The sequence below is a fragment of the Loxodonta africana genome, chromosome Y, assembly GCF_030014295.1.
Source record: "Loxodonta africana isolate mLoxAfr1 chromosome Y, mLoxAfr1.hap2, whole genome shotgun sequence".
Taxonomy (NCBI): domain Eukaryota; kingdom Metazoa; phylum Chordata; class Mammalia; order Proboscidea; family Elephantidae; genus Loxodonta; species Loxodonta africana.
The window spans coordinates 6547373-6835730 of record NC_087370.1 but is presented as its reverse complement, the minus strand read 5'-3'; the positions used below and the strand labels follow the sequence as shown (position 1 = coordinate 6835730).

The following is a 288358-nucleotide window of genomic DNA, read 5'->3' as shown; positions in this document are numbered from 1 at the left end:
TAAATTTTATGTAGGGACTAGAGGAAAGGAAGAGAGAGGGGTAGGAGCTGGTAGAGCTGGTTCTCTTATGATGTCATTTAATATAAGAAAGACAACCACGCGCATGGCCATATACAAATGGTTGTAAGGCAGTGACACGACCCATCCACATTAAGGACCCTGGACTACACATGGACAAGGGCATAGGGAGGCAGGAACCAGAGGGCTTACCTAAGGGAATGGGGCACCTGACCGTTGAGTCCTGGGGAAATTCCTTTCTAAACCAGAGACAGCCATGCTTTCTCCATTTTGTTCTCCTTAGAAAACAAAGTTCTCTCTAACAAAAACCAGGCAGTCATCCCCTACAAGCAGGATACCTCCACTGTCTCTGGATGCTGAATAATGCAATCTCCATTTGTTGTTGTTAGGTTATTATATGCTCATGAGTCCATTCCCACTTGGAGGGTCCCTGGAGAACAGAGGAGGACTGCTCCGTAGTGTTTCCAAGGAGTGCCTGGTACATTCAAACTGCCGACTTTTTGGTTAGCAGCCCAGTGTTTAACCACTCCCACACCAGGGCTCCGAGCAGCTCATTATGCCCCAGATATTCTCCACCACACCCACTTTTCACTTAAACATAGTTTTTTTTTCTTCTTCAATTTTTCCCAAAGTTCAACATCATACAGTGTGCCATATTCTCGTTTGGTAGTGGGACTGTCCTTCAAATACTTCTGCAAACTCCCAGAGCCACTGTACCACCTCAGAAGTGGAAGGTAATAGGTTTTGACAGATGCATTCACCGATTCTGGTCATGATACACCTTGTTGTCAGATCGTGCCCAAGATTACTCAGGATTTTTGGTGAACACCCACCATCCCCATGCATTACTTTTGTATCTGGGAAAAGAACAAACAGCTTCTTGCATCACCCACTGAGGCTCGATCCTGCTAAATTCCATATAAGCTCTAAGTGTCCTGCTACTCACTAGCCAGACTGTGACTGAAGAGTTGGGAGTGCCACCAAGGACTTCAGGAGTATGCCACAATACAGCCAATGGTATAAAAGGCTACTTTGACTCCCTTCTGAACTTTTTGTCATACAGCAGCACCGAGGCTCAAACAGGACTGAGAGAGAGAGTTGGCCGTGCACACAATAGGACTTTCCTAGCAGCTCCCACTCCCAGGCCAACAAGTATATGAGGAGGGGTCCACAATGGAGTCTATTACGGGCCTGCTTTAACCTTCCCTGGCATTACATAGGGCAACAGAGGAAAAAAGGCCAACACAGTCAGGCAAGAAGGTACTGGCAGAGATACACAGAGGGACACACAGTAGGAACAAGGATGCAAAATGACCAGCCTACTGTGGGACCCGAATTCCCTACCAATGATTTGGTCAGAGGACACCAAAGCTCCTCCCAGGGCTACGTTTGCTGAGGAGCGGTAGCATGGCCTGGTGACTGAATCCTCCAAATTGCTGCAGTTAGGTTGTCGGATCAGGTGAGTCACTGGGACCAAGGTCCTGTCAGGTTTGACATTTCATTGATTCCTTCCTCCTCTCCTTTTTCTTGGTTTCTTTCTTTGCCACTCCCACCCCAAGACCCACACCTCCTCTGTGTCTTACTGTCTCATTCTTTTTCTTTGTCCCATGCATTCTTTCTTCCTTGTCTGCTCAGTGCCTTCCCGTCCTTTTCATCTCGATGTCTCCCTTCCTTCTTTCCTTGCTAACATTTCTATTTTAAGATTCGGTCTGTTGGAGCCAGGGCCTTCAGGGTGGCCTTAGGTGGGCCCACAGAGAAGTGTGTGGGAAAAGTAGGGAGAGAAGGAGGGTTCCAGCAGCAAGCACTTGTCCTGTGCCACAGTCAGCAGTGTGCTATACTCTTAACATAAAAAATCCCTGTATGCCTCCCCCCTAACCTCTGATTACTCTTAACACAGATCTTGGATCCAGCCACTCTGACCAGTTTCCAGAACCTTCTATGTGCTTTGGGTTTTCCCACCAGCCTATTTAATCCCCACGTTCCTGATATCCCACTCTTCATCTTTTACATGGAATCATCTCAGTATTGATCTCTCTCTATCTCTCACTGAGTTCCAGTTCACATGCGACACTTCCACAACCCACATCTTATGGCCTGAATTATGTCCCCCCCATGATGTGTGTCAACTTGGCTGAGCCATGATTCCCGGTATTGTATCATTGTCCACCATTTTGTCATCTGATGTGATTTTCCAGTGTGTTGTAAATCCTACCTCTGTGTTGTTAATGAGGTGAAATAGGCAGCAGTTACATTAATGAGGCAGGACTCAATCTACAAGTTTGGATTGTGTCTTGAGCAAATCTCTTTTGCGATATAAAAGAGAGAAGCAAGCAGAGATACATGGGAACCTCATATCACCAAGCAGGCAATGCCCAGGGGAAGAGCATGTCCTTCGGACCTGGGGCTCATGCATGGAGAAGCTCCTAGTCCGGGGAAGAATAATGAAAAGGACCTTCCTCAAGAGACGAGAAGAGAAAGTCTTGCCCTCAAATTGGGGATGTGAATTTGGACTTCTAGCCTACTACAGTGTTAGAAAATAAATTCTTTTTGTGAAACCCATCCACTTAGAGTGTTTCTGTTACAGCAGCTCTAAATGACTAAGACACCATCCAGCTGACAGCCCGTCTCTTCTGCTTGGTGTGTGTGTATGTGTGTGTGCAGTGTACATGTCCACTATATACATGTGTGCACACATAGACGCACATATATTTTCCTGTCTACCTTGAAGGCATGTAGTATAGTGTAAGGCACGTGGATTCTGGAGTTAGGCAAACCTAACCTGAATCATGACTCTGTTACCATGTGTTAACTGTGGCCTTCAGTACTTTTGCTGTCTCATCTCTGTAACAGTGGGTCTCTATAACAGACCTTAAGGGGGCAGTGGTGGGTCAGCGGTAGACTCCTCACCTTCCATGCCAAAGACTGGGGGTCCATTCCCAGCCAATGCACGTCATGTGCAGCCACCACCCCTCTGTCAGCGGAAGCTTGTATACTGCTGTAATGCTGAACACGTTTCAGGGGAGCTTCCAGACTAAGACTAACTAATAAGAAAGGCCTGGCAAACTATTCTGAAAATCAGCCATCGGGAACCCTGGAGATCACAACAGGCTGATCTCCACCTGTCTTAGTCATCTAGTGCTGGTATAATAGAAATACCAAAAGGGAGTGGCTTTAACAAAGAGAAATTTATTTCTTCACAGTAATATAGGCTTAAAGTCCAAATTGACGGTGTCAGCTCTAGGGGAAGGTTTTCTCTCTCTCTCACCCTTTTCATCAACCTTTCCCCCACCCCAGACTATGAGGTTCTTGGTGCAGGGACTCTGTGTCCAAAGTATCTCTTCTACTTCTAGCATTGCTTTGTTGGTGGTATGTGGTCCCCCTGTCTGTCTTCTCCCTTCTCTCTCTCGTATCTCAAGAGATTGTCTCAAGACAAAACTACCACTCATCCTCCCTCATTAACATCATAGAGGCAGGATTTACAACACAGGAAAATCACACAATACTGGGAATCATGGCCCAGCCCAGTTGATACACAAATTTGTGGAGGGACAATTCAATCAATGACACCAGCCAATCCTTGGGATGGCACAGGATCAGGTAGTGTTTCGTTCTATTGTGCCCGGGGTCACCACGAGTCTAGGCTAACTCCATAGCAGCTAACAGCAGTTCTTATGACTCACAGAAACTCTAGGGTGGGATAGAACTGCCTCATAAGGTTTCCTAGGCTGTACTCATTACAGGGAAATCCTGGTGGCGTAGTGGTTAAGCGCTATAGCTGCTAACCAAGAGGTTCGCAGTTCGAATCCGCTAGGGCTCCTTGGAAACTCCATCGGGCAGTTCTGCTCTGTCCTGCAGGGTCAGTATGAGTTGGAATCGACTGGATGGCAGTGGATTTGGTTTGGTTTGTTTTTTTCAGTCATTACGGAAGCAGACTGCCATATCTTTCTCTTGCAGAGCAGCGGGTGGCTCCGAACCGCCGACCTTTTGGTTTAGCAGCCAAGCACTTAACCATTGTGCCAACAGAGCTTCTTAACAACATTACCTTCCTAATATGGTTGCTGCCTAATAAATACCACGTGTAAGGGAAGTCTCAGTGCACAGAGCACGGGCCATCCCAGTTCTTCCTCTTTAAGGAGATAAAGTGCACCCTCCCCGTGTTTTGCACAATGTTGTATAGCTAGAAGGAGCTCAACTATATGTTGTTGTTGCACTCATTGATTTTAAAATTATGCCTCATCAACTTTCAAATTGCACGAAATGAAATATCAGCCTCATCTCCTTTGTCGATTGTGAGACCCAGGTTTATAGGAGAACACATTAGACTGTTTATGCCATCTTGTCTAAATAGTTTATTTTACTTTTGCTGTTGTTGAGAATATACACAGCAGAACTTCAACCAATTCAACAGTTTCTGCACATACCATTTACTGACATTGATGACATTCTTTGAGTGGTGAGCCATTCTCACCCTCCTTTTCTGGCTTGTTGTTCTTGCCCCACTAACATAAACTTACTTGAAGAAAAATCAGATAAAATTATATAAAAAAATGAAGAAACCTTAAGAATCATGTGTGACTCTCTCAAGAGAAATAACCTATAAGTGATTGGAGTACCAGAACGGGAAGAGATTACAGAAAATACAGAATATGTTGTTGAAGATTTGTTGGCAGAAAACTTCCCTGGTATCAAGAAAGATGAGAAGATATCTATCTAACATGCTTATTGACCTCCACATAAGGTACACTTTAAAAGACAGTCACCAAGACATATTATACTGAAACTTGCCAAAGCCAAAGATAAAGAGAACTTTAAAAGCAGGGAGGGATAAATGAAAAGTCACCTACAAAGGAGAGTCAATAAGAAGAAGCTCGGACTACTCAGCAGAGACCATGCAGGGAAGGAGGCAGTGGGATGACTTACATAAAAATTGAAGGAAAAAAATTGCCAGCCAAGAATCTTAAATCCAGCAAAACTGTCTCTCAGATATGAAGGTGCAATTAGGACATTTACAGATAAACAGAAGTTGAGGGAATTTGTAAAAACCAAACCAAAACTACAAGAAATACCAGAGGGAGATCTTTGTTAAAAAATCAATAATATCAGGTATTAAATTAAGACTAGAACACTGGGCAGAGCAATCAGGAGTCAACCCAGAGAGGGAAATCACAAAAATAAATCAAGATAAAAAAACGCTGAGAACAAGGAAACAGCAGTGTTACTATGTAAAAGAAGACAGCATTAAAACAATAGAGAGGGACTAAGATATGTAGTCATAGCTCTTCCGTATGGAAAGGAAGACAAGGCAATACAAAGAAATAAAAGTTAGGTTTCAATTTAGAAAAATAGGGGTAAGTAATAAGGTAACCACAAGGGAGACAAACTATCCCACACATAAAAATAAAATACAAGAAAAAAACAGCGAATCAGCAGAAACAAAATCAACAACAATGAGTATGAGGAAAGGACAAGGTATATAATCGGCACACAAAATTAAGTGCAAAAAAGAAACTGTCAACAGGACACAACAAAACACGTCACAATGACAACACTAAATTCATACCTATCCATAATTACGCTGAATGTAAATGGACTAAATGCACCAATGAAGACAGAGTGGCAGAATGGATTAAAAAACAACGACCCGTCTACATGCTGCATATAACAGACGTACCTTAGACTTAGAAACACGAACAAACTAAAACCCAAAGGATGGAAAAAAAATTCAAGCAAACAACCAAAAAAGAACAGGAGCATCAAAATCAATTTCTGACAAAACAGACTTTAAAGTTAAATCATAAAGAATAAGGAAAGACACTATACAATGACTAAAGGGACAATACAGCAAGAAGATATAACCGTATTAAATATGACCCAATGACAGTGCTGCAAGAAACATAAAATAAACTCTATCAGCATTGAAAAGTGAGCTAGACAGCTCCACAATAATAGTAGGAGACTTCAACACACCACTTTGGTGGAGGACAGGTCATCCAGAAAGAAGCTCAATAAAGACACCGAAGATCTAAATGCCGCAATCAACCAACTTGACCTCGTAGACATATGCAGAACACTCCACCCAACAGCAACCAAGTATACTTTCTTTTCTAGCGCACATGGAACATTCTCTAGAATAGACCACATACTAGGTCACAAAGCAAGCCTTAGCAGAATCCAAAACACTGAAATATTACAAAGCATCTTCTCTGACCATAAGGCCATAAAAGTGGAAATCACTAACAGGAAAAGTAGGGAAAAGAAATCAAACACTTGGAAACTGAGCAATACCCTGATCAAAAAAGACTGGATTATAGAAGACTTCAGGATGGAATAAATAAATTCATAGTCTCTAATGAGAATAAAACCACTTCCTATCAGAAATTTTGGGACACAGACAAAGCAGTGCTGAGAGATCTATTTATATCAACAAATGCACATATACCAAAAGAAAAAAAGGGCCAAAATCAAAGAACTATCCCTACAACTTGAACAAATAGAAACAGGGGAACAAAAGAAACCCTCAGGCACCAGAATAAAACAAACAATAAAAATTAGAGCAGAACTAAATGAAAAAGAAAACAGAAAAACAATTGAAAGAATTCACGAGACTGAAAGCTGGTTCTTTGGAAAAAAATGAACAAAATGTATAAACCACTGGGCAAACTGATAGAAGAAAAACAGGAGAGGAAGGAAATAATCCAAATAAGAAATGAGATGGGTGATATTACAACAGACCCAGCTGAAATTAAAAGAATCATATAAGACTACTATGAAAAGTTGTACTCTGACAAATTTGAAAACCTACAAGAAGTAGATGAAACACGCTACCTACCTTAACTAACACAAACAGAGGTAGAACAACTAAATGTACCCATATTAAGAGAAGAGATTGAAAAGGTAGTCAAAAAAACTTCCAATAACAACAAAAAAAACCTGGCCCAGATGGCTTTGCTGCAGGGATCTACCAGACATTCAAAGGAGAGTTAACACCACTACTACTAAAGCCATTTCAGAGCATAAAAAAGGATGGAATACTCCTAAACTCATTCTATAAAGCTGGCATATCCCTATATATCAAAACCAGGTAAATACACCAAAAAAAGAAAGAAAATTACACACCTGTATCCCCCATGAACTTAGATGCAAAAATCCTCAACAAAATTCTAGCCAACAGAATTCAACAACATAGCAAAAAAATAATTCACCATGACCAAGTGGGATTCATACCAGATATGCAGGGATGGTTCAACATTAGATAAACAATTAATGTAATTCCCCACATAAATACAACAAAAGACAAGAATCACATGATTTTATCAATTGATGCAGAAAAGGCATTTGACAAAGTTCAACACCTGTTCATGATAAAAAACTCTCTGCAAAATAGGAATAGAAGGAAAATTCCTCAGCATAATAATAAGGGAATTTATACAAAGCCTATAGCCAACATCATCCTAAATAGAGAGCATTCACCTTGAAATCGGGAACCAGACAAGAATGCCCTTTATCTCCACTCTTATTTAACATTGTGTTGGAGGTCCTAGCGAGAGCAATTAGGCTAGACGAAGAAATAAACAGCATCCAGACTGGCAAGGAAGAGGTAAAAGTATCTCTGTTTGCAGATGACATGATCTTAGAAAACACTAAGGAATCCTCAGAAAACTACAGAAACTAATAGAAGAGTTCTGCAGAGTATCAGGGTACAAGATAAACACACAAAAATCTGTTTGATTCCTCTACACCAACAAGAAGAACACCAAAGAAGAAATCACCAAATCAATACAATTTACAGTAGCCCCCAAGAAGATGAAATACTTAGGAATACCTTTTACCGGAGATGTAAAGGACTTACACAAACAAAATTACAAAATACTTCTGCAAGAAATAAAATGTGGCCTACGTAAGTGGAAAAGCATACCTTGTTCATGGAGAGGAAGACTTAACGTTATAAAAATATCTATTCTACCAAAAACATTGTCTTAATCTGGATATCATTTCTGACGTCAGATGGATCCTGGCTGAAAGCAGAGAATACCATAAGGATGTTTACCTGTGTTTTATTGACTATGCAGAGGCATTCGACTGTGTGGATTATACCAAACTATGGATAACACTGCGAAGAATGGGAATTCAGAACACTTAACTGTGCTCGTGAGGAACCTTTACTTAGATCAAGAGGCAGTTGTTCGGACAGAACAAGGGGATACTGCATGGTTTAAAGTCAGGAAAGTTGTGCGACAGGGTTGTATTCTTTCACCATACCTATTTAATCTGTATGATGAACAAATAATCTGAGAAGCTGGACTATACGAAGAAGAACAGGGCATCAGGGTTGGAGGAAGACTCATTAACAACCTGTGTTATGCAGATGACACAACCTTGCTTGCTGAAAGTGAAGAGGACTTGAAGCACTTACTCATGAAGATCAAAGACTACAGCCTTCAGTATGTATTACACCTCAACAGAAAGAAAACAAAATTCCTCACAGCTGGACCAATGAGCAACATCATGATAAACGGAGAAAAGACTGAAGTTGTCAAGGATTTCATTTTACTTGGATCCACAATCAAGCAGCAGTCAAGAAATCAACACAATTGCATTGGGCAAATCTGCTGCAAAGGACCTCTTCAAAGTGTTGAAGAGTAAAGATGTCACCCTGAAGACTAAGGTGTGCCTGACCAAAGCCGTGGCATTTTCAATCACATCATATGCATGTGAAAGCTGGACAATGAATAAGGAAGACCGAAGAAGGGTTGACGCCTTTGAATTGTGGTGTTGGTGAAGAATATTGAACATAACATGGATTGCCAAAAGAACAAACAAATCTGTCTTGGAAGAAATGCGGCCAGAATGCCCCTCAGAGGCAAGGATGGCAAGACTGTGTTTCGCATCCTTTGGACATGTTGTCAGGAGGGATCAGTCCCTGGAGAAGGACATCATGCTTGGCAGAGTACAGGGTCAGCAGAAAAAAGGAAGACCCTCAATGAGGTGGATTGACACAGTGGCTGCTACAAGGAGCTCAAGCATAACAATTATGAGGATGGCGCAGGACTGGGCAGTGTTTCGTTCTGCTGTGCATAGGGTCGCTATGAGTCGGAACTGACTCAATGGCACCTAACAACAACAGCAAACCGTCACTATGAGTCAGAATCAATTCACAATGGGGTTTTTTATGGCTGAAAACGTGATGTTGAGGGAAGTGAGATGAGTCTCAGAGGACAAGCTCCTTACAGCAAGACAAGGGGTAGTGGATGGGGAACACCAACAGATGAGTCTAAGGGTGTAAACTTTGACTCCTGGAAAAGCAGCTGGAAATACAGCTGTCCAGAGGTAGTCACTGCATCCCCTCTAGGCAAGGGAAGTGGGGGTGTCTTAGCACAAGGAGCCCCAGTCCAAGGAATTCATTACTCTCCTGGTCCCGCTTCCTTGGTGGTAATGAAGTTCCTTCCCCTTTTTTTATATCTCAAAAGAGATTGACTCAAGATACAGCCTAATCCTGTAGATTGTGTCCTGCCTCATTGCCATAATTGCCTCTAATACTGCATAATTAACATGGTAGAGGTTGAGATTTACAACAAAAAGGATAATGATATCCGTGACAAAATGGAGGACAATGACACAATACTGGGAACCATGACCTAGCCAAGTTGACATGCATATTTGGGGGACACAATTCTATACATAACAGTCATAGATACATAGGTGAGTCTTGGGGTTAGAGTCAGAGGTGAAAAGAAAACAAAAGCGGCAAACATAATTGTAGAGTAAGCAGGCTATAGCAAAGTTTGAAAGAGTCCTGGTGATGCAATGGTTAAGCGCTCAGAGCCTAACCAAAAGACTAGCAATTTGAACCTATGAGCTGCTCTGCAGGAGAAAAGGCCTGGAGATCTGTTCCCATACAGATTACAGCCTAGGAATCGCTATGGTCAGCTCTACTCCATCACATGGGGTCATCGTGAGTTAGAATCAACTCAAAGGCACGCATCAATAGCAACAGACAAGTTAGACCAGAGAAGAAATGTCCTTTGTCATCAAAGCTTCCTTAGGTGTACTGAGCTGTCCAAACGGCCCCGATGTATACACTTCCCTGCTTGCAGCTGTTTTTTTAAGAAAAACAAAATTGCTTATGAGGTAATAATACAAAATTTACTCAAGTATATAACAAAGTCCGAAATAAATGATGAAATGTAATATTTATTTACTACCCGAGAGTTAGTTTTCTCCAAATCCATCTATTATGTTTGACTCAAAGCTAATCAAAGGTACAGCAGAGATTTTCCTGTTTTTTACCTCACAAAACGATTCTCCGGATCATCTGGAAGAGTCAATGTTCAGGAGAAGGTACATTCATCTGAAAAAGAACCAAAAGAGGGAGGGAGGGGGCACCTGAATTATTCCAGTGTAACTCTGCGATTATTAAGCTAGTGCGGTGTTAGAACAACCGTGTGGAGGCTGGTTACTAAAATGAAACAGACAAATGAGCAAACAAACAAAGCAGCACCAGCATATCAGACAATGGAATGTTAGGTAAGGAGAGTTTTGGTTAACTCTCGAGGGAAAAATAAAATTCATTTCCTCCCTGATTAAACCCAGGAATCAAAGATATTTAATAGGACTCTCACTTCCAGTTTGCGCAGAATATCACTCTCATCTTAACAAATACAACGACTAAAGTATGCTAATTTTGTTTTTTTAAAAAAATTATTGTGTTTAAAAAAAGTCCTTAGTAAGCTGAGGACATAGGGAACATAATGGAATTTAGTTCCAAGAAGTGACAAGCCCTTTGCAGGAAGGAACACACCCAGGCTGCTTTCATCCCTGGTAGGGTATGAGGGCAGTAGAATTCTGCCGTAGATGAAAGTGTTATGGATTGAATTGTGTCTCCCGAAAATGTATGTCAACTAGGCTAGGCCATGATTCCCAGTATTATGTGGTTGTCCACCATTTTGTGAGCTGATTATCCTACGTGTTATAAATCCTAATCTATGATATTAATCAGGCAGGGTTAGAGGACACTTAACGAGGCAGGACTCAATCTACAGGAGTAGGTTGTTGTATCTTAAGTCCGTCTCTTTTGAGATATAAAAGGGATCTAGCAGAGAGGAAAAGAACCTCATGCCACCAAAAAGAAAGAGCCAGGAGCAGTGGGCATCCTTTATACCTGGGGTGCCTGTGCTGAAAATCTCCTAAATGAAGGGAGATTGATAACAAAGACCTTCCTCCGGAGTCAACAGAGAGAGAAAGCCTTCCTCGGAGCTGGCACACTGAATTTGGACTTCTACCTTCCTAGGCTGTGAAAGAATAAATTTCTCTTTGTTAAAGCCATCCACTTGCGGTATTTCTGTTACAGCAGCACTAGATGACTAAGTCAGTGCTTCAAGGAAAACCCAACAGGAAGTCATTCTAGCCCTAAGGACACTATGAGTCGGGTTTAAGAATTATTTTGTATTACTACCAGTTCCTAAAGAGCTGTGGTGGCACAGTGGTTAACCGCTCATCTGTAACTGAAAGGTGGGTGGTTGGAACCCACCCACTGCTCCATGGGAGAAAGACCTGGCAACCTGCTTCTGTAAAGATTACAGCCTAGGAAACCCTGTGGGGCAGTTCTTCTCTGTCACACGGGGTCGCTGTGAGTTGGAATCCACTTGATGACACCTAACAACAACATGTCAGTTACCTAGAGTTTACAGGGTAGTTCGAATGCAGTGAAAGGCCAGAATCATGTAACTCAGTGGGGTGTGCTGTATATACATATATACATCTGTATATACCTATATCTGTATGTGTCTATCTGTGTAGGAATTGCATACATTTGTGTTCTACAACTTTATCTGAATCCAGTCTCTGGGAAGTGCATTGTTTAATTTTTATTGTTGCAGTTGTTAGCAGCCACTGAGTCAGCCCCAACCCATAGCAGCCCTAACCACAGGGGACCCAATCCCTGTGACCCACAGAGTTTTCACAGGCTGATTTTCAGAAGCAGTTCACCAGGCCTTTCTTCCTAGTCTGTGTTAGTCTGGAAGCTCTACTGAAACCTTTTCAACATCATAGCAACACACAAGCCTCCACTAACAGGTGGGTGGTGGCTATGTATGAGGTACATTGGCTGGGAATCGAATGCAGGTCTCTGGGATGGAAGGCAAGAATTCTACCACTGACCCACCACTTTGTTTTGCACTTGATTGGTGCCAAATGTGCAATATTTTCATTTAGAATAATGTGTGACTTTAAACAAACTTCCTTTTAGAAAATGACACAGAACATAAACACAGAGACATGTATTCTCTCCATCAAAAAACATCATCATTCAATGCTCTTTGGGGCATTGTAAATGGTGATAACATGTTTTGAAGCCTTTGCTTGGGATTATCATTAAAACCGGCCACACATTACTTTGAATAACCTCATTAGTGGCAAATGTGTATGTGTGAGTGTTTGAAGTTCTACTTTATTTTCTCGAGCAGCTAAAAGCCATTTAGGGGTAAGTTTAGAGGATAAGGGGGAGCCCCAGCTGAGTATCTCTGCTGTGGATTTAAAAGCAAGCACAGTCTAGGACACTTTGTGACTGATTGTCTTCTGTGGTCTATAAATTCCTGGCCCAAAAGAGGGATTTCCAGAAATGAGCGAACGGCAATATAATTGGATTGACAATAATGACTGAAATACCCTATGGCAGTGGTTTCCATGATGGTGTTGGTAGGGATGGTGATTTTGCCCCCTGAGGGACATCTGTGAATGTGTGAAGCCCTCTGTGGTTGTTTCAATTGGGGAAAGAGGTGCTACTGGTGTCTAGTGGCTGGTTTGTCTCTCTCATACTTAGGGCTTTTAAAAACCAGTACTACAACATTGCCTAATGTCAGGAAGAGGTATTGGCCACTGTAGTAGCCGCCTCATCCATAAGGATGTCCAAGCCCCTGACTTCTGGGACCTGGGAATATATTAGTTTACATGGCGAAAGGGACTGTGCAGATGTGGTTTGAAATGAAGGAACTAGGATGGATTATGATGTAAGATGATCATCCTGGGTTATCCAGGTGATCCAAGGTGTTAGGAGCACAGGAGGAAGTCAGGGAGATTTTTCCAAGGGCAGGTTAGGGAGATGGAGACCGTAAGAGGGAATGTGGGCAGCTCGTAGGGGCTGTCTTGGTCTTCTAGTGCTGTGTAACAGAAATCTCACAAGTCGGTAGCTTTAAAGAACTGGGATTTATTTTCCCAGAGTTATGGAGGCCAAAAGGTCAAATCAAGGTCTCCACCATGTCATTCCTTCCTTCTTGGTTGGAACATTGTAAAAATCTCTATTCTACCCAAAGTGATCTACAGGTACGAAGCAATTCTCATCCAAATTCCAATGACATTTTTTAATGAGATGGAGAAACAAATCACCAACTTCATATGGAAAGCAAAGAAGCCCTGGATAGGTAAACATTACTAAAAAAGAAGAACAAAGTCGGAGGCCTCTCGCTACCTGATGTTGGAACCTATTATACTTCCAATGTAGTCAAAACATCACGGTACTGGTACAACAACGGACACACAGGCCAATGGAACAGAATTGAGAATTCAGACCTAAATCATCCACCTATGAGCAGCTGATATTTGAAAAGGCCCAAATTCTGTTAATTGGGGCAAAGACAGTCTCTTTAACAAATGGTGCTAGATATAACTGGATATCATCTGCAAAAAAAATCAAACAAGACTCATACCTCACATTGTGCACAAAAACTAACCCAAAACAGATCAAACACCTAGATATAAAATCTAAAACCATAAACATCATGGAAGAAAAAATGGGGACAATGCTAGGAGCCCTAATATATGATGTAAACAGAATATAAAATATCACTAGAAACACACAAATACGAGAAGAGACACTAGATAACTGGGAGCGCCTAAAAATCAAACACAACGCTAATCTAATGACTTTACCAAAGAGTAAAAAACAGCCCACACTCAGATGAAATTTTTCACTCTTGACAAATCCAGTCAGTGTCTAGTCTCTAAAATCTCCAAGACACTGCAAAGCCTCAACAACAAAAAGGCAAATAACCCAGTTAAAAAATGGGCAAAGGATATAAAATAGGCGCTTCACCAAAGAAGACATTCAGGTGACTAATAGATACATGAGGAAATGCTGATGATTATTAGCCATTAGACAAATGCAAATGAAAACTTCAATGAGATACCATCTCACCCAAGAAGGGTGGCATTAATCCCAAAAATACACAAAGTAATAAATGTCAGAGGGGTTTCGGAGAGACAGGAACACTTACATATTGCTGGTGGGAATGTGAAACAGTAAACCACTTTGGAAATTGATTTGGGGCTTCCTTTAAAGCCGGAAATAGAACTGCCATAGTATCCAGCAATCCCACTCCTAGTACTATATCCTAGAGAAATAAGAGCCTTCTCACTAATAGATATATGCATACCCTTGTTCACTGTAGCATTGTCCACAGTAGCAAAAAGATGGAAACAACCAAGGCAACCATCAATGGATGAATGAACAAATTATGATATATTCGCACAATGGAAAACTATTTGCAATAAAAAAGGAATGAATCTGTGAAACATCTCATAACATGGATGAACATGGAAGGCATTATGCCTAATGAAATTAATCAGTAACAAAAGGTCAAATATTGCATGAGACCACTACTATAGGAACTCAAGAAAAGGTTTAACAGAGAAGAAATCATTCTTTGATGGTGATGAGGTTGGGGAGGCAGGGAGAGGGGTATTCACTAACTAGATAATAGATAAGAATTATTTTAGCTGAAGGCAAGGACAACACTCAATACAGGGAAACCAGCACAACTGGACTAAACCAAAAGCTAGTAAGTTCCCTGAATACAACCAAGCACTTTAAGGGATAGAACAGCAGGGGCTGGGGTCTGGGAACTATGGTTTCAGGGGACATCTAGGTCAATTGGCATACAAAACTTTATCAAGAAAATGTTCTGAATCCCACTCTGGGAAGTGGCATCTGGGGTCTTAAAAGCTAGCAAGTGGACATCTAAGATGTATTAATCGGCCCCAACCCACCTGAAGCTAAGCTGGATGAAGAACAACAAACACATGAGGAAAATATGAGCCCAAGAGACAGAAAGGGCCATGTAAACCAGATGCTCAATCAGCCTGAGACCTGAAGAACTAGAAGGTGCTGGGCTACCACCTATGACCTTCTGACAGGGAACACAACAGACAGTCCCTGACGGATCATAACTCAAATTCTAGTAAAAATTCCAGACTTGACTGGAAGGACCCCAGGAGTCCTGTTCCCCGGCTCTCTGGTGGTCCAGAATTAAAACCATTCCCAAAGCCAACTTTTCAAGACAGAGATTAGACTAGACGATGAGACATAAAATGATACTGGTGAAGAGTGTGCTTCTTGGCACAAGTAGATACACGAGACATAATGGGCAGCTCCTGTCAGGAGGGGGATAAGAAGGCAGAAGGGGACAGGAGGTGGTTGAACGGACATGGTGAATTGAGGGTGGAGAAGGGGGCTGTGCTGTCATATTATAGGGAGAACCACTAGGGTCACATAACAATGTGTGTATGAGTTTTTGTATGAAAGACTGACTTGAAGTGTCAACTTTCACTTAAAGCACAATAAAAAATTACAAAGTTTGAGAGACTTCAAAAAGCAGTAAGACACAAGTGAATCATCTTACAAATGATCTTAATAAAATTAAAATCCACTTTCTCATCAAAAGCCAAAGAGGCTAGAAGAGAGTTAGATAGCATATTTAAAATAAAATGTAAGTTAATGGGCACGCAATGTATAAAATTGTAATTCGTGATAACGGTAAAAATAAAAAAAGAGGGACGGGATAGTTCTGTGTAGGAACAAAGTTTTGTATGCTTTTGAAGTTAAGTGAGTAACAATACTAACTAAACTGTTTTAAGTTTTGATGTTAAATGTAATTCTAAGGTTGCCACAAAAAAAAAAAATCTAAAGATATACATGAAAGGAAAGAAGAAGGGAATCAAAATAGCTTTAAAGAAATCAACTTAGCACAAAAGAAGGTATTATTGGAGGAAATAAATGAGAACAAACATAGGGCAAACTAAAAGAACCACATGATCATCTCAATTGATACAGAAAAGGCACTTGACAGAATTTAATACTCTTCCATAGTAAAAAACAGTGAATACTATAGTATTAGAAGAAAAGTTTCTCAATATAATAAAGGCTTTAAAAAAAAAAAATACTGCTCAGTGGGGAAAGACTGGTATTTTTCCTTTTAAGATAAGTAGGAAGGCAAGTGTTTTAGATATCTAGTGCTGCTATTACAACTGACACAAGGGGGTGGGTTTAATTAACAGAAATGTATTTTCTCAAAATAAGTAGGGGTTGGGGTGAGAATTCAGGGTGCCAGGTAGCGGGAGGCTTTCTGTCTCTGGGTTTTCTAGAGGAGTGTCCTTGTCTCTTTTCTACCCCTTAGTGATCTACATGTGGCATGGTATTTAACTTCTCCCATCTCTACTTCCTTTGAAACAAAAAACCCAAACCCATTGCCACCCAGTGGATTCTGACTCATAGCAACCCTATAACACAGAGTAGAGCTGCCCCAGAGAGAATCCAAGCTGCCGAACTTTCCTGTAGCAGCTGTAGCTCTTAACCAATATGTCTCCAGTGTTTCCTCTACTTCCTCGCTCTATTGTGTATCAGCAGAGATTGAATATAGGCACACCTGACACACTTCCTCTTTAACATAACAAAGAAAACCCATTCCCAAATGGGATTGTGGAGGTTACGACGATTTATAAAAACCCAAACCCTTTGCCATTAAGTGGGTTCTGGCTCATAGCTATCCTGTAGGACAGAGTAGGACTGCCTCTTAAGGTTTCCAGGAGAAGTACCTGGTAGATTCAAACCACCAGCCTTTTGGTTAGCAGCCGTAGCTCTTAACCACTGTACCACCAGGGTTTCCTTAGAATTTCTACAGGTTAGAATTTACGACACATATTTTTTTGGGGGGGAGGGGCACAATTCTGTCATAACTACAGGTAGATCCACTATCACCACTGATCATTTGAAATTATTCTGGAAATACAAACCACTTTTAGGCTAGGGAAAAAAAAAAAGTATTTAAATGGGGAAGGAAAGAAAACAGATGATAGGATTCTGTATATAAAAACGCCAACAGATATTAGATCTAGTAAATTAATTTACCAAAGTGTCAGGGTTCATTGTCAACATACACAGAGAACTCAGGTTTCTATACATCAGTATAAGCAAGGGGAAAAATAAAGCAACTAGCATGTATGATAGCATCTAACGGACTAAAGTATCTAGGAATATATTTAACCAGAAAAGTGAAAGATTATACACATAAAATTATAAATTATGATTAAGGAAATCAGAAGAGAACTAAGTAGACATTCTCTGTTCAGGGTAAGGAAGCATTATAATAGTCAAGATATAATAATATACATACTATATACATATATGTATCAATGAAATGCCCATCCAAATTCCAACAGCATCCTTTGAAGAAATGGAGAATTTTATCTTCAAATTTATGTAAAATGCAATAAGCCCTGAATTTTGAGAAAATTAAGGTGGGATAACTCACATTTCCTGATTTTAAAACATACTACAAATAATACAATAATTTAAACAGCCAGGTACTGGTATAAAACAGACAAAGGGGTCAATGCAATAGAACTGGGAATCCAGAAATAAATCTATGCAATCTATGATCAACTGATATTCAACAAGGTTACTAAGAGCATTCAACGAAGAAAGAAATATCTCTGAAACAAATACTGCTAACAAAATTGGATTATGACAGGCGGACGAATGAATCAGGACCTATGGCTCACTTTATCCACAAAAAAAGCAATTACAAATAGATTAAGGACTTAAATGTAAAGATTAGAATACCAAGATTCTTAGAAGAAAATGTGTCCCTGAGACCTAGATTTAATGGTGGATTATCTGATAAGACAACAAAAGCACAGGCATCAAAACACAGATCAATGGGACCTCATAAAAACTAAACACTTTTTTTCTTATTCATTCAAGGATCTATCACCAAGCTGAAAAGACAGCATATATCTTGGAATTAAATATTTCAGGAAGCATTTTTCCAATATGGACCACATTTACAAAATATATTTAAATCATTTTTCTACAACACCAAATAATCAAACGGTGCAGTCAACAAAGTCTTGAACAGATATTTCACCAAGAGGATATTTCTGTGGCCAACAAGGATTTGGAAAGATGCTCTAAATACTTAGCCATTGCTGTCAAGTAGATTCCAACTCTTCAACAAGTCTGTCAGTTTCTCCTATTGTGGGGGCTTGCATGTTGCTGTGATGCTGGAAGCTATCCTGCAGTTATTCAAATATCGGTACTCAGCCAAGGTGGACAGGGTTCAGCTGAGCTTCTGGACTAAAGCAGACAAGGAAGAAGGACCTGGTGGTCTACTTCTGAAAAAAAATTAGCCAGTGAAAAACTTATGAAGAGCAGAGGAACACTGTCTGATATGATGCCTGAAAACAAGTCAGGGGGTTGGGAGGACCTCAAAACACAACTGGAAAACAGCCGCATGCTCAAGTACAGTCAACCGAAATGACATGTTGGGATAAAGCTTTTGGGACCTTCATCTACTGAGGTGGCAAGACTCAAAACGAGAAGAAAAAACTGCAAACATCTGTTAAGAATCAGAACGTGCAATGTATGAATTATGAAACCAGGAAATTTGGAAATTCTCAAAAATGAAATGGAATGCATAAATATCAATATCCTAGGTCTGGTATTGGCCATTTTGAGTTGAATAATCATGTCATCTAGTATGCTGAAAATGACAAATTCAAGAGGAATGGCATTGCACTCATTGTCGAAAAGAATTTTCTAGGTGTATACTGTCATACCCCCACGTGTTTGTCCAGTTGTCGTACCATGGGGGCTTGTGTGTTGCTGTGATGCTGGAAGCTATACCACTGGCATTCAGATACCAGAAGGGCCACCCATGGAGGACAGGTTCTAGCTGAGCTTCCAGACTAAGACAGACTAGGAAAAAGGACCCAGCAGTCTACTTCTGAAAAGCATTAGCCACTGAAAACGTTATGAATAGCAGCGAAACGTTGTCTGATATAGTGCTGGAAGAGGAGCCCCCCAGGTTGGAAGGCACTCAAAAGGTGACTGGGGAAGAGCTGCCTCCTCAAAGTAGAGTCAAACTTAATGACGTGGATGGAGTAAAGCTCTCGGGACCTTCATTTGCTAATGTGGCACAACTCATAATGAGAAGAAACAGCTACAAACATCCATTAATAATCGGAACCTGGAATGTATGAAGTATGAATCCAGGAAAATTGGAAAATGTCAAAAATGAAATGGAATGCATCAACATCAATATCCTAGGCATTAGTGAGCTGAAATGGATTGGTGTTGGCCATTTTGAACTGGACAATCCTATAGTCTACCGTGCTGGGAATGTCAGCTCGAAGAGGAATGGTGTTGCATTCATCATCAAAAACATTTCAAGATCTATTCTGAAGTACAACGCTGTCAGTGTTATGATAATATCCATAGGCCTACAAGAAAGACCAGTTAATACGACTATTATTCCAATTAACGCACCAACCACCAGGGCCAAAGATGAAGAAATAGATTTTTATCAGCTGCTGCAGTCTGAAATTGATTGAACATGCAATCAAGATGCATTGATAATACTGGTGATTGGAATGAGAATGTTGGAAATGAAGAAGGATCAGTACTTGGAAAATATGGCCTTTGTGACAGAAACAATGACAGAGATCGAATGATAGAATTTTGTAAGACTAACACCTTCTTCATTACAAATACATTATTTTACCAACATAAGCGACAACTATAAACATGGACCTCACCAGATGGAACACACAGAAATCAAACTGACTACATCTGTGGAAAGAGACAATGGGAAAGCTCAATATCATCAATTAGAACAAGGCCAGGATCTGAGGGTAGAACAGACCATCAGTTGCTCATTAGCAAGTTCAGTGTGAAAATATGAAAATCAGAGCAAGTCCACGAGAGCCAAAATATGACCTTGAGTATATCCCACCTGAATTTAGAGCCCATCTGAAGAATAGATTTGACTCACTGAACACTAGTGACTGAAGACCAGGCGAGTTGTGGAATGATATAAAGGACATCATCCGTGAAGAATGCAGAAGGTCTCTGAAAAGACAGGAAAGAAAGAAAAGACCAAGATGGGTGTCAGAGTAGACTCTGAAACTTGCTCTTGAGGGTCAAGCAGCTAAAGAAAAAGGAAGAATTGATGAAGTAAAAGAACTGAACAGAAGATTTCAAAGGGCCTCTCGTGAAGACAAAGTAAAGTGTTACAGTGACATGTGCAAAGAGCTGGAGGTGGTAAACTAAAAGGGAAGAACATGCTCAGTGTTTCTCAAACTGAAAGAACTGAAGAAAAAATTCAAGCCTCGAGTTGCAGTAGTGAAGGATTCCATGGGGAAAATATTAAATGATGTAGGAAGCATCAAAAGAAGATGGAAGGAATACACAGAATCATTATATCAAAAAGAATTAGTCGATATTCAACCATTTCAAGAGGTGGCATATGATCAGGAACCAATGGTACTGAAGGAAGAAGTCCAAGCTGCTCTGAAGGCATTGGTGAAAAACAAGGCTCCAGGAATTGTTGGAATATCAACTGAGATGTTTCAACAAACAGATGCAGCGCAGGAGGTGCTCACTCGTCTATGACAAGAAATAATGGACGACAGCTTCCTGGCCAACTGACTTGCAGAGATCCATATTTATGCCTATTCCCAAGAAAGGTGATCCAACCCAATGTGGAAATTATAGAACAATATCATTAATATCATATGCAAGCAAAATTTTGCTGGAGGTCATTCAAAAACGGCTGCAGCAGTATATCGACAGGGAACTTCCAGAAATTCAGGCTGGTTTCAGAAGAGGATGTGGAACCAGGGATATCATTGCTGATGTCACATGGATCCTGGCTGAAAGCAGGGAAGACCAGAAGGGTGTTTACCTGTTTTATTGACTATGCAAAGGCATTCAACTGTGTGGGTCATAACAAACTATGGATAACACTGTGAAGAATGGGAATTCTAGAACATTTAACTGTGTTCATGAGGAAGCTTTACATAGATCAAGAGACAGTTGTTCGGACAATACAAGGGGATACTGATTGGCTTAAAGTCAGGAAAGGTGTGCGTTAGGGTTGTATTCTTTCACCATACCTATTTAATGTGTATGCTGAACAAATAATCCGAGAAGGTGGACTATATGAAGAAGAACGGGGCATCAGCATTGGAGAAAGACTCGTTAACCACCTGGGTTATGCAGATGTCACAACCTTGCTTGCTGAAAGTGAAGACGACTTGAAGCACTTACTAATGAAGATCCGAGACCACTGCCTTCATTACGGATTGCACCTCAACATAAAGAAAACAAAAATCCTCACAACTGGACCAATGAGCAACGTCGTGATAAATGGAGAAAAGATTAAAGTTGTCAATGATTTCACTTTACTTGGATCCACAATCAACAGCTATGGAAGCAGCAGTCAAGAAATCAAAACATGAATTGGATTGGGACTATCTCCTGCAAAGGAGCTCTTCAATGTGTTGAAAAGCAAATATCTCACCCTGAAGACTAAGGTGCACCTGACCCAAGCCATGGTATTTTCAATCACATCATATGCATGTGAAAGCTGGTCAGTGAATAAGGAAGACAGAAGAAGAGTGGACGCTTTTGAGTTATGGTTGTGGTTTGTTGCCAAAAGAACGAACAAATCTGTCTTGGAAGAAGTACGGCCAGAATGCCCCTTAGAGGCAAGGATAGCAAGACTGCGTCTTACATACTTTGAACATTTTTTCAGGAGGGCTCAGTCCCTGGAGAAGGACGTCATGCTTGGCAGAGTGCAGGGTCAGCGGAAAAAAGAAAGACCCTCAACGAGGTGGATTGACGCAGTGGCTGCAACAATGAGCTCAAGCATAACAACGATTGTAAGGGTGGTACAGGACCGGGCACTGTTTTGTTCTGTTGTATATAGGGTTGCTATGAGTCAGAACTGACTCAACGGCACCTAACAACAACAACGGCATACTGAAGTACTGGATTATACCATACGCCTACAAGGAAGACCGGTTATTATGTTTATTATTCAAATTTATGCACAACCACTATGACCAAAGATGAAAAAATTAAAGATTTTTACCAACTTCCTCAGTCTGAAGTAGATGGAACATGCAAGCAACATGCATGACTAGAATGTTAACGTTGGAAACCAAGAAGGGTTGATAGTTGGAAAATAATGGCCTTGGTGATAGAAACAATGTCAGTAATCACATGAAAGAATTTTGCAAGACCAATGACTTCTTCACTGCAAATACCTTTTTTCAACAACATTAACAGCATCTTTTTATGTGGGACTTCTCAGAAGGAATACATGAGAATCAGATTGACTATTCTGTGGATAGAGATGTTGGAAAAGCTCAGTATCATCAGTCAGAGCAAGGCCAGGGGCCAACCAGAGGATGGACCATCAGTTGCTCACATGCAACTTCAAACTGAAGCTGAAGAAACTTAGAATGAGTCCATGAGAGCCAAAGTATGACCTAGAGCATATTCCACATGAAGTTAGAACAATCTCAAGAATATAGTTGACACATAGATCACTAATGGCTGAAGATCAGATGAGTTGTGGAATGACATCGAAGACATCATACATGAAGAAAGCAAGAGTTAATTAAAAAGACAGGAAAGAAAGACCAAAATGGATGTCAGAAGAGATTCTGAAACTTTCTCTTGAACACAGAGTAACCAAAGCAAAAAGAAGAAATGATGGAGTAAAAGAGTGAACAGAAGATTTCAAAGGGCAGCTCAAGAAGACAAAGTAAGTATCATGATGACATGTGGAAAGGCCTGGAGTTAGAAAACCAGAAGGAAAGAATGGGCTCAGCATTTCTCAAACTGAAAAAACTGAAGGAAAAATTCAAGCCTCAAGTTGAAATACTGAAGGATTCTATGGCGCCTTTTAAAACAAAAACAAAACAACAGCCAGCATTACACTGAATGGAGAAGACTGAGAGTCTCCCACTTGAGAACAGGATGGCCGCTATGACTACTCTATCAATGAGGTGCGGTCTTACCACTCTGCTCTTGTTCATCTTAGTGGAAAATATTTGAGTGTTCCTTCTCTAACCGTTTCTGACTTTTTCAGGTTTTCCTGTGTAATGAAACGTGCAAACCTGTTGCCATTGAATAAATTCCGACTCATTTAGGACAGATGAGAATTGCTCCGTATGGTTTCCATGGAGTGGCTGGTGGATTCGAAATGCCAACCTTTGGGTTAGCAGCAGTCTTCACCGCTGTTCCACCAGGGCTCCAAAACATTCAAAGTCCTAGAGTAGAAAAAAAAAGCAACACATTTCACATTTCTTAAAAAGAAAATGCAGAGAAGACTCAAGTTGCAGTATTGAACTATTCCATGGGAAAAAACTGAATGGTACAAGAAGCAACAAAAAGGATGTCAGGAATACACAGTCACTGTACCAAGAGGTGTAGTCAACATTCAGCCAAACAGGGGGTTGCGTATGAGGAAAAACTGCTGGTACTGAAGGAAGAAATTGATACAACAAGCATCCAGGAATTGATGGGTTACCATTTAACATATTTCAGCAAGCAGATAAAATGCTGGAAGCCTTTATTTGTCTATGTCAAGCTAATTGAAAGATAGCTATCTGGCCAGCCAGATAAAAGAGATCCGTATTTATCTCCATTCCAAAAGAAGGTGACCGGTTAGAAAATTATTGAACAATATCATTATTATTACATCCTAGCCACATTTTCCTGAGGATAATTCAAAACAGCTTCAGCTGTACTTTGACCAGGAACTGTCAGATGTTCCACACGGATTCAGTACAGGACATGGAACAAGGAATGTAATTTCTGATGTCTGAGGGATCTTAAGAAAAGCAGATAATACTAGAAAGATATTCCTGTGTTCCAACTACTATGCAAGGGCATTTTGCTATGGGGGTCATAAAAAAAAAATATGGATAACATTGTGGAGAATGGGAATTCCAGAACTCTTAATTGTGCTCATGTGGAACCTGTACATGGAACAAGAGGCCACTGTTCAAACAGAACATGGGGATACTGCATGGTTTAAATATAGAGAATGTGTGTGATAAGATTGCATCCTTTCACTTAATTATTCAACCTGCATGCTCAGCAAACAAATAATAAAAGTACCTGGACTACATGAAGACGAATGTGGCATGAGGATTGGAAGAAGACTCATCAACATATTACAGACATTCAGATGACTCAGTTTGCTTGTCAAAAATGAAGATGAGCGAAGCACTTACTGGCAGAGGTAAAAGACCTCAGTCTTCAGTGCGGAATACACCTAAACATGAAGAAAAACAAAATTGTCACACCTGGGCCACTAACCAACATCCTGATAAGCAGAGAAGGAATTGAACTTGCCAAAGATTTCCTTCTACTTGGGTTAACAATTACTGCCAAGGTAAGCAGCAGTCGAGATCAAAGTATCACACTGAGAATGCATTTGGCAAAAAAAAAAAAAAAAAAACTCTTTAAATCTTAAATAATATAGATGCTACTTTAATGTCACATTGATGCCTAATGACCCAAGCCATGTTATTTTCAGTTGCCTCATATACATACAAACTGTGAACAATGAAAAAGGAAGACCCAAAAGGAACCGGTGCATTCAAATTGTAGGTTTGTCAAAGAATGTTGAATATACTATGGGCTTCTAGAAAAATTAGTATCAGAGGCGGTGCGGCCAGAATTGTCCTAAGAAGTGAGCATGCCAGAACTTCATATCAGTAATTTGGGACACATGATAAGGAAGGTCCAGTTGCTGTAAATCTAGGAAGCTCCAATATTAGGAGGTAAAACGCAGGGATCTACAAATAAATATATCATATTAAAAATGCTAAAAGCTAAATGCAAGCTGAAAATTTCTAAAGTAACAAGAAAAAATCCATCACCGAAAACAGAAATACAGTAAGATTAAAAGGTGATCTGTCTGGAGGGGGGATGGGAGGGTAGACAGGGTTGGAAGCTGGCAAAATTGTCATGAAAGGAGAGACTGGAAGGGCTGACTCATTAGGGGAAGAGCACGTGGGAGTATGGAGTAAGGTGTATATAAACTTATATGTGACAGTCTGACTTGATTTGTAAGTGTTCACTTGAAGCTCAATAAAAATTAAAAAAAAAGGTGATTTCTAAGCAGAAAGATACAATGCTAGAAGGCAAAGGGATAATATCTGCCAAGTTATCAAAGGAAACAAAAATATCAGCCAAGGACCTTTTATGCGGTAAAGGTATAATTAAAAAAATTATTGCCAACTTAAAATTTTCCAGGTAAAGAAAGATGGAGTGCATTTGTCTGCAGTTGATCTCTCATGAGAAGGACTAAAAGAGTAACTCAATACAAAGATCACTTTAAAAATGCATGTTTGAAAAATGCACGTGTGACCTTCTTTATCCTCTTCTTTTAAAACAAATCATAGGAAATGATATGCATTGTTGAACCTATGCTATATACAAAATTAACACATGTGATATAGGGACGAAGGCAGCACAAAGGAAGTCAGTGGGGAAAAGATTACAACTGCTAAAAATGAAGATAAATAGTGAAGTATAATTATATGAGTATATTTATAACTAAGGATACACGTATGTACACACGTAATACACATATGTATGCATAAATTATACATAAGTAGAAATAAGATATAAAACCATTTTGTACTTCCTTTGAAATGACTCTTTTGATTCCTATATTATTTAAGGGAAAACTGTACAGAACAATTATTATGCATGTGGTATTAGACTTGCATTATATTCAGATGTAATGTGTGACAATAACAACATACCCAAAAGATGGACGACTGTATAGTACTAAATCTAAATTACTATTACTTACAATGAATCTTTTCTAAACTTTAAATTATGTTAAGGTGTTAACATACTTTGAAGGGAAACCATAAAGAAGGAAAATGAAAAATGCAGAAAAAAGTTAGAACAAAATTAAAAATTTGCACAGTGGTAAAGTCAGTAAAACACCAAGAGATGAGGCAAAGTAAAGGTCTTCCAAAAGCACCACCTTAGAGAACACTTTCTATCTCATTCTATGAGTCTAACACTGATATCAAAGCTAGAAAAATACGCCAGTAGGGAAACAACAAAACAACTACAGAGAAATACGTTTCACGGGCATGCACGCAAAAATCCTGAGGAGAATGCTAGCAAAATCCAGCAGATAATTACAAGGATCATAGTCCACGTTCAAACAGAAGGTATTCCCATCATACAAGCTGGCTGAATATATAAAAATTCATACACATAATACAGCACATTGAGAGAATGAAGAGCAAATTTACATCATCTCAGTGCAGAAGCAAACTGGACACAACCCAACAGCCTTTCATGAGGAAAACCCTCGAACTAGAAATAGAAGGATGCTTAACCTCAAGAGGAAATTTATTAAAAACCCCAAACTAGCATCGCATTCAATAGAGAAATACTAGAAGCACCCCACTACTGCCAAGAACAAAAGTAGGATGCCTCCTTTTGCCGTTTGTATTCAACAGCACGCCCAGAGCTCTAGCCAGAGAAATTTAGCAAGATACAGATGGCATCAAATCAGAAGTGAAAAAGCAAAACTGTCTCCTTCCACATATAACATAAACTTATGATAAAAAAAAAAAATTCTACAAAATCCACAAAAAAGAAAAAAAGCATCAGAGACAGTGAATAAGTTAAAATTGTAGGACAGAATATCAAAATTAACCAAGTCCAGTGTACTTCTCTGCACCAATAATATACATTCTGAAAGGAAATCATTAAAACATTTGCACTTAAAACTCATTCAAAGTTTAGTACAAAATAACTTTATATTTACATAAGCATAAAACAAACTGGTCACTAATTTACTAGCAATGTCTTTCTATGCTCTTTTTTCAGAGGAATGTTGGCCTCATGGAATGAGGTGACAAGTGATGCCTCTTCTTCAGTTTTCTGAAACATTTTAGAAGGATTGGAGCTAATTCCTTAAATGTTTGGTAGAATCCATATGGTCATGGGCTCTTCTTTGTGGATCAGTTTTTGATTAGTGACTCAATCTCCACTTTTCATGTTGTTATCAATAGATGGCTTCGTGTCCTTTCCACCTCAGAGCAACTCCATGCACAACACAATGAAATTCTTACCTGTTCATCACTTGTTCTCTCCAGTACCTCTCCTGCTTCCTTCCTCCCTCAGGTGGTACTTTAGGGAATTAATGCATAGGTCCTCACTGATGATCTGATAGTAGAAACAGGACAGATTATGCCAGGTTCAGCCCTCATTTCCAAAGCAGCTAGGAACATACCAAAGCCATTTCTGATCCCACCTACAGAGGCCCATCTCAGCAATCCTGATATACCCTGAGAAGTTCAGACCAGAAAACCAGTAGAAGAAGTGAAGGCTGCTGTCATGATGCTTGCATCTCTGAGCCTCATGCTGACAGTCCTGGAACTACTGGGTTAGAGTGGAATGAGATGGTGTATACCTGGGAGGAAAAGGAGACTATAGGGAAGGGCCTGGGTCATGGTGACACTCTCCCCTACCCACCAAGGAAGCCACTTCTTACCAGCGATGTTAAGGCCACACTCTTTGATGATGACTTCATTCTGAAAATAGGGGTTGCTTTGCATTGGTTATTAGGATGGATCAGCTTTTCCACCCAGGAGAAAGGAGTGGATGCGGACAGCAAAAACATCTTTTTAGGAGACCTGCTTTTCAGGGAGCCCTGCCCTTGTCGGTTTTCATGGATGAATCCTTTCCCACTACCCTCCCCCCCTGACCCCGGCCTGACCTCCAAATTGATGATGTAGTTGAGCATGTCTTCCTCTTCCTCACTGATCAGGGCTGACATCTAGGGGTGGTTCATAATCTGCATGGGGTCAAGGAGCTTTCAGAGGCCAGGGAGAGGGCTAGCAGCAGTCAAAGCCCACCTGGGCAGCAACCAGTGGCTGGAATAGACAGTCTCCCACACCTCCTATCATTGCCACACCAACCCCAATTCCCCACAACCATGGTTCTTCCACTCCTGTCCCTTGGGGCATTGAAGTTGGCCTTTGTGCTCATCTGAAGCTTTCCAAAGGCTTACAAGCAGTCTCTCTCTTGAGGCTCATGAGCTCTGTCTCCTCCGTGCTGTAGGCTGACTGAAAACTCCGTTTATGTGCATCTGGCCTGTCGGGTAACTCCTGCTGCTGCCAGTGTCCGGGTCTTTGAGCAATTCTTCTGCTTTCTGTGGACTGTGCACCTACTTCCCCTGGAACTTTTTCCCTGCTCAGTACAGAACCTGAAGATTCACTAGCAGTCCCTGGCCAGTGTCCCTTGGCCACTTGTCTTGGCTCTTTGCCCTGACCTGTGCCCTTCCAAGTCCCTTCTCACCAGCCCCACCCCCTTCTTACCTCTTAGCCCTCTCTCCCACTCTGCACCCCTTGGAGGCCGTTGGGACTCAGCCACAGAATGTATACTGCTTGGACCCAGAAGCCGGGGATGCACTGGGTGATGAGTCTTCTCCGGTCCAGGTATGGCTTGCAAGTCTGCAACAGCTTACACCGCAGGCGGAAGTAGGCCCTGCTGGCTCTGGCGTTCAGCTCTATTGAACAACCTCCTGGGAGCGCCCGAGGCTGCAGGGTGCAGGCCAAGGCTGGGCCGGCTTGGGCTCGGGTTCTTCGCGGTGCTCCTGCCACTTAGCCTGTTCCTGCTCCTGCGCGTCCCCCATGGCCACGACCTCCACCTCCGGCGTTCCACCCCCCGCCACCACCACCTCCTCCTGCGCCTCCATCTCCCCCTCCCAGCCCCGCTCTCCTCTAGCAGCACCCCACAGAAGACGGCGGCCTCTTCAGGCGTCTCGTCCTTCCCTGCGCACCTGCTGCGACCTGCTCCCGCCTGGCGCTACAGCTCCCCCGGGGGCTGCTCCCCGGGACACCCTGCACACTGTCCCTCTAAAGGCCCACTTCGCAGGCCGCTGTCCTCCCAAGGTCCCGGGGCAGCCCGGCTTCCCCAGGCCGCACCTCACTCACCATGGGGTCTGGTGGCCGCTGGGGCAGGTGTCACTGGGACGGTAGACCGACCTGGCCCTGGTCGGCCGCTCTTCTCAGAAGCGCCCCCTGGTGGATACAGAGCGCGGGCGCCTAGTCCCGGCTATAAACAGTCTGCACACTTCCGGCGGGAACCGGCTTTGCCCTGCCCCAGGCGGTTATCCTGAAGGGAACCAACCCCGCCTCCCACTCAGAGCTGCCTCTGCACTACCGGGCCCCAGCCTGCAGGGGGCGCCCCGCCAAGGACAGAGGCCGTCACCCTGGCTCTCCAGATGCAAGGTGGCTGGACCCTTATCATTAGCACTGCAGCAAGTCCAGGCTGCTCCTACAGGCACGTGGTGGCGCCTCTCTACTGTGCCTGCCACCACTTGTCGCTCAGTCCTCGGTTGTAGACAGGCCATCACATGGCTGAAATCGGTGCCCCGCACAGGCAGCCGACACCTTGCCGGTCCTCATCCCACCCAGCCAGTAACTTTCCTGTGCTGACTGTGGCACAGGACAAGTGCTTCCTGCTGGAAGCCTCCTTCTCTCCCTACTTTTCCCACGCACTTCTCCGTTGGCCCACCTGAGGCCACCCTGAGGACCCTGACTCCAACAGACCGAATCTTAAACAGAAATGGTAGCAAGGAAAGAAGGAAAAGAGACAGGCAGATGAAAAGGACCGGGAGGCATTGGGGAGTCAAGGAAGAAAAAATGCATAGGATAAAGAAAAAGTGAGACAGAAAGAGACAGGCCAGGTGTGGGTCTTGGGGTGGTGGTGGCAAGGAAAGAAACCAAGAAACAGGAGAGAAGGAAGGAAGCAATCAATGAAATGTCAGACCTGACAGGACCTTGGCCCCAGTGACTCACCTGATCTGACAACCTAACTGCAGCAATTCAGAGGATTCAGTCGCCAGGCCATGCTACCGCTCCTCAGCAAAAGTACCCAGGGAGGAGCTTTGGTGTCCTCAGACCAAATCATTGGCAGGGAATTCGGGTCCCACAGTAGGCTGGACATTTTGCATCCTTGTTCTGACCGTGTGTCCCTCTGTATATCTCTCAGTACTTTCTTTCCTGACTCTGTTGCCCTATGTAATGCCTTTCTTCTCTGTTGCCCTATGTAATGCCAGGGAAGCTTAAAGCAGGCCCATAATGGACTCCATTGTGGACCCCTCCTCATATACTTGTTGGCCTGGGAGTGGGAGCTGCTTGGAAAGTCCCATTGTGTGCACAGCCAACTCTCTCTCTCAGTTTTGTTTGAGCCTCTGTGCTGTTGTATGTTAAAAAGTTCAGAAGGGAGTCAAAGTAGCTATTTATAGCATTGCCTGCATTGTGGCATATTGCTGAAGTCCTCGGTGGCACTCCCTATTCTTTGGTCACCGTCTGGCTACTGAGTTTCAGGACACTTAGAGCTTACCTGGAATTGGGTAGGATCGAGTCTCAGTGGATGATCCAAGAAGCTGTTTGTTCTTTTCCCAGATACAAAAGTACTGCATGGGGCTGGTGGGTGTTGACCAAAAGTCCTGAGTAATCTTGGGCAGGATCTGACAACAAGGTGTCAACAGCCTGCAGAAGGTGCCCTACACAGGACAGAGGGAATCATCTTGGCCTTCCAGATGGAACGTGGCTGGTCCATGGCCATTAGCGCTGCAGGAGGTCCAGGCTGCACCTACAGGCACATGGTGGCACCTCTCTATTGTGCCTACTTTGAGAGGTACTCATTTGTCTCTCCGTCCTCAGTTGGATACCCTGGTGCTGTAGTGTGTAAAGGCTGCTGCAAACCAAAGGGAAGGCAATCTCGCGTTGATGGTTGTGCCTGGGAGCATCGTCTTTCCAAGCTCTCCCCATCATGATCCTTTTGGAGCCTCTAGACCACTTCCGCGACCGTGAGGCCCCTCGCCAATCAAGCTGGGTTGTGTCCTCCCACTATTGTAGGTCGTTAATAGGACGTCCAGCACCACAATCAATTTCAGCACAGTTTCATCACCCCCAAAAGAAACCCCATACCCTTTTGCCCTTTAGTTATCACCCCACGACTCCCAGCTTCCAACACTGAGCAAACACTAATCTATTTTCTGGGAGTCCTGCTTAAGCACTTAGCTGCTAAACAAAAAGTTGGGGGTTCCAACCCACACAGCAGCTCCGAGGAAGAAAGACCTGGTGACCTGCTCCCATAAAGATTACAGCCAGGGAACCCACCTGGGGGCACTTCTGCTGTGTAACACTTGGGGTCAGAATTGACTCCACAGCACCCAGCAGTAACAAACTACTTTCTGTCTCTATAAATTTGCCTGTTCTGGACATTTCATATACGTGGAAACAGACCATATGTGGTATTCTGGGACTGCCTTCCTTCAGGTAATACTATGTTTTCAAGGTTCTTCTATGGTGTGTATCTTTCAGTACTGTGGTCTTTTTATGGCCAGGTAATACTCTGTTGTATGGGTAGACCACCTTTTGTTTATCTGTTTATCTGCTGATGGACGTCTGTGTGGTTTCCCCTTCAATGATGTATTTTATTTAGTAGAAATTACTCTTTGTTGACTTTGAAGCCCTGGTGGTACAGTGGTTAAGTGCTCAACTGCTAACCAAAAGTTCTGCAGTTCAAAACCATCAGCGGCTCCATGAGAGAAAGATGCGACAGCCTGCTTCCTTAAAGATTTACAGCCTTGGAAACCCCATGGGATCAGCACAGGTCAGAATTGACTCCATGGCAGTGGGCTGGTTGGTTGGTTTGTTTTTTGGGCTGACTTAAATCCAGGAGTCCCTGAATGGTTCCAAGCTTGCGGCTGCTATCCAAAAGGTTGGAGGTTCGAGTCCACCTACGGGCACCTTGGAAGAAAGGCCTGGTGATCTATTTCCAAAAAATCAGCCTTTGAAAACCCTACGGAGCACCGTTCTACTCAGACACACATGGGGGGTGCCATGAGTTGGAATGGGCTCTGGGTGAACCAAGATGTTATGGAAGGGAAAGTTAACAAAATATACTGTTAGACCTGCATGGATATTGACAAGAGTGATGGTAGGGGCGTGGTTTTGAAAATCAGAATGTTATCCACAACGTAGAGAGATTAGGCTGGTGGATTCACGGCTCAGCGCTTGGTTGCTAAGCAAACATTTGAGGGTCTGAACCCAACAGCTGCTCCGTGGAAGAAAGATCTGGCAGTCTGCTTCTGTAAAGATGACAGCCTTGGAAACCCTATGGAGGAGTTGTACTCTGTCCTGTAGAGTCACTATGAGTCAGAATTTACTCCCTGGCCATGGGTCTGGTTTCATCTTTCATATCTCAAGAAAATAAAAGTTAATCCATTAAGTTCCTGAGCCTCACGGATAGAGGTATTAATGGTGGTTATAGCAAAATAACTCTTGGAAAAGCAACTCACTAATGAAGATGACGGTTGTATTAATGCAAGTAGATAAGTGTTTGGCTGTTCACCAAAAGGTTGATAGTGTGAACGCACCCAGTGCCGTCAAGAGGGAAAAGATCTGGTGATCTCCTCTTGTAACGATTACAGGTTATAAAACACTATGGGGCAGTTCTCCTCTGTCATATTTATAGTTCCCATAAGTCTGGATCAACTTGATGGCACCTAACAACCGCAAAAGTAATTTTTTTCTTTCAAAGTTCTTGATTGTTCAGCCAGCCAGTTCTCACCAATAGTTTCCATGAACGAATTTCTATTTTAAATCCCACCACCTGCCTGAATCTGTCTGCTAGAAATTACAGGTTTCATTTTACACCTGACGAATCAGAATTTGTCCTTATTTATTTTATCTCATTCCTTTTCGTGACCTTGTCCCACTTTTTTACAGCTTTTAGAATATCACTTGACGCTTTTATCACTATGTGCCTAACTGCATATGAACATACAAATGTAATCCTATATAAATGCCTGTTACCTGTTTCATTGGTTAATATAGCGCTTTAAAATTGATGGATCCAACCTACGAATCCAAGTGTTATTCCACAATGTTAATGTCATCATTCAAACTATTTCTTAAACTCCTTTGGTAGAAATTGTTTTGAAAGGATAGTATATAATGTACAAAAAAGAATCAGTCTTATAGCTTTAAAATGTCTAGATTTTAACAAAGACAGTATTTCCCACTTTGCTAATATATGTTACGCCTATCAACTGTATGGAGTCCCCAGGTAGTACAAACAATTAACAAGCTCAGCTGCAACCCGGGAGTTTGGAGTCTACCCAGAGGTGCCTTGGAAGAACGGCCTGGCAACCTACTTCCGAAAAATCAGCCACTGAAAAACCCTCGGGAACACAGTTCTACTCTGACACACGTGGGGGCGCCATGATTGTGGCTCTGTGAGGTAGACCTGAACTGACCGGCTCTGTCTGATAGTCCAACTCATTTTCTATTCTGTCTTACTCTGTGATGCTACCATTTGGATTGCCCACCTAATTCATGGGAGTTAGCTCTGCATAAATTTAGTTATTTCCTGGGCTGAAAGCCACTGTCAGAGATTTAAAAACTATATCACATCATTGAGACAGGAAAAAAAAAGTTGTTTTCTCTCAAAGCAATTTCAATGCTATTAAAATACAGAGACCAAATGGCATAAGCAAAACACAGGGGATAGTTGATGGCTGGACAGGGAAAGGTTGTTATAGGAAGTATTTACTAACTTTTACTTGTGTTTTCCTCATTTAGCATCAGGCCTGTTTCAGTTCTCCCTCAAATGCCCATTAAAAACATTCAAACCTAGAGAAAAATAGAATAATTCCATGAACACCTGTATACCCTTCATGGAGATTTGTAATTATTAATATTTTACCACTTGTGTCTCCTTTATTAGTTTGTTGAACCATAGTGCCTTGTATGCTGCTGTGAAGCTGGAATCAATCCCGTGGGCCTTTCAAATACCAGCAGGGTCACCCATGGTGGACAGGTTTCAGTGCAGCTGCTGGACTAAGACTAGGGAGAAAGACCCGGCGATTTACTTCTGAAAGGCAGCCAATGAAAACCCTGTGGATCCCAACAGCACACTGTCCTGTACAGTACTGGATGACGAGCCCCTTGGGCTGGAAGCCAACCAGAATACACGGTGGTCACAGCAATGGACTCAAGCCGACCAACAATCATGAAGATGGTGCAGGGCCGGGCAGTGTGCATAGGGTTGTCATGAGTCAGAGCTGACTAGTCACCAACTAACAATGCAGAGGTTTGCTTGTGTTCTTTCTCTCTCCCCATGCATAAATACACACACACACACACACATTGTTGTCGTGAGTGCTGTCCAGGTCCTCTGACTCATAGCAATCCCATGTGACTTAGGAGAACTGCCGCATAGGGTTTCCTAGGCTGTAGTCTTTACAGCAGCAGATTGCCAGGTCTTTCTTCCGCAGAGCCTCTTGTGTGGGTTCTGACTGCTAACCTTTCACTTAGCAGCCAAGGGCTTAACTACTGCACTACCAGAACGCATATATCATATATATATATTTCATTGTTGTGGTTCTTAGGTACCGTCGAGTCAGTTCTGACTCATAGCACCCCTATGTACAACAGAATGAAACACTGCCTGGTCCTGCGCCATGATCAGAACCGTTGTTATGCTTCAGCCCGTTGTTGCAGCCACTGTGTCAATCCATCTTGTGGAGGGGCTTCCTCTTTTTCGCTGCCTCTCTTCTTTACCAAGCAGGATGTCCTTCTCCAGGGACTGGTCCTTCCTGACAGCATGTCCAAAGTAGTTGGGATGAAGTCTCACCATCCTCTCTTCTAAGGAGCATTGTGTATATATGTGTGTGTGCATATATATATGTATACACACACATATATATATATACATACATACATACACATATACACAGTGGTTTAGGAAACCCTGGTAGTGTAGAGGTTAACAGCTATGGCTGCTAACTAAAAGATTGGCAGTCAAATCCACCAGGCACTCCTTGGAAATTCCAGGGGACAGTTCTGCCCTTTCCTATAGGGTCACTAGGAGTCGCAATAGACTCAACAGCAGTGGGTTTTATACATACTTCTGAATCGTTTAAAAGTAATGCACCCAGACATGTTAAATACTAAATCCTTCAGGGTGCATGTCTTCGATACAAAGGCATTCTCCTACATAACCATAGTAAAATTATCACTGTCATGTCTAAGATATTTCAAAATTGACACAATAATGTCCTCTAATGTACCCTCTCATATTAAAAGTTTTCCATTGTGTCAAAATGGCCCTTTATGCTTGTTTTTTTCTAAAACCCCGGCTCTGTTAACGATGTGCCTGTCATTTGGGTGTCATGTCTTTTTATTCTCTTTTAACCTGGAGCTGTCCCTCTGCCTTTGGGTTTGTTTGTTTCACAGATTTGACAAGTGTAAAGAGTGCATGCTGGTTATTGCATAGAATACCATTTGCCTTGAATTTGTTTCATGGCTTTCTTATGATTAGATTCCATTTAAGCTTTTTGGAAAGGACATTACGTAGGTGATTTTGAGCACATCATTTCAGAATTCAGATAATGTTAATTTCTGCCTTTGCTAAACGATTCTCTTTAATCTACCCAAACCAAACCCGTTGCCGTGGAATGGATTCTGTCTCAACAGGTATGTTTATCGTCAAAGAGCTCTGGTGGCACAGTGGCTAAGCACTGCACTGCTAACTGACAGGTTGGCGGTTCAAACCCATCCTGTGGCTCTGCTGGACAAAGATCTGGGGATCTGCTCCTGTAAAGATTACAGCCTAGAAAACCCTACAGAGCAGTGCTTCTCTGTCACATGGGATCACCCTGAGTCAACATGGACTAGACTGTGCCTAACAATAACAACACATATATATTCACCATACAAAAAGGGATACTGGAAAAAGTGGGCTCCGATAAAACCACTTGTTCCTTTTTCCTTTTCTTATTGTACTTTAGATGAGTTTATAGAACAACATACCTTCTCATTAAACACTTAGTACACGTATTGTTTTGTGACATTGTTTACCGACCCCATGACATGTCAACACTCTCCCATTTTCGACCTTGGGTTCCCTATTGCCATCTTTCCTGTCCCCTCCTGCCTTCTAGTCCTTGCCCCAGGGCTGGTGCGCCCCTTTAGTCTCATTTTGTTTTATGGGCCTGTCCGTTCTTTGGCTGAAGGGTGAACCTCAGGAATGATTTCATTACTGACCTGAAAGGGTGTCTGCGGGCCATACTCTCAAGGTATCTCCAGTCTCTGTCAGGCCAGTAAATCTGGTCTTTTTTTTTTTTTTTTTGAGCTAGAATTTTGTTTTAGCACTGATGGTGCAGTGGTTAAGCATTTGGCTGCCAACCAAAAAGTTGATAGTTCAAATACACCAGGTGCTCCTTGTAACCACTATGGGGCAGTTCTACTCTAACCTATAGCATTACTCTGAGTCGGGATCAACTCAAGGGAATGTTTTTTTTTTTTTTGGTATAGTGTACCCGTTTGCTTTTTCTGTGTTATTTGGTTTTTCCAGTGGAATTCTGGTAGTGCGATTTTTCATTCTTTGCTGGAGATCACCTTCATTTTAAAATTAAATAATCAAAGAAGTTCTTAGTTCTTTCGTTTCAATGAAGAACACCATTCGTTAAGTCACAAGATCAGAATTAGCTTTTGATATTTAACCCATGGGCCTTCATCTATATCATCTATAAAATAAAAAGTTGTCATGGCGTCAACTCTAACCTATGTGTGTCAGAGTAGAACTGTGCTCCATAGGGTTTTCAATGGCTGATTTTTTCAGAAGTAGAACTCCAGGCCTTTCCTCTGAGGCATCCGTGGGTGGACTCAAACTTCCAACCTTTGGGCCAGCAACCAAGCATGTTAACTGTTTGGACCACCCAGGGACTCCCATATATACTCAAAAAACCAAACCTGTGGCCATCGAGTTAAATTCTGCCTCATATACCAGGTTATTAACGGCTGTACTTGTTCAGCTTTGAATCTTTCCTGGGACCAAAACCCATCTTTGGTTGTGGGGGAAATGCATTCTTTTAGTGGCTATAAGTCTTTTGCTTCCACAATTAGTTTGTCTCCACTTGTACTTGATTTCGATGTATTTCAATTGGAATTTTTTATCATTTTAGTCCTCATGTTTGTGTACATAAGAATTTTTCACCAAGTAAGATAAAAATTCCTCCATTATCTGAAAGGAAACTTTTTCAATTGCTGATTCAAAGATTTCGATGTTTCAGAATAGACCTCTTTATTCCTATACCATTAGTAGTGCATGGTTTTACACAAAAGTGAAATTTTCTATTAACTGAAATATATCCTTTAAAACCAAAACCCACTGCCATCCAGTAGATTCTGACTCATAGCGACCATATAGGACAGACTAAAACTGACCGATAGGGATTCCAGGGAGTGGCTGTTGGATTGGAACTGCTGACCTTTTGGTTAGTAGCCGTAGATCTTAACCACTATGCCACCAGGGCTTCCTTTAGAGACTTTTTTTTTTTTTTTGCCATGGAGTCAACTCCAAGTAGAACTGTGTTGCACAGAGTTTTTAAATGGCTGAGTTTTTGGAAGTATCTTGCCAGGCATTTCTTCCAAGGTACCTCTGGGCAGACTCCAACCTCTAAACTTTTGATTAGCAGCCAAGTGTGTTAACCATTTTCACCACCCTGGGACTCCTTAAGGGTCTTAAGGAAACACCCAGCTGTGTTTTTGATAATTACTACCAATATTATCTTTATCTAAAACCCAATTTGCTATACTCTTAACATTCAAATCCCTGTATGCATCCAGCCTTGCCTGTCATTACACTCAACACAGATCTTGCATCCAGCCACTCTGACCAGTTTCCAGAACCTGACCAGTTTCCAGAACCATGCCCCATAACTTAATAGGATGTTGATTTAGTCTCTTGGATCTATGGATCATGAACTTCTCTATTAGCAGATTCTGGCTGTAACACTCACGTCATATTTCTTATGAAAAAACGTGTGCATGTATCAAGGTCTATGAACCCTGACCTCTTGTCTACTTGAATAGGATGCTAGCTTTCTAACTGTACCGCCTTTGACTATCTCATTACCACAATATGGGTCAAGCTCCTGGCTCTGTGAAACCTGATCTTTTTTGTTATTCTTTTTTTCCTCTTGGATATGCTTGCTAACTTCCTTTTTGTAACACTCATGCCATAATCCTTAGTATGATGTCAATATCTCAGTAAAGTCATAGATATTATTTTAAGGTTATGGATGGTCTCTTTCTAGCTTTGTTAAAAATGACCTTTTCCTCACCAGTACATACATTAAGGTTCTTCTCTATGAATCCTGCCTTCATGTTTCTCTGGGTATAGACATTAATTTCCAGCCCTCACAAGGCATGTGTCTTTTTTTAAGTAGGGTATTAATGCAAATTTCCTCTCATGTGGACTCTGACCGTCTTTAATCATGAATATGAATACTACTTATCTGGCTGTACCTACTCTGGCCCACTTTTCCCTTGGCTATGGATGCATTTTTCTGGCTCAGGGAACCCTGACCTTCAGCTCCCAAGATGTGAGTTTCTTGACTCTAACAACCATGGCTTCTTTAACACTCAGATCCGGTTTCAGGTTTTTACTCAGATGTGGATTCTTTAAACTCTGTCTTTACGTTTCATAGGGTATGGATTTTAGGTCCCTGGCCATGAGAACCATGAGCTATTTTCAATAGAATATAAATGTAGGCTGTTAGATTTATGAACCCTAATCTATTTTTGTTCATGAACGTGCTTGCTACTTAGCTGCTTATAGCAACCTTAACACATTTTTTAGCACAATCTGAGTCAGACCAGGGCTTTATGAAACCTGATCTTCTCTTAAATAGTATGTGAATGTAGCTTCCTGGCTTTAAGAAGCATGATGTATCTTTTACTGAAATATGATTTCAGGCTTATGATTCTTTGAACCCTAACCTCTTTTCTCCTTGTTTGTAGAGTTTGTAAAATTGTGCCCCACTTTATATTAGGATATGGATGAGTTCCAGGTTTTATGAATTTATTTCAGTGGCTATGAGTGCTAACTTTATGGCTGTAACAACTTTGACATTAATATTATTACTATTTTCTAGGTAAATATTTAGTCTTAGAGCTTGTTTAACCCTATCATGTTTTTCTTTGGGCATGCATGCTAACCTCTTGACTGTAATAAATATGCCATATTTCCTACTGCCCATGACTCACTGCCATCGGGTGGATTCTGATGCACAGCAACTCTGTAGGAAGGAGTAGAACTGCCACATGGTTTTCAAACGAGTGTCTGGTGGATTTGAACTCCCGACCTTCTGGTTAGCAGCTGTAACTCTTAAACACTGTGCCACCAGGGTTCCTATTGGGATGTGGATTTAGTTTCCAAGTATGCATATCTTGAGTTCCTCTTCAGCTGGATGTAGATGCTAATTTCCTGGCTGCAATAACCATGACCTGTTTCTTGCTATGATATTAATGCAGGCTCCTGCTGGTATGAACTTTGGCCTCTTATTTTCCCTTGGATAAGTTTTCCTGCTGTCTGACTGTAATACTCATTGAAGATTACATAGCGGGATATGTATCCACACCATCATCTTTGGTGTTGTCGCTGTTCGGTGCCATTTAGTCCACTCTGACTCATAGTGACTCTATGTACAGCAGAATAAAACACTGCCTGTCCCTGCATCATCCTCACAATGGCTGCTATGTTTGAAGCCATTGTTTGCAGACACTGTGCTAATTCATCTGGTGGAGGGCCTTCTTCTTTCTTGCTGACCCTCTACCAAACATGATGTTCTTCCCCTCAGATAACATGTACAAAGCGTGTGAGATGAAGTCTTTCCATCCTTGCTTCCAAGGAACATTCTGGCTGCACTTCTCCCAAGACAGATTTGTTCGTTCTTCTGGCAGATCATAGTATATTCAATAATATTCCCCAACACCATAACTCAAAGGCCTCAGCTGTTCTTCAGACTTCCTTATTCACTGTCCAGCTTTTGAATGCTTATGAGGCAATTGAAAACATCATGGCTTGGGTCAGGTGCACCTTAGTCCTCACGGTAACATCTTTGCTATTCAACACTTAAAAGTTGTCTTTTTGCAGAAGATTTGCCCAGTGCAATACATCATTTGATTTCCTGACTGCTGGCACCGATGGTGTGTCCAAGTAAAATGAAATCCTTGACAACTTCCACCTTTTCTCTGTTTATCATGATGTTGCTTGTTGGCCCAGTTTTAAGGATTTTTCTTTTCTCTATGTTGGGGTGTATTCCATGCTGAAGGCTATAGTCTTTGATCTTTATCAGTAAGTGCTTCAAGCCCACTTTGCCTTCAGTAAGCAAGGCTGTATCATCTGCCTCTCTCAGATTATTAATGAGTCTTCCTGCAGTCCTGATGGCAGATTTTTCTTCAGACACTCCAGCTTCTCACATTAATTGATCAGCATATAAGTTGAGTATGTATGGTGAAAGGATACAACCGTGGTGCATACCACACAGTATTCCCTTGTTCTGCCTGAGCAATGATGTGTGGTATACGTACAGGTTCCATATCGGCAAAATTAAGTGTTCTAAAATCCCCATACTTCACAATGTTATCCATAATTCATTTTGATCCTCAAAGTTGAATTCCTTTGCATAGCCAATAAAACACATGTAGATATCTTTTCTGTATTCTCTGCTTTCAGCCATGACCCATCTGACATCAGCAATGATAACACTTTCCCTGTGTCCTCTTCTGAATCCAACTTGAATTTATGGAAGTTCCCTATTGATATACTGCTGAAACCATTTTTAATTTACCTTCAGCAAAATTTTGCCTGCATGTGATATCAATGGTATTGTTTGATAATTTCTGCACTCTGTTGGATCACCTTTCTTTAGAATGGTATCAAATATGAATCTCTTCCAGTAGATTGGCCAGGTTGCTGTTAGCGCTTCCAGTACCACATTCATTTGTTGAAGCATCTCCATGGGCATTCTGTCAGTTCCTATGTTTTTGAACAGCACCTGCAGTGTAGCTTCAGTTTCTTCCTTCAATCCCATAGGTTCTTGGTCATAGGTACCTACAAGCCTTTTAACTTTTATCTCCTCTCTAAACAACTATGCATGCTGAATTCCTCCCACACCTGAGAATTATTAGTTTAATTTAATTGAGGAGGAGTTCACGTAAGTGCTTCACATTCCTTCCCTGAACAAAAATTCCAAGAAACAAACAAACTGGTAGAAGCAATTTGTCAGAAATCTGAAAGAAAATAAAAATTCATGGCAATGAAGTAGAGTTTGAATAAAGAAAGGATGACATAAGAAGGGTCAGAAAGAGGACTTCCAGTGAGCAGGCAGCATTAATATAGTACACTCACGCCCCCCTAAGACAATGAGAGGAAAAAAACAAGATTGATGAATTCGGCAATCTCAGAACTCTCTCCAAGGAAGGACTGGAGATCTAGCCTGATTCACAAATTAGGTGAAAGTGGTAGCAGGGACAGTGGGGAGGAACTTCCATGCTCTACTCACCAGCCCAGCAAGTATGGCCATTTTAAGAAGGCTGTTGGTGGCATCTCCAAATGAAACAATACCCAGGGCAGGAGCAAAATGGAAGACTCAGACTGAGACCTAGATACTGAATAAACAGACATGGAAAGGTTTAACAAGATGGGAAAGGCATACACTGCAGTTGGCCAGACCTGACAGAGAGTAATGCTTGAATGCAGCATAGAATTGAGTTCCAGAAACTCAGGGAAAATACAGGCAGAGTAAAGTGGTGCAGAATGGCCTGGGTAAAATACATGAGCAGATGGTAGGAATGTCAGAGAATATACCCCTAAGGAGGGATGCAGGATAGGAGGAACAATGTGGGTGTGTGCTCCAAAATGTGAGGTGAGGGTATTGGTAGGAGAGTCCAGGATTAGTACTTGGGATCACTTACCAGCAGTAGGAGAGCAACTCTTCAGGCAAACCCTAGTACCCACTTACCCACTGCCACAGAAGTGAATCAGGGTCCTTGGCCCCAGAGTTGCAAGTTTTACCCATCATCCTCCAGCATTGCCTCCTCTTAGCCGTGCCTCTATCACATGCAGTGCACTCCAATGAGCCAGGGACCTACCACTGGCAGCACTGCACTGCTAGCCAGTAGTACTTACTCACATGATAGGGCCCCACAACAAGCTACTGTCTGAAGGGCACTGCCCCCATCACCACATAGCCTATGGTGAGAAGGGTCCCTAGCTCTATGCCTCAGCCCTTCTGTGGGAGCCTGAACCAATTCACCTTATGCATCTGTGACAGAGTGCCACACCAAGCCAACTGGCACTTCCAGTCCCTTAAGCAAATCTCTTCGGTATAATGTCAGAAGAAACTCCACCTTTGCCCCTTCCAGCACAACAGAAAATCCCACAGCTCCACACAGGTCTGATACATTTTCTAGGGTGTAGCATATTCCAGAGTATGTTGACAATTTGCTACGACATAGAGATGACTGGTGACATGGCCACGTATCTCCCTGGAACCGATGCAGGAAATGTGCCATTCCAGCTGTGATATAGAAAAACAAAAACTATCCCCCTGGCTAGAACATGGGGAGATCCACTACCACTGGCCTTCTGTCACAACAGAGAAAAGACTAGGAAACACCTACCAGTCACCTGACAGCTTACCAAGAACAAAATGCAAGACAGAAGAGTAGAACTGTCAGCCTAAAAAACAAAGAGGTAAGGTTGACATAAGTTTGACCAAGACATCTAAGGAAGCTGTCTAGGGACAGTATGGCTGAGTGGCCACAGCTAGGATGGAAGGTTCTTTGAACCTCCAGAAGAAACAATGAGAAAGAAGAGAAACCTAAAGAGAAGGGGACGAAGTCACTCTCCTGGTTTATTAATCAAACAAATTAAATAAGTCAGTACATCTCAACGTCTAAAAGACAACAGTGAGTAATGAAGCATACGTTGACACAGGAAAGCATAGCTCATACAATGACCAAAATAAGAGGAAATAAATTGTCCCTGAGAAAGGTCATATAATGGAAATACTCAACAAAGATTGTATGGTTATTATTATACATGTTCAAAGAGATAATGAAACATAAAGAAAGAGATCTAAAAGGAATCAGAAAAACAATACAAAAAAGAAAAAAACAAGAACTTTAATAAGATAGAAAACTGAAATATATATATATACAATATTACAGGTCAAGAGATGATCTGCAAAATGGAAGGACACAAAAGAATAGAAATGACAAAGACATCCAGTGGACATAGAGACAGAACACTGAGAAAGCTTAGTCTGAGGACCAGCAGGAAAAAAAAAAAAAAAAAAGGAATGAAGGAAAACAAACAAAGCCTAAGAGAGATGTGGGAGACCATGAAGTAAAATAACTTATGCATTACGAGCACACTAGGCAGAGACGAGAATGAGAGGGCCAGAAAGGCTTTTTGAAGAAATAATGGCAGAATACTTCTCAAACATCACAAAAGAAAGGAAATACAATCTCCAAGAAGCTCAGTGAACTACATTTAAGATAAAAACTAAAAGAAATGCACCAAGGCATTTCATAACCAAACTCCTAAGAACCAAGAACAAAAAGAAAATTTGGAGAGAGTGAGAAAAGAGAACTGTTATATACAAGTTGTCCCAAGTAAGTGCTCTGACTTACCTTCATAAAGGACCCTGATGGCACAGTGCTTTGCTGTCCAAAAGTTGGCAGTTGAGATGTACCATTTGCTCCTTAGGATCCCTATGGGACAGTTCTACTCTGTCCTGTAGGGTCACTATGAGTCTAAATTGACTCAGTGGCAATCGGTTTTGGTTATATCTTCAGAAACCACAGAGACAAGAAAGTGATGGATGACATACTTCAAGTGCAGAAAGAGAAAAAAAAAAGGCAAGAATAATATACACGGCAAAAATATCATTCAGAAACAAGGAAGAAATTAAGACATTTTCAGATAAGCAAAAATTAAGAGAATTTGTTAGCACCAGGTCAGCCCTACAAGAAGTACTAAAAGGACTCTTCCACAAAGAAAGATAATGGCACTAAAGAGAACCTGAAGAGGTACATGCACAAAAGCACTGTCAGTATAAACATGACACCTAAGATACTTTTGGGTGGCGAATACTTAACTAAGGCAAAGTTATATTCAGAAAATAGGAGCTAAATACATACAACAATAAAATAATTTACATTCATAGTACAGGAAAGCAAAGAGACTAAGATGTAATTGATAATAGCACCTAAAGAACAGGGAAGATGAGTGTCAACACGGAATTATTTGTGTTAGGGAAGTTCAGGTGTTATCAAGATACATCAGTTTGTTATAAATGTGAGGTGTTAAATACATATCTCAAGGAAAGCACAAAAAAGTAAATAAAAAGAAATCAGTCCTGAAAATAAACAATAAAGCAAACACAATGTCTCAGGACTCACAGGAAAATAATAAATAAGATGAAGAAAAGCTCATGTTCGTAAAGAATTCAGCACTGAAGGTAAAGAACAAAGAAACCATAAATTTCACAAAAATTAAAAGAAGAAAAATGTATAACAAAATTGCAGAAGTAAATCCACCCAAACTGATAATCACCATGACTGGAAATAGATTAAATACTCCTATCAAGAGGTGGAGAGTGGCAGAATGAATTTAAAAAATAGAAAATACACACACACAAAGGAAAAAAAAAAGTATTATACATCTACATGCTCTCTACACCTTAGGAAGAAGGACATATATAGTTTAAAAGCTGAAACATGAAAAAAAAAAGTCAATGGAAATAGCAACCGAAACAAAACACGTGAGAATGTCTGAAAAATTATAAAAGATAAAAGAATAACTATGTCAATTCAAGAAGGCATAACAATTACAAATACGCATGTAACATCAGAGCCTCAAAATATATAAAGCAATCTCTGACAGAATTGACCAGAGAATGGAAAGGTGTGCAATAATAGTTGTTGTTTTGTGCAGTTGAATCAATCCCGGCTCCTAACTATGCTACAGGACAGAGTAGAACTGCCCCATAGAGTTTCCTAGGCTAAATTTTTACGAGAATAGGTAATCTTTTCTCTTGCAGAGCTGTTGGTTATGTTTGACCTGCCAAGGTTTTGGTTAGCAGCCAAGCTCTTAATGATTGTGCTACCAATGTATGAAAAGTTACAATAGTAGGAAACTTTAATACACCATTTTCTGTTATGGAAGGAGCTACAAAGCAGATCAATAAAGAAACAAGAGACTTAAATATCACTATTAAACAAGTGGACCTAACAGGCTTTTATGGAACACTCTACCCCACAGCAGCTCTAGCATACATTCTTCTCCAATGAACTAAGATTATTCTCCAATGTAGACAATATTTTAGTGCTCAAAGCAAACTTTAATAAACATAAAGAGACTGAAACAATACAAAGTATCTTTTGAGACTATAACAGAATCAAGTTAGAAACGAAAACCATGAAGTAAAGGGGCTGGATAATACAAGGAAATTAATAGCACACTGCTAAAGATACAAAGGATTATAGAAGAAAAGAGGAGAGATATTAAAAAAAAAAATAGAGAGAGGCAGAACCAAGATGGCAGAATAGACAGACGCTTCCATCGAGCCCTCTTTACAACAATCACCCCCAAAAAACAAGTGAAACAAGTATATTTGTGACAAGCTGGGAGCCCTGAGCATCAAAGGCAAGTTTAGACAACAAACTGAGGGGTAGAGGAAGGAACAGACTGTTCAGAAATGGAGAGGAGTTACCGCACCTGAATCACAAGGAGCCCTCAGGCACCATTCCTGGAACAGTGGCGGAGACTGCAGGCTGCTACTAGCTTTCGGCTGCAGTTTCCTCAGGGAGAAGCAGCCAGCCACAGAGCCTACTCGCACCTCTGGAACATGAGGAGAACAGCGCTCTCAGCAAAAGCTAAGTATTTGACCGTTCCCACCCCCACCCGCAAGCCAGCTTCAGCAGCTGAATCCCTGGGCCTGAGACAGACCCTGGTGAGCACCTCGAGCCATCCTCCTGGCCTTTGGGAAGGAAAAAATTTGCAGTGGAGGGAAAAAGATAATTTGCTAGCTCCATTAACTGGGGGAGCTCAGGACAAAAGCAGCTCCTGTCCAGGCATAAACTGTCCGTACACCTTGAGCAACTTTCCCTTCTCCATGGACCTGTGTGGGCCTATTTTGGGAGAGTAGGCCCTTGTTGGCAAACTCCAACTGTTTCAGCTGTGCAGTGGAGAGGTGGGTGTTTGATATTTGACATTGCTTTGCCTATTAAACAAGGTCCTCACCTATCCACATCAGGGATCTAAAGACTGGAAGCTCCACTCAGGTCACACAGCCACCCACGACAGGGCTTCAAAGATAACTGGTACCTCCTAGTCCTCACAACCAAAAACTTTGGGTGCCCATGGACCCTCTGCAGAAGCCACCCACCAGCATCCTCTAGGGAACAGAGATACGTTTTCCTCAGAGACAATTGGGGGTCGGTGTTCATCCCCCTGCCTTGTTCAGAGCGTGACCTCCTGCTGCAATCAGATAACAGTACATACACGAATCACCCCTGCCACTCTAAGACTGTAGGACAGAGCCTGTACCACACATTTGATATCAGCTGCCTGGAAACCTGATCTGAATTCATACTAGAAAAGTGAATGGACTCCTAGACTGATATACCTGATAACAGCTCTAGCCAACTGGGGACAGGACACCAGAGCTCCAAGGGCAAAAATAATCCAGCTAGCTCACTCAAGCAACCTATAGTGGTATACCAAAACAAAACAAAGCAAGCAGCTACAACACAGTAAGCAAGCATAAACTAATACAATAACTTATAGATGGCTCGGAGACAAAAGTCAATATCAAATCACATAAAGAAACAGACCATGATCACCTCAACAGGCTCTGAAACAAAGAATCCAGGGATCTTTTGGATGAAAGTACATTCCTGGAATTACCAGATGCAGAATACAAAAGCTTTATATACAGAAACCTTCAAGACATCCAGAAGGAAATGGGGCACTATGCAGAACAAGCCAAGGAACACACAGATAAAGCAACTGAAGAAATTAGAAAGATTATTCTGGAACACAATAAAAAGTTTAATAAGCTGGAAAAATCTACAGACAGACAGCAATCAGAAATTCAGAAGATTAACAATAAAATTACAGAATTAGACAACTCAATAGAAAGGCAGAGGAGCAGAATTGAGCAAGTAGAAGCTAGAATTTCTGAGCTCAAAGATAAATCACTTGGCACTAATATATTTGAAGAAAAATCAGATAAAAGAATTTAAAAAAATGAAGAAATCTTAAGAATCATGTGGGACAGTATCAAGAGAAATAATCTACAAGTGATTGGAGTACAAGAACAGGGAGGGATTACAGAAAATACAGAGCAAATTGTTGAGGATTTGTTGGCAGAAAACTTCCCTGATATTGTGAAAGATGAGGAGATATCTAACCAATATGCTCATCGAACTCCACTTAAGACAGATGTTAAAACGAAGTCATCAAGACATATTATAATCAAACTTGCCAAAACCAGAGATAAAGAGAGAATTATAAGAGCAGGGAGGGATAAACGAAAAGTCACCTACAAAGGAGAGCCAATAAGAATAAGCTCAGACTACTCAGCAGAAACCATGCAGGCAAGAAGGCATTGGGATGACATATTTAAAAAATTGAAGGAAAAAATTGCCTGCTATGAATTATATACCATCAAAACTGTCTCTTAAATATGAAGGCGAAATTAAGACATTTCCAGATAAACACAAGATGAGGGAATTTGTAAAAACCAAACCAAACTACAAGAAATACTAAAGGGAGTTCTTTGGTTAGAAAATCAATAATATCAGGTATCGACCCAAGACTAGAATACTGGGCAGAGCAACCAGACAGGGAAATCCAAAAAAAAAAAAAAAAAAAATCAAGATTATAATAATAAAAAAAAGCCCAAAACAGGGTAACAGCGATGTTATTATGCCAAAGAAGACAACGTTAAAATAATAATGAGGGACTAAAAAATGTAATCATACACCTTCCATATGGAGAGAAAGATATGGCGATAGAAAGAAATAAATGTTAGTTTTAAATTTAGAAAAATAGGGGTAAATAATAAGGTAATTGCAAAGGAGACATCAAAATAAAATACAAGGGAAAAATACAGACTCAGCAGAAACAAAATCAACAACAATAAATATGAGGAAAGGACTATATATATATATATAGAGAGAGAGAGAGAGAGAAAATCTACTCAGCACATAAAATCAAGTGGGAAAAAGAAGCTGTCAACAACACAAAAAAAGACATCAAAATGATCACACTAAATTCATACCTATCCAGAATTACCCTGAATGTAAATGGACTAAACGCACCAATAAAGAGACAGAGAGTGGCAGAAAGGATTAAAAAACAAGATCCATCTATATGCTGCCTACAGGAGACACACCTTTGAGGCAGAAACAAACTAAAACTCAAAGGACGGAAAAAAAATTTTCAAGCAAACAACATTTAAAAAAGAGCAGGAGTGGCAATATTACTTTCTGACAAAATGGACTTTAAAGTTAAATCCATCAAAAAGGATAAGGAAGGACACTATGTAATGTTTAAAGGGACAATACACCAAGAAGATATAACCATATTAAATATTTATGCACCCAATGACAGGCCTGCAAGATTCATGAAACAATCTCTATCAGCATTGAAAAGTGAAATAGATGGCTCCACAATAATACTAGGAGACTTCAACACACCACTTTTGGTGTAGGACAGGACATCCAGACAGAAGCTCAATAAAGACACGGAAGACCTAAATGCCACAATCAACCAACTTGACCTCGTAGACATATACAGAACACTACACCCAACAGCAACCAACACATGGAACACATGCATATGGAACATTTTCTAGTATAGACCATATATTAGTCAAAAAGCAAGCCTTACCAGAATCCAAAACATTGAAATATTACAAAGCATCTTCTCTGACCGTAAGGACGTAAAAATGGAAATCAATAAAAGGAAAAGCAGAAAGAAATCAAACACTTAGAAACTGAACAATACCCTGCTCCAAAAAGAATGGATTATAGAAGATACTAAGGGTGGAATAAAGAAATTCATAGAATCCAGTGAGAATGAAATCACTTCCTATCAGAACCTTAGGGACACAGCAAAAGCGGTGCTCAGAGGCCAATTTACATCGATAAATGCATACATCCAAAAAGAAGAAAGGGCCAAAATCAAAGAATTATCCCTACAACTTGAACAAATAGAGAGCAACAAAAGAAACCCATGGGCACCAGAAGAAAACAAATCATAAAAATTAGAGCTGAACTAAATGAAACAGAAAACAGAAAAACAATTGAAAGAATTAACAAGACCAAAAGTTGTTTTTCTGAAAAACTCAACAAAATTGATAAACCACTGGCCAAACTGACAAAAGAAAAACAGGAGAGGAAGCAAATAACCTGAATAAGAAATGAGATGGGCGATATTACGACAGACCCAAATGAAATTAAAAGAATCATATCAGATTACTATGAAAAACTGTACTCCAACAAATTTGAAAACCTAGCGGAAATGGATGAATTCCTAGAAACACACTACCTACCTAAACTAACAAAAATGGAGGTAGAAGAACTAAATAGACCCACAACAAAAGAAGAGATTGAAAAGGTGATCAAAAAACTTCCCCCCACAAAAAAAAAAAAAAAAAAGCCCTGGTCCAGACAGCTTCACTGCAGAGCTCTACCAAACTTTCAGAGAAGAGTTAATACCGCTACTACTAAACATATTTCAGAGCATAGAAAAGGACGGAATACTTCCAAACTCATTCTATGAAGCCTCCATATCCCTGATACCAAAACCAGGTAAAGACACCACAAGAAAAGAAAATTATAGACCTATATCCCTCATGAATGTAGATGCAAAAATCCTCAACAAAATTCTAGCCAATAGAATTCAACAACATATTAAAAAAATAATTCACCATGACCAAGTGGGATTCATACCAGGTATGCAGGGATGGTTCAACATTAGAAAAACAATTAATGTAATCCACCACATAAATAAAAGACAAGAATCACATGATTTTATTAATTGATGCAGAAAAGGCATTTGACAAAGTTCAACATTCATTCATGATAAAAACTCACAGCAAAATAGGAATAGAAGAAAAATTCCTCAACATAATAAAGGGCATTTATACAAACCCAAGAGCCAACATCACCCTAAATGGAGAGAGTCTGAAATCATTTCCCTTGAGAACTTTACTTGTGTGTGATAGTAATGGTATTATTTGGTAATTTCTGCATTCTGTTGAATCACCTTTCTCTAAAATGGGCACAAACATCAATTTCTTCCTGTTGGTTGGTCTGGTTACTATCTTCCAAATTCTTGGAGTAAATGAATGAGTATGTCCAGCTCTAGGTCCATTTTTTGAAACATCTCACTTGGTATTCTGTATGTTCCTGAAGCCTTGCTTTTTTTTTTTTTTTAACCAATGCCTTCAGTGAAGCTTGGATTTCTTCCTTCAACGCCGTCCGTTCTTGATCATATGTTACTTCCTGAAATGGTTGAGTGTCAACAAATTCTTTTTGGTACAATGACTCTGTGTACTCCTTCCATCGTCTTTGGATGCTTCTTGTGTTGTTTAATATTTTCTCCACAGAAGCTTTCAAAATTGTAACTTGTTAGGCACGTCACATCAATACTGACTCATAGATACCTTATGCATGATAGAACAGTACACTTCTCAATTCTGTGCCATCCTCACAGTTATTACTATGTTTATGCCCATTCTTGCAGCCACTGAGTTAATCCATTTCATTGAGGGTATTCCTCTTTTTCGTTGCCCCTCCACTTTACCAAGCATGATGGCCTTCTCCAGGGACTGATCCCTCCTGATAATATTTCCAAAGTATGTGAGACGCAGTCTTGCCGTCCTTGTTTCTAAGGAGTATTCTGGTTGTACTTCTTCTAAGACAGATTTGTTCATTCTCTTGGCAGTCATGGTATAGGCAATATTCTTCTACAACACTGCAATTCAAAGGCATCGATTCTTCTTCCGTCTTCCTTATTCATCGTCCAGCTTTCACATGCTTTTGAGGTGACTGGAAACACCATGGCTTGGGTCACATGCACCTTAGTCTTCAAGGTAAAAATTTTTATTTTCACCACTTTAAAGAGGTTTTTTGCAGCAGATTTGTCCAATGCAATGTATCTTTTGATTTCTTGACTGCTACTTCCTTGGCTGTAGATTGTGGATCCAAGTAAAATGAAATCCTTGACAACTTCAAACTTTTCTCCATTCATCGTGGTGTTGCTTATTCGTCCAGTTGCGAGGATATCTTTCATTTTGTTGAGGCGTAATTTATACTGAAGTATGTGGTCTTTGATCTTAACAAGTGTTTCAAGTCTTCTTCACTTTCAACAAATAAGGTTCTGCCATCTACATAACGCACGTTGTTAATATTTTTTCCTCCAATGCTGATGTCCCCTCCTTCTTCATATAATCCAGCTTCTCAAATTATTTGCTCAGTATACATATTGCAACTTATAAGACTTGAATTTCCTCTTCAGTTGTTTCACCTTGAGAAATGCTGAGTGTGTTCTTTTCTTTTGGTTTTTGTACTCTAGGTCTTTGCACCCCCAAGAGTCTGTCGGTTTGTTGTGCTGTGGGTCTTGCGTATTGCTGTGATGCTGAAAGCTATGCCACCGGTATTCAGATACCAGCAGGGTCACCCATGGAGGACAGGTTTCAGCTGAGCTTCCAGACTAAGACAGACTGGGAAGAAGGACCCAGAAGTTCACTTCTGAAAAGCATTAGCCAGTGAGAACCTTACGAATAGCAGAGGAACATTGTCTGATATAGTGTTGGAAGATGAGCCCCGCACACTGGAAGGCACTCAGAAGATGACTGGGAAGAGCTGCCTCCTCAAAGTAGAGTCGACCTTAATGATATGGATGGAGTAAAGCTTTTGGGACCTTCATTTGCTGATGTGGCATGACTCAGAATGAGAAGAAACAGTTGCACATATCCATTAATAATCAGAACTTGTAACGTACCAAGTACGAACCTAGGAAAATTGGAAATCGTCAAGAATGAAATGGAACACATAAACATCAATATCCAAGGCAATAGTAAGCTGAAATGAACTGGTATTGGCCATTTTGAATCGAACAATCATAAAGCCTATTATGCTGGGAATGACAACTCGAAGAGGAATGGTGTTGTATTCATTGTCAAAAAGAATGTTTCAAGATCTATCCTGAAGTACAGGGCAGTCAGTGATAGGATAATATCCATATGCCTACAAGGAAGACCAGGTAATAAGACTATTATTCAAATTTATGCACCAACCACTAGGGCCAAAGTTGAAGAAACAGAAGATTTTTATCAGCTTTTGCACTCCGAAATTGATCGAACATGCAATCAAGATGCATTGATAATTACTTATGATTGAAATGCAAAAGTTGGAAACAAAGAAGAAGGCTCAGTAGTTGGAAAATATGGCCTTGGTGATAAAAACAATGCCAGAGATCGAATGATAGAATTTTGCAAGATCAATGACTTCTTCATTGCAAATACCTTCTTTCAACAACATAAACGATGACTATACGCATGGACCTCCCCAGATGGAAGGCACAGGAATCAAATTGACTACATCTGTGGAAAGATATGATGGAAAAGCTCAATATCATCCATCAGAACAAGGCCAGGGGCCGACTGTGAAACAGATATCAATTGCTCATATGCAAGTTCAAGCTGAAGCGGAAATATGTTCTTGAGTGTGTTCCACCTGAATTTGGAGACCATATGAAGAATAGATTTGACACATTGAACACTAGTGACCAAAGACCAGACGAGTTGTGGAATGACATCAAGGACATCATCCACGAAGAAAGCAAGAGGTCACTGAAAAGACAGGAAAGAAAGAAAAGGCAGACTTGGATGTCAGAGGAGACTCTGAAACTTGCTCTTGAGCGTTGAGCAGCTAAAGCAAAAGGAAGAATTGATGAAGTAAAAGAACTGAACGGAAGATTTCAAAGGGCACCTCAAGTAGACAAAGTAAAGCATTATAAAGACATGTACAAAGAGCTGGAGATGGAAAACCAAAAGGAAAGAACATGCTCAGCGTTTCTCAAGCTGAAAGAGCAGAAGAAAAAAATCAAGCCTAGACTTACAATGGTGAAGGATTCCATGGGGAAAATGTTAAATGACGCAGGAAGCATCAAAAGAAGATGGAAGGAATACACAGGGTCATTATACCAAAAAGAATTAGTTGATATACAATCATTTCAAGAGGTGGCATATGATCAGGAACTGACGGTACTGCTCTGAAGACATTGGTGAAAAACAAGGCTCCAGGAATTGATGGAATATCAGTTGAGGTGTTTCAACAAACAGATGAATCGCTGGAGGTGCTTACTCCTCTATGCCAGGAAACATGGAAGACAGCTTCCTGGCCAACTGATTTGAAGAGATCCAGATTTATACCTATTCCCAAGAAAGGTGATCCAACTGAATGTGGAAATTTTAGAACAATATCACTAATATCACACGCAAGCAAAATTTTGCTGAAGATCATTCAAAAGCGGCTGCAGCAGTATATCAACAGGGACCTGCCAGAAATTCAGGGTGGTTTCAGAAGAGGACGTGGAACCAGGGATATCATTGCTGATGTCAGATGGATCCTGGCTGAAAGCAGAGAATACCAGAAGGATGATTACCTGTGTTTTATTGACTATGCAAAGGCATTGGACTGTGTGGATCATAACAAACTATGGACAACACTGTGAAGAATGGGAATTACAGAACACTTAATTGTGCTCATGAGGAACCTTTACATAGATGGAGAGGCGGTTGTTCAGATAGAACAAGGGGATACTGACTGGTTTAATATCAGGAAAGTTGTTCCTCAGGGTTGTATTCTTTCACCATACCTATTTAATCTGTATGCTGAGCAAATAATACGAGACGCTGAACAATATGAAGAAGACTGGGGCATCAGGATTGGAGGAAGACTCATTAACAACCTGCGTTATGCAGATGACACAACCTTGCTTGCTGAAAGTGAAGAGGACTTGAAGCACTTAGTAACGAAGATCAAAGACCACAGCCTTCAGTATGGATTACACCTCAACATAAAGAAAACAGAAATCCTCACGACAGGACCAATGAGCAACACCAGGACAAATGGAGAAAAGATTGAAGTTGTCAAGGATTTCATTTTACTTGGATCCACAATCAACAGCCATGGAAGCAGCAGTCAAGAAATCAAAAGCCACGTTGCATTGTGTAAATCTGTTGCAAAGGACCTCTTTAAAGTATTGAAGAACAAAGATGTCGTCCTGAAGTCTAATGTGTGCCTGACCCATGCCATTTTATTTTCAATTGCATCATATGCGTGTGAAAGCTGGACAATGAATAAGGAAGACCAAAACAGAATTGACACCTTTGAATTGTTGTGTTAGTGAAGAATATTGAATGTACCATGGACTGCCAAAAGAACGAACAAATCTGTCTTAGAAGAGGTATAGCCAGAATGCTCCTTAGAGGCAAAGATGGGGAAACTGCGTCTTACATACTTTGGACATGTTGCCAGGAGGGATGAGTCCCTGGAGAAGGACATCATGGAGGTGGATTGACACAGTGACTGCAACAATGAGCTCAAGCATAACAATTGTAAAGATGGCTCATAACCGGGCAGTGTTTCGTTCCGTTGTGCATAGGGTCACACTGATTCAGAACTGACTCGATGGCACCTAACAACAACAACAGGTCTTTGCACATTTCATTATAATACTTTACTTTGTCTTTTCTAGCTGCCTTTTGAATCCTCTGTTCAGCGCTTTTACTTTATATTTTCTTCCTTTTACCTTAGTTACTCTACGTTCAAGAACAAGTTTCAGACCCTTTTCTGACATCCAGTTTGGTCTTTTTTTTTCATTACTTTTTAATGACTAAGATCTTACATTCTTCTGCCCTTGATGTCACCCCACAGCCTGTCTGGTCTTTGATCATTAGTGTTTAATGAGTCAAATATATTTTCAGATGACCTCTAAATTCAGGTGGGATATACCCAAGCTCATACTTTGGCCGTTGTTGACTTGTTCTGATTCTCTTCAGCTTCAGCTTGAGCTTGCTTATGAGCAATTGTTGGTGTTTCCCAGAGTCATCCCCATGTTTCTTATGACTCAATTGAGCTTTTCCATAGTCTCTTTCCAGAGACTTAGTCATTTTGATTCCTGTGTATTTCATCTGGTGAGGTTTACATGTATACATGCTGTTTATGTTGTTGAAAGGAGGTATTTGTAATGAAGAAGTCATTGGTCATGAAAAACTCTGTCATGCCATATGGTCCCTGGCATTGTTTATATCACCAAGGCCATATTTTCCAGCTACTGTGTCTACTTCTTTGTTTCCAACCTCTGCATTCCAATCACCAGTAATTATTAATGCATTTTGATTGCATGTTTGATCAATTTCAGACTGCAGAAGGTGGTACGAATTGTCAATTTCTTTATCTTTTGTCTTAGTGGTTGGTGTTTCAATTTGAAAAATAGTTATATTAACTTGTCTTCCTTGTAGGTGTATGGATATTTTCCTATTATTGACAGCGTTGTGCCTCAGGTTAGAGCTTGAAATGTTCTTTTTGATAATGAGCGCATTGCCATTCCTCTTTAATTTGTCGTTCTCTGCAGAGTGGATCATACAATACTTATTTCAAAATGGCCTTTACCAGTCCATTTCAGCTCTGTAATGCCTAGGATATTGATGTTAATGTGCTCCATTTCATTTTTGATAACTTCCAATTTTCCTAGAGTCATTCGTTGTACACTGATTATTAATGTACATTCTTATTATGAATATGTACATTCTTATTATGAATATTTGCAGGGGGTTCTTCTCATTTTGAGTTGTGTCACATGAGTAAATGAAGGCCCCCAAAACTTGTCTTCATCCATGTCAGTATGGTTGACTCTAGTTTGAGGAGGAAGCTCTTCCCCAGTCCTATTTTGAGTGCCTTCTAACCTGAGGGGCTTGTTTTCTGGCACTATAACAGACAATGTTCCTTTGGCCTTAATATAGTTTTCACTGGCTAATATTTTGAGAAGTAGAGGACCAGGTCCTTTATCCTAGTTTGTCTTAGTCAGGAAGCTCAGGTGAAACCTGTGCACCATGGATGACCCTGCTGGTATTTGAAATACTGGTGGCATAGCTTCTACCATTACAGCAACATGGATGACAATATAGTATGAGAAAATAACACACGTGTGGGAATCATTTACAATGTTGTTATTAGGTGCCCTCAAGTAACTTCTGACTCAGAGGGACCCTATGCGCAATAGCACTAAATACTACCCAGTCTTACACCATCCTTACTATCATTGCTATACTTCAGCCCATTCCTGCAGCCACTGATTCAGTCCATCCTGTTGAGGGTCTTCTTGTTTTTCACTGGCCCTCACTTTACCAAGCATGATGCCCTTGTCAAGGGACTGATCCCTCCTGATAAAATACCCAAAGTATGTGAGACGTAGTCTCACCATCCTCGCTTCTAAGGAGCATTCTGGTTGTTCTTCTTCTAACACAGGTTTCTTTGTTCTTTTGGCAGTCCATGGTAATTTCAATATTATTCATCAGCACCACAATTCAAAATTGTCAGTTCTTCTTTGGTCTTCCTTATTCATCATCCAGTCTTCTAATCCATATGAGGTGAATGAAAATACCCTGGCTTGTGTCAAACTGGTCTTCGTGGTAACATCTTTGCTTTTCAACACTTTAAATTTGTATTTTGCAGTAAATTTGCTCACTGCATGCACCATTTGATGTTTGACTGCTGCTTCCATGGGTGTTGATTATGGATCCAAGTAAAATGAAATCCTTGATAACTTCAATCTTTTCTCCACTTATCATGATGTTTATTGGTCCAGTTGGAAGGATTTTTTCTTTATGTTGAAGTATAACCATACTGAAGGCCATGGTCTTTTACCCTCACTAATAAGTGTTTCGGGTCCTCTTCACTTTCAGCAAAATGGCATCGTCTGCATATTACAGGTTATTAATGAATCTTTCTCCAGTCCTGGTGCACTGTTGTTTTTCATGTAGTCCAGCTCTCAGGCTCTTTGTTTAGCACACACATTGAAAGAATATGGTGAAAAAAATGCAAATCTGACACACACTTATCCTGATTTTATACCACACAGAATCCCCTTGTTCTTTTGAATGACTGTGTCTTGATCTATGTACAAGTTCCTCATGAGCACAATAACGTGTTCTGAAGTTCACAATGTTATCCATATTTTTTTATGATCTCCATAGTTGAATCTCTTTGCCTAGTTAATAAAACACAGGTAAATATCTTTCTGGTATTCTCTGCTTTCAGTCAGAATCCATCTAACATCAGCAATGATATCCTGGTTCCACATCCACTTTTGATCCTGGCTTGAATTTCTGGCAGTTCCCTGTCGAAACCTTGCCACAGCCTCTTTTGGATGATCTTTAGCAAAATTTTACTTGCATATGATGTTAATGATGTTGTTCGATAATTTCAGAATTCAGTTGGATCATAATTGTTGGGAATAGGCATGAATATGGATTACTTCCAGCCAGTGGACCAGGGAGCTGTCTTCTAAATTTCTTGGCACTGAGGGGTGAAGACTTCCAGTGCTGCATCTGTTTGTTGAAACATATCAATTGGTATTCTGTCAATTCCTGGGAGCTTCTCTTTTGTCAATGCCTTCAGTGCAGCTTGGACACCTTTCTTCAGTACCTCCAGATCCTAGTCGTATGATGCCTCCAGAAATGTTTGAATGCCAACCAATTCTATTTGGTATAGTGACTCTGTCTATTCCTACCATCTTCTTTTAATGCTTCCCTCACAGTTCAATACTGTCTCCATAGCATGCTTCCCTATTGCAACTCGAGCCCTAAATTTTTCTCCAGTTCATTCAGGTGGAGAAATGTCAGGTGCATTTTTCTCTTTTGGTGTTCTACCTCCAGGCCTTTGAACATGTCATTATATACTTTACTTTTCTTCTCAAGCTGCCCTTTGAAATCTTCAGTTATTTTACTTCATCATTTCTCCCTGTTGATTTAGCTACTCCATGTTCAACAGCAAGTTTCAGAGTCTATTCTGACATCCATTTTGGTCTTTTATTTCTTTCTTGTCATTTTAATGACCTCTTGTTTCTTCATGTACAATATCATTGATGTTATTCCACAGTTTCTCTGTCTTCAGTCATTATCATTCATTGTGTCAAATCTATTCTTGAGATTGTCTCTAAATTTAGGTGGAATATGCTGAAGTCCATACTTTATCTCAGGTGGGCTTGTTCTAATTTTCTTCAATGTTTACTTGAATTTGTGTATGAATGAACACTTGAGTGTCTGTTCCACAGTTGGCCTGTGGACTTGTTCTGACTGATGATACTGAGCTTTTCCACTGCCTCTTTCCACGGATGCAGTCAATTTGATTGCTGTGTATTCCACCTGGTGAGGTTGCCATATATGTTGTTGACAAAAGGTATTTGCGATGAAGAACTCATTGTTCTTACCAAATTTTGTCACGTGATCTTTGGTATTTTTTCTATCACCAATGCCATATTTTGCAACTACCTATCCTTTTTTTGTCTCCATCTTTCACATTCCAATCACCAGTAATTATCAAGTTACCATAATTGCATGTCTGATCAATTTCAAACTGCAGAAGCTGGTAGAATTCTTCAGTTTCTTCATCTTTGGCCTTACTGGTTTGTGCATAAATTGGAATAACGGCCATATGAACTGACTTGCCTTGTAGTTGTATGCGTATTGCCCTATAACTGACACCATTGTCCTTCAGGATAGATCTTGAAATGTCGTTTTTGATGATGAATGCAACCCCATTCCTCTTCAATTTGTTGTTCCCAGCATAGTTGGTCATACGATTTTCCAATTCAAAATCACTGATACCAGCCCATTTCAGCACACGAATGCTAGGATAGCAATGCTTATGCTTCCCATTTCATTTTTGACAATTTTCAATTTTCCTAGAATCATACTTCATGCATTCCACATTCCAATCATTACTGGATTTTTGGAGCTGTTTCTTCTCATTTTCAGTCGTGGCACATCAGCAAATGAAGGCCTTGAAAGCTTGACTCCATCCACATCAATAAGGTTGACTCATATTTGAGGAGGCAAGTCTCTCCAGTTGTGTTTTGAGTGCCTTCCAACCTGAGAATCTCACCTTCCAGCAGTATATCAGACAATACTAATCTGCTATTCATAAGTTTTGTGTGTGTGTGTGCATTAAAAGGAAGTTTACAAATCAAGTCAATCTCTCATATAAAAATTTATGTACACCTTGCTATGTACTCCTAGTTGCTCTCCCCCTAATGAAACAGCACACTCCTCCAGCCTGTATTCCCCGTGTCCATTCAGCCAGCTTCTGTCCCCCATTGCCTTCTCATATGCCCTCCCAACAAGAACTGCCTACATAGTCTTATGTGTCTACTTGAGCCAAAAACCTCACTCTGCACTGGTATTATTTTTCTGTCTTATAGTCTGAAGAATTGGCTTTGGGAATGGTTCCTGTCTTGGGCTAACAGAAGGTCTGCGGACCATGAACTCCGGGGTCCCTCTAGTTTCGGTCACACCATTAAGTCTGGTCTTTTTACAAGAATTTGAGGTCTGCATCCCGCTGTTTTACTGTTCCATCAGGGATTCTCTGTTGTGCTCCCTGTCAGAGCCATCATTGGTGGTAGTGGGGCACCATCTAGTTCTTCCGGTCTCAGGCTGATGGAGTCTCTGATCTACGTGGCTCTTCCTGTCTCTTGGGCTCATAATTATCCTGTGTCTTTGGTTTTCTTTGTTCTCCTTTGCTCCAGGTTGACTGATACCAATTGGTGATGTAACTTAGGTGGTGGCTTGCTATTGTTTAAGACTCCAGGCCACATTTACCAAAGTGGGATGCAGGATGTTTTCTTAATACATTTTGGTATGCCAGTTGACCTAGATGTCCCCTGAAACCGTGGTCTCCAGACCCCTGCCACTGCTACTCTGGCCTTTGAAGTATTTGGTTATATTCAGGGAACTTGTTTGCTTTTGGCTAAGTCCAGTTGTGCTGACCTCTCCTGTATTGTGTGTTGTCTTTCCCTTCACCTAAAATACTGCTTGTCTACTATCTAATTAGTGAATGCCACCTCTCCAGGCTGTAACCATCAAAGGATATTTTCCTCTCTGTTTAAATTACATCCTGAGTTTTTACAATAGTGGTATCATGCAATGTTTGTCCTTTTGCAACTGACTAATTTCACTCGGCATAATGTCTTCCAGACTTCTATATGTTATGAAATGTTTCATGGATTCATCATTGTTTTTAGCATTGTATAACATTCCTGGGTGTGAATATACCATAATTTAATTATCCATTCATCTGTTGATAGGTGCCTTGGATGCTTCCATCTTTTTGCTATTGTAAACAATGCTGCAATGAACATGGATGTGCAAATATCTGTTTGTGTCAAGGCTCTTATTTCTTTAGGATATATTCTGAGAAATGGAATTATTGGATCATATGGTAGACCTATTTCTAGCTTTTTAAGGAAGTGCCAAATCAATTTCCAAAGTGTCTGTACTATTCTGCATTCCCACCAGCAGTGTATAAGTGTTCCAGTCTCTCCATAACCTCTCCGACATTTATTATCTTGTTTTTTCTTTTTGGAATAATGCCAGCATTTTTGGAGTGAGACAGTGTCTCATAGTAGTTTTGATTTGTATTTCTCTAATGGCTAATGATCGTGAGCATTTCCTCGTGTATCTGTTAGCTGCCTGATTGTCTTCTTTGGTGAAGGGTCTGTTCATGCCCATTTTTTAACTGGATTATTTGTCTTTTTGTTGTTTAGTTTTTGCAGTATCACATAGGATTTAGAGGTCAGACTCTGATCAGGATTGTCATAGCTGAAATTGTTTTCCAGCCTGTAACTAACCTTTTTACTCCTTTGGTGAAGTGTCTGGATGATCATAAGTATTTGATTTTTGGGAGCTCGCGGTTACCTAGCTTCTCTTCTGGTGTTTGTGTGCTGTTAGTAATGTTTTGTATACTGTTTATGCCATGTATTACCGTTCCTAGTGTTGTCTCTATTTTTTCTTCCATGATCTTTATCATTTCAAGTTTTATATTCAGGCCTTGGATCCATTTTGAGCTAGTTTTATGCATGTTGAGAGGTATGGGTATTGTTTCTTTTTTTTTTCTTTTTGCAGCTGGATATCCAGATATGTCAGCACCATTTGTTAAAAAGACTGTCTTTTCCCCATTTAAGAGACTTTGGGACTTTGTCTTCTAGCAGCTGCTCATAAGTGGATGAATTTATGTCCAGGTATTCAGTTCTGTTCCATTGGTCTATGTATCTGTTGTACAGTTCCAAGCTGTTTGACTACTGTGGTGATACAATAGGCTCTAAAATCAGGTAGTGTGAGGCCCGCCACTTTGTTCTTCCTTTTCAGCAATGCTTTATTTATCCGGGGTCTCTTTCTCTTTCATGTGAAGTTGATGATTTAGAAATTGGGTCAGAATTGTATTGTATCTATAGATTGCTTTTGGTAGAATGGGCATTTTTACAATGTCAAGTCTTCCTGTCCATTAGCAAGGTATGTTTTTCCACTTATGTAGGTATCTATTGTTTTCTTGCCGTAGTGTCTTGTAGTTTTCTTTGCATAGGACTTTTATGTCTCTGGTGAGACTTATTCCTAAGTTTTTTATTTTCATGGGGGCTATACTTAGTTGTGCTCATGAGGAATCTTTACATTGATCAAGAGGCAGGAGTTCAAACAGAAAAAGAGCATACTGCATGGTTTGAAGTAAGAAAATGTGTACTTCAGGGTTGTATTTTTTCACCATACCTTTTCAATCTTTATGCTGAACAAATAATCTGAGAAGCTGGACTGTAAGAAGAAGAATGGGTTATCAGGATTGGAGGAAGACTCTTTAACAACCTATGTGAGATGGATGATATATTCTTCCTTGTTGAAAGTGAGGAGGACTTGAAGCACATCCTAATGAAGATCAAAGACCACAGCCTTCAGTATGGATTACCTGTCAACATAAAGAAAACAAAAATCCTCACAACTGGATGAATAAATGAAGAAAAGATTGAAGTTGTAAAGGAATTCATTTTACTTGGATCCAGAATCAACATTCAGGGAAGCAACAGTCAAGAAACCAAAAGATGCATTGTTTTGGGCAAATCATCTGCAAGATATCTTTTTGAAGTGTTAGAAAAAAATTTCACCTTGAGGACTAAGGTGTGCTGACCCAAGTGGTGGGGTTTTCAATAAGTTCATATGCATGTGAAAGCAGGACAATGAATAAGGAAGGCCAAGAAGAATTGAGGCCTTTGAATTGTGGTGTTCTCAAAGAATATCGAATATACCATGGACTCCCCCCTCCCCAAAAAAAGAACAAATCTGTCTTGGAAGAAGTACAACCAGGATGATGAGACTGTGTCATGTTGTCAGGTGGGATCAGTCCCTGAAGAAGAACATCAGGCTTGGTAGAGTAGAGGGCCAGCAAAAAAGAGGAAGACTCTCAAAGAGATGGATTGACACAGTGGCTTCAACAATGGGGTCAACCATAGCAAAGATTTTGAGGACAGTTCATGACCAGGCAGTGTTCAGTTCTGTTGTACATGGGGTCACTTTGGATAGGAGCTGATTCGAGGGTACCTAACAATGATGACAACATGTGCGACCAAATTGACAACAGTAACTTGAAAGATTAGATAGGAAAATTAGGAAACAGTGAGTTTCTGTTAATGGAGGAGGAAAAGCCAGAAAAGGAGGGTGAATTTTTGCACAACTTGAATGTAATCAATGTCACTCAATTGTATATAAGAACCAATTGTATATAAGAACCAAGGTGGTTTAGCACTCAGCTGGTAACGGTAAGGTTGGTAGTCCAAGCCTACTAGCATCTCTACAGGAGAAAGATGTGGCAGTATGCTTCCATAAACGTGACAGCTTTGGAAACCCTATAGGGCAGACCTTCTTTGTCCTATAGGGTCATAATGAGTTGGAATCCGCTTGGCACCAATTCTTTTGAATCGTACATATAGAAATTATGGAATTGCTCTATGTTATGCTATGCATATTCTCAACAGCAACATAATGACATAAAAAGAAAAAAAGCTTGGAGAAGTTACAGAATAAAGAATAAAGCAACTCTCAACACCAAGTAGGGCCAATGATTAGGAGTGCAAAGACTCTGTTTCCCAGAGCTAACACTAAATGTGCTCAAACTCAACAATATCAAAGAATGTGTAAGAACAACAACAGGAAAGAATGCTAATTCACCGTGGCAAAATTGGTAGAATATCTGAGTAAGTACAGATATTGAACTTACTAGAAAAATAAAGGAACTCTTAAATATTCTCAAAGAACGAAAGACAAATATGGACAAAGAACTAAAGAAACAGAGAAAAAAATCTATGTATATACACAAAGAGAATACTAGTAATGTGATAGAAAATAAAAACGGGAGCTTTTGGGAGCTAAAAAGTAAAATTACAAAAGTGAAAACTTTAATAGGCAGTCTCAGCAGAAGACTTGAGCAGGCAGAAAAAGCAATCAATACACTTTTAATGACAGAAAAATGAAATTTTCCAGCCATAGAAAAAAAGTCAAAGTAAGTAGGAAGAATGCAATGCAGTGGCTATGGGTTTGGCCAAAGTGTGGATGGTGTGTAGTTTGAACCCACCGTCCCCTCTGCAAGAGTAGGATTTCAGTCTGCTTCCATAAAGATTTTCATCTTTGGAAATCCTGTGGGGCTGTTATACTCTGTCCTGCATGTTCAAAATGAGTAGGAATTAACTTCATGGCAACAGTTTTTTTTTTTTTTATTAACTTTTATTAAGCTTCAAGTGAACGTTTACAAATCCAATCAGTCTGTCACATATAAGTTTACATACATCTTACTCCATACTCCCACTTGCTCTCCCCCTATTGAGTCAGCCCTTTCAGTCTCTCGTTTCGTGACAATTTTGCCAGCTTCCCTCTCTCTCTGTCCTCCCATCCCCCATCCAGACAAGAGTTGCCAACACAGTCTCAAGTGTCCACCTGATTTAATTAGCTCACTCTTCATCAGCATCTCTCTCCCACCCGCTGACCAGTCCCTTTCATGTCTGATGAGTTGTCTTCGGGGATGGTTCCTGTCCTGTGCCAACAGAAGGTCTGGGGACCATGGCCGCCGCCAGGATTCCTCTAGTCTCAGGGAGACCGTTAAGTATGGTCTTTTTATAAGAACTTGGGGTCTGCATCCCACTGATGTCCTGCTCCCTCAGGGGTTCTCTGTTGTGCTCCCTGTCAGGGCAGTCATCGATTGTGGCCGGGCACCAACTAGTTCTTCTGGTCTCAGGATGATGTAAGTCTCTGCTTCCTTTGGCCCTTTCTGTCTCTTGGGCTCTTAGTTGTCGTGTGACCTTGGTGTTCTTCATTCTCCTTTGCTCCAGGTGGGTTGAGACCAATTGATGCATCTTAGATGGCCCCAGACGCCACTTTTCAAAGTGGGATGCAGAATGTTTTCATAATAGAATTATTTTGCCAATTGACTTAGAAGTCCCCTCAAACCATGTTCCCCCGACCCCCACCCTTGCTCTGCTGACCTTTGAAGCATTCATTTTATCCCGGAAACTTCTTTGCTTTTGGTCCAGTCCAATTGAGCTGACCTTCCATGTATTGAGTGTTGTCTTTCCCTTCACCTAAAGCAGTTCTTATCTACTGATTAATCAATAAAAAACCCTCTCTCTCCCTCCCTCCCCCTTCGTAACCACAAAAGTATGTGTTCTTCTCAGTTCTATTTCTCAAGATCTTATAATAGTGGTCTTATACAATATTTGTCCTTTTGCCTCTGACTAATTTCGCTCAGCATAATGCCTTCCAGGTTCCTCCATATTATGAAATGTTTCACAGATTCGTGACTGTTCTTTATCGATGCGTAATATTGCATTGTGTGAATATACCACAATTTATTTACCCATTCATCCGTTGATGGACACCTTGGCTGTTTCCAGCTTTTTGCTATTGTAAACACAGCTGCAATAAACATGGGTGTGCATTTATCTGTTTGTGTGAAGGCTCTTGTATCTCTAGGGTATATTCTGAGGAGTGGGATTTCTGGGTTGTATGGTAGTTCTATTTCTAACTGTTTAAGATAACGCCAGCTAGATTTCCAAAGTGGTTGTACCATTTTACATTCCCACCAGCAGTGTATAAGAGTTCCAATCTCTCCGCAGCCTCTCCAACATTTATTATTTTGTGTTTTTTGGATTAATGCCAGCCTTGTTGGAGTCAGATGGAATCTCATCGTAGTTTTAATTTGCATTTCTCTAATGGCTAATGATCGAGAGTGTTTTCTCATGTATCTGTTGGCTGCCTGAATATCTTCTTTAGTGAAATGTGTGTTCATATCCTTTGCCCACTTCTTGATTGGGTTGTTTGTCTTTTTGTGCTTGAGTTTTGACAGAATCATGTAGATTTAGAGATCAGGCACTGGTCTGAGATGTCATAGCTGAAAATTCTTTCCCAATCTGTAGGTGGTCTTTTTACTCTTTTGGTGAAGTCTTTAGATGAGCATAGGTGTTTGATTTTTAGGAGCTCCCAGTTATTGGGTTTCTCTTCATCATTTTTGGTAATGTTTTGTACTCTGTTTATGCCTTGTATTAGGGCTCCTAGGGTTGTCCCTATTTTTTCTTCCATGATCTTTATCGTTTTAGTCTTTATGTTTAGGTCTTTGATCCACTTGGAGTTAGTTTTTGTGCATGGTGTGAGGTATGGGTTCTGTTTCATTTTTTTGCAATTGGATATCCAGTTATGCCAGCACCATTTGTTAAAAGGACTATCATTTCCCCAATTAACTGACACTGGGCCTTTGTCAAATATCAGCTGCTCATATGTGGATGGATTTCTATCTGGGTTCTCAATTCTGTTCCATTGGTCTATGTGCCTGTTGTTGTACCAGTAGCAGGCTGTTTTGACTACTGTGGCTGTATAATAGCTTCTGAAATCAGGTAGAGTGAGGCCTCCCACTTTCTTCTTCTTTTTCAGTAATGCTTTGCTTATCTGGGGCTTCTTTCCCTTCCATATGAAATTGGTGATTTGTTTCTCTATCCCCTTAAAATATGACATTGGAATTTGGATCGGAAGTGCGTTATATGTATAGATGGCTTTTGGTAGAATAGACATTTTTACTATGTTAAGTCTTCCTATCCATGAGCAAGGTATGTTTTTCCACTTAAGTATGTCCTTTTGAATTTCTTGTAGTAGAGCTTTGTAGTTTTCTTTGTATAGGTCTTTTACATCCTTGGTAAGATTTATTCCTAAGTATTTTATCATCTTGGGGGCTACTGTGAATGGTATTGATTTAGTGATTTCCTCTTCGATGTTCTTTTTGTTGATGTAGAGGAATCCAAGTGATTTTTGTATGTTTATTTCATAACCTGAGACTCTGCCAAACCCTTCTATTAGTTTCAGTAGTTTTCTGGAGGATTCCTTAGGGTTTTCTGTGTATAAGATCATATCATCTGCAAATAGTGATAACTTTACTTCCTCCTTGCCAATCTGTTTACCTTTTATTTCTTTGTCTAGCCTAATTGCCCTGGCTAGGACTTCAAGCACGATGTTGAATAAGAACGGTGATAAAGGGCATCCTTGTCTGGTTCCCGTTCTCAAGGGAAATGCTTTCAGGTTCTCTCCATTTAGAGTGATATTGGCTGTTGGCTTTGTATAGATGCCCTTTATTATGTTGAGGAATTTTCCTCCAATTCCTATTTTGGTAAGAGTTTTTATCATAAATAGGTGTTGGACTTTGTCAAATGCCTTTTCTGCATCAATTGATAAGATCATGTGGTTTTTGTCTTTTGTTTTATTTATGTGATGGATTACATTAATGGTTTTTCTGATATTGAACCAGCCTTGCATACCTGGTACAAATCCCACTTGATCATGGTGAATTATTTTTTTGATGTGTTGTTGGATTCTATTGGCTAGAATTTTGTTGAGGATTTTTGCATCTATGTTCATGAGGGATATAGGTCTATAATTTTCTTTTTTTGTAATGTCTTTACCTGGTTTTGGTATCAGGGAGATGGTGGCTTCATAGAATGAGTTGGGTAGTATTCCGTCATTTTCTATGCTTTGAAATACCTTCAGTAGTAGTGGTGTTAACTCTTCTCTGAAAGTTTGGTAGAACTCTGCAGTGAAGCCGTCTGGGCCAGGGCTTTTTTTTGTTGGAAGTTTTTTGATTACCGTTTCAATCTCTTTTTTTGTTATGGGTCTATTTAGTTGTTCTACTTCTGAATGTGTTAGTTTAGGTAGGTAGTGTTTTTACAGGAATTCATCCATTTCTTCTAGGTTTTCAAATTTGTTAGAGTCCAATTTTTCGTAGTAATCTGAAATGATTCTTTTAATTTCATTTGGTTCTGTTGTGATGTGGTCCTTCTCGTTTCTTATTCGGGTTATTTGTTTCCTTTTCTGTATTTCTTTAGTCAGTCTAGCCAATGGTTTATTAATTTTGTTAATTTTTTCAAAGAACCAGCTTTTGGCTTTGTTAATTCTTTCAATTGTTTTTCTGTTCTCTAATTCATTTAGTTCAGCTCTAATTTTTATTATTTGTTTTCTTCTGGTGCCTGATGGATTCTTTTGTTGCTCACTTTCTATTTGTTCAAGTTGTAGGGACAGTTCTCTGCTTTTGGCTCTTTCTTCTTTTTGTATGTGTGCATTTATCGATATAAATTGGCCTCTGAGCACTGCTTTTGCTGTGTCCCAGAGGTTTTGATAGGGAGTATTTTCATTCTCCTTGCTTGCTATGAATTTCCTTATTCCCGCCTTGAAGTCTTCTATAACCCAGTCTTTTTTCAGGAGGGTATTGCTCATTTTCCAAGTATTTGATTTCTTTTCCCTAGTTTTTCTGTTATTGATATCTAGTTTTATTGCCTTGTGGTCTGAGAAGATGCTTTGTAATATTTCGATGTTTTGGACTCTGCAAAGGTTTGTTTTATGACATAATATGTGGTCTATTCTAGAGAATGTTCCATGTGTGCTAGAAAAAAAAAGTATACTTTACAGCAGTTGGGTGGAGAGTTCTGTATAAGTCAATGAGGTCAAGTTGGTTGATTGTTGTAAGTAGGTCTTCCGTGTCTCTATTGAGCTTCTTACTGGATGTCCTGTCCTTCTCCGAAAGTGGTGTGTTGAAGTCTCCTACTATAATTGTGGAGGTGTCTATCTCACTTTTCACTTCTATTAAAATTTGATTTATGTATCTTGCAGCCCTGTCATTGGGTGCCTAAATATTTAATATGGTTATGTCTTCCTGATCAATTGTCCCTTTTATCATTATATAATAGTGTCCTTCTTTATCCTTTGTGGTGGATTTAAGTCTAAAGTCTATTTTGTCAGAAATTAATATTGCTAAACCTCTTCTTTTTTGCTTATTGTTTGCTTGATATATTTTTTTCCATCCTTTGAGTTTTAGTTTGTTTGTGTCTCTAAGTATAAGGTGTGTCTCTTGTAGGCAGCATATGGATGGATCGTGTTTCTTTATCCAGTCCATGACTCTCTGTCTCTTTATTGGTGCATTTAGTCCATTTACATTCAGCGTAATTATAGAAAAATAAGTTTTTAGTGGTGTCATTTTGATGTCTTTTCATGTGTGTTGTTGGCAATTTCATTTTCCACATACTTTTTTGTGCTGAGACGTTTTTCTTAGTAAATTGTGAGATCCTCATTTTCATAGCATTTGACTTTATGTTAGTTGAGTCGTTATGTTTTTCTTGGCTTTTGTCTTGAGTTATGGAGTTGTTATACATTTTGTGGTTACCTTATTATTTACCCCTATTTTTCTAAGTAAAAACCTAACTTGTATCGTTCTATATCGCCTTGTATCACTCTCCATCTGGCAGTTCAGTGCCTCCTGTATTTAGTCCCTCTTTTTGATTATTGTGATCTTTTACCTATTGACTTCCATGATTCCCTGTTACGTGTATTTTTTTTTTTTTAGTTAATCTTAATTTGTTTGTTTTTGTGATTTCCCTATTTGAGTTGATATCAGGACGTTCTGTTTTGTGACCTCGTGTTGTGCTGGTATCTGATATTATTGGTTTTCTGACCAAACAATATCCTTTAGTATTTCTTGTAGCTTTGGTTTGGTTTTTGCAAATTCTCTAAACTTGCATTTATCTGTAAATATCTTAATTTTGCCTACATATTTCAGGGAGAGTTTTGCTGGATATATGATCCTTGGCTGGCAGTTTTTCTCATTCAGTGCTCTGTATATGTCGTCCCATTCCCTTCTTGCCTGCATGGTTTCTGCTGAGTAGTCTGAACTTACTCTTATTGATTCTCCCTTGAAGGAAACCTTTCTTTTCTCCCTGGCTGCTTTTAAAATTTTCTGTTTATCTTTGGTTTTGGCGAGTTTGATGATAATATGTCTTGGTGTTTTTCTTTTTGGATAAATCTTAAATGGGGTTCGATGAGCATCTTGGATAGATATCCTTTTGTCTTTCATGATGTCAGCAAGTTTTGTGTCAGGAGTTCTTCAACTATTTTCTCTGTGTTTTCTGTCCCCCCTCCCTGTTCTGGGACTCCAGTCACCCGCAAGTTATCCTTCTTGATAGAGTCCCACATGATTCTTAGGGTTTCTTCATTTTTTTAAATTCTTTTATCTGATTTTTTTTCAGCTATGTTGGTGTTGATTCCCTGGTCCTCCAGATGTCCCAGTCTGCATTCTAATTGCTCGAGTCTGCTCCTCTGACTTCCTATTGCGTTGTCTAATTCTGTAATTTTGTTGTTAATCTTTTGGATTTCTACATGCTGTCTCTCTATGGATTCTTGCAACTTATTAATTTTTCCACTATGTTCTTGAATAATCTTTTTGAGTTCTTCAACAGTTTTATCAGTGTGTTCCTTGGCTTTTTCTGCAGTTTGCCTTATTTCGTTTGTGATGTCTTGAAGCATTCTGTAAATTAGTTTTTTATGTTCTGTATCTGATAATTCCAGGATTGTATCTTCATTTGGGAAAGATTTTGCTTCTTTTGTTTGGGGGGTTGGAGAAGCTGTCATGGTCTGCTTCTTTATGTGGTTTGATATGGACTGCTGTCTCCGAGCCATCACTGGGAAACTAGTTTTTCCAGAAAATCCGCTAAAAAAAATGCAGTCAGATCCCTATCAGAGTTCTCCCTCTGGCTCAGGGTATTCGGGTGTTAATTAAGCCACCTGGGGAGGGTGGGGGAGGGATCAGAGAGATAGGAGAGTAGCACCTCAGAATATAGCCAGAGTTGCTTGTCTTGCTTGGAATGACTATTATATCTGAGATTCCCACGTGGCGCGTCGCCTATGTGTGCTGGCTGTGTGGAGATTGCCCCCGGGGTCTGGCCCGCTGGAGTCATGGTCAGATCCTACGCTGCCAGTCCCATGCCCAACGTTAAGGGACGGTGCACTCTCCACTCCAGAATCAGTCGCTGCCTCCTGGGGACTTCTTGTCCCACCAGCCGTGTCGCCGTGCCGCCTCCGCGAACCGGCTGGGCCCCCTCTCGGGGTTAGTTCAGGGGGGTGGAGCAGCTCTCCGTGCTTATGCCGTGCCTGCGCCCAGCCAAAATCCTGGCGGGATGGTTCCCCAGCTGGGACGCTGCTCTCCCCACTCCAAGATCAGTCACTGCCTCCCGGGGACTTCTCCCACTGGCTGGGACCCCTCCCGGAGTGAGTTTGGGGGCTAGGGCTGGGCCCCTTGTTTGTGCCATCTGTTCCCCTGGGCTCTGCCCCAAATCGGGCGCCGAAGGTTACCTGACTGGTACGCTGGCTCCAGGCTGTGAAAACAATCACTGCTTCCCCGTATTTGTTCGCTCTCCGTCTCTAAATCTGTGTTTGTTGTTCAGGGTTCGTAGATTGTTATGTATATGATCAATTCACTTGTTTTTCTGAGTCTTTGTTGCAAGAGGGATCCGAGGTAGCGTCTACCTAGTCCGCCATCTTAACCCCACCCCCGGCAACTGTTTTTTGATTGTTTGTTTAAATGTCCTATGGATCAACATCAAGTATACCAAAATATGAATTATGGGAGATAGGCCATTAAAGGAACAAAAGAAAATTTGAAGAAATAACAACAAAAACATCACATTTAAAGGAAGAAATGAATACACACATTTAAGAAACGCAACACACTTTAAGTAACCTCAAAAGGGAACCTTACTGAACCGTACTGAAACTCAATATGTTCAAATTGTGAAAACTCAGAATTTTGAGTGCAGCATGGGAGAAGCAACTTGTCATGCAGAAGAGAGTCTCAAGAAGTTTAACAGCTGTATTTATATCAGAGCCCATCTTCCAACATGTTGGAAACAGGAACTCCCATATACACTGCAAACTTCAACACTTCAGTCTTCTCACCCCTCTAAGCTTAGCACTTTCAGAGTATTCATCTAGATCTTTTTCAAGGTTTTCTGGCTTTAGCCCAAGACCCCTGAGAAGCCTGGCAAATTCTACACAGCAAATACCCCAGTGGAGACCGAACTGTCTGTAAGGGGCACCTTTCAGTCTTCAAACACCCAATCCGTGACGGAGACATCCAGGGCCTCTGCCATGATGATGCACCTCATATTGCTGGTGTACACTGCCAGCTTCATCGTCTCCTCCTCTGAAGAGTGGTACAGCAAAACAGACTCAGTTTCCATCTGATTGTGGAAATGACACAGTGCGAGCCAAGAATTTCCAATGCTCCTGGTCCTTGCCACTTCCAAGTTATAGTATCCAGCTTATCTGGGTATTGCAAAACCATGCTGGACAGGAACTGCAGGGATAAAAGCACCAGGATTGAAAGTAATGAAGCATGTCCTGTTGGTTCAAATACCTTCTGGAAAAATCATCTCTTTATCTCTTCCACTGTTTTCCTGCTTGAATCCTGGTCTGATCAGGACAGAAACACTGGCTGGATGTACTTGATCAGAGTTCCCTACACGGGGATGTCCTGCTCTCTTCTGTCATCATGACAGATGACACGGTCATGGACACGGCAATGGCATGAAAGAATGAGGAGTGTGGCACTGTGCATCAGCTGGCATCCCTGGGCCAATCCTCTTTGTGCACGAACTTCACTTCAGCACCCTACAGAAGGCCCAGATCGCCATAATGACACTGACCCTCTTCCCCATCAAACTCTGGTTTGCCACCTTAATGGTGCTGCTCACCTTGCCCTTCAAGTTTGTAGCTTCACTAGGATCTGCTGATAAAGAACCAAAACAGCTGGTGGCTTTGTGGCAGAAAGCGTGGACTTCCTGCACAGGGTCATCATGAAGACCATGTATTTTGCCCACAGCTTCCAACCCGTGGTAGTGAAGGAGCAGTAGGGAATCCTGACCCAGAGGCCACCCTTGTACTTTGACGCCACCCCCATGTAAATGTATAGGAGCAAATTTTTCGTATACTACCTTACACTTTGTCTTGTGGTGAGCTGTGTGTTGCTGTGATGCTGAAAGCTATCCACAAGGTACTGTCCATGATGGTGTCCCCAAGGAGCCCACCCTTCACCCTTCCATCTGCACACCCAGTGCTCCTGAGCTGAGGCCTGGCCACCACACAGCTCCTCCGCATTTACCTGGCATTGCCCTTTGGAGAATCTGATGCAAAGGAACCGTATGGTATGTAATGTAGGTGTATGGTTTACCGGTCCTGGGCACCTTCTTCTGGGCAGTCATTCTGCTTCTCTGTTGATCCCCCCTGGGTGTCCAGTGTAGAACTCCTTTTTGCACTAAGAAACGGCCTCTGCAGTGGTTCAAACAGCGTAAGCTGCAAACATCCATTAGTAATAGGAACATATAATATATGAAGTATGAATCTAGAAAAATTAGAAGTTGTTAAAATGAAGTGAAACATGTAAAGATCTACATCTTAGGAATTAATGAGCTGAAACGGACTGGTATCACCCATTTTCAATTGGGAGATCATGTGGCCTACTATGTGGGAATTACAAATTGAAGAGGAATGGTGTGACACTCATCATAAAACAACATTTCAGTGTCCATCCTGAGAAACAACACTGTCATGAAAGGATACTATATATACACCTACATTGCAAAGATGTTACTACAACTGTTTTCAAATTTGGGCACCAAGTACTAATGCTAAAGATGAATACATTGGAGACTTGTACTAACTTCTGCAGTCTGAAATTGATCAAACAAGCAACCAAGATGCATTGATATTAATGGTGATTAGTATGTAAAATTTGGCAACAAAGAAGAAGGATCAGTAGTTGGAAAATACGGCTTTGGCAGTAGAAATGATGCTGAAGATCACATGACATGATTTGGCTATACTGATGACTTAGTCATTACAGATACCTTTTTCAACAGCATAAATGATGACTACACACATGAACCCAACAAAATGGAATAAACAGGAACCAAATGGTCTAAATCTGAATATAAAAAAACAAACCAAAACCAAACCTGTTGCCTTCAAGACGTATCTAACTCATAGTGACCCTAGAGAACAGAGTAGAACTACCCCCTAGGGTTTCTACAAAGCAGCTGATGGGTTGGAACTCCCAAGCTTTTGGTTAGCAGCTAAATGCTTCAATCACTGTGCCACCAGGACCCCACAACTGTGTATACAGACTGAAAGAAAACTCATTATCATCAGAACAAGGCCAAGAGCTGACTGTGGAAAAGACCATCAATTACCCATACTCAAGTTCAAGATGAAGAATATTAAAACAAGGCTTCAAAGGTAAAATATGACCTAGAGTATATTCCACCTGAACTTAGAGACCACCTCAAGAATACATTTGATACACTGAATATTAATGGCAGAAGACTAGATGACTGTGGGATGAAATTAAGGACAGTATAATGAAGGAAATAAAAGGTAATTAAAAAGACAGGAAGTAAAGGACAGATCAAAAGAGGTCCGAAGAGACTCTGAAGCTTGCATTTCACCATAGAGTAGCTAAAGCGAAAAGAAGTATTGATGAAGTAAAATAGCTGAACAAAATATTTCATAAGACGGCTTGAGAAGGCAAATTAAAGTATTATTATGAAATGTGCAAAGACCAGGAGTTGGAAAATCAAAAGAGAAGAACACATGCACAATTTTTCAAGCCGATAGAACTGAAGAAAATCTTGAAACCTTAAATAACAATTATGAATTATTCTATGGGAAAACTATTAAAAGGAAGAGGAAGCATCAAAAGACGATCGAAGGAATATGCCGTACATAAAATAACCGGTTAGCGTTCAACCGTTTTAGTAAGTAGCATATAGTTATGAACTGTCTTATGGAAGAAGTCCAAGCTACGCTGAAGGTATTGGTGGAAAACAAAGCTCCAGGAATTGACAGAACACCAGTGGAGGTGATTCCACAAACAAATGAAATGCTAGAAGTGCTCACTTGTTTATGCCAAGAAATTTGGAAGAAAGCTACTGGGCCAACTACCTAGAAGAGATCCTTATTTGTGCCCATTCCAAGGAAAGTTATCCAAAAGAATGTGAAAATTATCAAATTATATCATTACTATAACACACAAGGGAAATTTGGTTAAAAGAATTCAAAACCAGTTGTAGTGGAACAGTGATAGGGAAATGCAGAAAAAATCAAGCCATATGGAGAAGAGGGTGTGGAATGAGGCATATCATTGTTGATGTCAGAATGATCTTGGCTAAGCAGAGAATACCACAAAAATATGTACCTGTTTTTTTATTGACTGTGCAAAGGCATTCCACTCTGTGGAATGGGAATTCCAGGACACTAATTGTGCTCATGCAGAACTGGTATATAGAGAGAAGATCAGTTATTAGAACAGAACAAGTGGGTATTGAGTGGGTTAAAATCAGGAAACTTGTGGGCCATACAAATTTGTTAAATTGGTATGCTGAACTAATAATTCTGGAAGCTGGACTTAGGAAGAATGTAGCAACAGTACTGAAGGAAGATTTATTAACAACTTGAATATGCATGACACAACATTGCTTGACGAAAGCATAGGAGTCTTTAAGCACTTACTAAAAAAGACCAAAGACTGCAGCATTCAGTAGGGATTACACTTCACCATAAAGAAAACAAAAGTCCTCACAACTGGACGGATAAGCAACATCAGAAGAAATGGAGAAAATATTGATGTTTTCAAGGATTTCATTTTACTCGAACCCACAATCAATGCCATGGAATCAGCCATCAAGAAGTCAATTGCATTGGGCAAATCTGAAGCAAAAGACCTCTTCAAAGTGTTAACAAGCAAAGATGTTGCATAGAGAACTAAATTGTGCCTGACTGAAGCCATGGCATTTTCAATCATCTCTTTGCATGGGAAAGCTGGAAATAATTAAGGAAGACAAGAAGAACTGATGTCTTTACACTAAGGTGTTGGTGAAGAATATTGAACATACTATGTACTTCCAGAAGAATGAGAAAACCTGTCTTAGAGGAAGCACAGTGAGATAACCGCATTGGGTGGGGCAAAGCCCGAATCGGCCATAGTGTCCAGATTGTTTCTGCACTGTCCCAGGTCAGCACCTGCCCTCTCTCTCCACCAGCTGACACTTTTGGGGAGAGCTACTGACCAGGGCCAGGTGGGTCCACCGTCCCCGGGAGGTCTTCACCCTCACGTCTGCCCCCGTAACACTTGCTCCAGCCACCAACTAGACCACATGGCAAGCGGCGGGGCCGGGGGAAGGCAACATCATCAGAAATGGAGAAAAACAATGCCTGGGTGAAGGCCAGTCCTAAGAACCGTTGCTATGTTTGAGCCCATATTTGGAACTACGGTGTCAATACATCAGACTAAGGGTCTTCTATTTTCTACTGTTTCTCTATCTTAATAATCGTGATGTCATTTTCCAGGGACTAGTCCCACCTGAAATCATGTCGAAAGTAGAGACAAACTCTCTCTAAAGTTGCTTTCAAGGATTTCATTTTACTTGAATCCACAATCATTGCCCATGGAAGCAGCAGTCAGAAATCAATTGCATTGGGCAAATTTGAAGCAAAAGACCTCTTCAAAGTGTTAACAAGCAAAGATGTTGCATAGAGAACTAAAGTGTGCCTGACCCAAGCCATGGCATTTTCATTCACCTCTTTGCATGGGAAAGCTGGAAATGATTAAGGAAACAGAAGGGGAATTGATGTCTTTACACTATGGTGTTGGAGAATAGTATTGAACATGCCACATACTTCCAGAAGAATGAGCAAACATGTCTTAGAGGAAGTACAGTTAGAAAGCTGGATTTAATAGGTAAAATTTTAGAAGTGTGTGCACTAGCAAGAGACTGAAAGGAAAAAGAAAAACAGAGATTAGGTGATGATATGTGCATGTTACATACTTGATAAGTGATTAATATCCAGAATGTACAAAGAACTAGTACAAACAAAACAATGACAGCAACAACAAAAACTAAAAAACAAAGATCTCACTTAAAAATTGGCAGTGGGCTTAGGTAGACTTTCTAAAAGGAGATATGCAAATGACCATTAACCACAAAAAGAGATGCTCAACACCATAAGTCCTTAGACAAATTCAAATTAAATGCATGAGATACTACTTTATCTCTATTAGTCTATTATAAAAACAATCAAACACCCACTCCTTAAAAACAAAAACAAAACAATGTGTATTGAAGTAGAGAAACAGAGCATGTCTGCTTTGCTGCTGAGAATATCAAATAATGCAACTTCTATGGAAAACAGTATGGTAATTCTTCAGAAAGTTAAGCATAGAATTACTTGTTGTTCTTAGATGCCATCAAGTTGGTTCTGATTCTCAGTGACCTTATGAACAACAGAAAAAAAAATGCCTGGGTGAGGCCAAGCCTAAGAACTGTTGCTATGTTTGAGCTCATGTTTGCAACTACAGTGTCAATCCATCAGACTAAGGGTCTTCTATTTTTTACTGGTTCTCTCTCTTAATAATCATGATGTCATTTTCCAGGGACTGGTCCCACCCCTAATTATGTCCAAAGCACATGAGACAAACTCTCTCTATCCTTGCTGTCAAGGAACATTCAGTCTGTATTTCTTCCAAGACAGATTTGTTCAATCTTCTAGCCCTCCACAGAATATTCTATATTCTTTGGCAACACCATACTGCAAAGCTCTTGATTCTTCTTCCACCTTCTTTATTCATTGTACAGCATTCTCATGCATATGACGCAAGTGAAAACCTTATGGCTTGGTTCAGGTGTACCTCAGTCCTCAAAAATGACATCTTTGCTTTTCAAAATTTTAAGAGGACTCTTGCAGCAGATGTGCCCAAGGCAATAAGCCGCTTGATTTCTTCACTGCTGCTTCCATGGGTGTTGATTGTGGTTTAAAATCAGAAACGCATGCATCAAGGCTGTACCCTTTCATGATATGTATTTAACCTGTATGTTGACTAAGCTGAACATGAAGAAAACAAAAATCCTCACAACTGGATTAATAAGTAACAACATAATTAATGGAGAAAACAGAATTACCATAGCAAGCAGCATTAACACACCTAAGTAAGTATAAACTCCAAAGAAACGAACTGAAGGACTAAAGAAGGTATTTGTACACCAATGTTTATAGAACCATGATTCACGATAGCCAAAGGGTGGGAATATTTAAGTGTCCAACAAAAGATAAACTGATATACAAAATATGATACATACAATGGAATATTAGTCAGCCATCAAAAAGAATTGACCTGTGGAGGCGGAGCCAAGGTGGCGGAATAGACAGAGGTTTCCGTCGAGCCCTCTTTACAACAAAGAACGGAGTTGTAATGCATGTTATGACATGGATGAACTACGAAAACAGTATGTAAGTAAAAGAAGCTGATCAAAATATGGTAACTATTTTACACTTCCATTTATACGAGGTATCTAGAAGAGGCCAATGAGTTATTCTTTCATGGGTACAGAGTGACTGTTTGAGATAAGGAAAACATCCTGGAAATATTTGTAATTCTTATCACAGTATTATGAGTGTACTTAATATCTGTTAAACTAAAAAAAAGAAAAAGTTGAAGAGTTAACAACTATGTTATGTACATTTTACGACGATAAAATTAAACGAAAACAAAAACACACAGAAAAGATTGCTGAGCACTCTAGCCAACAACTCCAGCCTCTGATTAATTTAGTTTTCAATAAGGTCTTTACATAATGCATCCATAAAGAGTTTGTTCTCAGCACCCACTCTGCTTTGCTCTATGTATTTTTTTAATACTTTTTCTTGTGCTTTAAGTGAAAGTTTACAAATCAAGTCAGTCTGTCACATATAAGCTTATATAAACCTTACTGCATACTCCCACTTACTCTCCCCCTAATAAGTCAGCCCGCTCCCTCCTTCCAGTCTCTCCTTTTGTAACAATTTTGCCAGTTTCTAACCCTCTCTACCCTCCTATCTCCCCTCCAGAGTGAAGATGCCAACACAGCCTCAAGTGTCCACCTGATACAAGTAGCTCACTCTTCATCAGCGTCTCTCTCCAACCCATTGTCCAGTCCCTTCCATTTCTGATGAGTTGTCTTTGGGAATGGTTCCTGTCCTTGGCCAATAGAAGGTTTGGGGACCATGACTGCCAGGATTCCTCTAGTCTCAGTCAGACCATTAAGTCTGCTCTTTTTATGACAATTTGGGGTCTGCATCCCACTGATATCCTGCTCCCTCAGGGGTTCTCTGTTATGCTCCCTGTCAGGGCAGTCATCGATTCTGGCCGGGCACCAACTAGTTCTTCTGGTCTCAGGATGATGTAAGTCTCTGGTTCATGTGGCCCTTTGTGTCTCTTGGGCTCTTAGTTATCGTGTGACCTTGGTGTTCTTCATTCTCCTTTGATCCAGGTGGGCTGAGACCAATTGACGCATCTTAGATGGCCACTTGTTAGCATTTAAGACTCCAGACACCACATTTCAAAGTGGGATGCAGAATGTTTTCATAATAGAATTATTTTGCCAATTGACTTAGAAGTCCCCTTAAGCCATAGTCCACAAACCCCCGCCCTTGTTCTGCTGACCTTTAAAACATTCAGTTTATCCCGGAAACTTTTTTGCTTTTGGTCCAGTCCAGTTGCGCTGAGCTTCCGTGTATTGAGTATTGTCCTTCTCTTTACCTAAAGCAGTTCTTATCTACTAACTAATCAGTAAAAACCCCTCTTCCACCCTCCCTCCCTCCCTGCCTCATAACCACAAAAGTATGTGTTCTTCTTAGTTGATACTATTTCTCAAGATCTTATAATAGTGGTCTTATACAATATTTGTCCTTTTTCCTCTAATTTCGCTCAGCATAATGCCTTCCAGGTTCCTCCATGTTTTGAAATGTTTCACAGATTGATCACTCTTCTTTATCGATGCGTAGTATTCCATTGTGTGAATATAGCACAATTTATCTAACCATTCATCCGCTGATGGACACCTTGGTTGCTTCCAGCTTTTTGCTATTGTATACAGTTCTGAAATAAACATGGGTGTGCATATATCTGTTTGTGTGAAGGCTCTCATTTCTCTAGGGTATATTCCGAGGAGCGGGATTACTGGGTTGTATGGTAGTTCTATTTCTAACTTTTTAAGACAACACCAGATAGATTTCCAAAGTGGTTGTACCATTTGACATTCCCACCAGCAGTGTATAAGAGTTCCAATCTGTGCGCAGCCTCTCCAACATTTATTACTTTGTGTTTTTTGGATTAATGCCAGCCTTGTTGGAGTGAGATGGAATCTCATCATAGTTTTAATTTGCATTTCTCTAATGGCTACTGATTGAGAGCATTTTCTCATGTATCTGTTAGCTGCCTGAATATCTTTTTTAGTGAAGTGTATGTTCGTATCCTTTGCCCAATTTTTGATTGGGTTGTTTGTCTTTTTGTGGTTGAGTTTAAACAGAATCATATAGATTTTAGAGATCAGGTGCTGGTCGGAGATGTCATAGCCGACAATTCTTTCCCAGTCTGTAGGTGGTCTTTTTATTCTCTTGATGAAGTCTTCAGATGAGCATAGGTGTTTGATTTTTAGGAGTTCCCAGTTATCTGGTTTCTCATCATCATTTTTAGTAATGTTTTGTATTCTGTTTATGCCTTGTATTAGGGCTCCTAACATTGTCCCTATTTTTTCTTCCATGATCTTTATCGTTTTAGTCTTTATGTTTAGGTCTTTGATCCCCTTGGAGTTAGTTTTTGTGCATGGTGTGAGGTATGGGTCCTGTTTCAGTTTTTTGCAAATGGATATCCAGTTATGCCAGCACCATTTGTTAAAAAGACTATCCTTTCCCTGATTAACTGACACTGGGCCTTTGTCAAGTATCAGCTGCTCATATGTGGATGGATTTCTATCCGGGTTCTCAATTCTGTTCCATTGGTTTATGTGCCTGTTGTTGTACCCGTACCAGGCTGTTTTGACTACTGTGGCTGTATAATATGTTCTAAAATAGGTAGATTGAGGCCTCCCACTTTCTTCTTTTTCAGTAATGCTTTGCTTATCCGGGGCTTCTTTCCCTTCCATATGAAGTTGGTGATTTGTTTCTCCATCACATTAAAAAATGTCATTGGAATTTAGATCGGAAATGCATTGTATGTATAGATAGATTTTGGTAGAATAGACATTTTTACTATGTGAAGTCTTCCTATCCATGAGCAAGGTATGTTTTTCCACTCATGTAGGTCCTTTTTAGTTTCTTGCACTAGTACTTTGTAGTTTTCCTTGTATAGGTCTTTTACATCCTTGGTAAGATTTATTCCTAAATATTTTATCTTCTTGGGGCTACTGTGAATGGTATTGATTTGGTGATTTCCTCTTCGATGTTCTTTTTGTTGATGTAGAGGAATCCTAGTGATTTTTGTATGTTTATCTTATAACCTGAGACTCTGCCAAACCCTTCTATTAGTTTCAGTAGTTTTCTGGAGGATTCCTTAGGGTTTTCTGTGTATAAGATCATGTCATCTGCACATAGAGATAATTTTACTTCCTCCTTGCCAATCCAGATGCCCTTTATTTCTTTGTCTAGCCTAATTGCTCTGGCTAGGACCTCTAGCACAATGTTGAATAAGAGCGGTGATAAAGGGCATCCTTGTCTGGTTCCTGTTCTCAAGGGAAATGCTTTCAGGCTCTCTCCATTTAGAGTGGTATTGGCTGTTGGCTTTGTATAGATGCCCTTTATTATGTTGAGGAATTTTCCTTCAATTCCTATTTTGCTGAGATTTTTTATCATAAATGGGTGTTGGACTTTATCAAATGCCTTTTCTGCATCAATTGATAAGATCATGTGGTTTTTATCTTTTGTTTTATTTATATGGTGAATTACATTAATGGCTTTTCTAATATTAAACCAGCCTTGCATACCTGGTATAAATCCCACTTGGTCATGGTGGATTATTTTTTTAATATGTTGTTGAATTCTTTTGGCTAGAATTTTGTTGAGGATTGTTACATCTATGTTCATGAGGGATATAAGTCTGTAATTTTCTTTTTTTCTGCTGTCTTTACCTGGTTTTGGTATCAGGGATATGGTGGCTTCATAGAATGAGTTAGGTAGTATTCCGTCATTTTCTGTGCTTTGAAATACCTTTAGTAGTAGTGGTGTTAACTCTTCTCTGAAAGTTTTGTAGAACTCTGCACTAAAGCTGTCCAGGCCTGGGCTGTTTTTTGTTGGGAGTTTTTTTGATTACTGTTTCAATCTCTTTTTTTGTTATGAGTCTATTTAGTTGTTCTACTTCTGATTGTGTTAGTTTAGGTAGGTAGTGTTTTTCTAGGAATTCATCCATTTCTTCTAGGTTTGCAAATTTTTTAGAGTACAATTTTTCGTAATAATCTGATATGATTCTTTTAATTTCAGTTGGGTCTGTTGTGATGTGGCCCATCTCGTGTCTTATTCAAGTTATATGTTTCCCTTGCTGTATTTCTTTAGTCAGTCTGGCCAATGGTTTATCAATTTTGTTAATTTTCCAGCTTTTGGCTTTGTTAATTTTTCGATTGTTTTTCTGTTCTCTAATTCATTTAGTTCAGCTCTAATTTTTATTATTTGTTTTCTTCTGGTGCCTGATGGATTCTTTTGTTGCTCACTTTCTATTTGTTCAAGTTGTAGGGACAGTTCTTTGCTTTTGGCTCTTTCTTCTTTTTGTATGTGTGCATTTATTGATATAAATTGGCCTCTGAGCACTGCTTTTGCTGTGTCCCAGAGGTTTTGATAGGAAGTGTTTTCATTCTCGTTGCATTCTATGAATTTCCTTATTCCCTCCTTGAAGTCTTCTATAATCGAGTCTGTTTTGAGCAGGGTATTGTTCAGTTTCCAAGTATTTGATTTCTTTTCCCTAATTTTTCTGTTATTGATTTCCACTTTTATGGCCTTGAGGTCTGAGAAGATGCTTTGTAATATTTCGATGTTTTGGATTCTGCAAAGGTTTATTTTATTACCTAATATATGGTCTATTCTAGAGAATGCTCCATGTGTGCTAGAAAAAAAAGTATACTTTCCAGCTGTTGGGTGGAGTGTTCTGTGTAAGTCTATGAGTCAAGTTGGTTGATTGCAGGAATTAGGTCTTCCGTGTCTCTCTTGAGCTTCTTACTGGAAGTCCTATCCTTCTCCAAAAGTGGAGCGTTGAAGTCCCCTACTATAATTGTGGAGGTGTCTATCTCACTTTTCAGTTCTGTTAAAGTTTGTTTTATGTATCTTGCAGCCCTGTCATTGGGTGCATAAATATTTAATATGGTTGTATCTTCCTAGTCAATTGTCCCTTTAATCAATATGTAGTGTCCTTCTTTATCCTTTGTGGTGGATTTAACTTTAAAGTCTACTTTGTCAGAAATTAATATTTGTACTTCTGGTCTTTTTTGCTTGTTGTTTGCTTGATATATTTTTTTCCATCCTTTGAGTTTTAGTTTGTGTCTCTATGTCTAAGGTGTATCTCTTGTAGGCAGCATATAGATGGATCGTGTTTCTTTATCCAGTCTGAGACTCTCTGTCTCTTTATTGGTGCATTTAGTCCATTTACATTCAGCATAAATAGAGATAAGTATGTGTTTAGTGTTGTCATTTTGATGCCTTTTTATGTGTGTTGTTAAGAATTTCATTTTTCCAATTACTTTTTTGTGCTGAGACTTTTTCTTTGTAAATTGTGTGTTCCTCATTTTCATAGTATTTGACTTTATGTTTGCTGAGTCTTTATGTTTTTCTTGGTTTTTATTTTGAATTATGGAGTTGTTATACCTTTTTGTGGTTACCTTAATATTTACCCCTATATTTCTAAGTAAAAACCTAACTTGTATTGTCCTATATCGCCTTGTTTCCCTCGCCGTATGACAGTTCTATGCCACCTGTATTTAGTCCCTCTTTTGGATTATTGTGATCTTTTACATATTAACTTCAATGATTCCCTGTTTTGAGTGTTTTTTTTCTTTTTAAAATAAATCTTAATTTGTTTTTGTGATTTCCCTATTTGAGTTGATATCAGGATGTTCTGTTCTGTGACCTTGTGTTGTGCTGGTGTCTGATATTATTGGTTTTCTGACCAAACAATTTCCTTTAGTATTTCTTGTAGCTTTGGTTTGGTTTTTGCAAATTCTCTAAGCTTGTGTTTATCTGTAAATGTTTTAATTTCGCCTTCCTATTTGAGATAGTGTTTCCCTGGATATATGATCCTTGGCTGGCAGTTTGTCTCCTTCAGTTCTCTATATATGTCATCCCATTGCCTTCTTGACTGCATGGTTTCTGCTGAGTAGTCTGGACTTGTTCTTATTGATTCTCTTTGGAGGAGACCTTTCTTTTACCCGTGGCTGCTTTTAAAATTTTCTCTTTATCTTTGGTTTTGGCAAGTTTGATGATAATATGTCTTGGTGATTTTCTTTTTGGATCAGTCTTAAATGGGGTTCAATGAGCATCTTGGATAGATATCCTTTCATCTTTCATGATGTCAGGGATGTTTTCTGCCAACAGATCTTCAACTATTCTCTCTGTATTTTCTGTGATCCCTCCCTGTTCTGGGACTCCAATCGCACGGTAGTTATTCTTCTTGATAGAGTCCCGCATGGTTCTTAGGGTTTCTTCATTTTTTTTGAATTCTTTTATCTGTTTTTTTTTTTCAGCTATATTGGTGTTAATGCCCTTGTGCTCCAGATCCCCCACACTGCATTCCAATTGCTCAAGTCTGCTCTTCTGACTTCCTATTGCGTTGTCTAATTCCGTAATTTTACTGTTAATCTTTTGGATTTCTGAATGCTGTCTCTCTATGGATTCTTGCAGCTTATTAATTTTTCCTCTATGTTCTTAAATAAGCTTTTTGAGTTCTTCAACTACTTTATCAGTGTGTTCCTTGGCTTTTTCTGTAGATTGGCTTATTTCATTTCTGAGGTCATCCCTGATGTCTTGAAGCATTCTGTAAATTAGTTTTTTATATTATGCATCTGACAATTCCAGGATTGTGTCTTCATTTGGGAAAGATTTCGATTCTTTAGTTTGGGGAGTTGTAGAAGCAATCATGGTCTGCTTCTTTATGTAGTTTGATATTGACCGCTGTCTCCGAGCCATCTATAAGATATTGTAGTGATTTATTCTATATTTGTTCACTGAGTCTTATCTTGTTTTGTTTTCTTTCAATATACGTACATGGGCTACTAGATTGCTCTGTCTTGATTGTTGTAGCCCTTGAATCACTTATGTCCAATTACCAGCTGTTTTGGGCTGTTACAAGATATATGAACCTAAGAGTCTATACACTATTCTTGAGTAGAATCTGATTTTGAGTCATCAAGTGTGAGGTGCAGACTGTCTCCTATCCACCTAGAGAAGTAGTGGTGATAGTTGTGTGCACCAGATTCTAGTAGCAGCAGGATTTCACACTCGGGGCGGGGGTAGGCAGGATGCTGACAGGCACCCCCCAAGTGCCAGTGATGTACGTGTGTCTCTATTCCTAAAGCACTTTGGTGGGTGGGCTCTTCAGCTGTACCTTAGGCCTCTACCTATTGGTAGGTGTCACCCTCCTTAGACCCCTAAGACAGGAGGCTAGATGGTCTGGGGGGAGCTTCAGCCCTCAGTTCCCTGTTGTGGGTCAGTGAGGGCTCTGTTAAATATGCAGAGGTATCAGACCTGGGAAACTTGTCTTTCCAGTAATCCGCTATAACAATTACAGTCAGATCCCTATCAGAATGGCCTTTGCATTATAATAGCCACCTTGTTCCCTGCAGGGATGAAAGCCCAAGACTGTGGATCACATATGTTTGGCTGGAGCTGGTTCTGTGTTTTTAGTCCAATTAGGGAAGGATTTTTGGTCACTGGGTTTTTTGTAGCTGCTTCTCTCAGGCCAGGAGAATGGGTTAGGAAAAGACCAAAAAAAAAAAAAAAACAACTGCAGTGCACTTCACTCTCTGGCTCAGGAAATTCCAATGTTAATGAAGCTGCCTGGGAAGGGGAGGGAAGGGTTCAGATAAATAGGAGAGAGTAGCACCCCGGAATGTAGACAAAGTTACTTATCTTGCTTCGGATGACTGTTTTATCTGAGATTCCTGGGAGGCGTGTCAACTGTGTGCACTGGCTGGGTAGAGATTGCCCCCAAGGGTCAGGCCCGCATCCCCTGCTTGCGCTGTCTCAGAAGCCGTGGTTAGTTCCTCCGCTCCCAGTCCAAAGCCCAGCGCCAAGGTTCCCCGGCTGGGACGCCGCACTCCAGGCTGCAAAACCAGTTGCTACCTCCCGTTGACTTCTCCTCCTGTCAGCTGCGTTGCTGCGCTGCCTGCATGCACAGGCTGGGCATCCCCCGAGGTCACTTCTGGGGGCTAGGGATGCGACCCATGTTTGCTCTGTCTCAGGATGCTGTTCTCAACTCCCCTGCACCCAGTCCAAAGCCCTGCGCCAAGGTTTCCTGACTGGGATGCTGGCTCCAGGCTCTGAGAACAGTCGCTGCCTCCCCATGGTTCTTCGTTCTCAGTCTCTGTCACTCAGGTCAACTCTTTAGATCTGTGTTTGATGGTCAGCTTTCGTAGATTGTCAGTTATGTGATCGATTCACTTGTTTTTCCAAGTCTTTGTTGCAAGAGGGTTCCGAGGTAGCTTCTATCTAGTCAGTCATCTCGACCCCCCAGCTGCTCTATGTATTTTTACAAAAACTTTTTATCTCTACACTTGCCATACTAGAGGGTCCAGGGTTGTGCAGATGACCTTCATGCTTGGCTATTAACAAAAAGTTTGGGGGATCACTTAGAAGCACCTTGGAAGAAAGGTCTGGCACTCTACTTCCAAAAAAAGCTGCCATTCAAAACTCTATGGAGCAGGTCTACTCTGACACACATGAGGTCACCACGAGTCAAAAGTGACTGGGAGGTAATTTTTTTTCCTTTAAGTGGGTGGGCAAATGGCTTGAGAATGTCCAAGAGAACAACCTGAGTATGACACAAGGGATCAAAGTGTTATGTGCAGTAACTTTGCCTTCCCCTTGGCTGTTTCTCTGTTCAGTGAAAGTCAGAGAGAATGGCAGAGGTTTGGAAGGAATCTGTGCAACTAACTATGCCTACACCCAGCTTTTGAAAATATAGGGATTAACCAGGAACCTGAGGAACATTACTTTGTAGTCTTCCTATTACTCGGCAATTAAAAAATGGGAAGACAAAAAGAAAGATAAATGAACTCAGACAGGAAAATAAAATGAAAAGGGCAGACAGAGAAAATGAACAAGCATTTTAAATGCTAATGTGGAAACTCAAGTCCTTCTAACGGTTCTGACTGAAAGGTAATAAAGTGGTCCCTCAGGCTAGATTTCCTGAGGATAATTAGCGGGGTGTGTTGATCCAGACTTCAAAATACTGGGCTTGCTGTGTCAGATCTAAGAAAGAAATATGACTGAGCTTCTCTAAGGTTTAAGGATGATGAACAGGTGAGAATGTCATTCCATTGTGCACGGAGTTGCCCTGAGAACAGAACAAGTGGATATTGAGTGGGTTAAAATCAGGAAACTTGTGGGCCAGCAGTGTATTCTTTCACCATATTTGCTAAATTTGTATGCTGAACTAATAATTCCATAAGTGGACTTAGGAAGAATGTAGCAACAGGACTGAAGGAAGATTTATTAACAACCTGAATACGCATAACACAACATTGCTTGACGAAAGCATAGCAGTCTTTAAGCACTTACTAAAAAAGACCAAAGACTGCAGCATTCAGTAGGGATTACACTTCACCATAAAGAAAACAAAAGTCCTCACAACTGGACCGATAAGCAACATCAGGAGCCATGGAGAAAATATTGATGTTGTCAAGGATTTCGTTTTACTTGAATGTACAGTCAATGACCATGGAAGCAATTAATCAAGAAATTAACTGCATTGGGCAAATCTGATGCAAAAGACCTTTTCAAAGTGTTAGCAAGCAAAGATGCTGCTTAGAGAACTAAAGTGTGCCTGACCCAACCCACGGCATTTTCAATCATCTCTTTGCGTGGCAAAGCTGGAAATGATTAAGGAAGACAGAAGATGAATTCATGTCTTCACGGTGTCAGTACATAAGACTAAGAGTCTTCTATTTTTTTTTACTGTTTCTCCATCTTAATAATCATGATGTCATTTTCCAGGGACTGGTCCCAACTGAAATCATGTCCAAAGTAGATGAGACAAACTCTCTATCCTTGGTGTCAGGAACATTTGGTCTGTATTTCTTCCAAGTCAGATTTATTCGATCTTCTAGCCATCCACGGGATATTCTATATTCTTTGCCAACCATACTGCAAAGCTATTGATTCTTCTTCCATCTTCTTTATTCATTGTACAGCATTCTCATGCACATAAGGCAAGTGAAAACATCATAGATTGGTTCAGGTGCACCTCAATCCTCAAAAACGACCTTTGATTTTCAAAATTTTAAGAGGACTCTTGCAGCAGATGTGCCCAAGGCAATAAGCTGCTTGATTTCTTGCCTGCTGCTTCCATGGGTGTCAATTGTGGTTTAAAATCAGAAACGCATCCATCAAGGTTGTATCCTTACATGATATGTATTTAATCTGTATGTTGACTAAGCTGAGAGGACGGACTATGTGAACAAGAATGTGTCATCAGGATTGAAGAAAACCCATTAACAGCCTGCAATAGTGGGAGAACACAACCCAGCTTGATGAAAGCAAAGATGACTAGAAGCACTTACTGATGAAAATCAAAACTACAGCTTTCACTATGAGCTACACCCGAACATAAAGAAAACAAAAATCCTCACAGCTGGATTACTAAGTAACAACATAATTAATGGAGAAAACAGAATTACCATAGCAAGCAGTAATAACACACCTAAGTATAAACTCCAAAGAAATGAACTGAAGGACTAAAGCAGGTATTTGTACACCAATGTTTATAGAACCATGATTCACGATAGCCAAAGGGTGGAAATATTTAAGTGTCCATCAACAGATGAACTGATATACAAAATGTGATACTTATATGCAATGGAATATTAGTCAGCCATCAAAAAGAGTGGAGTCGTAATGCATGTTATGACATGCATGAAGTACGAAAACGTTATGTAAGTAAAAGAAGCCACACAAAATCCAACAACTATTTTACAGTTCCATTTGTACTAGGTATCTAGAATAGGCCAATGAGTTATTGTTTATCGGGTACAGAGTGACTATTTGAGATGAGGAAAATATCCTGGAAATACATATTTGTGATTGTTGTCACAGTATTATGAGTGAACTTAACATCGGTTAATTGTAAACTAAAACAAAGAAAAAAGTTGAAGTGGCAACAACTATGTTATGTGTATTTTACCACAGTAAAATTAAAACAAAACAAAAACACAGAGAAAGTTTTGCTGAGTACTCTAGCCAACAACTCCAGCCTCTGATTAATTTAGTTTTGAATAAGGCCTCTACATAATGCATCCATAAAGACTTGGTTCTCATTACCCACTCTGCTTTGCTGTATGTATTTATAAATTTTTACATAAACTTTTTATCTCTACAATTGCCATACTAGAGGGTCCAGGATTGTGCAGATGCCTGTCATGTTTCGCTATTAACAAAAGGTTTGGGGGATCACTTAGAAGCACCTTGGAAGAAAGGCCTGACACTCTACTTCCAAAAAAAATCTTCCATTCAAAACTCTATGGAGCAGGTCTACTCTGACACACATGAGGTCACCACGAGTCAAAAGTGACTGGGAGGTAATTTTTTTCCTTTAAGTGGGTGGGAAAATGGCTTGAGAATGTCCAAAAGGACATCATGAGTATGACACGAGGGATCAAAGTGTTATGCGCAGTTACTTTGCCTTCCTCTTGGCTGTTTCTCTGTTCAGTGAAAGTCAGAGAGAATGGCAGAGGTTTGGAAGGAATCTGTGCCACTAACTTCCCCTACACCTTGCTTTCGAAAATATAGAGATTAAGCAGGAACCTGTGGAACATTACTTTATAGTCTTCCTATTACTCAGCAATAAAAAAAAAAAAAGGGAGGACAAAAAGAAAGATAAATGAACTCAAACAAGAAAAGAAAATGAAAAGGGCAGACAGAGAAAACAAACAAGTATTTTAAATGCTAATGTGGAAACCCAAGTCCTTCTAACGGTTCTGACTGAAAGGTAGTAAAGTGGTCCCTCAGGCTAGATTTCTTGAAGATAATTAGCGGAGTGTGTTGATCCAGACTTCAAAATACTGGGCTTGCTGTGTCAGATCTAAGAAAGAAATATGACTGAGCTTCTCTAAGGTTTAAGGATTGCATCTACTGGAGTGCAAGGGGTTTGGTTTGAGTTCTCAGCCACCCTTACTGCCACCATTTCTGCTTAACAAGCAGGCATGGCTGGATATCCATTTGCAAAAAAATGGAACAGAACCCATGCCTCACACCATGAACAAAAACTAACTCCAAGTGGTTCAAAGACCTAAACATAAAGACTAAAACAATAAAGATCATGGAAGAAGAAATGGGGACAACTTTAGAAGCCCTAATTCAAGGCATAAACAGAATACAAAATATTACCAAAACTGACGAAGAGAAACCAGATAACTGCGAGCTCCTAAAAACCAAACACCTATGCTCATCTAAAGACTTCACCAAAAGATTAAAAAGACCACCTACAGATTGGGAAAGAATTTTCAGCTCTGACATCTCCGACCAGTGCCTGATCTCTAAAATCTATATGATTCTGTCAAAACTCAACCACAAAAAGACAAACAACCCAGTCAAGAAGTGGGCAAAGGATATGAACACGCACTTCACTAAAGAAGATATTCAGGCAGCTAACAGATAAGTGAGAAAATGCTCTCGATCATTAGCCATTAGAGAAATGCAAACTAAAACTAAGATGAGATTCCATCTCACTCCAACATTAATCCAAAAGACACAAAATAATAAATGTTGGAGAGGCTGTGGAGAGTTTGGAACTCTTATACACTGCTGTTGGGAATGTCAAATGGTACAACCACTTTGGAAATCTATCTGGCGTTGTCTTAAAAGTTAGAAACAGAACTACCGTACAACCCAGAAATCCCACGCCTCGGAATATACCCTAGAGAAATAAGAGCCTTCACACAAACAGATATATGCACAACCACGTTTATTGCAGCACTGTTTGCAATAGCAAAACACTGGAAGCAACCAAGGTGTCCATCAACAGATGAATGGTTACGTAAATTGTGGTATATTCACACAATGGAATACTACCCATCGATAAAGAACAGTGACGAATCTGTGAAACATTTCATAACATGGAGGAACCTGGAAGGCATTATGCTGAACGAAATTAGTCAGAGGCAAAAGGACAAGTATTGTATAAGACCACTATTATAAGATCTTGAGAAATAGTATAAACTAAGAAGAACACATACTTTTGTGGTTATGAGGGGTGCAGGGAGGGAGGGTGGGAGAGGGTTTTTTACTGATTAGTTAGAAGATAAGAACTACTTTAGGTGAAGGGAAGGACAATACTCAATACACGGAAGGTCAGCTTAACTGGACTGGACCAAAAGCAAAGCAGTTTCCGGGATAAAATGAATGCTTCAAAGGTCAGCGGAGCAAGGGCGGGGGTTTGGGGACCATTGTTTAAGGGGACTTCTAAGTCAATTGGCAAAATAATTCTATTATGAATACATTCTGCATCCCACTTGGAAGTGTGGCATCTGGGGTCTTAAATGCTAAGAAGCGGCCATCTAAGATGCATCAATTGGTCTCAACCCACCTGGATCAAAGGAGAATGAAGAACACCAGGGTCACATGATTACTATGAGCCCAAGAGACAGAAAGGTCCAAAGGAAGCAGAGACTTACATCATCCTGAGACCAGAAGAACTAGTTGGTGCCCGGCCACAATCGATGACTGCCCTGACAGGGAGCACAACAGAGAACCCCTGAGGGAGCAGGAGATCAGTGGGATGCAGACCCCAAATTCTCACAAAAAGACCATACTTAATGGTCTGACTGAGACTAGAGGAATCCCGGCGGTCATGGTTCCCAAACCTTCTTTTGGCCCAGGACAGGAACCATTCCAGAAGACAACTCATCAGACATGGAAGGGACTGGACAGTGGGTAGGAGAGAGATGCTCATGAAGAGTGAGCTATTTGTATCAGGTGGACACTTGAGACTGTGTTGGCATCTCCTGTCTGGAGTGGGGATGGGAGGGTAGAGAGGGTTGGAAGCTCACAAAATCGTCACGAAAGGAGAGATCCAGACTTCGAAATACTTGGCTTGCTGCTTTAGATCTAAGAAAGAAACGTGACTGAGCTTCTCTAAGGTTTAAGGATTGCATCGACTGGAGTGCAAGGGGTTTGGTTTGAGTTCTCAGCCACCCTTACGGCCACCATTTCTGTTTAACATGCGGGCCGATGCAGGAGGAGCTTCACGGTCACGGTAGGTAGTCTTGAGGCTCCAAAGGGAACATGATGGGGAGATCTTGGAAAGACGATGCTTCCCGCCACAACCATCAACGCGAGATTGCCTGTGAGCAGTTCTTCTGGAGATCAGATGTGACAGGAGGGTTTCCGGCTGCATGGAGGGAGGAAGCGTATGGTGCAGGCTCTCCGCATGGGGCACCGATTTCAGCTACGTCATGAGTTGTCCCTAACTGAGGTGCCACGCACAAAAGCTGTTGCCCTCCAGTTGATTTTCACTCATAGCGACCCTAGAAAACAGAGTAGAAATACCCCATAGAGTTTCCGAGGAGCACCTGATGGGTTTGAACTGCTGGGCCTTTGGTTAGCAGCAGCAGCGCTTAGACACTATGCCACCAGGATATCCAACTGAGGATGGAGAGACAAATGAGTACCTCTGGAGGTAGACACAGTAGAGAGGTGCCACCATGTACCTGTAGCCTTCACCTGGACCCTCCAGCACCCAGCGCTTCCTGGAGGCCTTGGAGGCCCTGGAGGCCCTTCAGATGGAGATATGGCCTATGAACGCCAAGGACAACAGGCCCTATTTTCGCCTGAGGCACAAGCAGGTGCAGAGTCGCAAGCCTTACCTGGACCACAGAAGCGCCATCATCCAGGCCATCCCAGGATTCTGGGTCAAAGCAATATCCTTTCTGTCTGTCTCCCTGAGGCCTCCGAATGGTGGGATGTGGGTGAGGGAAGAGGGTTAAAAGAGCAGAAAGTTGGGTGGGGAGTGTGCATGGCCTCCAGAGAGGACACAGGTAGGGGAATAGAGCCAGGCCAGCATCTGTACTAAGAGACCCCTGAGGTGGGGACTACAGGTGAATCTTTTGGCCCTGTCCTGAGCAGGGGAAACCTTCCCGGGGACTAGGGAGCAGAGGCCGCAGGCAGCATGAGAATAGCTCCAAGGACCTGAATGCCAGTGCCAGTCAGTTACTAAAAATAAAAAAAAATAAGGACTCCAAACAAACCAACCCAGTACTGTTGAGTCGATTCCGACTCATAGTGACCCTAGAGGACAGAGTAGAACTGTGCCATAGAGTTTCCAAGGAGCTCCTGGTGGATTGGAACTGCCAACCCTTTGGTTAGCAGCCCTAGCACATAACCGCCCCCTCCCCAACACACCAGGGTTTGCAGTCAGCCACTACCAGTTCCTCATCTCCAAAAGGTAGGGTTCTCCTTCCTGAAGTTTTCTTTGCTGAGCACCCATTGTTTACACGACGTCAGCACCACACACCAGCCGGCTCCAGCCTCTGCATCCACAGCGCCCTCTCCACGGCCCCCACATATGTGCCCTCTCATTGCCTCATAGGAATCCGACAGAGCTTCAAACAGAGCCAAGCACCCATGTGAAGTGCCTGGGGCTCATCTAGGCCACATGGCATCAAGGGTTTTTCCCCAGCATCCTGACTGAGACCAGAGGCAGCCACAGGAGAGCCAGGATACCCCACGTGCAGACAATAGCAGTGTCAGGCTAGATCACAACACAACAGAGGGACAGGTATCAGGAGTCTCAAGAGACAGACTATGTGTGAGCCTATGGATAGCTTCACATGAGCACAAAGGCCAAGACAATACTAGGCCCCAGGATGCATATGATGGTGGATCATGGTTGAGGAGGAGTGTGGGTGGGTGTGACAATGACAGGAGATCTGGGAGACTGCCTGCTCCAGTCACTGGTTGCTGGCCAGGTGTGCTCATCTGTTGTGATCTCTTCCGTTCCTGGCCTCGGAAAGCTCCTTGACCCCATGCAGATTGTGAACCACCCCCAGATGTCAGCCTTGATCAGTGAGAAAGATGAAGACATGCTCAGCTACCTGATCAATTGTGAGGCTAGACCCAGAGCTCAGGTGGGGAAGGGGAACTAGAAAGGATTCATTCATAAAAACAGACATGGGCTAGTCTCCCCAGAAGGGGAACTCTCCTAAAAAAGACATCTCACCTTCCTCATCTGCTCATTTCTCCCAGGTGAAGAATTACATCCATCCCAATAACAGAAGCAAAATCACATTTTCCTTTCAGAGGAACCCGTATTTTTGGAATGAAGTGATCATTAAGGAATATGACATTACCATCACTGGTAAGAAGTGGCTTCCTTGATGGATGGAGAGAGTGTCAGGGGTGTTATGTAGGCCAACATGATCTAGGCCTTTCCCTCCATTCCTGTATTTCCCAGGATATATGGCATTTTATTCTACTCTGATCCAGTGGTTCCAGAATTATGAATATGAGGCTCACAGCCGCAGGCATCATGACACCAGCGTTAACTTCTTCAACTGGTTCTCTCTTCCTGACTTCTCAGGGTATAACAGGATTACTGAGGTAGGCCTCTGTAGATAAGGAGAGAAATGGCCTCCATGTGTTCCTAGCTACTTTGGAAATCAGTGCTGACCCTGGCATGATCTTTCTGTTTGCACTACCAGATCATCAGTGAGGACCTATGGATTAATCCCCTGAAGTACTACCTGAGTGAGGACAGAACCAGGATAGGAATGGGGAGAGATCAGGTGAGGACCATCGTACGGGGCATTGACCTGAGTGTTGTCTGGGGACCTAGGAGCACCTTCTAGAGTCAGCCTGAGACAGGAACATTAGAGAAATGTAATGCAAAATAGGCTATAACTAGGGAAACTTAACCTCAGGGAGGAGTATGTCTGCTCATAGTCACTCAGACAGGAATTAGGATGCATTATTAACATGTCTCTGGACTATCGTTTCATGCCTATAAAAGCAACCTCACCCCTCCTACCACTCCTGAAAGTCTGGCTCATGCTCAGGTCCTCCTAGCATCCTCCCACAAATATCCATAAAGCTTTATCAATGAGTCATCCTTAGAATTTACACTTCTATTGTGCACTTGGGCAGGATTGTGGAGGATAATTTTGAATTTATGTGGGAGGAAATGTAATAAATCACAAATACGGCATGGAAGGTCCATGAGGAGTTAACACAGTATTTAATATATTTCAGTGAAAATATGTTGTGTGTATGTGTGTGTCATCAAGGCCACTCCCAGCACTTTGCATGAACATAATGCAGCATCAGCCTTGACCTAAAGTACTAAAATAATAAAGAAAAATCTAAGAAGCCACTTTAGATTTGGAAGTGAAAAATCCCGTGAACAACAGAGAAAAGAAGAAACAATTGGATTTTAGAAGATAAAAAAGGACTGAGATACTGATAAACCTTGAAGGATATTGAAAAATAAACAATTCCAAGTGCCTGTCTGTGTCTAAGTGTGAGTTCATGTGTTAGGTAGATGGTGACTTCAAGGAATAAAACAACTACTGACGTTGCACTTTTGAAATCACTGCTCAGGAAGTCTTATTGTGTAGAGGGAGCCAGGACTATAAAGCTAGAGGGAAGGGATTCAACAGCATGTAGGATACCAGATGAGGACATGGTTCTTCCCACAGGACAGTCAATGGCAGCAGGAGGAGAGAGACATGCAACTTTATTGAGGATTTTTAAGTTTTTTTTTTTATAGAAAGAGTGAAGGATTGTCAAGGAAAGGGCTTAATGAGCAGGGACTAACAGTCTGGTAACATTTCAGTGCTCTTTTCTTGGTCAATGTTTTACCCAACATGTTACGTCTTGGATATATTCACTCACATTTATGTGACAAAAGACAGAGGAAATTTTAAACTTGAGCTCACTGTTGAACAAAACAGTTTCCAAATTAAATGCAGAATCCTCTGGAGGGACTAATGACCACTGTACCACTGCCTGTGTTCCAAGAAACAGATGGAAATTTTAGGGATAAGTTTTAAGTAGGGACTAGAGGAAGGAAGAGAGAGGGGTAGAAGGAGGTGGTAAAGCTGGGTCTTTTATGATATCATTTAATAGGAGAGAAGGACAGCCATGCCCATTGCCATATTCAAACGGTCATAAGGCAATCACACAACCTGTCCACATCAAGGACCCTGGACTACACACGGACAAGGGCATAGGAGGGCAGGAACCAGAGGGCTCACGTAAGGAAGCGGGGCAGCTGACCTTTGTGTCCTGGGAAATTCTTTTCTAAACAAGAAACACTCATGCTTTCTCCATTTTCTCTTCCTTAGAAAACAAAGTTCTCTCTAACAAAAAGCCAGGCAGTCATCCCCTACATGCAGGATGCCTCCACTGTCTCTGGATGGTGAATAATGCAATCTCCATTTGTTGTTGGTAGGTTATTATGTGCCCATGAGTCCATTCCCACTTGGAGGGTCCCTGGAGGACACAAGAGGACTGCTCCACAGTGTTTCCAAGGAGTGCCTGGTACATTCAAACTGCTGACCTTTTGGTTAGCAGTCCAGTGTTTAACCACTCTCACACCAGGGCTCCAAACAGTTCATTATGCCCCAGATAGTCTCCACCACACCCACTTTTCACTTAAACATAGGTTTTTTTTTTTGTTTTCTATGTTTCCCAAAGTTCAACTTCATACAGTGTTCAATATTCTTGTCTGGTAGTGGGACTGTCCTTCAAATACTTCTGCAAACCCCCAGAGCCACCGTACCACCTCAGAAATGGAAGGTAGTAGGTTTTGACAGATGCATTCACCCATTCTGGTCACAATACACCTTGTTGTCAGATCCTGCCCAAGATTACTCAGGACTTTTGGTCAACACCCACCAGCCCCATGCAGTACTTTTGTATCTGGGAAAAGAACAAACAGCTTCTCGGATCATCCACTGAGACTCGATTCTGCCCAATTCCAGGTAAGCTCTAAGTGTCCTGAAACTCAGTAGCCAGACGGTGACCAAAGAATAGGGAGTGCCACCAAGGATTTAAGAAATATGCCACAATGCAGGCAATGCTATAAATAGCTACTTTGACTCCCTTCTGAACTTTTTAACACACAACAGCACAGAGGCTCAAACAAAACTGAGAGAGAGAGTTGGCTGTGCACACAATGGGACTTTCCAAGCAGCTCCCACTCCCAGGCCAACAAGTATATGAGGAGGGGTCCACAATGGAGTCCATTATGGGCCTGCTTTAAGCTTCCCTGGCATTACATAGGGCAACAGAGAAGAAAGGCATTACATAGGGCAACAGAGTCAGGAAAGAAAGTACTGAGAGATATACAGAGGGACACACGATCGGAACAAGGATGCAAAATGTCCAGCCTACTGTGGGACCCGAATTCCCTGCCAATGATTTGGTCTGAGGACACCAAAGCTCCTCCCTGGGTACTTTTGCTGAGGAGCGGTAGCATGGCCTGGCGACTGAATCCTCTGAATTGCTGCAGTTAGGTTGTCAGATCAGGTGAGTCACTGGGGCCAAGGTCCTGTCAGGTCTGACATTTCATTGATTGCTTCCTTCCTTCTCTCCTGTTTCTTGGTTTCTTTCCTTGCCACCACCACCCCAAGACCCACACCTGGCCTGTCTCTTTCTGTCTCACTTTTTCTTTATGCCACGCATTCTTTCTTCCTTGACTCCCCAGTGGCTCCCAGTCCTTTTCATCTCACAGCCTCCCTTGTTTCTTTGCTGCCATTTCTGTTTAAGATGTGGTCTGTTGGAGCCAGGACCTTCAGGGTGGCCTTAGGAGGACCCACGGAGAAGTGCGTGGGAAAAGTAGGGAGAGAAGGAGGCTTCCAGCAGGAAGCACTTGTCCTGTGCCACAGTCACAACAGGAAATTTTCTGGCTGGGTGGGGTGAGAACGGGCAAGGTGTCGGCTGCCTGTGTGGGGCACCGATTTCAGCCAGGTGATGGCCTGTCTGCAACCGAGGACTGAGCGACAAGTGGTGGCAGGCACAGTAGAGAGGCGCCACCACGTGCCTGTAGGAGCAGCCTGGACTTGCTGCAGCGCTAATCACGAGGGTCAGCCACCTTGCATCTGGAGGGCCAGGGTGACGGCCTCTGTCCTTGGCGGGGCACCCTGTGCAGGCTGGGGCCCGGTAGTTCAGAGGCAGCTCTGAGTGGGAGGTGGAATTGGTTCCCTTCAGGATAACCGCCTGGGGCAGGGCAAAGCCGGTTCCCGCCGGAAGTGTGCAGACTGTGCATAGCCAGGGTTAGGCGCCCGCGCTCTGTATCCACCAGGGGGCGCTTCTGAGAAGAGCGGCCGACCAGGGCCAGGTCGGTCTATCGTCCCAGTGACACCTGCCCCAGCGGCCACCAGACCCCATGGTGAGTGAGGCGCGGCCTGGGGAAGCCGGGCTGCCCCGGGACCTTGGGAGGACAGCGGCCTGCGAAGTGGGCCTTTAGAGGGACAGTGTGCAGGGTGTCCCGGGGAGCAGCCCCCGGGGAGCTGTAGCGCCAAAGGGGAGCAGGTCGCAGCAGGTGCGCAGGGAAGGACGAGACGCCTGAAGAGGCCGCCGTCTTCTGTGGGGTGCTGGTAGAGGAGAGCGGGGCTGGGAGGGGGAGAGTGGAGAACGCAGGAGGAGGTGGTGGTGGCGGGGGATGGAACGCCGGAGGTGGAGGTTGTGGCCATGGGGGACGCGCAGGAGCAGGAACAGGCTAAGTGGCAGGAGCACCGCGAAGAACCCGAGCCCAAGCCGGCCCAGCCTTGGCCTGCACCCTGCAGCCTCGGGCGCTCCCGGGAGGTTGTTCAATAGAGCTGAACGCGTGGAACGCCAGAGCCAGCAGGGCCTACTTCCGCCTGCGGTGTAAGCTGTTGCAGACTTGCAAGCCATACCTGGACCAGAGAAGACGCATCATCCAGTGCGTCCCCGGCTTCTGGGTCCAAGCAGTATCCATTTTGTGGCTGAGTCACGACGGCCTCCAAGGGGTGCAGAGTGGGAGAGAGGGCTAAGAGGTAGGAAGGGGGTGGGGCTGGTGCGAAGAGACTTGGAAGGGCACAGGTCAGGGCAAAGAGCCAAGACAAGTGGCCAAGAGACACTGGCCAAGGGACTGCTAGTGAATCTTTAGGTTCTGTACTTAGCAGGGAAAAAGTTCCCGGGGAAGTAGGTGCAGAGTCCACAGAAAGCAGAAGAATTGCTCAAAGACCCGGACACTGGCAGCAGCAGGAGTTCCCCCACAGGCCAAATGCACACAGTAGGAGTTTTCAGCCAAACTATAGCACAGAGGAGACAGAGCTCAGGATTCTCAGGAGACAGACTGCTTGTAAGCCTTCGGAGAGCTTCAGATGAGCACAAAGGCCAACTTCAATGCCCCAAGGGACGTGTGAGGAAGAACCATGGTTGTGGGGTGGTAGGGTTGGTGTGGCAATGATAGGAGGCATGGGAGACTGTCTATCCCAGCCACTGCTTGCTGGCCAGGTGGGCTTTGACTGCTGCTAGCCCTTCTCTCCCTGGCCTCTGAAAGCTCCTTGACCCCATGCAGATTATGAACCACCCCTAGATGTCAGGCCTGATCAGTGAGGAAAAGGAAGACATGCTCAGCTACATGATCAATTTGGAGGTCAGGAGAGAGGTCAGGTGGGGGAGGGTAGTGGGAAAGGATTCGGCCATGAAAACAGACAAGGGCAGGGCTCCCTGAAAGGCAGGTCTCCTAAAAAGATGTTTTTGCTGTCTGCATCTACTCCTTTCTCCTGGGTGGAAAAGCTCATCCATCCTAATAACCAATGCAAAAATAACATTTCTCTTTCAGAGCAACCCCTATTTCGGAATGAAGTCATCATCAGAGAGTATGACCTTAACATTACTGGTAAGAAGTGGCTTCCTTGATGGGTAGGGGAGAGTGTCAGTATGACCCAGCCACTTTGCCACCGTCTCCTTTTCCTCCCAGGTGTACACCATCGCATTCCATTCTAACCCAGTAGTTCCAGGACTGTCAGCATGAGGCTCAGAGATGCAGGCATCATGACAGCAGCCTTAACTTTTTCTACAGGTTTTCTAGTCTGAACTTCTCAGGGTGTAACAGGATTGCTGAGGTGGGCCTCTGTAGGTAGGGTCAGAAATGGCTTTGGTATGTTTGTAGCTGCTTTGGAAATGAGGGCTGAACCTGGCATAATCTGTCCTGTTTCTACTATCAGATCATCAGTGAGGACCTATACATTAATTCTCTGAAGTACCACCTGAAGGAGGAAGGAAGCAGGAGAGGTACTGGAGAGAACAGGAGATGAACAGGTGAGAATTTCATTCCTTTGTGCGTGGAGTTTCCCTGAGGTGAAAGGAACGCAAAGCCATCTGTCGATAACAACTTGAAAAGTGGAGATTGACTCACTAATCAAAAACCGATCCACCAACAAGAGCCCATGACCATATGGCTTCATGGATGGATTCTACCAAACATTTAAAGAATTAGCACCAATCCTTCTAAAATGTTTCAGAAAACTGAAGAAGGATCACTTGTCACCTCATTCCATGAGGCCAACATTCCTCTGAAAAAAGAGCATAGAAAGACATTGCTAGTAAATTAGTGACCAGTTTGTTTTATGCTTATGTAAATATAAAGTTATTTTGTTCTAAACTTTGAATTAGTTTTAAGTGCAAATGTTTTAATGATTTCCTTTCAGAATGTATATTACTGGTACAGAGAAATACACTGGACTTAGCTCATTTTGATATTGTGTCCTACAATTTTAACTTATTTACTATCTCGGATGCTTTTTGTTGTTTTTCTTTTTTGTGGATTTTGTAGAATTTTTTTTATCATAAGTTTATGTTATATGTGCAAGGAGATAGTTTTACTTTTTCACTTTCGATTTGATGCCATCTGTATCTTGCTAAATTTCTCTGAATAGAGCTCTGGGCGTACTGTTGAATACAAATGGCAAAAGCAGGCATCCTAGTTTTGTTCTTGGTACTAGTGGGGTGCTTCTAGTATTTCCCTGTTGAATGTGATGCTAGTTTGGGGTTTTTAATAAATTTCCTTTTGAGCTTAAGCATCCTTCTAATTCTAGTCCGAGGGTTTTCATCATGAAAGGCTGTTGGGTTGTGTCCAGTTTGCTTCTGCACTGAGAGGATGTATATTTGCTCTTCATTCTCTCAGTGTGCTGTATTATGTGTATGAATTTTTATATATTCAGTCAGCTTGTGTGATGGGAATACCTTTTGTTTTAATATGGAATATAATCCTGTAGTTATCTGCTGGATTTTGCTAGCATTCTCTTCAGGAGTTTTGCAGGCATATCCATAAAACGTATTTCTCTGTAGTTGTTTTGTTGTTTCCCTCCTGGCGTATTTTTCTAGCTTTGATATCAATGTAATGTTAGACTCGTAGAATGAGATAGAAAGTGTTCTCTAAGGTAGTGCTTTTGGAAGACCTTTGCTTTGCCTCATCTCGTCGTGTTTTACTGACTTTATTGCAGTGCAATGTTTTAATTTTCTTCTAACATTTTTCTCCTTTTTTTTCATTTTCCTTCTTTATGGTTCCCCTTCAAATTATGTTAACACCTTAAGTTTAGAAAACATTCATTGTACCTTAATACTAATTTAGTTTTAGTACTATACAGTAGTCCATCTTTTGGGAATGTTGTTATTGTCACACATTACATCTGAACACAATGCAAGTCTAATACCATATGCATAATAATTGTTTTGTACAGTTTTCCTTAAATAATAAATGAGTCAAAAGAGTCATTTCAAAGGAACTACAACAAAATGGTTTTATATCTTAATTCTACTTATTATGTATAATTTTTGCATATATATGTGTATTACATGTGTGTACATACATGTATTATAATTGCATTGTTATTGTTATAGTCATGTAATTATACTTCAATATCTATCCTCTTTTTTTAGCAGTTACAATCTTTTCCCCACTCACTTCCTTTGTGCTGCCTTCGTCCACATATTGCACATGTATTAACTTTGTATATAGCATAGGTTCAACAATGCATATCATTTCATATGATTTGTTTTAAAAGAAGAGGGTAAAGAAGGTAGCACATGCATTTTTAAGATATGCATTTTTAAAATGATCTTTGTCCATATTGAGTTACTTTCTCTTGAGAGATGAGCTGGAGACAAACTTTCTCTGTCTTTCTTTAACTGGAAATTTTTTAATTGGCAATAATTTTTTTTAATTATAGCTTTACCGCATAAAAACTCCTTGAGTGACATTTTTGTTTCCTTTGATAACTTGGCAGATACTGTCCTTCTGCCCTCTAGGATGTAATAATAATGATATTGTTCAATAATTTTCTAATTGATTACCTTCCTTTCAAATGGAGACGAATATGGAACTCTTTCACCTGGCTGGCCAGATAGCTATCTTTCAAATAGCTTGACATACACAAATAAAGCCTTCCAGCATTTTATCTCCTTGCTGAAATATATTAAATGGTAATCCATCAATTTTGGCAGGCTTGTTTTTGTCAATTTCTTCCTTCAGTACCAGCAGTTTTTCCTCTTATGCAACCTCCTGTTTGGTTGAACATTGACTACACCTCTTGGTACAGTCGCTGTGTATTTCTGACATCCTTTTTGTTGCTTCTTGCACCATTCAGTTTTTTTTCCCATGGAATACTTCAATATTGCAACTTGAGTCTTTTCTGTTTTTTTCTTTTTAAGAAATGTGAAATGTGTTGTTCGGTGGTTTGTTTTTTTTTTTTTCACTCCAGTACTTAGCATGTTTTGGAGCCCTGGTGGCTCAGCAGTTAAGACTCTGCCATTAACCTAAAGGTTAGCATTTCGAATCCACCAGCCACTCCATGGAAACCAAATGGAGCAGTTCTCGTCTGTCCTATAAGAGCCAGAATTTACTCGATGGCAACAGGTTCGCACATTTCATTACACAGGAAAACCTCCAAAAGCCAGAACCTGGGAAAGACAGAAACTGTCAGAGAAGGAACACTCAAATATTTTCCACTAAAATGAGCAAAAGAAAAGTGGTAAGACTGCAACTCGTTGATAGAGTAGTCAAAGTGGCCATCCTGTCTCATTCCTGTTCTCAAGTGGGAGATTCTCAGTCTTCTCCATTCAGTGTAATGCTCAAGAATTACCCTTTTACGCATATACTGTTGATAATTTTTATTAGGAAAGAGTGTTGAATCTTATCAATCGCCTCTTCTCCATCTATTGAGATGATCATGTAGCTCTGTTACTTTGCTCTGTCATTGTGGTGTATTGCATCGATAAATTATACAAGGTTGAATCATCACTGTGTACCTGCAATAAATCCAAATTGTTCATGTTGTATAATTATTTTAATATGCTCCTGTTTTATGCTCACTGGTATTTTATTCAGAATTTGTGTGTATTCATGAGGGATACTGGTCAATTTTTTTGTTGTCTCCTCTCTGGCTTTGAAACCTGGGTAATGTTTCCTTTATAGAATGACTTATGGAGCATTGCTGTCTGATCTATAGTTTAGAAGAGTTTGAGGAAGAAGGTTTTGCTTTTTCTCTGAATATTTGCTCAAGTCCCCCAGGTAATTAATTTGTTCCCAGGATTTCTTGTAGCTGGAAGGTTTTAACTTCAATCTCTTCTCTCAAGAGTTTGTTGAGATTTTCTACCTCTTTTTTGTTAGCTTTTAGGTAGGTTATGTGTTTCTAGGGATCAACCTATTTTATTTATGTTTTCAAATTTGTTGGGATACAACTTTTATGGTAGTCCATTGTCCTTTTTTATTTCTGTTGTGTCTGTTGTAATGTCTTCGGTTTCATTTCTTTTTTGTTGTTGTTGTTATTTGCATCCTCTGACTTTTGTCAGTTTAGCTGAAGATTTGCAAATTACTGATCTTTTCAAAGAACCAATTTTTGGCTTTGTTGATTTTCTCCATTGTCATCAGTTCTCCATTCATTTATTTCTGATTTGATCTCTATTTACCTCAGTTGAAATGCTTTTTCATCTCTGTCAAAAATTATTAGTCTTGGTGGGGGCAAGATGACAGAATAGAGAGATGCTTCCTGTGGTCCCACTTATAACAAAGACCTGAAAAAATAATTGAATTGAATATCTGTCACAGTGTAGGAGCCCTGATCATCATAGACAAAGTTGAGGAGTCAGACTGAGCAACAGAGAGAAGAAGTGTCAGTCGTGATGTAAGTCGTCAGGCACGTTCAGGACAAATCAAACAGCAGCACTCGGGACTTGTTTCTCCATGTCAGGCAGCAGAGAGTCTGCAGAAGCCTCCAGAGCTGAGGGGAAGCAGCACTGGACCTTTGAGAGTTAAGTGCAAGTGTATAACCTACTATGTGGCACCAAAATAGCCCCAAACCCTTCAGAACTTTGACAGCAGAGAGGTGCTAATTTCCACTCACCCACCCACTCCCAGCTTTGCTCCTACACCAGATCTGGCAGTATTCAACAAATGCCACACCCCCTAAGCCAGAACTGAGGGCTGCCGTCATCAAAACCAGTCTTGCAGCTTCAGAAAAAATATTGGCAAGTTTCCTAAACCTGGAACTCAGGACAGTCTTTGCCAAAACCAGTCTTGTGCTTCAAAAATAGATATACCCTGCCAAGCCAGGAACCCAGGGCACTGGCATAAGGTGAGTCCGTGAACTTACAATACCCTTCAATGCTGCCTAGACCTGTGTATGGTGAGTCAACACTGCAAGACCTCGTTACTGCCAAGCACCCTAAGCTGGGAACTCCGAACCATCCACCCCTAAATAAGCCTAAATCTTTAAAAAAATGCCATGCTTCCTAAGCCAGATACTCAGGCCAGGCACTGTCCCTATGTCTAGGCACTGGCATAAGGCATCCATAGACTTGTACCACCCTTCATCCCATCCTAGACCTGCGTGGGCTGATTCAACAGTGTAGGCACTCATTAACATAGAACAACAGGGCATGTACCTGAAGCCTATTTTTACTGCAGAAGCCAAGGGAGAGTTGCAGATTTATGACATTTGACATCACCCTGCCCATTAAACAGGGTTTACGATAGCCCCCTAAAAGATAAAGGGCTTAGGAATAAACCGACCCACAGATGTAAACAAAGAAAACTACAAGACACTACTGCAAGAAACCAAAAGAGACCTATATCAATGGAAAAACATACCATGCTCATGGAGAGGAAGACTCAACATTATGAAAATGTCCATTCTACCCAAAGCAATCTACAGATATGATGCAATCAGGATCAACATTCTAATGGCATTTTTTAACAAGATGGAGAAACAAATCACTAACAGCATGTGGAAAGAGAAGAGGATCCAGATAAGTAAAGCATTACTGAAAAAGAGGTACAAAGTGGGAAGTCTCCCACTACCTGACTTTGGAACCTATTATGCTTCCGTGGGAATCAAAACAGCCTGGTACTGGTACAAGTACAGATACACAGACCAATGGAACAGAATTGAGAACCCACACATAAATTCAATCACCTATTAGCAGCTGATATTTGACAAAGGCCCAAAATTGGTTAAATGGGGAAACGTCTCTTTAACAAATGGTGCTGGCATAACTGAATACCCATCTGCAAAAAAAAAAAAAAAATGAAAAAAGAGACATACCTTACACCATGTAAAAAATTAACTTAAAATGGATCAAAGACCTGAACATAAAATCTAAAATGATAAAGATCATTGAGGAAAAATTAGAGAGAATACTAGGAGCCCTAATACATGGCATAAATAGTATACAAAACATAACTAACACTGCACAAACACCATACACGCACACACACACACAATACTATACTAAAGAAAAATAAAATCATTATTCCACACAAAAACTTGTACATGGGTATTTATAGTCGTGTTGTTCATAATAGACAAGGTAGAAACAATCCAAATATCTATATATGGCTGATTGAATTAAAAAAATGTGGCAGTATGATATAGTGATTCATGGCACAGCATGGATGAAATTTGAAAATATCGTGCTAAATTAAAGAACCCAGTCACAAAAGAGTGTCTGTTACTCCTTTATCATACACATGTTTGAATGCCTTTTGCATAGTTGATAAAACACAGGTAAACATCTCTTTGGTATTCTCTGTTTTCAGCAATGATCCACCTGACGTAAGCAATGATATTCCTTATTCCACATTCTCTTCTGAATCCAGCTTGAATTTCTGTCAATTCTCCGTCGATGTACTGCTGCAGCCGCTCTTGAATGATCTTCAGTAAAATTTTATTTGCATGTGATATTAATGATATTGTTCTGTAATTTCTGCGTTTTATTGGATCACCTTTCTTTGAAATAGGCATAAATATGTATCTCTTCCTGTCAGTCGCCCAGGTAACTGTCTTGTTAATTTCCTGGCATAGATGAATGAGAGCTTCCAGCACTGCATCCAGTTGTTGAAACATCTCAGTTGGTATTCCATCAATTCCTGGAGCCTTGTTTTTCAGCTTGAACTCCTTCTTTCAGTACCATCAGTTTCTGATCATATGCTACCTCCTGAAAATGACTGGATGTGGACCAATTATTTTTGGTATAGTCAGTCTCTATAAATCTTCCCTCTTCTTTTCACACTTTCTGACTCATTCAGTGTTTTGCCCATAGAATCCTTCAGTACTTCAACTTGAGGCTTGAATTTTTACTTCAGTTTTTTCAGTTTGAGAAACGCTGTGCCTGTTCTTTCCTTTTAGTTTCCTAACTCCAGGCTTTTGCACATGTCATCATAATACTTTACTTTCTCTTTGTGAACCACCTTTGAAATCCTCTGTTCACTCTTTTACTTCGTCATTTCTTCTTTTTGCTTTGGTTACTCTGTGTGCAAGAGAAAGCTTCAGAATCTCTTCTGCCATCCATTTTGGTCTTTCTTTCCTGTCTTTTTAATTACCTCTTGCTTTCTTCGTGTATGATGTCCTTGATGTCATTCCACAACTTGGCTGGTCTTCAGCCATTTGTGATCTATGTGTCAAATATATTCTTGAGATTGTTCTAACTTCATGTGGGATGTGCTCAAGGTCATACTTTGGCTCTCATGGACTCGTTCTAAGTTTCTTCAGCTTCAGTTTGAACTTGCATATGAGCAATTGATGGTCTGTTCTGCAGTTGGCCCTGGCCTTGCTCTGACTGATGATATTGAGCTTTTCCAACATCTCTATCCACAGAAGTCAATTTGATTCTTGTGTATTCCTTCTGTTGAGGCCCGCATAAAAAGATGCTGTTTATGTTGTTGAAAAAAGGTATTTGCAGTGAAGAAGTCATTGGTCTTGCAAAATTCTTTCATGTGATTACTGACATTGTTTCTATCACCAAGGCCATATTTTCCAACTACCAGCCGTTCTTGATTTCCAACATCAACATTCCAGTCATACATGTTGCTTGCATGTTCTATTTTAGACTGAAGAAGTTGGTAAAAATCTAATTTCTTCATCTTTGGTCATAGTGCTTGAAGCATAAATTGGAATAATAATGATAATAACTAGTCTTCCTTATAGGCATATGATATAATCCTATCACCGGTTACACTGTATACTTCAGAATAGATCTTGAAAAGTTCTTTTTGACAATGAATGCAATGCCATTCCTCTTCAATTTGCCATTCTCAGTATAGTAGGCAATATGATTATTCAAATCAAAATGGCCAATACCAGACCACTTCAGTTCACTGATGCCTAGGACATTGATGTTTATGCATTCCATTTCATTTTTGAGAATTTCCAAATTTCCTGGATTCATACTTCATTCATTCCACGTTCTGATTATTAACAGATGTTTGCAGTTCTTTCTTCTCATTTTGAGTCTTGCCACCTCACCACATGAAGGTCTCAAAAGCTTCATTCCAACATGTTATTTCAGTTGACTATACTTGAGCATGTGGCTGTTTTCCAGTTGTCTTTTCAGGGCCTTCCAACCCCCTGACTTGTTTTTGGGCATTATATCAGACAGTGTTCCTCTGCTCTTCGTAAGTTTTTCACTGGCTAAATTTTTTTCAAAAGTAGACCGGCAGATCCTTCTTCCTAGTCTGTTTTAGTCCAGAAGCTCAGCTGAACCCTGTCCACCTGGCTGACAGTACCGATATTTGAATAACTGCAGGATAGCTTCCAGCATCACAGCAACGTGCAAGCCCCCACAATAGGAGAAACTGACAGACTTGTTGAAGAGTTGGAATCTACTTGACAGCAATGGCTAAGTATTTAGAGCATCTTTCCATCTGCTTGTTGGCCACACAAATAAATATCCGCTTGGTGAAATATCTGTTCAAGACTTGGCTGACTGTGCTGTTTGATTTTCTGGTGTCGTAGAAAAATGATTTAAATATGTTTTGTAAATGAGGTGCATATTGGAAAAATGCTTACTGAAATATTTAATTCCAATATATATGTTGTCTTTTCAGCTCGTTGATAAATCTTTGAATGAAAAAGAAAAAAGTATTTAGTTCTTATGAGGTCCCATTCATCTGTATTTTGATGCCTGTGCTTTTGTTGTTTTATCAGATAATCCACCATTAAATCTAGGTCACAGGGACACATGTTCTTCTAAGAATCTTAGTATTTTTATCTTTACATATAAGTCCTTAATCTATTTGTAATTGCTTTTTTTGTGGATAATGTGAGGCATAGATCCTCATTCATTCTTTTGCCTGTCATAATCCAATTTTGTTAGCAGCATTTGTTTAAGAGATATTTCTTTCTTCGTTGAATGGCCTTATAACCTGGTTGAATACCAGTTGATCATAGATGCACAGATTTATTTCTGGATTCCCAGTTCTATTCCATTGACCCGCATGTCTAATTTATACCAGTACCTGGCTGTTTAAATTATTGTATATTTGTAGTATGTTTTAAAATCAGGAAATGTGAGTTATCCCACCTCGGTTTTCTCAAAATTCAGGGCTTATTGCATTTTACATAAGTTTCAGGATAAGCTTCTCCATTTCTTTAAAGGAGGCTGTTGGAATTTGGATAGGTATTGCATTGATATATATATGTATATATAACATCACATTATATCTTGAGTATAATAATGCTTCCTAACCCTGAACAGAGAATGTCTACTTAGCCCTTTTCTGATTTCTCTTAATCATAATTTGTAATTTCATGTGTATAATCTTTCACTTTTCTGGTTAAACATATTCTTAGATACTTTAGTCTGTTAGATGCTATCATAAATGCTAGTTGCTTTATTTTTCCCCTTGCTGATACTGATGTATAGAAACCTGAGTGCTCTGTGTATGTTGACAATGAACACTGACACTTTGGTAAATTAATTTACTAGATCTAATATCTGTTGGCATTTTTATATACAGAATCCTATCATCTGTTTTCTTTCCTTCCGCATTTAAGTACTTTTTTTTTTCTAGTCTAAAAGTGGTTTGTATTTCCGGAATAATTTCAACTTATCAGTGGTGATAGTGGATCTACCTATAGTTATGACACAATTGTGCCCCCCCCCAAAAAAAATGTATTGCAAATCTTAACCTCTATAAATTCCAAGGAAACACTGGTGGCACAGTGGTTAAGAGCTACGGCTGCTAACCAAAAGGCTGGCAGTTTGAATCTATGAGGTGCTTCGTGGGAACCCTACGAGGCAGTCCTACTCTGTCCTACAGGATAGCTATGAGTCGGAATCCACTTGATGGCAAAGGGTTTGGGTTTTTATAAATCCTAACCTCCATAATCCAATTTGCGAATGGGTTTTCTCTGCTTTGTTAATGAGGAAGTGTGTCAGGTGTGCCTTAATTCAATCTCTCCTGATATTCAATAGAGCCAGGAAGCAGAGAAAACACTGGAGGCATACTGGTTAAGAACTGCAGCTGCTACAGGAAAGTTTAGCACCTTGCATGTACCAGTCGCTCCTTGGAAACTCTCTGGGGCGGTTCTACTCAGTGTTATAGGGTTGCTATGAGTCAGAATCGACTGGATGGCAATGGGTTTAGGTTTTTTGTTTCGAAGGAAGTAGAGATGGGAGAAGTTAAATGCCATGCCACATGTAGATCACTGATGAGTAGAAAAGAGAAAAGGACATTTTCCAGAAAACCCAGAGACAGAAAGCCTTCCACTACCTGGCACCCTGAATTTCTCACCCCCACCCCACTTATTTTGAGAAAATATGTTTCTGTTAATTAAACCCACCCCCTTGTGGCATTTCTGTTATAGCAGCACTAGATATCTGAAACACTTGCCTTGCTCCTTATCTTAAAAAGAAAAATATCAGTCTTTCTCCACTGAGCAGTATTTTTTAAAATTAAGCCTTTATTATATTCAGAAACTTTTCTTCTAATCCTATATTATTCAGTGTTTTTTAATATGGGAGAGTATTAAATTCTGTCAAGTGCCTTCTCTGTATCAATTGAGATGGTCATGTGGTTCTTTTATTTTGCTTATTAATGTTTGTTTTTTGTAATTTATTTCCTCTGATAAAACCTTCTTTTGTGCTAAGTTGATTTTTTAAAGCTATTTTGATTCCCTTCTTTCCTTTTGTGTATATCTTTAGTTATTTTCTTTTTGTGGCAACCTTGAGAATTACATTTAACATCCAAACTTGAAACAATTTAGTTAGAATTGTTACTCACTTAACTTCAAAAGCATACAAAACTTTGTTCCTATACAGAACTATCCGTCCCTCTTTTTTTTTTATTTTTACTGTTATCACAAATTACAGTTTTATACATTGTATGCCCATTAACTTACATTTTTATTTTTCTTCCAGGCATTTTAAATATGCTATTTAACTCTCTTCTAGCCTCTTTGGCTTTTGATGAGAAAGTGGATTTTAATTTTATTAAGATCCTTTGTAAGATGATTCACTTTTGTCTTACTGCTTTTAGAAGTCTCTTTTACACTTTGTATTTTTTTTTTATTGTGCTTTAAGTGAAAGTTTACGCTTCAAGTCAGTCTTTCATACAAAAACTCATACACACAATGTTATGTGACCCTAGTGGTTCTCCCTATAATGTGACAGCACGGTCCTCCTCTCTACCCCCTATTCACCATGTCTGTTCAACCAGCTCCTGTCCCCTTCTGCCTTCTCATCCCCCTTCCTGACAGGAGCTGCCCATTAAGTCTCATGTATCTACTTGTCCAAGAAGCACACTCTTCACCAGTATCATTTTATGTCTCATAGTCTAGTCTAATCTCTGCCTTGAAAAGTTGGCTTTGGGAATGGTTTTAATTCTGGACCACCAGAGAGTCCGGGAACAGGTCTCCTGGGGTCTTTCCAGTCAAGTCTGGAATTTTTACTAGAATTTGAGTTATGCTCCATCAGGGACTCTCTGCTGTGTTCCCTGTCAGAAGGTCATAGGTGGTAGCCCAGCACCTTCTAGTTCTTGAGGTCTCAGGCTGATTGAGGGTCTGGTTTATGTGGCCCTTTCTGCCTCTTGCGCTCATATTTTCCTCATGTGTTTGTTGTTCTTCATCCAGCTTAGCTTCAGGTGGGTTGGAGCTGATTAATACATCTTAGATGGCCACTTGCTAGCTTTTAAGACCCCAGACGCCAATTTTTGGAAGAAGACCACCATATCTTTCTTCGTAGCCTGTCGTAGTCTGGAAGCTCCACTGAAACGTGTCCACCATGGGTGACTTTGCTGGTATGTGAAATACCAGTGGCATAGCTTCCGGCATCACAGCAACATGCACTGAGCAGACCCCCAGTCAGTATGCTTGATTTATTGATAGCACGTACTCAGAAAATAATGAATGAATGGATGTGTGAATGACTGAATGTATAGTGGTGAGTGAATGGATGCATGAATGACAGAACGAATAAAGAGTGGTGATTCTGCGACTTAACCACACATCTGCTTGGATCCACACAGGGAACTGAGACTCTTATCCTTTTAGAAGCAGATGACCAGGCCTCTCTTCTGAGGTGTCCCTGAGTGGGTTTGAACCACCAATATTTTGGCTAGTAGTTGAGTGCTTAACTGTTTGTACCACCAAAGGACTGCAGATTAGTTTACAAACATAAATTATTTCTAATTCCTTCAGAAACCACCCCCCCCCAAAAAAAACCCACACCCATTACCACTGAGTTCATTCTGACTCATAGGGACTCTATAGAACAGAGTAGAACTGCCCTGTAGAGTTAGCATGGAGCGCCTGGTGGATTCGAACTACCAACCTCTTGGTTGGCAGCTGTAGCACTTAACTAGTATTGACCTTCATAAGGCAAATTTATTTTGTCAACAAATTCACACCTATTTGGAATTAGAAGAATGTCTCGGTTAGGCAGTTTACAAACATTGTACCTCAAAAAATAATATTTTTCAGCCTTATTTCTCTAAATAATTACACCAGTTTCCAGCATGATTATTGACACCAAATAAATGCTCAGATATTCCTTGAATTAAATGCGTTCATTGTTATACTGGATTTTTTTATTATTATTGTAGTGAAGATGTATACAGCAAAATAAACACGAACTCAACAACTTCTATGCATACGATTCAGTGAGATTGGTTACATTATTCAGGTCATGCAACCATTCTTTCCATCGTTTCCCAAATCATTGCATCAACGTTAACATAACGTCAGTGCCCCCTAAGCAAAAACTCCCCTCTCCCCCTCCATCCCATCTCTGGTGACCATTAAGAATCTTTGGTTTCTGTATAGTTCTTTATTTCCTATGAGTGACTGTCTTATTTCACTCAGTGTAATGTCTTCGAGCTTCGTCCATGCCGTGGCGTGTGTCAGGACTTTCTTTCTCCTTCTGGCTGAGTAATATTTCATTGTATGAAGGCCCACATTTTGTTTATCCGTCATCTATGCATGAGCATTTTGGTTGTTTCCACCTTTTGGCCAGTTTGAATCCTGCTGCTCTGAACATCGGTGAACAGGTTACTAATGTTCGTTGTCCTTGAACCACACTTTGAGAACCGCTGACCTAGGCTAACTCTTTAGGCTCTTCAAAGAGAGGATCTTCCCAGGTATGTTTACCATCTGTCCGCTGTGAAGGTAACAGAGCATGAATGGAGGGGGGCAGAAACCTCCTGTAGAATGCGTAAGAATTAGGTATCTCACAGGAAGGGACAGGACTGGGCAAATGGACACAGGGAACCCAGGGCAGGAAGGGAGTACATGCTGTCACATTGTAGGAATTGCAACCAATGTCGCAAAACAATGTGTGTATAAATTTTTGAATGAGAAATTCACTTGAGCTGTAAACTTTAACCTAAAGCACAATCAAATTTTAAAAAATGCCAAAACAAACAAAAATAATTAGGTATCTCAACTCTCCTACGGTTCTTTAGCTTATTAAAAAAAAAAAGCAGACAAAAAAATCAGTTGCAATCAAGTCCAACGCCTGGCAACCCCATGACTGCAGACTAAAACTGCTCCATAAGCTTTTCAAGGCTGTGACTTTTAGGAAGCAAATCACCAGGCCCTTCTTCCACAACACTTTTGGCTGAGTTCGAACCCCTAGCTTTTCCAATAGGAGTCGAGTGCTTAACCATTTGCATCCCCCAAACTCTTTTGCTCATAGCTCCTTGATTATTGTTATTGATGTTTTTCACCATTGAGTTAATTCCAACTCATAGTGACCCCATGTAACAGAGTAGAAATCTCCTATAAGGTTTCCTAGGCTGTAATCCTTATGGCAGTACATTACCAGGTCTTCTCCCATGGAGCCACTGGTGGGAACAATTATTACCACTTTAAATAATCCAGCAAGCTTACTCATTGTTTTTACAATGTGGACATTTTCTCTTGCAGAAGGAATATTCTATTGTGCTTTTATAACAGCCCTGATGTTTCAATAAACTTTGGCATATTCAGACTTGCAAGGTTATCCCCACTGTTGTACAACACCCAATCCTCAGAGCAACAGGGTGGCAGGAACCCTTTTCTCAATAGATACCTTCCTTCCCAATGCCTTCTGCATGCTTGTAGCAAAACACCCCTATCCTTTCCACTTAGAAACGGGACCCATAATCCATTTTCATCTTTACTAAGTTCACAGTTATAAGCCTGCCTTCCTTCCTGTGACCTTCACCTGTCTCATTTTCTCAGTGAGTTGTATTTTCAGATATTCTTACAGAAATTCTCCTTTTATTTTTTTTCATCTCCACAACATGTCTTCCTTCAAAGCAGTAAAGTATTCTGAATGGCACTGAATCATCTGTCAAGACGTTAAGTGTGTTGGTTTTCCTCTTTTTCTACCAAACCTTTGGCTTTGTTTTGAACACTGTCCTTTGGAAGCCACAAACGAAAGAGGCCATACCTTTTCAAGCTTTATTTTATATATCTTCCCATCTTTTTTTATTTTTACTTTTTAAAGTTTATTTTATTTATCTTGTTGCTGGTGAGAATATACACAGCAGAACGTACACTAATTCCACAGTTTCTACATGTAAAATTCAGTGACATTGATGACAGTCTTCTAGTTGTTCAGCCCTTCTCACCCTCCTCACTGCCCCCTAAGCTTTCTGTCTAATCTTTAGTTGCTGTTGTCAATTCAGTCCCAGGGAGATAGTTTTTTCCGACTTCTTGAAAATGCTGTTCAAATGGTTTCTGAGACGGTCTCTCTTGATTTATCTTCTTTATCCATATATGCACGGTCTTTCTTTACTGTTAGGCTCCCTAGCGGGTGTAAATAATTGCGCTTGACTGCTAACAGAAGGTTGACAGTTCAAACCCATGCAGCAGTTCTGCAGAATAAAATCTTGGTGATCTGCTTCCATAAAGATTACAGCCAAGAAAACTCTATGGCCCTCAGTTCTACTCTGTCACACATGGGGTGGCCATGAGTCGCAATCGACTCGATGCCAATGGTTTTGATTTTTCGGTTTTTTTACTGGTCCTTTCTCAAGCTGTCTTCTCAGACTTTCTCCTGTCACTCTGAGGTAGTTAGTGAAGTTAACAGCTCAAAGTCAGCACTTTAGTCTTCCCTTCAAGAGACCACTAAAACACAAGGATTCCTCCAAAAAGTCTCAGCAAGCATTGATATAATACTATTCATCCTTTCATTAACACAACACTTTAGATGTTTTAAGTACTATTAACTACTCTTATCTTAGGACAATACCAAGAAATCTAGACTTGATGCACAATTGACCTTTCTTTTAAATAAGTAGCTGATTAAAGGGAATTCTTTTCATCTCCTCCGTCTCCACGACGCTGTGCTTTATTTTTCCAAGAGAGTTTAAGGTCAAATAATTCTGAGGTGAACCTAATGGCTCTTTAACTAGGTCTTTGTAAACATAATTCTTTGGAAACCAAAAATAAAACATTATGTTATTATTTTTTCTTGGGATTTTTGAAGTGTTTTGTATCCTTGATTTTTTTTCATTTTTTGCACCTCAGTGAGTTTGACTCCATTTCGTTCAAACTGTAGGTTCAATAAAGTCACTCAGTTTTGCATATCAGAAAGCTGTACACGCTTGAGAACTGAATATATGGTTGCAGGATTCCAAATACTCACAATGACTTTTACAAGACTTTCCTGCTGTACCCAGTGGGGAGAAAACGAGGACAGAGAGGACTTTGCTCCTCGAAGATTTAGAAGAAGTCCTGAAATCTGATTATAGCCTTGGCAGTAAAACTTGGAACAAATCAAACAAACAGAAAACTCAAATCCATTGCCCTCAGTTCAGTTCCACCTCAGGGTGATCTCAGATGTTACAGAGGGGAACTGCCCCATGGGGTTTTCTTGACTGTAGTGTTTATGGAAGCAGATACACCCATTGCTGTCCAGTCAGTTCCAACTCGTAGAGACCATATATCACAGAATAGAACCACTCTGAAGGGTTTCTAAAGAACAGCTGGTGGATTCAAACCACCGACCTTTTTGTTGAGCACACAAATTCTTAACCCCTGCACCAACAGCTCCCCACTGAAGCAGATAGCCATACCTACTTTTGTACTACCCCTGGGTGTATTTGAACCACCAATATTTAGGATAGCAGCAGAGCCGCCACTGAGGCACCTTGCTGGAAAGACTCACCAGTCCTGATTTCTAATTTGTTCCTCTACAAAATGGCCTTCATCAGAACGTTGTATCTGTCTGTCTAACATTTTTTTGAAGGAAAGAATTGCAATTATGACTTTAAAAGAACTGAGTAAACACTAGAATGGCATTTTTATTTATTAAAAGTTGGTCTTTGCGTTTTCCCTGAGGCAGACTCCTGCAGATCACAGCTAACAACACCCTCACTCTCCTCAGGTCTGAGGAAGGAAAGAACAATCAGGAAATCCATTTGTGTATCCGTTTGATATATTAGATTTACACTCTCCACGTTCAGCCTTGGGTATACAGGGCAAAGTGTCTACTTTCTCCTCTTGCCTCCATAATTTTGAAGTGCTGCCTTGTTTTGCATTGTGCTGCAAATGCCACTGGTGATGCAGCAGTTAAGTGCTCAGCTCCTAACCAAACGGTTGATGGTTCAATCCCACCCAGCAGCTCCACAGGAGAAAAGACCTGGCGATCTGCTCCTGTAAAGGTAACAGCCTTGAAAACCGTATGGGGCAGTTCTACCATGCCCTATAGTGTAGCTATGAGTTGGAATCAACTTGACAGCACACACAACAACAACAACAACAACTTCAATATCCACGAGTTGGAAAAAAACAAAATGAAACAAACATTCCAGTGAACATTGAAATGTGTTGATTTATTCATTGGGTCAGTGCTGCTCAAGGACAATCCTACATCCTAAAACTACAACTCTTTGGAAAAAGTTAATGAAACACATGCACACAGTGCAAAGAGAGTCACATTATCTTTCTAGATTCATTGTTTAGACCCTGTATACATACCACAAGGTGTATTCAGTGGAGATAATGGGAGTTTAGACCCCAAAGAACTCGAAATATGATCAGTGGCTAACTTTGTATTAAAAGGGACATTACCTTTACCATCAAGTTGACTCCAACTCATAGCATCTCTACAGGACAGAGTAGAAGTGCCATATAGGGTTTCCAAGGCTGTAAGTTGTTACAGAAGCAGACCACCACATCCTTGTCCTGTGGCTGGAACCACTGACCTTTCAGTTAGCAGCTGAGCGCTTAACCACAACACCACCAGGGCTCCTAGAAATGGGTATTAGGAATGTAAAGTCCCTATCATGCTTACACGTGGTAGGCTTTCTGAAGCGCTCAGATGTATAGACCCAACTATGGTGAAACATTATTAATTACAGATTTATAAGGAAAAAAGAGAAGAACTGTAACTCAGACCTCTCTCTGCTGGCTACATGATGTATGGGCACATTCATCCACTTGGCCCTATTAAGAGCTTTTGTCTGGAATCATTAAGTTTTTCTCCTGCAATTGAGCAGTTCCACAATTTTGTATTCTCCCAGAGTCAAATGCCTCATTCTTCTTAACTGGCTCATTAAGTCCCTCTAACGTTCCTTGTAAAATATGTTATTGCCTTACAGTTTTCTATCATAATTACCCATTGGGGTGGCTTGGGAGCTCTAAGTATTCAAATTCATCACTGCACCTGTGAATTGTATTTTGGAAAAAGAGAAAGTATGTGGAGAATATATATGTATACACAAATATGTGTGTGTGTCTGTGTGTCTGTGTCTCTCTCTCTCTATCTATATGTATATGTATATATAAATATACCTGCCCCCCATGTGTCTGTGAGTTTGTCGTACTGTGGGGGCTTGTGTGTTGCTGTGATGCTGGAACCAATGCTACAGGTATTCAGATACCAGCAGGGTCACCCGCAGAGGACAGGTTTCAGCTGAGCTTCCAGACTAAGACAGACTAGGAGAAAGGACCCAATGTTCTGCTTCTGAAAACCATTAGCCAGTGAAAACATTATGAATAGCAGCAGAACATTGTGTGATATACTGCTGGAAGATGAGCCCCCCAGGTTGGAAGGCACTCAAAAGATAACTGGGGAAGAGCTGCCTCCTCAAAGTAGAGTTGACCTTTATGATGTGGATGGAGTAAACCTTTCGGGACCTTTATTTGCTGATGTGGCACAACTCAAAATGAGGAGAAACAGCTGCAAACATCCATTAATAATAATAATCAGAACCTGGAATGTACAAAGTATGAATCTAGGAAAATTGTAAATCATTGAAAATGAAATGGAACGCATAAACATCGATATCGTAGGCATTGATGAGCTGAAATGCACTGGTATTGGCCATTTTGAATCGGACAATCATATAGTCTGCTACACTGGGAATGACAACTTGAACAGGAATGGTGTCGCATTCATCGTCAAAAAGAACATTTCAAGATCTAGCCTGAAGTACAATACTGTCACAGATAGGATAATATACATATGCCTACAAGGAAGACCAGTTAATATTATTATTCAAATTTACATACCAACCACTAAGGCCAAAGATGAAGAAATAGAAGATTTTATCAGCTGCTGCAGACTGAAATTGATAAAACATGCAATCAAGATGCATTGATAATTACTGGCCACTGGAATGGGAAAGTTGGAAAAAAAAAAAAAAGAAGGATTAGTAGTTGGAAAATATGGCCTTGGTGATAGAAACAATACTGGAGATTGAGTGACAGAATTTTGCAAGACCAATGACTTCTTCCTTGCAAATGCTGTCTTTCACCAACATGAACAGTGAGTATATATGGACCTTACCAGGTGAAACACAAAGAAATCAAATTGCCTCAAGAAACTTTCATAATGCCTGACAATATCATTTCGGGATGGATCCTGACTTATTTCAGTACTTTCACATGGATGTAAAGAGCATCTTAATTTTTAACTTAAGACAATCTGCAGTATTTCAAACGTTCTACTAGACCTTCACAATCAGACCTGGTAAACACTGAATACAGAGCGAACAAGCTTTCTACATACTGTAGTTGTATTGCTGTCCGAGTCACCCTAAAGTTGGTTTGCACCATTATTGTCTAGGGTTTGATTATCGTTAGTGCATTTGGAATGAAGAAGAGAAAAGGAAGATTTATCTGCTAATGAAAGAAAATCGCCGCTTTTTTTTTTTCAAACTTAGGTCATTAAAGTCACTAAGGAGTTACCTGATATTGATGAATGCTGTTATCTAGATTTCTTCTTTTTTTGCATGAATTCATGAAATGAGGCCATATTGCCAAAGAGGATTTGACCCTCCAGGGATTTGCCATTCATTAGAAAACCTCTTTTAGCCTCTTCCATGAAATATTAGACAAAACAAATCCCAGTGCTAACAGCCAAATGAATACGTATAGGACAAAACCCACTTACTGGATAAATTATGGACTGTGCATAATGAATTGTTCAATAAATGATTTAAAAGAAAAAAAAAACCTGACATCATTGTGATGGAATGTAAAGGAAAGAAGACAGACTGTGATATCAGAGGACAGGCCATTTGTTGGATGTGAGAATTCGGACCAGTCTCTCAAGTTCGCCCAACATCAACGCCATTACTGTAACATGGCTGTAACTCTGTAAGGGTGAAGATGAGATTACATAAGGCAATGAGGTGTGAGCGGGCAGTGTGCACTGTGACACATTCTGAAAACCTGCATTGTTGCACAATTTGAACCTTTCTCTTGCTCTTGTGGTATTGTCTATATTCTTACATTTTATACTTACATAGATTGAATTAATGAGGCAATGGTGTTTCCCTGGTAGAATTCTCTCCTTCCATGTGGGACACCTGAGTTCTATTCCCGGCTAGTGCTCCTCATGCCCGGCTACCATCTGTCTGTCAGTGGAGGCTTGTGTATGGCTACAATGCTGAACGGGTTTCAGTGGAGCTTGCAGAATAAGACAGACAAGGAAGAAATGCCTGGCAATCAATCTACTTCTGAAAATCAACCAGTGAAAAACCTCTGGAGGACAAAGGTCTGATCCACAACAGATCACGGGGTTGCCGTTAGTCAGGGTCAACTCTCCAGCAGCTAACAACAACAACACATTGAGTAATTGTAGTGCATTGTCCTGCTAGTACTAGATACTTGGCGAAGATGCTTATCTCATGTCTGTATGCCTCGAGTTTGATGATTTTCTTTACCCTCAAGGAATAGACTGGTGAAATCTAAGTAGTCTATTCCAGGGTCAGTCATCAGGGTGTGCTTCTTGCTATAAGGGTCTACAGGAAACCCAGGTAGCAGGTTAGGGCAGCTAGGATGCAGAGGACTTATAGTGAACATGGTGTTGTTAGTTGCTGTTGCAACGGCTCCAACTCATGGCCGTCCTTGTACAACAGAACGAAACATTGCCTGGTTCTGTGCCGTCTTCGAAATGATCCTTGGTGGCTCAGTAGTTAAGCACTTGGCTGCTAACTGACAGGTCAGCAGTTCAAACCCACAGAGCGGTTCCTTGGGAGGAAAGACCTGGCAATCTGCTTCTGTAGAGATTACAGCCTAGGAAAGCCTGTGGGGCAGTTCTGCTCTGTCTCACATGGGGTCGCCATGAACGGAAATTGACTGGAGGGCAATAGGTTTGTTCTAGTGCTGTCTTCATGATGGGTGATAGGTTTCAGTTCACTGTTGTGGCTATTCTGACTTTCCATCTCATGGATGGTTTCTCTCATTTTTACTGACCCTCTACTTTATCAAATATGATGTTCATTTCTAGTGATTGACCTTTCCTGGTGGTGTCTCCAAAGTAAGCAAGACAAAGTCTTGCCACTCTTGTCTGCCTTAAAAAAATAAATAAACATTCTGTAGTGAAGTACTACCGATACGTATATCTGTTTGATATTAGAAAGTTCCATTAAATGTTTTTACTTCTCGAAGTTTAAAAGAAAATTAAAAACAAAAAGTCTGAAATGAAGATGTTCTTTGCTAAAGGATAAAACCCTGGAAATATGGTAATTCTATTACTGATGCCTTAAAATTATAAAGCTTACGATTGTCCCATTATGCTTTATTCCATGTTTAGAATTTTCTTAACATTTTCTTGCATTATGTTCAAACAGGGTGATGGTTGGGGCTGATTAGTATTCGCTGGTCCTTCTTGAAGAATGAACTCAGTGGTTTACATTTAATATTTTGGGATCGATTCCACCTGAAACATTACAGGAAGACATGGTCAGGTATTCGAAGAGCAGCAGGAATGGCAAAATAAAACCCCTACTCTCATCCCTCTGATGATTCAATTCCATTGTGTTTAGATTAGTAAAAAGTTAAGCTTTTGTCCCCTAACACACATGAATTAAATCTCCAAAGTTCTCAAATAAATTTGTTCAAGATGTGTTGGGAAAATACAAGCCCATTTATAGCATGTGAAGTGTAGTTGATTTTATTTGTTTAAAAGCCACAATGAGAAACAGACAACATCTTGGAGCCAATAGGCGTAAGGACAAGCCTAAATGAGTTTATTCATGAGCAAAGCAAGGTGAACACTGATCTCTAGGCCCCATGAGGCCAGGGAGAGTTTCTGTTGTGCACAAAGCGTTGGCCTTATAGATGAAGAAATGCTGAAATCAGTGAATAAACTCATCCAACACAGTGGAGACCATCCAAGCAATTCAGTTCAGGAGCTCCAGACCCTAATAGCAGAGTCCTCGCCAGCATTTCAATACGCATTGCCAAGGAATAAATGCCTTCGATATTATTGGATTTCAAAATTATTAAAAGTTTCAAATCTGAACAATACTAGAACAGCTTAGTATCTATTAAGGCCATTCACTGTGATAATAAATTACAGACCATAAAAACCACATGGTCTATAATGTGTCAAAGTAAACTTGATAAAATTCAATGTCTCTTCTGACCCAAAAATGTGTGCCACAATAGGATGATACTTTGACTATGGAAAAAATAAGTATTTTCAGTCAAGAACCAGCACCTTAATTAATATGGAAATCTTAGAAAAATTCCTGTTAATGTCAGGTATAAGATAAGAACGCCTTCGGCCATTGCTGTGGCTCCACATTTTTCTGAAATTGCTGGTCAATTCAGCCAGACAAAAGAAAGAAAGAGGAAGGACAATTATTGAGGATATGAATGTATACGTGAAAAAAGAATCAAGAGTGTTATGTGAATCCTGTTAGAAACAAGAAGACAATGTACTAATTCTATACATATAACGAACTCTGTTGTTAGCTGCCTGTGCCCATGGCAACCTGAAGTACGACAGGACAAAAGCTGCCTGGTCCTGCTCCATCTTCATGATCGTTGGTGTGTCTGAGTCTGTCGTTGAGGCCTTTGTGTCAGCTCCTCTCATTGAGGGTTTTCTCTCATTTTCGCTGACCCTCGTCTTCACCAAACGTAACGTCTTTTTCTAGCAATTGGTCTTTCCTGACGACATGTCCAAATTTATCAAGGCAAAGTCCTGCCATCCGCACTTCTAAGGAGCATTCTGTCTGTACACTTTCTGATATATACATATCTGCAAAGCAGTCTTAGAGCATGTATATAGATATAGATATGAGCTCTGGTGATGCAGTAGTTAAGCGCTCACTTGCTAACTGAAAGGTCAGCAGTTTGAACCCACCAAGCTGCTCCGAGGGAGAAAGATGTGACTCTCTGCTTCTGTGAAGATTTACAGCCTTAGAAACCTATGGGGCAATTCTACTCTATCCTATAGAGAGGTAGCCTCACTAAGGGGGTGCAGGGGTGTGGATCACGCAAGGTGACACTGTCAGAGGCGACACCAAAATGACTCTCTATAAAAATGTCCTGTAGTTGGCTATCATGACAAAACATTTTTCAGCAGCCAAGCTTACAGGTGTCAATGTACCTACAAGGCTGCAACTCTATGCTGACTTACTTTTTGAACCTTCTAATGCACTCTGTTCAGAGCTGTCATTATTACCCAATTATACTTTGAACTGGAAACCCTGGTGGTTCCGTGGTTAAGAGCTATGGCTGCTAACCCAAAGGTCGGCAGTTGGAATCTACCAGGCGCTCCTTGGAAACCCTATGGTGCGTCTCTACTCTGTCCTATAGAGTCGCTATGAGTTAGAATCGACTTGAAGGCAGTGGGTTTTTTTATGGGGTTTACCCACGGTTTCATCTGTACGTGCTCTTGTATTCTTTACTGCCAGTGTTTTTACAGTCACTGATTTTGTCAAATTTCCCAGTGTTTTAGCTACAATTTTGCGGTAATTCATATTTGTGAACCTATGTCGATAACTTTTTTGAGAATCAAGTAGTAATTAAAGGAAAAGAAGGAGTGATATAGTACAAAAGCATGACTAAGGATTCTGCATGGCCAGGTACACGAGGAGGTCCATGGAGCAGGGGAGGTGACACCATGTGTTACAGCACTGGGTGACCCCAACCCTAGTGACGCCACTGGTAAAGGGTGGCGATGAGTTGGAATAGACTCGACAGCAATGGATTTGGTGTTCTTTGTTTGATGTATGTATATACACACATATATCTATATGGAGCCCTGGTGGCACAACGGTTAAGTGCTCAGCTGTGAACAAAAGGTAAGTATTTCGGACCAACACATCCACTCTGAGGGAGAAAAGACCTGCCAGTCTGTACTCGTAAATATTACAGCAGAGAAAACCCTGTGGGGCAGTTGTATACGGTCACTATGAGTTGGAATCAACTAGATGGACCACAACAACTATATATATGTGTACACGCATACACATTTATAATATTATGCTATACAGGTTCATAGGTATTAAGTTTATCTGGAAAAACAAATATGATAATTACTTTTAAAATTTCTAAAAAAGATAAGTAAGGGGGCAAGGCTAGGCCATTTGATATTGAAACATGGTATTCAGTAATGTTTATAAAAGTTGAGTATGGGTTCATGACAAAACCAGAAAACAAAACTGTTGCCGTCAAGTGGATCCCAAGTCACTCTGACCATATAGCAGCTCTATATACAAAGTAGAACTGAGCTGAGTATGGTTTTGTTGGATGTAATCTTTACAGAAGCAGTTGCCAGGCCTTTCTTCTGTGAAGCCACTGGGTGGGCTCAAGCTGATAACCTTTAAGTTAGCAGCTGGTCACAAATTGCTTGCACCACCGAGGCTCACGTGGGGGGAGTATAATGGTCTGTTAAAACCAAAACGAAACCAGTTGTCAAGTCGATTCTAACTCACAGTGACCCTAGAGGACACAGAAGAACTGCCCCAATGAGTCTCCAAGGAGCGGCTGGTGGATTTGCACTGCCAACTTTTGGTTCGCAGCCCAGCTCTTAACCAGTGTGCCACCAGGGCTCCCCATGAAAAGACAGATCAATTTTCCTTATTGTTAGGTATCATCAAAGTGGCTCTGACTCATGACAACTCGATGCATAACAGAAGGAAACATTACCAAGCCCTCTGCCCTCCTCACAATCTTTGATACATTTGAGCTTATACTACATGAATAGACAGATGAATAGGAGAATATAAAATCATGGAATTGCCCCAGTACATATGAAAAGTTTGTTTTAATAAAAACAGCATTTCGAATCGATGTCAAACACACAAATCTCCCCACGTATGGCACTGGGTCAACTAACTGAAGGTTTGAGGGGAAAAGCAAAGATGAATATCTATCTCAGTCCTTCTAACTAAATAGATTGTACATGTTGCAAAGATTAAAGTTCAAAAGGGTAAAAAGGGCACAGACTAGTAGAGGTCTGAAAATATTTCTTAAACAATCTCAGTGTATCAAAGGCATTTCTAAGCCTATCAGAAAGCAGGAAACCATAAAGGTTTAAAATTTGATGATATAAAAAAATTCCTGCAAAAAATAGCAGTAGAAGGCAAGAGAATAAAATAAGGCAAAATATCATATGCAAAGCCTTAATATCCCTGATGTTTAAATAGTTTTTACAAGTTAGTAAGGGGATAAGAATCCAACAGGGGCAAAGAATGAACGAAGAACGTGAAGAGACATTTTTACAAAAAATATATATGCGTACAGTTTGTATATAGATGGATGAAAAGTTGCTCAGCCATGTTCATAATATTAAAAGGAAAATTAAAATAGTGAAAAAAACATACTTTTAACCTGTTTTTCTTTGACAAAGCTCAAAAGATCTGAAAATATATAGTGTTTCTAAAATTGTGGGAAAAAGAGGTTCACTTGTAGAGGATATTGGTGGGGATGTAAACTGGTGCAACCTCTTTGGAAATAAACTGTTCTAGCAATTCCAAATCTAAATATGTATGCTACCCGTCCATTCAATTACAGGCATGATGTCCAACAGACAAAAGGATTATTTCCAGCGTTGTTCATAAAGGAAAAGACTAGGAACAAACATCACGGCCGTAACTGGGGACTAGTTACATCAACTATACTACACAGCATAAATAGGATTGTTTTGATGCTATCATCTACGTGTGTGCAACACTGAACTGAAAGAAAAAAAGCTACAAAAGAATGTATATAAATGTGCATAAATATCTTCCATTCGTGAAAAAAAAAAGATACTGCATATATGTGTATAAATCCATTGCCATTTAGTCTAATCTGATTCATAGCGAACCCAAAGGACAGAATAGAAGCACCCCATAGAGTTTTTAAGGAGTGGCTGGTGGATTCCAACTGTCGACTTTTTGGTTACCAGCCAAACGCTTAACCACTGTGTCACCAGGACCTCATATATATGTATAGGTATAGGTGTAAGGAAAAGAGGAAGACCCTTAACGAGGTAGATTGACACAGTGGCTACAACAATGAGCTCAAGCATAGCGATGATTGTAAGGATGGCTCAGGATTGGGCAGTGTTTCGTTCTGTTGTGCATAGGGTCGCTATGAGTCCGAACCGAATCGACAGCACCTAACAACAACAGCACAGGCATAAGTGTGGGTATAGGCACAGGTATAGGTATAGGACTAAGGTATGCCCCTCCCAAGTCACGGTGTTTTCAATCACTTCATATGCATGTGGAAGCTGGACAATGAGTAAGGAAGACTTAAGAAGAATTGATGCCTTTGAATTATGATGTTGGGGAGGAGTATTGAATAGACCATGGACTGCCAGAAGAACGAACAAATCCATCTTGGAAGAAGTACAGCCACGATGCTCCTTAGAAGCAAGAATGGCAAGACTTCATGCCACATAGTTTGGACATGTTATCAGGAGGGATCAGTCCGTGGAGAAGAAGATCATGCTTGGTAAAATGCAGGGTCAGATAAAAAGAGGAAGCCCAGGGGACCAAGATGGCTGACTAGGTAGACGCAACCTCAGATCCCTCTTGCAACAAAGACTCGGAAAAACAAGTGAATCGATCACATACATGACAATCTGCGAACACTGATCATCAAACACAGACCTAAAGAGTTGACCTGAGTGACAGAGACTCAGCCAGTGCAAGCAGGCTGCATACTGACACAGCTAACGAGAGAATGAGCAACCATGGGGAAGCAGAGACTGGTTTCAGAGCCTGGAGCCAGCGTCCCAGGCAGAAAACCTTGGCACTGGGCTTTGGACTGGGTGCAGGGAAGGTGACCACGGCATCCTAAGACAGCGCAAACATGGAACGCAGCCCTAGCCCCCAGAAGTGACCTCAGGGGAAGCCCAGCCAGTACACATAGGCAGCGCAGCGACATGGCTGACAGGAGGAGAAGTCACCGGAGGAAGCAACTGGTTTTGGAGCTTGGAGTGCGGCATCCCAGCCAGGGAACCTTGGTGCTGGGCTTTGGACTGGGAGCAGAGGAGCTGACCACGGCTTCTGAGACAGCACAAGCACAGGACATGGGCCTGACCCTCAGGGGCAATCTCCACCCAGCCAAAGCACACAGGCTACACACCCTATGGGAATCTCAGATAAAACAGTCATCACCAAGCAAGATAAGTAACTTTGTCTATGTTTCTGGGTGCTACTCTCTCCTATCTATCTGATCTCTACCCTCCCCTTCTCAGGCAGCTTCATTAACATTGGAATTTCCTGGGCCAGAGAGTGAAGTGCTCTGTGTTTTTTTGTTTTGTTTTGTTTTTTGGCTTTTCGTAACCCATTCTCCTGGCCTGAGAGAAGCAGCTACAAAAAACCCAGGGAACAAAAATCCTCCCCTGACTTCCCGAAATTGGACTAAAAATACAGAACAAGCTCCAGCCAAGCATATGAGATCCACAGTCTTGGGCTTTCACCCCTACAGGGAACAAGGTGGCTATTACAATGCAAAGGCAATTCTGATAGGGATCTGACTGTAATTCTTTTAGCGGATTACTGGAAAGACAAGTTTCCCAGGTCTGATATCTCTGCATATTCAACAGAGCCCTCAGGGACCCACAACTGGGAACTGAGGGATGAAGCTCCACCCAAACCACCTAGCCTCCTGCCATAGGGGTCTGAGGATAGTGACACCTAACAATCTGTACAGGTACATGCATTGGGTGCCTAAGGTACAGCTGCAGAGCCCACCCACCAAAGTGCATGAGGAATAGAGACACACCTACCTCACTGACACTTGGGGGAAGCTTATCAGCATCCTGCGCCCCCTGGAGTGTGACCCCATGATGCTACTAGAATCTGGTGCACAATACTATCACCACTATTCCTCTAAGTGAATAGGTGACAGTCTACACCACACACTTGGTGACCCAAAATCAGATTCTACTCAAGAATAGTGAATGGACTCTTAGGCTCATATATATGATAACAGCCCAAACCAGCTGGTAATAGGACATAAGTGATTCAAAGGCTACAACAATCAAGACAGCACAATCTAGTAGCCCATCTATGTATATTGAAAGAAAAAAAACAAGATAAGACTCAGTGAGCAAATATAAATTAAATCATTAGAATATCTTATAGATGGCTCAGAGACAGCAGTCGATAACAAACCACATAAAGAAGCAGACCATGATTGCTTCTACAACTCCCCAAACTAAAGAATCAAAATCTTTCCCAAATGAAGATACAATGCTGGAATTGCCAGATGCAGAATATAAAAAACTAATTTACAAAATGGTTCAAGATCAGGGACGAATTCAGAAATTACATAAGGCAATCTACAGAAAATGCCAATGAACACACTGATAAAGCAGTGGAAGAAATCAAAAAGATTATTCAAGAACATACTGAAAAAAATTAATAAGTTGCAAGAATCCATAGACAGCATTCAGAAATCCAAAAGATTAACAGTAAAATTACAGAATTAGACAACTCAATAGGAAGTCAGAGGAGCAGAATCGAGCAATTGGAATGCAGAGTGGGGGAGATGGAGGATAAGGCAATTGACACCAAAAGAGTTGAAGAAAAATCAGATAAAAGAATTAAAAAAATGAAGAAACCCTAAGAATCATGTGGGACTCTATCAAGAATAACTTGCATGTGATTGGAGTTCCAGAACAGGGACAGATAACAAAAAATACAGAGAGAACAGTTGAAGATCTGTTGGCAGAAAACTTCCCTGACATCATGAAAGACAAAAAGATATCTATCAAAGATGCTCATCGAACCCCATTTAAGATTGATCCAAAAAGAAAATCACCAAGACATATTATCATCAAACTTGCCAAAACCAAAGATAAAGAGAAAAATTTAAAAGCAGCCAGGGATAAAAGAAAGGTCTCCTACAAAGGAGAATCAATAAGAATAAGTTCAGACTACTCAGCAGAAACCATGCAGGCAAGAAGGCAAAGAGATGACATATACAGAGCACTGAAGGAGAAAAACTGCCAGCCAAGGATCACTTATCCAGCAAAACTCTTTCTCAAATATGAAGGTGAAATTAAAACATTTACAGATAAACATAAGCTTAGAGAATTTGCAAAAACCAAACCAAAGCTACAAGAAATACTAAAGGAAATTGTTTGGTCAGAAAATAAATAATATCAGATACCAGCACAACACAAGGTCACAGAACAGAACATCCTGATATCAACTCAAATAGGGAAATCACAAAAACAAATTAAGATTAATTTGAAAAAGACAAAAATGCTGAAAACAGGGAATCATTGAAATCATTCTGTAAAAGATCATAATAATCAAAAAGAAGGACTAAATACAGGAGGCATAGAATTGCATATGGAGAGGAAAACAAGGTGATATAGGATGATAAAATTTAGGTTTTTACTTAGAAAAATAGGGATAAATATTAAGGTAACCACAAAGAGGTCTAGCAATTCCATAACTCAAAATAAAAACCAAGAAAAACATAACAACTCAGCAAACATAAATTCGACCACTATGAAAATGAGGAACACACAATTTACAAAGAAAAATGTCTCAGCACAAAAAAGCAAGTGGAAAAATGAAATTGTCAACAACACACACAAAAAGGCATCAAAATGACAGCACTAAACAAATACTTATGTATAATTACGCTGAATGTAAATGGACTAAACGTACCAATAAAGAGACAGAAGGTCTCAGACTGGATAAAGAAACACGATCCATCTATATGCTGCCTACAAGAGACACACATTAGACTTAGACACACAAATTAAAACTCAAAGGATGGAAAAAAAAATATATCAAGCAAACAACCAGCAAAAAAGAGCAGGAGTGGGAATATTAATTTCTGACAAAATAGACTTTAAAGTTAAATTCACCACAAAGGATAGAGAAGGACACTACATAATGATTAAAGGGACAAATGACCAGGAAGATATAACCATATTAAATATTTATGCACCCAATGACAGGGCTGCAAGATACATAAAACAAACGTTAACAGAACTGAAAAGTGAGACAGACACCGCCACAATTATAGTAGCAGACTTCAACACACCACTTTCGGAGAAGGACAGGACTTTCAGTAAGAAGCTCAATAGAGACACGGAAGACCTAACTGCTACAATCAACCAACTTGACCTCATAGACCTATACAGAGCACTCCACCCAACAGCTGCAAAGTATAATTTTTTTCTAGTGCACACATGGAACATTCTCTAGATCACATATTAGGTCATAAAACAAACCTTTGCAGAATCCAAAACATCGAAATATTACAAAGCATCTTCTCAGACCACAAGGCCGTAAAAGTGGAAATCTATAATTGAAAAATCAGGGAAAAGTAATCAAATACTTGGAAAGTGAACAATACCATGCTCAAAAAAGAATGGATTATACAAGACATTAAGGAGGGAATAAAGAAATTCATAGAATGCAATGAGAATGAAAACACTTCCTATCAAAACCTCTGGGACACAGCAAAAGCAGTGCTCAGAGGCCAATTTTTACCAATAAATGCACACATACATAAAGAAAAAAGAGCCAAAATCAGAGAACTGTCCCTACAACTTGAACAAATAGAAAGCGAGCAACAAAAGAATCCATCAGGCACCAGAAGAAAACAAATAATAAAAATTAGAGCTGAACTAAATGAATTAGAGAACAGAAAAAAACAACTGAAAGCATTAACAAGGCCAAAAGCTGGTTCTTTGAAAAAATTAACAAAATCGATAAACCATTGGCCAGACTGGCTAAAGAAAAAATACAAGAAAGGAAAGAAATAACCTGAATAAGAAAAAAGATGGGCCGTATCACAACAGACCCAACTGAAATTAAAAGAATCATATCAGATTATTATAAAAATTGCACTCTAAAAAATTCACAAACCTAGAAGAAATGGATGACTTCCTAGAAAAACACTACCTACCTAAACTAACACAATCAGAAGTACGACAACTAAATACACCCATAACAAAAAAAGAGATTGAAAAGGTAATCAAAAAACTCCCAACAAAAAAAAAAAGCCCTGGCCTGGACGGCTTCACTGCAGAGTTCTACAAAACTTTCAGAGCAGATTTAACACCACTACTACTAAAGGTATTTCAAAGCATAGAAAATGATGGAATACTACCTAACTCATTCTATGAAGCCACCATATCCCTGATACCAAAACCAGGTAAAGACACCACGAAAAAAGAAAATTACAGACCTATATCCCTCATGAACATAGACACAAAAATCCTCAACAAAATTCTAGCCAATAGAATTCAACAACATATTAAAAAAAAATAATCCACCACGACCAAGTGGGATTTATACAACGTATGCAAGGCTGGTTTAATTTTAGAAAAACCTCAGTGTAATCCACCATATAAATAAAACAAGACAAAAACCACATGATCTTATCAATTGATGCAGAAAAGGCATTTGATAAAGTCCAACACCCATTCATGATAAAAACTCTCAGCAAAACGAGAATTGAAGGAAAATTCCTCAACATAATAAAGGGCATCTATACAAAGCCAACAGCCAACATCACTCTAAATGGAGAGAGCCTGAAAGCATTTCCCTTGAGAACGGGAACCAGACAAGGATGCCCTTTATCACCATTCTTATTCAACATCGTGCTTGAAGTCCTAGCCAGGGCAATTAGGCTAGACAAAGAAATAAAAGGTAAACAGATTGGCAAGGAGGAAGTAAAGTTATCACTATTTGCAGATGATATGATCTTATACACAGAAAACCCTAAGGAATCCTCCAGAAAACTACTGAAACTAATAGAAGGGTTTGGCAGAGTCTCAGGTTATAAGATAAACATACAAAAATCACTAGGATTCCTCTACATCAACAAAAAGAACATCGAAGAGGAAATCACCAAATCAATACCATTCACAGTACCCCAAGAAGATAAAATACTTAGGAATAAATCTTACCAAGGATGTAAAAGACCTATACAAGGAAAACTACAAACTACTAGTGCAAGAAACTAAAAAGGACCTATGTGAGTGGAAAAACATACCTTGCTCATGGATAGGAAGACTTCACATAGTAAAAATGTCTATTCTACCAAAATCTATCTATACATACAATGCATTTCTGATCTAAATTCCAATGACATTTTTTAATGTGATGGAGAAACAAATTACCAACTTCATATGGAAGGGAAAGAAGCCCCGGATAAGCAAAGCATTACTGAAAAAGAAGAAAGTGGGAGGCCTCAATCTACCTATTTTAGAACCTATTATACAGCCACCGTAGTCAAAACAGCCTGGTAGGGGTACAACAACAGGCACATAGACCAATGGAACAGAATTGAGAACCCAGATAGAAATCCATCCACATATGAGCGGCTGATATTTGACAAAGGCCCAGTGTCAGTTAATCAGGGAAAGGATAGTCTTTTTAACAAATGGTGCTGGCATAACTGGATATCCATTTGCAAAAAACTGAAACAGGACCCATACCTCACACCTTGCACAAAAACTAACTCCAAGGGGATCAAAGACCTAAACATAAAGACTAAAATGATAAAGATCATGGAAGAAAAAATAGGGACAATCTTAGGAGCCCTAATACAAGGCATAAACAGAATACAAAACATTACTAAAAATGATGATGAGAAACCAGATAACTGGGAACTCCTAAAAATCAAACACCTATGCTCATCTGAAGACTTCATCAAGAGAATAAAAAGACCACCTACAGACTGGGAAAGAATTGTCAGCTATGACATCTCCGACCAGCACCTGATCTCTAAAATCTATATGATTCTGTTAAAACTCAACCATAAAAAGATAAGCAACCCAGTCAAAAAGTGGGCAAAGGATATGAACACGCACTTCACTAAAGAAGATATCCAGGCAGCTAACAGACACATGAGAAAATGCTCTTGATCATTAGCCATTAGAGAAATGCAAATTAAAATTACGATGAGATTCCATCTCACTCCAACAAGGCTGGCATTAATCCAAAAAACACAAAATCATAAATGTTGGAGAGGCTGCGGAGAGTTTGGAACTCTTATACACTGCTGGTGGGAATGTAAAATGGTACAACGACTTTGGAAATCTATCTGGCGTTTTCTTAAAAACTTAGAAATAGAACTACGGTACAATCCAGAAATCCCATTCCTCAGAATATACCCTGGAGAAATAAGAGCCTTTACACGAACAGATATATGCATACCCATGTTTACTGCAGCAGTGTTTACAATAGCAAAAAGCTGGAAGCAACCAAGGTGTCCATCAACAGATAAATGGTTAAATAAATTATGATATATTCACACAGCGGAATACTATGCATCAATAAAGAACAGTGACGAATCTGTGAAACATTTCATAACATGGAGGAACCTGGAAGGCATTATGCTGTATGAAGTTAGTCAGATACAAAAGGACAAATATTGTATAAGACCAATATTATAAGATCTTGAGGAATAGTATAAACTGAGAAGAACACATTCTTTTGTGGTTACGAGAAGGGGGAGGGAGGGAAGGTAGGAGAGCGTTATTTACTGATTAGTTAGTAGATAAGAACTACTTTAGGTGAAGGGAAGGACAATACTCAATACACGGAAGGTCAGCTCAACTGGACTGGACCAGAAGCAAAGAAGCTTCCGTGATAAACTGAATGCTTCAAAGGTCAGCGGAGCAGGGCTGGGGTTTTGGGACTATAGCTTAAGGGGACTTCTAAGTCAATTGGCAAAATAAATTCTATTATGAAAACATTCTGTGTCCCACTTTGAAGTGTGGCGTCTGGGGTCTTAAATGGTAACCAGTGGCCATCTAAGATGCATCAATTGGTCTCAACCCACTTGGATCAAAGGAGAATGAAGAACACCAAGGTCACATGATAACTATGAGCCCAAGAAACAGAAAGGGCCACATGAACTAGAGACTTACATTATCCTGAGACCAGAAGAACTAGATGGTGCCTGGGCACAACCAATGACTGCCCTGACAGGGAGCACAACAGAGAATCCCTGAGGGAGTAGGAGAAGAGTGGGATACAGACCCCAAATTCTCATAAAAAGAGCAGACTTAATGGTCTGACTGAGATTAGAAGAATCCCGGTGGTCATGGACCCCAAACCTTCTGTTGGCCCAGGACAGGAACCATTCCCAAAGACAACTCATCAGACATGGAAGGGACTGGACAATGGGTTGGAGAGAGATGCTGATGAAGAGTGAGCTACTTTTATCAGGTGGACACTTGAGACTGTGTTGGCATCCCCTGTCTGGAGAGGAGATGGGAGGGTAGAGAGGATTAGAAGCTGGCAAAATGGTCACGAAAGAGAGACTGGAAAGAGGGAGAGGGCTGACTCATTAGGGGGAGAGTAAGTGGGAGTATGGAGTAAGGTGTATATAAGACTTACTTGATTTGTAAACTTTCAGTTAAAGCACAATAAAAATTATTTTAAAAAATTCAATGGAAAAAAATTATTAAGAAAAAAAGGCAGAAGACCCTCAATGAGATGGATTGACACAGTGGCTGTCTTAACAATGGGCTCAAACAAGCATAGGAACAATCTTGAGGATGGCGCTGGACTGGGCAGTGTTTTGTTCTGTTGCACATAGGGTCATAGGGTTGCTATGAGTCAGAACTGACTCAATGGCACCTAACAACAGCAACAACATGTATATATATGTATGTGTGTGTGTTGTAAATGGCAACTCCATGTACAAATGAATGAAACAATGCCCAGTCCTGCGCCATCTTGGTGATCATCGGTATGCTTGAGTTCATTGTTACAGCCACTGTGTATTTTTGTATCGGACAGCATTCTGTTGTGATCCATAAGATTTTCCTTGGCTGTTTTTCAGAAGCAGACCGTCAGGCCTTTCTTCCTAGTCTGTCTGAGTCTGGAAGCTCCACCCAAACCTGTCCACCATGAGTGACCCTGCTGGTATTTGAAATGCTGGTGGCATAGCTTCCATCATCACAGCAACATGCCACCCACCACAGTAAGACAAACAGACAGACGAGTGGTGTATATGTATACATACACATCCACAAAAATATACACCTACAAACACGTGTACACACAATAAGAATGGATGAAGAATATGAAAATAGTTCTTGGTATAAGACAGAGTTTTATTCTTCATTGCATATCTCTTCTACCTTTTGAGTTCCCTCCCTATATATGTGTATTGCTTTTGTTCTTCTAACTAAAAAGCAAGTTAAACAAAAAATAAAGCCTAACGTATAAATAAAAGACATTCAAGTCACCTTACTTCTATTATTAGTCTTTTACATTTTTTTACTCAAAGTCACTCTTTTGAGAGCCAAACAAAAGCTGACAACCTCTGAGTTTTTTTTTTATTATTATTATTTCACAAATAAATACAGATTAGGTGCTGGGTATAAACTAAAATTACTCCCAGTTTTGTCCTGAGTGCATTCATAATTTAAGATTTCTGCGACAAATTGGAAGATGTACTGGGAATTTGCCAAGCCTTAGGCTCAGGTGCAGGCCTCTCAGTTACTGTTGTGCATTGGATGTGCTGACGTCTAGATCAAAAATAAGAGTGCCTTTTGAGAGAATGCTAGTTAAGCTACCCTTTCCTGACGTTCTTGTTTATCTCTTTCTGTTCCCATTGATGATCTATTTTTGCTTTATCTTTCCCATCCCATGATCATCTCCATGAGTGTAGCCCATAGCCAGCCTGTTGTCCTTGTTGTCATCAGTCACCGTCAAGTGGCCACAGGTGTGTGTGTGTATGTGCGTGTGTGGGGGGGGGCTAGTTGCTGTGAAGTCATTTCCAACTCATTGTGACCCCATGTGCTTCAGAGTAGAACCGCATTCCATATGGCTTTCAATAGCTGATCTTTCAGAAGTAGATCGACAAGCCTTTCTTCCTAGGTGCCTTTGTGTGGATTTGAACAACCAATCTTCTGGTTAACAGCTATCTCAGTTATCTAGTCCTGCTACAACAAAAATACCACAAGTGAATGTCTCTAATGAAAAGAAATTTATGCTGTCATAGTCCACGAGGCTAGAAGTTCGAATTCAGTTCTAGGAGAGGGCTTTCTCTCTCTGTTGCCATATCATAAAATAACCGTTGCAAGGCCACCTAACTCTATATAACCCAGTCCCTAACTGCAGATGAAAAAAACAGGGTTATTAAAATTATTCTTTATAAACATATTAGGCTATGGAGGGCCAATAACATCTTGGAGAAGTTCCTAGGCTGCCTTTCGTATATGACACCTGAGCTCCAACCAGGAGGATATCTGTGGTGATCAAATGACAAATCTGGTGTTGCTCCAGAAATATAAAGACAGTTGACCTCCACCTTGCACAGAAATGAATCCTGATACTCAGCTCAACTTCTGGTAAAGAATTAACCTTGGAAGTCATCCAGGATGTAAACTCAGGTTTTATTTTGACTACAGGGTGACTGCTTCCTAGTCATCACCACCACCATCATCATCATTACCACCATCATCATCCCCACTACCATCATCATCTTCACAATCGTCACCATCATCACTTTCATCACCATCACCATTATCACCACCATCACTATCATCACCATCACCATCTTCATCACTATCACCATTATCTCCACCATCACCCACTATTATCATTGTTACCATCACTGCCATCATCATGACCTTCATCACCATCGCCATTGTCACAACCATCACCATCATCACTATCTCCACCATCATCATCACCATCAATATCGTCATCATCAACATCATTGTCATCAACACCTCCACCATCATTCATCTGAACTTTACTGTTGAGAAAGCATTTTCATGTGATTTCTTGTTAGATGTGAATGCCATGGCTGATTTCCATTTTTTTGCTTTTGTGAACTGTGCAGCAATAAACATCGGTGTGCATATATCTGTTTGTGTAAAGGCTCTTATTTCCCTAGGATATATTCCAAGAAGTGGGATTGCTGGATCGTATGGTAGTTCTATTTCTACCTTTTTTTAAAAAAAATAATTTTTATTGTGCTACTGTAAATGGCATTGATTTGGTGATTTCCACTTCAGTGTTCTTTTGTTGGTGTAGAGGAATCCAACTGATTTTTGTATGTTTATCTTGTACCCTGATACTCTGCTGAACTCTTCTGTTAGTTCCTGTGGTTTTCTTGAGGATTCCTTAGTGTTTTCTGTGTATAAGATCATGTCATCTGAAAATGGGGATACTTTTACTTCTTCCTTGTGAGTCTGGATACCCTTTCTTTGTCTAGCCTAATCGCTCTGGCTAGGACCTCCAGCACAATGTTGAATAAGAGTAGAGATAAAGGTCATCCTTGTCTCGTTCCCGATTTCAAGGGGAATGCTTTCAGGTTCTCTCCATTTAGGATGATGTTGGCTATTATTGGCTTTGTAAAAATGCCTCCATTATGCTGAGGAATTTTCCTTGTATTCCCATATTGCTGAGAGCTTTTTTTTTTTTCATCATGAATGGATGAACTTTGTCAAATGCCTTTTCTGCATCAATTGATAAAATCATGTTATTCTTGTCTTTTGTTTTACTTACGTGGTGGATTACATTAATAGTTTTTCTAATTTTGAACCATCCCTGCGTACCTGGTATGAATCCTACTTGGTCAATGGAGAATTGTTTTTTTGACATGTTGTTGAATTCTACTGGCTAGAATTTTGTTGAGGATTTTTGCATCTAAGCTCCTGAGGGATATAAGTGTGTGATTTTCTTTTTTTATGGTGTCTTTACCTGGTTTTGATATCAGGGATATGCTAGTTCATAGAATGAGATTGGGAGTATTCCGTCCTTTTCTATGCTCTGAAATAGTTTTAGTAGTAGTGGTGTTACCTCTTCTCTCAAAGTTTGGTAGAACACTGCAGTGAAGCCATCCAGGCCAGAGCTTTTTTGTTTGTTGGAAGTTTTTTGACTACCTTTTCAATCTCTTCTTTTAATATGGGTCAATTTAGTTGTTCTCTCTCTGTGTTAGTTTAGTTAGGTAGTGTGTTTCTAAGAATTCATCTACTTCTTTAGGTTTTCAAATTTGTTAGAGTACAACTTTTCATAGTAGTCTGATATTCTTTTAATTTCAGCTGGGTCTGTTGAAATATCACCCATCTCATTTCTTATTTGGATTATTTCTTTCCTCTCCTGTTTTTCTTTTGTCAGTTTGGCCAATGGTTTATCCATTTTGTTGAGTTTTTTCCCAGAGAACCAGCTTTTGGTCTTGTTAATTCTTTCAATTGTTTTTCCATTTTCTATTTTGTTTAGTTCTGCTCTAATTTTTATTATTTATTTTCTTCTGGTGCCTGAGGGTTTCTTTTGTTGCTGTCTTCCTATTTGTTCAAGTAGTAGGGATAATTCTTTGATTTTGGCCCCTTCTTCTTTTTGGATGTGTGCATTTATTCATATAAATTGGCCTTTAAGCACCGCTTTTCCTGTGTCCCAAAGGTTCTGATAGGAAGTGTTTTCATTCTCATTGGATTCTATGAATTTCTTTATTCCATCCTTAATGTCTTCTATAATCCAGCCTTTTTTGAGCAGGGTATTGTTCAATTTCCAAGTGTTTGATTTCTTTTCCCTGGTTTTCCTGTTATTGATTTCCCCTTTTATGGCCTTATGGTCAGAGAAGATGCTTTGTAATATTTCAATGTTTTGGAGTCTACTAAGGCTTGCTTTATGACCTAATATGTGGTCTATTCTAGAGAATGTTCCATGTGCACTAGTAAAGAAAGTATACTTGGCTGCTTTTGGGTGGAGTGTTCTGTATATGTCTACAAGGTAGAGCTGGTTGATTGTGCCATTTAGGTCTTCAGTGTCTTTATCGATCTTCTTTTTGGATGTCCTGTCCTTCACCAAAAGTGGTGTGTTGAACTCTCCTAGGATTATTGTGGAGCTGTCTATCTCACTTTTCATTGCGGATAGAGTTTATGTATCTTGCAGCCCTGTCACTGGGTGCATAAATATTTAATATTGTTATATCTTCTTGGCGTATTGTCCCTTTAATCATTATATAGTGTCCTTCCTTATCCTTTATGAGATGGATTTAACTTTAAAGTCCATTTTGTCGGAAATTAATATTGCCACTCCTGCTCTTTTTTCAATGTTGTTTCCTTGATGTATTTTTTTCCATCCTTTGAGTTTTCGTTTGTTTGTGTCTCTAAGTCTAATGTGTTTCTCTTGTAGGCAGCATATAGATGGATCTTGTTTTTTAATCCAGTCTGCCACTCTCTGTCTCTTTATTGGTGCATTTAGTCCAGTCGCTTGAAGCATAATTATGGATAGGTATGAATTTAGTGCTGTCATTTTGTTGTCTTTTGTTATGTGGTGTTGACTGTTTCTTTTTCCCACTTAATTTTGTGTGCTGAGTAGATTATATATTGTTCTTTCCTCATATTCATTGTTGTTGATTTTATTTCTGCTGAGTCTCTATTTTTTTCTTGTATTTTATTTTGATGTGTAGGATAGTTTGTCTCCTTTGCAGTTACCTCATTATTTACCCCTGTATTTCTGAATTGAAAACCAACTTTTATTTCTTTGTATCATCTTGTCTTCCTCTCCATATGGAACATCTAGTACTACATCTTAGTCCCTTTTTATTGTTTTAATGTTGTCTTCTTTCATATAATAACAAATTCACATCTCACAACATTGGAGTTAGAGCTTTTGGAGTGGATTTTTTTTAGACTATTAATCTTTTTTTTTTTTTTAGGCTCTCCTTTCTTAGAGTTCAGAAAAGAAATATGCCTTTAAATAATAAGTGATTTTTGAAAGAAGAAAGATTTAGAGTGAGGACTGCAGTTACGTGAGTGATGGGTGGCCCGATATGTGTATGAAAAGGCAACTTACCCAAAATGTCAGACTGAGATTAAAGTAGTGGCTCTTAACTTTGGCTGTGTATTAAAATCACCTGGAGAATTTTTGTTGTTCAGGCCACATCCCAAAGATATTCCATCAGATGTTTCCCAAGAGACCCCAACGTACAGCTAAGACTGAGAACTACTGGTCTAGAGAACTATTTCTCAGAGTTTAATATACATTGGAATCTCCCAGTTATCTTGTCAAAATGGAAGGTCTAATCCAGTTGGTCTGGGGTGGGGGCTGAGATCCTGCATTTCTAACAAGCTCCAGTAATTCCTGTTGTTATGGGTTGAGTTGTGTCCACCGAAAAAGATATGTTGTGGTCCTAACCCCTGGTACCTGTGACCTGGTTTGGAAATGTGACCTTTGAAGATGTTATCAGTTAGGTTAACATGAGGTCATACTGGGTTAAGGTGGGTCCCAATCCTATATGATGGGTGTCCTTATAAAAGAGAAGATACACAGAGACAAGGGAGACAGTGGAAGGACACCATGTGATGCTGCAGCTGCAAGCCGAGGAATGCCTGGGACCAGCAGACATTAGGAGAAACAAGGGAGAGTTCCTGACCCAGAGCTCTCAGAAGGAATCTACACAGCTGATACCCTGATTCAGACTTCCACTTCAGAACTGAGAGACAATAAATTTCGTTCTTATAAGCTACCCAGTTTACAGTATTTTGTTACTGCGGCCCTGGGAGGTTAGCATACCCAAGCTGCTAGTCCATGAACCACACTGGAGTAGCAAGGGCCAGTGCTTGGAAAATTGACCGCATGAGTCTCTGATTGAAAATGGCCAATACCAGTCCATTTCAGGGTGTTTGAATCCAGCAGCCTCTCCTTGGAAACCCTACAGTGCAGTTCTAGTCTGTCCTGTAGGGCTGCTATGAGTTGGAATCAACTCGATGGTCGTGGGTTTGTTTTTTTTGGAAGATGCTGACTATTGAAGCAATTTTCACAAGAATAATCTTAAAGGTCTCCAATCCTATAAAGCAAGTCATCTGGAATGTTCTGTTGTTCTCATGGTAAAAATATGCCTTATGGTTGGACACCATCTTTTTAAATATTCATGCAACCTCAGTTTAAACTCAGCTAAAGAAGAGTTTCCTTGCCAGTAAATAAAGCATAAAGTCCCAAGGAAGGAGTCTGAATACAGACTGAACCAGTAGAATCTTACCTCTTGCCCACGAGTGGTTTTGGACGTGGGTCTTTTCTCCATATCCTAGTTCTCGCTCTGTGTAATTCAGGCTCAGCTATTCCAGAGTCCTGTGAATGGAAGTCTTTTACCTTGGCATACGGTATTGAAAATTTAAAAAATTGGCCCTGTGCTCTAACTGACAGGCCTGCATCAACCATCTATAAAGTAGCTTAGTGGCGTTTATTTTTCCGTATAAATATCAGGGCTATTAAAACACACCACGGCACAATTTACTCCAGCTTAATGACAACTGGTTAACTACTTGGGTCCAATTTAGAATAACTCATTTCTACTAGAGATAGCCCATAAATCTTAAATTGAAGAGGAGGCAAATCCCCAGTGCCTTCTAGAGAATGGAATTTACATTTCCCAGCAACGACTCTGAAAAATATTCGCTATTTGGAAGGGGATAGTTGGTCCAAACTAAATAAAAGATTAAAAAAAAAAAAAAGGTTTTTGCATGGCAACTGAACAAAGCTGAAATTTGTTGAATGACTAACTTAAATCTCTGAGTTTCTTACCAAGAAAACAAGGAGATACTGAGGAATTTAACATTCCCACTGATCTCAAGGAATATACTGAAAATCCATGTCAGAAAGTTAATTTTTTTTTTCTCCCCAATAAATTATTTGAAAAGGCCCTGTCTGTGACTTTGAGAAAATCACTAAATGCGTTTGACTTTTTCAAAGACCCATTTGGCATAGAGTGGGAGATGTGGCATGGCCTTTCTAAAAGAGATGTGTGTTCTTAACGAGAAGTTATCTAGTCTATTTCCTGAGTTCATTCATCTTTATTTGATTAAGAATATAATTGTTTTCCCTGCTCACTCAGAGTGAACCGTTTGCAGGCCTACTGAAGGAATAAATGTGAGTGTGTGTCTTGTAGGAGCTGGAGGCACTTTACGGCTGGGAGAAAATCACGGGAAAAATGGGGCAAGGGGAGACTGAGGACTCAGCAGGAAGACAGGGTAGTGGGAGGAAGGTGAAAAGACCAGCCACATGATACCCAAAACCCATTGTCGTCGAGTCCATTCTGACTCCTAGCAACCCTACAGGACAGAGTAGATGTGCCCTTAGAGTTTCCAAGGAGCGGCTGGTGGATTCGAACTGCCAACTCTTGGTTAGCAGCCACAGCACTTACCCACCACACCACCAGGTTTTCTACCCCCGTGATATTTGGAGCCGTATCACAGTCACATCCATTTATTTGTGAAGGACCCCCACAGGGGGCCGCCGTGTTATTAAACACTCATTCCCCTCCCCGCTCCCACCGATTGTCCTTGTCATCGAAAACGAGGAGTTAACAAAAATCAAATTCTGACTTTTGCTTTGCCTGTCCAAGGGAAGGCTCAGACAACACCTGACTCTCAGTGGAGGCTTGAGTGTTGCTATGATGCTGAATAGTTTTCTGAGGAGCTTCCAGACCAGATGGAGTAAGAAGAAATGCCTGGCAATCTGCATGCAAATATCAGTCAGTGAAAACCCTGTGGATTGCAATAGCTCCATTTGCAACCCATCATGGGGATGGTACAGGACCAGCCAGCATTTTGTTTTGCTGTGTTTGGGGTCACCATGAATCAGGGGCCAACTCGACAGCAGCTAGCAACAACAGGAGCATTCAAGGAAGGGAGATAAAAGATATGTAGTTGTCGTTGTGGACTGCTGTCAAGTCATCCCCCAACTCATGGAGACCCTGTTTGTTACAGAGTAGAACTATTCCACAGCCTTCTCTTGGCTGTAATATTTACCAAAGTAGATCACAGGCCTTTCTTGCACAGAACCTGTGGGTGAGTTCAAATAGCCACTCTTTAAGTGAGCCCCCCCCAAAAAAAAAGTCAAACCTGTTGCCACTGAGTCGATTCTGACTCATAGTGACCCTATAGGACAGAGTAGAACTGCCCCATAGAGTTTCCAAGGAGTGCCTGGTGGATTCAAACTACTAATCTTTCCGTTAAAAGCTACAGCACTTAACCACTGGGCCACCAAGTTTCCTTTAAGTTAGCAGCTGATGGCAAATCATTTGTACCAATCAGTCTCCTCTGATAAAAGATAAACCTTGTGTAGTCATAGATAACAACTACATCCCCTTTGGGAAAGCAAGCACATAATTAAAATCTCAACTGTTACCTAGTGTTATAATGGAACAAGTGGACTACTAAAGGGCCAAAACTTTTTTCTTTTTGTAATGGGACGTATTTGGTTCCTTGTTGTTTCTTGCTTCACCCTCCCATCGGCTGCCCCCACTACCTACCCATATTCTTTCCCAAAAAAGTTGTCAGAAACAACAACAACAAAAAACAAACAAACCCACTGCCATTCAGTCCTTCCGACTTGAAGCTACCCTGTAGGCCAGAGTAGAGCTGCCACATAGGGTTTTCCAGGCTGCAATGTTTTTTTTTTTTTTAATAGTACTTTAGATGAAGGTTTACAGAGCAAGGTAGCTTCTCATTAAACACTTAGTACACATATTTTATATGACTTTGATTAACACCTTCACAACTTGTCAACACTCTCCCTTCTCAACCTTGGGTTCCCTATTAACAGCTCTCCTGTCCCCTCCTGACTTCAGTCTCTGCCCCAGGGCTGGTGCTCCCCTTTAGTCTCATTTTGTTTTATGGCCCTGTCTAATCTTTGGCTGAAGGGTGAACCTTAGGAGTGACTTCATTCCTGAGCCGAAAACGTGTCTCAGGGCCATACTCTCAGGGTTTCTCCAGTCTCTGTCAGGCCAGCAAGTCTGGTGTTTTTTTTTTTGAGTTAGAATTTTGTTCTACATTTTTTGCATTTCTGCCTGGACCCCTGTACTGTGATCCGTGTCAGAGCAGTCAGTGGTGGTAGCTGGGCACCATCTAGTTTTACTGGACTCAGCGTGGTGGAGGTTGTGGTAGATGCTCCTCCGGACTTTCTTTTTTTTTTTAATATAATTTCTATTGTGCTTTAAGTGAAAGTTTCCAAATCAAGTCAGTCTCTCACACAAAAACCTATATACACCTTGCTACACTCTTGCAATTACTCTCCCCTAATGAGACAGCCTGCTCTGTCCCTCCTCTGTCTCTTTTTTTGTCAATTTCACTAGCTTCTAACCCCCTCCACCCTCTCATCTCCCTTCCAGGTAGGAGATGCCAACACAGTCTCAAGTATCCACGTGATCCAAGAAGCTCACTCCTCACCAGCATCCCTCTCCAACCCATTGTCCAGTCCAATCCATGTCTGAAGAGTTGGCTTTGGGAATGGTTCCTGTCCTGGGCCAACAGAAGGTCTGGGGGCCATGACCACCAGGGTCCATCTAGTCTCAGCCAGACTATTAAGTCTGGTCTTGTGAGAATTTGGTGTCTGCATCCCACTGCTCTCCTGCTCCCTCAGGGGTTCTCTGTTGTGTTCCCTGTCAGGGCAGTCATCGGTTGTAGCTGGGCACCATCCAGTTCTTCTGGTCTCAGGATGGTGTAGCCTCTGGTTTATGTGGCCCTTTCTGTCTCTTGGGCTCCTAATTACTTTGTGTCCTTGGTGTTCTTCATTCTGCTTTGATCCAGGTGGGTTGAGACCAACTGAGGCATCTTAGATGGCTGCTTGCTAGCGTTTAAGGCCCCAGACGCCACTCTTCAAAGTGGGATGCAAAATGTTTTCTTAATAGGTTTTATTATGCCAATTGACTTAGAAGTGCCCTGAAACCATGGTCCCCAGACTCCTGCCCCTGCTACACTGGCCTTCGAAGCATTCAGTTTATTCAGAAGACTTCTTTGCTTTTGGTTCAGTCCAGTCATGCTGCCCTAGCCTGTATTGTGTGCTGTCTTTCCCTTCACCTAAAGTAGTTCCTTTCCACTATCTACTTAGTGAATGCCGTCTCCCACCCTCCTTCCCTCCCCGCTCTTGTAACAACAAAAGAATGTTTTCTTCTCAGTTTAAACAATTTCTCAAGTTTTTACAATAGTGGTCTTATACAGTATTTGCCCTTTTGCAACTGACTAATTTCACTCAGCATAATGCCTTCCAGTTTCCTGCATGTGATGAAATGTTTCACAGATTCCTCACTGTTCTTTATCAAAGTATAGTATTCCATTGTGTGAATATACGATAATTTATTTATCCATTCATCCATTGATGGGCACCTTGGTTGCTTTCTGCTATTGTAAGGAGTGCTGCAGTAATCCTGGGTTTGCATGTATCTGTTTGTTTAAAGGCTCTTATTTCTCTAGGATATATTCCAAGGAGTGGGATTGCTGGATCGTATGGTAATTCTATATCCACCTTTTTTTATTTAATAATTTTTATTGTGCTTTAAGTGAAAGTTTACAAATCAAGTCAGTTTCTCATACAAAAACCCACATACTGTTTTTCTTTTAAGAAACTGATATCGTTATGACTTTGCAAAACAAACTTGCCAATTGAGAAATGCTGCTATTGCTATACCCATTATGGGTGTTGAAGAATTTTGCAAAGAGATAAAATACACATTTTATAAATTTTGCATACGACAGTAATTATAATTTGCTTTTCATTTTGGATCAGTCAGGTATAAATAGCCTCACATTCACCTCGACTCATGACGTGGCCTGTCCCATCCTGTACAAAGCAAGCCAAAACATGTCTTAAGGTTGAGCATACCATTGAATTTGTGTCACGCTGTTTGTGATTGCTCTCACTGCTGATGGATATTGGCAATAGTCCAATTAACTTTGAAGACATGGCATCAAAGAACAGAAAGACAGTGCACAAGTTTTTAAGTATTTCAAGATGAAAAACACCCACAGCGTTCTACAAAGGGCCTGCCGACAAACATCATAGGATAAACTAATGAAATTATTTCTCACTCCCTTGTAAGCGCTATTCCTTTTGACTATCTCACTCCTGAAGAACAAATTACATGGTCCAAATCAAATTTCTTTTTTTACTTACAATTTACAAACATAAATTTTTGTGTTAACTTCCAAATTCGAATGTAAATTTTATTTTATAAATTTTACTGGTTTCATAAATTTTCTTTATTTTCAATTATTTAAATGTATTGGCTATGGACATGTTGTCAGGAGGGATCAGTCCCTGGAGAAGCATATCTTGCTTGGTAAAGTGGAGGGTCAGCAGAAAAGTGGAAGACCCTCAACGACATGGATTGACACAGTGGCGATAACAACGGCCTCAAGTGTGCAATGATTATGAGGAGGGCACAGGATTGGGCAGTGTTTCGTTCTGTTGTACTTAGGGTCCCTATGCATCAGAACCTACTCCAAAACACTTAACAACAATAGTGGTAGAACCAATTTTTTTTAAAGTGCCATAATATGGATATACCATGTGAAATGAAATGGCAACATCTAGCTAGAGTGCTAACAGTGAAAACCTGCAGAAGATAAAAACAAAAGGATTTGTGAATCCCTAAGGACCATTCCAGAATTAACTTCCTTTTTAAAACATAATGAATGAGAAGAGACTTCTTCCCTTAACACTCGAGTTTAGTGGGTGCTGTCACTGTACTAGCACCAATAGTTCTGAAATTACGAATAGCAATACGAATATAACAGAATTTGTTCCAAATTCTGCATGCATTCCTTGAGGTAGTAAAAAATTAATAATGGTGTAGAAAGTGAAACGATCTTAGCATCTGAAATTGTTGCATCTGCAGACCTCTTAAATAACAGAAACGCAGATCCTACTTTGGGGAATAACTTTTCTTCTAATGATGTAAATTATCAGACTGAAAGAAGGCCAAGTGATTGTCAGCATCACAGTGGAGCATTTGAAAATTCATTTCAAAATTTTCTGGACGGTAAACAAACAAAATTCTGTAGCCAGAAGATATTTCTAGGGTGCAAAGCTAGTGGTGGAAATTATGAGAGGGAGTAGCTACCATCTTCTCCATCAGTGGGCTCTGCATATTGTTTGGATTGACAGCTATTCAGTCCTAAATCATTTAATTCTTGATTTGCTAAGGGTGGATTTAGAAACCGGCACAACTCAAATGTGATCGATAAACACGAAAACAATCAATTCACAGAGATTGTATGTTCCCTTATTTAAACTGAAGACGTGGTTTTGGCTTAACTCATGAGCTAGAAACACAAATTAATGAAGATTGTCAATATTGGGGAAACTCATTTTGCAATGCATTATTGTTGTCATTCTAACAATCACTGAATGCGGACTATCATTTTGAGGAAGAAATGACGTATTTAGGTTCTGACAAAATGGAAATTTGGAGGATTTACTTGAACTTGTTGCTCAGTTTGATCCACTTTTAGCAGGTCCCATCTCAAAATATAATAACCCAGCAAAGCAACCCATCGTATGTCTACAAAAACGTGTGAGAAATGAATAAACGTAAAAAGAGATAAAGTTTGATCAACTATTTTCAGCAAAATAACTATAGCTCAACCCTTCAGTTTATCTGTAGATTCCACTCATGATCTTTCTCATACAGAGCAGCTAAGTATTGTTTTAAGATACAGATCTACAACAGATGGAAAACCCTGTTGAGTGATTTGCCACAATTACTAACTTAAAAATTCATACCAGTGAAGGAGTTACAAACCACGTACTTCAGTATGTATGCGAAGTTTACCATATCGATTTTTCTAAGTGCAGAGGCCAGTCCTATGACAATGCTCCAATAAGTCAGGGTGTTATGAAGACATGCAACAGAAAGTTTTAGAACATAATGAACGTGCCATTTTCTTGACACAAGCTATTCATTCACTTAATCTTGTAGGACATAGCTCAGTAGATTGTTGTCCAGAATCAGCTGAGTTTTTTCTACTGTTTAGTTACTCTACACATTTTTTGCCACCTCTACTCACCAATGGGCAGTTTTTAGAACATATTTAGTCAATGAGTGAGGATTGAAATGTCTTTCTAATACTTGTTGGAATGCACATATTATAGCAACAAGTGCAATTCTGAAATCCTACACTAAGATTCTAGATGCCTTAGAAAGTATTATTGAAGACCAGACACAAAAGGATTCCAAAAGAGAAGGAGAAAACATTGTCAACAAAATGCAAACACTGGAGTATGTATTTATGACGGTTATGTAGGATAATATATTGAAATACCATGGCTTGGCTCAGGTGCACCTTAGTCCTCAAAGTGACGTCTTTGGTTTTTAACACTTTAAAGAGATCTTTTGTAGATTTGCCCAATGCAATGCGTCATTTGATTGTTTGATGTCTGGATTGCTGCTTACGTGGGTGTCGATTGCGGTGCTCCCCCAAAATATGCGTCAACTTGGCTAGGCCATGGTTCCCACTATTATGTGATTGTCCACCATTTTGTCATCTGATGTGATTCTCCCATGTGTTGTAAATCCTATCTCTATGATGTTAATGAGGCAGGATTAGAGGCAGTTATGATAATGAGGCTGGACTCAATCTACAAGATGAGGTTGTGTCTTGAGTCAATCTCCTTTGAGATATAAAAGAGAGAAGTGAGCAGAGAGTCACAGGGACTTCATACCACCAAGAAAGCAGAGCCGGGAGCAGTGTGCGTCCTCTGGACCTGGGGTTCCTGTGATAAGAAGCTCCATGACCAGGAGAACATTGATGAGAAGGACCTTCCACCAGAGCCTACAGAGAGAGAAAACCTTCTCCTGGAGCTGATGCCTTGAATTTGAACTTATACTCTACTAGACTGTGAGAGAATAAACTTCTCGTTGTGAAAGCCACCTTCTTGTATTTCTGTTATAGCAGCACTAGATAACTAAGGTAATGTCTAAAAACAAAAGCCAAACCAGTTGCCCTGGAGTCAAGCCTGACTCATGGTGACCCCGTGTGTGTCATTGTAGAACTGGGCTCTGTAGGGTTTTCAGTGGCTGATGTTTCAGAAGTAGATTACCAGTCCTTTTTTTCTAGGTTCCTCTGGGTGGACTCAAATCTCCAACCTTTGGTTTAAAATCTGACTTCCTTAGCATCCATGGACTCCACAGCCATCAGGAATAAAAAAAAAAAAAAGATCAAAACTTGTTGCTTGCCAGTGGATTCTGACTCATGGCTCCCCCATGTGTGTCAGAGTAGAACTGTGCTCCATAGAGTTTTCAGTGGCTGGTTTTTCAGAAGTAGATCTCCAAGCTGTTATTTCAGGGCACCTCTGAATAGGCTTGAATTTCCCACCTTTGTGTCACCAGCTGAATGCTTAACCGTTTGCTCCACTCAAGGACTCCACTTTGAGCCACGAAGTGGGTGGTCATTTGTTATGACAGCAATAGAGAATGATAACAGCCAGCATGCACAGTTTATGAAGCCCTTCTTGTTGTTAGTTCCCATCAGATCAATCCAAATCATGGCGAAGAACTGGGCTCCAGAGGGATTTCAATGGCTGTGACCTTTTAGAGCAGATTGCCAGGTCTTCCATCCAAGGCACCTCTGGCTTCGTTTGAACCACCAACCTTTTGGCCACTACTCAAGAATTTAACCATTTGCAGCACCCAGGGACTCCTATGAAGCCCCTGAAGTAGCAAATTAGTCGGTAAACTATTGACGAGCTGAGATTCTCTTTTTTCAATGCTGGAAGTGTCAACATTTCCTCCTGGAACTTTAAGCAGGTAGGAAGGTTATGAAAGGCCAATTTAGAGAACCGACCTGGAGTTATTTCAAATGGTTTTTATTGCCCTTGTAAGCAACTCTTCTGGATAAAATACCGCTGTTGTCAAAGACCCAAGTCAATACCAGCGAGGGTAACATCCGAGGACAATTTCCAGACCTAATTTACCTACAGAGCCTTCATCTTAGAGCATGTTGTAAATCTCCCCATCCTCAAAGGTCCAAGACTCTAGTGGAAGTTCTTTGTGCTTACTGTTGCTATTGTAACTCACAGTATCACTTACAGAAAATTAGCTCTACCTCTACAGACTGGAGGGTTGGTTTTTACTCCCCCCCAGGGTTGCCTTGCCCTTCTCTCAGCCACTTCTTTTCTGCCTGATTCGGCTCAGCCAGTTAACACCCCGTCAATACTTACATTTCATTACATTTTTCTGCTTTCGATGTCCACAGAATCCTTCAACCCCAGAAAAACGTGCTCAACTTTTGGTTCACTGCTACGCTGTTGTTATTGGGTGCTTTGGAGTCGATTCCAACTCACGGCAACCCCATGTGACAGAATACAACTGCCCCATAGTGTTTCCTTGCTTGTTATCTTTCCTTTGGACATGTTATCGGCAGGGGCCAGTGCCTGGAGAAGGACATAATGTTTGGTAAGGCAGAGGGTCAGTGAAAGAGAGGAAGGCCCTCAGTGAGATGGATTGACACAGTGGCTACAACAATGGGCTCAAGCATAACAACGATTGTGAGGATGGCGCAGGACCGGGCAGTGTTTCTTTCTGTTGCACAGAGGGTCGCTATGAGTTGGAAGTTCCTCGATGGCACCAAATAACAACCGTCTTCACAGGAGCAGATAGCAGGCCTTTCTCCATTAGAGCCACTGGGTGAGTTTGAACCGCCATCCTTTTTGTTAGCAGCCGAGTGCTTAACTGTTATGCCTCCAGAAGTCCTCCACTGCTAACCAAAAAGAAACCAAACCCATCATGGTCGAGTCAGTTCCACTCACAGAGACCCTAAGGATTCAAACTGCCGGCCTTTTCGTTAGCAGCTGCAGCCCTTAACCACCATGAAACCAAGGTTTCCAAGCATAATAATTATGTAAGCTTTTCACTACTGACATTCAACGGCATGATTTATCATCAGTCTGCTATTTAATTTGTATTAATAATTCTTCGTTCTACAAACGTTGACTCAGCGCCCACCAAATTCTGGGATGTACTAGAAGACTGTATAGAAATAAAGAGGAAGGGGCAAAAGTCTAGTAGGGGAGCTAGGCTTTCCACAGCTACAGTGCATGCTACCTGGAATATAGGCGTGCCATCTACAATGCTGCTGAATCTTCTGGGGATGGTCAGAGTGATGTCCTGGAAGCGGGACCATGTAATGGGTCTAGATGAGAGAGCAGGAGGTTCCCAAGAACATGCCAAGGGGAAGAACAAGACCACTCAGAGAGAATAACAAAGGAAATGCTGGGAGGTTTGCTGATAGGCAGTACAGTTTGAGGAAGGATATGGGTAGAGAACAGTCCATCTGTCAGTCTGTCCTACTGCAGTGGCTTAGGTGTTACTGAGATGCTGGAAGCTATGCCACTAGTATTTCAAATACCACCAGGGCCACCTATGGTGGATAGATTTCGGCAGAGTGTCCAGACTAAGACAGACTAGGAAGAAAGGCCTGGCCATCTACTTCCAAAAACTACTTCTGAAAACTAGCCAGTGTATACTGAATAGATTAACACAGAACATTGTTTAATTTGCTTGCCATGGACATGTCTTCAGGAGGGGTCAATTGTTGGAGAAGGACATCATGTTTGGTGATGTAGAGGGCCAGCAAGGGCAGGAGAGACCACATTTTGTTTATCCATTCATCTGTTGATGAATACTTGGGCAGTTTCTGTCTTTTGGCTATTATGAAAAGTGCTGTAGTGAACACTGGTTTACAGGGTTCTGTTTGCATTCCTGTTTTCACTTCTTCTGGGTGCATACCTAGGACTGGGTTTGCTGCATCTCAGGATCATCGTGTGTTTAGCTTTTTGAGGCACGGCCAAAACTGTTCTGCACAGCAGCTGTAGCGTTTTATACTCCCGTCAGCAATGGAGGAAGGCGTGTTTGCTTTAGAATCTGCTAGAGCCATCTACATAGGGAAAGCAAGATTCAAAGACTTTGAAAATGTCTGACCAATAAGGAAACTTATATGTAAATCTGGAGTGTGTGTGTGTGTGTGTGTGTGTGTGTGTGTACGTATAGAGAGGGAGAAAGAAAGCCAGAGGAAAGAGACAGAGGCTCTGGTTTATTCATGGTAGAAAAATTAAACATGATCGGCAGAGTGATTTTAATTCTAAGCGACCAAATTCAATTTCCTGTAGAAAAATTCTACAGCCAAAATGAAGAAAAGCATATCACCTGCTGCAGACGTGTTTTGCAAGATTTTCCATTATCACGGGCTTCACAGTTACAGGCCGTGTTTCCGAGAGGTGAAATAAAAATGTTGCCCTCAGGAATGCCATATCTAGGAGACTTTTTGAGAAAAGAGGAAAGTAAATGTCTGTAAAGAAAGAGACAGTTCTCATACAGACTTAAATATAATTGTGGCCCCCATCTCCCCGGCCACCCGAGAGGGCTGGTTGTTCACTGTATTCCTGTGGTTGTAGACAGAACATTCTCTCACCTTCTCTTCCCACCTTACTCAAAAGAACAATGATCAGAATAGACCCTATGTACTCAAGATGCTTTTATCAATGAAATTCTTTCTAAAGAAATTCTTCATCAAGTAACAATAGAATTATGTTAATTTTTTTATACAAGTTTGGATTAAAGTTTCAAAGTTTCCTGCTGGCACAACCTAAAGGTTTGCGGTTCAAGCCCACCCAGCAGTGCTGTGGAATAAAGGCCAGGCACTCTGCTTCCAAGAAGATTACAGCCAAGAAAACACTGTGGGGCAGTTCTACTCTGCAACACGTGGGGTTGTCAAGAGTCAAAGTCAACCGGAAACTGTTTTTGTTTTTTTAGGTGACATAGGTGGAATTCCTGGGTGATACAACAGGGTATACATTTGTATGTATGTATATTATATGTACATGTATATATATATATAAATATGTATAAGGACCCCTGGTGGCACAGTGGTTAAAGCACTCAACTGCTAACTGAAAGGTCGGCAGTTTGAAAGCACCAGCAGCTCCTTGGGCCTGGCAGTCTGCTTCCGTAAAGATTTACATCCTTGGAAACCCTCTGAAGTCACTATGAGTTAGAATGAACTCAGCAGCAGTGGGAGTTTTTTCTTTTTTTTATATGTCTGTATGTATATATAAAAATCTGTTTATGCACATGCATGTGTGTCATTGTTGTCAGGTGCCATGGAGTCAGCTCGAAGGCATAGCGGCCCTATAGGACAGAGTAGAAGTGCCCCATAGGGCTTCCAAGGAGTAGCTGGTGGATGTGAACCGCCCACCTTTTGGTTAGCAGCTGAATGCTTAACCAGGGCCCCACCCAGGGCTCCATGTATATGCATATGCACATGCTTGGCTCCTAACCAAAAGGTCTGCACTTCAAATCCACTGGCCACTCCTTGGAAGCCCTATGGGGCACTTCTGCTCTGTCTTATGACTGAGAATTGACTCAACAGCAATGGGTTTGGCTTTTTTTGTTTGTTTGTTTATATGTATACACACACAGGGAGAAGTTTATATGTGTATACATAGATTTATTTCTACACAATATTTCCGTATATAAATAAATATATATCTGTGTGTGTGTGTATATATATATATATACACATTTCCAAAAAAACAAAAACACAACGTGCTGCTGTAAAGTTGATTGCAATTTATAATGTCCCTACAGGAGAGAGTTGAACTTCCCTATAGGGTTTCCAAGGCTGTAATCTTTCTTCAGCTGAGCTGCTGGTGGTTTCGTACTGACTTTTCAGTTAGCAGTCGAGTGCTTTAACCACTGCGTCAGCAGAGCTCCTCATATCCATCCATCCATCCATACATTAATACGTACACTCAGATTTAGGACTGGAGTTTCAAACACCGGGTCAACACACCAGAAACAGACTCATTTTAAAGACAGCGAGCCTGAAAGCCAGTTATTCAGGGTTAAGTGATGATTAGGTCAGTTAGAACAGGTTTCTTCCCACGTATTTCCTGGAAAGCCTTGCTTTAGGAAGATATTTCAAATATCCCGAAAGCCTTTGATTCAGATATGTGGATACTGAGGTTAAAAGAAGTTTGTACCTGCCTCCCGTGTATTCCAACTTCCAATTCTCACATTTATTAAAGCAGCCATATTACTTTTCATGGATTGATCTTAAAAGAACCAAAAACCCCAAACCAGTGGCTGCCGTGTCAATGCCAACCCACGAGGACCCCATGTGTGCAGAGCACAGCTCCCTACGGTTTCCAATGTCTGTGACATTGTGGAAGTAGATTCCCAGGCCTTGTCACCTCTGGGTGGGCTCGAACCACCAACCTTTTTGTTAGTAATTGAACACTTTAACTGTTTGCTTCCCTAAGAGGCTCTATGACATTATAAGAAACAGCTACAAATTTAAATTTAAAAAGAAATCACATACTGCATTTACTATTTCATATATTGAGTTTGGGAGCCCTGGTAGAACAATGTTTAAGTGCTCAGCTGCTAATTAAAAGGTTGTTGGTTTGAACCCAGCCAGCAGCTCCGAGGAATAAAGACCTGGCAATATGCTCCCATGAAGATTACAGCCAGGGAACCCCCCTGGGGCACTTCTGCTATGTAACACGTGGGGTCAGAATTGACTCCACAGCACCCAGCAATAACAAACTACTTTCTGTCTCTATAAATTTGCATATTCTGGACATTTCATATACATGGAAACAGACCATATATGGTGTTCTGTGACTGCCTTCCTTCAGTTAATACTATGTTTTCAGGGTTCTTCTATGTTGTGTATGTTTCAGTACTGTGGTCTTTTTATGGCCAGGTAATACTCTGTTGCATGGCTAGACCACATTTTGTTTATCCGTTTATCCACTGATAGACGTCTGTGTGGTTTCCCCTTCAGCGATGTATTCTATTTAGTAGAAATTACTCTTTGTTGACTTTGAAGGCCTGATGGCACAGTGGTTCAGCGCTCAGCTGCTAACCAAAAGGTCTGCAGTTCAAAACCATCAGCAGCTCCATGACAGAAAGATGTGACAGCCTGCTTCCTTAAAGATTACAGCCTTGGAAACCCCATGGGTTCAGCATAGGTCAGAATTGACTCCATGGCTGTGGGTTTGTTTGTTTGTTTGTTTGGGCTGACTTGAATCGAGGAGTCCCTGAATGGTTCAACATCTTGGGGCTGGTATCCAAAAGGTTGGAGGTTTGAGTACATCCTGGGGTACCTCAGAAGAAAGGCCTGGTGATCTACTTCCAAACAGTCACCCACTGAAAACCTAACAGAGCACCATTCTACTCAGACACATATGGGGGTGCCGGTGAGGTGGAATGGGATCGACAGTAACTTTTTTGGATTCTTATCTGCTTTTAGTGCCATTGCCTTCAGCAGTCCCCAGGGCAAGCAACCCAGCGGGGCTTGGTAGGTGGAAAGCTTTCATGCAACAGAGTGAATTAAGGCCAAGTTCCCATCCATTGGGCCATCACACTGCTTAGAATCCTCTCACTAAAAGAAGTCACCATCAGAGCCGTGGGAGCCAGTGAGTTCTCTGGATGTGGGGACCGGTTAACACCAAACCAGACCCCAGGGGGACAGAACTTTGGGAATGTCACACCCAGGAGCCAGCATCTGGGTAAAGCACAATGTTACAGAAGGGGAAAGCTAACAAAATATGCTGTTATACCTTCACGGATGTTGACAAGTGTGAAGGTAGGGGGGTGGTTTTGAAAATTACAATGTGATTGACAACGTAGAGAGATTACGGTTGGTGGGTCGGTGGCTCAGTGCTTGCTTGCTAAGCAAACATTTGGCAGTCTGAACCCACCAGCTGCTCCATGGAAGAAAGATGCAGCAGTCTGCTTCTGTAAAGATGACAGCCTTGGAAACCCTATGGAGCAGTTCTACTCTGTCCTGTAGAGTCACTGTGAGTCAGAATTTACTCCCTGGTGATGTATCTGGTTTGGTCTTTCATATCTCAAGGAAATAAAAGTTAATCCATTAAGTTCCTGAGCCTCACGGATAGAGGTATTAATGTTGGTTCTAGCAAAATAACTCTCGGAAAAGCAACTTATTAACAAAGATGACGGCTGTATCAGTGCAAACAGTTAAGCGTTTGGCTGTTCACCAAAAGGTTCATAGTTTGAACCCACCCAGTGCCGCCAAGGGGGAAAAGATCTGGTGATCTCCTCCTGTAAAGATGACAGCCTATGAAACCCTATGGGGCAGTTCTCCTCCATCATATTAACAGTTCCTGTAAGTTGAGACCAACTTGATGGCACCTAACAACAGCAAAAGTGATTTTTTGTCTTTCAATGTTCTTGATTGTTGAGCCTGCTAGTTCTTACCAATAGTTTCCATGTACCAATTTCTATTTTAAATCCCATCATCTGCCTGAATCTGTCCGCTTGATTTGTAAACATTCACTTAAAGCTCAATAAAAATTATTTAAAGAAAAAGAGCATAGAAAGACATTGCTAGTAAATTAGTGACCAGTTTGTTTTATGCTTATGTAAATATAAAGTTATTTTTTACTAAACTTTGAATCAGTTTTAAGTGCAAATGTTTTAATGATTTCCTTCAGAATGTATATTTCTGGTGCAGAGAAATATACTGGACTTAGTTCATTTTGATATTGTGTCCTACAATTTTAACTTATTTACTATCCCGGATGCTTTTGTTGTTTTTCTTTTTTGTGGATTTTATAGAATTTTTTTATTATAAATTTATGTTATATGTGGAAGGAGATGGTTTTACTTTTTCACTTTTGATTTGATGCCATCTATATCTTGCTAAATTTCTCTGGTTAGAGCTTTGGGTGTACTGTTCAATACAAATGGCAAAAGGAGGCATCCTAGTTTTGTTCTTGGTACTAGTGGGGTGCTTCTCGTATTTCTCTATTGAATGCGATGCTAGTTTGGGCTTTTTAATAAATTTCCTCTTGAGTTTAAGCATCCTTCTAATTCTAGTTCGAGGGTTTTCATCATGAAAGGCTGTTGGGTTGTGTCCAGTTTGCTTCTGCAATGAGATAATGTAAATTTGCTCTTCATTCTCTCAATGTGCTGTATTACGCGTATGAATTTTTATATATTCAGCCAGCTTGTATGATGGGAATACCTTCTGTTTGAATGTGGACTATGATCCTTGTAATTATCTGCTGGATTTTGCTAGCATTCTCTTCAGGATTTTTGCAGGCATATCCATAAAACGTATTTCTCTGTAGTTGTTTTGTTGTTTCCCTCCTGGCGTATTTTTCTAGCTTTGATATCAGTGTTAGACTCGTAGAATGAGATGGAAAGTGTTCTCTAAGGTGGTGCTTTTGGAAGACCTTTACTTTGCTTCCTCTCTTGGAGTTTTATTGACTTTGTCACAGTGCAACTTTTTAATTTTGTTCTAACTTTTTTCTGCATTTTTAAAATTTTCCTTCTTTATGGTTTCCCTTTAAATTATGTTAATACCTTAAGTTTAGAAAACATTTGTTGTATCTTAATACTAATTTAGTTTTAGTACTATACAGTTGTCCGTCTTTTGGGTATGTTGTTATTGTCACACATTACATCTGAACATAATGCAAGTCTAATACCATATGCATAATAATATTTTGGTACAGTTTACCTTAAATATTGTAGGAATCAAAAGACTCATTTCAAAGAACTACTCCAAAAGGGTTTTATATCTTAATTCTACAAATGTGTAATTTATGCATACATGTGTATTACATGTATGTACATATGTGTATTGTTATTGTTATATACTCATATAATTATACTTCAGTATCTATCCTCATTATGATGTGTCCAAAGTTACTGAGATGAAGTTTTGCCATGCTCGCTCCTTAGGAGAATTCTGGCTGCACCTCCTCTGATACTAATTTGTTCATTTTTCTGGAAGTCGATGGTAAATTCAACATTCTTTGACAAAACTACAATTTGAATGCACCGGTTCCTTTTGGGTCTCCCTTTTTCATTGTTCACATTTTGTATGTATATGAAACAACTGAAAATAACATGGCTTGGGTTATTAGGCATCAGTTGACATTAAAGTGGCACCTATATTATTTAAGATTTAAAGAGTTTTTTTTTTTGGCCAAATATTTTCTCAGTGAGATACTTTGATCTCGAGTGCTGCTTACATTGGCGGTTATTGTTAATCCAAGTGGAAGGAAATCCTTGGCAAGTTCAATTCCTTCTCTGCTTATCAGGATGTTGGTTATTGGCTCAGTTGTGAGGATTTTGTTTTTCTTCATGTCCAGGTGTAATCCACACTGAAAACTGAAGTCTTTTAACTCTGCCAGTAAATACTTCACTCATCTTCATTTTTGACAAGCAAATTGAGTCATCTGAATGTTTTTAATATGTTGATGAGTCCTCTTCCAATCCTCATACCCCATCCTTCTTCATGCAGTCCAGTTACTTTTATTATTTGCTGAGCATGAAGGTTGAAAAATTAAGTGAAAGGATTCAATTTTATCACACACCTTCTCTAGTTTTAAACCATGCAGTATCCCCATGTTCTGTTTGAACAGTGGCCTCTTGTTCCATGTACACATTCCAGATGAGAACAATTAAGAGTTCTCGAATTCCCATTCTCCACAATGTTATCCATATATATATACGCTTATGATCCACACAGCAAAATGCCCTGGCATAGAGGATGGAACACAGAAATATCTTTCTAGTATTATCTGCATTTCTTAAGATCCATAAGACATCAGAAATCATATTCCTTGTTTCACGTCCTCTTTTGAATCTGTGTTGAATTTCTGGTAGTTTCTGGTCAAAGTACAGCTAAAGCTATTTTCAATTATCCTCAGCAAAATTTTGCTAGGATGTAATAATAATGATATTGTTCAATAATTTTCTAACTGATCATCTTCCTTTGGAATGTACACGAATATGGATCTTTTTCACCTGGCTGGCCAGATAGCTATCTTTCAAATAGCTTGACATAGACAAATAAATGCTTGCAGTATTTTATCTGCTTGCTGAAATATATCAAATAGCAATCCATCAATTCCTGAAGGCTTGTTTGTGTCAATTTCTTCCTTCAGTACCAGCAGTTTTTCCTCATATGCTATCTCCTGTTTGGTTGAACGCTGACCACTCCTCTTGGTACGGTGACTGTGTATTCCTGACATTCTTTTTGTTGCTTCTTGTGCCATTCAGTTTTTCCCCATGGAATACTTCAGTATTGCAGCTTGAGTCTTCTTTTCTGTTTTTTCTTTTTAAGAAATGTGAAATGTTGTTCATTTTTTTTTCACTCTAGCACTTTGCATATTTTGAAGCCCTGGTGGCTCCACGGTTAAGACTCTGCTGTTAACCCAAAGGTTGGCATTTCGAATCCACCAGCCACTCCATGGAAACCATATGAAGCAGTTCTCATCTATCCTATATGAGTTAGAATTTACTCGATGGCAACAGGTTCGTATCTTTCATTATAAAGGAATACCTGCAAAAGCCAGAACCTGGAAAACAGAGAAACTGTCAGGGAGGGAACACTAAAATATCTTCCACTAAGATGAACAAGAGAAAAGTGGCAAGACTGCACCTCATTGATAGAGCGGTCATCCTATTCTCATTCCTGTTCTCAAGTGGGAGACTCTCAGTCTTCTCCATTTAGTGTAATGCTGGCTGTTGGTTTTTTATAAAAGCACCTTATTCATGCTCAAGAATTTCCCTTCAATGCATATACTGTTGACAGTTTTTATTAGGAAAGGGTGTTAAATCCTATAAAATGCCTTTTCTCCATCTACTGAGACAATCACGTAGCTCTGTTCCTTTGCTCTGTCATTGTGGTGTATTACATTGACAAATTATACAATGTTGAATCATCATTTTGTACCTGCAATAAATCCAAATTGTTCATGGTATATAATTCTTTTAATATGTTCCTGTTTTCTGCTCACCAGTATTTTATTCAGAATTTTTTTGCATATATTCATGAGGGATACTGTCTGTTTTTGGTTTTGTTTTGTTGTTTCCTTGTCTGGCTTAGAAATCTGGGTATTGTTTCCTTTATAGAATGACTTATGGAGTATTGCTATCTCTTCTATAGTTCAGAAGAGTTTGAGGAAGAAGGTGTTGCTTTTTCTCTGAATATTTGGTATAGTCCTCCAGTTAATTAATTTGGTCCCATGATTTCTTGTTGATGGAAGGTTTTAGCTTCAATCACTTCTCTCATGAGCTTGTTGAGATTTTCTACTTCTTTTGTGTTAGCTTAGGTAGGTTATGTGTTTCTAGGAATCAACCCATTTTATTTACATTTTAAATTTGTTGGGATACAACTTTTTATGGTGCTCTGTTGTCCTTTTTTATTTCTCTCATATCTGTTGTAATGTCTTCAGTTTCATTTTTTGTTTTTGTTATTTGCATCCTCTCACTTTTGTCAGTTTCACTGAAGACATGCAACTTTACTGATCTTTTCAAAGAGCCAACTCTTGGCTTTGTTGATTTTCTCTGTTGTTCTTCTGTTCTTCATTCATTTATTTCTTATTTGATCTCTATTTACCTCAATTGCAATGCTTTTTCATCTCTGTCAAAAATTATTAATCTTGGGCGGAGCCAAGATGGCGGAAGAGACGGACGCTTCTTGGAGCCCCCTTTACACCAAAGACCTGAAAAAACAACTAAACGAGTACACTTTTGACAAGCTGGGATCCCTGAGCTTCAAAGGCAAGCCTAGAACAGGAACTGATGGGCAAGTGGAGCAAGAGATCATTCAGAAGCGGAGAGGAGTTACCAGACCTGAATCGCAGGGAGCCCTCAGGTACCATTCCTGAGAGGCACTGACAGCACGCTAGTACTAGCGGCTGGCTGCAGTTTTCTCAGAGAGAAGCAGCCACCCATACAGCCTACTCACACCTCTGGACCTGAGGAGTACAGCACTCTAGTAAAAGCTAAGTACTTGCATATATTTTAACACGCCCCGACCCCCCCAACTGTAAACTGGCTTCAGCAGCTGAATTCCCTGAGCCTGAAATAGGCACTGTTGAGCACCTAGTACCATCCTCCTGGCCTTGGGGAAGGAAAAGATTTGCATTTGGAGGAAAGGATAATTTGCTATCTCCACTAACCAGGGAGCTCAGGACAGAAGCGGCTCCTATCCGGGCATAAACCATCTGTGGATTTTGAGCACCTTTCCCTTCTGCATGGACCTGTGCGGGCCTATTTTGAGAGAATAGGCCCTTGTTGGCAGACTCCAACCATTTCAGCTGTGCAGTGGAGGGGTGGGTGTTTGATGTTTGACACTGCTTTGCCTATTAAACAAGGTCCTCACCTACCCACAACACGGGCCTCAGGACTGGTAGCTCCACTCAGGTCACCCAGCCACCCATGACAGAGATCCAAGGTAACTGGTACCTTCCAGTCCTTAAAAACAAAAACTTTGGGTACCCATGATCCATCTGCAGAATCCACCCACCTGCACACACTAGGGAATAGGGACCTGCTTTTCTCAGAGACCCTTGAGGTAGGTTCTCAGCACCCCCTGCCTTGTTCAGAGCGTGACCCCCTGCTGCGACCAGATACCAGTATATACGCCAATCACCCCTGCAACTCTTAAGATTGTAGGACAGGGTCTGCACCACACACTTGATGCTCAGCTACCTAGAAACCTGAGCTGAACTCATACGAGAAAACTGAGTGGACCCTTAGACTGTTTTACCTGATAACAGCTCTAGCCATCTGGGGACAGGGTGTCAGAGCTCTAAAGGTGAAAATAATCGAGCTAGCTCACACAAGCAACCCATAGGGGTATACAAAACAAAGCAAGCAGCTATGACACAGTAAGCAAGCATAAACTAATAAAATAACATATAGATGGCTCAGAGACAACAGTCAATACCAAGTCACATAAACAGACCATGATCACCTCAAAAGGCTCTCAAAACAAAGAATCCAGGGGATCTTCTAGATGAAAGTGCATACCTGGAATTACCAGATGTAGAACACAAAAATTTAATATACAGAACCCTTCAAGACATCAGGAAGGAAATGAGGCAATACGCAGAACAAGCCAAGGAACACAGAGATAAAGCAACTGAAGAAATTAGAAAGATTATTCAGGAACATAATGAAAAAATCAATAAACTGGAAAAATCCTTAGACAGTCAGCAATCGGAAATTGAGAAGTTTAACAATAAAATTATAGAATTAGACAACTCAAAAGAAAGTCAGAGGAGCAGAATTGAGCAAGTAGAAGCTAGAATTTCTGAACTAGAAGATAAATCACTTGGCACTAATATATTTGAAGAAAAATCAGGTAAAAGAATTCTAAAAAATGAAGAAACCTTAAGAATCATGTGGGACTTAATCAAGAGAATTAACCTACGAGTGACTGGAGTACCAGAACAGGGAGGGATAACAGAAAATACAGAGAGAATTGTTGAAGATTTGTTGGCAGAAAACTTCCCTGATATCGTGAAAGGTGAGAAGATGATCATTGAACTCCACATAAGGTAGATGTAAAAAGAAAGTCAGGAAGACATATTATAATCAAACTTGCCAAAACCAAAGATAAAGAGAGAATTATAAGAGCAGTGAGGGATAAATGAAAAGTCACCTACAAAGGAGAACGAATAAGAATAAGCTCAGACTACTCGACAGAAACCATGCAGGCAAGAAGGCAATGGGATTACATATTTAAAAAACTGAAGGAAAAAAATGGCCTGCCAAGAATCATATAACCAGCAAAACTGTCTCTCATATATGATAGTGAAATTAGGATATTTCCAGTTAAACAGAAATTGAGGGAATTTGTAAAAACCAAACCAAAACTACAAGAAATACTAAAGGGAGTTCTTTGGTTAGAAAATCAATAATATATCAACCCAAGACCAGAACACTGGGCAGAGCAACCAGAAGTCAACTCAGACAGGGTAATCCAAAACACACAAAGCAAGATTATTAAAAAAAAAAAAAAAGCTCAAAAGAGCGTAACAACGATGTGATTATATAAAAGAAGACAACATTAAAACAACAAAAAGGGATTAAGATATGTAATCATACACCTTCCATATGGAGAGGAAGATACAGCGATACAAAGAAATAAAAGTGAGTTTTAAATTTAGAAAAATAGGGGTAAATAATAAGGTAATCACGAAGGAGACAAACTATCCTACTCATTAAATAAAATTCAATAAAAAAATAGAGACTTAGCACAAAGTTAACAAAAAATATGAGGAAAAGACAACATATAAAGATAATCTACTCAGCACATAAAATTAGGTGGGAAAAAGAAACTCAACAACATACAAGAAAAGACATCAAAATGACAGCACTAAATTCATACCTATCCAGAATTATCCTGAATGTAAATGGACTAAAAGCACCAATAAAGAGACACAGAGTGGCAGAATGGATTAAAAAACAAGATCTGTCTATATTCTGCCTACAAGAGACACACCTTAGACTTAGAGACACAAACAAACTTAAACTCAAAGGATGGAGAAAAATATATCAAGCAAATAAAGAAGAGCAGGAGTGGCAATATTAATTTCTGACAAAATGGACTTTAAATTTAAATCCATCGGAAAGGATAAGGAAGGACACTATAGAATGATGAAAGGGACAATACACCAAGAACATACAACCATATTAAATATTTATGCACCAAATGACAGGGCTGCAAGATACATAAAACAAACTCTATCAGCATTGGAAAGTGAGATAGACAGTTCCACAATAATAGTAGGAGAGTTAATCACACCACTTTTGGTGTAGGACAGGACATCCAGAAAGAAGCTCAATAAAAACACCAAAGATCTAAACACCACAATCAACAAACTTGACCTCATAGACATATACAGAACACTCCACCCAACAGCAACCAACTATACTTTCTTTTCTAGTGCACACGGAACATTCTCTAGAATAGACCACATATTAGGTAATAAAGAAAGCCTTAGCAGAATCCAAACCATTGAAATATTACAAAGAATCTTCTTGACCATAAGGCCATAAAAGTGGAAATCAATATCAGGAAAAGAAATCAAACACTTGGAAACTGAACAATACCCTGCTCAAAAAAGACTGGATTATAGAAGACATTAAGGGTGGAATAAAGAAATTCATAGAATCCAATGAGAATGAAAATACTTTCTATCATTGCTGTGCTTTGGGACATAGCAAAAGCAGTCCTCAGAGGTAACTTCATGTCAATAAATGCAAACACCCAAAAAGAAGAAAGGGCCAAAATCAAAGAATTATCCCTACAACTTGAACAAATAGAAAGACAGCAAAAAAAGAAACCCACAGGCACCAGAAGAAAACAAATAATAAAAATTAGAGCTGAACTAAATGAAATAGAAGAGATAAAAACAATTGAAAGAATTAACAAAACTAAAAGCTGGCTTTTTGAAAAAATCAACAAAATTGATAATCCACTGGCCAAAATGACAAAAGAAAACCAGGAGAGGAAGCAAATAACCCAAATAAGAAGTGAGATGGGTGATATTACAACACACCCAACTAAAATTAAAAGAATCGTATTAGGTTACTATGAAACGCTGTACTCTTACAAATTTGGAAACCTAGAAGTAATGGATGAATTCCTAGAAACACACTACCTACCGAAACTAACACAGAGGTGGAACAAATAAATAGACTCATAACAAAGAAGAGATTGAAAAAGTAATCAAAAAACTCCCAATAAAAAAAAGCCCTGGCCCGGAAGGCTTCACTGCAGAGTTCTGCCAAACTTTCAGTGAAAAGTACTGCTACTAAAGGTATTTCAGAGCATAGAAAAGGACAGAATACTACAAAACGCATTCTATGAAGCCACCATATCGCTGACACCAAAACAAGGTAAAGACACCACAACAAAAGAAAATTATAGACCTATATCCCTCATGAACGTAGATGCAAAAATCCTCAACAAAATTCTAACCAACAGATTCAACAACATATCAAAAAAATAATTCACCATGACCAAGTGGGATTCATACCAGGTATGCACGGCTGGTTCAACATTAGGAAAATAATTAATGTAATCCACCACATAAATGAAACAAAAGACAAGAATCACATGATTTTATCAATTGATGCAGAAGAGGCATTTGAAAAAGATCAACACCCGTTCATGATAAAAACTCTCAACAAAATAGGAACAGAAGGAAAATTCCTCAACATAATAATGGGCATTTATACAAAGCCAACAGCCAACGTCACCATAAATAGAGAGAGTCTGAAAGCATTCACATTGAGATCGGGAACCAGACAAGGATGCCCTTTATCACTGCTCTTATTCAACATTATGTTGGAGGTCCTAAACAAAAGAATTAGGCTAGATAAAGAAAAAAAGCTCATCCAGATTGGCAAGGAAGAAGTAAAAGTATCTCTATTTGCAGATGACATGATCTTATACCCAGAAAACCCTAAGGACTCCTCAAGAAAACCACTGAAACTAATAGAAGAGTTCAGCAAAGTATAGGGATAGGGGATAAACATAAAGAAATCAGTTGGATTCCTCTACACCAACAAAAGAACATCGAAGAGGAAATCACGAAATCAATGCCATTTACAGTAGCCCCCAAGAAAATAAAATACTTAGGAATAAATCTTACCAAACATGTAAAAGACTTATACAAATTAAACTACAGTACAATTCTGTAAGAAACTGAAAGACACTTACATAAGTGGAAAAACATACCTTGCTCATGGATAGGAAAACTTAACATTATAAAAATATCTTTTCTACCAGAAGCAATCTATACATTTAATGCAATTCCGATCCAAATCCCAATGACATTCTTTAATAAGATGGAGAAACAAATCACCAACTTCATATGGAAGGGAAAGAGGCCCTGGATAGATAAAGGCATTAAAGAAAAAGATGAACAAAGTGGGAGGCCTTACTTTACCTGATTTTAGAACCTATTATACCGCCACAGTAGTCAAAACAGCCTGGTACTGGTACAACAACAGATACATGGACCAATGGAACAATATTAAGAATCCAGACATAAATTCATCCACATATGAGCAGTTGATATTTGACAAAGGCCCCAAAACAGTTAAATGGAGAAAAGACAGTCTTTTTAACAAATGGTGTTGGCATAATTGGATATCCATCTGCTAAAAAATGAAACAAGACCCATAGCTCACTCCATACACAAAAATGATTTCAAAATGGATCAAAGACCTAAATATAAAATCTGAAACGGTAAGGATCATGGAAGAAAAAATAGGGACCATGTTAGGAGCCCTAAAACATGTCATAAATAGTATACAAAACATTATTAAGAATGCAGAAGAAAAACTAGATAACTGGGAGCTCCTAAAAATCAAACACCTATGCTCATCCAAAGACTTAACCAAAAGAGTGAAAAAAATGCCTACAGACCGGGAAAATGTTTTTAGCTATGACATTTCTGATCAGCGCCTGATCTCTAAAATCTAAGTGATACCACAAAATCTCAACTACGAAAAGACAAACAGCCTATTAAAAAATGGGCCAATTTTATGAATAGACACTGCACAAAAGAAGACATTCAGTAGCTAAGAGATACATGAGGAAATGTTCACAATCATTAGCCACTAGAGAAATGCAGATCAAAACTACAATGAGATTTCATCGCACTCCAACAAGGCTGGCATTAATCCAAAAAACCCAAAATAATAAATGCTGGAGAGGCTGTGGATAGATTGGAACACTTCTACACTGCTGATGGGCATGTTAATTAAATGGTACTACCATTTCAGAAGTTGATCTGGCGCTTCCTTAAAAAGCTAGAAATAGAACTACCATACGATACAGCAAATCCACTCCTCGGAATATATCCTAGAGAAAGAAGAGCCTTTACATGAACAGATATATGCACACCCATGTTTATTGCAGCACTGTTTACAATAGCAAAAAGATGGATACAACCAAGGTACCCTTCAATGGATGAATGGATAAATAAATTATGGTATATTCACACAACAGAATAGTATGTATTGATAAAGAACTGTGAGGAATCTGTGAAACGTTTCATAGCATGGAGAAACCTGAAAGGCATTATGCTGAATGAAATTCGTTGCAAAAGGACAAATATTGTATAAGACCACTGTTGTAAGAACTTCAGAAATAGTTTAGACTGAGAAGAAAACATTCTTTTGTGATTACGAGAGGGAGGGAGGGATGGTGGGAGAGGGGTATTCACTTACTAGATGGTAGATAAGAAGTACTTTAGGTGAAGGGAAAGACAACACACAATACAGAGGAGGTCAGCACAACTGGACTAAGCCAAAAGCAAAGAAGTCTCCTGAATAAACTGTTTGAAGGCCAGTGTAGCAGGGGCAGGGGTTTGGGGACCATGATATCAGGGGAAATCTAAGTCAATTGGTATAACAAAATCTATTAAAAAAATTCTGCACCCCACTTTGAAGAGTGGCTTCTGGGGTTTTAAATGCTAGCATGCAGCCACCTAAGATGCATCAATTGGTCTCAGCCCACCTAGATCAAAGGAGAATGAAGAACACCAAGGACACAAGGTAATTACAAGCCCAACAGAAAGAAAGGGCCAAATGAACCAGAAACTACATCACCCTGAGACCAGAACTAGATGGTGCCCGGCTGCAGCCGATGACTGCAGTGCCAGGGAACACAACAGAGAACCCCTGAGGGAGCAGGAGAGCACTGAGATGCAGACCCCAGATTCTCGAGCAGAGTTAATGCTCTGACTGAGACTGGAAGGACCCTGGTGGTCGTCGCTCCCAGACCTTCTGTTGGCCAAGGACAGGAACCATTCCTGACGCCAACTCTTGAGACATGGATTGGACTGGATAATGGGTTGGAGAGGGATGCTGGTAAGGAGTGAGCTTCCTGGATCAGGTGGACACTTCAGACTCTGTTGGCGGCTCCTGCCTGGAGAGTAGATTAGAGGGTAGAAGAGGTTAGAAGCTGACAAAATGGACTCGAAAAGAGAGAGTGGAGGGAGAGTGTGGGCCATCTCCTTAGGGGGAGAGTAATTGGGAATATATAGCAAGGTGTATATAAGTTTTTATGTGATAGACTGGCTTGATTTGTAAGCTTTCACTTAAAGCACAATAAAAATATTTTTAAAATTATTAGTCTCAATGGGGTCAAGACGACAGAATACTGAGATGCTGCCTTTGGTCCTACTTATAACAAGACCTGAAAAAATAAGTGAATTGAATATATGTCACAATCTAGGAGCCCTGATCGCCACAGACAAAGTTAAGGAGTCAGACCGAGCAACAGGGGAAGAAGTGTCAGTCCTAAGGTATCCAGAACCCTGCGGGCTAAGTTGCCAGGGACATTCAGGCCGAAGAAATCAGTAGCACTCGGGACTTGTTTCTCCATGTCAGGCAGCGGAGAGTCTGCAGAAGCCTGCAGAGCTGAGGGGAAGCAGCACCGGAACTTTGAAAGTTAAGTGCTAGTGTATAACCTACTACGTGGGGTCAAAATAACCCCATCCCCTTCAGGACTTTGACAGCAGAGAAGTGCTAATTTCCGCTCATCTACCACCCTCCCCGCTCTGCTCCTACACCAGATCTGGGAATATCCAACAAATGCCATGCTCCCTAAGCCAGAAGTGAGGGCTACCCTCATGAAAACCAGTCTTGCTGCTTCAGAAAAAAAAAAAAAATGGCAAGCTCCCTAAACATGGAACTCAGGACAGTCTTTGCCGAAACCAGTCTTGTGCTTCAAAAATCGACATGACTTGCCAAGCCCGGAACCCAGGGCAGGCACTGCCCCTTTGCCTAGGCACTGGCATTGAGTCCCTGAACTTACAACACCCTTCAACCCTGTCTAGACCTGTGTAGGATGATTCAGGACTGCAGGTCCTCATTAATGCCACCCCCCTAAGCTGGGAACTCTACATCATTCACCGCTAAACCAGTCTAATGCTTTAAAAAATTGCCACGCTCCCTAAGCCAGAAACTCAGGCCAGGCACTGTACCTTTGGCTAGGCACTGTCATAAGGGGTCCATAGGCTTGTGACACCCTTCATGCTGCCTAGACCTGCATGGGCTGATTCAACTGTGTAGGCCCTCATTAACATAGAACAACAGAGCATGTACCTGAAGCCTGTTTTTACTGCACAAGCCAAGGGGGAGTTGCAGAATCATGACATTTGACATCACCCTGCCCATTAAGCAGGGTGCGCACCCACGCACATGAGAGGCCTGAGAGCTAGTGATATCATCCATTCCATGTAGCTATAAATGACAGGGGTCCAGGAATAAGTGGTCCCTCCCAGTGCTCATTGCCAACAGCACTGGGTACCCGAAGTCTGGTTGCAAAACCCACCCTCTACGCACTCTAGGGGACATGGATATGTCTTCCACCCAGGCTATTAGCCCCGACCCTTGCTGAGCACATAGGCTCCTACTGTAACCAGATGCCTGTACCCAGTCCAAACACCCCTATATATCCCTGCCCATCTAGGACGTTAGGATAGAGTCTGCAACACATACTCAGTGACTGATGACCTGGACACCAGAGCTGAATCTGCACAAGAAATGTGAACAGACTCCTGAACTCATTTACCTAGTGACAGAACCTGAAAGCTTCAAAGACACCAATAACAAAAATAGCTCTCATGTCCAGCCACCTACTTTGACATATCAGAGCAAATCAAAAAGCTAGGACAGAGTAAGCAAACATACAATAAATAAATATAATAACTTATTGATGGCTCAGAGACTGGAGTCAATATCAAATCACATAAAGAACCAGGTCAAGATGGCTCCAGAAAGCAATCAAAGAACCAGGAAATCTTCCAGATCAAGAAAAAGTCTTGGAATTACCAGAGTTAGAATTCAAAAGTTTAATATTCAGAGCTCTTGAAGAGATCGGGCAGGAAATTAGGCGAAACTCAGAACAATCCAAGGAACACCCAGGGAAAGCAATAGAGGATTTCAAGAAAGCAGTATGAGAGAAGAAGAACAAATATAACAGGCTGCTGGAAACCATACAGAGACAGCAACTAGAAATCCAAAAAATTAAAAATTAAATTTCTCAGACAACCCAATAGGAAGTCTCAAGAACAGAACTGAGGCAATGAAAGTCAGAATTAGTGAGGTTAAAGAGAAACCCCTTGAAACCAATTTATTTGAAGAAAAATTAGACTTTTTTTTTTTTTAAAATGAAGAAACTCTAAGAATTATGTGAGACACTATCAAGAGAAAAAGAAAACTATGAGTGATTGGAGTACAAGAACAGGTGGTGAGGGGAAATACAGAAAATGCAGACAGAATTGTTAAAGATTTGCTGGCAAAAAACTTCCCTGATATTGTGAAAGATGAGAAGATATCTATCCAAGAACTTTATTGGACCACACACACAGTAGATCCCAAAAGAAAGTCACCAAATCATATTCTAATCAAACTTGCCAAAAACAAAGATAAGATAGATTCTTAATAGTAGCTGTGGATAAACAAAAAGTCACCTACAAAGGAGAGTCAATAAGACAAAGTGCTAACTACTTAGCATAAACAATGCAAGCAAGAAGGCAATGGGATGATGTATATAAATCCTTGAAGAAGAAGAAGAAAATATATATATATATATATATATACCCAAATTTTATATATCCAGCAAAACTGTCTTTCAAATATTGTGGCAAAATTAGGGCATTTTTAGACGAACAGAAGTTAAGGGAATTTGTAAAAAGAAAACATGTATTACAAGAAATATTAAAAGTACATCAGCTAGAGAACCAACAATACTAGACAACGAAGCAAGATTAGAACACAGGACAGAACAACCAGGTATCTTCCCAGATAGGTTAGTTGCAAAAATAAGTCAAACTCAAAAGATTGAAAATAGGAAACAGTGACATCAATATGTAAATGATAACAACATTAAAACAACAACAAAAAAGAGGGACTAAATAATGTAGTCATAGAACTTCCATATGGAGAGAAAGGTAAAGTGATGTCACAAAGTAAAAACTGGTTTAAAATTAGAAAAATAGAGGTAAAGTTTGAGGTAATCACAAAGGAAACTAACAAATCTACCCTTACAAATTAAAAAAAAACAGTCAGGAAACAAAATCAACAATAGTGAAAAAGATGAAAAGAAAATACATAAAAATGACTCAGCACAGAAAATTAGTAGAACAAAGAAACTCAACACCACACACACAAAAAAAAATCAAAATAATATCATTAAACTCATAACTTTCAACAATTACACTAAATGAAAATGGGTTAAATGCACCAATAAAGAGACAGAGAGTGGCAGAATGGATAAAAAACATGACTGTTCTATACGCTGCCTACAAGAGTTACACCTTAGACTCACAGAAAAAAAAAATCAAAGATGGAAAATATATATATATGCCAAACAAAACACAAAAAAACAGGAGTGGCAATATTAATCTCTGATAAAACAGACTTTAATGTAAAATCTACCACAAAAAAAAAGGACACTATATATTGCTTAAAGAGTCACTACACCAGGAGGACTTAATCATAATAAATATAGATACACGCATGATAGGGCCCCAAAATACATAAAACAAAATTTAACAGCATTGAAAAGAGAAACCGGAGCTCCACAATAATAGTAGGAGACTTCAACACACCACTTTTGGTGAAGGACAGGACATCTAGAAAGAAACTCACTAAAGACACTAAAGATCTAACTGTGATAAGCAATCAATTTGACCTGATAGACATATAAAGAACACTCCACACAACGCCAGCCAATTATACATTTTTTCCGATGGCTCATGGAACATTGATCAGAATAGAACACATTTCAGGCCACAAAGCAAACCTTAGCAGAATCCAAAACATCAAAATATTACAAAGCATCCTTTCTGACCAAAAAGCCATAAAAGTAGAAATCAGTAACAGAAACAGGGGGGAAAAAATTAAATACATGGAAACTGAGCAACACCTTGCTCAAAAACTACTGAATTACGGAAGAAATCAAGGATGGAAAAAAGAAATTCATAAAATCAAATGAGATTGAAAACAAATCTTACCAGAACATTTGGGACACAGCAAAAGTGGCACATAGAGGTCAATTTTTATAGCAATAAATGCATACATCCAAAAAAAAAAAGGACCAAAATGAAAACATTAACCCTTCAACTTGAACAAACAGAAGAAAATGAACCAGTGAGACATGAGAAAAAAGGAAATAATAAAGATTAGAGCAAGACCAAAAGGTGGTTCTTTGAAAAGCTCAACAAGTTGATAAACTATTGACCAAACTGACAAAAGAAAAACGGGAGAGGAAGGAAATAACATGAATAAGAAATGAGATGGGCGATATCACAGCAAACTCAACTGAAATAAAAATGCTCAGAATAATTGTACTCCAACAAATTTGAAAATCAAAAGGAAAAAGACAAATTTCTAGAAATACACACATAACTAAACTAACACGAACCCAGATAGAAAAACTAAATAAACCCAATATTACACAGATCCAACTGAAATTAAAAGGATCATATCAGATTACTATGAAAAAACTGTACTGTAACAAACACAGTAATTATGTAAACTACACAGAGTTAGGACAACTAAATAGACCCATAATGAAAGAAGAGATTGAAAAGGTAATCAAAAAACTCTGAACAAAAAAAAAGCCCTGGTCTGGATGGCTTCACTGCAGAGTTCTACAAAACTTTCAGAAAGGAGTTACCACCACTAGAAAAGGACAAAATACTCCCAAATGCATTCCATGAAGCCAGAATATCCCTGATACCAAAACTGGGTAAAGATACCACAAAAAAAGAAAATTACAAATCAATATCCCTCATGAATATAGACACCAAAATCCTCAACAAAATTCTAGCCAATAGAATTTAAGAACATATTAAAAAATAATTCATCATGACCAAGTGGGATTCACATTGGTATGTAGGGATGGTTCAACATTAGGAAAACAAGGTAGTCCATCACATAAATAAAAGATAATCTCATCAAATGATGCAGAAAAGGCATTTGACAAAGTCTAACAAACATTCCTGATTAAAAAAAAAAAACTCAGCAAAACAGAAATTGAAGGGAAATTCCTTGATATAATAAAGGACATTTATACAAAGCCAACCGCCAATATCAATCTAAGTGGAGGGACTCTGAAAACATTCCTGTGAGAATGTGAACCAGACAAGGATGCCCTTTATCACCACTGTTATCCAACGTTGTGCAGGAGGTCCTAGCCAGAGCAACAACGCAAGAAAAAGAAAGGGCTTTGGTAATGTTTTAATTACTTTTTGTTGTTTGTTTCAATGAATTAGTCACTTTATTTAAACAGCTAAATGTATATGTATAGACACACTTGTACACCATGCCATTAAGTTGATTCCACCTCATAGCGACCCTGTAGAATTGACTAGAACTTCCCCACAGAGTTTCCAAAGAGTGGCTGGAATGGAAGAGATGATGAAGTAAAAGAGCTGCACAAAAGATTTCAAAGGGCAGCTTGAGCAGACAAGCTAAAGCAGTGTAACGAAATGACCAAAGACCTGGAGTTATAAACCAAAAAAAGAAGAATGTATTGCACTTCTCAGGGTGAAACAACTAACTGAGGAAAAAATTCAAGCCTGGAAGTGCAATATATAAGAATTATATTGTAGCCTTGATGGCACAGTGGTTAAGTGGCTGGTTGCTAACCAAAAGGTTGGCAGTTTGAATCCATCAGCTGCTCCTTGGAAACCCCATGGGGTAGTTTTATTCTGTCTTACAGAGTCAATATGGGTCAGAAATGTCTTCATGGCAATGCATTTGGTAGAGTTTTTATTGGTTGGTTTGTTTATAGACATAAAATGATGTTGGCATTTGTCAAGCATTTTTCCCCATCGATCAAGGTCGATAATGTGTTTTTTTATTCTTGATGTGGAGTAGTATAAAATTGATACTCTTAAGTTGAATCCTTTCTTCCAGAGATAACTTATGCTGTACACTCTTTTAATATGCTGTTGGATTCAGCTTGATGAAATTTGTTGAGAACTTTTGCATCTGTGTTCATAGGGATAGTGATCTGTAGTTTTCTCGTGTCTTTATCTGGCTTTGGTATTAGCGCAATTATTTTCTCATAGAAAATGTTTGCTCATCTTATTATTCTTTTTAAGAATTTGGCAACTGGTGTTAATTTTTTAAATGTTTGTTAGAAATTCACGCATTTGTTCTGTTTTTTTTTTCTTTTAGTGGGATGTTTTTGTCTATTTTATAATGTGTTGAAACTATACAGAAGATATTAGCCAATTCAAGAATTTCTACACATATAATTCAAATATATTGATTATGTTCTTCATGTTTTCCAACCCTTATCTCTATCACTTTCCAAATTGTTACACCGCCATTAACCAAAATTGCTATGCTCCTTGTCATGTATTTAATTATGCCCATCAAAAGAATGTGGTGTAAATAGTAATACCCTGTACATGTGTTTATGATTCCATTTGGGAATAGTGTTTTATCCATTTTGTTAATGAAGCACTATTACTGTAGAGCATGTGCTTATCGTTTGAGATATAAAACAGAGCAGAATAGACATACAGAAGGATGGAGAGATGGGGAAGAGAGATGCCAAGCAACATGGACATCATGGGAGTGGAAGCCCAAATGAGACAAAATATTCCTTGAGAGCTGATAGCGAGAGAAAGCCTCCCCGTAAAAATGACACTTGGAATTCAGACTTCTGGCCTCAACACTGTGAGAAAATAAGTTTCTGTTTGCTAAAGCCACCCATTTGTGGTATTTGTTACAGCAGAACTAGATAACTAAAACAGAATTTGGTACTGAGAAATTTGGCTGCTGTTAGAAAAAATGCCTAAAATGTGGAAATCATTTTCGAATCTGGTAATGATTAAAGGCTGGACGATTTTAAGGAATGAACTTGACTGCAATGGGCTGCTTTTTTTTTTTTTTTCTCGGCGGGGGGCTTGTAGGGGTTTGGTTTAATAGGAGAAGCTAGATTGCCTTGAAGAGACCGTTGGTAGAATTGTGGAAGTCAAAGGCAATTGTAGTGAGGGCTTAGAAGGAGGTGAGGAGAGCCATGGAAAACTCCTCTGTTTCCCTAAAGAATACATATGAGACAGTCAACAGAATGTTGCTGCACATGTGGATGTTAAATGTGCTTCTCATGAGGCTTTCTAAGGAAATGATGAGCATGTGATTGTGACTGGCCAATAGAGGAATGGTGATTTTTTTTAATGCAATGGCAAAGGACTTAACTGAACTGTGTTCAAAAGTTTGGTTGAATGCAGAATTCGTGAGTGATAAACTGGAATATTTGGCCTAGGAAATTTCTAAGCAAGATCTCCAAGGGGTTATATGGTTTCTCCTTGCTGTTTGTAATCAAATGTGAGAGGTATTAAAAATAACTTTACGAAATGAAAACAGAGCTTAAAAATTTGGAAAATACTCTTGTACAAACTAATGAAACATGTTCTAGAATTTTCACAAAGGACATGGCTACATAATCATTTGTTAAGTTCTGTGATGGATGAAGCTAACCAACTACCATAGTAGAAAACCATGTTAGATTGAAGGGGACAGAAATGCGATGAATGGAAGGAAAGCTGTCTGCCTCTAGAAATTCTACAGGCAGGAAACAGGACAAAGGAGCTACATCTGTTGTCCCCCAAGAAAAGAAATAGACTATCCCTGTAACAGCTTGGTTATCAGCAGAACAACTGCAGGGAGCATGGGAAGCAGGAGTGCCTTGGTTTCAAAAGGGTGGAACAAAGGTTGATGCCATGACCTTCTAGGTTTCAAACAGTCAGTATCTCCATCAACTCCGTTTTGGTGTGTGGGGCTGCCGTTCCAAAAGGGCAAGATGTTGGGGACACTGCCCAAAGCTGAGGGAGTGGGGCTGCTGTGCTCAAGGGGCAAAGGAGAATGGAGTCTGCCAGGACCAAGAGGGTACTGTCTACACTTAGATGGACTAGGAGAATGGGATTTCTCAAAGCCAAAGGAGCACAGTTGCCATCCCTGTGGACCTAGGAAGTAAGGCTGAATCCCAGGGCGAAAGGGTCACCACCCAGAATGTGGTGAGCATCGTTTACAAGCAGATTGTGGAAGTGGGCCCATTTCCCAGGTCATCTTAGAAAACAAAGATTATCGTCAATACTTGAGAGCTAATACAATTTGTTCTGTTGGGTTTTGGACTTCCTTGGTGCTTGTTATTCCTTCCTTCCCTCCAATTTCTCTCATTCATAATGAAAATGTCTATCCTGTGTCTGTTGTACCATCTTACTTTGGAAGTAGATAACTTGTATTCTAGATTTCACAGGTTCACAGATAAAGGTGAATTTTACCTTTGGATAGAATGTGCCTAAAATCTCAAGCATTTTTGATTTAGATGACTCATAAGATGAAATTTTGGACTAGGAGTTGATTTAAGACTTTTGGGAAAATGTGATGGGGTGAATGTGTTTTGCATGTGAGAATGACATGAATTTTGGGAACCAAAGGGTGTAATGTTATGGATTAAATTGTGTCCACCAAAAATCTGTGTTCTAAATCATAACCCCTATATCTGTGGTTATAATACCCTGGGAATAGATTTTTCTGTTATATTTATGAGACAGTATTACTGTAAGGCACTCTGAGACAGTTTCTTTTTAGGTATGAGAAGAGCAGTTTAGGCATACAAAAGCAAGAAGAGATGAAGGAAGACAGATGTTAAGCTATCTGAAGCTCAAAAGAGACAGGATCCCCCTTCCATAACAAACAGAGAGAGAAATAATTCCCCTAGAGCCAGCACCCTGAATTCAGACTTCTAGCCTCCTCAACTATGACAAAAGTACATTTCTGTTTGTTAAACCACCGTTTGGTGGTATTTCTCTTATAGCAGCACTAGATAACTAAGATACTCCTTAAGAAGAAAATCCCTCTCCTCATAACAATATATTTGCTTATTTCATATAGGTGAGATTGTACAGTGTGTGTACTTTTAAGAGAGACTTATTTCACTCAGCATGGTTTTATGGTGTATTCATGTTGTGTCATTCATCAGTTTCATTTTTCTTTATGGCTTAATAATATCCCAGTGTATGTGTATCCCACATTTTGTTCATAGATTTACCTGTTGACGGACATTTTAATTGTTTCTACATTTTAGCTATTGTAAAAAGTGCTGTAAGAAATTTTGGAATGCAAAATTGTCTTCTCTTTTCACTTCTTTTGAGTGTGTACCTACAACTGGAATTGCTGGGTTGTATGCTAGCACTATTTTCAACTTTTTTGAGGAGTCATCATTCAGTTAGTGTTTGTACCGTTTTACATCCCTAGAAGCAATAGCTGAGGGATCTGGTCTCCAAAACCTCATCAACACCCGCTTTCCTTTTTTTTTTTTCCTTAATTGCCATCCTAATGGGATTAGGTTCTATCCCACTGTGATACTGATTTCCAATTCTAGTGTGTGATACCACCACCTCACTCCCACAAGAATGACAGTTGAGGAAAAAAAGGAAAACAGCTGTTGGAGAGATTTTGGAGACTAAAACCCTCAGCTATTGCTACTAGGAATGTCACTTTAAGAATGTCATTTGTGGGATTATTCTGTGCCTGACTCAAGCCATGATATTTTCAATTGCCTCATATCCATGTGAAGGCTGGACATTGAATAACGATGACTAAAGAAGAATCAATACATTTAAATTATAGTGTTGGTGAAGAATATTGAATGTATCGTGGATCGCCAGAAGACCAAACAAATGTATTTTGGAAGAAGTACAACCAGGATGTCCCTTAGAAGGGGGGATGACAGGACTTCATCCCAAGTTCTTTGGACATGTTATCAGGAGGGACCACACCTTGCAGAAGGACATCATGCTTGGTAATGAGAAGTGTCAGCTAAAAAAAAAAAAAAAAGGAAGACCCTCAATGAGATGAACTGAAACTGCAGAACCAATTCCATGACACCTAACAACAACAACCTTTATTTATATCATCCTAAGTATTTAGAGGAGCCCTAGCGGTGCAGTGGTTGAGTGCGGCTGCTAACCAAAAGGTCAGCATCTCGAATCCACCAGCTACTCCTTGGAAACCCTAGGGGGACTTCTATCTTCAGTAGCATTACTATGAGTCAGAATCAACTCAACAGCAAGAGGCTTGTTTGGGTTTGTTTTTTAGAAGGAGGCCTGGTGGCTCAGTGCTTAAGAGATAGGCTGCTAACCAAGAAGTTGTCAATTTGCATCCACCAGCTGCTCTTTAGAACTCCTGTGGGATAGTTCTACTCTGTCCTATGGGGTCTCTAAGGGAGAATTTGTTGTTGCTGTTGTTGTTAGGTGCCATAGAATTGATTCCAACTCATGTGCAACAGAACAAAACACTGCCTGCTTCTGAGCCATCCTCATGATAGTTGTTATAGTTGAGCCTATTAATACAGCCACTCTGTCAGTCCATCTCATTGAGGATCTTCCTCTCTTTCTCTGATCCTCTTCTACTTTACCAAGCATGATCTCTTCTCCAGGAACTGATCCCTCCTGATAATGTGTCAAAGGATGTGAGCCATAGTCTTGTCATCTGGCTGTTCTTGCAAGACAGAATTGTTCATTTTCTGGCAGTGCGTGGTACATCCAATATTTTTCATCGCACCACTACTTAAAGTCTTCAGTTCTTACTTGGTGTTTCCTATCCATTGTCCAGCTTTCACATGCATATGAGACAATTGAAAACATCATGGCTTGGGTCTGGAACAGCTTATTCCTCTATGTGACATCTTTGTTTCTTAACATTTTAAAGTGATCTTTTGCAGTGTGTTGCTTGGTTTCTTGACTGCTGTTTTCATGGGCATTGATTGTAGATCGAAGTAAAATGAAATCCTTGACAACTCCATTCTTCTCTCCATTTACAATAATACTGCTCATTTGTCCATTGTGCAATTTTTTTTTCTTTATGTTGTTTGTAATGAATACCAAAGGCTGTAGTCTTTGATCTTCATCAGTGAGCGCTTCAAGTTCACTTTGCTTTTATTAAGCAAGGTTGTGCCATCCGCATGAGGCAGGTTATCAATGAATCTTCCTCTTTTTCATGTAGTCCACCTTCTTGGACTATTTGCTCAGCATACAAATCAAATACATATGCTGAAAGGATAGACACCTGACACATACATGTCCCGACTTTAAAAAAAACGTTGCCCCCTTGTTCAGCTCAAAAGGCTGCCTCCTCATCTATGTACAGGTTCCCCGTGATCACAATTAAGTGTTCTACGATTCCCAATCTTTGCAATATTATGCATAATTTTTTGTGATCCACACATTGAAATCCAATTTACGTAGTTGATAAAACACAGCTAAACATCTCTTTGGTATTCTCTGTTTTCAGGAATGATCTATACGACGTAAGCAATGATATTCCTTATTCCACATTCTCTTCTGAATCCAGCTTGAATTTCTGTCAATTCCCAGTTGATGTAAAATTTTACTTTTGTGTGATATTAATGGTATTGTTCAATAATTGCCACATTTTGTTGGATCACTTTTCTTTGAAATAGGCATAAATACGTATCTGTTCCTGTTATTAAGCCAGGTAACTGTCTTGTTAATTTCATGGCATAGATGAATGAGAGCTTCCAGTGCTGCATCCAGTTGTTGAAACATCTCAACTGGTATGGCATAAATTCCTGGAGTCTTTTTTTTTTTTTTTTTGCCAATGTCTTCATTGCCGCTTGGACTCCTTCCTTCAGTACCATCAGTTTCTGATCATATGCTGCCTCGTGAAAATGACTGAATGTGGAACAATTATTTTTGGTAGAGTAAATCTCTATAAATCTTCCCTCTTCTGGTGACACCTACCAATCTGTAGAGGCACTTGCACTGGGGGCCTAAGGTACAGCTGCAGAGCCCTCCCACCAAGGTGCTTTAGGAATAGAGACATACCTACCTCACTGACACTTGGGGGAAACCTGTCAGCATCCTGCCTTCCCCCCCCTCGCCCCCGGAATGTGAACCCCTGCTGCTACTAGAATCTGGTGCACACAACTATCACCACTACTTCTCAAGGTGGATAGGTGTTAGGGTGCAGCACACACTTGATGACCCAAAATCAGATTCTACTCAAGAATAGTGAATAGACTCAGGCATATATATCTGGCAACAGCCCAAACCAGCTGGTAATAGGTCATAAGTAAGTCAAGGGCTACAACAATCAAGACAGCACAATCTAGTAGCCCATCCACGTATATTGAAAGAAAACAAAACAAGATAAGACTCAGTGAGCAATTACAGAATAAACCACTAGTGATGGCTCGGAGACAGCAGTCGAAATCAAAGCACATAAAGAAGCAGACCATGACAACTTCTCCAACCCCCCAAACAAAAGAATCAAAATCTTTCCCAAATGAAGATACAATCCTGGAATTATCAGATACAGAATATAAAAAACTAATTTACAGAATGCTTCAAGACATCAGGGATGACCTCAGAAATGAAATAAGGCAATCTACAGAAAAAGCCAAGGAACACACTGATAAAACAGTTGAAGAACTCAAAAAGATTATTCAAGAACATAGTGGAAAAATTAATAAGTTCCAAGAATCCATAGAGAGACAGCATGCAGAAATCCAAAAGATTAACAATAAAATTACAGAATTAGACAACGCAATAGGAAGTCAGAGGAGCAGACTCGAGCAGTTAGAATGCAGACTGGGACATCTGGAGGACCAGGGAATTAACACCAACATAGCTGAAAAAAAAATCAGATAAAAGAATTAAAAAAAATGAAGAAACCCTAAGAATCATGTGGAACTCTATCAAGATGGATAACTTGCATGTGATTGGAGTCCCAGAACAGGGAGGGAGGGAGGACAGAAAACACAGAGAAAATAGTTGAAGATCTGCTGACAGAAAACTTCCCTGACATCATGAAAGTCGAAAGGATATCTATCCAAGATGCTCATCGAACCCCATTTAAGATTGATCCAAAAAGAAAATCACCAAGACATATTATCATCAAACTCACCAAAACCAAAGATAAACAGAAAATTTTAAAAGCAGCCAGGGAGAAAAGAAAGGTCTCCTTCAAGGGAGAATCAATAAGAATAAGTTCAGACTACTCAGCAGAAACCATGCAGGCAAGAAGGCAATGGGATGACATATACAGAGCACTGAAGGAGAAAAACTGCCAGTCAAGGATCATATATCCAGCAAAACTCTCTCCGAACTATGAAGGCGAAATTAAGATATTTACAGATAAACAGAAGCTTAGAGAATTTGCAAAAACCAAACCAAAGCTACAAGAAATACTAAAGGAAATTGTTTGGTCAGAAAACCAGTAATATCAGATACCAGCACAACACAAGGTCACAGAACAGAACATCCTGATATCAACTCAAATAGGGAAATCACAAAAACAAATTGAGATTAATTTAAAAAAAAAAAAAGCTCAAAACAGGGAATCATTGAAGTCAATATGTAAAACATCACAATAATCAAAAAGAGGGACTAAATACAGGTGGCGTAGAACTGCCATATGGAGAGGGATACAAGGCGATATAGGACAATACAAGTTAGGTTTTTACTTAGAAAAATAGGGGTAAATATTAAGGTAACCACAAAGAGGTATAACAACTCCAGAACTCAAAATAAAAGCCAAGAAAAACGTAACGACTCAACAAACATAAAGTCAAAGACTACAAAAATGAGGATCTCACAATTTACAAAGAAAAACGTCTCAGCACAAAAAAGTAAGTGGAAAAATGAAATTGTCAACAACACACATAAAAAGGCATCAAAATGACAACGCTAAACACTTATCTATAATTACGCTGAACGTAAATGGACTAAATGCACCAGTAAAGAGACAGAGAATCTCAGACTGGATAAAGAAACACGATCCATCTATATGCTGCCTACAAGAGACACACTTTAGACTTAGAGACACAAACAAACTAAAACTCAAAGGATGGAAAAAAATATATCAAGCAAACCATAAGCAGAAAAGAAGAGGAGTAGCAATATTAATTTCTGACAAAATAGACTTTAAACTTAAATCCACCACAAAGGATAAAGAAGGACCCTACATAATGATTAAAGGGACAATTGACCAGGAAGACATAACCATATTAAATATTTATGCACCGAATGACAGGGCTGCAAGATATATAAATCAAATTTTAACAGAACTGAAAAGTGAGATAGACACCTCCACAATTGTAGTAGGAGACTTCAACACACCAATTTCAGAGAAGGACAGGACATCCAGTAAGAAGCTCAACAGAGACACGGAAGACCTACTTACAACAATCAACCAACTTGACCTCATTGACTTATACAGAATTCTTCACCCAACTGCTGCAAAGTATACTTTTTTTTCTAGCGCACATGGAACATTCTCTAGAATAGACCACATATTAGGTCATAAAACAAACCTTTGCAGAGTCCAAAACATCGAAATATTACAAAGCATCTTCTCAGACCACAAGGCCATTAAAAGTGGAAATCAATAATAGAAAAATTAGGGAAAAAAAATCAAATACTTGGAAACTGAACAATACCCTGCTGAAAAAAGACTGGGTTATAGAAGACATTAAGGAGGGAATAAGGAAATTCATAGAATGCAATGAGAATGAAAATACTTCCTATCAAAACCTCTGGGACACAGCAAAAGCAGTGCTCAGAGGCCAATTTATATCGATAAATGCACACATACAAAAAGAAGAAAGAGCCAAAATCAGAGAATTGTCCCTACAACTTGAACAAATAGAAAGTGAGCAACAAAAGAATCCCTCAGGCACCAGAAGAAAACAAATAATAAAAATTAGAGCTGAACTAAATGAATTAGAGATCAGAAAAACAATTGAAAGAATTAACAAAGCCAAAAGCTGGTTCTTCGAAAAAAATAACAAAATCGATAAACCATTGGCCAGACTGACTAAAGAAATACAGGAAAGGAAACAAATAACCCAAATAAGAAACGAGAAGGCCCACATCACAACAGACCCAACTGAAATTAAAAGAATCATATCAGATTATTACGAAAAATTGTACTCTAACAAATTCACAAACCTAGAAGAAATGGATGAATTCCTGGAAAAACACTACCTACCTAAACTAACACAATCAGAAGTAGAATAACTAAATAGACCCATAACAAAAAAAGAGATTGAAACGGTAATCAAAAAACTTCCAACAAAAAAAAGCCCTGGCCCAGACGGCTTCACTGCAGAGTTCTACCAAACTTTCAGAGAAGAGTTAACACCACTACTACTGAAGGTATTTCAAAGCATAGAAAATGACGGAATACTACCTAACTCATTCTATGAAGCCACCATCTCCCTGATACCAAAACCAGGTAAAGACATCACAAAAAAAGAAAATTACATACCTATATCCCTCATGAACATAGATGCAAAAATCCTGAACAAAATTCTAGCCAATAGAATTCAACAACATATCAAAAAAATAATTCACCACAACCAAGTGGGATTTATACCAGGTATGCAAGGCTGGTTTAATATCAGAAAAACCATTAATGTAATCTACTATATAAATAAAACAAAAGACAAAAACCACATGATCTTATCAATTGATGCAGAAAAGGCATTTGACAAAGTCCAACACCCATTTATGATAAAAACTCTCACCAAAATAGGAATTGAAGGAAAATTCCTCAACATAATAAAGGGCATCTATACAAAGCCAACAGCCAACATCACTCTAAATGGAGAGAGCCTGAAAGCATTTCCCTTGAGAACGGGAACCAGACAAGGATGCCCTTTATTACCGCTCTTATTCAACATTGTGCTAGAAGTCCTAGCCAGAGCAATTAGGCTAGACAAAGAAATAAAGGGCATCCGGATTGGCAAGGAGGAAGCAAAACTATCTCTATTTGCAGATGACATGATCTTATACACAGAAAACCCTAAGGAATCCTCCAGAAAACTACTGAAACTAATAGAAGAGTTTGGCAGAGTCTCAGGTTATAGGATAAACCATACAAAAATCACTTGCATTCCTCTATATCAACAAAAAGAACATCGAAGAGGAAATCACCAAATCAATACCATTCACAGTAGTCCCCAAGATGATAAAATACGTAGGAATAAATCTTACCAAAGATGTAAAAGGCCTATACAAAGAAAACTACAAAACATTACTATAAGAAATTAATAAGGACGTACTTAAGTGGGAAAACATACCTTGCTCATGGATAGGAAGACTTAACATAGTAAAAATGTCTATTCTACCAAAAGCCATCTATACGTACAATGCACTTCCGATCCAAATTCCAATGTCATTTTTTAATGTGATAGAGAAACAAATCACCAACTTCACAGGGAAGGGAAAGAAGTCTCGGATAAGCAAAGCATTACTGAAAAAGAAGAAGAAAGTGAGAGGCCTCACTCTACCTGATTTCAGAACCTATTATACAGCCACAATAGTAAAAACAGCCTGGTACTGGTACAACAACAGACACATATACCGGTGGAACAGAATTGAGAACCCAGACATAAATCCATCCACATATGAGCAGCTGATATTTGACAAAGGCCCAGTGTCAGTTAATTGGGGAAAAGATAGTCTTTTGAACGAATGCTGCTGGCATAACTGGATATCCATTTGCAAAAAAATGAAACAGGACCCATACCTCACACCATGCACAAAAACTAACTTCAAGTTGATCAAAGACCTAAATATAAAGACTAAAATGATAAAGATCATGGAAGAAAAAATAGGGACAATCTCAGGAGCCCTAAAACAAGGCATAAACAGAATATAAAACATTACCAAAAATGATGAAGAGAAACCAGATACCTGGCAAATCCTAAAAATTAAACACTTATGCTCATCTAAAGACTTCACCAAAAGAGTAAAAAGACCACCTACAGACTGGGAAAGAATTTTCAGCTATGACATCTCTGACCAGCGCCTGATCTCTAAAATCTATATGATTCTGTCAGAACTCAACCACAAAAAGACAAACAACCCAATCAAGAAGTAGGCAAAGGATATGAACACACACTTCACTAAAGAAGATATTCAGGCAGCTAACACATACATGAGAAAATGCTCTCGATCATTAGCCATTAGAGAAATGCTAATTAAAACTACGATGAGATTCCATCTCACTCCAACAAGGCTGGTATTAATCCACAAAACACAAAATAATAAATGTTGGAGAGGCTGCGGAGAGACTGGAACTCTTATACACTGCTGGTGGGAATGTAAAACGGTACAACCACTTTGGAAATCTATCTGGCATTATTTTAAACAGTTAGAAATAGAACTACCATACAACCCAGAAATCCCACTCCTCGGAATGTACCCTAGAGAAATAAGAGCGTTCACACAAACAGATATATGCACACCCATGTTTATTGCAGCTCTGTTTACAATAGCAAAAAGCTGGAAGCAACCAAGGTGTCCATCAATGGATGAATGGTTAAATAAATTGTGGTATATTCACACAATGGAATACTATGCATTGATAAAGAAACAGTGACGAATCTGTGAAACATTTCATAACATGGAGGAACCTGGAAGGCATTACGCTGAGTGAAATTAGTCAGAGGGAAAAGGACAAATATTGTATAAGACCACTATTATAAGATCTTGAGAAATAGTATAAACTGAGAAGAACACATACTTTTGTGGTTACGAGGTGGGGAGGGAGGGAGGGTGGGACAGGGTTTTTTACTGATTAATTAGTAGCTAAGAACTGCTTTAGGTGAAGGGAAGGACAATACTCAATACATGGAAGGTCAGCTCAACTGGACTGGACCAAAAGCAAAGAAGTTTCCAGGACAAACTGAATGCTTCAAAGGTCAGCAGAGCAAGGGCGGGGGTTTGGGGACCATGGTTTAAGGGGACTTCTAAGTCAATTGGCAAAATAATTCTATTATGAAAACATTCTGCATCCCACTTTGAAATGTGGCGTCTGGGGTCTTAAATGCTAACAAGCGGCCATCTAAGATGCATCAATTGGTCTCAACCCACCTGGATCAAAGGAGAATGATGAACACCAAGGTCACACGATAACTAAGAGCCCAAGAGACAGAAAGGGCCACATGAACTAGAGACCTACATCATCCTGAGAGCAGAACTAGTTGGTGCCTGGCCACAATCGATGACTGCCCTGACAGCGAGCACAACAGAGAACCCCTGAGGGAGCAGGAGATCAGTGGGATGCAGACCCCAAATCCTCACAAAAAGACCATACTTAATGGTCTGACTGAGACTAGAGGAATCCCGGTGGTCATGGTCCCCAAACCTTCTTTTGGCCCAGGAAAGGAACCATTCCCAAAGACAACTCATCAGACATGAAAGGGACTGGACAGTAGGTAGGAGAGAGATGCTGATCAAGAGTGAGCTAATTATATCAGGTGGACACTTGAGACTGTGTTGGCATCTCCTGTCTGGAGGGGGAATGGGAGGATAGAGAGAGTTGGAAGCTGGCAAAATTGTCACGAAAGGAGAGACTGGAAGGGCTAACTCATTAGAGGGAGAGCAAGTGGGAGTACGGAGTAAGGTGTATATAAAGTTATATGTGACAGTCTGACTTGATTTATAAACGTTCACTTGAAGCTCAATAAAAGTTAATAAAAAAAAAATCTTCCCTCTTCTTTTGATGCTTTGTGACTCATTCAGTATTTTGCCCATAGAATCCTTCAGTATTTCAACCTGAGGCTTGAATTTTTCCTTCAGTTCCTTTCAGTTTGAGAAATGCTGAGCTCGTTCTTTTGGTTTTCTAACTCCAGGCCATTGCACATGTCATCATAATACTTTACTTTGTCTTCTGGTCATTTCTTCCTTTTGCTTTGGTTACTCTTTGTTCAAGAGAAAGCTTCAGAATCTCTTCTGACATCCATTTTGGTCTTTCTTTCCTGTCTTTTTAATGACCTCTTGCTTTCTTCATGTATGATGTCCTTGCACAACTCATCCTGTCTTCAGCCATTAAATCTGGGTCTCAGGGACACATTTTCTTGTAAGAATCTTATTATTCTAATCTTTACATATAAGTCCTTAATCTATTTGTTATTGCTTTTTTTGTGGATAATGTGAGGCATTGATCCTCATTCATTCTTCTGCCTGTCATAATCCAATTTTGTTAGCAGTATTTATTTAAGAGATATTTCCTTCTTATTGAATGGTCTTAGTAACCTCATTGAATAGCAGATGATCATAGATGCATAGATTTATTTTTGGATTCCCAGTTCTAGTCCATTGACCCATATGTCTATTTTATACCAGTACCTGGCTGTTTAAATTATTGTATATTTGTAGTATGTTTTAAAATCAGGAAATGTGAGTTATCCCACCTTATTTTTCTCAAAATTCAGGGCTTCTTGCATTTTACATAAATTTGAGGATAAGCTTCTCCATTTCTTCCGAGGAAGCTGTTGAAATTTTAATGGGTATTGCATTTATATATATATATATATACACACACACACACACATGCATATATATGTGCATATATATATGTGTGTGTGTGTATATATATGTGCATATCTGTGTGTACATGCGTGTGTGTGCGCGTATATAAATGGAAACCCTGGTGGCGTAGTGGATAAGTGCTACTCCTCCTAACCAAGAGGTCAGCAATTCGAATCCACCAGTGGTCCTTGGAAACTCTATGGGGCAGTTTTGCTCTGTCCTGTTGGGTCACTATAAGTCTGAATTGACTCGACAGCAGTGGGTTGGTTTTTTATATACCTATATATATATACATGTATGTGTATATATATATATGTACATATGTATATATATATATGTGTGTATATATATGTAGTATTGATATCTTGACTGAAATAAGCCTTCTTAACCCTGAACAGAGAATGTATACTTAGTCTTTTTCCGATTTCTCTTAATCATAATTTATAATTTTATGTATACAATCTTTCACTTTTCTGGTTAAATATATTCCTAGATACTTTACTCTGTTGATGCTATCATAAATGCTAGTTGCTTTATTTTTCCCCTTGCTGATACTGATTTATAGAAACCTGAGTGATCTGTGTGTGCTGAAAATGAGCCCTGGCACTCTGATAAATTAATTTACTAGTTCTAATAGCTGTTGGGGTTTTTATGTACAGAATCCTATCATCTGTTTTCTTTCCTGCCCCATTTAAATAATTTCTTTTCTAACCTAAAAGTGGTTAGTATTTCCAGAATAATTCTGAATGATCAGTGGTGACAGTGAATCTACCTGTAGTTATGAAAGAATTGTTTTCCCTCCAAATCGTAAATCCTAACCTGTATAAATCCTAAGGAAAACCTGGTGTCACAGTGTTTAAGAGCTACAGCTGCTAACCAAAAAGCTGGTGGTCCGAATCTACCAGGTGCTTCCTGGAAACCCTATGGGGCAGTCCTACTCTGTCCTATAGGGTCACTACGAGTCAGAGTCCACTTGATCGCAAAGGGTTTGAGTTTTTATAAATGCTAACCTCCGTTATCCCATTTGGGAATGTGTTTTCTTTGTTATGGTAATAAGGCAGTGTGTCAGGTGTGTCTTAAATCAATCTGTTGATATACAATAGAGCTAGAGGAAGTAGATGAAACACTAGTGGCATAGTGGTCAAGAGGTACAGCTGCTACAGGAAAGGCTGACAGGTTGAATCCACCAGGTGCTCCTTGGAAACTCTATGGGGCAGTTCTACTCTGTTCTATAGGGTTGCTATGAGTCGGAACCAACTGGGTGGTAGTGGGTTTGGTATTTTTGTTTCAAAGGAAGTAGAAATTAGAGAAGTTAAATTCCATACCACATATAGATAACTAAGGAGTAGAAAAGAGAGAAGGACGTTCTCCTAGAAAAAACAGACAGAAAGCCTTCTACTGTCTGGCACCGTGAATTCCCAAAGTCTCCATCCCTGCTTATTTTGAGAAAATACATTTCTGTTAATTAAACCCACCCCCTTGTGGCATTTTTATTATAGCAGCACTAGGTATCTAAAACACTTGCCTTGCTCTTTATCGTAAAAAGAAAAATATCAGTCTTTCTCCACTGAGCAGTATAACTGTCTTTTTTCTTTTTTTTAATGGAAGGAATACACAGAGTAATTATACCAAAAAGAATTAGTCAATGTTCAACCATCTCAAGAGGTAGCATATAATCAGGAACGGGTAGTATTGAAGGAGGAACTCCAAGCTGCTCTGAAGGCATTGGTGAAAAACAAGACTTCAGGAATTAATGGAATATCATTTGAGATGTTTCAACAAAAAGATGCAGCACTGGAGGTGCTCACTTGTCTATGCCAAGAAATATGGAGGACAGCTTCCTCGCCAATTTGGCATAGATGAGTGAGCACTTCCAGTGCTGCATCCATTTGTTGAAACAGCTTGGATATCTTCATTTAGTACCATCGATTCCTGGTCCTATGCTGTCTCCTAAAATGATTGAATGTCGACCAATTGTTTTGGGTATAGTGACTCTGTGTATTCCTTCTCTTTCTTTTGATACTTCCTGTGTCATTTAATATTTTCCCCTAGAATCCTTCAGTATTATCCCTATATATACCCAAAGTGTTAACCAGAATTAACCAATACTCTGTGCCCCTTAAACTTTGTGTCAGTCTTTTAGACTTGTTGTTCTCAATTTAATCACGTGTAGGTAATTCTCTAAAGGAGTGGAATGCTCAAACTGAACATTTCTTTTTTTTAACAAAATAATTTTTATTGTGCTAAGCGAAAGTTTACAAAGCAAGTCAGTCTGTCACATATAAGCTTATATACACCTTACTCCATACTCCCACTTAATCTCTCCCTAATGAGTCAGTCTGCTCCCTCCTTCCAGTCACTCCTTTCATGACGATTTTGCCAGTTTCTAACCCTCTCTACCCTCCTATCTCCCCTCCGACAGGAGATGCCAACAAAGACTCAAGCGTCCACCTGATACAAGTAGCTCACTCTTCATCAGCATCTCTCTCCAACCCATTGTCCAGTCCCTTCCATGTCTGATGAGTTGTCTTCGGGAATGACTCCTGTCCTGGGCCAAAAGAAGGTTTGGGAACCATGACCGCCAGGATTCTTCTAGTCTCAGTCAGACCATTAAGTCTGGTCTTTTTGTGAGAATTTCGGGTGTGCACCCCACTGTTCTCCTGCTCCCTCACGGGTTCTCTGTTGTGCTCCCTGTCAGAGCAGTCATCGGTTGTGGCCAGGCACCATCTAGTTCTTCTGGTCTCAGGATGATGTAGGTCTCTAGTTCATGTGGCCCTTTCTGTCTCTTGGGCTCTTAGTTGTCGTGTGACCTTGGTGTTCATCATTCTCCTTTGATCCAGGTGGGTTGAGACCAATTGATGCATCTTAGATGGCCGCTTGTTAGCATTTAAGACCCCAGACGCCACACTTCAAAGTGGAATGCAGAATGTTTTCATAATAGAATTATTTTGCCAATTGACTTAGAAGTCCCCTTAAGCCACAGTCCCCAATTTTACTGTTAGTCTTTTGGATTTCTGAATGCTCTCTATGGATTCTTGCAGCTTATTAATTTTTCCACTATGTTCTTGAATAATCTTTTTGATTTCTTCAACTGCTTTATCGGTGTGTTCCTTGGCTTTTTCCGTAGATTGCCTTATTTCATTTATGAGGTCATCCCTGATGTCTTGAAGCATTCTGTAAATTAGTTTTTTTTTTTATATTCTGCATCTGGCAATTCCAGGATTGTATCTTCATTTGGGAAAGATTTTGATTCTTTAGTTTGGGGAGTTGTAGAAGCAATCATGATCTGCTTCTTTATGTGGTTTGATATCGACTGCTATCTCTGAGCCATCTACAAGATATTGTAGTGATTTATTTTATATTTGCTCACTGAGTCTTGTTTTGTTTTCTTTCAATATACGTAGATGGGCTACTAGACTGCGCTGTGTTGGTTGTTGTAGCCCTTGAGCCACTTATGTCCTATTACCAGCTGGTTTGGGCTGTTACCAGATATAAAAGCCTAAGAGTCCATTCACTATTCTTGAGTAGAGTCTGATTTGGGGTCATCAAGTGTGTGCTGCAGACTGTCACCTATCCACCTACAGGAGTAGTGGTGATAGTTGTGTGCACCAGATTCTAGTAGCAGCAGGGGTCACACTACGGGGGGGCAGAATGCTGACAGGTTTCCCCCAAGTGCCAGTGAGTTAGGTGTGTCTCTACTCCTAAAGCACTTTGCTGGGTGGGCTCTGCAGCTGTACCTTAGGCACCCAATGCAAGTACCTCTACAGATTGGTAGGTGTCACCATCCTTAGACCCCTAAGGCAGGAGGCTAGGTGGTCTGGGGCGAGCTTCAGCCCTCAGTTCCCTGTTGTGGGTCAGTGAGGGCTCTGTTGAATACGCAGAGATATCAGACGTGGGAAACTTGTCTTTCCAGTAATCCGCTAAAACAATTACAGTCAGATCCCTATCAGAATTGCCTTTGCATTATAATAGCCACCTTGTTCCCTGTAGGGATGAAAGCCCAAGAGTGTGGATCTCACATGCTTGGCTGGAGCTAGTTCTGTACTTTCAGGCTAACTAGGGAAGGATTTTTGTTCCCTGGGTTTTTTGTAGCTGCTTCTCTCAGGCCAGGAGAATGGGTTAGGAAAAGACCAAAAAAGATAGAAAAACTGCAGCAGAGTTCACTCTCTGGCTCAGGAAATTCCAATGTTAATGAAGCCACCTGGGAAGGGGAGGGGAGGGATCAGATAAATAGGAGAGAGTAGCACCCTGGGATATACACAAAGTTATTTTTCTTGTTTGGTGATGACTCTTTTATCTGAGATTCCCGAGGGGTGTGTAGCCTGTGTGCATTGGCTGGGTCGAGATGGCCCCCCAGGGTCAGGCCAGTGTCCTGTGCTTATGCTGTCTCAGAAGCCCTGGTCAGTTCCTCTGCTCCCAGTCCAAAGCCCAGTGCCAAGGTTCCCTGGCTGAGATGCAGCACTCCAGGCTCCAAAAATCAGTCGCTGCCTCCTTCTGACTTCTCTGCCTCTCAGCCGCGTCGCTGCACTGCCTGTGTGCACTGGCTGGTCTTCCCCTGAGGTCACTTCTGGGGGCTAGGGCTGCGTCTCAGGATGCCGCACTCAGCTCTGCTGCACCCAGTCCAGAGCCCAGCGCCAAGGTTTTCTGACTGGGATGCTGGCTCCAGGCTCCGAAAACAGTCGTTGCTTCCCTGTGGTTGTTCGTTCTCAGTCTCTGTCACTCAGATCAACTCTTTAGATCTGTGTTTGATGGTCAGGGTTCGTAGGTTGTCATGTACGTGATCGACTCACTTGCTTTTCCAAGTCTTTGTTGCAAGAGGTATCTGACGTAGCTTCTACCTAGTCAGCCATCTTGGTCCCACCCTGAACATTCTTTATTAAATAAACTATATTGTTGTTTGAAGACAGTTTCATGGAATAGTTTTAGCTCAAAGCCAATGAATTTATAGGTTCCCAGTCTCAAGGTATCTAGTAAGTCTGATTTCCAGTAACAACTTGAAGATCTGTTCCACGTTTTCTCTCTGCTTGATCAATACCCATCGAATTGTTCATAAATTGTAACTAGGAACCATCCACTTCTTCTAGTCTTATGTAGAAGGAGGTAGTAGTCTCTAATAGAGACTATTAGACCTGCAACCCATTTTCTTCTTCATACTTGGGTCTTCTTCTCTGTTTGTTGTTCCAGGTGAGTAGAGACTAATTTTAACTTGGGTGGGTGCTCGAAATCTCTTAATACACTAGTGATTACTCACTAAAGAGGTGAAACAGTAGAAATTATAAAAACAATAATAGGCCAATTCACTGGAGAGGACTGGAAAATCATGACCCTAAAACTTTGAACAAAGAAAATCATCCCCATGAGTTATTTGTTTGTACTGGTATACTATTAACAGTTGCACTTTTCTTTTTTTGGATGTTGTTTTTCAATTTTGCCTTGTTAGCCTCTGATGAACACTTCAGTGATATCAGTTACAATAGTCAACTTTTTATCCATTACCCTTAACTAATGCCAGCTCTCCCATCACATAGAGAGAAATTCAGTAGTTTCCAAGGAATGATTCTCACTCCAACCTACCCGTTGCCCCTATTTCCCAGGAGTACCTGGTGGATTTGAACTGCTAACCTTTAGGTTAGCAGCCATAGTGCTTATCAACTACACCAACCAGGGTTTCCAAAAACTGGTAATCACTGGTACTTAATATTAACTCCTTCTTGTCATTTCATATATACAAAACCTATAACATTTGTCATTTTTTAATTGCTTTATTTCACTCAACAAAATATCTTCTGGGTTCATCTATGTTGGAATGGGTATCAGGACTTCATTTTCTTTATATTTGAGTGCCATTCTATATATTTATCTATCACTTATGTATCCATTCATCTGCTGAAGGATATTTAGGTTGTTTTTATCTTTTTGTTATTGGTAATAGTGCTGCAGCAAACATTGGCATACGCATGTCTGTTCTTGTCCCTACATTTAGCATCCTAGGACATATTCCTGCGAGTGGGAATGCTGGGTCATATGCTAGCACTTTTTCAATTATTTTTTTCTCTAGAAATTGCCATATTCTTTCCACAATGTTTGCAATATTTTATACTGTCACGAGCAGTGGATAAGAATTATAATCTCCCTATATCCTCAGCAACCGTATGAATAGCAGCAGAATATTGCCTGATATAGTTGCTGGCATCAGGTTGGAAGGCATTCAAAATACAAGTGGAGAAGAGCGGCCTCCTCACATAAAGTTGACCTTTATGATGTATATGGATCAAGCTTTTGAAACCTTAATTTCCTGAGGAGGCATGATTCAAAATGAGAAGAAATAGCTGCAGAAACCCATTAACAATCAGAATGCTGAATGAACAAAGTATGAACCTATAAAAATTGGAAGTCGTCAAAAATAAAATGGACACGTAAGGCCAATATACTAGGCATTAAAGAGCCACAATGGCCTGGTATTGGCCATTTTGAGTCTAGCAGTTATGTGGCCTATTATGGCAGGAAATGCAACACTCTAGTACTGCAATGGTTGAGAGCTACAGCAGTTACCAAAAGGTCATCAGTTTGAATCCACCAGCCACTCCCTGGACCACAATGAGTTTATGGTTTTTTTTTTTTTTTTTTTTTTTAATACCAGGAATGACAAATTGAAAGGAATGGCATCACATTCACCCTGAAAAAGAACATTTCAAGATCTATGCTGAAGTACATCATGGTCAGTGATAGCATAATAACCATACGCCTACAAGGAAGTCCAATTAGTATGACTATTATTTGAATTTACTCACCAAACACTAATGCCAAAAGTGAGGAAATTGAAGAGTTTGCCATGGATAATTACTGGTGATTGGAATGTGACAGTAGGAAACGAGAGGGATCTGAAGTTGGAAAACATGGTCTTAGTGATACAGAGATGACAAGATAAAATTTTGCAAGGCCAATGACTTCATTGAAAATACCTATTTTCAACAATATAAACATTGACTATGAATGTGGATCTCACTTGATGGAAAACACAAAGTGACTACAACTTTTGAAAGAGGAGATGCAGAAACTGAACTGTATACATCAGAACAAGACCAGGAGCTGACTGTGGAACAGACCATCAGTTACTAACAATGCAACATCAAGGTGATGCAGAAGAAACTTAAAAGAACTCCTTGAGGTGGAAATATGATATTGAGTATATTCTAACTGAATCTGGAAAAATCTCAGGAATAGATCTGACACATTAAACAAATTACCAAAGTCCAGACGAGTTGTGGGATTTCATCAAGGACAACATATATGAAGAAAGCAAAAGATCATTAAAAGACCAGAAAGTAAGAAAAAAAGACCAGAAAAGATGTCAGAAGAGACACTGTAACTTGCTCTTAAATGTGCAGTACTGAAGCAAGTGTAAGAAATGATGAAGTAGAAGAGTTGAACACACATTTTCAAAGGACAGCTCACAAAAAAAGGAAACACATTATAATGAACTGTGCAAACACCGGGGGTTAGAAAATTAAAGTGAAAAGCATGCTTGACATTTCTCAAGCTAACAGAACTGAAGGAAAAAAAAAATCAAACCTTGAGGTGCAATTTTGAAGGTTTCTGTGGACAAAATATTGGACAACACCGGAAACATCAAAAGAAGATAGAAGAAATACACAGAGACATTGTACAAAAGAACTGGTTAATGTTTAGCCATTTCAGGAAGTAGCATATGATCGAGAACCAACGTTTTGAATGAAGAAGTCCAAGCTTCACTAAGAGCATTGGAGAAAAACTGCAACAGGAATTGATGGGATACAAATTGAGGTGTTACAAGAAATAGATGCAGTCCTGGAGGTGCTCACTCATCTCTGCCAAGAAATTTGGAAGACAGGTACCTGGCCAACTGACCAGAAGTGATCCACATTTATCCCCAATCCAGAGAAAGGTGATCCAGCAGACTGCTGAAGTTGTTGAAAAGTATCATTAATATCACATGTAAATAAATTTTTGTTGAAGATAATTCAAAAATATTTGCAGTAGTACATCAACAGGGGACTTGTAGAAATTCAAAGCAGATTCAGAAGAGGATTTAGAACAAGAGATATAATAGCTGTTGTCAGATGGACGTTAGCTGAAAGCAGAGAATACCAAAAACATGTCTACCGTGTTCTATTGACTGTGCAAATGCATTCAACAGATTATGGATAACACCTTGAAGAACATGAATTCCAGAAGAACACTTAGTTGTGCTCATGTGAAACCTGTACATAGGCCAAGAGGCAATTATTAGAACAGAAAAAGAGATTACTGCGCAGTTAAAATCAGGAAAGGTACGTCTCAGGATTGTATACTTTCGCCGTACTTATTCAATCTGCATGCCAAGAAAATAATTCAAAAAGTTGGACTACATGAAGTACAACAAAGCATCAGGATTGGAGGAAGACTTATTAACAGACTGCAGTATGCAGATGACATAACCTTGCTTGCAGGAAGAGAAGAGGACGTGAAGCACTTACTGATGAAGGTCAAAGATTACAGCCTTCAGTATGGGTTACATCTCAACATAAAACAAAAATCCTCACAAGTGGACCAATAAACAGTATCATAAAACAAACAGAAAATACTGAAGATATCAATGATGTCCTTTTACTTGGATTCACTATCAATGCTCATGGAAGCAGCAAGCAAGAAATCGAACAACCTCTATCAGGGGTTAAAACTCAAAGATGTCTCTTTAGTCCTCAGGTGCACCTGACCCAAGTCATGGCATTTTCATTTGCATAATATGAATGTGAAAGCTGGACGGTAGATAAGGAAGACCTAAAAAGAACTGATGCCTTTGAATTACGGTGTTAGTGAAGAATAATGAATATACTGCCGACTTTCAGAAGAATGAAGAAATTTATCTGTAAGGAGTATAGCCAGAATGCTCCTGAGGAGCAAGGATGGCAAGACTCATCTCACTTACTTCAGACGTGTTATCAAGAGGGACCTGTCTCTGGAGAAAGACATCATGCTTCGTAGAGGATAAGTGAAAAGAGGAAGACCCTCAATGACACGGACTGACACAGGGGCTGTAATGATGGACTCAAGCATCACATCAGTTGTATCATGCTTAATGAAGAGTCAAGCTGCTAATCTTTCCTAGGTGGACTGCATGTGCCAACCAGATAACATGCCCTACTTCTCAGCCCTGCTTTGGAAATAGGGATGGCAACTCATGAGCCTAGAGCGGCTTACTAGTATAAGAATGTGTAGTGGGAACTTTCAGAAAACTCTCAAACCTGCCCTTCTCTCTACTCTGTCACATTAATTATTTCCAGCTGATTCAGGTTAGTATAACTACAGCCTGCAGGCATACTTACTGCTTTTCCCTGAGTCCTGCAGGAGTGTACAAGGTGGCAATGAGGGAACTGTGTATTTTCAATTTTTCTGGCTTTCCTCAGACAGATATAAATTTGTGTGCAGTAGTTTGCCAGAAAAACCTAAGTCTAAATCTATTCCCCAACAGCTTGGCCAAAAGAGAGCGTGGTTCATGGTTCCCAAGTGGCTGCACTTTGTCTATCACAGCCACTATCACTATAGGCACGGAGCAGAGAAGAGCATATACAATAAAGAGACAAGCTTTCCAACTCTATTGCCTTGTTCTTGGTTAGTTTTTGCTTAGATGATTCACGTTCCCAGAGTTCTGTGTCAATCGTGCCCCCACATTGTTTATTAATTCATTCATTTTCTGTTTATTTTTGCTTACACTGCCATCTTGCCTCTTCTCCTATTCATGGCTTTTAACATCTGGAAGCTAATGTGCATATTGAAAAAAATCCAAAAGAAATTTAAAAAAATTGCATAAAGTTAGGATTCATACATTCAGGAGCCTGAATCCACGTACTAGCAAGAATAAGGTCATGTTTAGTAAATATGCTAGAATCCATATCCAAGGAACTATGATGTCAGCACTGAAAGATTCTGGAGACTAGTTCTATTTCCTACTGTTCCTAGGAGAACATGTTACAGCAACAAAACTATTATTTGTATGAATGAAGACAGAAAATCATGGTTCAAATATCAGGAGCCTACATTCTTATACTAATAGAAAATTGAGCCGTGGTTATCACATTTGTAAGCTAGCATCAATATTCAAAGAACTAGGTGGTCAATGTTTATAGACTATCATTGTTACAATAAATAAACAAGTAAGCACACCCACAGAGGAAGAAAAAGAAAAAGAAAAGGCCATAAAGTTTTCATAAAGCTAAGACCCTTTACTCATAGCCTAGTGAAAATTGGGATGTGAGTCTTACAGTCAGAAACCTAACATCCAAGGATAGAGAAATGCAGGGTTCATAGAGCTGAGGGCAGAATTTTTACCCTAATAGGAAAGAGACCATGGTTTTTATAGCTAAAAAGCTAGACTTTCATGCAAAGGAAAAGGAGGTCAGGTTTCCAACTCCTGGAATCCATATCCTCTTATAAAAGAGGTTGCATTCATAATCTAGTAAGAATAAGGTCATGGTTGTGACTGTAGGAGGCTATAATCAATATTCATCAAGTTACGTGGTCAATGTCCATGGCCCAAACAGCCCGAATACATATCCTACTAAGATGGATACCATGATTGTAACAATAAGATAGGTAGCTACCAACATATGCAGGATAGGTGATGGGGGAGCGTTTCATAGAGGGAAGAGATTGTACCATACCTGAGTAATAAACAGTTAAGTGTATTACAGTTAAAAATGTAGCATTCCGTTCAAATAATGGGGAGTCAGGGTTGATAGAGATTGGTGCCTACAGAATTTCCTGCTAAGAAATAGGAAATAATACTATGAGTGTTATACCCAGGAAGCTTATTAAAGAAATACTAAAGGGACTCCTCCAGTTAGAAAATCAGTAACATCAGATAACAACTCAAGACTAGAACACAGGACACAATAACCAGATATCAATCTGGTAAGGGAAACCACAAAAACAAACCAAAAAAATCACAGCTAAAACACAGAGATATCATTATATAAAAGATGACCACCTTAAAACAAAAAAGAGGGACTGAAAAAAGTATCATAGTTCTTTCATATGGAGAGAAAGTCAAGGCGATATAAACAAATGTTTGGTTTCAACTTAAAAAATGGGGGTAAATATTAAGGTAACCACAAAGAAAACTGACAAGCCTACAAATCAAAATAAACAACAAAATAAAAGTAAAGAATCAGCAAATACAAAATCAACAATGAAAATGATGAAAAGAAAATGCATAAAAATGACTCTGCACAGAAAATTAAGTGGAAGAAAGAAACTGTCAACAACACATACAAAAAAATCAGACATCACAATGACAGCACTAAACTCATACCTATCAACAATTACACTAAATGTAAATGGAGTAAATGCACCAATAAAAAATAGAGAGTGGCAGGAATGATAAAACAAAAATGATCCTTCTATATCATGCCTACAAGAGATACACCTTAGACTTAAAGACACAAACTAAGACTCAAAGGATGGAACAACAACAACAAAAAATATATATAGCAAACAGCAATCAAAAAGGAGGAGTGGGAGTACTAATTTCTGACAAAACAGACTATAAAGAATTATCCACCACAAAAGATAAGGAAGGACACCATACAATATTAAAGGGTCAAAACACCATGAGGACATAACCATATTATATGTTTACACACCCAATGACACGGCTCCAAAATACATAAAAGAAACTCTAACAGCATTAAAAAGAAAGATCGCTCCACAATAATAATAGGAGACATCATCCCACCACTTTCAGTGATGGACAGAACATCCAGAAAGAAGCCCAATAAAGATACAAAAAATCTAAATGCCCAATCAAACAACTCGACCTCACAAATACACACAGAACACTCCACTGACCATCAGCCAAGTATACTTTCTTTCCCAATGCACATGGAACATTCTCCAGAATAGACCACATATTAGGTCACAGAACAAGCCAAAACAGAATACAAAGCACTGAAATATTAAAAAGCATCTTTTCTGACCGTGTTCTTCATGTTAGGTACTGTCAAATGGGTTCCGACTCATAGTGACCCTATGCACAACAGAACACAACACTGCCTGGTCCTGCGCCAACCTTACAATCGTTGTTATGCTTGAGCTCATTGTTGCAGCCATTGTCCAATCCACCTCACTCAGAGTCTTCCTCTTTTCTGCTGACCCTGTACGCTGCCAAGCATAATGACCTTATCCAGGGACTGATCCCTCCTGACAACATGTCCAAAGTATGTAAGACGCAGTCTCACCATCCTTGCTTCTAAGGAGAATTCTGGTTGTACTTCTTGTAAGACAGATTTGTAGGTTCTTTTCACAGTCTATGGTGTATTCAATATTCTTTGCCAACACCACAATTCAAAGGTGTCAATTCTTCTTCAGTCTTGCTTATCTCTTGTCCAGCTTTCACACGCATATGATGCAATTGAAAATACCATGGCTTGGGTCAGGCACACCTTAGTCTTCAGGGTGACATCTTTGCTCTTCAACACTTTAAAGAGGTCCTTTGCAGCAGATTTACCCAATGCAATGCCTCTTTTGATTTCTTGACTGCTGCTTCCACGGCTGTTAATTGTGGATCCAAGTAAAATGAAATCCTTAACAACCTCAAACTTTTCTCCATTTATTATGATGCTGCTCATTGGTCCAGTTGTGAGGATTTTTCTTTTCTTTATGTTGAATTGTAATCCATACTGAAGGCTGTGGTCTTTGATCTTCATCAGTAAGTGCTTCAAATCCTCTTCACTTTCACAAGCAAGGTTGTGTCATCTGCATAATGCAGGTTGTTAATGAGTCTTCCACCAATCCTGATCCCCCTTTCTTCTTCATATAGTCCAGCCTCTCATATTATTTGCTCAGCATACAGATTGAATAGGTATGGTGAAAGAATACAACGCTGACGCATACCTTTCCTTACTTGAAACCAATCAGTAGCCCCTAGTTCTGTCCGAAAAACTGCCCCTTGATCTATGTAAAGGTTGCTCATAAGCACAATTAAGTGCTCTGGAATTTCCATTCTTTGCAATATTATCCATAATTTGTTATGATCCACACTGTCAAATGCCTTTGCATAGTCAATAAAACACAAGTAAACATCCTTCTGGTATTCTCTGCTTTCAGCAAGGATCCATCTGACATCAGCAATCATATCCTTGGTTCTACATCCTCTTCTGAAACCAGCGTGAGTTTCTGGCAGTTCCCCGTCGATATACTGCTGGTCTTTTTTGAATGATCTTCGGCAAAATTTTGCTTACATGCCATATTAATGATATTTTTCTGTAATTTCCACTTTTGGTTGGATAACATCTCTTGGGAATAGACATAAATATGCATCTCTTCCAGTCAGTTGGCCAGGAAGCTGTCTTCTATATTTTTTGGCATAGAGTAATGAGCACCTCCAACACTGCCTCTGTTTGTTGAAGGATCTCAGTTGATATTTCATCAATTCCTGAAACCACTTTAGGTGAAGGGAAGGACAACAATCAATACAAGCAAATCAGCACAACTGGACTAAACCAAAGCTAAGATGTTCCCTGAATACAACCAAGCACTTCAAGGGATAGAACAGCAAGGGCAGGGGTGTGGGGACTATAGTTTCAGGAGGCATCTAGGTTAAATGGCATTAAAAAAAAAAAAAGTTTTTCAAGAAAATATTCTGTACCCCACTTTGGTGAGTGGCGTCTGGGGCCTGAAAAGCTAGCAAGGTCCCAACCCACCTGAAGCAAAGTTGAATGAAGAATAAAAAAGACGTAAGGAAAATATGAGCCCAAGAGACAGAAAGGGCCACATAAACCAGACCCTCAATCAGCCTGAGACCTGAAGAACTAGATGGTGCTGGGCTCACCAATGACCACCTGACAGTATACACAACAGAGATTCCCTGATGGAGCAGGAGAAAAGTTGGGTACATAACTCAAATTCTAGTAAAAATTCCAGACTTGACTGGAAGGACCGCAGGAGACCTGTCCCCGGAATCTCTGGTGGGCCAGAATTAAAACCATTCCCAAAGCCAACTTTTCAAGACAGAGATTAGACTAGACTATGAGACATAAAATGATACTGGTGAAGAGTGTGCTTCTTGGCTCAAGTAGATGATACATGAGGCTTAATGGGCAGCTCCTGTCAGGAGGGGGAATGAGAAGGCAGGAGGGGACAGGAGCTGGTTGAATGGACATGGTGAATAGAGGGTGGAGAGGGGGGCTGTGCTGTCACATTATAGGGAGAACCACTACGGTCACATAACAATGTGTGTATGAGTTTTTGTATGAAGGACTGACTTGAAGTGTAAACTTTCACTTAAAGCACAATAAAAAAAAAAATACAAAGTTTAAGAGAGACTTCTAAAAGCAGTAAAAGTGAATCATCTTACAAAGGATCTTAATAAAATTAAAATCCAATTTCTCACCAAAAGCTAAAGATGCTAGAAGAGAGACAGAATATTTAAAGTGCTGGGAGAAAAATAAACATATAAGTTAATGGGCGCACAATGTATAAAACTGTAACTTGTGATAACAGTAAAAATAAAATGGGGACGGGATAGTTCTGTATAGGAACAAAGTTTTGTATGCTTTTGAAGTTAAGTGAGTAACAATTCCAACGGAACTGTTTTAAGTTTTGATGTTAAATGTAAATTGCAAGGTTGCCACAAAAAACATCTAAAGATACACATAAAAGGAAAGAAGAATGGAATCAAAATAGCTTTAAAAAAATCAACAAAGCACAGAAGAAGGTATTATTGGAGGAAATAAATGACAAAAAACAAACATTAATAGGGCAAAATAAAAGAACCACATGAGCATCTCAATTGATACAGAGAAGGCATTTGACAAAATTTAATATAAGATTAGAAAAAAAGTTTCTTAATATAATAAAGGCTTAAAATATATGGGTTTTTGTGTGAGAGACTGACTTGATTTGTAAACTTTCACTTAAAGCACCGTAAAAATTATTAAAAAAAAAATACTCCTCAGTGGAGAAAACTCTATTTTTCTTTTTAAAGTAAGGAGCAAGGCAAGTGTTTTAGATATCTAGTGCTGCTATAACAGAAATGCCACAGGGGGGTGGGTTTAATTAAGGGAAATTTATTTCCTCAAAATAAGCGGGCTGGGGGTGAGAAATTCAGGGTCCCAGGTAGTGGAAGGCTTTCTGTCTCTGGGTTTTCTAGGGGAATGTCCTTCTCTCTTTTCTACCCCTTAGTGATATACATGTGGAATGGCATTTAACTTCTCCCATCTCTACTTCTTCAAAACAAAAAACCCAAACCCAATGCCATCCAGTTGATTCTAACTCATAACTATCCTATAAGACAGAGTAGAACTGGCCCACAGAGTTTCCAAGGAGCACCTGGTGGATTCAACCTGCTGACCTTTTGTGTAGCACCTGTAGCTCTTTACCACTATGCCACCAGTGTTTCCTCTACTTTCTGGCTCTATTATATATCAAGAGATTGATTTAAGACATACCTGGCACACCTCCTCATTAACATAACAATGAATACCCATTCCCAAATGGGATTATGGAGGTTAGCATTTATAAAAACCAAAACCCTTAGCCATCAAGTAGATTCGGACTCACAGTGACCCTATAGTACAGAGTAGGACTGCCCCATAGGATTTCCAGGGAGCACCTGGTAGATTCCAACCACCAGCCTTCTAGTTAGCAGCCGAAGATCTTAACCACTGTGCCACCAGGATTTCCTTAGGATTTATACAGGTTAGGATTTACAATACATATTTTGGGGGGAACACAATTCTGTCACAACTACATGTAGATCCACTACCACCACTGATCATTCAAAAACTATTCTGGAAATACCACTTTTAGGCTAGAAAAAAATTATTTAAATGGGAAGGAAAGAAAACAGATGATAGGATTCTGTACATAAAAACCCCAACAGCTATTAGATCTAGTAAATTAATTTACCAAAGTTTCAGGGTCCATTGTCAACATACACAGATCACTCAGGTATCTATACGTCAGTATCAGTAAGGGGAAAAATAAAGCAACCAGCATTTGTGATTGCATCTAACAGAATAAAGTATCTAGGAATATATTTAACCAGAAAAGTGTAAGATTATACACATAAAACTATAAATTATGATTAAGAGAAATCAGAAAAGGACTAAGTAGACAGTCTCTGTTCAGGGTTAGGAAGCCTTACTATAGTCAAGATATAATGGTATATATACATATACATATGAATGCAACACTCATCCAAATTCCAATAACCTCCTTGGAAGAAATGGAGAAGCTTAACCTGAAATTTATGTCACATGCAATAACCCCGAATTTTGAGAAAAATAAGGTGGGATAAATCACATTTCCTGATTTTAAAACATACTACAAATATACAGTAATTTAATCAGCCAGGTACTGGTATAAAATAGACATATGGGTCAATGGAATAGAACTGGGAATCCAGAAATGCTATTCAATGAGGTTACTAAGACCATTCAATAAGAAGGAAATATCTCTTAAACAAATACTGCTAACAAAATTGAATTATGACAGGCAGAAGAATGAATGAGGATCTGTGCCTCACATTATCCACAAAAAAAGCCATTACAAATAGATTAAGGACTTAAATGTAAAGATTAGAATACTAAGATTCTTACAAGAAAATGTGTCCCTGAGACCTGGATTTAATGGTGGATTATCCGATAAAGACAACAAAAGCACAGGTATCAAAATATAGATGAATGGGACCTCATATGAACTAAATACTTTTTTCCTTTTTCATTCAAAGATTTATCAGCGAGCTGAAAAGATAACGTATATCTTGGGATTAAATATTCAGGAAGCATTTTTCCAATATGGACCTCACTTACAAAATATATTTAAATCACTTTTTTTACAACACCAGAAAATCAAACGGCGCAGTCAACAAAGTCTTCAACAGATATTTCACCAGCAGATATTTGTACGGCCAACAAGCAGATGGAAAGATGCTCTAAATACTTAGCCATTGCTGTCAAGTAGATTCCAACTCTTCAACAAGTCTGTCAGTTTCTCCTATTGTGGGGGCTTGCACGTTGCTGCGATGCTGGAAGCTATCCTGCAGTAAGTCAAATATTGGTATTGTCAGTCAAGGTGGACAGGATTCAGCTGAGCTTCTGGACTAAAACAGACTAGAAAGAAGGACACAGTTGTCAACTTCTCAAAAAAAAATTAGCTAGTGAGAAACTTACGAAGAGCAGAGGAACGCTGTCTGATATAATGCCTGAAAACAAGTCAGTAGGTTGGAAGGCCCTCAAAACACAACTGGAAAACAGCCGCATGCTCTAGACAACCAAAAATGACACGTTGGAATAACGCTTTTGGGACATTCATCTACTGAGGTGGCAAGACTTAAAACGAGAAGAAAGAACTGCAAACATCTGTTAATATTCACAACATGGAATGTATGAAGTATGAATGCAGGAAACTTGGAAAATGTCAGAAATGAAAAGGAATGCATAAACATCAATGTCCTAGGCATCAGTGAGCTGAAGTGGTCTGGTATTGGCCATTTGGAGTTGAATAATCATATCATCTACTATGCTGAGAATGACAAATTGAAGAGGAATGGCATTGCATTTATTGTCAAAAAGAACTTTTCAAGGTCTATTCTGAAGTATACGGTGTAACCGGTGATAGGATTATATCATATGCCTACAAGGAAAACCAGTTGTTATGATTATTATTCGAATTTATGCACCACCCACTATGAGCAAAGATGAAGAAATTAAAGATTTTTACCAACTTCTTCAGTCTGAAATTGATGGAACATGCAAATGGTATGCATAATTGGAATGTTAAAGTTGGAAACCAAGAAGGGTTGATAGTTGGAAAATATGGTCGTGGTGATAGAAACAATGGCAGTAATCATATGACAGATTTTTGCAAGACCAATGACTTCTTCACTGCAAATACCTTTTTTCAACATTATAAACAGCATCTTTTTCTGTGGGCCTCACCAGAAGGAATACACAAGAATCAAATTGCCTATTCTGTGGATAGAGATGTTGGAAAAGCTCAGTATCATCAGTCAGAGCAAGGCCAGGGGCCAACTACAGAATGGACCATCAATTGCTCATATGTAATTTCAAACTCAAGGTGAAGAAAACTAGAACGAGTCCATGAGAGCCAAAATATGACCTTCGGCACATCCTATATGAGGTTAGAGACACTCTCACGAATATATTTGAAACATAGAACACTAATGGCTGAAAGCCAGCAAAACTGTGGAACAACATCAAGGACATCATACGTGAAGAAAGCAAGACGTAATTAAAAAGACAGGAAAGAAAAACCAAAATGCCTATCAGAAGAGGTTCTGAAGCTTTCTCTTGAACACAGAGTAACCAAAGCAAAAGGAAGAAATGATGAAGTAAAAGAGTAAACAGAAGATTTTAAAGGGCAGCTCAAGAAGACAAAGTAAAGTATTATGATGACATGTGCAATGGCCTGGAGTTAGAAAACCAAAAGAACAGGCTCAGCATTTCTCAAACTGAAAAAAGTGAAGGAAAAATTCAAGCCTCAGGTTGAAATACTGAAGGATTCTATGGGCAAAATACTAAATGAGTCACAAACATCAAAAGAAGAGAGAAGATTTATAGAGATTTACTATACCAAAAATAATTGTTCCACATTCAGTCATTTTCACGACGTAGCATATGATCATAAACTGATGGTACTGAAGAAAGGAGTCCAAGCTGCAATGAAGACATTGGCAAAAAAAAAAAAAAAAAAAAAAACACAAGGCTCCAGGAATTGATGCAATACCAACTGAGATATTTCAACAACTGTATGCAGCGCTGCAAGCTCTCATTCATTTATGCCAGGAAATTAACAAGACAGTTACGTGGCCTAATGACAGGAAGAGATACATATTTATGCCTATTCCAAAAAAAGTGCTCGAACATAATGTGGAAATTATTGAACAATATCATTAATATCAGACGCAAGTAAAATTTTACTGAAATCATTCAAAAGTGGCTGCAGCAGTACATCAACATGGAATTGACAGAAATTCAAGCTGGATTCAGACGAGAATGTGGAATAAGGAATATCATTGCTTACATCAGATGGATCATTGCTGAAAACAGAGAATACCAAAGAGATGTTTACCTGTGTTTTACCGACTGCACAGAAGGCATTCAAACGTGTAGGTCATAACAAATTATGGATAATATTCCAAAGATTGGGAATTGTAGAACACTTAATTGTGATCACATGGAACCTGTACATAGATCAGGAGGCAGCCTTTTGAGCAGAACAAGGGGACAGTGTGTTTTTTAAAGTCAGGAAATGTGTGTGTCAGGCGTGTATCCTTTCACCATATTTATTTGATTTGTATGCTGAGTAAAGAATCCAAGAAGGTATGTGAAAAAAAGGAAGATTCATTAATAACCTGCCTTATGTGGATGACACAACATTGCTTACTTAAAGCAAAGTGAACTAGAAGCACTTAGCGATGAAGGTCAAAGACTACAGCCTTTGGTATTGATTACAAAGAACACAAAGAAAAATATTTGCACAATGGACCAATGAGCAATATTATGGTAAATGGAGAGAAGAATGGAGTTGTCAAGGATTTCATTTCACTTTGATCTACAATCAACGCTCAGGAAAAGCAGCAGTCAGGAAATCAAGCGACACACTGCATTAGGCAAATCGGCTGCAAAAGATCGCTTTAAAATGTTAAGAAACGAAGATGTCACATAGAAGAAGGTGCTCCTCACCCAAGCCATGATGTTTTCAATTGTCTCATATGCGTGCGAAAGCTGTACAATGGATAGGAAACACCAAGTAAGAATTGAAGACTTTGAGTTGTGGTGCTGATGAAAAATATTGGATGTACCATGGACTGCCAGAAAATGAACAAATCTGTCTTGCACGTACAGCCAGAATGCTCCTTAGAAGTGAAGATGACGAGACTATGGCTCACATCCTTTGACACATTACCAGGAGACTACGGCTCACATCCTTTGACACATTATCAGGAGGGATCAGTTCCTGGAGAAGGACATCATGCTTGGTAAAGCAGAGGAGGGTCAGAGAAAAAGAGAAAGACCCTCAATGAGATGGACTGAAAGAGTGGCTGTATTAACAGGCTCAACTATAACAACTATCGTGAGGATGGCTCAGGAGCAGGCAGTGTTTTGTTCTGTTGCACATGAGTTGGAATCAACTCTATGGCACCTAACAACAGCAACAACAAATTCTCCCTTAGAGACCCCATAGGACAGAGAACTATCCCACAGGAGTTCTAAAGAGCAGCTGGTGGATGCAAATTGACAACTTCTTGGTTAGCAGGCTATCTCTTAAGCACCAAGCCACCAGGCCTCCTTCTAAGTACTTAAAAAACAAACCCAAACAAGCCTCTTGCTGTTGAGTAGATTCTGACTCACAGATACCCTACCGAAGAGAGCAGAAGCACTCCAAGGGTTTCGAAGGATTTACCGGTGAATTTGAGGTGCTGAGCTTTTGGTTAGCAGCCGCACTCAACCACTGCACCACTAGGGCTCCTCTAAATACTTAGGATGATATAAATCAAGGTTGTTGTTGTTATGTGCCATGGAATTGGTTCTGCAGTTTCAGTTCATCTCATTGAGGGTCTTCCTTTTTTTTTTTTTTTTTTTGCTGACACTCTTCATTACCAAGCATGATGTCCTTCTGCAGGGAGGGATCCCTCCTGATAACATGTTCAAAATACTTGGGATGAAGTCCTGTCATCCCCCCTTCTAAGGGACATTCTAGCTGTATTTCTACCAAAATAGATTTATTTGATCTCCTGGCGATCCATGATACATTCAATATTCTTCACCAACACTGTAATTTAAATGCATTGATTCTTCTTTGGTCATCCTTATTCAATGTCCAGATTTCTCATGTGTATGAGGCAACTGAAAATATTGTGGCTTGAGTCAGGCACAGAATAGTCCCACAAGTGACATTCTTAAAGTGACATTCCTAGTAGCAATAGCTGAGGGTTTCAGTCTCCAAAATCTCTCCAACAGCTTTTTTTCCCTTTTTTCCTCAACTGTCATTCTTGTGGGAGTGAGGTGGTATCACACACTAGTATTGGAAATCAGTATCACAGTGGGATACCACCTAAACCCACTAGGATGGCAATTAAGAAGAAAAAAGGGAAAGCAGATGTTGATGAGGTTTTGGAGACGAGATCCCTCAGCTATTGCTTCTAGGGATGTAAAAGGTATAAACACTAAATAACAGACAGATGGCTCCTCAAAAAAGTTGAAAATAGTGCTAGCATACAACCCAGCAATTCCAATTGTAGGTACATGCTCAAAAGAAGTGTAAAGAGAAGACAATTTTGCATTCCAATATTTCTTACAGCACTTTTTACAATAGCTAAAATGTAGGAACAATTAAAATGTCTGTCAACAGGTAAATCTATGAACAAAATGTGGGATACACATACACTGGGATATTATTAAGCCATAAAGAAAAATGAAACTGATGAATGATACAACATGAATACACCATAAAACCATGCTGAGTGAAATAAGTCTCTCTTAAAAGTACACATACTGTACAATCTCACCTATATGAAATAAGCAAATATATTATTTCTTATGAGGAGAGGGATGTTTTTTCTTAAGCAGTGTCTTCGTTATCTAGTGCTGCTATAACAGAAATACCACAAAATGGTGGTTTAACAAACAGAAATATACTTTGTGATAGTTGAGGAGGCTAGAAGTCTGAATTCAGGGTGCTGGCTCTAGGGGAATTATTTATCTCTCTGTTGGTTATGGAAGGGGGATCCTGTCTCTTTTGAGCTTCGGATAGCTTAACATCTGTCTTCCTCCATCTCTTCTTGCTTCTGTATGCCTAATCTGCTCTTTTCATACCTAAAAATAACTGTCTCAGAATGCCCTACAGTAATACTGTCTCATAAATATAACAGAAAAACCTATTCCCAAGGTATTATAACCACAGATATAGGGGTTATGATTTAGAACACAGATTTTTGGTGGACACAGTTTAATCCATAACATTACATCCTTTGGTTCCCAAAATTCATATCATTCTCACATGCAAAACACATTCACCCCATCACATTTTCCCAAAAGTGTTAAATCAACTCCTAGTCCAAAATTTCATCTTATGAGTCATCTAAATCAAAAATGCTTGAGATTTTAGGCACATTCTATCCAAAGGTAAAATTCACCTTTATCTGTGAACCTGTGAAATTTGGAATACAAGTTACCTGCTTCCAAAGTATGATGGTACAAGAGACACAGGACAGACATTTTCATTATGAATGAGAGAAACTGGAGGGAAAGAAGGAATAATAGGCACCAAGGAAGTCCAAAACCCAACAGAACAAATTGTATTAGCTCTCAAGTATTGACGATAATCTTTGTTTTCTAAGATGACCTGGGCAACGGCCCCACTCTCCACAATCTGCTTGTAAACCACGCTCCGCATTCTGGGTGGTGACCCTTTCGCCCTAGGATTCAGCCTCACTTCCTAGGTCTGTGGGGATGGCAACTGTGCTCCTTTGGCTTTGAGAAATCCCATTCTCCTAGTCCATCTGAGTGTAGACAGTACCGTCTCAGTCCTGGCAGACTCCATTCTCCTTTGCCCCTTGAGCATGGCTGCCCCACTCCCTCAGCTTTGGGCAATAACGGCAGTCCCGCACACCAAAACTGAGTTGATAGAGATCTGACTCTGTAAAACCTAGAAGGTCATGGCATCACCCTTTGTTCCACCCCTTTGAAACCCAGGCAGTCCTGTTTCCCATGCTCCCTGCAATTGTTCTGCTGATAACCAAGCTGTTACAGGGATAGTCCATTTCTTTTCCTGGGGGACAAGAGATGCAGCTCCTTTGTTCTGTTTCCTGTCTGTAGAATTTCAAGGGGCAGACAGCTTTCCTTCCATTCATCCCATTTCTGTCCCCTTCAATCTAAGATGGTTTGCTACTACGGTAGTTGGTTAGCTTCATCCATCACAGGATTTAACAAATGATTATGTAGCCACGTCCTTTGTGAAAATTCTAGAACACGCGTGATTAGTTTGTACATTAGTATTTTCCAAATCTTTAAGTTCTGTTTTCATTTTGTAAAGTTATTTTTAATTCCTCTCACATTTGATTACAAACAGCAAGGAGAAACCATATAACCCCTTGGAGATCTTGCTTAGAAATTTCCTAGGCCAAATATTCCAGTTTATCACTCACGAATTCTGCATTCAACCAAACTTTTGAACATAGTTCAGTTAAGTCCTTTGCCATTGCATTAAAAAACTCACCATTCCTCTATTGGCCAGTCACAATCACATGCTCATCATTTCCTTAGAAAGCCTCATGAGAAGCACATTTAACATCCACATGTGCAGCAACATTCTGTTTACGGTCTCATATGTATTCTTTAGGGAAACAGAGGAGTTTTCCATGGCTCTCCTCACCTCCTTCTAAGCCCTCACTACAATTGCCTTTGACTTCCACAATTCTACCAACGGTCTCTTCAAGGGAATCTAGCTTCTCCTATTAAACCAAACCCCTACAAGCCCCTGCCGAGAAAAAGAAAAAAAACCCATTGCAGTCAAGTTGATCCCTTAAAATCTTCTGGCCTTTACTCATTACCAGATTCAAAAATGATTTCCACATTTTAGGTATTTGTTCTAACAGCAGCCAAATTTCTCAGTACCAAATTCTGTTTTAATTATCTAGTTCTGCTGTAACAAATACCACAAATGGGTGGCTTTAGCAAACAGAAACTTATTTTCTCACAGTGTTGAGGCCAGAAGTCTGAATTCAAAGGGTCAGTTCTATGGGGAGGGTTTCCCTTGCTATCAGCTCTCAAGAAATATCCTTGTCTCATTTGGGCTTCCACTCCCATGATCTCCATGTTGCTTGGCATCTCTCTTCCCCATCTCTCCATCCTTCTGTATGTCTATTCTGCTCTGTTTTATATCTCAAAAGATAAACTCATGCTCTACAGTAATAGTGCTTCATTAACAAAACAAATAAAACACTCTCCCCAAATGGGATTATAAACACATGTACAGGGTATTACTATTTACACCACATTCTTTTGACGGGCATAATTAAATACATGACAAGGAGCATAGCAATTTTGGTTAATGGTGGTGTAATAATTTGGAAAGTGGTAGAGATAATGGTTTCAAAACACAAAGGATATAATCAATATATTTGAATTATATGTGTAGAAATTCTTGAATTGGCTAATATCTTCTGTATAGTTCTAACACATTAAAAAAATACACAAAAACATCCCAATTAAAAAAAAAAAAAGAACAAATGGGTGAATTAAAAAATTAAAAATTTAAAAAATTAACACCAGTTGCCAAATTCTTAAAAAAAAATAATAAGATGAGCAAATATTTTCTATGAGAAAATAATTGTGCTAATACCAAAGCCAGATAAGGACACGAGAAAACTAGAGATCACTCTCCCTATGAACACAGATGCAAAAGTTCTCAACAAATTTCATCAAGCTGAAACCAACAGCGTATTAAAGCATGTACAGCATAATTTATCTCTGGAAGAAAGGATGATTCAGCTTAAGAGTATCAATTTTATACTATACCACATCAAGAATAAAAAAACACATTATCAACCTTGATTGATGGAGAAAAATGCTTGACAAATGCCAACATCATTTTATGACTATAAACAAACCAACCAATAAATAAAAACTCTACCAAACGCATTGCCATGGAGTCATTTCTGACCCATAATGACTCCTTAGGACAGAATAAAACTACCCCATAGGGTTTCCAAGGAGCAGCTGATGGATTTAAACTGCCAACTTTTTGGTTAGCAACGAGCCACTTAACCACTGTGCCATCAGGGCTACAATATAATTCTTACATATTGCACTTTGAGGCTTGAATTTTTTTCGTCAGTTAGTTGTTTCACCCTGGGAAATGCAATACGTTCTTCTTTTTTGGTTTCTAATTCCAGGTCTTTGGTCATTTCATTACACTGCTTTAGCTTGTCTGCTTAAGCCGCCCTTTGAAATCTTTTCTGAAGCTCTTTTACTTCATCATCTCTTCCATTCCAGCCACTCTTTGGAAACTCTATGGGGAAGTTCTAGTCTATTCTACAGGGTCGCTGTGTGTTAGAATCAACTTCAGGACAGATCTCGAAATGTTCTTTTTGACGATGAATGCAACACCATTCCTCTTCGAGTTGTCATTCCCAGCATAGTAGACTATATGATTGTCTAATTCAAAACTGCCAATACCAGTCCATTTAGGTTCACTAATGCCTAGGATATCGATGTTTATGCGTTCCATTTCATTTTTGATGATTTCCAATTTTCCTAGATTTATACTTCGTACATTCCAGGTTCCGATTATTAATGCATGTTTGCAGCTGTTTCTTCTCATTGTGAGTCGTGCCACATGAGCAAATGAAGGTCCCAAAAGCTTTACTCCATCCACATCATCAAGGTTTACTCTACTTCGACGAGGCAGCTCTTCCCCAGTCATCTTTTGAGTGCCTTCCAACCTGAAGGGCTCATCTTCCAGCACTATATCAGACAATGTTCCGCTGCTGTTCATTAGGTTTTCACTGGCTAATGCTTTTCAGAAGTAAACTGCTGGGTCCCTTTTCCTCGTCTGTCTTAGTCTGGAAGCTTAGCTGAAACCTGTCCTCCATGAGTGACCCTGCTGGTATCTGAATACTGGTGGCGAAACTTCCAGCATCACAGCAACACACATGAGTTTTGTTGAGGATTTTGGTGGGTATATTCATGAGGGATATTGATCTGTAATTTTCTTTTTTTGTGGTATCTTTACCCAGTTTTGGTATCAGGGATATGCTGGCTTCATGGAATGAGTTTGGGAGTATTCTGTCATTTTCTAGTGGTGTTAACGCCTCTCTGAAAGTTTTGTGAACCCTGCAGTGAAGCCATCCGGACCAGGGCTTTTTTTTGGGGGGGGGGTGTTGATTACCTTTCAATCTATTCTTTCATTAGGGGTCTATTTAGTTGTCCCACCTCTGTTTGTGTAGTTTATGTCAGTACTGTGTTTGTTATAGTTTTTTCATAGTAATCTGATATGATCCTTTTAACTTCAGTTGGATCTGTTGTAATATTTGGTTTATTTAGTTTTTCTATCTGGGTTCGTGTTAGTTTAGTTATGTGTGTATTTCTAGAAATTTCTCTCCGTTTGGTATTCAAATTTGTTGGAGTACAATTATTCTGAGTGTTTTATTTCAGTTGAGTCTGCTGTGATATCACCCATTTCATTTCTTATTCACATTATTTGCTTCCTCTCCTGTTTTTCTTTTGTCAGTTTGGCCAACAGTTTATCAATTTTGCTGAACTTTTCAAAGAACCAGCTTTTGGTCTTGCTCTAATCTTTATTATTTCCTTCTTTTCCTGGTGTCTCACTGCTTCACTTGCTTCTATTTGTTCAAGTTGAAGGATCAATGTTTTCATTTTAGTCCTTCCCTTTTTTTGGGATGTATGCATTTATTGCTATAAAAATTGACCTCTATGTGCTGCTTTTGCTGTGTCCCAAATGTTCTGGTAAGATTTGTTTTCAGTCTCATTTGATTTTATGAGTTTCTTTATTCCATCCTTGATTTCTTCTGTAATTCAGCAGTTTTTGAGCAAGGTGTAGCTCAGTTTCCATGTATTTGATTTCTTCCCCCTTGCTGTTTCTGATTTCTACTTTTATCGCTTTTTGGTCAAAAAGGATGCTTGGTAATATTTTGATGTTTTGGATTCTGTTAAGGTTTGCTTTGTGGCCTGAAATGTGTTCTATTCTGGATAATGTTCCATGTGCATTGGAGAAAATGTATAATTGGTTGCTGTTCTGTGGAGTGTTCTGTATATGTTTTCAGGTCAAATTGATTGCTTGTAGCATTTAGATCTTACGTGTCTTTATTGAGTTTCTTTCTAGATGTCCTGTCCTTCACCAAAAGTGGTGTGTTGAAGTCTCCTATTATTGTGGAGCTTCTGTTTCTCTTTTCAGTGCTGTTAGATTTTGTTTTATGTATTTTGGGTCCCTATCATGGGTGCATATATATTATGGTTAGGTCCTCCTGGTGTAGTGACTCTTTACGGAATATATAACGTCCTTCCTTGTCTTTTGTGGTAGATTTTACGTTAAAGTCTGTTTTGTCAGAGATTAATATTGCCACTCTTGCTTTTTTGGTTTTTGTTTTTATTGGTATATACATATTTTTCCATCTTTGGTATTTTTTTTTTCTGTGAGTCTAAGGTGTGACTCTTGTAGGCAGCATATAGAACAGTCATTTTTTTATCCATTCTGCCACACTCTTTCTCTTTATTGGTGCATTTAACCCATTTTAATTCACTGTAATTATTCAAAGTTATGAGTTTAATGATATTATTTTGATTTTTGTGTGTGTGTGTGTGTGGTGGTGATTTCGTTTCACTTAATTTTCTGTGCTGAGTCATTTTTATGTATTTTCATCTTTTTCACTATTGTTGATTTTGTGTTTGCTGACTCTTTTTTTTTAATTTGTTTGAGTAGATTAGCTAGTTTCCTTTGTGATTATCTCAAACTTCACCTCTATTTTTCTAATTTTAAGCCAGTTTTTACTTCGTGATATCACTTTACCTTTCTCTCCATATGGAAGTTCTATGACTACAGTATTTAGTCCCTCTTTTTTTGTTTTGTTATCATTTACATGTTGATGTCACTGTTTCCTATTTTCAGTCTTTTGAGTTTGACTTATTTTCGCAACTAGCTTATCTGGGTTGATACCTGGTTGTTCTGTCCTGTGTTCTAATCCTGCGTCATTGTCTCATATTGTTGGTTCAAGAGCTGAAGAACTCCTTTTAATATTTCTTGTAATAGTTGTTTTCTTTTTACAAATTCCCTTAACTTCTGTTCACCTAAAAATGCCCTAATTTTGCCACCATATTTGAAAGACAGTTTTGCTAGATGTATTAATATCTTGGTTTAGGTACATATATATGTGTATGTGTGTCTTTTTTTTTTTTTTTTCCTTCAAGGGTTTATATACATCATCTCATTGCCTTCTTGCTTAGATTGTTTCTGCTGAGTAGCCAGCACGTTTTATTGACTCTCCTTTGTAGGTGACTTTTTGTTTATCCCTAGCTACTACTAAGAACCTGTCTTTGTTTTTGGCAAGTTTGACTGGAATATGATTTGGTGACTTTCTTTTGAAATCTACTATGTGTGTGGTCCAGTAAATTTCTTGGATAGATACCGTCTCACCTTTCACAATATCAGGGAAGATTTCTGCCAGCATATCTTTAACAATTCCCTATGCATTTCCTGTTATTTCCCCTCACCCTCTGTCCTGGTACCCCAATCAATCATAAATTTTTTCTCTTGATAGTGTCTCACATAATTCTTAGTTTCATTTTTAAAAAAAGTCTTTAATTTTTCTTCAAATAGATTAGTTTCAAGGCATTTATCTTCAATCTCACTAATTCTGACTTTCACTGCCTCAATTCCTTTCCTGAGACTTCTTATTGGGTTGTCTAACTCCGAAATTTTATTGTTAATTTTTTGGATTTCTAGTTGCTGTCTCTGTATGGTTTCCAGCAGCCTGTTAAATTTGTTGTTCTGTTCTTGTATTGCTTTCTTGAATTCCGCTATTGCTTTTCTTACTGTTCCTTGGGTTGTTCCGAGTTTTGCCTGATTTCTTGCCTGATCTCTTCAAGAGCTCTGAATATTAAACTTTTGAATTCTAACTCTAGTAATTCCAAGTCCTTTCCTTGATCTGGAAGATTTCCTCGTTCTTTAATCTCTTTCTGTAGCTATCTTGACCTGGTTCTTTATGTGATTTGATATTGACTCCAGTCTCTGTGCCATCAATAAGTTATTGTATTTATTTATTTAATGTTTGCTTACTCTGTCCTAGCTTTTTGATTTGTTCTGGTATGTCGAAGTAGGTGGCTCGGCATGAGAGCTATTTTTGTTATTGGTGTCTTTGAAGCTTTCAGGTTCTGTCACTAGGTATATGAGTTCAGGAGTCTGTTCACGTTTCTTGTGCAGATTCAGCTCTGGTGTCCAGGTCATCAGCCACTGAGTATGTGTTGCAGACTCTACCCTAATGTCCTAGATGGGCAGGGATATCTAGGGGTGTTTGGAGTGGGTACAGGCATCTGGTTACAGTAGGAGCCTATGTGCTCAGCAAGGCTCAGGGCTGAGAGCTGTCCCTGAGTGCCTGGATGGAAGACATATCCATGTCCCCTAGAGTGGTTAGGTGGGTGGGTTTTGCAACTGAACTTTGGGTACCCAGTGCTGATGGCAATGAGCACCAGGAGGCACCATTTATTCCTGGACCCTGTCATTTATAGCTACATGGAATGGGTGATATCACCAGCCCTCAGCCCTCTTATTTGGGTGGGTGAGCACTCTGCTTGATGGCAGGGTGATGTCAAATGTCATGAATCTGCAACTCTCCCCTGGCTTCTGCAGTAAAAATAGGCTTCAGGTACACACCCTGTTGTTCTACGTTAATAAGGGCCTACACTGCTGAATCAGCCCATGCAGGTCTAGGCAGGGATGAAGGGTGTTTCAAGCCCATGGACTCCTTATGCCAGTGCCTAGCCAAAGGGACAGTGCCTGGCCCGAGTTTCTGGCTTAGGGAGCATGGCAATTTTTGAAAGCGTTAGACTGGTTTAGGGGTGAATGATGCAGAGTTCCCAGCTTAGGGGTGTAGCATTAATGACCTGCAGTGCTGAATCATCCTACACAGGTCTAGGCAGGGCTGAAGGGTGTTATAAGTTCAGGGACTCACCCTTATGCCAGTGCCTAGGCAAAGGGGCAATGCCTGGCCTGAGTTTCTGGCTTAGGGAGCATGGCAATTTTTTAAGTGTTAAACTGGTTTGGGGTGGATGATGCAGAGTTCCCAGCTTAGGGAGATGGCACTAATGAGGACCTGCAGTGTTGAATCATCCTATACAGGCCTAGGCAGGGTTGAAGGGTGTTTTAAGTTCGCAGACTCACCTTATGCCAGTGCCTTGGCAAAGCGGCAGTGCTCGGCAGGTCATGTCTGTTTATGAAGCACAAGACTGGTTTCCGCAAAGACTGTCCTGAGTTCCACATTTAGGGAACTTGCGATTTTTTTTTTCTGAAGCTGCCAAGACTGGTTTTGATGAGGGTAGCCCGCAGTTCTGGCTTAGGGGGTGTGGCATTTCTTGAATACTTCCACATCTGGTGTAGGAGCAGAGTGGGGAGGGGGGTAGGTGAAGGGAAATTAGCACTTCTCTGCCATCAAAGTCCTGAAGGGGGTGGCATTATTTTGATCCCATGTAATAGGTTATACACTAGCACTTAACTTTCAAAGGTCCAGTGCTGGAGGTTTCTGCAGACTCTCCGCTGCCTGACATGGAGAAACAAGCCCCGAGTGCTGCTGATTGCTTCAGCCTGAATGTGCCTGGCAACTTAGCCCGCAGGGTTCTGGATACCTCACAACTGACACTTCTTCCCCTGTTGCTCAGTCTGACTCCTTAACTTTGTCTATGATGATCAGGGCTCCTAGACTGTAACAGATATTCAATTAACTTATTTTTTCAGGCCTTTGTTATAAGTGAGACCGTAGGCAGCATCTCATTATTCCGTCATCTTGACCCCACTGAGACTAATAATTTTTTTTTATAATTTTTATTGTGCCGTAAGTGAAAGCTTACAAATCACGTGAGTCTCTCACACACACACAAAAAAAAACTTACATACACCTTGCTACATACTCACAATTACTCTCCCCCAATGAGACAGCCCACACTCTCTCTTTTCTTGTCCATTTCACCAGCATCTAATCCCCCCTACCCTCTAATCTACTCTCCAGGCAGGAGATGCCAACACAGTCTCAAGTGTCCACCTGATCCAAGAATCTCACTCCTCACCAGCATCCCTCTCCAACCCACTGTGCAGTCCGATCCATGTCTCAATAGTTGGCTTCAGGAATGGTTCCCGTCCTGGGCCAACAGAAGGTCTGGGGCGATGACCATCGGGGTCCTTCTAGTCCAAGTCAGATCATTAGGTCTGGTCTTTTTATGAGAATTTGGGGTCTGCATCCCTGTGCTTCTGTTCCCTCAGGATTTCTCTGTTGTGTTCCCTGTCAGGGCAGTCATCAGTTGTAGCTGGACACCATATAGTTCTTCTGTTCTTTGGATGATGTAGTTTCTGGTTCTTGTGGCCCTTTCTGTCTCTTGGGTCATAATTAACTTGTGTCCTTGGTGTTCTTCATTCTCCTTTGATCCAGGTGGGTTGAGACCATTTGATGCATCTTATATGGCTGCTAGCTAGCGTTTAAGACCCCAGATGCCAGTCTTCAAAGTGGGATGCGGAATATTTAATACATTTTATTATGCCAATTGACTTAGATGTCCCCTGAAATCATGGTCCCCAAACCCCTGCCCCAGCTACACTGGCCTTCTAAGCATTCAGTTTATTCAGGAAACTTCTTTGCTTTTGGCTTAGTCCAGTTGTGCTGACCTCCCCTGTATTGAGTGTTGTCCTTCCCTTCACCTAAAGTAGTTCTTACCTACCATCTAATTAGTGAATACCTCTTTCCCACCATCCCTCCCTCCTTCCTCTTGTAATCACAAAAGAATGTTTTCTTTTCAGTTTTAACTTAAACTCATGTTCTTATAATATTGGTCTTATACAATATTTGTCCTTCTGCAACTAATTTCACTCAGCATAATGCCCTCCAGGTTCCTCCATGTTATGAAATTTTTCACAGATTCCTCACTATTCTTCATCCATGCTTAGTATTCCATTCGTGTGAATATGTCATAATTTATCCATTCATCCGTTGATGGGCACCTTGGTTGATTCCATCTTTTTGCTATTGTAAACACTGCTGCAATGAACATGGGTGTGCATATATCTGTTCGTGTAAAGGCTCTTATTTCTCTAGGATATATTCCGAGGAGTGGGATTGCTGGATCATATGTTAGTTCTATTTCTAGCTTGTTAAGGAAGTGCCAAATCAATTTCCAAGGTGGTTGTACCATTTTACATCTCCACCCACAGTGTAGAAATGTTCCAATCTCTCCACAGCCTCTCCAACATTTATTATTTTGTGGGGGTTTTTTTTTTTTTGGATTAATGCCAGTCTTGTTGGAATGAGATGAAATCTCATTGTAGTTTTGATCTGCATTTCTCTAATGGCTAATGATCATGAACATTTCTTCATTTATCTGTTAGCTACATGAATGTCTTCTTTAGTGAAGTGTCTATTCATATCATTAGCCCATTTTTTTAATACGGCTATTTGTCTTTTTGTAGTTAAGTTTTTGCAGTATCACGTAGATTTTCAAGATCAGGCGCTGATCAGAAATGTCATAGCTAAAAACGTTTTCCCAGTCTGTAGGCAGTCTTTTTACTCTTTTGGTAAAGTCTTTGGATGAGCATAGGTGTTTGATTTTGAGGAGCTTCCAGTATCTAGTTTTTCTTCTGCATTCTTAATAACGTTTCGTATACTGTTTATGCCATGTATTAGGGCTCCTAACATTGTCCATATTTTTTCCTTCATGATCCTTATCATTTTAGATTTTATATTTAGGTTGGTCCGTTTTGAGCTTGTTTTTGTGCATGGAATGAGGTATGTGTCTCGTTTCATTTTTTTGCAGATGGATATCCAGTTATGCCACCACCATTTTGTTAAAAAGACTGTCTTTTCCTCCATTTAACTGTTTTGGGGTCTTTGTCAAATATCAACTGCTCATAAGTGGATGGATTTATGTCTGGATTCTCAATTCTGTCCCATTGGTTTACGTGTCTGTTGTTGTACCAGTACCAGGCTGTTTTGACTACTGTGGCGGAATAATAGGCTGTAAATTCAGGTAAAGCAAGGCCTCCCACTTTGTTGGTCTTCTTCAGTAATGCCTTATTTGTCTGGGGCCTCTTTCCCTTCCATATGAAGTTGGTGAATTGTTTTTTCCATCTCATTAAAGAATGTTGTTGGAATTTGGATCAGAATTGCATTAAATGTATAGATCGCTTTTGTAGAATAGATATTTTTATAACGTTAAGTATTCCTAGCCATGGGTGAGGTATATTTTTCAACTTATGTGTCTTTGGTTTCTTACACAATTGTACTGTAGTTTTCTTCATATAAGTCTTTTACATCACTGCTAAGATTTTTTCCTAAGTATTTTATCTTCTTGGGGGCTACTATAAATGGCATCGATTTGGTGATTTCCCCTTTGATGTTCTTTTGTTGCTGTAGAGGAATCCAACTGATTTTTGTATGTTTACCTTGTATCCCAGTACGCTGCTGAACTCTGCTATTACTTTCAGTAGTTTACTTGAGGAGTCCTTAGGGTTTTCTGTGTATAAGATCATGTCATTTGCGAATGGAGATACTGTTACTTCTTCCTTGCCAATCTGGTTGCCCTTTATTTCTTTATCTAGACTAACTGCTCTGGTTAGGACCTCCAACACAATGTTGAATAAGAGCAGTGATAAAGGGCATCTTGTCTGGTTCCCGATCTCAATGGGAATGCTTTCAGACTCTCTCCATTTAGGGTGATGTTGGCTGTTGGTTTTGTATAAATACTCTTTATTATGTTCAAGAATTTTTCTTCTATTCCTATTTTGCTGAGTTTTTATCATGAAGGGGTGTTGAACTTTGTCAAATGCCTCTTCTGCATCAATCGATGAAATCATGTGATTCTTGTCTTTTGTTTTATTTATGTGGTGGATTACATTAATTGTTTTTCTAATGTTGAACCATCCCTGCATACCTGGTATGAATCCCACTTGGTCATGGTGAACTTTTTTTTTTTGATATGCGGTTGAAGTTATTGGCTAGAATTTTGTTGAGGAGTTTTGCATCTACGTTCATGAGGGACATAGGTGTATAATTTTCTTTTCTTGTCGTGTCTTTACCTGGTTTTGGTGTCAGGGATACGGTGGCTTCACAGAATGAGTTTGGTAGTATTCCATCCTTTTCTATTCTCTGAAATACCTTTAGCAGTAGTGGTGTTAACTCTTCTCTGAAAGTTTGCTACAACTCTGCAGTGAAGCCATCTTGGCCAGGGCATTTTTTTTGTTGGGAGTTTTTTGATTACGTTTTCAATCTCTTCTTTTGTTATGGGTCTATTTAGTTGTTCTATGTCTGTGTTAGTTTAGGTAGGTAGTATGTTTCTAGGAATTTATCCATTACTTCTAGGTTTTCAAAATTTGTAAGAGTACAATTTTCATAGTAATCTGATGATTCTTTTAATTTCAGTTGGGTCTGTTGTAATATTGCCCATCTGATCTTATTTGGGTTATACTGCTTCCTCTCCTGTTGTTATTTTTTCAGTTTGGTCAGTGGATTATCAATTTTGTCAAAAAGCCAGCTTTTAGTTCTGTTAATTCTTGCAATTGTTTTTCCGTTTTCTATTTTGTTTAGTTCAGCTCTAATTTTTGTTTTCTTCTGGTGCCTGTGGGTCTTTTCTTGTTATTAGTTCAAGTTGTAGGGATACTTCTTTGATTTTCGCTCTTTCTTCTTTTTGTATGTGTGCATTTAGTGATATAAATTGGCCTCTGAGCACCGCTTTTGGTGTGTCCCAAAAGTTCTGACAGGAAGTGTTTTCATTCTCATTGGATTCTATGAATTTCTTTATGCCATCCTTAATGTCTTCTATAAACCAGTCTTTTTTGAGCAGGGTATTGTTCGGTTTCCAGGTTTGATTTCTTTTCCCGTTATTGATTTCCACTTTATGGTTTTATGGTCCGAGAAGATGCTTTGTAATATTTCAATGTTTTGGGTTCTGCTAAAGCTTGCTTTATGACCTAGTACGGAGTCTATTCTAGAGAATGTTCCATGTGCACTAGGAAAGAAAGTATACTTGGTTGCTTTTGGGTGGAGTGTTCTGTATATGTCTGTGAGGTCAGGTTGACTGATTGTGGCATTTAGATCTTCTGTATCTTTATTGAGCTTCTTTCTGGATGACTTGTCCTTCACCGAAAGTAGTGTGTTCAAGTCTCCTACTATTATTGTCGTGCTGTCTATCTCACTTTTCAATGCTGATAGAGTTTGTTTTATGTATCTTGCAGCCCTGTCATTGGGTGCATATTTAACATGGTTATATCTTCCCTTTAATTATTATATACTGAACTTTCTTATCCTTTGTGATGGATTTAACTTTAAAGTCTATTTTGTCAGAAATTAATACTGCCTGGCACTCCTGTGGCTGCCTCTGGTCCTCAGTCAGGATCCTGGGGTCAAACCATTGATGCCATGTGTCCTACATGAGCCCCATGCACTTCCCATGGGTGCTTGGCTCTGTTTGGAACTCTGATGGATTCTTATGAGGCAATGAGAGGTCACATATGTGGGGGCTGCGGAGAGGGGGCTGTGGATGCAGAGGCTGGAGTTGGCTGGTGTGTAATGGGGTGGGGTGCTGAGGTCGTGTAGAGGACAACGGCTGCTCAGCAAAAAAAAACTTGAGTAAGGAGAACCTTGCCTTTTGGAGATGAGGTACTGGTTGTGGCTGCCTGGAAACCCTGGTGGTGGAATGGTTAAGTGCTAGGGCTGCTAACCAACGGGCTGGCAGTTCCAATCCACCAGGTGCTCCTTGGAAACTCTATGAGGCATTTCTGCTCTGTACTGTATGGCCGCTATGAGTAGCAATCGACTCCGCAACACTGGGTTTGTATCTTTTGTTTTTGAGTGACTGACTGGCATGGACATTCAGGTCACCGAAGCTATTTTTATGCTGCCTGTGGCCTCTGCTCCTAGTCCCCGGGAAGGTTTGCCCTGCTCAGGACAGGGCCAAAAGAGTCATCTGCTGTCCCCGCCTCAGGTTTTTCTTAGTGTGGATGCTGGCCTGGCTCTATTCCCCTACCTGTGTCCCCTCTGGACACCATGCACCCTCCCCACCCAACTTTCTGCTCTTTTAACCCTCTTCCCTCTCCCACCTCCCACCACTCTGAGGCCCTTGGGAGCTCCCAGTGAAAGGATACTGCTTTGACCCAGAATCCTGGGATGCCCTGGATGATGGTGCTTCTGTGGTCCAGGTAAGGCTTACAACTCTGCACCAGCTTGCACCTCAGCCGAAAATAGGGCCTGTTGGCCTTGGTGTTCATAGGCCATATCTCCATCTGAAGGGCCTCCAGGGCCTCCAAGGCCTCCAGGAAGTGCTGGGTCCTGGAGGGTCCAGGCGATGGTGGCCTGCTCGGCCTGGGGCTGTTCACAGTGCTCCTGCTCCTGGGCCTGTTCCTGCTCTTCCACCTGTTCCTGCTTTTCCTCGTCCCCCACGGCCTGAACATCCACCTCCTCAATTATATCCTCCACCACCACCTCCTCCTCCTGCACCTCCGCCGTCCCCCTCCCGGGCCCGCTCTCCTCTACCAGCACCCCACAGAAGACAGCGGCCTCCTCAGGCGTCTCATCCTGCACCTGCACACCAGCTGTGACTTGCTCCGCCTTGGCACTAGAGCTCTCGGGGAGCTGCTCCCCAGGACACGCTGGGTGCCGTCCCTCTAAAGGGCCACTTCGCAGGTCGCTGTCCTCTCAACCTCCCAGAGCAGCCTGGCCTTCTCCAGGCGGCACCTCACTCGCCATGGGGTCTGGTGGCCGCTGGGGCAGGTGTCGAGGGCAGGGCTGGGGGAGAGCAGGGGAGACCTCCTGGGGATGGTAGACCGACATGACTCCGCTCAGTCGCTCTTCTCAAAAGCCTCAGCTGGTGGATACAGAGTATGCGTACCTATCCCGCGCTCTGCAGATACATTCTGCACACTTTGGCTGGGTATATGTTTTATGGATATGCCTGCAAAAATCTTGAAGAGAACACTAGCAAAATCCAACATAATTAAAAGGATTATATTCCATGTTCAAACAGAAGGTATTCCCAGTATACAAGTTGGCTGAATATACAAAAATTCATACGCATAACACAGCTCATTGAGAGAATGAAGGGCAAATTTACATCATCTCAGTGCAGAAGCAAACTGGACACAACCCAACAGCCTTTCATGATGAAAACCCTCGAACTAGAATTAGAAGGATGCTTAAGCTCAAAAGGAAATTTATTAAAAACCCCAAACTGGCATCACAGTCAATAAATACTAGAAGCACGCCACTATTACCAAGAACAAAACTAGGATGCCTGCATTTGCCATTCGTATTGAACACTACGCCCGAAGCTCTAGCCAGAGAAATTTAGCAAGATATAGATGGCATCAAATTTGAAGTGAAAAAGTAAAACTATCTCCTTCCACATATAACATAAATTTATAATAAAAAAATTCCTTAAAATCCACAAAAAAGAAAAACAACAAAAAGCATCAGAGATAGTAAATAACTTAAAATTGTAGGACACAATAACAAAATGAGCTAAGTCCAATGTATTTCTCTGCACCAGTAATACACATTCTGAAAGGAAATCATTAAAACATTTCCACTTAAAACTGATTCAAAGTTTAATACAAAATAACTATATTTACATAAGCATAAAACTGGTCACTAATTTACCAGCAATGTCTTTCCATGCTCGTTTTTCAGAGGAATGCTGCCCTCATGGAATTAGGTGGGAAGTGATCCCTCTTCTTCAGTTTTCTGAAACATTTTAGAAGGATTGGTGCTAATTCTTTAAATGTTTGGTAGAATCTATCCATGAAGCCATATGATCTTGCGCTTGTCTTTGTGGATCAGTTTTTGATGAGTGACTCAATCTCCGCTTTTCATGTTGTTATCAATAGATGGCTTCCTGTCCCTTCCACCTCAGGGAAACTCCATGCACAACGGAATGAAATTCTCACCTGTTCTCTCCAGTAACTCTCCAGCTTCCTTCCTCCCTCAGGTGGTATTTTAGGGAATTAATGCCTAGGTCCTCACTGATGATCTGATAGTAGAAACAGGACAGATTATGCCAGGTTCAGCCCTCATTTCCAAAGCAGCTAGGAACATACTAAAGCATTTCTGATCCCACCTACAGAGGCCCACCTCAGCACTCCTGTTATATCCTCAGAAGTTCAGACCAGAGAACCAGTAGAAGAAGTGAAGACTGCTGTCATGATGCCTGCATCTCTGAGTCTCATGTTCACAGTCTGGAACTACTGGGTTAGAGTGGAGTGAGATGGTGTACACCTTGGAGAAAAAGGAGAATGCAGGGAAGGGGCTGGGTCATGCAGACACTCTCCCCTACCCATCAAGGAAGCCACTTCTTACCAGTGATGTTAAGGACATACTCTTCCATGATGACTTCATTCCAAAAATAGGGGTTGCTCTGAAAGAGAAATGTGATTTTTGCATTTGTTATTAGGATGGATGAGCTTTTCCACATGGGAGAAAGGAGTAGATGGGGACAGCAAGAACATCTTTTTAGGAAACCTGCCTTGCAGGGAGCTCTGCCCTTGTCTGTTTTCATGAATGAATATTTCCCACTCCCCTCCCCTGCCTGACCTCTGTCCTGACCTCCAAACTTATCACATAGCTGAGTGTGTCTTCCTCTTCCTCACTGATCATGGCTGACATCTGGGGTGGTTCATAATCTGCATGGGGTCAAGGAGCTTTCAGAGGCCAGGCAGAGAAGGGCCAGCACCAGTCAAAACTGACCTGGCCAGAAACCAGTGCTGGGATAGACAGTCGCCCACACCTCCTATCATTGCCACACATACCCCTACTACCCCACAACCATGGTTCTTCCTCACACGTCCCTTGGGGCACTGAAGTTGGCCTTTGTGCTCATCTGAAGCTCTTCGAAGACTTACAAGCCTCACTCGCCATGGGCTCTGTTCGCCACTGGGGCAGGTGTCAAGGGGCAGGGCGGGGGGTGGGGAGGAAGAACTCCTGCGGACAGTGGACCAACCTGGCCCTGGTCAGTCCCTCTTCTCAGTCGCAAATGTTTATTTTTTTGCTGTGTCCCGAAGCTTCTGATAGAAATGTTTTCATTCTCATTGGCATCTCCAAATTTCTTTATTCTATCCTTAATGACTTCTATAATCCACTCTTTTTTGAGCAAGGTATTGTTCAGTTTCCAAGTGTTTAATTTCTTTTCCGATTATTGCTTTCCACTTTTATGGCCTTATGGTCAGAGAAGATGCTTTGTAATATTTCAATGTGTTGGATTCTGCTAAGGCTTGCTTTATGACCTAGTATGTGGTCTATTCTAGAGAATGTTCCATGTGCACTAGAAAAGAAACTATTCTTGGTTGGTGTTGGGTGGAGTGTTCTGTATAAGCCTATGAGGTCAAGTTGTTTGACTGTGGTATTTAGATCTTCCGTGTCTTTATTGAGCTTCTTTCTGGATGACCTGTCCTTCACTGAAGTGGTGTGTTAAAGTCTCCTACTATTACTGTGGAGCTATCTCACTTTTCAATACTGATAGAGTTTGTTTTATGTATCTTGCAGCCCTGTCATTTGGTGCATAAATATTTAATATGGTTATATCTTCCTGGTCTATTGTCCCTTTAATCATTATATAGTGTCCTTCCTTATCCTTTCTGATGGATTTAACTTTAAAGTCTATTTTGTCAGAAATTAATATTGCCACTCTTACTCTTTTTTGATTGTTGTTTGCTTGATATATTTTTTCCACTCTTTGCATTTTAGTTTGTTTCGCTAAGTCTAAAATGTTTCTCTGGTAGGCAGCATATAGAGGGATCTTATCTTTTAATACATTCTGCCACTGTCTCTTTATTGGTGCCTTTAGTCCATTTACATTCAGGGTAATTATGGATAGGTAGGAATTTGGTGCTATTGTTTTGAGGTCTTTTTTGTGTGTTGTTGACAGTTTCTTTTTGCCCCTTGACCTTATGGGCTGAGTAGAATTTCTTTATATATTGTCCTTTCCTCATATATTTGTTGTTGATTTTGTTTCTCCTGAGTCTGTATTTTCTCCTTGTATTTTATTTTGATGAGTAGGACAGGTTATCTCCTTTGTGGTTACCTTATTATTTACCACTATTTTTCTAAATTTAAAACTGACTTTTATTTCTTTGTATCGCCATATCTTCCTCTCCATACGGAAGGTGTGTGATTACATTTCTCAGTCACTCTATTACTTTAATGTTGTCTTCTTTTATATAATAACATCGCTGTTACCCTGTTTTGGTTTTTCTTTTTTAATAATCTTGCTTTGATTTTTTGGATTTCCCTGTCTGGGTTAACTTCTGGTTGCTCTGCCCAGTGTTCTAGTCTTGGGTTGATACCTGACATTTTTGATTTTCTAACCAAAGAGCTTCCTTTAGTATTTCTTGTAGTTTTGGTTTGGTTTTTACAAATTCCCTCAACCTGTATTTATCTGGAAATGTCTTAATTTCACCTTCATATTTAAGAGACAGTTTTGATGGTATATAATTCATAGCAGGCAATTTTTTCCTTCAATTTTTTAAATATGTCATCCCAATGCCTTCTTGCCTGCATGGTTTCTACTGAGTAGTCCGAGTTTATTCTTATTGGCTCTCCTTCATAGGTGACTTTTCATTTACCCCTTGCTGCTCTTATAATTCTCTCTTTATCTTTGGTTCTGGCAAGTTTGACTGTAATATGTCTTGGTTACTTTCTTTTAACATCTACCTTAAGTGGGGCTCGATGAGCATCTTGGATAGGTATCTTCTCATCTTTCACGATATCAGGGAAGTTTTCTGCCAACAGATCTTCAACAATTTTCTCTCTCTATTTTCTGTTATCCCACCCATTCTGGTACTACAATCACGTGCAGGTTATTTCTCTTGATACAATCCCACATAATTCTTAGGGTTTCCTCATTTTTAAAAAAATTCTTTTACCTGATTTTTCAAAAATCTCAACCCCGGCACTACTGACATTTTAGCTCAGATGATTCTTTGTTGTGGGGGCCTCTCCTGTGCATTATAGGGATGTTTCACAGCATCTGTGGTCTCCACCCATTAGATGCCAGTAGCACAGCCCCCCCAAGCTGTAACAGCCAAAAATGTCTCCAGACGTTGCCAAATGTCATCTTGCGGGGCAAAATCCCTCCCAGTTGAGAACCACTGATATAGACCTATGTATGAACCGATGAGGGAAGATCTCATCTCTGAGATGTCCTATCAGATAATACTAAGAAATAACATGTACAGGATGATCCCATTTTTTACAAAACTGTATGTATAGATAACATGCACATGTATGGGAATATACAGAAAAAAAAAGCCTAGGATGGTACACAGCAAAATGAAAACAATGGTTACCTCGGGAGAAAGGAGGAGGATTGCATGGGTAGCTATGCGTGCTGAGGTGGGGGAGAAAAAGGGCCTTTGATTTTTACCCTTTGTATTTTCAAAATTTTTTATACAACACATTCAGAAATCACTTACGTCATTTACAAAAAGATGTTAAATGAACTTGGACAAAGCACTCGGCAAACAGTAGGGCACTAAACAAATCTAAGCTCTCATATCAGTTGACAAAACAGATTTCGACAGGTGCTTGATTGTACTTGGCTCATGATTTCATCCACAAACAACTACCTATGATGCACAATTTGTTAGGGATTAAAGCAACACTATCATTTCTCCTTACGATCAACGATCCACTACGCTCTACGTTAAATACAATGTTAGATGATTCTTTAGGATAAGGTACTTCTCTTCCACTGTGATTTAGAAAGTACTATCAGTTAGTCTTTATTTCTACTCAAAAATCTCAAGAAGCAGCATTAGACTCTGCTGAAGTAAAATTAAGGCAACTTGACCATCAAGTCCAAAACTCCACATTGAAACGACTCACCAAATTCCACCTGTTCCCCTCCCTATCAGCACTGTATCTTCACGTTCCTTGCTCACATTATCTTAGGGCTTATTTCCTTTGCTTCCATCTTAAACCTACTGCAACTTTGTGTTTTGGCTTGGTTTTGATACACATACCCTTTGATCTAACGTAAAACACATCCGCCCAGGTAGCAATCTGAATTTCCCCCCGATTATGGCTTCTAATCAGACTTTTGCATTTCCACAAAAGATACTGTGGTTGGATTTTGGAAGTACCAACAGTTTTGCACTCTAGACAGATTATTCCAATGGAAAGAAACTGCTGTCAAGTGCTAACAGTAAAATGATGGTCCATGTACCAGTTCAAGGAATTTCAGAGTACAGTATTTACAGATTTTAAGATCTACAGTATTATCTAGGTGTCACTGAATTCAAAGTCCATAATTTCCAATGCCGCTGAGCCAAATAAACCTTAAAAAAAAAGAAAAAAAAAGCTTAGAAATTAACCAGAAGGGAGGGAAACATTTATTGAGCTTGTATCAAAGATAACGCTGAGTTCCTCACACAGGTATCAAATACTGTCATACCACAAAAACTCTATCAGGTAGTCTTTAACAGTTTTGTTGCACAACTGAGGAAACAGAGGGTTAGAGAGACCAAAAAGACCTAAGTAGAGCAGAAATTCAAATCCAAGTCTGTCCAACTCTAAAGCTCGTGTATTTCCCACCTGGATACACAAATTAGTGGTCTTAATCGATCCTCTTTTCGTTTCACTAATATATACCACTGTCATTTGAATTATATTTTTAAAGTCGAATTTACAAGGTTTAAAAATGTACACATTTATACAAAAGAGCAGTCACCGAAAACTCACTCGCAAATCTTTTAAAACTAGTGTCTAACCACTCTGTAGGTCAGCTGCAGTCATCAAAAAACTCAGTCGCAAATCTTGACTTACTTATTTTAACAGTGTCTAACCACTCTGTAGGTCAATTGCTCCCAGGCTCCTGAATTACACAGGCCAGTAAAATCTCAAAAACAATCTGGGAACTGACAACGACATTACCAATTTTTTATGCTGACAAATGAGACAATGAAAAAAATAACTACCAACTGGACAAGTAGTATAGTGTAGGGGCTAAGGACAATGGATATGGCTCCAAACTCAGCTCTACCACTTCCTTACCACCTATGACCTAGGGGGAGGCATAACAGAACCCACCTCAACCCTGACAGGTGACTGGCGTCATGGTCATCTTACCTTTGATACATAGTAAAAATTCACCCCAGAGACCCACCTATCTCTTTCCATCAAAGTCCACTGGTACGGAAAATGGACAACCCTTTCTCCTACAAATAGAAAACAAGTACTATTGCAGTGTATACAGATGATTGACCCAGCTGATGAATCTCAGAACTTTAAAAAAGCGACATTCTAGAAAGAAGCAACAATCGCTGAAATAGAAGCCAAATTAACAAGGCCAGAATCTTCTAAATAAAAATCAGGCCACTGAACTTCAGAATTAAGAGGGTCAACATGACTTCTTATACCTTTCTATTTTAATCAGCATCGCTGTCTTTATCTCTTTTTTTTTTTTTTTTTGAGAATAGTTTACTCGTTATCTTTTAGGACACCAACGAACAAAAACAATAGCGGTGGGTAACACGTGAAGGACAATCGAAAACCAGAAAATAATGTTATACCATTACTGTATTCCAGGGATGACGTGAAGGGCTAGGAAGAGGGAAAAAATTAAAACCTGATGAGAAAAATAGGGTCTTGGGGTAAATTCCTAAAGGCTTGCAAGAGAAAACAGGAAATGAAAAAAATGTCAACGGAATAACCTAATTAAGAGTAGAGAAATGTGGATGCGAGAAATGAAAATCAAAACCGAGCCAGAAAGAATAGAGAGATTAGAGGTCGAGGAGAGTGGGGACAAGACTTATTTTCCCCTTGCTGAGGGGTGTGGGCCACTCCCGGGATGAACAAACACGTCACCATGACAGCGATACCGGGGAGAATCTCGAACCAGATCGCGGCAGAACGTCCTTCTAGGTTACTTACAGGTGACCCGCTTTCCGGCTTCCTTCCCGGTAAGCTCCGCGGCGCTCCACGAGTGAGGAGCGTCCCTCCCTTCGCCAGAGGAAGCGACGGGGTCCGGTAGGGCTCAAGGGCGTGCGCGATCACGCCCTCGCGCTCTGGGGTTTTTGCGGTGTTTGCTGTGGCCTCTTTTCCTCCGACGCGCAGCAGAGCGCAGGGCGTGCTCTCACTTGACGGGGCCCGCGCTTTCCGACACGCCGGAGCCTCTCTGGAGCTCGGTTCTCCAAAATGGCAGAGCACCTTTCTCCAGGAAAGACGGGAGACCAGGTGTGCACCTTCCTTTTCAAAAAGCCTGGACGAAAAGGTGCTACAGGCCGCAGGAAGCGCCCCGTCTGCAACCGAGATCCCGGAGAAAGCAGCAGCAGCAGTGAGGAAGGCAGCACTGTGGTTCGCCCGGAAAAGAAGCGGACGACCCACAATCCGATGGTACAGAAGACGCGTAGCAGCGGTAAACAAAAGGTGGCTCACGGCGACGGGAGCAGCGAGGAGGAGAATGAGCTCGAGAGTGTTGGCGTGGACTACACGTCCACTCGCTCAGCGGGACCCGTGGGGCCAGAGGATATGGGTGCAACCGCTGTCCACGAGCTAGACACAGAGAAAGAGCGTGACGCACAAGGCATCTTTGAGCGCGGCCAGAAGATCCAGGAGGAGCTGAGGGGCAAGGAGGGTGACAAGATCCATCGGGGAATCAACAATTATCAGAAATACGTGAAGCCCAAGGATACGTCTATGGGCAGTGTCTCCTCGGGGATGGTCAGGAAGGGCCCCGTCCGAGCTCCGGAGCATCTACGTGCCACGGTGCGCTGGGATTACCAGCCCGACATTTGTAAGGACTACAGAGAGACTGGCTTCTGCGGCTTCGGAGACACCTGCAAGTTCCTCCATGATCGTTCAGATTACAAGCATGGGTGGCAGATCGAACGTGAGCTTGATGAAGGTCGCTATGGTGTCTATGGCGACGAAAACTACGAAGTGGGAAGTGACGACGAGGAAATACCATTCAAGTGTCTCATCTGTCGCCAGACCTTCCAAAACCCAGTTGTCACCAAGTGCAGGCATTATTTCTGCGAGAGCTGTGCGCTGCAGCATTTCCGCACCACCCCACGTTGCTATGTCTGCGACCGGCAGACCAATGGCGTCTTCAGTCCAGCGAAAAAAGTGATTGCCAAACTGGAGAGGAATCGAGCTGCTGGAGAGGATGGTGCTTCCGATTTCCCAGAAGACCCCGATGAGGGTCCAATTCCCGTTATTTAAGTGTCTCCTAATTCTCCAATCGCAGAATAAATGTTTTGTTGTTTTGGAGATCCTGTGTCCTGACTTTTTGGGGAAGGTGACTGAGGGGAGAAGGCAGGTACTCCAGTAGGGTCCTCAATGACTTGTAAAAGCGTCAAGGTGGGTACAACCTGGATTTTTAGTGCTGAGATAAACACTTTACCTGTGTGTAGCATATACGTTTTAGAACTCTTTGGCATAAAGTATGGGGATGGGATTTTTGAAGTTTGAGAAAACAGCTAGAACGTGCTTGAAGTAACCCAGGCTGCGATGGGAGCAAGAACTGGACCTGTTTATTGTATCACGTTTCTGTCACTTAATAGTTTGCTAAGGACGTTCACACATCTTTGTCGGGAGCCCTGAGGGCCTGTACTAACTTCAAAATGCACCAGAGCCAAAACGTGGGGTAGGGGGGTGGAAGGAAGAAGGTGGTTGGGAGACTGGTAGCTAGCACCACAGGGAGCATGTATGGTCAGTGGTCCTTGTTCTCTCTGAAGCATCTCTTGGTAACCATTCCCCCCTCCACCGCACTCTTTCATAGATGATAGAAATAGTCTATGCTGTGCTGTCCAGTATGATAGCCACTAGCCACATGTGACTCTTGAGCCTTTGAAATGTGGCTTGTGGCCAAGTATTGGACATGACAGTTCTAGATGGAACTTGCGAACCTGCAGAAGGCAAAGACCTAATATCTTATAACTCATTATCTGCAATTATCCGTGTTCTCAGAGACTATAATAGAGCTGGTCACCCCGCCGTATAGTTAGTCTATGTACGTCTCTTCACAATTACTTTGTGAACTCCTTCAGTGACTAGGCCAGTGCTTATTAAAGTAAGCTCAGAGAGCTTTGAAAAGGGAGACTGGGGACAAAGCCTTAAATGCCAAGGTAAGGTGCTTCGACTGTATTTCTGTAGATAATGGAAGACAGCAGAGGATTAGGGAAAGGAATACAGGCTTTTTTTTTCTTTAATATTTATTGTGATTGCAAGCAGAGCCTTGGTTGTGCAGTGGTAAAAAGCTCAGATGCTAACCAAAAAGCTCAGCAGTTCGAATCTACCAGCTGCTCCTTGAAAATCCCGTGGGGCAGTTCTACTCTGTCCTAACGGTAGCCATGAGTCGGAATCGGCTTGATGGCAGTGGGTATAGGTGGTTGCAAGCTATAGGATGGATTGCAGGAAGATGGAAGACAAGCAGGGAGACCAATTAGGCCAGATCATTAGCACATGGTTATTGCTCTAACTAGAACTTGGGCTTATCCCAGGAAACATGCAAGAATAAGTTGTAGGGTACAGTGTATTTTATTCACATTCATTAATCCCTTTAAAGATATTCTTTGAACAGCTGCTGTGCCAGGCACTGTGCTTGGCACAGGGGGTATTAGCAGCTTCTGCCCTCATGAAGCTGGACATTAAACAATGACAAGTGTGATGGAGTATCACAAAAGAGTGCACAGGGCTGATCTCCCAGGATTAACCCATGCCCTATTTTGGAGGACTTCAGAGACATAAACTCACTTGAGATAATGTGGTACATTCTATAAGAAAGAATGCACAAAGTAAGATGGGGATACTTGAGTAATTGCCTACTACCTCAGAGGCAGCAGTGGTGGTTCAATGGCAGAATCCTTACCTTCCTCTGGGAGACCTGTGTTCGATTCCCAGCCAACGCACCCCATGTGCGGCTACCACCTGTCTGTCAGTGAAGGCTTGTGGGTTGCTACGATGCTGAACAGGTTTCAGCAGAGCTTCTAGACTAAGACAGAGTACAAAGAAAGGCCTGGCAATTTACTTCTGAAAATCAGCCAATGAAAACCCTAGGGATCCAGAGGTGATTATTGCAATTGCTGTCAATAAGTTGTACACCTGTAAAAAGTTGAACTGGAAAAAGCCGTGTTGTAGATATATTTACAACAAAAACAAAAAGAGAGTAGCTGCTGAGGCTGTTCATGTACAACCAAAAACTTCATGGGATTTGGTTCCTTGGTTTAGGGTCTTGGTTTCATGGGGCGTCCTAGTTAACATGATTAGTGCTTCTGTTCTACCTCCTAGTTCACTGCATAGTGCCTGGGGTCTTAAAAGCTTTCAGGCAGCTATCCAAGGCACAACAATTGGTCTCTATTCACCTGCAGCAACAGAGGGAGAAGGAGAGTCAGGAATAGGAGGAGGATATGGAATGTGGGGTTAAGTGCCTCCATGAACAGCTGCCCCTTTGCCATGAGAGCAGAACTGGATGCTGCTTGGCTGCCACTACTGAAAACTTTGATCAAAGCTTCTGTAGAAGTATCCTGATCAAAAGGTGGGAAATGCAGAATAGACTTGCAAATTCTCGTGGACTCCAGGCTTTTTGGAGCCATGCAGGCTGGATGAACCCCTGAAACCATTGCCCTGAGATGATCTTTAAACCTAAAACCAAAAATATCCCCTGAAGTCTTCTTAAAACCAAACAGTAGTTTAGCTTAACTAGTACAGAATGTCATCTCTGAACATTGTGTTCTTTTAAGATCTATATGGGATCAATTGATAACAAGCAACTCAAGAGATTAGATAGGGACCTTAGGGAGCAGTGTTAATGGGGGAGGAACAACTTAGAAAAGGGTTGAACAACTCAAAGAATATAATCAATGTCACTGACTTGTACATGTAGAAACTCTTGATTTGATGTATGTTTTGCTGTGTATATTTTCAACAACAACTAAATTAAAAAAAATCAGGAAGGAAAAGCAAAGGAAAAAAAAAAGTATTGATTTCTCTCCATCATTCAGCTCTTTCTCCAGTGCTGGCTTTATTCCGGGACAATATGCTCTGTCCTCTGGTATCCGCAAGCTCACGTTATCCTTGCTTTAAGCTCACTCAATCTGTCACTAAAAAACCCCCTCTGGCTCACAATGGTCCATTCCACAACTGATCATGGGGATGACACAGGACCAGGCAGCATTTTGTTCAGTTGTGCATGAGTTGAGGGCTGACCTGATGGCAATTAACAACAGCTTCCTTCATTTTACAAATATTGGTCGAACTTCTAAATGTCAGGTATCGTGCTAGGTAGGGGTGTGAAATGATGAGCAAGAAAAAAGCATCACAGCAAAGATGAGCTTGCAGCTGTATGCTGAAGAATCCAACCTAGTCTCAGAGGTCAGGGGAGGCTTCCCTAGGAAAATGACTTTCACACTAAGACCTGAAAGGTAAGTAGGAGAAGAAGATCCCAGGCAGATGGACAAACATACTAAGGACCTAATGTGAGAGATTGGCTTCTGCTAAGAAAGCAATCTAGGATGACAGGAGGAAAGAGACAAGGTAGTCAAGGCCAAAGAGCAGACACCTTGCAAGTCATGTTAAAGACTTTGGACTTTATTTGAAGGGCAAAGGGACAACATCAAAGTACTTTAAGAATGGAAGCGAGATTATCAGGTTTGATTTTTGAAAAGATAATTCTGCTGTATGGAAATGGATTGAAAGGGAACCAGTCTGAGGCAGGGAGAGGAGTGAAGAAGCTGCCGTGCTAGTCCAGGTAACAGATCATGCAATACTGGACTAGACTGGTGGATGTGGAACTTCATTCATTAAATAAATATTTTTTGAGCACTCAATATTCCCCAGGCATTGCTCTAAGCACTGGAGTTGCCAAAAACCACAAACCAAACCCATTGTCCAGTCGATTTCGACTCACAGTGACCCTAGAGGACAGAGTAGAACTGTCCCATAGAGTTTCCAAGGAGCACCTGGTGAATTTGAACTGCCAACGATTTGGATAGCAGCGATAGCTCTTCACCACGACAGCATCAGGGTTTCCACTGGAGGTACAGCCATGACAAAAACACAAGTCCATGTTCTCATGGAACTTACGTGAGCGACAATAACAAATTAATACATAATACATATTAAATATACTCACATAATATATATATTCTAAACACAGTATTGTTTAATATACTAATATATCAGGCTGTGATAAGTACTATGAAGAATAATAAAGGTAAGGAGATAAGCGTGCAGTGGTATGGGGGAATGCTGTTTTATACAGGGTGGTCAGAGAGCATTCTGATGATGTAACATTTGAGCAGAGACCTAAATGAAGCAGTTATGTGGGCAAAGAGCATTCCAGACAAAACACCACGTGTGAAGGCCGTGAGGCAGGACAGTGCCAACATGTCCTAGGAACAGTGAAGAAGACTGTAATTGGAGTACAATGATGGAAGCAGAAAGAAATATAAGATTAGGGAAGAGAAGTATTGGGGGCGGGGGCAGGCTGTGTATAGCCTTATAAGCCAGCGTAAGGACTTGGCCAGGTCCCTTCCTGCCAGCTCTGGACTCCTCCTGCTGCCTGCCACAGCCCCAAGGAGACATGGCCCAGACCACAGACACCTTCCTGCTGGCTCGGGACCCCTTCCGGCCACCCACTGTGGCCCTGAGGGATCCAACCGGTACCCCAGGCCACTTCCTGTCAGCCCTGGACACTTCCCACAGCCTGCCAGAGCACCCAGGATACCCAGCCCAGACCCTAAGCCCCTTCCTGCAGGCTCTGGACCCCTCTTGATGCCCACTGCAGCCCCCAGGGGACCTGGCTCATACCCCAGGCCCCTTCCTGCCAGCACTGGACCCTTCCCACAACCTGCCATGGCACCCAGGGTACCCAGCACAGATCCCAGGCCCCTTTCTGTAGGACACCTCTTGCTGCCCACTGCAGCCCCGAGGGGACCCGGCCTAAACTGCACCAGCTGGGGATGCCCACCCCCAACCCCGCAGACCACAGTGGTCCCACGCTGGCCACCCGCCCAGTTCCTGCTGCAGGCAAGCAACCCATCTCTTCCCATTTCCTTCCTGCTGGTCCTGCCCTGCTGCACCATAGCTGAGCGACTGGCCATGCACACCAGGAAAAGGTGGTGAGAGCTATCGTGCCCACAGACAAGCAAGCAACAAAGCACATCCAGCCCACCCACCTAGAAATAACCAAACAAAATAGAAAAGCAGGACAAAACAAACAAACCTACTATCAATAAATAAGTAAAATAATAATTCAATGTCTCAGAAACAGCACACAATATTAAAATATATTAAAAAATAGGACAAGATGGCTCCAGTAAGCAATCAGAATAAGCATCAGCTGGCCTTCCAGCAGAAGAAAAGGCACTGGAACCACCTGACAGAATTCCAAAGTCTAATATTCAGGGCTCTCCAAGAGATTAGGAAAGAAATTGAGGAAAATGCAGACAAAGAAAAAAAACCAACCAAAGCATAGCCAAAATCAAAGAAAACACAAGCGAAGCAATAGAAGAATTCAGGAAAATAATACAAGAATAACACACCTAAATAAATAAACAAGTAGAAATCCTTTAAAAAAAAAAAAGCAATTAGAAATCCAAAAGATAACAAAATTTCAGCGTAATCAAAGGTTTTAGGGGCAAATTTGAAACAATGGAAGACAGAATCAGTGAAATTGAAGACAAATCCATAGATACAACTTTGAGGAAAAATCAGAGAAAAGACGGAAGAAAACCTAAGAATCACGTGGAAACAAATCAAGAGAAAAATTTGCATGTGATCAGAGTTCCAGAACAGGGGAGAAAATGTAACACAGAGAGGATCAGTGAAAATTTGTTGATAGAAAGCTTATTTTTGGAAAGATAAAGAGCTGACCATCCAAGAAGATCAATGAATCCCATGTAGGATAGACCCCAAAAGAAAGTCACCGGGACATGTCATAATCACACTTGCCAAAACCAAAGACAAAGAAAGAATTGTGAGAGAGACTCAAGAAAAACAAAAGTCACATACAAAGAGAAACAATAAGACTAAGCTCTGCTGAAAGCATTCCCCTTGAGATGGGGAACCAGACAAGGATGCCATTTATCACCGCTCTTACTCAACACTGTGCTGGAGGTCCTAGCCAGAGCAATTAGTCTAGACAAAGAAATAAAATGCATCCAGATTGGCAAGAAAGAAGTAGAAGCATCTGTATTTGCAGATGACATGATTTTATACACAGAAAACCCTAGGGATTCCTCAAGAAAACTACTGAAGGTAAGAGAAGAGCTCAGCAGAGTATCGGGATAAAAAATAAACATAAAAAAAATCATTTGGCTTCCTCTACGCTAACAAAAAGAACATCAAACAGGAAATCACCAAATCAATACCATTTACAGTAGGCCCCAAGAAGATAAAATAAAATACTTTGGAATAAAATCTTACCAGAGATGTAAAAGACTTATACAAAGAAAACTACAGTACACTTGTGCATGAAACCAAGAGACCTACATAAGTGGAAAAACATACCTTGCTCATGGATAGGAAGACTCAACATTGTAAAAATGTCTATTCTAAAAAAAGCTATCTCTAGACACAACACAATTCTGATCCAAATACCGATGACATTTTTAAATGAAGGAGAAAAACAAAACACCAACTTCATACGGAAGGGAAAGAGGCACCAGATAAGCAGAGCATTACTGAAAAAGAAGAACAAAATGGGAGGACTTGCTCTACCTGATTTTAGAACCTACTATACTGCCTCAGTAGTCAAAACAGCCTGGTACTGGTACGACAACAGATACAAAGACCAATGGAACAGAACTGAGAATCCAGATATAAGTCCATCCACATGTGAGTAGTTGATGTTTGACAAAGGCCTCATAGCAATTAAGTGGGGAAAAGACAGTCTTTTTAACAAATGGTGCTGGGATAACTGGATATCCATCTGCAAAAAAATGAAACAAGACCTATACCTCACTCCATGCACAAAAACTAACTCAAAGTGGATCAAAGGCCTAAATATAAAAGCTAAAACGATAAAGATCATGGAAGCAAAAATAGGGACAACGTTAGGAGCCCTAACACATGGCATAAACAGTATGCAAAACATTACTAACAATGCAGAAGAAAAACTAGATAACTGAGAGCTCCTAAACATCGAATGCCTGTGCACATCCAAAGACTTCACCAAAGGAGTAAAAAAGATTACCTTCAGACTAGGAAAAAGTTTCTAGCTATGACATTTCTGATCAGCACCTGATCTCTAAAACCTAAATGATAGCGCAAAAACTCAACTATAAAAAGACAAGTAACTCATTTGTAAATTGGGTAAAGGGTATGACCAAGGCACTACACTAAAGAAGACAGTCAGGTGGCTAGCAGATACCTGAGGAAACGCTCATGATCATTAGCCATTAGAGAAACACAAATCAAAACTACAGTGAGATTCTGTCTCACTCCAACAAGGCTGGCATTAATCCAAAAAACACACAATAATAAATGTTGGAGAGGTTGTGGAGAGACTGGAACACTTCTACACTGCTGGCGGGAATCTAAAACGGTACAAGCACTTTGGAAGTCCATTTGGCACATCCTTAAAAAGCTATAAATGGAACTTCTACACGACCCGCAATCCCACTCCTTGGAATACACCCTGGAGAAATAAGAGCCTCTACACGAACAGATATATGCACACCCATGTTCAGTGCAGCACTGTGTACAACAGCAAAAAGATGGAAGCAACCAAGGTGCCCATTAACATGAATGGATAAAGAAAATTGTTGTATATTCACACAGTGGAATACTACGCATCGATAAAGAACAGTGATGAATCTGTGAAACCTTTCATAACATGGAGGAATCTGTAAGGCATTATGCTGAGTGAAATTAGTCAGTTGCAAAAGGAAAAATATTGTATCACACCACTATCTGAAGAATTTGAAAAAGAAACTGAGAAGAAAATATTCATTGATGTTTGCAAGAGTGGGAAGGAAGACAGGAAGAGGTTTTTTTTCACTAATTACATGGTAGATAAGAACTATTTTAGGTGAAGGGAAGGACAACACACAATACGGGAGAGGTCAGCACAACTGGAATAAACCAAAAGCAAAGAAGTTTCCTGAATAAACCAAATGCTTCGAAGACCAGTGTAGCAGCGGCGTGGTTTTGGGGGCCCTGGTTTCAGGGGACAGGTAAGTCAATTGGTATAATTAATTTTATCAAGAAAACATTCTGCATCCCACTTTGGAGAGTGGTGTCTAGGGTCTTAAACGCCAGCAAGTGGCCATACTAGAGGAATCAACGGGTCTCAACCCACGCGGACCAAAGGAAAGTGAAGAACACCAAGGACACAAAGTAATTATAAGCCCAAGAGACAGAAAGGGCACACAAAGCAGAAACTACATCAGCCTGAGGCCAGAAGAACTAGATGGTGCCTGGCTACAACCAATTACTGCCCTGACAGGGAACACCAGAGAGAACCCCTGAGGGAGCAGGAGAGCAGTGGGATGCAGGCCCCAGACTCTCGTAAAAAGACCAGACTTAACGGTATGAGTGAAACTAGGAGAATCCCGGTGGTCATGGCCCCCAGACCTTCTGTTAGCCCAAGACAGGAACCATTCCCAAAGCCGATTCTTCAGACAGGGATTGGACTGGAAAATGGGATAGAAAAAGATGCTGGTGAAGAATGCGCTTCGTGGACTAAGTAGACACTTGAGAGTATGATGGCATCTCCTATCTGGAGGGGAGAGGAGAGGGCAGAGGTGGTCAGAAGCTGGCAGAATGGACGTGAGAAAAGAAAGTGGAGGGAAGACTGTCTCATTAAGGGGAGAGCAATTCGGAGTATATAGCAAGGTGTATGGAAACTCAGATGGTGTAGTGGTTAAGTGCTACAGCTGCTAACCAAGAGGTCCGAAATTTGAAACCACCAAGGGCTCCTTGGAAACTCTATGGGGCAATTCTACTCTGCCCTATAGGATCGCTATGAGTCAGAATTCGCTCAATGGCAGCGGGTGGTGGTGACTGATGAGCAAGTTGTATATAAATTCTTGTATGAGAGACAGACTTGATTTGTAAACTTTCACTTAAAGCACAAGAAAAATTAAAAAAAAAAAAGTTTCCGAGAAGGAAAAAAACTAGTACCCTGAGATAATCTTTAAAACTTAAACCAAAGATATCCCTGAAGTCATGTTAAAACCAAACAATACTTTTTAACTAGTAAAAATGGCCTGGCTTCAGCATTACGGTCTTTTAAGAATATCTATATGACATCAAATTGACGGCAGCAACTGGAAAGATTAGACAGGAACCTTGGGAGGCAATAAGTTTATGATAAGGAGGGAGGGACAACCCAGCAAACAAGTGTGAGAATGTTCTATAACTCAAAGAATATAATCAATGTCACTAAATTGTACATGTAGGGACTGTTGAACTGGTCTATGTTTTGCCCTGTATATTCTCAACAACAACAGAATAGATTATATTTAGGAAAAAAAAAAAAGATTACAGCCTTCCAAATCCTATGGGTAGTTCTACTCTGTCCTGTAGAATTGCTATGAGTCAGAACTGACTGGATGGTAACAGGTCAGGTTTCTGCTAAACTCTACTATTTGCTTTTTCGAATGTTTGATTCTTTTCGTAACTGAAAACAAAACAAAACTTTGTGAGTCTGGGAGGGCAGGGAAGTTTTGCAGGAGCTCTAGCTAATGAAGACAAGACCTAAGACATAAATACAATCTGGAGGGACAGAGGAAGCATGGAGTGCTCTGGGTGCACAGAGGCATCTCACACAAAGACTGATTTGTGGAGACCAAAAAAACCCAGTGCCATCCAGTCGATTCCGACTCATAGCAACCCTAGAGGACAGAGTAGAACTGCTGCATAGAGTTTCCAAGGGTTGCCTGGGGGATTCGACCTGCCGATCCTTTGGTTAGCAGATGTAGCACTTAACCACTACGCTACCAGGGTTTCCTGTTTGCAGAGGGTGGGTGAAAAATGGTTGATCAGGAAAAAGTGATTCTAAAGCTAATCCTTTTAAAAATCAGACTTCTTAAAAAAGTAATGCATGCCTGTTGTTGAAATGAATAAGCCAAGCCAGATGGAAGGAGAGAATGTAGGCAGAGGGATTCTCTGTACCAAGTAACAGAGTCAAGGGAAAGAACATGGAAAACTGAGGAAACAAAGTAGTTCTCAGGCTAGAGAGGATGGTGCAAGAGGGTGATGGCATATATGCAATTAGAGAGGGATCAGTTAGCATGTGAACCTTACCCTGAGGGCTATGGAAAGCCATTGAAGGAGTAGAAGTAGGGGACAGACATGCTCAGATTTGTGCTTTAAGAAAGTTTAGTCTTCTAGCAGTAAGGAGGAAGAGAAGTGACAGTGGGGGCCAGGATACCGGGCAGCATCAGAGGAAGGGACACCTTTATGTCAACCCCAGAGGAGGCACCCTCTTGTCAATGGTCAGCCAGAAGTGGACACGGAAAGGTGGGTTTTTGTGATGTGACTCTCCAGGAGCGCCTCCTGTAAATCGGCAGAGAGCCTGAAGGGGGCGCTTGACAGCATGCCTTTAGGAAATTGCACAAAGGTGCCCTTTCGGTATGAGAATGACACAAAAGGCCCCTTCCACTGGACCAGTGCAGCCCAGTATGGCCTGACTTGGTTCCACAAGACTGGCGGCCCGATCCCTGACGTGGCTGGGTGCCACAGGCCTTGTACAACCTATGCACAACTGTTCTGGGGTCAGGCTGCTGAGATTTGAATCCTATCTGTGTGACCTCGGGTGTGGTACTTATAACCTGCTCTGCACCTGCATGTCCTCATCTGTAAGAGGTATCCTACAGCTACTGCGTGGATTAAACAGTAGTAAAGAATAGCATGCACTTAGCACAGTGCCTGGCATGGCCAGTGGATATTTTAAAAATCTTGTCTATTACCACTGATTTTAAGAGCTTTCTTCTAAGACAAGATTTAAGGGGTGAAACTAGTTTTAAAACAAGGCTCGCAGAATTGTGTCGGCTTTCTTACCACTAAAGTCTGTCTCAGAATCAGAGTCACTGTCACTGTCATCAGAATGTGTTTTCTTTTGGATGATTTGTTCTTTCTCCTTTTCTTCAACCTTTCTTCAGAATGACTAGACTTCTTCTTCTTTTTTTCTTCTATATAAAATACAGATAAAAAGTAACTTCTAAAGAAGTATTCCTGTGCATCAATTTTATTGTAATTGACATGCTAAAAAAGGAAGAGATGGACAACTTGATTAAAAACAAAGTCTAATTTTCAACTATTAATAAACCCATTTTTAACTTTCTAATAAAAAAAAAAGCTCTGTACTTAAAAAAAAACCTTCTGAAGTAGAAGCTGAAGAAGCGCTTTTCTTTGGCTCGTCATCCTCTACTGGTGTATGTTCATCGGAGCTGAATTTAAAGAAACTGGTAATAAGAATTAGAAAACTGACAAAATATGAGCCATGAACCATAAAAATGTGGATTTAAAATATTTCAGTAGTGACACTGAATGTCCGAGAACCATCATAAGCAAGCTCTGGGATGCCTTTGTAGGGAAGGATACAGTTCCAGGGTGTACAACCTTCATCAAACTATAACAATCACTTATATTTACATAATGCTTTAGAGTTCAGAAACCTGTAGTCACGCTGAAAGCAGCAGGGAGGATTTATATTTTCGGAAGAAACCACAGTGGCTAAAACAGGGGAACAGGAACCAAAAGGAAAGATGAAAGAAACTGGAGATAAGAAGGCTGAGGGAAGACTTCACAATTTTCTCCTAAGTAAGTTAAGGACATATAGGTAGAAGAGCAGCTGTTCTGCCTCCCCAGGGCAAGACAAACCTAACAAATATGGTGTAAAGAGATTTCATTCTGTTACAGAGAATTCTGAAAATGAGTATCATTAAAATTCTACAATAGTTTACAAAAGGAGTTTCTATATCATTAATCTCTTCCTCTGAAAATGGCATCGGGAATAATTTAGCTATTGGCTAGAAAGTTATTTTTAGAGTTCCTGCCAATTCTAATCTTAAGAGTTCAGGTTCGTAGATCATTTTCCAAAGGTGTTGATTACAAGTTGCAGATAATAATGGTTTATCACCCTGTCACAAATTACAGGTTTCCTGTCAAGCACTTTGTCTCAACTGAATCTAAAGTAGACACAGAAATAGAGGAGAGGAAACTTTGAATAGCACAAAAGAGAAAATGAGGAAAAGCATCCAGCTTTCAGGAAGTATTTGGTAGTATTGGGAAGACTAAATGTACTGTTTCTTTTAATTTTAACATCGTACCCTTCTGTGAATAGGAAATACCTGGCGAATTATAATTTAAAGAGAACAATTTGCATGCTAAAACTCACCAGCAACATGTTCCAACCTGTATCTATTACGTCCCATGTTTCTAAAATTTAAAGAGTAGAGCAGCAGAAATCACACGTGGAAAAAAAGGAGAGATATACTTAAAGTTCTTTACTTAGTTGACAAAGTAATCTGACAACAGGTTCCAGGTTTAAACAAATGGTATAACCTATCTAAAAATACTTTCAACCACTTACTCGGGTTCAGGGTTCTTTGGAGAAAGTCCCCATACTTCAGGAGCTCCCAATTCTCCAACCCTCTCTCTCTCAATTAATCTCCTAGAAGATACACGCACGTATATTATGTCAATAGGTGCATTCAGTTTTCTAAATACAAAATGAAATTCATCAGGAATCCGGATGAGTCCTATTTTCACTTTAATAAAAATTTGGTGGGACTATAAACCCAACACTTAGGACCTGGCACTATCTAACATTATAGACAACATGCAGACTGAGAAGACAGGTCAGAAACGCAGCATGGGAGACTGCCAAGTGCATCCCTTCTGTCCCATGCAAGACATTGCTCCTAACTGCCCATCTCATCTACTGCAACACATGACAGAAACTGGCTTACATTTGGCAATAACTTCGTTAGTTTACACATATTTGTGAAGGGAGAGAGAAATTTCTTTCAATTTCATCAAACATTCAATTTTCAGAAACCCAAGAATGATAACAATGAAAATGAAGCATTAGAAGTAGAAAACGAAGGGAGCACTGACAATGTAAGAAGTTTCACGTGAGAAAAGCTGTAGTCAATGAGGTACAGGGTTTGTTCGCTCTCTCTTTTTCCTCTAGTTCCTTTTTGGAAAAGAAGTACGTTCTCTACCTACTCTTTGGAGGACACTAAAAAAATATGGTTTTGTTTTATAATGTTTGTGGTTTCTTCTGTTTAATTATTGCTGTTATCCATAAACTGTAAAACAAAAAACTAAGGCTCAATTCCTCAAAGTTTAGCTGCTGTGGGTCCATTTGTTCTACAACTTCCTTATAAAAGAAATATAATTGGTCTGACGGAATAAATTACTTCTTACTGCTTTATTCAGTGGAAGAGGTATTATAACAATGCAGAGTCAGATTCAGAGGATTTTCTACATCAAGAAACAGTCTAAACAGACTCATAACCGTACTTGGAATATACGTACTTAGAGGCAAGGATGCCTGCTGGAGTGTAAGGAGCATGCAGTCCTGTTCTCATCCCTGCTAGTACATCACTTCATCTGTCCCTTCAGGTAAGTTACTTACCTTCTGCACGCAGACAGACGACTTTCATCCAAGCAGTTCTTCTACCTTTTGGAGAGGATTATCCAATATGAAGCCATTTGCATTTTGAATGACACACACTGAGGGAACCTTTCTGAGAAATTTAACTTGAAAATGTATGTCTCCAACCTAACTTGGGACTGTTTTTACTGTTTCTGCTCCCAGGAATGAAACATTAATAGCTAACACTTATGGAACGTTTATTATGTTCAAGGCACCAAATCATTACAACAAACCTGAAGGCCTTGGCACTATTTTTATTGTCCGATTCTGGAGCGTGTCCTCTTCATCACTCTGCTTTATTACCTCTCACCACAGAAGAAAACGAGTTATGAAGACATCTCCCAGCTCTCAGAGATGTTATTAGACATCTCGAGGCTTCCCCTCAACGGCTGTAATGATTTTAAATCTCTTGCTTTTTCTTTTTAACACACCAACCAGTTCCGTGCACCCCTCTGGTTGCGCATCAAACTCATCGAGTCTAAGCCGGACACAGTATCGACTCGTTTCTCAGCCTTGAACTTGAAATATTTGAAAGGAAGGGCGATGGGCCCAGGGCCACAGAACACATTTCACGGAACGGCCGTATTAACAACACAACCAATTCTGCTTGTGTTTCTGTGTGTGCATACATACATACATACATACATACATACATATATATATGTATTTATTTTATTTCAAGCACAGTAAGGAGGGTTAATTGGAGATGAGCTATGATGCCCATCATTCAGTTCGGGCAGAGGGCACAAGTTCTGTTTTAATGACTCAAGCCTGATACACTGCAATGAGGTTTGCAGCCCAGAGAAAAACTGTACTGTATCCAAACCCACACTTATCATAACTTTGTGGTCTCCACCACTGCGCTCCAGGGAAATGACATTGTTACTTCTCCTTGCCCAGCCCCTTAAATTAGCCCCATCGTATGGTAGCCCCAGGTGCCCTGGTGGCGCACTGATTAAGAGCTCGGCTACCTACCGAAATGCCCGAGGTGGTAGGGGCTCGGTGGGAGAAAAGTCCTGGTGATCTACTCTGACAAAAAATCACAGCTTATGAAACCCTGTGTGGCAGTTCCACTCTGTTACCTAGGGTCACTGTTACTTGAAATGGACTCACAGGCACACAAATAATAGCATATTCTAGCCCAGGAATATAGAGTTAATGACGTCAATGTTTCTAATCAGTTTATACTATTGTTTAAGGGAGAGCACTCTAACGCTAATTCTACTGAGTTTAATTGTTGAAGGCGTAATAGGTTTGCTGGGGAAATTCCAAATCCAGTCTGCCAGAAGCTAGATGGCCTCTGGGCCTTTCCTCCTAAGAAGTAACTTACCAGACACGTCAGAACGAACACCAACTGATTATGGAAAATCTCCTTTACTGGGATTTAAAGGAAAGGTGTGACATAAATGGAAAAGGTGAGCCACACTATTAGGTGTCTCCTATTAAAAACCAATAGGTCACAGGTCAAGGTTCAAGTGCTGAACAGAGTAAGAGAAGTTCTGTGACTTGGGATGGGGATAGAGGGAAATTTCTAAAAAGAAAGTTTTCAGTGGAAAACTACTGCCTGACTTTTGTGGCACCAGGCTGTATATTTTTGCACCAATTTTCTGTAAGAGCCAACTTTCCAGCAGTGGTTGGTCTGCCTGCCCCATGGCTGGTGAACATGCACTTTAGTTCCTGAGAGAAAACCCCCATCCTCACACCTCTGATTGACATGATGCTCCTCTTGCCTATTTCCCTGGCAGCAGTTTGTTCTACAATTGGAACTGAGGGGAGGGCACAGCACAGAGGCATGTGCTGGAAGCCAGTGGGGTCTGACTTGCCAGAGGGAGTCTGCTGCGGAAGCCAAGGCCAACCCAGACAAGGAACCATTTTCTCTTACATTGATCCCTTCTTTGGAGGTATAAACTGTATGTTATGGGTTTGGGGCTTTTGGCTTCCATTCATGAGTCCTCTTCCCAGTCTGAGACCTTGCAATGGCCTGGGAAGGTGCGTGATGGTCATGAAGATCACTGTGGCAGAGATCTGGGTAGGGGAAACGGAGGGTGAGGAAGTGGGAGATGGCAGGGGGAGGAGCTCTCTTATAATCTGTACACATTTGAATTTGTAGCTGCTTTCCAATTATACCAATACGTGCTTAAGCAATTGCAAGACTAATAGAAAGTTTTTAATCATCAATCCGCCATCTAAAATACTCCCCTGGTCTCACCCCACCTGGAGCAAGAGAGAATGAAGAAAACCAAAGACACAAGGGAAAGATTAACCCAAAGGACTAATGGACTACAGGTACCACAGCCTCCACCAGACTGAGTCCAGCACAACTAAATGGTACCCAGCTACCACCACCGACTACTCTGACAGGGATCACAATAGAGGGTCCCAGCCAGAGGTGCAGAAAAATGTAGAACAAAATTCTAACTCACACAAAAAAACAGATGTACTGGTCTGACAGAGACCGGAGAAACCTCGAGAGCATGGCCCCTGGACACCCTTATAGCCCAGTAATGAAGTCACTCCTGAGGTTCGACCTTCAGCCAAAGATTGGACAGGCACGTAAAACAAAATGAGAATAAATGGGCACACCAGGCCAGGGTCAAGGACGAGAAGGCAGGAGGGGACGGGACAGCTGGTAATGGGGAACCCAAGATCAAGGAGGGGAGAGTGTTGACGTGTTGTTGGGTTGGCAACCAATGTCACATAACGTGTATTGTTTATTGAGAAACTAGTTTGCTCTGTAAACCTTCATCTAAAAGGACAATTTTTTTTTCTTCCGGAATACTTTTTAGTTAATACAGGCTTGTGATCCCTGACTCCCTACTTGGTGCTGGCTTTGTTGGTCCCTCTAATACCTGGCTTGCCAGGGTTTATTTTCTGTAGACAAATTGCTTCTACTTTTACAGGAAGGAGTTTGATGGTATTAGACCACTGTATGTGTGCAAAATCTCTCAAATTCCTGGATTGTTGTGTTCTTATTGTTAGTTGCTGTCGAGTTGATTCTGACTCATGGAGACCCCATGTGTGTCTGAGTAGAACTGTACCACAGGGTTTTTAAGGCTGTGGCCTTACTGAAGCAGATCATCAGGCCTGTCTTCTGAAGTGCCTCTGGGTGGGTTCAAGCCAGCAACATTTTGGCTACTAGTCGAGGGCTTAACCTTTTGTGTCACACATTGGAAAGACCATGCCATAAATGGACAATTGTATTTAATTTGAACTCACTGGGAACAGCTCCAGAGTGGCGTCTGCTGGCAGGTGGGAATGTGGCTGGACTTTATGGAGGTGTTCTGATGACCAAAATAAGCACAGAATGAAATGAATTGATATGACCATTCTAGAATATATTAATTAGTGTGTGTGTGTGTGTGTGTGTGTGTGTGTGTGTGTGTGTGTGTAAAAGAAAGACAGCAGGAACAGGCAGTAATGAAGAGCCAAGCTCAGAGCCTGGATGGAGCATTTGAATGCTCTGCCTCACATCAGGCCCCTAGGGAAGAGGATGTTGGCTGATTATCCTCGAGACTAACGCTGACTATGGAGAAGCTTGTCTTCAGCGTGTGAGAGGGATCGAGAATGAGGTAGCTCTGACTTGCCAAAAGCCCAGATCTCAAAGCACAGCCAAGGGCTCACAGGGTCACAGATTCCAAATGCAAGTGAACTACTATCAACTCACATCTAGTGTGTGAAAGAGAAGGGAAAGAGGGCTAGGTACAGAAAGAAGTAAGATTCAACCCTCTGCTCCCCCGTTGCTTAATGCCAGCTTACTGATGTTCTTTATTTACCACATTGAGGGTTCAAAACTTTCTGTGCTGATACTTAAAGATACATGTGCTGCTCATTTGCTGTTTCTTTAAGAGCAATGTAGACACATCCAATACAGATCTGGGAGTTGATGCCCTTGGGACTTTTTCTTCTGCTTTAAAAATTGAAGAACAGAACTCCCTCTGAATGCAGATTTGAGAAATTGAACTAAACACTCCATGAAGTACTTTTCTGTTATTATCAGATAAATCATATCAATAAGCTGGAAAACCAAAGTAGGCACACCTTGAAACCATTGGATTCAAATGAGCAGAGATGCTGGCCGTGTTCATGCTTTGATATTGTCTTATTTTTTAAAGCATGAGACGTCCAGATTCCAGTGATATTGTGTGTTCACACAGTGCTTACCATTCACCCAGGCAAAGGGAGATCGCTTTTTCTTTGAAAAACAATGCTTTAATCCACTGTAAACACACACACACACACACACAGAGACCAACGCATTTTTCTTTTCTTATTGTATTGTATCCATCTTGTATGTTATATGTTGCCTTACATTCTAAAACAGAGAATAAATAGATCATTCAATGAGTTAAAAAAAAAATGATTCTAAGGCAGAGAAATGGGAATCCATTTAATTGGTGCAGGTTGAAGAACGAATGAGAAATCCTTGGTGGATACTCACTGGTTTAATTTGCTCAATTTTTATCCAGAAATACTGCATGGTGCTATATTAAAGTGAATCTCTAATTCAGCAGAATGTCCCAGATATGGGGTTATTCTGGTTAATGGAACATTCTGACAAACTCAGGATGAACAAGCAACCTGTATTTTTGTTTATTTCTACATTTTCTGTTGAAAAGAAATGTGATAACACACATCAGTTCATTTTCCTCTCAAATTCACAGTCTAATGAACTGAACATTTGGTTCAACGAATTCCATCAGAACCACTTGTCAGCTGTGATATCTATGTGTTAATTGCATCATCTACAAAATAGCAATAACTGCAATTCGCATATATTGCTTACCATAGTATTTGGCACACACAGGCCCTCAAAAATGCTAGCTGGAGCCCTGGTGGCACGGTGGTTAAGAGCTCAGCTGCTAACCAAAAGGTCAGCAGTTCGAATCCACCAGCTGCTCCTTGAAAACACTATGAGGCAGTTCTACTCTGTCCTATAGGATCGCTATGAGTTGGAATCAGATCAGCTACAACAGGTTTTGTTTGTTGTTTTTTTTTTTTTTTTTTGGTTACTACTACTACCATTCCTTATCACTATATTACTTATTACTACTACTACCACCACCATTGCTTATTACCGTTACATGTGATACACTGTCCTAGGTGCAGTGGGAGAAACAAACTAAAAAGCAGGAGACTCAGTTGGAATCTTCTGTCAGGTACTTGTTGTTGTTGTTGTGGTCAAGTTGGCTTCACCTCATGACGACCTTATGTATAACAGAACAAAACATTGCCCAGTCCTGTACCATTCACACAATCTTTGGCATGTTTGAGTCCATTGTTGCAGCCACTGTGTCAATCCATCTCATGCATGGTTCCTCTCACTTTTGCTAGCCCCCCACTTTACCAAACATGATGGCTTTATCTAGCATCTGGTCCCTCCTGATGACATGTCCAAAGTAAGCAAGACAAAGTCTTGCCATCCTTGATTCGAAGGAGCATCCTGGCTGTATTTCCTTCACAACTGATTTGCATTCTTCTGGCCATCCGTGGTGTATTCAATATTCTTTGCCAACAGTATAATTCAAATGTATCAATTCTTCTTTGGTCTTTCTAATTCACTGCCTAGCTTTCGCATACATATGAAGCTATTGAAAAGACCATGGCTTGAGTTAGACACACCTTAGTCATCAAAGTGATCTCTTTGCTTTTTAACACTTTAAAGAGGTCTTTTGCAGAAGATTTTCCAATGCAATGCATAGTTTGATTTCTTGACTGCTGCCTCCATAGCCTTTGATTGTTGATCCAAGTAAAAAAAAAAAAATACTTGACAACTTCAATTTCTTCACTATTTATCACGATTTTTTTTTATTGGTGCTTACTCTGCATTCAAGGTGCCAAAATTATGTCCACTAAACATTCAAATTTCAGAGGGAGGCCATTAACAAAAAAAAAAAAACCCAATCCGTTGCCATCAAGTCATTTCTGGGAGGCCGTAAGTTATGAGTTTTCTTGCCAAATGAGTGAAGCGCACATCAGGTTTAAAGGGGCTCAAGGAGAGGAGCCAATAGCTGGGCAGTGAGATTGAGGAAGGGAACAGGAAGGAAGGAAGAGGGATAATAGAAGGAAGAAAAGGTGAGATGGAGACGGGCAAGCCCAGAATGATCTGAGTAGCTGAGGAAGCAGGAGCAAGAAGAGCACGTGAGGGATAGAAATGAGCCTGGCATGCTTTGGGGATGTCTCAGAGCCATCATTCTGGAGACCAAATTTCATTGCCAGGACTGTCACCGGAAAAGATGTACTCAATTAGACAGAAAGTGTTCTGATCCCTGGAACTTTTTCTGAAAGTTTACACAGAGCACAGCACAATGGAAAGAACTTCAAAAAAAGAAGACTCAATTAAAGAAAAAGAAAAGATTTTTTTTGTCAATATGGTTTTCCTGCAATAAATACAGAATCTTGATGAACCAAAGTTCCCTGCTAGTCCGATTTCATTTAATTGAAATCTTGATACATAGTAGTACATGGCTATCAGTTATAAAAAGCAATGATGTCACCTCAAAGACTAAGGTGCTCCTGACCCAATCCATGTGTTTTCAATTGCATTTAATGAGTGTGAAAGCTAGACAATGAATAAGGAAGTCCGAAGAGTTTGGTATTGGTGAAGAATACTGAATATACCGTGGACTACCAGAAGAGCCAACAAATCTGTCTTGGAAGAAGTACAGCCAGGCTGCTTCTTGGAAACAAGGATGGCGAGACTGTGTCTTACATCTTTGGACATGCTGTCAGGAGAGATCAGTCCGTGGAGAAGGAAATCATGCTTCTTAAAGTAGAGGGTCAGCTAAAAAGAGGAAGACTCTCAAGGAGATAGATTGACACAGTGGCTACAACAATGGGCTTAAGCCTAACAATGATTGTGAGCGTGGTGAAGAACCAGGCAGTGTTTTGTTCTGTGGTACATAGGGTCGCTATGACTCAGAACTGACTTAACAGCACATAGCAACAGCAACAAAAATCAGTTATGAGGAGAATGAGTCTGAACAAAAGGCTCTGGAATGTCAGGGGCTGTTATGCATTGAATTGTGTCCCCCCAAAATGTGCGTCAACATGACAGGGCCATGACTCCCAGTGTTGTGTGGTTGTCCACCATTTTGTGATCTGATGTAATTTTCCTCAGTGTTGTAAATCGCAACCTCTAGGATGTTAATGTGGTGAGATGGGGGGAAGTTATGTTAATGAGGCAGGACTCAATCTACAGGACTAGGCTGTATCTTGAGTCAATCTCTTTTGAGATACAAAAGAGAATCCATCAGAGAGGAGAGGGACCTCATTACAACCAAGCAAGAAGTAGAGCGTGTCCTTTGAGCTTTGGGGTTCCTGCACTGAGAGGCTCCTAGACCCAGGGGAAGACCTATGCCAAGACCTTTCCCCAGAGAGAGAAAGCCATCCCCTGGAGCTAGCACCCTGATTTCAAAGTTCTAGCTTCCTAGACTGTGAGAGAATAAATTCTCTTTGTTAAAGCCGTCCACCTGTAGTATATCTATTACAGCAGTGCTAGATGACTAAGACTGGGGTAGAGGCATTAACAGAATTGTTCAAAACACTATTTGTATTTTGCCTGTGGATTGAGGCATTCCCATGGCTCTCAGGGGAAGGAATGGTGAGGAGATGCAGAGTGAGTTGAGTGGGTCTCAATTTCTGGCCTTGGTTTTGATTGTTGACCTTGGACAGAGACCTCATGAAGGTGAGCTCTGTCTGTTTCCTTATCTCTTCACATCCTCTGTGTTGATCAGGATCCAAGCTGTCAGCGAGCCTCCTTGCTTCCTGTCTGGAATAAATAGACTGAACAGTCTCTTAAACACGGGGTGAAGTGGAGCTTTGAGACTATTGAATGCGTTCACCTAATGGAATCATAAGTTTGGCCACAGAGAGGCTCTGAAGTCTAAGCCTCTGTGTTAGAGAAAAAGGTGTGATTATTTGGTATCATCAAGTCGATTCGGACTCATAGCAACCCCATGGGACAGAGAAGAACTTCCACATAGGGTTTTCTAGACTGTAATTTTTACAGGAACAGATTACCAGGTGATTCACAGAGCTGCTGAGTGGGTTCAAACCACTAGCCTTTCAATTAACAGCTGACTGCTTAACTGTTGTGCCAGCAGGACTCCTTCCTAACAAAGAGTGGAGGAACACATTTAGTGCCGTGAAATAATTCTTTCTGACTCCCTGTTGGAGCATGTAGGTTTTGATGTGGTGGGTAGTCCGTGGAATTTATGAAATGTTTTTGAAAATTTCTTCAGGTGAAAATGAAGCCATAGAAACATCCTAGGAGCCCTGGTGATGCAGAGATTAAGAGCTCAGGTTGCTAACCAAAATGGTCAGCAGCTTGAATGTACCAGCTCCTCCCTGGAAACCATGTGGAGCAATTCTGCTCTGTCCTGTAGGGTCGCTATGAGTCAGAATTGACTTGACAGCACACAACAATAACAACAGGTTTTTCTTGGGGTGCTGGAGCTGGGGACTAGGCATGGGTCAATCACATCGTAAGACCCCTCAGAGTCCAGACTTTTCCTCCTTCAGCATGAATATTTGGATCCTGATGAAACTCCTTAAGGTGACCAGTTGAGTTAAAAGAAGGTTAGGGATGAGAGGAAAAGAGAAACCGCTGCCCTATTGCTTGGCCTTGTGGTGGGGACTGTGAAATGAGATGTTAGGCTAATTTGTACATGAACTTGAGTTCTGTTTTTCCTTTCTCTGTATCTTTTGCTTGTAAAGCCTAGCTGGCCAAAGTCAATTCTTGTGCCTACTAGCTATTCCAAGAGGTAGTGACCAGCTGCCAGCCCCTGCTCACAGCCCAGCACCCTGCACCCCAGTAACAGCCCTGGGGCCAGCCATTCCCTTGGATTTCTTTCTCTTAGGTCTGTACTGTCTCCTTTCTCTCTTCTGATTTCAAAACACCCTTTGTTTCATCGTTTGTCTCCATTGTTCCAGGAGAAACAGATTCTCCCTTGGCCTCTACCTTGCCTCCATTTTTTTTTTTTTTCCTAAACAAGATTCTTGGGGCCTGGAATAGTAGAAAGACAAGCTCAAAATATGCAGTTCTCATAGAGGCCCTCATTTTGTCTGGACACAGTGCTTCAGAAGGGTCCAGGTATCTCAATTAAGCTGTTCATGCCGGAATCTCACTTCTTACAATAACTTGTGTCCCTTGATTGTGAAACACAACAGAGTGTGGTTTCAAAAGTTGTCTTCTCTGTTCCTAGAGTCTAAAATGATAGACTCTAAAGTGATAACCTATTGATAACCAATGTCACTAAACAATATGTATAATGTTTACTGAGAAACTAGTTTGCTCTGTAAACCTTCATCTAAAGCACAGTAAAAATAAAAATAAATAAAAAGAATCTCATTATATAAAGCAAAAAAAAAAAAAGGAAAATTTTGTTTTGTGCTGTCAAGTAGAATTCAACTCATAGTGACCATAAAGGACAGAGTAGAACTGCCCTATAGGGCTTCCTAGGCTGTAATCTTTATGCGAGCAGATCACCAGCCATATCTTTCCTTCCACAGAGCTGCGTGGGTTTGAACTGCCAGCTTTTTAGTTAGCAGTTGATCTCTTGCCCTGTTACGAAACCAGGGCTCCTGAACGATAAAATAGTACACCCATATGTGCGCTCATTGTATGTCCAATTGTAGGCATAGCACCCCATAATTTAGGCAAATGTCTACTTAGTCTTTGAAAACAAGTAAGAATAAACTCTGTTCCTGTATTTTGTAATCATTTACAGTACCTTTTCTTTTTTTGTGTGCTTTTCTATATCATTAATTATTTCTTTATTTACTGTACTTTAGATAAAGGTTTACAGAACAAACTAGCCTCTCGTTGAACAATTAGTACAGGGTAGGCAGAGCCAAGTTGGAGGAACAGACAGACGTTTCCGGTAAGCCCGGTTTACAACAAAGACCTAAGAAAAAGTGAAATGAGTATATTTGTGACAAGCTAGCAGGACTAAGCAACAAGGGCAAGCTTAGAAAACAAACCCAGGGGCATGGGGAGGAAGAGACAGTTCAGAAGTGGAGAGGAGTTACTGGACCTGATTGTTGGGAACCTTCAGGTACAATTCCCAGAGCGGCAGCAACAGGCTGGTGCTAGCGTTTGGTCGCAGTTTCCTCAGGCAGAAGCTACTGACCACACAGCCTACTTATACCTACAGAACCTGAGAAGAACGGCACGCTCGGCAAAAGCTAAGTACCTGCGTATACTTTACTGTGCCCCCCACCCCCAAGCTGGCTTTAGCAGCTGAATTCCCTGGGCCTGAGATAGGTACTTTTGAGTACTAGAGCCATCCTCCCAGCCATGGAGAAGGAAGAAATTTGCATTTGAGGGAAAAGTTAATTTGCCAGCTCCACTAACTAGGGGAGCGCAGGACAGAAGTGGCTCCCGTCCAGGCATAAATGGTCTGTGGACTTTTAGCACCTTTCCCCTCTGCATGGACCTGTGTGGGCCTATTTCAGGAGAACAGGTCCTTGTTGGCAGACTCCAACCATTTCAGCTGTGCAGTGGAGAGGTGGGTGTTTGATGTTTGACATTGCTCTTCCTATTAAACAGGGTCCTCACCTACCCGCATCAGGGGCCTAAGGACTGGTAGCTCCAGTCACATCACCCAGCCACCTGCAAAAGGGGTCCAAGGATAATTAGACTTCCAGTCTTTACAACTAAAAATATTGTGTGCCAATTGTCTGTCTGTAGAACTCACCCACCTGCACACTCTAGGGATCAGGGATGTGCTTTCCTCAGAGACACTCGGGGGTCAGTTCTCAAGCTGCTGCCTTGTTCAGAGCTTGAACTCCTGCTGCAACCAGATACCGGTACATACACCAATTACCCCTGCCCCTCTAAGACTATAGGACAGAGCCTGTACCACATACCTGATGATCAGCTACCTGGGCAACTGAGCTGAATTCATACAAGAAAACTGAATAGACTCCTAGACTGATATACCTGATAACAGTTCTAGCCAGCTGGGGACAGGACATCAGAGCTCCAAAGGCAAAAATAATCAAGCTAGCTCACTCAAGCAGCCCATCTGGGCATAACAAAACAAAACAAAGTAAGAAGCTACGACACAGTAAGCAAACATAAACTAATATGATAACTTAGAGATGGCTCGGAGACAACAGTCAATACCAAGTCACATAAAGAAACAGACCATGATCACCTAAGCAAGCTCTCAAACAAAGAATCCAGGGATCTTGCAGATGAAAGTGCATTCCTGGAATTACCAGAGGCAGGATACAAAATTTTGATATACAGAACCCTTTAAGACATCAGGAAGGAAATGGGACAACACACAGAACAAGCCAGGGAACACACAGATATAGCAATTGAAGAAATTAGAAAGTTTGTTCGGGAACATAATGAAAAATTTAATAAACCGGAAAAATCCATAGACAGACAGCGATCAGAAATTCAGTAGATTAACAGTAAAATAACAGAATTAGACAAATCAATAGAAAGTCAGAGGAGCAGAAATGAGCAAATAGAAGCCAGAATTTCTGAGCTTGAAGTTAAGTTACTTGGCACTAATATATGTGAAGAAAAATCAGATAAAAGATTTTAAAAAAAAATGAAGAAAATCTTAAGAATCATGTTGGACTCTATCAAGAGAAATAACCTTCGAGTCACTGGAGTACCAGAACAGGGAGGGATAACAGAAAATACAGAGATAATTGTTGAAGATTTGTTGGCAGAAAACTTCCCTGATATTGTGAGAGATGAGGATATATCTATACAAGATACTTATCAAACTCTACATAAGGTAGATATTAAAAGAAAGTCACCAAGACATAGCATAATCAAACATGCCAAAACCAAGGATAAAGAGAGAATTTTAAGAGCAGGTAGGGATAAACAAAAAGTCACCTACAAAGGAGAGCCAATTAAGAAAATGCTTAGACTACTCAGCAGAAACCATGCAGGCAAGAAGGCAATGGGATGACATATTTAAAAAATTGAAGGAAAGAAATTGCCAGCCAAGATTCATGTGCCCAGCAATACTGTCCCTTAAATATGAAGGTGAAATTAGGACATTTCCAGAAAAACAGCAGTTTAGGGAATTTGTAAAAACCAAACCAAAACTACAAGAACTACTAAACGGAGTTCTTTGGTTAGAAACAATAAGATCAGGTATCAACCCAAGACTTGAACACTGGACTGAGCAATCAGATTTCAATCCAGACAGACAAATGAAAAAAAAATAAAAAAACAAGATCTAAAAAAAAACTCAAAAGAGAGTAACAACGATGTCAATATATAAAAGATCACAACATTAAAACAATGAAGAGGGACTAAGAAATGTAATCATAGACCTTCCATATGGAGAGGAAGATACAGAGATACAAAGAAATTAAAGTTAGGTATAAATTTAGAAAAATTAGGGTAAATAATAAGGTAACCACATAGAAGAAAAACTGTCCTACTCATCAAAATAAAGTACAAGAAAAAAAAAGAGACTCGGTAGAAACAAAATCAACAACAATGAATATGAGCAAAGGACAATATATAAGGAAAATCTACTCGGCACACAAAATTAAGTGGGAAAAAGAAACTGTCAATGACACACAAAAAAAGACATCAAAATGATAGCACTAAATTCATACCTATCCATAATTACACTGAATGTAAATGTACCAATAAAGAGACAGAGAGTGGCAGAATGGATTTAAAAAAAAAAAAGATCCATCCATGTGCTGCCTACAAGAGACACACCATAGACTTAGAGACACAAAGAAACTACAACTCAAAGGATGGGAAAAAATATATATCAAGACAACAACAATCAAAAAACAGCAAGAGTGGTAATATTAGTTTCTGAAAAAAAGAGACTTTAAAGTTAAATCCATCACAAAGGATAATGAAGGACACTATATAATGATTAAAGGAACAATACACCAAGAAGATATAACCATATTAAATATTTACGTTCCCAATGACAGGGCTGCAAAATACATAAAACAAACTGTATCAGCATTGAAAAGTGAGATAGACAGCTCTACAATAATAGCAGGAGACTTCAACACACCACTTTCGGTGAAGGACAGGTCATCCAGAAAGAAGCTCCATAAAGACACGGAAGATCTAAATGCCACAATCAACCAAATTCACCTTGTAGACATATACAGAACACTCCACCCAACAGCAACTAAGTATGCTTTCTTTTCTAGTGCACATGGAACATTCTCTAGGATAGACCACCTATTAGGTCATAAAGCAAGTCTTAGCAGTATCTAAAACACTAAAATATTACAAAGCATCTTCTCTGACCATAAGGCCATAAGAGTGGAAATCAATAACAGGAAAAGCAGGGAAAAGAAATCAAGCACTTGGAAACTGAACAATTCCCTGCTGAAAAAAAGACTGGATTATAAAAGACATTAAGGATGGAATAAAGAAATTCATAGAATCCAATGAGAATGAAAACACTTCCTATCAGAACCTTTGGGACACAGTGAGAGTGGTGCTCAGATGCCAATGTATATGAATAAATGCACACATCTAAAAAGATGAAATGGCCGGAATCAAAGAATTATCTCTACAAATTGAACAAACAGAAAGAGGCAACAAAAGAAACCCTCAGGCACCGGAAGAAAACAAATAATAAAAATTAGAGTTGAATTAAAGGAAATAGAAAACAAACAAACAAACAAAAAAAAACAATTGAAAGAATTAACAAGACCAAAAGCTGGTTCTCTAAGAAAATCAACAAAATTGATAATCCACTGGCCTAACTGACAAAAGAAAAACAGGAGAGGAACGAAATGACCCAAATAAGAAATGAGATGGGTGATATTACCACAGACCCCCTGAAATTAAAAGAATCTTACCAGATTACTATGATAAACTGTACTCAAACAAATTGGAAAACCTGGAAGAAATGGATGAATTCCTAGAAACACACTATGTACCTAAACTAACACAAACAGAGGTAGAACAACTACATAGACCCCTAACAAAAGAGATTGAAAAGGTAACCAAAAAACCCCCCAACAAACAAAAAAGCCCTGGTCCAGACAGCTTCACTGCAGAGTTCTACCAAATATTCAGAGAGGAGTTAACACCACTACTACTAAAGGTATTTCAGAGCATAGAAAAGGACAGAATACTATCAAACTCACTCTATGAAGCCACGATATCCCTGATACCAAAACCAGGTAGTAAAGACACCACAAGAAAAGAAAATTACAGACCTAAATCCCTCATGAACGTAGACGCAAAAATCCCCAACAAAATTCTAGCCAATAGAATTCAACAACATATTAAAAAAAAAATAATTCACCATGACCATGTGGGATTCATACCAGGAATGCAGGGATGGTTCAATATTAGAAAAACAATTAATGTAATCCACCACATAAATAAAACAAAAGACAAGAATCACATGATTTTATCAGTTGATGCAGAAAAGGCATTTGACAAAGTTCAACACCCATTCATGATAAACTCTCAGCAAAATAAGAATAGAAGGAAAATTCCTCAACACAATAAAGGGCATTTATACCAAGCCAACAGCCAACATCACCCTAAATGGAGCAAAACTGAAAGCATTCCCACTGAGATCAGGAACCAGAGAAGGATGCTCTTTATCACCGCTCTTATTCAACATTGTGTTCGAGTCCTAGCCAGAGGAATTAGGCTACATAAAGAAATAAAGAGCATCCAGATTGTCAAAGAAGAAGTAAAAGTATGTCTGTTTGCAGATGACATGATCTTATACACAGAAAACCCAAAGGAATCTTCAAGAAAACTACTGAAACTAATACGAGAGTTCAGCAGCGTATCAGGATACAAGATTAACATACAAAAATCAGTTGGATTCCTCTACACCTACGAAAACAACGCCGAGGAGGAAATCACCAAATCAATACCATTTACGGTAGCCCTCAAGAAGATAAAATACTTAGGAATGAACGTAAAAAGTAAAAGACTTATACAAAGAAAACTACAATACACTTCTGCAAGAAACCAAAAGAGACTTACATAAATGGAAAAACGTGCCTTGCTCATGGATAGGAAGAGTTAACATTACAAAAATGCCTATTCTCCCTAAAGCGATCTATACATTTAATGAGATGGAGAAACAAATCACCAACTTCATATGGAAGGGAAAGAGGCCCTGGATAAATAAGGTATTACTGAAAAAGAAGAACAAAGTGGGAGGCCTTTCTTTACCTGATTTTAGAACCTGTTACACTGCCACAGTAGTCAAAACAGCCTGGTACTGATACAACAAGAGACACATAGACCAGTGGAAACCGAGTTGAGAATCCAGACATAAATCCATCCACATATGAGCAGTTTATATTTGACCAAGGCCCCAAAACAGTTAAACGGGGAAAAGACAGTCTTTTTAACAAACGGTGCTGGCATAACTGGATATCCTTCTGCAAACAAATGAAATAAGACCCCTTCCTCACTCCATGCACAAAACCGAGCTCAAAAATCAATCAAAGACCTAAATATAGAATCTAAAACAATAAAAAAAGGTAATGGAAAAAAAATAGAGACAACGTTAGGAGCCCTAACACAAGGCATAAACAGTATAGAAAACATTACTAACAATGCAGAAGAGAAACTAGATAACTGGGAGCCCCTAAAAATCAAACACCTATCCTCATCCAAAGACTTCACCAAAAGAGTAAAAGACTACCTACAGACTGGGAAAAAGTTTTTAGCTATAACAGTTTCAATCAGGACCTGATCTCTAAAATCTACATGATATTGCAAAAACTCAACTACAAAAAGACAAATAACCCAATTAAAAAATGGGGAAAGATATGAATAGACACTTCACTAAAGAAGACATTCAGGAAGCTAATAGATACATGAGGAAATGTTTACGATCATTAGCCCTTAGAGAAATGCAGATCAAGATTACATTGAGATTTCATCCTACACCAACAAGGCTGGCATTAATCCAAAACACACAAAATAAATGTTGGAGAGGTTGTGGAGAGATTGGAACTCTTCTACCATGCTGGTGGGAAGGTCAAATGGTACAACCACTCTGGAAATCGATTTGGCGCTTTCTTAAAAATCTAGAAATAGAACTACCATACGATCCAGCAATCCCACTCCTTGGAATATATCCTAGGGAAATAAGAGCCTTTACAGGAACTGATATATGCACACTGATGTTTATTGCTGCATTGTTCACAAAAGCAAAAAGATGGAAGCAACCAAGTTACCCATCAACAGATAAATGGATAAATAAATTATGGTATATTCATACAATGGAATAGTATGCATTGATAAAGAACAGTGAGGAATCTGTGAAATATTTCATAACATGGAAGAACCTGGAAAGCCTTATGCTGAGTGAAATTAGTGCAAAAGGGCAAATATTGTATAAGACCACAATTATAAGAACTTGAGAAATACTTTAAACTGAGAAGAAAGCATTCTTTTGTGGTTACGAGATGGGGAATGGGAGAGGGTTATTCACTAATTAGCTAGTATATAAGAACTACTTTAGGTGAAGGGAAAGACAGTACACAATACAGGGGAGGTCAGCTCAACTGGACTGAATGAAAACCAAAGAAGTTTACTGAATAAACTGAATGCTTTGAAGGCCAGCGTAGCAGGGGCAGAGGTCTGGGGACTATGGTTTCAGGGGACATCTTAGTCAATTGGCATAGTAAAATCTATTAAGAAAACATTCTGCATCCCACTTTGAAGAGTGACATCTTTCTGGGGTATTAAACACTATCAAGCAGCCATCTAAGATGCTTCAATTGGCCTCAACCCACCTGAATCGAAGGAGAATGAAGAACACCAAGGACACAAAGTAATGACGAGCCCAAGAGACAGAAAGGGCCACATAAACCAGAGACTACATCGTCCTGAGACCAGAAGAACTAGATGGTGCCTGGCTACAACCAACGGCTGCCCTGAGAGGGAACACAACAGAGAACCCCTGAGGGAGCAGGAGAGCACTGGGATGCAGACCCCAAATTGTCATAAGACCAGATTAAATGGTCTGACTAAGATTGGAAGGAACTCGGTGCTCATGGCCACGAGACCTTCTATTGGCCCAGGCCAAGAAGCATTCCTGAAGCCAACTCTTCAGACAGGGGTTAGAGTGGGCAATGGGTTGGAGAGGGATGCTGGTAAGGAGCGAGCTTCTTGGATCAGGTGGACACTTGAGACTATGTTGGCATCTCCTGCCTGGAGGGGAGATGAGAGGGTAGAGAGGTTTAGAAGCTGGCAAAATGGACACGAGAAGAGAGAGTGGAGGAAGAGAGAGGCCTGTCTCATTAGGGGGAGAGTAATTGGTAATGTGTAGCAAGGTGTCTATAAGTTTTTGTGTGAGAGACTGAGTTGATTTGTAAACTTTCACTTAAAGCACGATAAATAGTATTAAAAAATTAAGTGGAAAAAGAAACCGTCAACAATACACAAAAAAAGACATCAAAATGACAGCACTAAATTCTGACTAAATGACTGGACTAAATGCACCAATAAAGAGACAGAGAGTAGCAGGATGGATTAAAAAATACGATCCGTCTATACGGTGCCTGCAAGAGACACAGCTTAGACTTAGAAACAAACTAAAACTCAAAGGATGGAAAAATTATAACACACAAAAAAACAATCAAAAAAGAGCAGGAGTGGCAATATTAATTTCTGACAAAATAGACTTTAAAAAGATCATAAAGGATACGGAAGGACACTATGTAATGATTAAAAAGGACAATATACCAAGAAGATATAACCACATTAAATATTCATGCACCCGATGACCAGGCTGCAAGATACATAAAACAAACTCTATCAGCATTGAAAAGTGAGATAGACAGCTCCACAATAATAGCAGGAGACTTCGACACACCACTTTGTGAAGGACAGGTCATCCAGAAAAGCTTAATAAAGACACGAAAGATCTAAATGCCACAATCAACCAACTTGACCTTATAGACATATACAGAACACTCCACCCAACAACAACCGAGCATACTTTCTTTTCTAGTGCACATGGAACATTGTCTAGAATAGACCACGTATTAGGTCATAAACCAAGCCTTAGCAGAATCCAAAACACTGAAATATTACAAAGCATCTTCTCTGACCATAAGGCCATAAAAGTGGAAATCAATAACGGGAAAAGAAGTCAAACACTTGGAAACTACACAATACCCTGCTTAAAAAAGACTGGGTTATAGAAGGCATGAAGGATGGAATAAAGAAATTCATAGAATCCAAAGAGAATGAAAACCATTCCTATCAGAAGCTTTGGGACACAGCAAAAGCAGTGCTCTGAGGTCAAATTATATCAATAAATGCACACATCCAAAAAGAAGAAAGGGACAAAATCAAAGAATTATCCCTTCAACTTGAAGAAATAGAAAGAGAGCAAGAAAAGAAACCCACAGTTACCAGAAGAAAACAAATTATAAAATTTAGAGCAGAAATAAATGAAACAGAAAACAGAAAAGCAATTGAAAGAGTTAACAAGACCCAAAGCTGGTTCTCTAAGAAAATCAACAAAGTTGACAAGCCATTGGCCAAAGTGATGAAAGAAAAACAGGAGAGGGAGCAAATAACACAGATAAGGAATGAGATGGGTCATATTACAAAAGACTGAACTGAAATTAAAAGGATTATATCAGATCACTAAGAAAAACTATACTTGAACAAATTTGAAATTCTAGAAGAAATGGATGATTTCCTAGAAACACACTATCTACCTAAGCTAACACAAACAGAGATAGAACAACTAAGTAGACACACAGGAAAAGAGATTGAAAAGGCAATCAAAAAACTCCCAACAGCAACCAAAAAATGCCCTAGCCCAGACGGCTTCACTGAAGGGTTCTACCAAACTTTCAGAGAAGAGTTAACACCACTACTACTAAAGGTATTTCAGAAAATAGAAAAGGGCGGAGTATGCCCAAACTCATTCTATGAAGCCAGCATATCCCTGATAACAAAGCCAGGTAAGGACACCACACAGAAAAGAAAATTACAGACCTATGCCCCTCATGAACTCAGATGCAAAAATCCTCAAAAAAAATTCAGGCCAATAGAATTCAACAACATAGCAAAAATGTAATTCACCATGACCAAGTGGGATTTATACCAGCTATGCAGGGATGGTTCAACATTAGAAAAACAATTAATGTAATCCATCACATAAATAAAAGAGAAGAATCACATGATTTCGTCAGTTGATGCGGAAAAGGCATTTGACAAAGTTCAACACCCATTCATAATAAAAACTTTCAGCAAAATACGAATAAAATGAAAATTCCTCAACATAATAAAGGGCATTTATACAAACCAACAGCCAACATCATCCTAAATGGAGAGAGCCTGAAAGCAATCCCCTTGAAACAGGGAACCTGACAAGGATGCCCATATTCACCCCCCTTATTCAAAGGTGTGTCGGAAGTCCTTTCCAGAGCAATTAGGCTACAGAAAGAAAGAAAAAAAAAGCGCACCCAGATTGGCAAGGAGTAAAAGTATCTCTATTTGCAGATGATATGATATCATATGCAGAAAACCCTAAAGAATCTTCAAGAAAACTACTGAAACTAATAGAAGAGTTCAGCAGAGTATCAGGACACAAGAGAAACATACGAAAATCAGTTGGATTTCTCTATACCAACAAAAAGAACAACGAAGAGGAAATCACCAAGTCAATACCATTTACAGCAGCCCCCAAGAAGATAAAATACTTAGGATAAATCTTACCAAAGATTTAAAAGGCTTATACAAAGAAAACTACAATATGGTTCTGGCAGAAACCAAAAGGGACCTACGTAAGTGGAAAAACATACCTTGCTCATGGATAGGAAGACTCAACATTATAAAATGTCTATTCTACCAAAGTGATCTATACATTTAATGCAATTCCGATCCAAATTCCAATGGCATTCTTTAAGGAGATGGAGAAACAAATCACCGACTTCATATGGAAGAGAAAGAGCCCCTGGATAAGGAAAACATTACTGCAAAAGAAGAACAAAGTGGGAGGTGATACTTTATCTGATTTTAGAACCAATTATACTGCCACAGTAGTCAAAACAGCCTGGTACTGATACAACAACGGATACATAGACCAAGGGAACAGAATCAAGAATCCAGACATAAACCCATCGGCATGTGAGCAGTTGATATTTGACAAAGGCCCCGAAACAGTTAAATGGGGAAAAGACAGTCTTTTTAACAAATGGTGCTGGCATAACTGGATATCCATCTGCAAAGAAATGAAACAAGACCCATACCTCACTCCATGCACAAAAACAAGCTCAAAATGGATCAAAAACCTAAATATAAAATCTAAAACGAAAAAGATCGTGGAAGAAAAAATAGGGATAATGTTAGGAGCCCTAATATATAAAGAGTATACAAAACATTAGCAACAGTGCAGAGGAAAAACTAGGTAACTAGGAGCTCCTAAAAACCAAACACCTATGCTCATCCAAAGACTTCACCAAACGAGTAAAAAGGTTACCTACAGACTGGGAAAAAATTTTTAGCTATGACATTTCCAATCAGCACCTGAGCTCTAAAATCTACATGATACTGCAAAAACTCAACTACAAAAAGGCAAATAACCCAATCTAAAAATGGGCAAAAGATATGAACAGACACTTCACTAAAGAAGTGAAGTAACGGATACATGAGGAAATGCTCGTGATTATTAGCCATTTTAGAGAAATGCAAGTCAAAACTATGATGAGATTCCATCTTACTCCAACAAGGCTGGCATCAATCCCAAAAACACAAAGTAATAAATGTTGGAGAGGCTGTGGGGAGATTGGAACACTTATACATTGCTGGTGGGAATGTAAATTGTACAACCCCTTTGGAAATCGATTTGGCGCTTCCTTAAAAATCTAGACATAAAACTATCCTATGATCCAGCAATCCCAGTCCTTGGACTATATCCTAGGGAAACAAAAGCCTTTACATGAACAGATATATGCACACCCATGTTCATTCCAGGACTGTTTACAATAGCCAAAAGATGGAAGCAACCAAGGTGCCCATCAACACATGAATGGATAAATGAATTAGGGTATATTCACACAACGGTATACAACTGAATAGGCATTAATAAAGAACAGTGATGAATCTGTGAAACATTTCGTAACATGGAGGAACCTGGAAAGCATTATGCTGAGTGAAATTAGTCATTGGTAAAAGGACAAATATTTTGTAAGACCACTATTATAAGAACCCGAGAAACAGTTTAAACAGAGAAGAAAAAATTCTTTGATGGTTACGAGAGGGAGGAGGGGGAGAGGGCGGGAGAGGGGTATTCACTAATTAGATGGTAGATAAGAACTACTTTAGGTGATGGGAAAGACAACACGCAATACGGGCAAGGTTAGCACAACTGGACTAAATGAAAAGCAAAGAAATTTCCAGAATAAACTGAATGCCTGAAGGCCAGCATAGCAGGGGCTGACGTTTGGGGACAATGGTTTCAGGGGACATCTAAGTCAATTGGCATAATGAAATCTACTAAGAAAACATTCTGCATCCGTCCTTTGGGAGAGGCATCTGGGGTCTTATATGCTAACAAGTGGCCACCATAGAAGATGCATCAATTGGTCTCAACTCACCTGGATCAAAGGAGAATGAAGAACAGCAATGACACAAGGTAATTATGAGCCCAAGTGAAAGGAAAGGCCACATAAACCAGATACTACATGAGCCTGAGAATAGAGGAGCTAAATGGTGCCCGGCTACAGGCGATGTCTGCCCTGCGAGGCAATGCAACAGAGAACACCTGAGGGAGCAGCAGAGCAGTGGGATGCAGGCCCCAAATTCTCATAAAAAGACCAGACTTAACGGTGTGAGTGAGACTAGATGGACCCCGGTCGTCACGGCCTCCATACGGTCTGTTGGTCCAGGACAGGAACCATTCCCAAAGCCAACTCTTCAGACATTGATTGTACTGGATAACACATTGGAGAGGGATGCTGGTGATGACTGAACTTCTTGGATCAGATGGACACTTGAGACTATGTTGGCATCTCCCTGGTGTGGAGGTGAGAGGGTAGAGGGGGTTAGAAGCTGGAGAAATGGACAGGAAAAGAGAGAGTGGATGGAGGGAGTGGTTTGTCTCATTAGAGGGAGAGAAATTGGGAGTGTGTAACAAGGTGTATATAAGTTTTTGTGTGAGAGACAGAGTTGACTTGTAAACTTTCGCTTAAAGCACAATAAAAATTAAAAAAAAAAAACAAGATTACTACACATATTGTTTTGTGACATTGGTGCCAGCCACCCCCACAACATGTCAACATTCTCCCCTTCTTGACCTTGGATTCCCCATTACCAGCTTTTCTGGCCCCTCCTGCCATCTCATCCTTGCCCCTGGGTTGGTGTGCCCCTTGTCTCCTTTGTTTTTATGGACCTGTCTAAGCTTTGGCGGAAGGGTGAACCTTAGGGGTGACTTCATTACTGAGCTGAAGGGGAGTTCAGCGGCTACTCTTCTCTTTATTTAAATCTTACTCTTCACACCTGACACAAAGGACACTTGTAGCCTTCAATGTGAAACGACTTTAGAAAGCAGGACCACACCTAGACTTATTGGATTACTGTAAAATGCAGAAGCTATTGCACTCCTTCCACAATTGTGTTTATAAATTTTTAGCTAAAAGTAACATCTACAAAGACCATTTATCTCAAGTCAATGTATTTGCTAGTATCCAGGTTCTAAAGATTTTCTATAAATCAAAGTTATTTCCTTATGTTAGAATAACAAATCTATTTCAAAAAATACTTTATTTTATTTTTACTGTTATTGTTGTTGACAATATACACAGAAAAAACGTATACCAATTCAAGGACAATTCACGTACAATTTAATGATGCCGGTTACATTCTTCGAGTGGTGCAACCATTCTCATCCTCCTTATCTGAATGGTTCCTCTTCCATTAACATAAACTTACTACTCCCTAAGGTTCCTATCTGAACTTCCCAGTTGCTGTCGTCAATCTCATCCCATATAGGTGGATCTTAAAAGGGAATAATGCTCAAAGCAAATAAGATAATTAATTTCTGATCTGTACCTTTGATATATTTGAAATGCACTACAAGATAATTCTTTTTTTAATGTGGAATTACTTTTACAGGATTATTCCCCTTAAATTTTAGACTGAGGAGAGGTTATTACCTGCAACAATACTTTGAATACTTCCTATGTCTCGTCCCGAAAAAAAGATTGACCCTGATTCATGGTGACCTCATTATGTCAAAGTAGAACTGCATTCCACAGGGCTTTCAATGGCTAATTTTTCAAACTAGATTGCCAGGCCTTTCTTCTGAGGCCCCTCTGGCTAGATTCAAACTGCCAAATTTTTAGTTAGCAGTTGAGTGTTTTAACCATTTGCATTTGTACCACCCAGGGACTCCAGCTCATCCAATCGCCCTGGCTTAACTCATCTGGCACTCGGAAGTAGAGATACATTTAAAAAAATACTATGTATGTCTTTGGAAGACCCCATCCACTTACAGGAACAGTCTTCACATTTTTACTTCTTCCAGGCAGTCTGAGCGTGACAAAAACAATGTTCTGAGTTAGCAGGTGTCATACTAGGTATGAGTGTTAGCTGTGGAACTTGTGCTGAGTACACTATGGTTTGGGTCTCAGGTGGCAAGACTGGATGTGGTCCTTTCAGCTGAGGCCAGAACAAAGAAGAGAGCATTACTAGGTCTGACAGAGCCTTGGAGTTTTATTTGTACAGATTCTGTAGTTCCAAGGGTACCTGATGTTTAAATGCATTGAGGAACCTGCTGTGTAAAAAGAAGGAAAGGGGTCAACATTGCGAAAGAATGTCCTGGTTTTAAAATCATCCAGTGAGGATGGCAATATGGGCATGCACAGTTGCACTCCTAGATGTTCCTCACTCCCACCAGGGACTGGAGCCTTTGGGGTGGCAATAGCCTTCTTCCGTCTGCAGAAGCCCTACTCTCTTGGTTATCTAGGGCTCTTATAACAGAAATACCACAAGTGGATGGCTTTAACAAACAGAAATTTATTCTCCCACAGTCTAGGAGGCTGGAAGTCCAAATTCAGGGCACTAGCTCCAGGTTTTCTTTCTGTGTCAGTTCTGGGGGAAGGTCCTTGTCATCAGTCTTTCCCTGGTCAAGGAGCTCCTCAGCACAGGGACCCCAGGTCCAAAGGACACACTCTTCTCCTGGCTGTTTTCTTGGTGGCATGAGGTCCCTCTCTTCTCTACTTCATTCTCTCTTTTATATCTCAGAAGAGATTGGCTCAACAGAAAAACCAATCCTGTACACACAGCCCTGCCTTATAAGCATAACTGGCTCTAATCCTGCCCCACTAAAATCATAGAGGCTAGAATTTACAACACATTGGAAAATCACATCAGATGACAAAATGGTGGACAACTACACGATCCTGGAAATCATGGACTCGCCAAGTTGACACTCATTTTGGATGGACACGATTCAGTCTACAACACCCACGTTGCTCACAACTGCTTTGCTGAGCATTGACACCACAAGTGTGAAGGGAGAAGAGAAAATCGGAATGAAAGCAGTGGACAACATGGCAAAAAAGACATGCTTTCCCAAGAAAACAGAGCCCCCCTTCAACTTGGGAACATATAAGCAGTACCTAAGCTTTCGAAGTGCTCTTCTTAATTTGATCCCATGTAGATAGTTCTTAAAAGAGCACAATGTTTAAGGCAGGCATTCATTACTAGTTAAGCTAAACTATCATTTGGTTTTAAGGAGACTTCAGGGAATATTTTTGGTTTAAGGTTTAAGGATTATCTCAGAACAATAGTTTCAGGGATTCATCCAGGGTCCATGGCTCCAGAGAATCTGGACTCCATAAGAATTTCACATTCTGTTCTGCATTTTCCCCATTTTGATCAGGATTCTGCTATAAAATCTTTCATCAAAATAAGAACTTAATAATTCTTAAAACTGGCCTCCTTAAACATCTCCATTTTTGTTGTTTTCTGCCCTTGCAGTTTCACACGTCAGTGATAACATCAACAAAGCTAAGGTCTGACTGCTTCTTTTCAGTGAGTGATTGTTCAAGAACATTGCTCAGGGGACCATCTCCTTACTCTTGCTTCAAACAGGACACATCCAAAATGTTGACTCTCAGTGTTTTGTTAGTAGCAACCAGAGTTCTCTGAAAGATGTTCAAGGTGGCAAAATACATGATTGTCTGCTTCTGAGCTGGGAAATGTACAGTGACATGTTCTCCTGAGCTGGAGGGAGAAGGGAAGAAAAGAGAGAAGTGCCTCCTCCTGATCTTGATGGAATCTACTCTTGTTTCCTTTGAAGCAGCAGCACTTTGGGGCCAGAATGGATCCTATTTCCCCATCTCCTCCATCAAAAGTGCAGACAGTGAACAGAATTTCTAGAGTACTGGATGAATGTACAGATGCCACCTTCCCATGAAGCCCTGTGCGTATCCTCTTAGGAAGTTTCCCTTAGGGTCCAGGGTTGTGCCTGAGCTCATCAGCATGATGAGAGCTTGGCCCTGGATTGTAACACACTGTTCTCTCACTGGAGACACACCTTCCCCATTTTGCAAAAGTAAGTTGTCTAAACAGGCAGGATGGGGAGATGGGGCAGGGGCAGAGAATGCTGGGTCAGTGTAAACCCACCATGGGCACTAGGAAACTTCTCTGATGGCAACTCGGGATGTTCTCATAAAGAAGGCCTCTTTGCCATTCCGTTTGAAGGGCATTACTTTAGCAATTTCCATCCACTTGGCACATGAAAACAAACACTCTGAGTGTTCACATGTTCATTGAAGATACAAAACGTGCCCTTAAAAAAAACCCCAGGGCACGGACTTTGATCATTTATTCAATTCACTGAATAGGCATTTGGTGAGCAGCTCTTAAGGTATGATATGCTCAATATAATATGACAGGGAAACAAAAAGACAGTTTGGAAAAACTGTAATGGAGATCATGTCTTAGAAGAGGGGTTGACATAGGTGGGGCCAAGATGGCAGAGTAGTCACATGCTTCCCGTGGTTCCTCTTACAACAAAGACCCAAAAATCAAGTGAATCAATGATATATGACAAGCTAGCATCCCTGAACATCAAGGCAAACTTGAGGAATTAGCCTGAGTGGCAGGGGGAAGGAGAGACTGTTCAGAAGCAGCAAGGAGTTGACAAACCTGACCAGTGGGAATCCACACTGAACAGGCTGATTCTGCTGGCTTGAGCGCCATGAGGCAAGCAGTGGCCTTCGGGACATGTTTGCCACAGCAGGAGAGAATGAGCAGCCAAGAGTCTGCTCAGCCCTCCAGAACAAGTGAGAAGTGGCTCTCAATCACCAGAAGATAAGTACCTGTGTTTACCCTACCTTGTGGATCCAAAAATACCCCTTCAGGAAAAAACCTCTCTCCCACTTACCCGCTCCCTTCCCACTCTGCACTGAGTCCCAGCCAGCTGCATCCCCTGAGCCTGAAGAAAGAACCTACACTCACCCTGATCCCGTTCTCCCAGCTTGGAGAGGGAACAAATTAACAAACAGGGAAAAAAATAATCTGCCAGTTCCCCTAAGCCAGGAACTCAAGGTAGAAACAGCTCCTTTGCCTAGGCACAGGCATATGGGGTCCACGGACTTTGTACATTATTTATTTATTTATTGTACTTTACGTAAAGGTTTATGGAACAAACTAGTTTCTCATCAAACAGTTAGTACATACATTGTTCCATGACGCTGGTTAACAACCCCACAACATATCAGCACTCTCACTTCTCAACCCTAGCTTGCCTATTTTCAGCTTTCCTATTCCTTCCTGCCTTCCCGTCCCTGCCCCAGAGCTGGTGTGCCCCTTTAGCCTTGTTTTGTTCCATGGCCCAACTCAATCTCCGGCTAAAGGTTAAGCCTCAGGAGTGATCACACTACTGAGCTGAAAGGGTGTCCGGGGGGCTACGTTCTCAGCGTATCTCCAGTCTCTGTCAGGTGAGCAAGTCTGGTCTTTCTTTTTGAGTTAGAATTTTGTTTTACATTGTTCTCCAGCTCTGTGCAGGACCCTCTATTGTGATCCTTATCAGAGCAGTCAGTGGTGGTAGCGTGGCACCATCTCATGGTATTGGACCCAGTCCTTTGGAGGCCATGATTCAAGAGACAGTCATAAGAGGAGAACTGAAGCAACGGAAAGGAGAATTAAATATCCAGAAAAACTGTCTCTCAAATACGATGGCAAAATTAGGACATTTCCAAATGAAGAGAAGTTTAGGGAATTTGTAAAAAACCAAACCAAAATGACAAGAAATACTAAAGGGAGTCCTCCAGTTAGAAAGTCAATAATATCAGGTAAAAACCCAAAACTAGAACACAGGACACGATAACCAGATATCAACCCAGATAGGAAAATCACAAAAATAAATCAAAGCTAAAATGCTCGAAACAGGGAAACAACTGTCACTATGTAAAAGATGACAACATTAAGACAAAAAAGAGGGACTAAATAATGTATTCATAGATCTTTCCTAAGGAGAGAAAATTAAGGTGATATAAAGAAACAAAGGGGCAAACATTAAGATAATCACAAATGAAACTAATGATCCTACACATCAAAATGAAAAACAAGAAAAAGATAAAGACTCAGCAAATACAAAATCAACAACAATGAAAAAGACAAAAGAAAATATATAAAGAAAAACAACACGGCACAGAAAATTAAGTGGAACAAAGAAACTGTCAACAACACTCAAAAAAAGATATCCAAATAACAGCACTAAACTCACACCTGTCTATGATTACTCTAAACGTAATGGACAAAATACACCAATAAAGAGACAGAGAGTGGCAGAATGGAGAAAAAAGCACGATCCATCTGTATGCTACCTCCAAGAGACACACTTAGACTAAAAGACACAAACTAAAACACAAAGGATGGAAAAAAATATATCAAGCAAACAACAATCAAAAAAAAGCAGGAGTGGCAAAATACTCCTTAAAGTTAAATCCACCACAAAGGATAAGGAAGAACACTAAATAATGATTAAAAGGACAATATACCCGGAGGATATAACCATATTAAATATTTATGCAAGATACGTAATCTCTATCAGCATGGAAAAGTGAGGTAGACAACTCCACAGTAATACTAGGAGACTTCAACACACCACTTTCAGTGAAGGACAGAACATCCAGAAAGAAGCACAATAAAGACATGGAAGATCTAAATGCCACAGTAAACCAACTTGACCTCATGGGCATATACAGAACACTCCACCCAACAGCAGCCAAGTATACTTTCTTTTCTAGTGCACGTGGAACATTCGCTAGAATAGACCACTTATTAGGGCATAAGCCAAGCCTTAGCAGAATCCAAAACTTTGAAATATTACCAAGCATCTTCTCTGACCATAAGGCCATAAAAGTGGAAATCAAAACAGAAAAAGCAGGGAAAAGAAATCAAACGCTTGAAAACTGAGCAATACTCTGCTCATAAAAGACTGGATAAGAGAAGACATTAAAGATGGAATAAAGAAATTCATAGAATCCAATGAGAATAAGAACACTTCCTATCAGAACCTTTCGGACACAGCAAAAGCAGTGCTCAAAGGTCAATTTATATCAAGAAATGCACACATCCAAAAGGAAGAAAGGGCCAAAATCAAAGAATTATGCCTACAACTTGAACAATAGAAAGAGAACAACAAAAGAAAACCCAGGCACTGGAAGAAAGTAAATAATAAAAAGGAGAGGAGAATTAAATGAAATAGAAAACAGAAAAAAAAAAAATGAAAGAGTTAACAAATGAAAAGCTTGTTCTTTGAAAAAATTAACAAAATTGATAAACCATTGGCCAATGTGACAAAAGAAAAATGAAGGAGGAAGAAAATAACCCAAATACGAAATGAGATGGGCAATATTAAAAGAGACCCAAGGAAAATTAAAAGAATCATATCAGATTACTATGAAAAATTGTACTCAACAAATTGGAAAACCTAGAAGAAATGGATGATTTCCTAGAAACACGCTACCTGTATAAACCAGCACAAACAGAGGTAGGACAACTAAATAAACCCCTAACAAAAGAAGAGATTGAAAAGGTAATCACCAAACCCCCAACAACAACAAAAAACTCTGGCCTGGACGGGCTTACTGCAGAGTTCCACCAATCTCTCAGAGAAGAGTTAACGCTATGACTTCTAAAGGTATTTCAGTCCACAGGAAAGGATGGAAAGCTCCCAAACTCATTCTATGAAGCCAGCAAATCCCTGATGCCAAAACAAGGTAAAGATACCACAAAAGAAAAAAATTATACACCTATGTCCCTCATGAACATAGAGGCAAAAATCCTCAACAAAATTCAGGCCAATAGAATTTTACAACATATGAAAAAAAGAATTCAACGTGACCAAGTGGGATTCATACCAGGTATTCAAGGATGGTTCAATGTTAGAAAAACAACTAATGTAATCCATTGTGTAAATAAAACAAAAGACAAGAACCACTTGATCTTATTGATTGATGCAGAAAAGGTATCTGACACCGTTCAACACCCATTCATGATAAAAACTCTCAAAAAAAATAGGAATAGAAGGAAAATACCTCAACATTATAAAGGGCATTTATACAAAGCCAACAGCCAACATCATCCTAAATGGAGAGAGTCTGAAAGCATTTCCCTTGAGACTGGGAATCAGACAAGGATGCCATTTATCAGCACTCTTGTTCAACATTGTGCTGGAGGTCCTAGCCAGAGCAAATAGGCTCGATATAGAAATAAAGGGCAACCAGATTGCTAAAGAGGAAGTAAAAGTACCTCTACTGGCAGATGACATGATCTTATACACAGAAAACTGTAAAGAATCCTCAAGAAAACTACTGATTCTAATAGAAGAGTTCAATAGAGGGTCAGGATACAAAGTCAGTTAGCTTCCTCTACAGCAACAAAAAGAACATTGACGAGGAAATCACCAAACCAATACCATTTACAGTAGCCCCCAAGAAGATAAAATGTTTAGGAATAAATCTTGCCAGAGACGTAAAAGACCTATACAACGAAAACTACAAGACACTATTGCAAGAAACCAAAAAAGACCTACATGAGTGGAAAAATATATCTTGCTTATGTATAGGAAGACTTCACATTGTCAAAATATCTATTCTATCAAAAGCGATCTGTAGATACAATACAATTCTGATCCACATTTCAAGGACATTTTTTAATGAGATGGAGAAACAAATCACCAAGTTCATGTGGAAGGGAAAGAGGCCCTGGATAAGTAAAGCATTAGTGAAAAAGAAGAACAGTGGGAGGTCTCACTACCCAGTTTTGGAACTTATTATACCATCGCAGTATTCAAAACATTCTGGTACAGGTACAGCAGATACATAGACCAATGGAACAGAATTGAGATTCCAGACAGAAATGCATCCACATTTGAGCAGCTGATATCAGACAAAGGCCCAAAGTCAGTTAAACGGGGAAAAGACAGTCTGTTGAACAAATGGTGCAAGCTGGTTTAACTGGATAGCCATCTGCAAAAAAATGAAAGAAGGCCCATACCTCACACCATGCACAAAAACAAACTCCAAATGGATCAAGGAACTAAATGTAAAATCTAAAATGATAGAGTGCTTTTTAGTACATCCACAAAGTTGGCACCATTGCGTGGCTCCAGAACATTTTCATCACCCCATAAGGGAAACCCTGAACTGGCTTGTAATCACTCTTTATGCCCCTTGTCTTATCCCATGAGAACTACTAATTCACTTTTGTCTCCCTAGATTTTCCATTTCATATAAATGGAACTATACTGTATATCATCGTTGTGTCTGGTTTCTTTTGTGCAGCACGATGTTTTCAAGGCTCATCCATGTTGTATCAGAATGACATTTCTCTTTTTGACTGAATAATATTATGCTGTATGGCTAGACCGCTTTTTGTTTATCCATTCATCACTTGGTGGACCTTTGAATTATTTTAGCTCTGTGGCTATTGAGAAGAGTACTACTATGAACATTCGCGTGCGTGTTTGGGTGTGTACATACGTGTTTATTTCTCTTGGGTTTACACCTAAGAGTGGAATTGCTGGGTCACGGATAACTCTATGGTCAACCTTCTGAGGAGAACTCTATGTTCAACCTTTTGAGGAGCTGCTATGGTGTTTCCCAAACTCATCCTCTTACCTTTTTTCTTCATTATTGTCTTTGTTATCTAGTGCTGCTAAAACAGAAATACCACAAGTAGGTGGCTTTAAGGAGCAGAAATTTATTTTCTCACAGTTCAGGAAGCTAGAAGTCCGAATTCAGGGTCTTGGCTGCTAAACAAAAGGTTGGAGGTTCAAACTCACCCAGCAGCTCCATGGGAGAAAGACCTGGCGATCTGGTTCTCTAAGGATTACAGCCAAGGAAATACCATGGGGCGGTTCTACTTTGTCACACAGGGCTGCTCTGAGTTGTAATCAACTTGACTGGAGCCGGCAAATATCTTACTTGTTCTTTAGGAAATTGATTTGAGGACCGTGGCTCACTGCATAACAAGTTATACTTTTTCTTTTTCTCCATTGAAAAATAATGTGAGTATATTCCCAACCAGACCAAACCGATTGCCGTAGAGTTGATTCCCACTTAAGGCGACCCCATGTGTTTCAGAGTAGAGTTGTGCTCCTTGGGTTTTTAAGATTGTTTCTTTTTGGAAGCAGATTGCCAGGCCTTTCTTCCAAGGTGCTTCTGGGTGAATTCAAACCTCCAACCTTTCAGTTAGTAGCTGAGTGCCTAACTCTTTGTGCCACCCAGGGACTCCTAAATATGTTGTCAGTGGATTTTATATACAGATGAATAAAGGACCTCTAACGGGATTTCCCAAAAGGCTATCCCTGCCAGTTGAGGGCTTTGGTTTCCTGCTGTTGAAAGAAATGAGAGTGTGAACAGAGTGTACAAAAGGTTTGACATTGCTTGCAAATGCAGCAGGTGGCATGAGGCTAAGTTGGATGCTGCTCATAGAATGAGTCCAACTAACTTGGAGGAAGGTCAAAGAGAAGGTCACAAAAATCTCTTTCCGTGGCCAGTTTTATGTAGTGCTGTTGCAACAGAAATATCACAAGCGGGTGGCCTTAATGAACAGAAAGTTATTTTCTCACAGTAGAGGAGGCTGGAAGTCTGAATTCAGAACACCTGCTCTAGGAGAAGACTTTGTCTGTTGGCTCGGGAGGAAGGTCCTTGTACCTTTTGAGCTTCTGCTCCTGGGCAATCTTACATCGCATCTCTCTTTCCCCATCTCTCTTTCTTTTGCTTGCTCATTTAATCTGTTTTATTTGTGTTTTATTCTGCTATACACAGGATTGCCTTGATTCAGAAGTGACTTGATGACAACTAACAAAAATGACAGCCTTAACCAATGTCTAGGATAGTTGTGGAACTGAAACACACACACACATATAAAAACTAAATCCACTGCAGTCGAGTTGATTCCAACTCATAATGACCCTATGGGACAGCGTAGAACTGCCCCATAGGATTTACAAGGAGCAGATTGCCGGATTTGAACTGCTGAACTTTTGGTTAGCAGCTGAGCTCTAAACTACTACACACACGTTCGAACTTTTGAAATGAGGCTTCTGCAGTTTACTAATAATCTTCCTGTAATAAGAAATGAGGGAAGTCAAGGTACTTAAGAAAATAAGATAAAGAGGTAGACAGATCGACGGATAAATAGACAGGCGGATGGATCGATGGATGGATGGGTGGGTGGGTGGGTCAAGAGATGGGTGGATGGTTGGACGGATGGATGGATGGGCGGACAGATGGACGGACGGACAGATGGGTGGATGGGTGCATGGACATATGGATGGGTGGATGGATGGGTAGGTAGTTAGATTGACGGATGGATAGATGAATGGTTGGGTGGATGGATGAATGGGTGGGTGTATGGATGGATGGGTTGGTGGGTGTGTGTGGGTGGGTGCTTGGTGGATGGGTGGATGGATATATGGAAGGATGGGTGGGTAGATGGATGGGTGCATGGATGGATGGATGTTGGGTTTGTGGGTGGGTCGGTGGGTGGAAGGATGGTTGTGTTTGTGGACATGTGAGTAGTGGGTTGATGGATGGATGGATGGGTGGATGGATGGGTGGGTATGCAGTTGTGTGGGGGAGGGGGGAGGGAGTGAGGGAAGGGCAGATGGATAGATAGCTGTTATTGAGTTGATGCCAACTTATGGAAAACAGCAAAACACTAACCAGCCCTGCATTATCCTCATGATCACTGGCATGTTGAAATGCATCGCTGTGGTTACTGTGCCAGTCCATGTCAATCAGAGTTTCCCTGACCCTTGCCAGCCCTAGATTTCACCAGACATAATGTTCTCCTGCAGCAATGGATCCATCCTGATGATGTGTCCAAACCAAGTCGGACAATGTTCTGTTGTGATCCATAGGGTTTTCATTGCCTGATTTTTGGAAGTAGAGGGCCACACCTTTCCTCCTAGTCTGTCTTTGCCTGGAAGCTCTGCTGAAACCTGTCCACTGTGGGTGACCCTGCAGGTATTCAAAATACCAGTAGCATAGCTTCCAGCATCACAGCAACGTGCCAGGCATCACAGTATGACACATAGACAGACAGGTGGTAGTGTTTCCTTGAGGGGGTCAAAAACGCCATCTTTAATCAGCAAAGGGGCCAGCAGTCAAGCACTCCAATACAGAACTCCAGCTGCCTGCCTTCAGCACACACTGAGCGTGTAGTGTGTATAGAAAACATTTAACAGTGTGGGTGCACGCTGGGGAAACATCAGGGAGACTCTCAGGAGTTCACTGTCTTTCAGGAGCTAAGAGCACATGTACATACACATACTCCACCTGGATACACACACACACGCATATACAGACACACACATACACAGACAATATGTATACAGGTAGAGACACACACACCACACATGTGCCACACTGCACATACACAAACACTTATACACACAGGTATAGACAGATGCATACACACAGAGACACATACATACCACACATATACCATAACATACACTCACACATATAAGCACACATATACCACACACACATAGTACACATGTACAGATACCACATCACATGCTCACACACAGACATACATACCTCACACACAGGCACACACACACACAGACATGTGCATAAACTATGCATGCACCAAAGCACATGTACACAAACACTCTCATATGCATACACTGTACAAATATACACACACACAGACATACATGTACACTACATGGGTACCACACTGCACAGATACACACATACCACACCACTCATACTCACACACACACACAGACACACATACCTCAAACACATAGAGACATGCACACACCAAAGCACATGTACACACACTCTCATATGCATACACTAAAGATACATACAGACAGACTACACAGGTACCACACTGCACAGACACACACACACCGCACCACTCATGCTCACACACAATCAGATGCACGTAACTCACAGAGACACATGCACACAGCATGTACACACCACAGCACACATACACTCTCACACATATACACTACACAGATACACCTCAGAGACACATACACACACACCACACAGTTACCACACTGCACACACACACACACCACACAATATTCCCGCACATATACAAACATACACACTTGAGCTACTTTGCTTTTCCCAAAGCCTCAAGATAACTAGCAGGAATCGAAGCAGTGAAACCAAAAGGCATGGATGGTGAGGGGCATGGCAGGGAGTGGCCCTGGTCCCCAGGCAGTTGATGGCTGAGATGGGCTTCAGTCCTATGGAAGCATTCTTTATAGCGTGGCTGTTCACACATTTTACATTTGTGAAACGCAGAATTTAAAACTGAATACATGTATGCTCCAAAATGGCCCCTGTAACAATACCCTGGTGTTGCCTGAAACATATCCCATCTGTTCTGGGCACGTTCTCCCTCCATGCAAGCTGCTACGACAATGAATGTTTAACAAGGACACCGTCCACGGCCTTTGTGAAATCTCACTGTGGGAATACGTCCCATTTAACTTTACTTATTTTGTACTTGACTTCTGGTGTCTGTCATCTGCCAGTGCTGTTAGTCAATAGCCATTTCGTAATTGAATCTCGCGCTCGTGGAAAAATCTTTGTTGGAAGGAAAAACATCAAAGACATGAATGCACCATGTCTCCATGGGTTCTTGGCCAGGTTTTAAGATTTCATGGTTGTTAGAAGAGGCACAAATAGAAGACGTGATGCTAGTGACAATATGTTCATTTCCTTCACGATGTGGGAAGCTGTTTTTTAAGTGGCTTCTTAAACAGATGAGTACTGTATTTGTAGAAATATGGGGTAAAACGAAGCATTTCCCATGGCTTAAGTGAGGGCATCCTGGAGCAAAATACCTATCCTGCACCTAACACTCAGCCATCACGTGAAACTCACCCTGTCAGGATTCAGTCATTACTTCAGGGACACCTCAGCAATCATTTACTGTGTGTCCACCATGAAACCCTCAACCAGGTGATTGACAAGACAGTCACAAACAACGAATGCAAACCAACGATCGTGAAGATGGTGCAGGACTGGGTCACATTTCGTTCTGTTGTACACAAGGTTGTTATGAGTCAGAGTTGACTCAACAGCAACTAACAACAACAAAAATATGTGTTATCTTCAAGTCGATTCTGACTCCTAGAGACCCAATAGGACAGAGCAGGTCTACCTCACAGGGTACCCAAGACTGTAATCTTTTTTTTTTTTTTTTTAAGGGAGTAGTTTTTCTTTTTTTTTTTTCTTTATTGTACTTTAGATGAAGGTTTACGGAACAAACGAGTTTCTCATCAAACAGTACACACATTGCTCTATGACATTGCTTAATAACCCCACAACATGTCAACACTCTCCCTTCCCAACCCTGGGTTCCCTGTTACCAGCTTTCCTGCCCCTCCTGCCTTCCATTCCTGCCCCAGGGCTGGTGTGCCCCTTTAGTCTTGTTTTATTCCATGGGCCTATTCAATCTTTGTATGAAGGGTGAACCTCAGTAGCAGCCTCACTACTGACCTGAAAGGGTGTCCACGGGCCATACTCTCGGGGCCAAGGCTGTAACCTTTATGGAAGTAGACTGCCACATCATTCTCCCTCAGGGCAGCTAGTCAATTCAAACTACCAATCTTTCAGTTAGCAGCCGAGTGCTTAACCACTACACCACCAGGACTTCAACAACAACTACCATGACTAGTCATGTCTTTTCTCTGCGGAGACCTCTTTCTATATACTCTACAATGCAATTTCAGTTACTGTCTTTTTTAGTTAAGATTATCCCTCAAGAAGCTTGCTTTTGCGTCATTGGCTCCATCTCCCTTACTCATTCTTTCTTTCTCCAAAACAGTTCAGTCCCACCAGTCTCTAATACTGGACCTATCTAACCACATAATCCCGTCACCCATTTTTATCACTGGGCACAGTAACCGATAAACTTTGATGCCCCTACCACTATTGGATCTTCAAATTTAACTGATGTTGTGGTCAATTCTGGTGGTGGTGATGTTGTTAGTTGCAATAGAAATGGCTCTGATCATGGAAATCTCATGTACAACTGAAGAAAATGTTGCCCAGTCCCGTGCCACCTTTGTGATCATTGGTAGGTTGAGTCCATTGTTGGGCAGTTGTGTCAATCTTGGAGGGTTTCTCTTGTTTTTTGCTGAACCTCTATAAAAATCCTTACAACTATACCAACAAGAAACATCATGATAAATGGGGAAAATATTGAAGTTGTCAAGGATTTCATTTTACTTGGATTTACAATCAACGGTCATGGAAGAAGCAGTCGAGAAATCAAGTGACGTATTGCATTTGGCAAATCTGCCGGAAAATACTTCTTTAGAGTGTTAAAAAAAAAAGCAAACATTTCACTTTTAGGACTGAGGTGTGCCTGACCCAAGCCACGGTATTTTCGATCGCATCATATAGATGGGAAAGCTGGACGATGAACAAGGAAGACAGAAGAAGAATTGATGTCTTTGAATTCTGGTGCTGGTGAAAAATACTGAACACACCACGGACTGCCAGAAGAATGAGCAAGCCTTCCCTGGAAGAAGTACAGCCAAGATGCTCATCACATGTGAGGATGGTGAGACTTCATCTCATCTAGTTTGGATGAGAGACTAGTCCCTGGTGAAGGACATCATGTTTGGTGAAGTATAGGGTCAGCAAAAAAGAGAGAGACCCTCAATGAGATGGATTAACATAACAAAGATTGTGAGGGTGGTACAGGACCAGGCAGTGTCTCATTCTGTTGTGCATAGGGTCACTACGAGTGGGAACTGGCTCAAGAGCATCTAACAACAGCAACTACTTTCCCAACCATAATGCCTTTTTTCTAGGAATTGGTGAAGATGTCCAGAGTAAGCTAGCCAAGATCTCACCATCTTTGCTTCTAAAGAGCATTCGGATTGCATTTTTCCTAAGATAGATTTATTTGTTTTTCTGGCAGTCCATAATGTATTCAATATTCTTTGCTAACACCACAATTTGAATGCATGGGCTCTTTCTTCTGTCTTCCCTTTTCATTGTCCAGCTTTCACATGCATATAAGGCTATTGAAAAGACCATGGCTTGCGTCACGTGCACCTTAGTCATCAAAGTGACGTCTTTGCTTAAGTACCTTTTGGTTAGTACCAAAAACAAACAAAGAAGCCAAATCCATTAGCTATCTAGTCGATTCTGACTTACAGTGATTCTATAGGACAGAGTAGAACTGTCCCGTAGGGCTTCCAAGGCTATCATCTTCAGAGAAACATTCTGCCACATCTTTCTCCTGCAGAGCCACTGATGGGTTCCAACCACCGACGTTTCAGTTAGCAGCCTAGCACTTAACCACTGTGCACCAGAGCTCATTCTGACAGTCCTGCCTGAGAAAATCCTTCTTCTATTACTTAGAGTGGCTTTCGCCAACGTTCACCAATTTCAGGTCCTCTGCCTCTCTCCCTCAGTTTCACCACACAATCTTTCTTTCCAAAGCAAAGAGAAAGTAGACATTATCAAGAATCACTCCGTTGATTTTTCACATCTCCTATGAAATGATCTATGCCTGCATTGTTTCTCCCCCGTAGTCTCCTGAGAACATAGGACCAAAGATAAGGATCTCCCTATCTGCTCTGTCAGTTCCATCTCATCACAGAAGAGCCTCCATCATTCACCCTCTTTATCTTCCTTATCGTCAGCCTCCCTAAGAACGGAGCATCTATAAATGGATGAGTCTTCTGTGCTCCTCACCATGCTAGCCAGATGCCATCATTGAAATTTTAGCGCACACGTTACCAGGCAAACATTCGCAAACTTGTCCATGCCTGTTGCCACAATGTCTTCATCTCCTAATTGTTACTTAACCCGTGAACATCTGTTTTCAGAATCCTTCACCCAGATCTCTTCAGGGTCACACAACCTTCATAACCTCTTTGACTTCCTATTTCTGCTTCCTCCCTGTGCCCTACTTGATTGCTTTTATTGGTTAATCAAGAACTACTTCTTGAAACTCTTCCTTCCCTAGATTCATGACTGTACATGGAGGTGATTTCTTTCCACTGCTTGGCTCATTCCTTCTCAATATTCTTTTTGAATTTCTCTTGCTCCATCTTCCCTTCCAGTTGGGGTGCTTTCCAACATTGTGTCCTTGGTCCTTTCACACACCTTTCTCTGCACACCCTTTGGCAAGATGACCTTAAGCGTTGCTGTGTGTTTGGCACCTCATTCTCGCACAGGCTCCAGCTTTAGAGATAAGCAGATGCGTGGGCCCCACCTCCAGGAATTCTCTTGTAATTGATAGGAACTATGGCCTGGACATCCAGTCTACCAGTTTCTCTACAGAGTTTAATCTGCATTCAAACCGTTCAAGGATCTTATTAAAATATACTCTGATTCAGACTGAATGGGCACACCAGCCTAGGGGCAAGAAGGAGAAGGGAGGAGGGGACAGGAAAGCTGGTAATGGGGAACCCAGTGTGGAGAAGGGGGAGCATTGACATGCTGTGGGATTTTCAATCAATGTCCCAAAACAGTATGTGTAGTAATTGCTTAACGAGAAACTAATTTTCTCTGTAAATCTTCACCTAAGGTACAATTTATACACATATTCTCATTCAGTGGGGTACTAAGGCAGAGTCCCAGGCTCAGCATTTATAACAGACTCAGTGTGATTTTGATGCAGTTGGTCCAGGGACTATAGCACCCACTTCCTCACTCATACCCTGTATCCTCTCTCCTTTCTTCACTTACCACAATACTTGTCACACTTACCAAAAAAAAAAAAAAAAAAAAAAATCAAACAAACTTGTTGCTATCGAGTCAATTCCAACTTAATTCAACTCTTTAGGACGGTATTGAACTCTACCTCTATTCGTCAGTTTCAGCACACAATCTTACAAACATAGGGTTCCTAAGGAGCGGGTGGTGGATTCAAACTGCTGACCATTTGGTTAGCAGCTAAGCTCTACACCAGGGCTCTACAGCGACCATAGAGGTCCTATTCAGTGTGTGGTTGTTAGGTTCCATCAAGTCCATTCCGACTCACAGTAACCCCAGCAGACAGAGAGAGTGAGCACCGCCACATAGTATTTTCTGGGCTATAATCTTTACAACAGCAGATCTCCAGGTCTTTTCTCCATGAGGCCACTTGATGAATTGAAACCGCTAACCTTTCAGTTAGCACCTGAGTGCTTAACCATTGCTCCACTGGGGCTACTTAAAAAACACCAAAAAACCCCATCGTAGTTGAGTCAATTCCAATTCACAATTACCCAATAAGGGCTCCTTATTAAGGTGTATATCTGATCATATGCCAACGCTGCTTACAATTCACCATGGACTTCCCATCAGATGGAATAGAACCAACATCACCTGTCCTGGCTTCTTGGGCAACCACAGTCTGGCCATTTATTTCTCTCTCACCTTCTGTCCCCACCTGCTACAGGCTAGGTCATTCCTGCTCCATGGGCTTTGCTCAAGTATTTCTCTATTTGGAACACCTTTCCCCCAGTCTTCAGGTGGATAACTTCTTTCTCATTATCCAAGACTCAACTCAAACCGTACTTGATCAGAGAGCCCTTCCCTGATGCTTCTTCTTGGTAACTCTGTTTCCTCGTCTTGATGGAACTCATCGCTGACTGGAAGTAACTCATTTATCTGTTGGTGCACAAGGTTTTATACTGTATCTCCCTACTAGACTTGCCCAGAAGGGCAGCAGCTTTGTCTTGTTCACTGCTGAGTACCCAGCATATAGAAGCTCACCTGGCACATATTAGGTGCTCTGCAAATATTGTCGCATGAATGGATAAACACATAAACCGATACATAAATTGCGTTTTAGATAAGGCAGTTCATTGTGATCAAGCTTTCAATATTTGCCAGCTTTTGTTTTATAGGAGTTAACATTTTAAAACTAAACCTTAGGTGTTCAAACTGTAGGCTGTTCCTCTAGGATTTTTGCGTTTATCCAAGCTTTGTCTATAGAAGGAATTCAGGGCTGGAAGAGATACTGAACAATGTGTCTATTCATCCGTGTCTGCCACAATCCTGCCTGCACTCTAGGTTGAAGGGGGCACATAGGATATGACCCATTTTGGTGGGAGGAATTATTTCATCCATGATGAGGTAAAGCACCATTGTGCAGCCAGACTCTGTATGCCTTTACTGTCAGATGTAAGAGAAGCTTCCAGGAGACTGGTCCTCGTTACGAGTGCTGATGTAACAGAAGTATCACAAGTGGGTGGCTTTAAAGAGCAGAAGTCTATTTTCTCACAGTTCAGGAGGCTGAAGTCCAAATTCAGATCACTGGCTCTAGGGCAAGGCTCACTCTCTATTGGCTCTGGCAAAATCTTTTGCCATTCCTGCAGACCCAGGATTCCTTGGATCCTTGGTGATCTCCCCATGCCATCTGTCTTCTCCTCCGTTTATGCTGGCTTCTTCCTTTGCCTAACCTGTTCTTTGTATATCTCAAAAGTGAGTAAGTTTAAGACACACCCTAGACTGATATGCAGCCCTGGTGGCGCAGTGACTAAGTGATACGGCTGCTCACCAAATGGCTAGCAGTTCAAATCCACCAGGGGCTCCTTGGAAACCCTATGCGGCCGTTCTACTGTGTCCTGTGGGGTCGCTATGGGTCAGAATCAACTCAACGGCGATGAACTTCTTTTTTTTTTAATACTGCTAATGCCTCAGTAACAAATGGACTGAATCCACAGTTATAGGGCTTAGGATTCCAACACACAATTTTAGGCAGACGAAATTCAATCCTCAATAAAACCCAGGAATTATTTACAGCTTAAGGTTCTACGGTCAGAAAGACAAGTGAAAGTCAATATGAAAAAGGTGTTGTGATCTGGGTTTACTCATTGAATACACACTTGCATGGTGTGGCACCTAAACTGGAGAGGCTATCAGGATGGCATAAGCCAGGTAACTCTGATTCTGTTACTGGTGAGGACTCAAGGCACCAAATCAATAAATAGTAAAATTGGAAGGCAACTCATCACAAAATAGAAGAGAAAGATTGTTTTTCCCCCTTCAAGATTTCCTTTTCCCACTTATTTTTCAGTGTGGTGAAATGACGGACATCTCATAACTGAGAATTATTGTCATAGACCATGTTCACACAGATTATGTTCTTTTCTCCTGGATTGGCAGACTTCAAGGTGGTAGTCTAAAAATAAAGACACATGAGGATTCAATCACTACTATTCTTTTATTTAAAGACCTGAGATGCCACCCTACAAAGTGGGATGCAGAATTTTTTTAATAGATTTCTTTTGCCGGTTGACTTAGATGTCCCATGAAATCACGGTCCCCAAAGCCCTACGCCTGCTACACTGGCCTTCGAAGCATTCAATTTATTCAGGAAACTTCTTTGCTTCTAGCTTAGTCCAATTGTGCTGACCTCCCCTGTATTGTGTGTTGTCTTTCCCTTCACCAAATGTAGTTCTTATCTACCATCTAATTAGCGAATACCCCCTCCCACCATCCCTCCCTCCCTTCCCTCATACCACAAAAGAATGTTTTCTTCTCAGTTTAAACTATTTCTCAAGTTCTTATCATATTGGGGTACTAAGGCAGAGTCCCAGGCTCAGCATTTATAACAAACTCAGTGTGATTATGATGCAGTTGGTTCAGGGACTATAGCAACCACTTCCTCACTCATAACTGTTTCTACACTTACCACAATACTTGTCACAGTTACCAAAAAAAAAGAAAAAAGAAGGAAAAGTCAAACAAACTTGTTGCTATCTAGTCAATTCCAACTTAATTCAACCCTTTTGGATGGTGTAGAACTCTGCCTCTCTCCGTCAGTTTCAGCAGACAATCTTAAAATCATAGGGTTTCTAAGGAGCGGATGGTGGATTCGAACTGCTGATCATTTGGTTAGCAGCTAAGCTCTACTCCAGGGCTCTACAGTGACAATAGAGGTCCTATTAAGTGTGTTGTTGTTAGGCTCCATCAAGTCCATTCCGACTCACAGTAACCTCAGGAGACAGAGAGAATGAGTACTGCCTCATAGCATTTCCTAGGCTATAATCTTTACAAGAGCCGATCTCCAGGTCTTTTCTCCATGAAGCCGCTTGATGAATTGAAACCACCAACCTTTCAGTTAGCACCTGAGTGCTTAACCATTGCTCCACCAAGGCTACTTAAAAAACACCAAAAAACCCCATTGTAGTCGAGTCAATTCCAATTCACAATTACCCAATAAGGTCTTCTTATTAAAGTGAATACCTGATCATATGCCAACACTGCTTACAATTCACCATGGACTTCCCATCACATGGAATAGAACCAAAATCCCCTGTCATGACTTCTTGGGTAACCACAATCTGGCCATTTATTTCTCTCTCACCTTCTGTCCCTACCTCCTACAGGCTAGGTCATTCCTGCTCCATGGGCTTTGCTCAAGTGTTTCTCTATTTGGAACACCTTCCCCACGGTCTTCAAGAGGATGACTTGTTTCTCATTATCCATGACTCAGCTCAAACCGTACTTGATCAGAGAGCCCTTTCCTGATGCTTCTTCGTGGTAACTCTGTTTTCTCGTCTTCATGGAACTCATCGCTGACTGGAAGTAACTCATTTATCTGTTGGTGCACAAGGTTTTATACTGTATCTCCCTTCTAGACTTGCCCATTAGGGCAGCAACTTTGTTTTGTTCACTGCTGAGTACCCAGCATGTAGAAGCTCACCTGCTCATACTATGTGCTCAGCAAATATTGTTGAATGAATGGATAAACACATAAACCAATACATAAATTGCATTTTAGATAAAGCAGTTCATTGTGATCAAGCTTTCAATATTTGCCAGCTTTTGTTTTATAGGAGTTAACATTTTAAAACTAAACCTTAGGTGCTCAAACTGTAGGCTATTCTTCTAGGATTTTTGCATTTATCCAAGCTTTGTCTGTAGAAGGAATTCAGGGCTGGAAGAGATACTGAACAATGAGTCTATTCATCTGTGTCTGCCACAATCCTGCCTGCCCTCTAGTTTGAAGTGGGCATATAGGATATGACCAATTTTGGTGGGAGGAATTATTTCATCCACGATGAGGTAAAGCACCATTGTGCAGCCAGACTCTGTATGCCTTTACTGTCAGATGTAAGAGAAGCTTCCAGGAGACTGGTCCTCGTTACGAGCGCTGATGTAACAGAAGTACCACAAGTGGGTGGCTTTAAAGAGCAGAAGTCTGTTTTCTCACAGTTCATGAGAGTGAAGTCCAAATTCAGAACACGGGCTCTAGGGCAAGGCTCGCTCTCTATTGGCTCTGGGAAAAATCTTTTGCCATTCCTGCAGACCCAGGATTCCTTGGATCCTTGGTGATCCCCCCACACCATCTGTCTTCTCCTCCGTTTATGCTTGCTTCTTCCTGTGCCTAATCTGTTCTTTTAATATCTCAAAAGAGAGTAGGTTTAAGACACACCCTAGACTCATATGGAGCCCTGGTGGCGCAGTAGTTAAGTGATATGGCTGCTCACCAAAAGGATAGCAGTTCAAATCCACCAGCTGCTCCTTGGAAACCCTATGCAGCCATTCTACTGTGTCCTGTAGGGTTGCTATGGGTCAGAATAAACTCAATGGCAATGAACTTCTTCTTTTTTTTTTTTAATACTGCTATTGCCTTAGTAACAAAACACAGAAAACTGTATCCCCAAATGGACTGA

The 288358-nt window shown here is 40.4% G+C and overlaps 1 protein-coding gene across 1 annotated transcript; it reads left to right on the top strand.

The window, feature by feature from the left end:
- The first annotated feature begins 229831 nt into the window (after window positions 1-229831).
- LOC135229013 (E3 ubiquitin-protein ligase RNF113A-like) lies at window positions 229832-230857 on the top strand. The gene has a single exon (XM_064278756.1). The coding sequence runs from the start codon at window positions 229832-229834 to the stop codon at window positions 230855-230857; it is 1026 nt and encodes a 341-aa protein (XP_064134826.1).
- Window positions 230858-288358: the final 57501 nt, after the last annotated feature.

Coding starts and splice junctions, on each gene's coding strand:
- LOC135229013 (XM_064278756.1), top strand. CDS start 229,832: ATGGCAGAGCACCTTTCTCCAGGAAAGACGGGAGACCAGGTGTGCACC.